Source organism: Mesocricetus auratus, unplaced genomic scaffold (genome assembly GCF_017639785.1).
Source record: "Mesocricetus auratus isolate SY011 unplaced genomic scaffold, BCM_Maur_2.0 Super-Scaffold_100022, whole genome shotgun sequence".
Lineage (NCBI taxonomy): Eukaryota > Metazoa > Chordata > Mammalia > Rodentia > Cricetidae > Mesocricetus > Mesocricetus auratus.
The window spans coordinates 4,179,855-4,468,212 of NW_024429203.1; the positions used below are offsets into that span (position 1 = coordinate 4,179,855).

General features: G+C 41.2%; 1 protein-coding gene and 1 non-coding gene across 2 annotated transcripts; both read left to right on the forward strand.

Annotated features, from left to right (window-relative positions):
- The first annotated feature begins 1,466 nt into the window (after positions 1-1,466).
- On the forward strand, positions 1,467-1,573 carry LOC121133579. The gene has a single exon (XR_005870462.1). It is a non-coding gene; the product is annotated as a U6 spliceosomal RNA (small nuclear RNA).
- A 42,645-nt stretch (positions 1,574-44,218) lies between these two features.
- Npsr1 (neuropeptide S receptor 1) lies at positions 44,219-220,287 on the forward strand. Its single transcript, XM_013119373.3, has 9 exons — positions 44,219-44,566; positions 77,322-77,454; positions 174,117-174,220; positions 192,014-192,107; positions 193,865-194,066; positions 204,325-204,401; positions 212,835-212,921; positions 216,410-216,590; positions 217,520-220,287. Exons 1-9 carry the CDS (start codon positions 44,420-44,422, stop codon positions 217,608-217,610), a joined length of 1,116 nt encoding a protein of 371 aa, XP_012974827.1. The 5' UTR covers positions 44,219-44,419; the 3' UTR covers positions 217,611-220,287.
- Positions 220,288-288,358: the final 68,071 nt, after the last annotated feature.

Genomic DNA, 288,358 nt, shown 5'->3' on the forward strand with positions numbered 1-288,358 from the left:
AAGTTATTGTTCTTGAAGTATGAAGCCCTTCGGTTGTGATGATGGTGTGACAACTCTACAGTATGAACATCAGTCTCTAAGGACTTGGTATCAGGGTGCTGGTAGCTAAATTTCAGGTGATGAAGGGAGAAAGCTGAAGCCCATTCCTGGACCAGTCATTTGTGAAGAGCAACCCATAGCAGAGCACTACTTAACAGGACACCATGTGACCATCTATGTCAGAGAAACAAAGTCCTTTCCCTATACTCCAAGTTAAACCACTGCCTGTTTGCAAATGGGAACTTGGTCCTGCCAAGTATGTTGTAGAGAAAATAACAGAGATGTGACTTGTTTTACTCTGTAGATGTAGGGGAGTGGATTGTCTCTGTTAGGCATGTTAGGAAAAGTCCATGCTGTCCTGAGAAAGCAAAAAGAGGAGTCAACAGAGACTAGGTATTAAGAAGATCTGCATGAAGTAATACTTTGCCAAGATAAACAGGAAGAAAAAATTCTGAAATTGAAGTAGAATGTTGGTGCCAAACCAGATCCACTGTGAATACAGATATGTTAAGGGGCTCAGAATTTACCCCCAGTGCAGTGGGACAATATGCACATTCAGAGAATGAATGCTGTGACTAGGAGGGAGGGGTAGGAAGTATCCAGAGAGTGAGACTAAGGAGAGCCTGGTTACAAGGACAATAGAAAAGGGAAGTTTTGAGATCCAGCTTGAAGGTTAAACCGGTAGGACTCAGGAATGCTTTTCACATAGAAAGAGATGTGAGGGAAACCCCAAGTTTGTAGCATGCACTACGTCCTAAGAGTAGAGAATCAAGAGATTGGGTACAGAAAGGATTGAGAGTTTTATATCTTAACTTGTGTAATTCTTTGGTTCTCTGTGTATCTAAACAGGACCTAATTGTCCCAAGTACACTCAAAAGTTTCAAGTTTTGTATCTTTGCCTCCATACCTGTAGCCACTACCTGTTATAGTACCTTGCATATGGCTGAAACATAATAATTTGTCATGAATTGCATTACATTTTTGTTTTTGCTGTATCAAATGGAAGTCAGTGTTCTCCCTTTGATGTGCCAGGTCTCTCTCCCATGGTCTGCTGTGGTGAACTCACCATCCTCACGTGTTGCCATATATCACACTTACCAGGTACATCTATTTCATGAACATCTCTTACCTCTCAGTGTACCAGGTTCTCCTGTGGTATCCAGATGTATGAATTTGTCCATCAGTTTGGCCCCATCCATGCACAGCATGTGAAACATCTTAAAGGGCACTCCTCTTCTAAGACTACCCAGCATTCTTGGGCTGCATATACTATAGAATCCTATAATGTCTCATCCAAGGATCACTTGTCTTGAATTAGTACCAGATGTCAGTGACTCTCTGTATTAGGCTGTGGGATCGTGAAAACAGGGATTGTGGCAGATTATCTGTCTCAAACATTAGGACCTTGTATTGAAACTGATTGAACCGTGCTCACTTCGGCAGCACATATACTAAAATTGGAACGATACAGAGAAGATTAGCATGGCCCCTGTGCGAGGATGACACGCAAATTCCTGAAGTGTTCCATATTTTTACATGATAATCAAGACCCCAAATATACAGAATAAAGAAAGAATATTAAGAGCAGCTAAGGGAAAAGGCCAAGTAACATATAAAGGCAGACCTATCAGAATTACACCTGACTTCTCCATGGAAACTCTGAAAGCCAGAAGGTCCTAGATAGATATTCTACGAACACTAAGAGACCATGGATGCCAGCCCAGACTACTATACCCGGAAAAGCTTTCAATCACTATAGATGGAGAAAACAAGATATTCCATGACAAAACTAGATTCAAGCAATACGTATCCAATAGCCCAGCCCTACTGAAAGTTTTGGAAGGAAAACTTCAACCCAAGGAAGTTAACTACAACCAGAAAAACAGAGGCATTAGAGAATCCCTCTCTACCGACAGCCAAAAGAACAAAGGGGTGAAATTCCACACATAATTATCCACCACCAACATCCATTGCAAACCAAAGAAAATGAGCAATCAATGGTCATTAATATCCCTCAATATTAATGGCCTTAATTCACCCATAAAAAGGCACAGACTAGCAGAATGGATTCGAAGACAGAACCCTTCCTTCTGCTGCATACAAGAAACACACCTCACCCTCAAAGACAGACATTACCTGAGAGTTGAAGGTTGGGAAAATTTTTTCCAATCAAATGGACCCAAGAAACAAGCAGGGGTAGGAATCCTAATATCTAACAAACTAGACTTTAAAATAAAATCAATCAAAAGAGATGAAGGAGGTCATTACATACTCATCACAGGCGAAATCCACCAAGATGAAGTGTCTATCCTGAATATCTATGCCCAAATACAAAGGCATCCACATTCGTAAAAGAAACATTACTAAAACTTAAAACACATATAAAGCCCCACACAGTTATAGTGGGTGATTTCAACACACCACTCTCACCACTAGACAGGAATACCAGGCAGAAACTCAACAAAGAAGCAAAGGGTCTAATAGAAGTAATGACCCAACTGTGATTAACAGACATCTATAGAACATTTCATCCACATAAAAACAATATACCTTCTTCTCACCACCACATGGAACCTTCTCAAAAATCGACATACTTGGCAACATATCCAACCTCAGCAGCATCAAAAAAAATTGGAATAACTCCATGCATCTTATCAGACCACCATGCTTTAAAATTAGAATTCAACAACAACACAAATTGCAGAAAACCTACAAACTCGTGGAAATTGAATAATGCACAACTGCACCATTCCTGGGTCAAAGAAGAAATAAAAAAGAAATTAAGGCTTCCTAGAATTCAATGAGAATGAAGACTCAACATATCCAAACCTATGGGACACTTTGAAAGCAGTGCTACCGGGGAAGTTCATAGCACTAAGTGCCCACATGAAGAAACTGGAGAATAGTTATACTAGAGAATTAACAGCACAGCTGAAAGCTCTAGAACACAAAGAAGCAAACTCCCCCAGGAGGAGTAGATGCCAGGAAATAATCAAATTGAGGACTGAAATCAATAAAGTGGAAACTAGGAAAACAATACAAAGAATCAATGCAACGAAGAGATGGTTCTTTGAGAAAATCAACAAGATAGACAAACCTTTGTCGAAACTTACCAAACAGCAGAGAGTGAACATGCAAATTAACAAAATCAGAAATGAAAACGGGGACATAACAACGGACTCTGAAGAAATTCAGAAAATCATCAGGTCATACTTTGAAAACCTGTACTCCACATAATTCAAAAATTTAAAGGAAAGGGATGACTTCCTGGATAGCTATCACTTGCCAAAATTAAATCAAGAACAGATAAGCAATTTAAATAGACCTATCACACATAAGGAAATAGAAGCAGTCATCAAAAGTCTCCCAACCAAAAATAGCCCAGGTCCAGATGGCCTCAGCGCAGAATTCTACCAGAAATTCTAACAACAGCTTATACCAATTCTTCTCAAAGTATTCCATGCAATAGAAGCAGAAGGGTCTTTGCCAAACTCTTTCTATGAGGCTTCAATAACCTTGATCCCCAAGCCACACAAAGACACAACTAAGAAAGAGAACTTCAGACCAATATCCGTCATGAACATTGATGCAAAAATACTCAATAAAATACTGGCAAATCGGATCCAAGAACACATCAAAACAATCATTCACCATGATCCAGTAGGTTTCATCCCAGGGATGCAGGGATGGTTCAACTTACAAGAAGCCATCAACGTCATCCACCATATAAAAAAGCTGAAAAAGAAAAATCACATGATCATCTCACTAGATGCTAAAAAAGCCTTTGAAAAAATCTAACACCCCTTCATGATGAAGGTCTTGGAGACATCTGGGATAACAGGGACATACCTAAACATAATAAAAGCTATATAGAGTAAACCAACAGCCAACATCAAACTAAATGGACAGAAACTCAATGCAATTCCTCTAAAATGAGGAACAAAGCAAGGCTGTCCACTTTCTCCAACATGGTACTTGAAGTTCTAGCCATTGCCATACAACAACAAAGGGGGATCAAAGGGATACAAATTGGAAAGGAAGAGGTCAAACTTTCACTATTAGCAGATGATATGATAGTTTACATCAGTGACCCAAAGAACTCTACCAGGGAACTCTTACAGCTGATTAACACCTTCAGCAAAGTGGCAGGCCACAAGATCAACTCAAGAAAATCTGTAGCCCTACTATATACAGATGATAAAAGGGCTGAGAAAGAAATCAGAGAAACATCACCCTTTACAATTGCCACAAACAACATTAAATACCTTGGGGTAATGCTAACCAAACAAGTGAAAGACCTGTATCGCAAGAACTTTGAATCTTTAAAGAAAGAAATTAAAGAAGCCCTCAGAAAATGGAAAGATCTCCCATGCTCTTGGATAGGTAGGATCAATGTAGTAAAAATGGCAATCCTGCCAAAAGCAATCTACAGATTCAATGCAATCCCCATGAAAATCCCACCACAATTCTTCACAGACCTTGAGAGAACAATAATCAATTTTGTATGGAAAAACAAAAGACCCAGGATAGCCAAAAAAAAACCCTGTTCAACAAGCAACGTCTGGAGGCATCACCATCCCTGACTTCAAGCTCTATTATAGAGGTGTAGTCCTGAAAACAGCTTGGTATTGGCACAAAAATAGACAGGTAGACCAATGGAATCGAATTGAAAACCCTGATATTAACCCACACATGTATGAACATCTGATCTTTGACACAGAAGCTAAAAATATACAATGGAATAAAGAAAGCATCTTCAACAAATGGTGCTGGCATAACTGGAGGCTGGCATGTAGAAAACTGCGGATCGATCCATGTTTATCGCCATGCACAAAACTTAAATCCAAATGGATCGAAGACCCTAACATAAATCCAGCCACACTGAACTTCTTAGAAGAGAAAGTGGATGGTACCCTTGAACGAATTGGTAAAGGAGACAGCTTCCTGAACATAACACCAGTGGCACAGACACTGAGATCGACAATTAATAAATGGGACCTCCTGAAACTGAGAAGCTTCTGTAAGGCAAAGGACACAGTCAGCAAGACAAAAAGGCAGCCCACAGAATGGGGAAAAATATTCACTAACTCCATATGTGACAGAGGGTTGATCTCCAAAATTTACAAAGAACTCAAGAAGCAAGTCTCCAAAACACCAAAGGATCCAATTAAAAAGTGGGCTGCAGAACTAAATAGAGAATTTTCGATAGAGGAGTCTAAAATGGCTGAAAAGCACTTGAGAAAGTGTTCAACATCCTTAGCCATCCGGGAAATGCAAATCAAAACAACTCTGAGATACCATCTCACTCCTGTCAGAATGGCTAAAATCAAAAACACCAAGGACAATTTATGCTGGAGAGGATGTGGTGAAAGGGGAACGCTCTTCCATTGCAGTGGGAGTGCCAACTGGTTCAGCCACTTTGGAAATCAGTATGGAGATTCCTCAGAAAAATGGGAATAAACCTACCACAAGACCCAGCAACTCCACTCTTAGGCATATATCCAAAAGATGCCCATTCATACAACAAGGATGTCTGTTCCACTATGTTCATAGCAGCATTATTTGTCATAGCCAAAACTTGGAGGCAACCTAGATGCCCCTCAACCGAAGAGTGGATAGAGAAAATGTGGTGCATTTACACAATGGAGTACTGTTCAGCAGAAAAAAAGCAATGGAATCCTGAGATTTGCAGGCAAATGGATGACACTAGAAGAAACCATCCTGAGTGAGGTAACGCAGTCACAAAAAGAGAAACATGGCATGTACTCTCTCATATATGGATTTTAGACATAGATCTGGGGCGTGCCAGCCTACAATCCCATGGCCAGAGAGTCTGGGAAACAGAAACTTCATTCAGTGGCTGATAGAAGAAGAGGCAGACTACCAGGGCTAAGTACTGAGCTGAACTCAAGAAAGCCAGTAACAGAGAGGGAGGACTGATGACCAAAGGAGTTAAGACTGGGCTGGTTTAACCCCAGAAACAGCTGATCTGACAAGGGTTAATTCTTGAATCCCAGGCTGATGCCTGGGAATCCAACATGGGACTGATCAAGACCCCCTGAATCTGGGTGTCAGTGAGGAGGCCTAGGTAATCTATTGAGCCTTGGGCAGTAGGTAAGTATACATCCCCAGTATACACATGGACTTTGGACTCCCATCCAAAATTGTGAGATGCACTCTCACCCTGAACTCTTGGGGGAGGGTCTAGGCCCTGCCCTGGATGAAATGACAGACTATGGACACCCCCATGGAGGGCCTCACCCTCCCTGGGGAAATGAGGAGACAATGAGGGAGTTGGGCGGAGGGCACGGGAGAAGGGAAGGGAAAGGGAGAGGGACCTGGAACTGACTTGTGTACCGACCATGTTTCTAATCTAAATTTAAACATAAAAATAAAAAAGAGAAAAAAACTGATTGAACCGATCACTGAGGGCTATGGCTGAGGTGGGAACTATTCTGATGATGATAAAATGCCAGAGTTCATAGAAAAAGTAAGGACCCCAGGATACTTGAAGTCAAACCAAGAGAGTTACAAATTCCATGTGGCAGAGAGAATTGAAGAATATTAAACAGCCTAAATTTGACCTTTGAACTCAACTAATTTCACTTCAAGGAATCTACTATGAAATTCAACTTAAAATTTGAAAAAGTATATTGGTTATGAGTTTTATTGCTACATGAAAAGCACATTTTCATTAGGAAATAACATAACATATTCGGAAAAAGGACCAGGATGCATCTAGTACATAGGAGGTGATTTCTGAGAACTGGCACAAATGGAAATTAGGATAAACTTTAAAGGGAAAGGTTATACGAAGGTGCTTGTTGCATTATTTTCTGCAAGAAAGAAAAGGAATAATTATACTAATGATTTTAAGAAAATGATTAAATCTCTGTTTTTATTTGCCAAATTAAACACAGAAATGATGTACTTGGAACATAAAAATGGCTATTTTTGAAGCAATTTGATAATGTGTTTCCTGATATTCTGCCCTTCAAACAATAAGCCCATTTTCCTTATATTTAAAAGTAAATTATGTGGAAAAAATAACTATGAAACTGAATACAAGCAGAAATGAGCTTACATATACATGTGTGTATTTTTATATTTAATTAATAACAAGAGAGTTCACGAAAAGAACTATTTCAAGCAAGCTGTAGACCAGGACTCTGGCTGTCCAATTTTCATGCCCTGTACAGCATTGTTTCATTTGGATGCTGAGTGTCTCCAAATGTCCAAATGTGAAAGTTTGGTTTCCAGTTCGAGTCTGGTTAACAAACCCTGTGGGAGCTGGAGCCCTGTGGGAATTCCTTAGGCCTAAGGATGTGCTTTCAAGGGGACTGTGAGACCTCAGTATCTTCTTGTCCCCTTCTGCCAGTGGGTGTGGTCAGTGGTTTTGCTGTCCCATGCTCCTGTCTTGATGTTTTGTGTCATCACATATCCAAAGCAACAGGACCAACTGAACATGGGCTGAAATCTCCAAAATACCATGGGCTCCAACAAACACACATATTGGCACTTTTAGAGAATGCATTTTCAGTATAAAAGTTATACTAGTAAAAATTTTACAAAAATGTGATGGAAAATTAGCTAATTATAGTGCTTATTTTCTTCCTGAGATATCAACAGAACCTGGAAGCTATAGTATCCTATGATTTCCAATGTCACCTTCCCCTAACTGCCACATAATAACTGGTAGAAGCAAAAAGGAAAGACACAGGAATTATTGTACTTGAAATGTTATAAAGTAAGAAATGGAGATGGGGTAGCAGAATAATACAGTCTCTGCTTTTCACCACTCAGTATAAAATCAATGAAATGAGTTTTCTTAATGAATGTAAAAACATAAGAATAGTCCAAGTCATAGAAAACTGTCCTTCCTAATGTGTAACATGACTGCTTTTACTGACTGAAAGAGGAAGAGTCACCCCTATAATGGAGAGATGTGGTTTCATTCATCCTAGAATGTTTAAAGTTAGCAGGAATCATTTGCCACCCTGATAGTACAGGACTCCTGATGCAATTCTCTATTATAAGTTTAGCATCAACCACGAACTGGTCTTATTCATAATGTCTAACATAATCAATCAACCTTCTAAACCAAGTTTCCAATTTAAAGGACATGAAAGCACAGAAATAACTTTAAGAAAGTAATCAGACAAATATAGAATTGTGGGGCACACTCTGCAAGATAACTGAACTCCTCTTATTGAACAGTTACAATGTTATTAGGAGGAAAGGTGTAGAGCTTTACAGTTAAAGAAAGAAAAGACATTTATAGCTCTAGGGAGGAAATCTTCCAGCCTTAGATGAGAGATTCAGCCTAGAAGTTTCATCACACACTCTGGGATCAGCTGAGTAACAGGAGCTCAGACAGTAGAAGCCCAGTGAGCAAACATTAGTTCAAATTCGAAGCCGTGAGTGTCTCTGGAAATGAACATTGTGGGCATCTTGGAGGAGTGTCTGAAAGCTTACTCTAGGGTATTACTGAAGTCTCTTAGAGAAGTATTAACAACCAGCCACAAACAGCTTCTGTTCGGAGTATACACAAGGGAAAGGAGACAAGCCAAGGTGCTCTCTGTGCCTGCAAATCTCCCCGTGCCCGCAAAAGCTCCCCGTGCCTGCAAAAGCTCCCTCGACAGTGATTCCTCATAATCCAACAGCAACATGGTCCCTTGCCTCACAGAAAGAAACACATACACCATGAATATTGCATTTTCCCTTCGTTCAGGCCAGCATACTTGAGCAAGTATTTAAACATACCTAGCTGTGTCTACCCTAAGCCTTAATACAGGAAAAATGTGCATTCTATCTCATCATGAGAATTAAATCAACAAAACCAATGAAAACTTGCAAAATTCCCAAACAAAGAGAAATCAAATTTAAAAATTCCACAAAATGGAAGTCAACAGATGGTAGATGGTAGTGATTGTGTTTGTAATTCTCAGAATCACGGGAAACTTGTCTTTATGAGAAATATATAAAATACATGAAGAGCAGTTATCTACAGATTGTTGGCAGAATGATGTTGAAAGGTAATAGTGGTTACAGATGGTTAATTATGTGTTTGCACTGGTATTTGTAAATGGACAAAAGTATTAAGACATTATGTCAAACTGAGAAAACAAGAATCATGAAAAATGTAATAAATATAGCCTTTGAAAGACAGAGATGAGAGTGATTTTTTTAAAAGACTGAACCAGGAATCAGCAGGTTTCTCTCGTCCTACATCGAAGAATGTCCTAGCAGATTCTGTCTGATGTTTCTGCTTGGGACTTGGGAGTATCCGAGGTCTTGTAACTTTAGGGTATGGCTTGGTCTGTAAAGTGCTTAGTTCTTCGCATAATCACAGCTATATGCTACCTCCTCCCAGCTCCCATGACAGGAGGCTCAATACATGTCCCTGCAGCAGTCTGCATAATGCCTGTAGCATCAGGTTGGAAAATGCATACTCTAAACACCAGGAATCTTCTGACTGATGCTGTGCTTAGAGAGATGTGCAGAGAAGTGTGGTGACCATCACTGTGCCCCCTCAGTGGGTACAAGCCTCTACTCTCCAGATTAAAGCAATTTACAAGGGACGTAAAGATTCAAAGCCCAGGTTTTTGTAATCTCTTCAGTTTTATTTTTTCCTTTCTTAGAGACAAGACATTAAATATTAGATATTTTAAAAATTCCAAGCTTATAAGGAGAAAATCAAAGAGTGGCCATATATTCCTAGGAAAGATTTCAGGAGACTTAAATTTGCATTTAAGGCTTAGCATAGTCAGTCTTCAAGAATTATTGAAAGAATAATTTTTAAAAGTCATATTAAAAATAAAAAAATCAAGAAGAAAGAGGAAAATTATGATTTCTGCAGTCAAAGAATTATTAGATTTATTGATCCTAGTTTAAAAATAGATAAGGTATGCAAAGGCACATGCACTGAAAATGTGGAAATCTCAACACAAAATGTAAATAAAGTGAAACAGTTCCTGACAAAGACTTTGTGGAGATCTTCAAGGGAAATATTTTAGGACAGCTGTTAAAACTGCAAAGAACTAAGGGAAGATGTAAAGAAAACAGAAAGGTAATTCATGACCAAACTGGAGCCATTAATAAAATAATATATTAGATGAAAACAAGCACCTCAGAGCCAAGAGGTACAAGCATTGAGTTTTTTTAAATTATAAAATGATTTAAAAAGCAAAAGAAAGAATCGTTAAACTTGAAGAGAAGATACAGACACTACCAAATCAAACAAGCAGGAGAAAATCGAGGATAATTAAGACAGCCAAAGAGATAAGGATATTTTCAAGAGAACAATGTAGGTTTTAGATTTCCTGAATCACTGCCACTATCAGAGATAGAAGAAGCTATTTTTCTACAGATGTCCCAACCCTCTGGTTGCTACGGTCTTCCCAACCCTACTTTTCCAGTGTTCCCTTAGGTATGTTTGTAAATGCATCATTTGAGGTCGGGAAAACCCACTCTTGTTCTCTGTGTTTTAGCCAAAAATAGCTTTCTCTAGTAGTTTCTGTCTACTAGACAATGAAGTTTCTTTGATGAAAAGTGAGAATTGCATTTGTCTGTGAGTGTAAGAATAATTATTTAGAATGAAGGAGACATTGTACTGGTTTAAGTTATTAGTGGTTGTAGTTTCTCTTCTAGTGTCCATGACCTGATCAAGCACTGGTTGTGGTAGTTCACTAGCATTAGAGTACCAGACACAAACCCCTCCTATTTTGTGGGTCCCAAGTCTAACAAGACAGGTGTTAGCTGCCAAGGTGCAATTGTCACCCTAACAGCATTGGGGATATGCTCGAAGGCTGTAACTGTTAATGTCCCATAGGTTTCACAGGTAGGTAGGGTTATTAATTGTTTTCCTCCCTAGTCAGCTCACATACAAAACTGTGGGAGTTAGTCCTCAAAGAGGAGGCTTCTAAGTCAGTTCCAACTCAATTCCTCCAATTCTATGTCTGAAATATGCAGTGTCTCTAGCAGTAGGGTGTTACCTTCATGTTCTTGGGGGAAATCATCCAAGTCTTCAAGGTAATTCTGCATTTCTACCCATATAAATGAAAAGTAGGTCTTAAGAAGATACTTGTGTATTCGTGTTTATATTACATCATTTGTGATGATTCAAACATGTAAGCAACCATATGTCTGTTCACACAGGAATAAATAAAATAAATAACATAATGTCATCCTCCTCTTCAACTGTTATTGTTCTATATATACAGTTACAACCTGCTGAGTCTTTTCTCATGTTACTTGTGTGAGGAGCTGAAGAAATGAAGAAATTAGAGGGAAATTATGCAATAGCATTTTATTTTAAAAATTTAAAAAGTGTGTCAACAAGACCAAACAGATATTTTCTGCACGCTACCTAATGACACCATATAACCTTTAATATATATATTTCCATTACACACAGGACATATTTTGCATATAACATCTGTTAGGTCACAAATTAATGTACCTCTCCTAAACACAACATAAGGATATATATAGAAATAAGTAATAAAAATAAAACTGTAAATTTTAAGAGTTTTTGATGTTAAATAACATGCCCCTAAATACCCATGTCTCAAAGAATAAATCACAAAGAAAATCAGAAAGCACTCAGAGATGAATGACCATGAAAAGACAAAGGACAGAGACACAGCAAAACAGCAGAAGAGGAAGCCTTTGCCAAGACAGTCTTGAGAAAGTAGCACAAAGCCAGATGACACATGCTTTCTGATCTCAACACTTAATAAAAATAACAATAATCCAAACCATGTTGGGCTGGCATGAAAACAGACATATAGACAATGGAATGCATTCCAATAAGAAGTCCTGGCTTCTTTTTAATCAAAAGAACTTTTTTAAAAGGCTTCCAAGTCTATTCAATGGGAAAAGAACTCTCTTTCCAACAATGGTACTGGGAGAGCTATCTAAGTGCCCAGACATGGCCCTTGGTTCAAAATCAGCACAAATGGATTTAATATCTGACACAACAAAACTCAGAATAAAAACCAGGAAAAAATTCTTCATCAGATTTGGAAAAGACTTATTGGATGTGACACCAATGGCCCAAGCCATTATCATCGACACTTGGTGATAATTAAAGCTTGTATTTATTAGAATGTGGTATCAACTGGGTGAAAAGGACAACAAACAGGTGGCAGAAGACATTTTAGTAACATCTTTTTAGATAAAGCATAAATAATCCAGATCATACAGAGAACCACTAAAGTCACTAATAGTTTAACAATTGGATTGAATACTGGGAAAGGGATCTGCATAGGCTATATCCAATCAATGCAAAAATTGTTGATAAGCACATGAAAATATGTTTCAGCCTCACTAATAAAGACAGAAAAGATCATGCCCATTAGGATGTCTACCATAAACCCAACACAAAACACAATAACAAAGAGTGGTTGAAGTGCTGGAAAAATTACCATCCTTCTTATTATAGTGGGAATATGAAAAGACACATTTACTTGAAAAGCAAATATGGTAGTTCCTCACAAAGTTGTAAACAAAATTCTACCCAATTCTGCAAGGCACATCTGTATTTCTACCCAAAGCAATAGAAAACAGGTCTTGAGAACATTCTCATTTACCTATGTTCATAATGCATCATTTATTATGGTTCAAATATGTTAGCAAATCACATATCTATTACATGATGTAGTTAAGTAATAGGCTAGTTTTCAGCTTTTTTAAAAGGAAAGAAATCTTAACATATTCTACAACACAATGCTCAGTGAAATAGTCACTGATAGGTAGATGTTCTAATTATAAACTTGGGGAAGTTAAGTCATAAAGCTTAGAGTGTGCTTATCAGGGCTGAAAGGTAGTGACATGTTAAAAGCCCCTTTAGTGGATGGTGGCTGAACATCATGAATGTACCTGACAACAATAACCAATTTCCCTATTAAGTTTTTCATTATGTGTATTTTCAGACATCAAAAACAATGGGCAGGTGTGGTGCAATGCTTAGAGCCACTTGAAGCCTGGGGACCAAGCTCTGGGGATCCCATCTCAGCAGTACAGACAACCCAGAGACTGCCAGTGTCCTAGTCCTTTCTCCACCAACTGGACAAGGTGGGCAGGGGCCTGTTTCCAGCCCACCTTCCAGTGCCCTGTTTGGAGTCACCTGAGGCCTTGGGTCTGTGTTCCAGGGATCCCATCCCAGCAGCCCAGCCCAACCAGAGACTGCCAAGGCCTGGGTACCAGTCTCGCCTCGACCCATGGGAAGAGGAGAGCCATTGGAATATTGGACACCCTTGCACCCTCCAGAAGGTAACCTTGGACCTGTACCCAACAGAAGAAGAAGAGACTCCTCCTGCACTCAATGGAAGAAGGGATGGAAGAAGAAGACAATATAAAAATACATAAAGAACAGAAAAACCAATATGTCACCACCAGAGTCTAGGGACTCTACACCAAGACCTGAACATCCCAACGTAGATGAAGCAGAAGATAATGACCTTAAAAACAACTTCATGAAAATGAGAGAGGCCCTCAAAGAGAATATGAGAAAATCCCTTAAAGAAATGGAAGAAAAAACAAACCAAAAAATACAAGAAATCAACAAATCTCTTAAAGAAAGTCAAGAAAAAACAATCCAACAGATGAAGGAAACATTACAAAGAGTTCAAGACCAGAAAACTGAAATAGAGACAAGGAAAACACAAACTGAAGTAATGATAGAAATAGAAATTCTGGGAAAGTGATCAGGAACAACAGATGCAAGCATAACCAACAGAATACAAGATATGGGAGAGAGAATCTCAGGCATTGAAGATACATTAGGAGAAATAGATTTATTGACCAAAGAAAATCTTAAGTCCAATAAATCCCTAACACAAAATATCCAGGAAATATAGGACACCATGAAATGACCAAACCTAAGAATAATAGGTAGAAAAAACCAACCTTAAAGATGCAGAAAACATATTCAACAAAATCACAGAAGAAAACTTTCCCAACCTAAAGAAAGACATGCCGCCTCCAAAACAATACAGAGAAACTCTGTCTCGTAAAAAAAAAAGAAAGACATGCCAATGAAAGTACAAGAAGCTTACAGAACACCAAATAGAGTGGACCACAAAAAAAAGGCCCCTTGCCACATAATAATCGAAACCCCAAACATACACAATAAAGAAAGAATGTTACGAGCACCTAAGGAAAAAGACCAAATAACATATAAAGGCAAACCTATCAGAGTTACAGCTGACTTATCCATGGAAACTCTGAAAGCCTCCAGGTCCTGGATAGATATTCTGCGGACACAAAGAGAACATGGATGCCAAGTCAGACTACTATACCCAGCAAATCTTTCAATCACTATAGATGGAGAAAACAAGATATTCCAGGATAAAACCATATTTAAACAATACATATCTACCAATTCAGTTCTACAGAAAACTCTGGAAGGAAAACGACAAGCCAAGAAAATGAACTACAACCAGAAAAACATAGGAAATAGATAATTCTAATTTACCAACAGCCAAAAGAAAAAAGGGTGGAAATCCAAACACAAATGCACCACCTCCAACAAATCCAAAACAAACAAGAATGAACAATCAATGGTCATGAATTCCCCTCAATATTAATGGTCTTAACTCACCTCTAAAAAGGCATAGGCTAACAAATTGGATATGAAGACAGAATACATCCTTCTGCTGTATACAAGAATCACACCTCAATTTCAAAGACAGACGGTACCTAAGAGTTAAGTGTTGGGAAAAGATTTCACAATGAAATGGACACAAGAAACAAGTAGGGTTAGCAATCCTAATATCTAACAAATTAGACTTTAAACTAAAATCAATCAAAAGAGATGAAGGAAGTTATTTCGTATTCATCACAGGAGAAATCCATCAGGATGAAGTCTCAATTCTGAACTTCTATGCCACAAATAAAAAGGCATCCACATTCATAAAAGAAACATTACTGAAACTCAAATCACACATAAAACCTCATACAGATATAGTGGGAGACTTCAACACCCCACTCTCACCACTAGACAGGACCACCAGAGAGAAACTTAACAAAGAAACGAAGGAAATAATAGAAGTTATGACCCAATTGGGACATCTATAGAACATTGCATCCAAACACAAACATCTTCTCAGTGCCACATGGAACCCTCTCTAAAATTGGCCACATACTTGGCAACATAGCAAACCTGAACAGGTACAAAAATTGGAATAACCCCCTGTATCTCATCAGACCACCATGCTTTAAAGTTAGAATTCAACAACAACACAAATTGCAGAAAACCTACAAGTGCATGGAAATTGAACCATGTGCAATTGCACCATTCCTTGGTCAAGGAAGAAACAAAAAAAGGAAATTAAAGACTTCCTAGAATTCAATGAGAATGAATACACAACATACCCAAACTTATGTGACACTTTGAAAGCATTGCTAAGAGGAAAGTTCATAGCATTAATGCCTACATGAAGAAACTGGAGAATAGTCACACTACAGAATTAATAGCACAACTGAAAGCTCTAGAACAAAAATAAGCAAACTCACCCCTGAGGAGTAAACACAAGGAAATAATAAAATTGAGGAATAAAATCAATAAAGTAGAAACTAGGAAAACAATACAAAGAATCCATGTAACAAAGTGTTGGTTCTTTGAGAGAATCAACAAGATAGACAAGCCTTTATCCAAACTCATGAATCAGCAGAATTTGAACATGCAAATTACCAAAATCAGTAATGAAAAGGGAGACATAACAACAGACTCTAAGGAAATACAGAGATTCATTAGGTCATACTTTGAAACCTGTACTCCTTAAAATTTTTAAATCTAAAGGAAATGGACAATTTTCTGAATTGATATCACTTACCAAAATTAAATCAAGAACAGATAAGCAATTTAAATAGACCTATAACACATAAGGAAATAGAAGCAGTCATCAAAAGTCTCCCAATCAAAAAAATCCTAGGCCAGATGGCTTCAGTGAAGAATTCTATCATAAATTGAAAGAACAGCTAATACCAATTCTCCTCAATGTATTCCACACAATAGAAGCAGAAGGGTCATTGCCAAACTCATTTTACAAGACTTCAATAACCTTGGTACACAAACCACACAAAGACACAACTAAGAAAGAGAACTACAGACCAATATCCCTCATGAACATTGATGCAAAAATACTCAATAAAATACTGACAAATCTGACCCAAGAACACATCAGAAAAATCACGCACCATAATCAAGTAGACATCATCCCAGGGATGCAGGGATGGTTCATCATACGAAAATCCATCAATGTAATCCATCATATAAACAAACTGAGACATAAAAATCACATGATCATCTCACTAAATGCTGAAAAGGCCTTTGACAAAAGCCAACACCCCTTCATAATAAAGGCCTTGGAGAGATCATGGATAACAGGAAAATACCTAAACATAGAAAAAGCAATATACACCAAACTAACAGCCAACATCAAACTAAGTGGAGAGGAGCTCAGCACAATTCCTCTAAAATCAGGAACAAGAGAAGGCTGTCCACTCTCTCCATACCTCATCAATATTGTATTTGAAGTTCTAGCTAGAGCAATAAGACAAAAGGAGATCAAGGTAATACAAATTGGAAAAGAAGAAGTCAAATTTTCACTATTAACAGATGATATGTTAGCTTACATAAGTGACCCAAAAAACTCTACCAGGAAACACATACAGTTGATAAACACCTTCAGCAAAGATACAAGATTAACACACACAAAAAAATCAGTAGCCCTAATAAACACAGAAGATAAATGGGCTGATAAAGAAAGCAGAGAAACATCTACAAGTTTGACCCCAACTAACAATCTAAGCAATAGTGGGGAGGCTAACTTAAATGCCCTTCTCTGATAATGAGATTGATTACTACCTTATATGCCATCCTAGAGCCTTCATCCAATATCTTACGGAAGCAGAAACAGACACCCACAGCAAAACACTGAGCTGAACTCTGGAAGCCAGTTTCAGAGAGGAAGGAATAATGAGCAAAAGGGTCAAGACCAGGCTGGAGAAACTCACAGAAACAGCTGACTTGATCAAGGGAGAGCACATGACCCTCTGAATGTGGTTGTCAGATTGGAGGTCTGGTTAATCTGTAGGCCCTCTAGTAATGGATCAGTATTTATCCCTAGTACAAGAATGGACTTTTGGAGACCAGTCCACATAGAGGGATACTCTCTCAGCATAGATACATGGAGGAGGGTCTAGGCCCTGCTCCAATAGATATGACAGTCTTTGAAGATCTCCCATGGAAGGCCTCACCCTCTCTGGGGAGCAAAAAGGGGATGGGATGGGGTCAGTGAGGGGCAGGGGAGGAGGGGAGGGAGAGGGAACTGGGATTGACTGAGTCAAAGGCAATGACCAAGTGTTGTGGGATAATCTTTTTGCACCTTGTAAAGATGTATCTCTGTCTAAGGAGCCTTGTGAATGAATTAATAAACAGCTGAATGGTCAATAGCTAGGCAAGAGAGAATAAGCATGTTGCATGGGTGAGTGACAGATATGGAGGAACTGGGAGGTGAGAAGGATTGGGGTGCATGATATGAAATTCCCTAAGAATCAATTAAGAATTATGTTAAAAAATAAAAGCAATAATTATGGTTCTGTTCTTAAGAAAAGACCATCTGAATTGTGAGATGCTGTAGTTTCAGAAGTTGCAATTACAAGAAGCAGTTTATCCCAGTTGAGAGGACAAAGAGAAATGGCTGAGATCATTAAATACTTAAAGGCGGGGTCCTCAGAAACAGAGAAGAGCCCTTTCAGAAAAGAGCACCAGCTGCCATATGGCCCAGCTGTATAACTTCATCTTTGGGGCCTCACAAAAGGCAGCTTGTAGAGCAGGCCCTCAGCCACGGGCAACTATACTATCATAATTGTCCAGAACAGGATATTATGAGGTTAGTTTTAACCAAACTGGGTGCCTGCTGTCACCAGCAGAATGAACTAAAGTTGAAACACAAGGGAAAGGAATGCCAACAGGAAGTCCTTTCTTCCTTTTCCACCTGGTAGCTTCCCTCTATTTCCTCCTAGTGGTCAAACCTACATGAGTCACTGATGAAAGGAAAACAAGGTCTGCAGACACCTAACCCTGGAGTCAATGTTGATAATAGAAGGATGATTTGAACCTGGGAGACATTTGCAAAATCTCTCTCCAGCCACAACTGTCAGGACTATCTGAAAATACTTGGATTCTCTGTGAGAATTATGAGAGAGTTATGAGTGAGAAGGATTTGGGACCAATGAAGAGAAGAGACTTGGGATAAAACCTGTGAGGTGGAAAATCTCAGGTGATATCTTAATGCTCCCTCCCAGTTTTCTGACGCAGAGATACCCTCGATTCTTGTACAATATTTGTCTAAATCTACAGTTGTTGTGCCATTCCTGCTAACCCCTAACTCCTTTCCTGCTTTGAGTCTCCAGTGAACCCCATGAATTTAGACTTCTTGATGTTAACTCTGGGAACTTTCTCTGGGGATATATATATATATATATATATATATATATATATGTATATATATATATTATGCTTGTACTCTGACCTTCAAAATGATATCTCTCTCCAACAATAGAGTGGCAAATAGCAACCTATGTTTGTGTTACCCAATCCCACAAAAACATTCATTGGCCTTAGAGGGCCCTGGTCATCCACCTGATTATCTATCCACAAATTCATTCAACAATGGCTTATAATATTGGACTTAATTCTTAATGCTAGTCATAGCAGTGAGAAAACAGAATGTGGGTCTGTTCTATGTGTTTCTACTTCAGTGGGAGGAGGGAACGGAAGCAGAAAATACACAAGCCAGTGCAGCAAGAAAGGTCATAAAATAATGAGTTCTACAAGGAATTGAGCAGAGAAATATGAGTAGATGAGAGTGATGGAGTGTAGGGGTTAGTGCGTGATAGAAAAGGACTTTGAAAAACTGACAGTTGACTAGAGATAAGAGTGGCACCGGGTCCTGAGAACAATTATGAAAAGGCAATTAATTATAGGTCAAGGGAAAAGAGAAGAAAATAAGAGGACTGAAACAAAAGCATATCTGACATGTTGGAGGGCCAAAACAATCAGCCAGGAGAACTAGGAAGAAACTGTTACTGATGAGATGGAAGTTGGCACAAGACATAACAAATCACATGGTGCTCCCTAGTAAGAACACAGTTCACCCTAATTGAAACAAGAAGGCACTTAAAGGGGATGAGCAGGAGGGAAAATATTTGATTTAGCACAACAAAACATCCTGGGTTTATATGGATTTCATAGTTTCTAAGAATAAATCAATTAGAAGAGATACCATTCTACTATTAAGAAACAAGAAACAACTAAATCACAAAAGCAGTGTCCTGTTAAAAGAATTAGTTTAATAGTTTTTCCGATATCATTCTTATGCATGTATAACAGGAAACTATACATGAACTTAATTGGTCAAAGTGTTGCCTAAGCCTTCTTCATGGTGAATTCATCATTTCCAAAACAGTTTCAATTAAGTCTTAAAGGGAGATAGTATACTTACTGAGCACCCTTATATGGCAAAAATCCAACAGATATGCTGCCTGGTTTCACCAAGCTTCCAGTCCTGTAGTAACATAAAGCAAGGAAAGAGAAGGACAGTAAATGCAGACAATAACATGTGAACAAATGCTACCCCTACCTAGAGCCACACTTAAGTATGAACATGAATGTCAGACAAACCTGGGTTTGATTCCTGCTTACCACCTATGTGTCCTTGAATGCCCTTGGCTATAGATTTTCTCTGAATAAAAATGACCCCACAACAGTGCTTAGGGTAAAATAAAATGCGCTGTGCAAAACTCTGCTTAGTAGAGTATTGGCTGCAATTCTGGAATTTGTGGTCACCACATGAGTATGTGCTTGGTGCTCGGAAGTGTCTGACATGTTCTCAAGTTAATACCCACACCCATGGTGTCCCAGGCTTTTCTTACTGATTCATTATCTCAGTTACACTTGGGAGATCTAAATAGGTCGTGTGTGTGTGTGTGTGTGTGTGTACACAAATTTGTTATAATATGACAGTTTTGTCTCATGATAGTTAATTTGGCATCCTCCACCAACTTGTAAATCATGCTATTTCAGAAATACACAATTTGTTGCCCCTTTCATGAAGATTGTTTTCATTTAGCATTGTCTTATTTGGCTGAAGTAAAAAATGAAGGAGTGAAAGGAATGTGATTGAAATGCCCATTCAGAGATGCTGAAGGGCATTGCCTATTACCATAAATATCAAAAGTGGTGAAGAGGGACGACTGAGCTTGCTCTGTCCAGGAATTCTCACTGTTACCCAGCTGTAAATGAGTCACTCCAATAAACACTTTGTTGACATCCAGGAGACTCCCAGTGCTCATAGGAGCACACTCCAGAACCCTGCTGGTTGGAAATGTCTATGGTCTGGTTATCTTCCTGGCCATACACTTTTAGATACTGTTAGCAACATGGTCATCTCTTATTTATACAGAGAAAACTTAACCTAAATACTTCTTATCTGAAATGATAAATTATTTGTTGCTCCCTCCCTCTGTCTCCCTCCCTTCTTTCTTTCCTTCCTTCCTTCCTTCCTCTGGGCCTGATTAGAAATCTCATTTGCCACTTGGCTCATTTGTGTAAATCCTTAAACAACTATGTTTAGGAATTAGACAAAGTACATCTTTCTATGTATGCTTCCATAGCATATGGCCATGAAAAGGTAGTCCTATATTTTGGCACTGGAAGGATACTAGATACAGATATCATCAACCAAAACACGGCTTTAGGGTTCCAGTGTGGTTTTATGAAGGCATAAATTCCTTTAATTCCTAGACAATTTTGAATAGAGACTACATATGTATGCATTATTGGGCTTACTTTCCCTGGAGATTTTACTTGTAACAAACATCTTGAAGCAGAACTTGGAGAACAGTGACAAATATTTAATCATTCAAGACCCACTGCAGCAGTCAGTGAAGAGTCATGAGAGGGACAGCAGCTTCATATGCAAGTAGCATATGGTCTTTAGCTACAACAGTTACACGAATGTGGTCTGTGTTTTATAAATTCTAATTTCACAAACTGTTCCAAGCAGCTCACATTAATTTCCAGCATGTGTTACTCCTTAGAACACATTTCGAAAAATAAAATTAAGTTTTTACACTTGAAGTTTTAACTGAGGTGTATAACGAGATGTCAGCCGTGAAAGAAACTCATTTCACTCACATTGTGGGAAGCACCATTCTATCTCAAGGATGTTAATTTTGTTCAAAAGTTCACCCGTTCTGCATCCCTACACAATTCCTTTCATGACCTGATCCATGCTTTCTATTATCTTCCCACATTTTTAACTTCCCAATGAAAATAGTGAAGCTGAGGTTGGAAACATCTGCATACCGTTCATTTACACCTGACTTCCACTCTTCCCTGTCTCCATGTGCTTGTCAGTAACAGTCACACAGGTGTTTTTCTCAAAGATACTGTATTGTCTTGCACGATCACACCTTTCCATCCCTTTCTTATTCATTACCTCGTTTAATTTTCTCTCCAGCTATGGATTTAGCTGGCCAATAATATTATACTCATTTTCATAAATGTGGCAAAAGAAATGAAATAATTTTATAAAATAGCAGTTCTTAAGGATCAGTTGTCATACTCCTTAATTTATTCTGTTTGTGCAGGAAGTACTTTATTGACTGAGCTTTCTCTCTATTAAGGAATATACATTAATTTTTGAGTATCATAAATTAAATAATTTTCTTATCATCGGCATTAAAAGTAATTCCCACTGGTAAGTATTTCTAAATAATTTTCTATTGATAGATCTTTACGATGAGATCAGTGACATTTATGATAGAGAACAAATTTAAATGATTGAGGCCCTTAAATATTAAAGCTCCTGTCCATTAATCAAAAATGTTTCTCTTAGGGACCAGTCCTGAACTAGTATGAGAACTATTGCTACTTGGGGATTTCTATAGCTTGCAGTGGCTTCAGAGGAAGGTACAACTCAAGGGGGTAAGCAGATTTTCCTTCAAACCAAGTGTCTGGGAAGCTACCTATCTCAAAGCAGGGTCAGAAGTAGCTGAGCAATCAGGTTGGGAAAAAGAACTGGCTTTGGTTAAGGCTCACAGGTGTATTAAAAGATCCATAAATTCCAGAGAAAGACATACACCCAGGTTAAAAGTCCTAAATGACACAAAATAAAGCCTTAGAGGAAGACTGAAGACAGAAGCTCCCACCCTACATGCCAGGCCAACAGAGAGAAGGAACACACACCTTACTTGAACTTAGTCCTTCACAGAACACTGCAAGTACCACCGGTAAAGGGCCAAAAGTGATTAAGATTAAAGATGGAAAACTTCAGTCAATGAACTAACTCCAAGGGTTCAAGTGCCAGCCCAGACATGTATGCAACATGCAAAACAAAGACAGCATTGTTCCTCCACCAAGGAGTGATCCCATCATAATGACACCTAGCAAAAATTTACTGAGAAGAACTACCAAACAATTCCAAAGAACGGTTGTAGCTGTGCTGAAACAATTCAAAGACATGAATAAACAGCAAAAGAATAAAAACAAGAAGCTGAATGAAATGGGAGCAGTCTTCCAAGACATGAAAATAAAGATAGAAATGCTGAAGAACACCCAACCTGAAATGATATTGAGAATGAAAAATTTGATAAGACAAATAAAATCCTCTGTGGGAAGCTTCATCAATAGAATGGATCATGCAGAAATCAAGAAGTCAGGGATGGAAGCGAGATGGAGGAATCAGATCATGCATTCAGGGCCAAAGATAGATTTGAAAGGGAATGTGAACAAGCTACTGAGGAGCTCTAAGTCATCATGAAAGTATCTAACCTTCAGGTTATAGGTGTAATAAAAGGAGAAAACCATAGTGAAGGCATAGAGAATATTTTCAAGGATATTTTCCTGAAACCTAGTGATAAATATGTTCATCCAAGTACAAGAAACCTTCAGAATTCGAAACATACAGAACCAGAAATACAACTTTCTCTGGCATGTCATAGTCAAGATATTAAAAACAAAGAATGAAGAAAAGGTATTAAAAGCTTCTGGAGAACAAAGTCAACTCACTTATAAAGACAGGCCCTGCACAATAAGACCTTTGTTTGATAGAAACTTGTGTAGTGAGAAGGGCTTGGGAAGATAAAATAGATTGTCTAATTCTAATGTACATGTCTTCAATTTTAGAGTCACAGAAATGACTGAGTTTAATTTCTGCATATATATTAGTTGGAATTTTGTTTCCATTTTGCACTAGCTCTGTGTCTTTAGGTAAACTTCAAGCTTCTCTTGGGCTTCAACTTTATTATTAGCTATTCAGAAATAACAGACAGGAAGAAAACAAACAAAAAGAAATGTTCCTATGTACCTTGAGTTTTTAATTCATAGTTGTGAAGATTCTATTGAGTGCATAGCACATGTCACATAAATGTAATTTGCTTCTCTTATCCAGCCAGATAATGCAATGGTTCATTGCAAATGAGACAATTGCAAAATAAGAAGATTGAAAAAAATTACAAAGTCAAAAGTTAACAACCAATAATTAACAATTTTAAACACTAATAATGAACTAATATGTATCAATTATTGAGCATCCACAACAACTTGTTCTAAAGTATACTACATATAAATCTATATGTTATTATTTTTATTTCACACATTAAGAAAACAAATTACAGGAGCTAAAGAGTTAAGAACACTTGTGACTCTTACAGAGGACCTGAGTTGAATTCCGAGTGCCAGCATGGCAGCTCACAATCATCTAAAATCCCAGTCCTAGAAGGTCAAGGGCATCCTTCTGACCTCTGAGGACATCAGGAACCTATGTGGTATACATCCTTACATGCAATCTAAAAATACTGTTTCAAAAGAATGAAAGTACAAATGGGTTAAATAATTTCCCAATATCATATGGCAAGTCTTTCCTGGGCTCAGACAAGCTAATCTAGTTTTTTAGTTCTCTAGCTAATTATATTAGGGTTACAACACCTGGTATAACCAGCAGGCATTTGTTTAATATATGTTTTATTGTTTTAGTAATGAATTTTTTCTTACTTAAGCTACAGGTTGGCTTTGGTGATTTTGTTTTTGGCAACTGTACCTGAACATTGATATTTTTGTTGTAACAATATGAACATGACACTCCAATTCTGATAGAAATGTGCCGGGTGTAAAGGGAGGAGAAGAAAAGCTAGTATTTTGGATAAATTCATGCTACCTGGTAACTAAGAGATGCTTTCTTCTTGAGAAAGGTATGAAAATGGAAATTAAAACCACTGACATTCACAGAGGACTTTGAAAAACCTTTACACTGGAGATTCTCAGCTGTTTCTGCAATCAGCTCATTCAGACTCGGAAGATGTAACACTTTCCTCTATGATTTTACAATAATCAAGGCTATAGCATCCCATCTGAGACTCCGCAGGCACCTGACACTCCAGTCCCATCATGTTTTTGTAATTGCAGCAGCAGTTCAGTTCTTTATATGTGCTGATGATATGTTGCCAAGGAACACTTTGGCTACAGCCTTTGTATCAATCCTTATGATCTCTCCCTGAAGGAGTTGCATCTGCTTACATGGGCAGTGGTGCTGGATGTTGGAATTGGAAAATATAATGAGACTGGAACAATTTGTGGTTAAATGGTGGTAACCTATGTGAACATTTGGGGGACCGTATAGGAATATGTAATTACATGATTCAAGATTAAGGTTCGTGAAAACAGCAGGAAGGCAATCCAAAGAATAAGTATAGTCTATTAGAGTAACATGAGTATGAGTCTGAACAGTGTTGGTAACACTATACCTGTTGAAACTGAATAAATGTAGACAGTGTTTGAAGGGAGACGTGTTCAAATGTCCTTTTTCTTAATTTTTCACAGAACAGCTAACTACTGGACTACAGAGTTTCACTCCATGCTTATGCCTGAGAGCTTTATCTGCATGTTGTCAGACAACAGAGCAGGTAGGAACAGTTTGCTTGACAACCCATGTAGGAAGGCAGTCTGCCCACTTTCAGTGCTTGGGAAGGCAGTCAATTTTGTCATTTCACAAGCTACTTTTCAACCTCAGCTGCATGTTAGCGTCTTCTAGAGGGCCTTTAAAATTCTCCCATTCCCCTGCCACACTCCAGACTGCAGCAAAATTTAGAGGTAGAACCAAGCATCCACGGTTTATAAGGATTCCTACAGGATCTGAAATCTGGTTAAGCTTGGAAGCTATGTTTCTAACACTGTCTTCCAAATGTGGCTAATCCCCATGGAACTAGGAGAGCAGCATGGAACTTCAAGAATGTTCTCTCCTTTGGATCACTCGTGGAAGCTGACAAATGCATGAGAAATGTGCATAGGAGGAAAACTGTGAACAAAACAGTCCCCAAACTGAAGCTGTCTACATGCCTGCCCACACTCTGTATTCCCAGTCTAAATGTTGATGCTAATATAAATCTTCTCTTATCGGGAAGAAAGCTTTGGCCATACATCATGTCTGTCCAGATTCCAGGCCTTTTCTAAGATGAACAAAGAGAGAATCAGCATCACACATCAAATCAAGAATATATACAAATTGCAACTAAGTAGGGAGGCAAATGACTCTATTTTAACATATAAATATGTAAAGAAGATAAGCAATTGACTATTAATTACATGAAGACCAGTTCAGCCTCATTTTCCAGGAAAGAATGCAAATCCAAACCACATGAATGGCAACAACAATACTACTTTTCAAAAGGACAATGCAAGTGTGATCTAAGACATGAAGAAACTGGAATGTTTGTACAATGCTTATGAGAATATGGTTATTTTAGCCCTTTGAAATTAAGCACAGTTTAAGATATAATTTAACAGTTTCGGGTTTATGAAGAAATAGATGGCAGGCAGAAAGCAATGAGAGAAGACACATGTGAGCTACTTTTCCTACTTATCACAAGGAAAGATCAATAAATAATGCATTTCCAGTGTTAGCAAGTGAATACTCTGAGGTTCAATAAAATTATTTGAGGGCGTTAAATATGTGGAATTATTATGCATGTACATATTTGATACTAAACCTAGTCTAGTCCACCTAACTGGTGAGGACATGGATGAAGGCGAGGATGTAATTACATCACTAGGCCCAAGATAAATGATAAATGGGTGCTTACTGGGGAACAATTACACAGAAAAATACAATACAAAGAACCACCCGAGTATTTCCTTGCTCTTCCTACCAGATCCCCTGACCTCGAGCACCTCTCTTTCTGGTTCCATCCTCCTGAAGCTACACTCAAAGGGTTGTGAGCGCCATTTCAGGCCCACAGACCAGATGCCTACACATGGACAGTAAAACAGAGAACTTACTGCTGTTGGTTTACTAAACCATATAATATCCATATTATTGAGATGGGTCAAGTTTGAGAATGTATTTACCGCCTTCCTATGCTGTATAATTCCCAACAGCATTCTGAATACTTATCCTCATGCCCACAGGTAAGTGTAGCTTCACAGCTCACAAAATAGGCTTTTTTGCCACATACAGAACTCTAAAACCAGCCAAGTTGCAGAGAAAGCTGACCATGGGGGACCCAGCCCCAGTTTATAAATCTAGAACCCCTTCTCTACACCAAAGTCTCAGGGAACATCCTGGAAGAGGGAGTAAGAGCCAGAGGAATGGGATTTGCTGTGGGATAGTGTTTCCTCTATATGACTGGGAAACTCCACCCAGGAAATCTCAGCCATATGGTTGCATAGACAGAACCCAAAAATGACAAGACCAGCTGGCAAACCAGCGTGCATAGGGAAATCTCATAAGGCTTCACCCATAGAAGGACAGCTACAAGCTTAATGGCTGATAGGAGAGGGGGAATCCATCTCCTCCAGGGACCAGTCCTTGACAGGCTAGCTGATCCCAACATGTCAGCCCTAAATACTAAATGATCTCAGCAGGGTGTGTACAAACTTACATACATACACAAATACGTGTATATAAGAACTATACGTACAGAATATGAAGCTGTGGGTGTGAGAAGGAGTGGGGAAGACACTGAAGGAATTGGCTGGAGGGAAGAATGAGGAAGAACGGTGTAATGCAGTATTCATACATGAAATTATCAATCTATAAATAAAACTCATATTTGTTAAAAAAGAAAATGAATCAAAGAAAACCTTTAAAAAATATAACTAAACAAGGTCAAAATAACATAAAAGCTCAAGAACACACTGAAAATGATACCGGGACAGACACAAAGGTAAGATCAAGGAAGAATATAAAGATAAGACATAGAATACTTAATAATAATATAAGTGGTTGAACAGACTCTTCTTCATATAAAGAGACACTCCTGCTAGTTGTGGTGGTACATATTAGTAGGACAATTTAAAGAAGCTGAAGCAGGAGGATTCAAAAAAAGAAACCTGAATTAAACACTAATATAAAATATGTTCAATGCCAGTGACTGGGAATAAGCATGAGTATGGAGCTATGAGATTGTGTATTTTCAACTTAAATGTGATTGTCACTTTGTAAAGTATTTCAACATGAGTGTGAAAACCTGAGCTCAGAGCCTGAGAAACCACACAAGGCCAGACACCACAGCACATGTCAAAGATCCTGGAACTCCTATGGAGATTGGATGCAACGGCAGGAGAATTCCTGGACCCGAGTGGTCCAGCTATCCTGGTGTATGCAGTCAAGAAGAACAAGAGAGACTGAGTCTCAAGCAAGCTGGACAGCAAGTACTAACAGTTGATTCTGTCCTCTGAACTCCACATGTGAACCCCGGCTCTCACACACAAGCATGCACGCACATATGTCATGCACAGTAAAAACAAGTGAAAGACTAATAATGAAAAAGAGAAGAGGCATCCATGCCCAATGCCAGCATTTATATGCAACTCACTTCTTCAGAGGAGTCTGACTTTTTGAGGTGTAACTATATTCTCAGCCTCATTCAGATGCCAGCCACATGAGCAATTGCTTCCTGGTAGAATGTGAAGAAAAGCTGTCTGAGGAGATTCAAGAGATCCACTTAGAACCTCAGCGTTCTTCTTTCTTTTGGTGCCTGGGATGAAAAGTGTGATACTGATGGTTTGGCTTCCCACTGCCGTATGCTCACTTTGGAGTCAGAATGAGTCTCACAGGATGCTAGAGCAAACTGCTGCACCTTGGCTCTATGGAGAGTGAGGGGTAAAAGGAGGGAAAGTGACCCGCTTATGCCCCCAATTCCCAGTACTCTGTTGCTTGCAACCAAAAGCAATTCTTTACCAATATCAGATCATAATATTATAAATGTTAATCTCAAGGTGAAAATAATACATTAGCTATGACAGAGAATGGCTTGCAAGTTGACACGAGTCTACATAAATATGTGTATCTGTAATGGCAATCCAAATAAAAAAGATGAATATGCTCATAAAATCCCAGGGGAAACAGAATTTCGATGACAATAGGAGCAAAACCTATTTAGTCTTTGTACAAAGTGTTATAGGCAGGAATGAAGAATGGAAAACAGGGTGGGAACTCAGGGTGGGTCTGGGAGAAATGGGATGAATATAATCAAAATGCACTGTGTGCATGTATGAAATTCCTGTAGAACTGATACAAATATTATGTGTTAGAAAAGAATACAGGACAATCAATGGGATACACTAGCGGCATGACTGAGGAAGCCTTTCTGTGTCCATATATGTGTATAGAATTAGGCAGTAATTGCCTTTTAAACAGATGTCTTAGAGAGTTTACTTCAAAAATAAATTATACAAAAATAAATTAAGTGTGCTAGAGAGATAGCTCAGCAGTCAAGAGTGCTCGCTGCTTTCCACAGAACCAGGGTTCAGCTCCCAGCAGCCAGATCAGGTATCCCGGAGCCACCTGCAACTCCAGCTTTACTGAAACCAGAGTACTCTTCTGGGGTTAGGCACCTGCATAAATGTGTGTGCAACAGACACACACACACACGTGTGCACACACACATGCATGAATTTTAAGTATAAAAATATGTAGAATTAAAAATGATAAAATTTGAAATATTTTGAACATTGTATTCAAGTATAATTTAAATGTAAGTCAAAATATGAAAATAATTCAGTGGGACAAATACTGCCATCTTCACATTACAGACCATTCTCATATGCACTCTTCTGTTTATAATACTAAAATATGCCTACTTGAAAGAAATACCTGAAAATATCAAGGCACAAGTTATACTTGTAAATACTTGAAAGCACTCGCAAATAATTATTTGGTCTAAAATAAAATCAAATGTATTATATACACTAGAGGGAATAACAGAAGTCAGTATATCAGAAGCCCTAGCAAATAGTTAAGAACATGGTAAGAGAAAAATGCAATGCCTTAAACACTTTAACTAACATCAGAATAGGAAAAGACTTGTGTGTCCCAGGGCTCAGACTGCAAAGAAGGCAGATGTACAGGCACAGAGGAGGGAATGCTCCAGGGAAAGCAGCGACAACAATTCTATCGAGAAAATAGTCATGTAAATGCCACTGTTTGATTTCAGAAAAACCTGAAACAATTTAAACCAGTTATTACAAGGATGATTGAAGGCATCAGAACACATCACTTAGTAACGTAACGGCCAAGATAAAAATAACCATCAAATTTTACATACTAACCTACACTTGCTGAAATTAAAAAGCAGAACACAAAATGGAACATATGGAAGCTTTTATCTGAGCACCAGAGAACTTATTAGCAATTAATACAACTTGCACCTTGACATTTTCAGGTATTTCTTTCAAGTAGGCATATTTTAGTATTATAAACAGAAGAATGCATATGAGAATGGTCTGTAATATGAAGACGGAAGTGCATCAGATAAAGAGAGGTACTTGCTACCAAGTCTAGTTCAGTTCTGAAGAACCACATGATCGAACAAAGGAGCTCACTTCTGCAGGCATTCCTCAGACTTCCTCCTTAGCGTACATGAACACGTACATGCGGACATGCATACACACATACACACAGACACACAGACACAGCTGACAATGAAATGTTGACGAAGCCATGACCCTGCACCTATTATTCAAGTAGGATGGATTATGATTGCATTGCTTAGGAAGGTATTCTTCCTTTTTTTAAATTTAAGTTAGAAACAAGCTCGCTTCACATGTCAATCCCAGCTCCCTCTCCCTCCCCTCCTCCCCTACTCCCACCACCAGGCCTCACAGGCCTCCACCCAGTTTCTACTCGGATCCCCAACGAGGGTGAAGCCCTCCATGGAGGATCTCCAGAGTCTGTCATTTCATCCAGGGCAGGGCCTAGGCCCTCCAACATGTGTCCAGACTGAGAAAGCATCCCTCATTGTAGGATGGGCAGCCAAAGTTCATTTGTATGCCAGGGATAAATACTACCCAAGGCCCCATAGATCATCTAGTCCTCTTCACTGACACCCACATTCAGGGGGTCTGGATCAGACCCATGCTTTCTACATAGCCATCAATCTGGGGTCCAAGAGCTCCCCCTTGTTCAGGCTAAGTCCAGTATTCAAGGATTATATACATATTAAGAAATGGAATGAAGGGAGTGATGACCTTAAACCAAGATCCAGCTCAGCTAAAAGTTTCCAACTTGTGAAAAGGAATTCAAGAAAAGCTTAGAGCCAGGTGTGGTGATGCACACCTTTAATCCTAGAACTGGCAAGGCAGAGGCTGGTGAATCTCTGAGTTTGAGTCCAGCCTATTCTACAGAGCAATTTCCAGAATAGCCAAACTTGAGCAGTGAAGGAAATCATTCAATAACAGAAATCTGGTGAAGACAGAAAGTTAGTGAACCAATCCAAGGGAAAGAAGTATGTTACATTCAACAAAGATGAAAACAGTTGGAAATCTGGAGTGTTTTCATATCAGACACAGAGATGCAGAGTTTAGAGTATCCCTAGCTGGTTTTCAGTCTTGTTTTGGTCCTGTATTTCCACACTACGTTCCTTCCCTGTCTTTTAGAAGAGTGATATATCCTGTGCCATTATATGTTGGAAATATTTTATCTGCATTTTTATTTTTATTTCACAGGGGATTAGAGCTAAGTGGTTGTATGAATCTCAGAAGAGATTTTGAACTTTTAACTTTTAAATAAGTATGAGACTGCTATAGACTATGGGGACTTTTGAAGTTGAACTGGATGCATTTTTGCATTATGATGTATTTGTAAGCCTTTGGGAGCTAGGGATTGGAATGTGGTGTGAAAGAAAGTGCATCCCAAAGGGAATGGCACTATAAGGTGTGTAATGTTGTTGGAGTAAATGTGGCCTTCTTGGAGGAAGTGTGTCATTGTGGGAGTTAGGCATTGAGTCACCTATGCTCAAGCCACACCTATTGTCTAAGTTCACTTTCTGTTGCCTGTACAAGATGTAGATGTCTCAACTACCTCTCCTGCACCATGTCTGCCTGCACATGCCCATGTCCCACCATGATGATAATGGACTGAACTCCTGAACCATAAACCACTATAATTGAATGTTTTTCTTTGTAAGAGTTGTCATGGTCATGGTATCTCTTCACAGCAATACAACCCTTAACTAAGACATGGCCTCCATGTTGTCTGCAGGCCAGGATACCACATATATCTCAGAAGCTACCAGAGACTCGAGAGTGACCAAAGCAATGAGGAACAAGAGGATGGGCCACATGAGCTGCTTTTGTATAAACTAAAGATTGTCTGATACCACAGGAGGAGGAGGATCCTGAAAAGAAGAAGCCTGGACATTTGTTGGGGCAACAGATAGCAACAAAGAAAGAGGAAAACCATGTCTAACTCCTCTTTCATAAAGCCAAACCCTTTTATGTGCTCAGAAACTCACAAGGTGAATGTATCTCTTTTTATAAGGCAGTTTCTTAGCAGTTTATGAGAATTTGATATCACAAATCCCCAGTTAAGCCTTCAGGGATCTGACATGCTGCATTCATGGGCATAAATGAGATGTCTACTTCTCCATAGGCAGAAAGGCAAAGTGAATTATGTAGCTATGCATGGGCAGAGAAAAGGTTGGGTCTCTAGCTGTGTATGCCCTTCCTGGACTGCACATTCCTCCTTTAGGCTCTTCTTTCTCTAATAAGAAAAGACTTAGTCCTGGAAATGTGATTTCAATTTAGATTCAGTGAATCTTCAAATGGGTTGTTGACTATGATGCACAATTGCTGACAAAGAACAAGAAAGCCTAGTGTCCCAGGAACAAAACATGGCAATTTTCCTCACGTTCCCCAGCCCTCATAGATTATAGACATCTGATGGATGAAACTGGGTAATGGAAAACCAGGGCACACAAATAAGGTCAGATATTTGTCATGAGTCTTAGAGGCCCCAAAGCAGCCCTTAGGGCTGAAGCCTGAAGAAGACCAGATAATTAGGAGAGCAGTCCGAAGGTGAAGACTGGAGGGCAAGCATGCAGCAAACTCATGCTGGGACCAGGGCCTAGAGTCATTGCCCTCCCAGGACAGGGATCCTTCTCAATATGTGCCCACTGAAAACATCCAAGGAACACTGAAAATCTACCATTCACTTTCAGCCTGTAGCAATTTCTAGAGAGCCCTCAGTGGTTCTTCATCACATACCTGTTCAAGCATGGTAGGTGTCTTGGTCAGGGTTCTATTGCTGTGAAGAAATACCATGACCATGGCAAGTCTTATAAAAGAAAGCATTTAGTCAGGGCTTGCTCACAACTTCAGAGATTTAGTTCATTGTCATGGTGGGGAGCATGAAGTCATGCAGGCAGACATGTCACTAGGGAAGTAGCTGAGAGTTCTACATATGGATTGGCAGGCAGAAGGAAAAGAAAGATTCTGAGGTTGGAATGGACATTTTAAAGCCCCCAAGCCCACCCCCTGTGACACATTTCCTCCAACTGCCATACCTCCTAATCCTTTCAAATAGTGCCACTCCCTGGTAATCAAGTACTCAAATTTGTGAGCCTATGGGGGCAATTCTCATTCAATCTATGATACTAGGCAACTCTAGAGTGTGGTGAGGATTGAGAATCCTTACTCTACTAAGCTAGAAACACTGAACATAGGGCTTTTTGTCTATAGGTTTCTGTATCAATGGATAACACAGACATAATGATTATAAAATTGCAAACCATTTTATTAACCTTCTGCTGGAGGGGGTTTCGTGTGTCTATGTCAGGGATACTGGGCTTCCCCTTTAAGTAGATGTTTCCACCATTGTGAAATCTCTGTGAGAGACACTTTTGGATCCACCTTGATCTGGTCCCCTTTACCAACAATATTGTCTATTCTATTATTAAGAATCTTAACTGCTGAATTATTACACACTGAGATATGTTTTTAGAAGTTAATAACTAATAAAGACCTAATGTTTTATAATGATTTGTTTTTATCATAGCTATAATATTAGAGATGATGGAAGGTTATTCTTACGCAACAATAAACTCATGCACCTGCACTTGCCAGGTTCACTCACTCAATGACTACCAATTTCACACTGACCGGATGTGAGCCACGTACTGTGCTAGATGCAAGAACAACAATCAAAACAACTATGGAGGGCCCTTCTCTCACAAGAGCAAACATTTTAAAGATATTATTTTGAGTATTGTAATGGGCAAAGTAAGGCTATCAAGGAGACAAAGCAACTAGACTTGGTTGAGATTAAATAAGTCCGTCTTTGTCATGAGATGATGGACTATATAACAAGAAGGTGTAGGACAATTTTTGTATACACTGTAAAGATGTGTCTCTGCCTAAGGTGTCTTCTGATTGGTTTAATGAAGAGCTGAATGGCCAATAGCTAGGCGGGAGAGGTTAGGTGGGTTTTCAAGGGAGAGAGAGGAACTCAGGGTTATAATTTAAGTACATAGGATTTTAGCAAGTGAGACATGAAGGGAGACAGACATACATTTTGGAGGTAACACACCATGTGGCTAAATGTAGAATGTGTTAATTTAAGTTATAAGAGCTTGTTGGGAGCAAGTGTAAGCTAAGGCCAAACTTTTATAATTAATATCTCTGTGTCATTATTTGAGAGCTGGCAGTCCCCAAAAGAAAGTTCAAAAACAAGAAGTAATTCCCCAAACTAGGAATCTATCCTCAAAGCTGTAGAGAGGCATTACTGATGGAAATTAATAGTTACACTAATTATGAGCTATTAACATAATCCTGACTTCCCTATATATTTGGATATATTCATCAGATGTATGATGGAATGTTCCAGGCTTCATGATTGAGAAAAGATCAAGACTTAAAGAGTGGCTGGAGCAATAGTTCACTTAGTAAAGTGCTTGCTTGTGATAATGAGGATCTGAGGATCTATGTTTTTAAAGGGCCAGGTATGGAGGCAGGATTTTTATCCTGCCACAAAGGAGGTGGACAGGTGGTTCTCCAGAGCTCACTGGTCACCAAGTGAACTCCAGGATAATGAGAAGTCTCATCTCAAAACCAAGGATGGTGACTGGGATATGACACTTGAGGTTGTCTTCTGGCATGTACATCCACAGTCACCCACACTTACATAACACTTACACACACAACACTACAAACATGTTTTGGAAATGTGTCTATCTTGGTATATTTTCTGTTGCTAAATTTAAGAGTGGGCAGTTATTTTTTAGTGAAATTTATTTTGACTTATGAATCTGGAAGCTGAAAAGCCCAATGCCAGGTGATCACCTCTAATGAAGGCCTTGACCTGGTTAGGGTGAACTCATTTCATGACTACAAGATGTTGCAACAGTGGACCCAGTCCTGGGAGAGTGAATACTCACTCCTAAAAGATGGTATTAATTCATTTATGAGGATAGAATTCTTATGACCTCAATGCCTCCCAGTAGGCTCTACCTCCTGAACTGTATACTGGGACCAGCACACACATTCCAAGGACATACTTCAACCACAACATTTACACCCTTGACTCTCAAATTATTGTCCTTATCACAAATAAATGGTATTTATTGTAGCCCAACAGTCTCAAAAATATTAACTTGTTCTAGAACTTCAAAGTCCAACTAGGAGCCTATGAAATTCAGACAAGTATTCTTCTAAAATTATAATAGTGAGACAGACACTAGAGAAATGCCTATTCACAGAAGGGGGAAGTAGGCTATTCTCTTAGATTGAATTCCTGACTGGTGCCCACCACTTTCTTATGCTGTCTTTACTAGTTGCAGATATCTTTACGGTTTTTAGGTCCCAGAAATAACTCACAGTTCCATGGGTGTTGCCCATAAGGATTCAGAACATATCATATACTTACCCCAAATACGGCAGTGTGAATAGCATTAAAAAATACAGACTGATATGTTGCCATTTTCAATCCAAGTTAAAAAATACATGTAATAACACATACAAATCTTCATTACACAATTCAAATGATTTTGACAAATACTTATAGCTGTATAGCCCAGACTCCAATCACCATCCCCATTTCTAGTCCATCATCATGCCCACAGGCAGATGAATTTGCTTATTTCAGGGCTTAATTAATAATAAAAATCTCATAATAACTATTCTTCTTTAATGTTTTCACTCAGCATGCTGACTCTGAATCAAACAGAAATGTATTCCATGTATTGTCTTGACTTTCCTTTTTGTTTAGGAGAGGTGTTCTATTGTGACTACATCCACATTATTTTCTCATTGTCCCTCTTCCACGGGTGAACATCTGGAATCTTTCCAGTTTGGGGCAACCATAGATAAACCTGATAAACATTCTTTTGAAGATTTTGCTGTGGACCTTCAAGAGAACTCATAGGTTCCCGGTAAAGTTTATGCCCTGTTTATACAAACAACTGAAACTTCCTCACCATGGGCATGGCTGCTTTCCTTTTGCCAGCATTATGTGGGGATTCATTGGTTACACGTTCTTTCCAGCCCAAGGCTCTGTGTCGTGAACTTGTCAGCAAGTGGTTCTTCGCACTGCAGATTATTTTTCTGTTCGGAACACATTCTTGACAGCAATGGTTCCTCACACTTTAGATTGCTTTCTCTTGATTTCCACGTCCTTTGGAAAATTCATATATAATTACTTGTCAATCAACTGCATGAAATCTTTTTTAGCCATTTTAATTTTTTGTTCTTTTTAACATTGTTACTTGTATATCTTTGATGTATTAAATAAGTGTTTTCTTCTGTCCTTGCCTATACACCATAACACCATTTCTTTTATAAAAAGGCACAATCAAATGTCTTTTAGTGAGCACAGCATTTTCATTTCAGTAAAATCTAGCTTATGCCGGGCGGTGGTGGCGCACGCCTTTAATCCCAGCACTCGGGAGGCAGAGGCAGGCAGATCTCTGTGAGTTCGAGGCCGGGCTGGACCAACAGCCTTCGAAACAATACAGAGAAACCCTGTCTCGTAAAAACCAAAAAAAATCTAGCTTATTAATTTTCCATTTATAATGATTGACTCCTGATCAGTACTGGGAAAACTATGCCTCATCAATGACATGAAATGGTTTTTGATTTCATCAAAACACGTGGCCTTGAGCCGAAGACCCACATTTAAGAGTTTGTTGGTCAAGTGTGAGATAGATCAGAGATTCACATTCCTTTCTATATGCACACCAGTTGTTTAGTACAGTTGTGAAGACCTCCACCCCCCCTGCCAGATCGTTTGGGCACCTGTCAACACCCAGATGCTTACATAGATGAGGCTTTATTTCTACAACCCGATGTTTTGTTCTAATGGCCTATCTGCCTATCCTATGTCATCACAGCGTTATCTTGACTTTCATAGCTCTCTGAGAAACCTTGAAGTACCTTAAGCTCTCCACTTTCTATCCATGTTCTTCATTTTATAAGTCTTGTGGAGACTTTAGATGTGTTGTGTTGTTTTTGTACATAAATTTTGTATCATTTTATCAACTTCTCCTGGAAAACTTGCTTATGACTTCAATTTCATCAATACCTCAAATACACTGGGCTAGAATTTAACCCTAATAATACCAAATCACCCTACCTCAAAGTGATAAACTTTTATCTTTTCACACCTCATGCATTCTTTTCAACGGGGTTTCATAGATATTTTACCTCTTTTGTTAGATATACCTAAGGCTTTACATTCCAAATTTAGGCACGTCTTATGAATGCAAAAATCAAATTCTTTCCCAAATATTTTCCCCAAGTCCTTTCAATTATTTTTCTCTCCCACTGGGACTCATTATCCAGATATTCACATTTTTTCCTACTGGGAGAATTCCTTAATCGTTTTGCTCTCGTTCTTCTCATAACTCTATAACTGTTTATGTCTTCTGAGAGTTTTTATCTCCCTTTTAGCTCATTACTGTTTCTTCCTATTCAAAATGTTTTAGTTCTTTTCTTTCAGACTATTTATTTTTATAAGTAAACTCACTATTCCCAGCATGTGTAATTACACTTCTGCCTCCAGTCTTCACCTATTCAAAAGCTTCAATTATGAGCATTGAGGAACAGTGTGGAGGGTAGGAGTTAGCTGCCCCGGTGATATCTGATGCCTGGAACACACCACGTGGTATCACTTCTCCTCAATATGGGCGCTCCTGACCTGAGACTTGTTTCAGCTTTTTTCACTATGTGATCTTACTTTCTCATAGCCGTGAACTGAGAACCGACACCTCTTCCCTTAGCCCAGAGTCTCTGCAGCCTCATGGACAGCCTGCCGCACTGTGTGCACAGTAATACAGCCTCTGCAGCCTCACAGTATGGCCTGCTGCACTGCACAGTAACACAGTCTCTGCAGCCTCACAGGACGGCCTGCTGCACTGAACAGTGACACAGTCTGCAGGCTCACGGGACGGCCTGCTGCACTGAACAGTAACACAGTCTGCAGGCTCACTGGACGGCCTGCTGTACTGCATAGTATTACAGTCTCTGCAGTATCACGGGACAGCCTGCTGCACTGCAGAAGAACACACAACCCCACAACACATAATCTTCTGTTGCTACACAGGAGATCTCTGAGCTATTGCCTGGACATCTGGCCCAAGGGCAGTCACAGAGGGGTCCTCGTTGGAAGCAGAGGATGGAGGGTGCTCTGCCAAATACCGTCATCACCCAAGCCTAAGAGGACTCAGTCCTTTTGCATAAGAGCTCTGCTCACCAACCTCAAAGGAAAGTGTGTTCCAATGGCTTATTTTCTTTGAAGAAAAACCATATTGCTTTATACAGCTTAGGCTCTAGATTAAAGAATAAGTACATCAAATCCACAGAAACAATGAATTTCATGGTTTTTCTGCATGAATTGTATATTGGATGCCTTTGAAGCCCAGCTTCCTTCCATCTCTCTTTAACCAGTGACACCATTAATTTCTTCTTAGGCGACAGAAGCAACATTATCTGCATTTTTCCTCGTGAGTTCATAGCATGACCATACTAAGTTCCAGGTTCAGGATCAAAATGTCCCAGGGTCTATGTGAAATTGAGAAAATTACTAAAATTCTCCCAGCCTCAGTTAAAAGCCTAGACATGGAGGGGAATTGGTTTGTCCTCTTCTCATAGCATATCTGGAGTGAATCTAGAACTACTCTCCTTGATGCATTAAGGTCCACATCTGTGTGAGAAAGAATCAGGCATTAAGAATGTCTGCTGAAGATCTGCCACAGGTGTGGCTGTGGTGGCCTGTGTCAACAAACACAGACAGGTTAGCTTGCTTCAGGTGAAAACAGAAAGGGCGTAGTGTGAACATTCTTCATATCTCAACAGGAGCAAGCAGACAGGGTGCTCTGGATGACAGCTAGGCACACAGAGATACTCAAACGAATCAGATGAGGAAAAGCCAATAGGGTGTGTGTGTGTGTGTGTGTGTGTGTGTGTGTGTGTGTGTGTGTGACATGTATAAGAACCTTTAAGACCACCACCTCTGCCAGGCCACACAATCTCGTTTCTGAGCCAATGTTGAAGAAGAGATGCATGAGTTCTATGCTCAGGAGAGTTCTGTCAACAGCACAAGGGAACCTACACATGGAGCCCCAAGTGAGACCCTGACAGTGGACAGACTCCTTGATTTCAGACAAATACAGCTGAGCAAGAAGAAATATTAGATGCCCAGTTGTCTGTTTGTGTGTTGGGTCCACCCATTCCCATTGTACACTCAACCTGCTACCCTCAGGCCTGACTCCAGGTTGCTGCTCTATTTTTCTGCTGTTTTGTGACCTTAGGATCATCCACCTGTGCAATATGGCATATACAGAATTGAGTATGAATACAGTATGGACAGGGTTGAGCCAGAAATCTCTCTCTGAATATCTCCTACTCCTGATTCTTCCCTTTGTCTTCTCTGGGTAGTCCTTTCCTATCAAACAGAGTCCCAGGCAGCCTCTGCCTCCCTCCAGGATTTGACCTTCATTTCTGGTTTACAAGCCTGGCTAACATGCATGCAGAAATAATACATGTATGAATTTCTACTCATTTTCACAGGTAGAATATCCTCATGCAACTATTGCTCTAATCAAAGCAGAGGATTTTGCAAACCCCCCAAGTAATTCATTTTCATTGTGATATGTTTTGGATCATGTGCTCGTACCACAGTTTGTTTGGCATTTAGCTGTTCTTCTGTAATTAAGTTCTTTATAGGTTGGGCAATTATCAACAGAACTGGTGGATTTGTTGTTAGATTCTCTGGCTGACATATGTGCTCATTTGTGCTGGGCATTTTCCTAGCATGGAAACTGCTGAGTCATAGAGTGTACATATGTTCTAATTAGATAATGCTGCCAAGCCATTTTTTAAAGTGCCGTTTCCTATTGCTATTCCTAGTAGACTGTGATAGCTCTTTAATGAGCATGTAATAAATTCACATGACAATGAGTTTTATCATGACAGGTTGATGCACACATGTAATGTACTTTTATCATTCATTCCAATTCTGCTTTCTTATCCCTTTCTGCGGTTTCCCCTTCCATATCCTCACATCACTTACCTGCATGTGCTCCCTACACCTAAATTCGACATAAGAGAGAATGCTTGCCTTTCTGGGTTTGGCTTATCTCATGAATCACGAGGGTCTCTGGTTCCATCCTTTGTTCTGTACATGACATCACTTCATTCCTCTTTGTGGCTGAATGAAGCGGCGTTGTGTGGGTGTAGCATACTTTATCCATTCAACTGGCAATGAGCACTCAGACTGAGTTCATGACTTGGCTAATGTAAGCAGTGTGGTGATGAACAGGCAAGTGTAGGCACCTCTATGGTACAACACTTGCGCTTCTTCTGCGTCTATACCCAGAGTAGCAAAGCTGGCTCATATAGGAGTTTTGCTTGGTTTGTTTTTGAGGAACTTCCATTCTGATTTCCATAGTGTGTGAACTAATTTTCATTACCATCAGTAAGGAGCAAATAAGGAATATGATTGCCCTGATTCTCCAGAGCCTGACCAACACACAGAATTTCCACAATTATCACTTAAGCCATTTTAGCTTCTGACTTATGATTTCTGACCTATGTTCTGAATTTTGTCTGTGACTCTCTAATTTTCTGGGGGATCTTGGGAGGAGTTCAGGTGAGGATCTGAAAGTCCCATGTTTTAATCAGCATTCTCCAAAGCAGCAAAATCAATAAGCTCAAGAACTGTGGTGTAAATTACATTGGCTTTATGACCATAGTTCAGTTCAGTTGCAAAGGAGAGACCAGGGCAACATGCAGTCTCTACAAGTCAAGTGCTCCCTCTTTCACAGGAAAATCAGCCCATGTGATATTCTGGCCTTCAACTGAGTAACTGAAGGTTGTCCACAGGAAGACACCTGTTATATTGAGTCTCTTAATTCAAATGTTAATCTAATCCTTAACCACTCTTACACACATCCTGAGAAAAAGTCTAACAAACTCTCTAGATATCCAGTAACCCAGGGAGACTGACAAATATTATAGCATGTTTGTCACCTAGTCTGAAACCACAGTGTTCCAATGTCCTTGTATAATTATAGCTTTGCTTTACAAAAATCATTCACAATTTTGCTTAATACTGTACTTGTAAATTTAAACTACAATGTCAGTCATTCTCACTGCTATATAGGATTTCATTGGATAACTACATAGAAATTTATTCACTCAGCTGAGAGGCCCCTGGGTAGTTTCTACCTTCAAATGACTTACTCTTTTGTGAATGTTTAGAGTATTGCCAATATGTTTAACAGTGTTACAGAAGGTTCCATTGAAATGTCCCTTTGCACATGGGAACAGGTGTTTTTCTTGAAAAGCCTAAAGTCAAGCAATGGTCTACTTCAACATGCAGGAAAGTCTCTCACCACCTACCCACTGTCCATGAAAACTTCCATTTTCTCTCCTACTATTCCCATTACTCTATGACCTAACCAGTTTCTTCCTCTCTCAGATGTTTCTCATGAAGATTTTTTTAAAGAAATGCTTTTTGACAATACACACATAATTAATTGGAAATGCAGAAGTCAAACTAGTGCTATAGCCTTCTCCCTGTTGAATACTGTTTGTGCTGCTGAAAAATGCTTTGCTTACCATCAGAGGAGAAGAGTAAACACCTACCCAACTTCAGACCCTTCAATCTACAATTGTTACCTGCCTGCAAGATTCGCTGGTACAGTTGTGCCACAAAAGTTGTTGTGGGAGTAGCTAACCACTATCTGACTGGCTTTAAAGCCTACCCTATGAGATGTAACCCATAGCAGATATGATACACTTGGGTGAGCAAGAACCCAAGACTAGATAGGTCAAGGACCTAGAGGGAAAACAAATACTACTGTTCTGCTAAAGGAATGTAGCAACAAAATGACTCCTAATGGCATTCTGCTATACTCATAGATCAGTGTCTAACTCAGACATCATCACAGAGGTTTCCTCCTGGGAACAAATCAGAAATTCACAGCTGGATACTGTATAGAGAATGAGAGACCTTATAACACTCAATCCTAAATGGGAGTAAGGGGGTGTAGTCAGTGAGGATGACACCAAAGAAAAAAGGTGTTTTGAATATTCTAGAACTGGTGCACATATGAACTTGGAGAGATCCTGGCAGCATTCACAGCATCTGCAGAGGTCTAAGCTGGATGGGGTCCTAGTGCTGAGAGGAAAAGCAGACACAAGCCTGTATCCCTAACCCAGAAGCTATCTCCAGCTGACAATGGATACCAAAGGGAAATTAATTTTCTCTAATAGAATCTCACTAGGTATACAAACCACACTTAATAGTAAGCCCTAAACCCTGTAGTAAATGGCAACACAGAATGAAGTAGACAATCATTTTGGAGGTTGTTTTCTGTCTCCTAATTTATAATGCTTTGTCACAACATTTTTGAACCTTATAAGGTTTTTGTTCAGATATTATGGCTTTTAATTTTGTATTTTCGCAGGATTTCTGTATGCACAAATGTATGTGTGGTTTTTTTTTACTTTTTCTTTGACTCCTTTTTATCTGTTTTGTTTGTTTGTTCTGTCCTATTCTGGTTTATTGTTCTTTCTTCTTAGATGCCTATTTGTTTTCTAATGAGAGAGGGAAAGAGAAAGAATGGGTATGGATTTGTAGGCAGGACATTAGGGAGAAGCTGGGAAGAGCTGGGGGATGGGAAACCACAATCAGAATATATTGTATGGTCAAAAAATCTATTTTAAATAAAAACTATTGAAATGAAAATTTCCTATAGGAAAATGCACGGGGTTTTTGTTGTTCTTTTTTGTTTTGTTTTGCTTTTGAGTCAGAATTTCTCTGTGTAGCTTTTAGACCAGGCTGGCCTTGAACTCCCAGAGATCTGCCTGCCTCTGCTTCCCAGGTGCCGAGATTAAAAGCATGCACCACCGCCGCCAGGCAAAAATGCACATTTATAAAGTGCAGCATAATGAACATCCCCAAAGTTAGCACATTTAAATAATAACTATATAAGAGGAACCATACATTGGAGCATGTGACTCCAAATTCCTGAATTATTCTCTCTGAAGTAACCATGCCAACTAAATTGCAACAGAATGAAAACATACACACCTTTTTTATTTCCCTTTAATCTTGCCAACATTTTGGGATTATCATCTCTTGTTTTCATGGTGCTGTGGCTTAAAGACCTCCATAAACTGCTTTGCTTGGCTGCTAATGTGGTTGAGCATCTTCCAGTGTCCACTTGCAGGGGAGTTTCTTGCAAGTGGAAGTGTTTTCATCACTGAGTCATTGCTAAATTTTGACCTTTCTCTAAGACGCACACTCTGTCTTGTTAACACCTCTCACTTGTGGACCTGACATATTCCGTATCCAGCCCTTTGATCTCTGCGTGGTGCTAGATAAGTCCCACTAATGCTTTCCCAGGATATTTCAGGACTCACGTCTTTCATGACAGAGAACCTACAATGGCTACCAAGGGTAGTGGACCAATGGTCGGCCTGCATGGCTCACATACTGGCTGTGAGGGTAAGGAATCAGGTGATGGGCATGTAGCTTAAGTTTGTGCTTAGGCTGCCTGTTACCTTACTTATGTCAATCTCATGTCCTCAGAGGATTTGAGACTGACTGAGCATCAAACTGTGTTATAGCAAATCACTGCCAGGTAGAAATTCATGAGGCACAGCCCATTGCTCACCTTTCACCAACTGTGTGACACTGGGCAGATCATCTCTCCTCTTGGTGTTAGTCTCTTCTAGGGCAAAACAGAGGGGCTATTTCCCTGCCTACCCCACAGTCATTTTAGAAATCAAATGAAAGAACACATTATTGTGTTTTGTAAGTTTTTTGTTTGCCTAGTCCTCTCTATAGGACTACAGATTCAGCTACTATCTGGTTTCCACCCTTACCTGAGCGCTCTGGGCAGGAGCTGAGGTGACACACTGGGGGAGATGAGTTCACACAGGAAACCCCTAGTCATACTATGAGAGAGTGTGGCTTACTGACAAACAGACCCGTGCTTCCTAGTGAGTACTGCCTCGTGAAAACCACAGAAGAGGCATGGGTACTGCGTGCTGCCTGCATTTAGTGAGTAAAGTGTACATTGTCAAATGAACGACTGGGTGAGAATTCTAAGTCAGAGAGCAATCTCAGCTCAAACAAACCCATAACTGACTGATTTCAGATGTACAAACATGACCTGAATTAATGGACCAGCTAAACAACCCAATTACTGCTTAGTGGAAGCGGGGGCAAAGATGAGGGTATACTGCACAGTGAGGAAAGCCCCCCCAGGGGACATGAGCAGGGCCCTGGGTTGAGACTGCCAAGGGCAGGTTTGTAGGATGGTGAGGGCTGTGCTGGCTGCTGGATCATAGCTGCAGAGGAGAGAGCCCACGTGGATCTTCCTTGTCGTCAGGCAGCTCTCTTCAATGAGGTGGGCTCAGGAAGGGCTCCGTGCCTCCGCTCCGGTGAGCAATAGCCAGAAGCCTTGAGAGGCAGGAGAGGTGCTGAGCAGTCGATCAGCAGCTGCTGCCCCGGCTCTCAGGAGGCCAACTGGACTCTCTCACCCGGCTGCAAGGGCAAGGACAGTGAGACTCGACCCTGCCTGAGCCATGCCACTCAACCTCACAGAGGGCAACTCACATGCCAACCAGACTGTGCCAACACTAGATGCTTCCCCAGCAGCTTGCACTGAAGTTGTCACCTTCACTGAAGTGCTGGCGGCAGAGGAGTGGGGGTCCTTCTACTCCTCCTTTAAGGTAAGTGTCCTGGCTCTAAAGGACGAAACAGGTGGGACCGGAGAGGGCTGTGAGTGTCATAGCTGCTACTGGGAATGGTTTTCATTTTCTTTCCTTTTCCTTCGCCCTTCCTTCCTTCCTTCCTTCCTTCCTTCCTTCCTTCCTTCCTTCCTTCCTTCCTTCCTTCCTCCTTTCTTTCTCTCTTTCTAAACTACCAAACGGGAAATCCCCCCACATGATGAGTTTAAATAGTTAGAGCTTCCTAGTTTTCCAAGCTCGGCACTGTGGCTTCTTTAAAATGCATATGTTTTGCTGTTTTTGTGAAAACTTGTACCTCGTCAGTAACATTTCTCAGTGATAAATTTCACTCTCTGTTTCACTGGCTGAGAGCACTGTAGTTAACCCCAGAGCAGTGTGTAAAGCATCTATTTCTAGCAAAAATTGTAAATTTTCTAAAACTGAACATTTCCCCTCATTGTAAACATGTAAATTCATTTAACTGTTAGGTTTGGTATTTTTTGTTTGTTTGCTTTGTTGTTTAGCATCAGAGCACTGGGAACCCACATCCGTAGGGGCGGTGGCTGACACCAGGAGAGAGAGGGTGGAAGGCAGGGAGGACCACTCTGTCTTCTCAGTGAATATTAGTGAGAAACAAATTCTTTGATGAGTTGGTGGCAGTGATATTTGCAACAGGTTGTTGCCTATAATAAATCAAAAGAATCGGTGTTTGGCAAGCTTCAGCTCTGTAATATCAAAGGATAATAACTCTTTCATTAAGCTGCACTGTCCCCTGATTTATAAAACGATCTAGTGGACAGGAACAAATCACGTGTCTAGAAACCGTGAGCTTTCTGCTTCACACATGCAAACACTGGGTGGTGGGGCCACCTCACACTCCTCCTGCCTAGTGACTCACAGTGAGTAGCCTTAGTCACCACCCTAAGTCACTGGCTTCAGCCTGCACTCCTTGTTGTTGCTTCTATTGTTGTTAATTCTCTAGTGTCTTAGAGATAATTAGGGTTTTACAGTTGGACTTACGATGACCATGACACCCACCCTTTCTACTCTACAGATTCCCCACTCCCAACTTTTAGAGTAAAATTTTCAGCTAGGGGCTCTCTAGGGAGTTAGCTTCTTCCTGTAGAAAATTATTGCTGTCTGGCTTTAGGGAACCCAGTCCCTTAGACTCAACACACACACACACACACACATATGCGCACACACACACACCACACACGCATGCACATGCACACATGCACACGCACAGAGACAGAGACAGAGAGACACACAGACAGAGACAGAGAACAGATGCTCTGAAACTCCAGTTTCTCACCACTGACTAGAGTTTGAACGCTGCCTTTTCTGAAACCAGCCCACCAGCCCAATCTCCAAGTGGTTACTAGCAGCCTTTGTGTGCCCAGGAAGCTTGGGCTCTGCAGGGCCACTGCCAACTTGCCTTTGATGTTTATGGCACATGACAACAAGCATATTGAAGAGACTTGCCCTCCCCAAATGGGTAATAATGAACAATAAGGCCATTGTTCGGAGGCTCAGGTGATGAGCATTCTCCACTGAAGGCTCATTTATTATCTTGAATCTCACCTGAGGGGTGTTGTGAATATACAAACAAATCCCTGCACCCTTGCTCTCCACTACTGTTACACCGTCTGTCCCACGATGTCTTTGTCACTAGACACTGAAGAACTGCATCCTCTGTTCAGTTCCTGTAGTTAAGCTTGTGGGCAGTGCACAGAAAGAAACAGAAAGGAATTATGTCCATTGAAAACCAGGAGCATTCAGGGTTCTGCTTCATTGTGAAGAATGCATGCATTGACTAAAGCAGAAGTTTTCAGATAGACAAAATCAGTGGAGAAGCCTTGGCAACCCTGTCTTAATCTTAGTGGAACTTTGTTCTGTGGCTGCCTTTGAGCACAAGTCAAACCCTTGCCTGTCTTGCTTCCTTTTATACCACATAATTCTAAGGGAAAATGCCAAAAATGTGTCCTATTTACTGCTTCTTAAGTATGCCCCCTTAATTCATATTGCCTTGGTAAAAAGCAGTAAAAGAAACATAAAGTAGAATTGGTGACAGCAGTCAAAGTGGCTGAAATACCACCAATAGCAGTCTCCGTACATCCCCCTTGTGCCAAGGGTACTGCTGTGTGACCTCCGTAAAGCAGCTCTTGTCATTCCCAGACTCACAGCATAAGCACTTGGCTTCCATCTTCAACTCAGTTATCTAAATCCTGCCTGTTCTTTAATGGTCAGCAGGGGTTGCTTCCTCCAGAAAGAACCCCACCCCTGAGCTTCCTTGGGTTCTTGGATTGCACATCTTCTTACCGCTTCAGGCCGATGTCTCAGACTTCTGCTGGACGGTCTGTTGCGTCAGACTTCTGCTGGAGTGTCTGTTGGGTCAGACTGCTGCTGAATTATTTATCGGGTGAATGTGTTACAGACTCTGCAGCACTTTGCGAGGCACATCCGATAAATAGAGCATAAACAAAGCATAGCATTCTACTCTAGTCCTCAGCATTCATTGGAATCTGCAACACGATGTTTGGTTTATCCTTAGAAGAAATGTGGGGACCTGGCGAGATACAATTCATCCTACAATCCATCCTCATCCTACGTGGTCTCTACTAACTATACTCACCAAGGGAAAGAATGCATTCGCCCAATGCCTACTCCATTTCAAAGTCAATGGGACTAAAGTCAGTCATGGGTTCCCATGACTAGAGCCCCAAGATCCTGTCAACAGGATCTGATCTCCAACGCCAGCGTAAGCCCTGGGAAATTCCACCCACCCCATCGTAGCCACCATTATTTCAACACCCTTAACCCATATCCCTGGGACTACTCAGCATTCCTGTTCTCAGCTCTCATTCTCCTGCCTTGCTGCATTGTCTTAAACATGTCAGATTCCCCAAAACTCAGAAGGGCAGTCAAGCATGAGCTTGCCTCCCACCAACCTGTATCTCTGTTTTCCCCAGTAGCTTACGTGTGCACACACAGCTGTAGTCTGAAGGTTTTCAAACAAAGCCTTGGTGTGCTTCTTTTTCCAATTCCATCTACCTCAGATGTCACATCCAATTTGTCTCCCCATGGATGAGAAGTGCCCATAAAGAGAAACTATCTGAGCTTTGAGAACCTACCAGTTTTCAAATACCTAAGTCATTAGAATATACACAGTTCTGTCCAAAAACAAAACAAAGGCAAAACACCTCACACAAATGCCTTTTGACTTAAAGGTGTGTTTGCTGGCATTGTTTCTGGAACTTAGTGAGTGATGAGAAATCTAATTTAAAGGAAGTGGGAGGGAGCTACGTCTGAATCAGGAAATTAACTAACTCATAAAATAATGCAAATGAAACTCAGTCTTATTACTCATAGGTGAGGGGGAAAATGTGAACTAAGAATACTAAATATTACCTAATCATGATCTTTCATCAAACCTCCTTCAGTACACAGTTGCAAATGATGTGCAATTAGTCTAACTATTGTTTTCATGTAAATGGTGGCTCCGGGGAGTGCGTGAGGGTGATGGGACAAAGTCACTCACTGTATGTGCTCACCCTTCCTGCTGTGCTGTCCTACTGACAGTTTTCTAAGCATTATCTTTCCTCCTTGTCTAGCAAAAGCAAACTTTAATTCAAAGTGTCCTAATTATCTACACCATGTGGTAACAATGACTTCACTTAAGTTTCTGCATACTGAGAGCTCTGTATAGTGGGACAGCTCATTTCTAAGACCCCATTCTGCCTGTCCTGCGTTAACATCTCCGCCTCCCATAGCTCTTACTTCAATACAGCCTGTTAACTTGTCTGCGTCTTTGATAGCTCCTTTTCACCTATTGTATAGCCTGTAAGCCTTGGTGGCCTCATTGCCTGCCCAGGAGCCTATCATGCATTTTTAAATTCTCTTTTAATAGGTTTCTACCAGTTTGTTCACTTGGGTTCTCTAGTTGCATATTACAGCTATCCCTAAGGGGAAGGCTTGCTTAGTACTACTCAGGCAAAGTCTATTAAGGTTCTGTCCCTTGCTACTTGCGTCTGCTATTTAGACCTATGATACCACTGGTGGCATCCCCCACTTTGGGCGGGCTTTGGCATGCATGCAGTCAGTCTACCTTTCTCTCCTGTAAGACACTGGTATTGCTAATAACTTCATAAGGATGGCATGCAATTGACCAGCCATCTATTAGTGCATGAAGAGATTCTCTTCTGTTAAGTTTCTCTGCATCATTAACAAATTGGATATCAAGCAGCATTACCTTGGCTAATTCATAGTAAACTTAGTCTCCAGGTAAACTTGGAGAGATTTTCTTTCTAGGGAGGATCTTCTCAGGCTCTGGCTTACGGAAATCCACTAAGTCCAGGTCTGACCTCTTATGTGTATGGTAAGCACGACGGTGGGGGCATCCGTCCAGCTGGCAACTGGACAAAAGGGCATTAACTGAAAGTAAGTTTTGTGGAGCCTTCAGACCACATGTCCTTCTGGTCTCCTGTCTGGCTTCTGCTGTGGAGAGGGAGCAATGTTCCTTTGCTCCTTCAGGTTCTGGTGTTGGGGAAGTCCTGTGTCAATAAAGCACTGTTGGGCCAATAGGAATCTAGATAGATGGGACTAGGAGTCCAGGAGAACTCTGGGAAGGAGAAACACAAGAGAGTCGAGATGTAACGCCATGGGGTAGGAAGCCCGGAAACTTCTCCGGTAAGAGACATACTTAGATTAACAATTATGGGGTAATTACTTAAATCAGAGCTAGCCAGTAAGAAACAAGCAAGGCCAACATTTCATAATTAATATAGCCTCCTGTGTGTTTATTTGGGACTGCTGCGGCTCTAAAACCAGGCTGGCGGGAAGGCTTCTCTCAAGGAAAAGGTTTCCCTTTACATTCTGGGGTCTTAAACTTCTCTTTTTCCTTTTCTCTTTGCTGGCTACATCTCTGTAACCTTATAAGAAATGGAAGTTTGGCGTCTTCTCTAGCCAGCTCTGGGGTGCAGGGAGCAGTGTTCCTGTCTGTTCTTGTTCCTCCCAATATTTGCATCTTAAATGTGTATCTCCATGGCCTCTTGGGAATCCAGAGTCTGGCTTCTCCCAGTTATTTCATCCTGTGGTATTTTCACCTGTTGGGAACTTCCTTACCCAGCTCTCTCTCTCTCAGGAGGAGAAGCAATGCAGTTACTCTCTTCCCACATGTCTCCTCACAGCTCATACTACATGCCATCTAACAATCCTGTCTCTTCAGCCTCCTTTCTGTGATGGGAAAATTACTCCAAACTCATAGCCAAGGCTCTTTGATTGTGTGTGTGTGTGTGTGTGTGTGTGTGTGCACCTTTAAACCTATTTATTGAAAATCATTCTATATCATTTTTCAATTATTTTTCCACATAATACATTTTGATTATGATTTCACCCCTCAATAACCCCAGACACTCTCTACCTCCTCACCCACCCAACTTCACATTCCCCCTTCTCTCTCATAAACAAAAATAAAAATCAAAGTAAACAATCAAAAAGCAGCAAAACAACAACAACAACAAAAAATCCTTTCCCCTCACATATATACACACACAAACAAAAGCACGGAATCAGCTTTGTGTTGGCTAAATACTCTTGGGCATTGGGCCTGCCCTGAAGTGTGGTTGTTATGCCTAGTTGTCTTGGTTAGTGTTTTATTGCTGAGAAGGGAGACGCTATGGCAACTCTAATTAAAGGAAGCATTTTACGGGGGCTTTCTTACAGGTTCGGAAATTTAATCCTTTGTCATCAGTGTGGACTACAGCAGCATGCAGGAGAACTAGCTAAGAGTTCTACATTCGGATCCACAGGCAGCAGGAGAACTAGCTAATAGTTCTACATTCGGATCCACAGGCAGCAGGAGAACTAGCTAAGAGTTCTACATTCGGATCCATAGGCAGCAGGAGAGCTAGCTAAGAGTTCTACATTCGGATCCATAGGCAGCAGGAGGAGAGAGACAGTGAGATTTATTTGGGCTTTTGAAACTCCAAAGTCCACTCCCAGTGACACAACTCCTAGTCCTTTCAAATAAGTGTCACTCCCGGGTGACCAAGTATTCAAATTTCCGATTCCTCGAGGGCCATTCTCATTTCAGCACCACACCAGTGGCATTTCATTGGTTCAAATGGATGTTCCCCTTCTCAGCAATATCCATTGCAAATAGCTTCTTGGTTAAGGTGGAACTTAACCTTGAAGACAATTCCTTTTACAATGGAAAGAAAATCCCTTCTCTTCAAGCTGCTTGCAATCTTCTCCACGACATATTCAGACGTTCCATCCTGGGTTGTTTTGGGTATATTCCGTATGCTTACAATTAACGTTATACACCAAGAGAAAGGGATGTGCGGGTCGTAGTGGGACCAAGCACATCAATGGATGCTTCAAGCATCACCCTACCAGCCTGGAAATAAATTCCTGTTTATGCAGTGGGTGGCCATGTCCCCTGCTACAGACTGAAGTGAATGAGAAGGACACTTTGTTTCTTCAGTGAGATCTAGTTTCTCTGTGTTTCTGACATCTCACTGCAGGGAGAGGTAACTGACTCATCACCAGATAAAGTTGGGTTCTCAAGTTTTCTCCTTCATTTCATTGCTAGAGCAAAGAAGCTGAGAGTACCAGCCCTCGAGCTGATCTGCAAGAGACTTACTTCACACAGTCTCAGTGGCTGTGTGACTGGTCTGTTCATTCCTCCTCCAGCCTTGGTTTCCCCATCTGACTGACTCTTTAGCCATGACCCTTTCAGCGACTGTTGTAAAATTTAAGGGAGAAAATGCTTTAAGCTTTAAGAGCACCAAGTGGCTTAGAACAGAGTTTAATTTTAGCAACTATAGTCTCAGAATACAACCCTTTTATTATTTCCTGATACTGCCTACTGATCTATAATGTGCTGCCATTATATGTGTGGAAGAAGCTTAGAGACACTAGAAGACCCCAGAGCATGCCACAGTGCTTGTCAGCAGTTCCAGGTGTGTGTGCTCAGATGATGATCACTGGTGTGTGTCCTTGCATGATGGCACACAGCACTCTTTTTGTCCTCATTTCAATTTTAATTAAACCTCCAAACATTTGGAATAAGACACAGATATCCAGGGAAGACAGCATTTCTTACTTTATTATTCTGCTATTAGCTCAATGGCCACTCTATGGAGGGCTTTCTGCCAAGATGAGAAGCTCTATCTTGCTCAGAAAGTGAATGGGCCTCCACTGTGGAAAGGAGTAAGAGTTTTCTAGGCCACCACATAGCAAAGTTACCTAAGGTCATAATAAAAGTGCAAAGAACAGTTCCAGTTCTTGTCTCCCCACATAAGCAATATTGATGCCTACCTGAAACATGATGAATCTCCCAGTCTTAGCATTTTACAGTTTGCAAATGACTTCCTTTTACTGCATTCAAACTTCCCCTGTGCTCTTAGAGATGTTAAAATAGCATTACTTTTTCTAACCAGATGTGAACATGAAGACTGAGAGAAGTTAAAGGCAGAGACTTCCAAATAAATGAAACATCATGAAATCAAAAAAGGGAAGTGGGATTCCAAGCTGTTGTGAGGGCAAAGTAAGTGCTACAGAAATCGAACATTAAGTCTAGAATCTCAGGGTTTTAATACAGCTCAGGTAATTTTCCTCACATCCCAGTGGCCAGCTGGTCCACTTGTAGCTATGACTTCATGTAGCTTCCAGGAAAGATGGCTTATGTCTCCTGACGGTTGAAGGCTAAGGTGACTCAGGATTTCACAGTGACCCATGTGGATCAGGAATCCTTTCATGATAGGCTTGGGAAATATGCCTCCCCCTACCTTCATGTAGGCACCAAAGCTCCACTTAGTCCTTGCATTGGATATGGCCCTGTAGAAGTCTTCCTGGCCTTTCATGACTCAACCCCACCCTTTAGTCTCCTCTTCTAGTTTTCTGCACTGCATGTAGAAGATGCCCCCCCATCTTTGCCTGCTGATACTACTCTGAGCTCTGTTGACCCTTGATCTTCTCTGAAGCCTCAAGATTCACTCAACGTCCACCAACATCATCATCCTAGTGTTTCAAAAGCATTCGCTACCTGTGAAAATTAATGCTTCCTCAAGCCAGCACCCTGTATTAAGAATTACAGAGCCAAAGAGGAGTGATTACTGCACTAAGGGGCAGGCAAACTAATGTAGCAGCCCAGGAAATGCTGTTAAAATGATTCTCAGCTTTTTATAATCATAACGCGTGAGGCAACATAAATATGCCTCATTCTTATTCAACGTAATAGAAAGCTTTAAATAAATGTCACATCTAACACTAAGTTAAAGAGTAATATTGCAAAATCCAATCTCTTGGGCTGTGGTTTTTCTTTCCCATTTTTGTGAGTACTCTTTCCTCTAACAGGTTTCAAATCATAGATGCAGTTGGCTAAGTGACATGCTCACTGCACGGCAGATGAAGCAGGTACCCGAGCCTCAGGCAGCTCTGTCCACTGCAGGAGACAGACACAGGTGATGGGGTGATGGCCACTTCTGATGACAATGTGAAAGAAGACCCTGCCAATTAGATAATGCAAAGCAAGGTTCTCAGGAGGGTCAAAGGTTTATGGTCCAGAAGGACTCAGGAGAAAAGCCAGTGCCCCACCGAGGAAGCTGGGTCTAGGTAGAGGAGAGAAGGAGAGGAACTTGGCTCATGTAGTCATTCATGCTAGTAGTTTTTTTTCTTCCAAACAAGAAGAAATCTTTGACATTGTATTAGAAAAACCTGCTAAGAATTCAGATTGCGTTTTGGAGCATTTAATCAGGATAACAGTGAGATCCAGGGAGAATGCATGTGGGTATGAGAGCTGCACGCTCAGCCACTCACTGGGAGGGTGAGATTGGAGAGGAGGTAGCCACAGGTATCAGGAGAGGAGGTAGCCGCAGGACATGTAGAGAATATTTAAAACTCAATAAAAAGAGGATCAATTGTTTAAAATAATGACAAAATATTTGAATAGAGACATCACCAAAGAAAATACAAGGAAAGTACATGGAGCAAACAGCAAAACCCTGTCATCACTCAGGAATGGAAAAGGAATGTCATAGGAGGAACCACTCTATGTGCTGATCAGGGAGGTTCACCTCAAGATACTGACAAGACCAAGTACTGGTAAGGACATGGAATGTGCTGATGGAATGGCAAAGGTGAAGACATTTGTGAAAAAGTGGCCATGTTCTTTATATAAAGTTAATCATGCATTTACCATGTAACTAGCAATTTTCCAAGGAAAATAGAACATATCCATTACTGTAACTGGCTCCGTTCACTTGCCAAAAAATAGGGAAATAAAACAATATACATTCTCAAAATGGGAAATTTATAAACAAACTATGGTAAAGCCTGTGATGAAAATTTCTCAGCAATGAAAAGTGAATCAGTGTTCCTATGTGCACAGCATCATGAATGAACTCTCTATGTTAGATGGATCCAGTTTTAAAAATGCTACTTGATATAACAATTTCATTTATCTGATACCATTTCCTCTTGTTCTTTAAATACTTTAATTTTGCATATAACATATTTACCTCCTCCAACTGCTATATCCTACCCACCTCTTTACCCACCCAAATTTATGTTATTAAATAAAAGCAAGAAACAAACAAATAAAAATAACACAAAAACTAAAGTTAAAACAAATAGGCAAGACAATAAGACAAAGATGTCAAAATAAAGAAAAATGAAATAAAAACTCCATTAAAATTCCATGGAGTTTGCTTTGTATCGACCAACTTCCCCTGGACATGGGGCCTGCCCTGGAGTATAGTTGGTATCCAGAGTGACACTCGATTAAAAAAACTGATTTTCCCTTTGCTGGTGGGTATCAATTACAGAAAGTGTCTTGGGAGCCCATGCCTACCTCCCCTGTCAGTTCTGAGACCCACTTTTCTTGAACCTCTGCAGGTCCTCTGTGTGCTCCTACTGTGTCTGTGAATTCATACAGGCTTCAGTCTTGTGTCTGGAAGACACTTTGGAGTCATCCATCACCTCTGACTCTTACCATCTTTCTGCCGCTTCTTCTGCATAGATCCCTGAGCCTTGAGCTGAGGGCTTTTGATGAAGATATCCCATTCAGGGCTGAGTGCTCCAAAACCTCTCACATTCTACACATTGTCCGGTTTCAGGGTCTCTATGTTGATTCCCATCTACTATAAGAAGCCTCTTTGATGTGTGTTGAGGAAGGTACTGATCTGAAAATTACATACAGCAAACTTTCAACAACAGAAAACATGTGACTGTCATGATTAGAAGTGGGGGAGAGAGGTGTGCCTTCAAAAGTCACAGGGGATTCCCCTGGATGATGGAATGGTTCTACATTTTTATTGCAGATGTTGTGCATGTACCAAAACTTACAGAGCTATGCATTAAGAGAGTGAATTTACCTTTGCTTACATTATACCTTAATACAAAATTTTATATATGTAATTTCACAAGCCAAGCTTTATTTAAAGTCACAATTTCTGAGTGACAATGCAGGGAAAGCACAGCTCAGACTCCCAAAGGACCTGGAAGGACACATTAGCATAGAGGGAGCTAGGCAGTAGGTATCAGTGTCCAAGACAAGTGTCGCAGGGCCACAGGGTGTTGCTCAAACCCTACCTCCTCTGTCTCCTTGGTGCTCCTTGAACAAGAGCACTCTCCATTCTGTTCCCCGGGGCTCACTGGCTTTCTTTTCCTCAGGACGCATTTGTGATATTGCATATTGTGCGTGTCCTGGGTCACCTCTCAGGTTCTGGAAATAATGTTCCCCAAAGACAGGACTGTAGCTTTTCTCTGACTATGTTCCCCATCTGAACAGCTGCACCTGAGAGTCTTACAGAGTAAATGAAGTCTCTCGTGGACTTCACTTGCTGAAGGCCACTTGACGGAGAATTCCCGGGGAGAGTTGTGAGGTTCTCCCGGGGTCCTCCTCACCGTGCTTTACACGAAGACTTTAGTAAGTACATTTCCGCAGAATTTTCACAATACAGTATGCAGTGAGGGTAAAAAAGAAAAAAAGCATGTTGATTCCGTGACCATGTGGGTAAGATACGTGAGTAGGGGGAAGGTTGTGGGACCTGAGCCTGGAGTAGGAACCCGGAAGGAACAAGCTTCCGGAAACAGCTGCCAGGATGGCTCTGGAGTCGGCTTTGCCACCCATGCTGAAACGCATCTGAATTTCCTCTACCATTAACAGTATCTTGGTGTGAGAAAATGAGTCAGAAAGTCTTTGAGGTATGAAATAAAGGTTTTTCTTTACCTGAAAAAAATAGAGGAATGAATTCTTACTTCCCCATCTTTCTACCTTGAGTTCAAATGCGATGTATGAAATTGCACCAGCCGTTCTTCGACCAAAAGAGGAAAAGTAAAGACATTTCAGAGAACAGGGCAGCAGGAACGGGGCTTCAGGTCTCCAATTATATGAGAAAAGGCAAAAGCATTTTTGCATAAGTGGTAAAGAGACACCCTTTCCTTTTATGCTGAAAACTTTATTGGTAAAAATACCAAATGAAATGGAGATGTTGTGTTGTGAGGCTGAGGCCTTGAAAATGAAGTACAGAGCCAAGTGGCCATTTCAGGAGTTTTCCACTTTGACAGTGCAGAACGTGGCTATGTCCAGGGTCCTCCTCCTATTTCTAGACAACAATAGGTTCAGAGTGGTTTGTATGATTCTGAGTAACAAGAAAAAGACTCTTCTCCCAGGACAGGGCAGGGGGTGATGCTTTCAATTTCCTTTAGATGATTCTCACTGAAGATATTAAAAGTGCTGTCTGCTTAAATAGCTGTAGGAGGAAAGTGAGCAAAACAGCAGCTAATTTTTCCATCATAGCTCTCTAAGATTTTGTAAAAGCCTCCCCAAGACACAAGCTGAAATCAACCAAGAAAATGTAGCTTCCCACTTCTGGGGATAGTCAGTCTCACGCTGTGTGCTCTTGAGAACTTTGCAGGGCTGCTCAGCCAGGCTTTCCAGCCCTGACACATTGCCCTGCACTGGGGAAGGCCTAAAGGTGGCAGTTCTCCTAGGCTCAGCATTGTTTTAGTGGGACAAAGAGGAGGCCATCACGAAGAAGTCCTGAGGAAGAGTCACTGAGAAAGTCTCAACAAGCCCAGAGCAGATGGTTGGTTCAGAAGTGTGTGGTGTTTCCTCAAGCATGGGCTTCTCGGGGGTCACTTATGGCTGGGTAGCTACCTTACTATGTTTGCATCTATCCATCTCAGAATACAGAGATGACAGTCCCTCCGCTCTCCCAGACTCTCCACACATCCATCTGGGTTCTCTGCTTTTCAGGTTCTGTGAGCTCTCAAACTTTCCACCCACCAAGACCGCTCATGTGCCCACCACTAACGCAAACAGAGAGATTTCAAGGGACTCCTTCCCTCTTTAATTTGGCTTTTTGGAAGATGAGAAACTTCTCTTCTAGGGAGGAATAAGTAGCAAGGGAGGAGTAAGAATTGAGTGGACCCTTGACCAAACACCAGGAAGTCAGGAAAGGCCTCCTCATTACCACTCCTTTGACAGTGTCCCCTGGTGGCCTTCCCATCATACTCATGACATTCTGTTTATACCTTGCATGTTTAGTTAATCCCCACGACTTTTTCTCTAATCCCCACTTCACTTATTTAAGCCTCAATTAGCCAATTGCAAGCATTAGCATCGAACGCATTTTGAATAAACAGGTTCTATATCTCCAGGTTCTTGCCCTACAACTTGTTTCCTAAATTCCAGAATGAGTAAAATTTCAGAAGAAGCCTTGGGTTATTGAAGATAAGCTGCTCACAATATGAGTTTGCTGGACATTAGTCACAGCAGGTCTATCTTAAAGATTCAGGCTGGGTGTAGCTCAGTGATTAGAGTGCTTACCTAGCATATGTAAAACCCTGGTTAGATCTCCAATGCTGTATAAGTTGGACGTGTTGTTGCACACCTATAATCCAAGAATTTGGGAGAGGGAGACAGGAGGATTAGAAGTTCAACACCATCTTCAACTAGCAAGTTAATTAGGAGGTCCTGGAAGTTTCAAAGAGAAGCCAAAACTCTTCTGTTAATCTGGTGCTTGAGTCTCCCAGGCTTCTGAAACACATAAAAGGTCTTCAATAGGACTGGCAATTCAATTCACATACAGATATTGAACCAATGTGTTTGCTCAAGAATATTGTTCACCTAATAAATTATAAGTTAATAAATAATTGAAAAGAATATTGTGTGTGCTCAAATGTTGCTTCTCTCTGATCATCTGCTACTGTAGTCTCTAACAAGCAATCCATAAAGAAAAAGATGCTCTTTGGTCAAGAATACATTTTATTTCCTTTCCAACACATTCAACACATTTAGTATCTTTTGAGGAGTTTTTTTCTTAAATTGAATAAACATTCAAAGGAAATTCAAGAACACAAAAACTGTTAGGCCATAATAAAACCTAAAACTAATTTCTGGAATGCTAATTCTGCCATGCATTTTGTTCCTTCCATTGATCATTTGATTTGTTATTTCATTGATTGTGTTTAAGTTAGGTTAGGCTGAGTTAACATGCAAGCCCAAATCCTCATGTTCTAATATACATTTTCTGTCTGCACCGCACTGTAACATAGTAATAAGAATTCTGATGACTCTGTCAGGGCCCTAGTAATGGATGTTCAACCCAACAGGTACTTCTAGAATCCTAGATCAGGAGAGGAGAGGGAAGAAATGAAGAAGGCTAAAGGAGGGAAGGTTGGAGGGAGAAATTGGTTCCTTCACAGCCTCTCTCCTGGCTCAGTGGACTTAGTGTTCTCTAAAGTTGGTGAACCACACAACAGATGGGCCTGTGGGACAGGGAACACCCAGGGAGAAGCTAAAAATTCAATAAGGAAAGTTCAGATGCTGAACAGGAATGGCCTAAGGAGACAGGAACACCCCCACCAGTAACCGGTGAACTGCAATTCACACTTAGCAGTGCAGAGTCAGTCCAACAAGTCTGTGATCAATAATGAAAAATGACTTGTCCTGAAATATTGGGGCATATGTGAACTTAATAAAAAATTGCCAAACTACAAAAAGAAATGAATATTAGGTCAATAAAAATAGAGGGAGTTGGGTAGGCACATGATAGATCTTATACCCAAGGAATTTCTAAGAAAAAGTAAAAATATGGAACTGAATTGTTTTCAAAATTGGTAGAATAAATATTGGGTATAAACAAAGACTACCCAAGTCTATAAATTAAAAAAACAAATAGCAGAAAATAAACATTAAAATACATGTGCAATCTTATAATTCATAGAATATATGATAGTTACATGACAAATACAACAAAGTGAAGGTTTTCATAAATAAAGTTCTTGGGGGGAACACAGTTTCTAATAGAATCATGATCAAATATATATTAAATTTAAAGTTCAAAGAATGTAGGAAAAATGTTACTAGTAGCCTAAGCAATAAAAATCCAGGAATAAACATGAAAAAAAACCCAAGTTGACAGAGCAAGTAAAATTACTATGCAGTTAACAATCAATGCTACCAGCATCCCCTTGCCTTGAGGAAGGTACTAAAAGTCTTCTGATTACAGGTGCCTTTGTGATTGCAAAGTCTGTCAAATTGGGTGTTAGGGTTCTCTAAAGGGAAACATGTGAAAGAATCACACCACACACACACACAGACACACAGATATGCGCACACACACACCACAAACATGCACACACAAACACACCAGACATGGACACACACACACACACACACACACACACATACATACAGAGAGCAAGTGAAAGAGAAGAGAGATTCACACACACCACAGACATGCAGACACACACACTCACACTCACACTAGACACGGACACACATACACACACAGTTACACAAGCAGACACACAAATACATACATACACAGAGAAAGAGAGAGAGAGACAGAGAGAGAGAGAGAATGAGAGTGAGAGAGAGAGAATATGATTTACTAGACTGGCTTTGGTATGAGTATTCCAGGAGTTCAGCATGGCTACCTCACACTGGAGAGGCCAAACATCTAATAGTTATTTAGTCCAAAAGGCTGGTGTCCCACTCCTCCCACTCTGGCGCTGGAAGCCTGGAGAATTCCTACAGAATTCCTGGGTTTAGATTTAATAACAGCCCCACAACAGGATAGATGAACTTGCCCATGAGAGTAAGGGCAAGCAGGAAAAATACAAAGTTTCTTCTGTGCATGTCCTTTGATCTGGGGCACCAGCAGAAGGTGCCGTCCACATTTAAGGTGGTCTTCTTGCTTCAAATACTCTGAGCAAGAAAATTTCTCACAGGGTGCCCAGCAGCTTGTGTTTTAGCTGATTGCAGATGCAGTTAAATTGACAACTGAGATTAGATATCATACGGGGTGTTCAGATAACAGCCCCCATGACCACACAGAGACTGGTCTGGGATGTTCTCAGCACCTACTTACAAACACTGTACGGTAGGAGATACACATTATCTTAAAATTATTAAGCCATAACTACTGCAGGGGAAAGGACATGTAGGAGGATGCAGGGACACCATCCAGAATCACGAACTTATCTGCATTCTTCATGTGCTGTGTGGCTCCTGGTGTGCAGGAATTAAACAGGAATATTTCAACACGCCTCACTAGTTTACCCACTTTTTTCTTCCTAACTTCTTATGAATTATCACCCTTTTATTTGAGTTCTTGGTAGTCATTAGGCATAAGAGCTGTGAAGTACCCATTCCTTTCAAATGGGTATTCTCTCCAAGAAGACTGGCTTTCCAACATTCTTTCATCTTCCATCATCATCGTCAATGGATGAGCCACTTAGAGTGCTGGACTTCCCTGTCTGGTAATGAAGATAGGAGAGATGGGTCACATAGAGTTTTGCATCTGGTTACAGGAGAAGCACTGGCTTCTACTGGAGTAACCAGGATTTCATCAAAATTCAAGACTTGGACGAGTTGGAGCCAAACAGGCAGCTGAATATGTAGATCTCAAAATTATGCAATGCATTCATCTTGAATCTGCAAGAGAGGTACCTGACCCTTGGCAAGGAAATTTCTCAAAACTTTGATTGAGTATGAGAAACCCAGGAGTGCAGCTGGGGAAGTGAGAGACAAATGGAAATCGAGGCAGATGACCAGCTGGGTGAACTGGCTGAATGCTAACTCATTAGCTCATCACAAGTTGATGAACAGTCATACAGCTTAGCTGCATGAAGAATGAAGTTTCTGGACTTTGTGATTCAAGATGGTGTGCCTACATCCTCCTACATACCCTGTGCCTCCTCTCACTTTCCAGGACTCTCAGACTCACATTCTGGCCCTTGCATCTGCCTCTGTCTTCCCACATGTCAGCAAACCCTGTTTTATGTTTCCTTTTTGTTTTAGCTGTTCAGTTTTGAGCCTTCTGAGTGAGCCAGCAGTATCAGATTCTGCAGTGAGGTGACATCAGATGGGATGGGCTAGCTTTATCAATTACATGCCTCATCATCTTTTCACTTTTGTTTTACAGCAATTACAGTTGGACTTCCATTCCTGTGGATTCTGCATCCACATCCAAAGCCCAAAAATTAATAACAAAAATGTCTGCTCTTAACACACATGAGCCTGTTTACTTGTTGTTATTCTCCAAGAAATACAGTGTAACTATCATTTATTCAGAATTTGCATTCACCTGCCTAAGTAATCTAGGGATGAGTTAAGGTGCGCAGGAAGATGGGCAAGGGTTATGTGCCAACGTTACACCATTTTCTAGCATATTTGAGCACAGGTGGATTGTGGCAGGAAAAAGGCTGAAACCAATTCCACGGGGGTTGTGAAGGGCAGAGTGTTTTAACTTCTACTAGATGGTAGAGATTTGGATCTGATTTATCCAAATGTTAGTTTTTTATTATCTCAAGAGTCTAGAGCTTAAATAGCAATTTAAATGTTAATCCCAGTTCTTGGTACATAGCAGACACTTCGTTTGTTTATTCAGCAAATATTAATTACTCCATGGACTCAAAGCGCAATAGGTTTTCAGATGATTTCTAACAGCTGTGGCTTGATGCATTATGGGAATTCAAATAGAATCTCAGAATTTAATTGTTTCAAAGCTTCCAATCCACCTCATTTGTGGTTAATAAGGACATTCTCTTGTGTGCCAAGAAAGAGTCACAAGGCCTCTGTTGAGATGCCTGTGGAACATTGGTACTCCTGTTGCTGGTGAATCTAGAATTTCCTGGCAACCAGGATACTGAATCTTTTAGTAATGTGGACATAGCTCCATGTCCTTACTGATGTGAGAAAAATATGGGAATGAGAAATTAACACAGCCATTAAAGCTTGGCCTATGGCTCCCAGCACTGCTGATTAAACACTCCAGAGAAGCTGACTAATTGTTCCTGCACAGAGTAGAAATGTACATGCAGTTAGTGAACATGTCCTCGAGGTTAAACTAAGAAGCACATTTTAAGTGGTTATCTGGAGTCGGCCAAATAGCTTTCCTGCCTGCTCCCCATAGGAAGAAGAATTCTGCTACCTGTGAAGATGGTGTTGTCACTGAGGAAGACCCAGATGAACAGTCTTTTCTCTGAGAAGCAATTCTCCTAACCTAGGACAAGACCTAGGGCAGACCACGCCCCATTCTGAGACTCTGATCCTTGTTATCAGTCTTCCTCTACTCACTGACCATATATCTGGACAGCCAGGACAGTGCCTCCCAAAGGCACTTTACTCAACCTGTCTTCACTGCTGTCTGTGGAGTCTTTGCTTGAGTATTTTCCAGGTTTTCAGACTCAGTTCACCTCACAAGTGCATATTTTTAGAATGTGGGTTCTAACTAACCATGACCGCCTGATCACAAGTTTCTTCTTTGGGATGCTATAACAGCTTATTCATAGACGTTTCCCTGAAAACATTGGTTTACAATCTCTGCCCTCACCATTGGACTACAGACTCTGTGGTGTAGACCCCATGTAACTGTAAGTTAACTGAATCATGTCCACAACTACACCATTTCTAAGAGAGGTTTCCATTTTTGTTCTAAGTGTCATTTCTGTATAAACCTGGTTCAATACTCAACAGTTCACAGAACGACTCTTAGTCCATAACCACTCTATATAGCCCAATCCATAGCCCTGCTACACTGTGGAGGCCGCAATTTGTATCCTTGATTCCTATCCAACTAACCCTCCATTGTTCATACAGAAGGTCTTCTGCCAACTTGCTTTGCCAGTCGCCAGAGAAGTCCAGATATCTTGGAGGTGCTTTCTCTGTCTGTACTCTGGACTTGTGTGAAAGAATGGTGAAAAGTCTTCCATAGAGTAACACCTGAATTAAGCACCCACTTATGCTTAGCTATACAGTATTTTTTCTCACAGAGTATGAGTACGAAGATGATATAGATAATGTAATGCAAAAACCCTCCTCCAGCCCTAGGATGAACAGGTGGAAAGGTGAATACAGAAAATCAGCTGGGATGACAGTGTTCCAATGATAATAGCAAAGGTATCTCAGCTGGGTTGCTGAAGGGAAGTCAGATGCCCAAAATAAATAAACAATAAGACAGGCTTTTCAAAACCGCATCGTCAGAGGATGACTTCAGGGATGAATGAAGGTCGCCCCCTCTGCATGGACATTCCTACCTGTGGGCCTCCGTGTCAGCCAGGTGGCTATTAACCACTTGGCAGAGCTTCTAATGTAATACAGGATGAGAGAGGATAGGAGAAAGTTCTGAGTGTGACATTCCTAACCGTTCAGTAACTGCCCAGAAGTCCCCAGAGCTTAGCAGAATGGCAAGTAATCCAAGTCCAATTAACCATCCTTAGGGATCAAAATTTTGCAGTCTGTCTCACTGAAATGATGTTTGGGCACATGGTCATTACTGTTACAGTGGAATTAAGAATTCACATTTCTGCTTTGGTATTCCCAGCCAGTCTACACAACAGGCCTTACTCAGGACTCAGTGCTCGGGTGATGCGAACAGTAAAAGCCAGACAGGTCTCCATAGCAGGGAAGTCTCTGCTGCTTGCTGAGAACTGAGGTTTTATAAATTTATCATTGAACCTTTATCCGCAATTTCATTTCCTGACTTGGAAAGTAACAGATATTTTACTCCTTTCTGTGTCTGAAATATCAGTCTTCCACATCACACAAATAACAGCATCCACAAAAGAAACCATGAAAATGAGAGGGTGTGACAGCTCTTTAACCCTCACTCAGAGCACATGAGTAGCTAGATCCTTCCGTCACATTTGTGATTACTGTCATGTGTAAGCCACGCTTTGCTCCAGTGTCAAAACTGTGTAGTCAGCATTGGCCTAAGGCTTATTCCAACAAGTTTTGGATATAGTTTGGATCAGAACAAAGATGAAGATGGTTTTCAACGTGAAGGTATAAAGTGATAAGACAACGACATCATTTTATGTCAATCTCCGTCCAAGCTGTGACAGAAATCCACCAAGTGGGCAGTCACAGCACGAACATTTCCATGAGCAAAGCTGCATCAGAATCCGGACTGCAGCGTTTATAAGCCAAGAGGCCCACTTATCGCCTCTGCTTCTCCTTATTTGCTAAGACTGGGCCCAGAGAGGCCACAGTAGCCATGTTCTTATGAGTAAGTCACCAACAAGGAAGGCTTCCCCAGGGATGCTGAGAGCCTGGCATCTGATAAGACAGAATATATTGCTATTCACCATACATGACAAGCCAGAGAAGCCGTTCACCTTACAACAGGCAAATAAGTATAAACTTTTGTTTTCTACTTTCTAGGCCTTACTTGAGATAAAGGAATCCAAACGTATCTGGATAAATTATAACTTCCCCTCCTAACAAGCCTGACACATAGAGTCCAGTGGAGTAACTAAATGTTTCAGATTTCGGGAGATACTATCCATTGCAAATGGACTTCTCTGCATTTGTCATCTACTATTCATTTATTTAACATGTTTATTAACACCTCCTGCGGGCTGTTACCTTGGGTTTCTGTTACAATAAAAGACTATGATCAAAAAGCAACTTGGGAAGGAAAATGTTGATTTGCCCTACACTTCCAGATAACAGTCCATCAGTGAGGGAGATCAAGGCGGGAACTCCAGATGGGCAGGAACATGGAGACAAGAACTGATGGGAGGCCATGGAGGCGTGCTGCTTGCTTGCTTCCCTGGTTTGCTCAGCCTGGTTAGGACCACAAGGACCTACGTTTACCAGGACACAAGAAGCACACTCCATGATGAGCTGGGCCCTCACACATTAAGCAGCAATTAAGAAAGTGTCCTCCAGCCAATGTGGTTGGGGAAATCTCTCAATTGAGGCTCCCTTTTATCAAATCACCCTAGCTTCAGTCAGATTGACTTCAGACTAGCCAGCCTAGCTAGATAGATGCCAAGCTCATCAAGGAAGTCCAGATTCAGCATCACATTTACGGGCATCCTTTTGAAGCTACCCTGCTTCCCACCACCCACACATACACTGTGTGTCAGTCCTCTGTCATCTCTGACTGGTATGGCATTCATTATGGAACACTGATCTGGAGTATCCTGAGACTCCCACCCAGGCCACTGACATTGCCACAACATACAACTGTCTTGAGTTTCAAGGCCAATTGGTTGTAAGTCGGCAATCATGGCACTGAGAGCACTATAGATTTAGGCATCAAAAATTCTAAATTCAGGCCATAGATGAAACAGTACCTTGTTCCATCCAGGAACTCACATGGCAGAAGAGAACTGACTTCCTTGGTTGCCCTCTTCCCTTCGCACGCACATCATGAATTACACAAGTGTCAACACACACTCACACAAGCACACACAGACGTACAAATAGGTAATAAATAAATCAATGCAAAAACATTTAAAAAGAAAAAAATACAAATTCAAGTATTACTTCAACCCAGTTGTTAGTCATCTGTCTTGAATTTTGCTTCATGTGACCACTAGGGGGCATTTAGTCCTCAACTATATTCTGTGAAGGTCAAGAATGGTTTTGGACACCATCAGGATCGGATGGAAGTAGGATACCAGGCAGAGATAATGCTAAACTTAGATGACAGAATAGCAGATAGGTACAAGTCTATTTGAGCACCAGGTGCAAAGCTGGCGATCCATCTTACAACACTGAGCATCCAACACTAATCATAATCTCAGCCACACACCAAGTTAGTCTCCTCGGATTATATTTTTATCTTTATTCTGGAAATAAGGAAATCAAAGTCAAAGAGTTTCTTGCCTACAATGTGTCTCACCTGTGCATGGACCAAGGCCCTTACATTTAGTCAGGCTCTACTCCTCAACTTACCTGTGTGTGAGGTGCTGTTACAATGATCCCCTTTCCTCAAGTCCTGATACCATAACTCTGCAAATCCTCATGTTTCCCTGGTGCGTGCGTGTGTGTGTGTGTGTGTGTGTGTGTGTGAGAGAGAGAGAGAGAGAGAGAGAGAGAGAGAGAGAGAGAGAGAGAGAGGCATGAACAATTAGCAAGCAGTGAAGTCTTTTCATAGTGTTATTTGATGAGGCAGGATTAAATGTGAATGACTACACCTGCCTCATGTTTTATTAATGCTTGTAGCATCAATATTTTAGGTTATTTAATTTGGTACACAGTGGACAATTAATAGATGCTGTATGAGCTCATAAATAAGTAAATATCAACTGTTAGGAAGAGCCCAAGAACCTATAGTACTGTATGCCCTCCATCTGGAAGTTTCCCGAACCTAAAAGCTCACATGGGGAAGACTTGTGTGGACTATTTTCACAGGATGTGCTCATTGAACCCAGAGGAAAAGAAACATCAGTCTGCTTACAGAGCTCTTTGTACCTGCAAATCCAAACAGCAACTCTAAAGCAAGTCCAGCCCGAGGTTACAAGGACTTCCCAGCACTCCTGAAGGCTAGCTTGCTTTTCACTGACATGGCAAAGTAGTCATTTGTCATACTTTAGTTGGGTGCTCCCAGTGGAGCTGATCTGAGCCCCAACCCTATTCAGAGCTAGGATTCTTGAGTCTGAAATGTACTGCTAGTATATACAGAAAGCTGACCTCCACCATAGTCCCAATACACAGAAAATTAACTTCTGTAAACGTGTCTTTCAATGCATTCACTGTACTTGCTCACTCATCATCCAAATGGTGGACCATTTATACCCATCACTGTGGGATTTTCTGGAGCTGAGATTTGACTGTTCTCACCATAGGCATGGCTTTATGTAAGGGAAGGAGAATATGAAAGAGATTTAATCTGGAAAGGTGACACTGAATTTCATTATTGAGACCCTGAGGTAGCTTGTTCAGTTCTCCTCCTCTTTGGAATTGCTTATGGGAGACCATCAGAGTAAATATAATTGAAAAACATTCTATATCAAAAATAGAAAATAGAAAGCCAGGGGGAAGGCACCAACCTCTGATCTCAGCTACTTTGGGAATGTTAAAGAAGGCTGTTAAGTTCAAAACCCATCTGAGTCCAGCCTGGGCAACTTAGGTATTCTCTGTCTCAATATGAAGAGGAAATGAGGACATGGGTGTGCTCAGCACGAGAATGCTCACTGGTATCATGATGGCCCTAAATTCACACCAAACAAATCAAAAACAAAGAAGAGAAGGAGAAAATGACGTTAACACCTTCCCTGGTGGAGAGAAAACATCACAGGCAACCTAACGTCCATTTCTTCTTCACCTGGGGTCGGAAGCGATCAACAGAGATCAGAGAACTTCCAGACACAGGTAGAAATGAGGCACTCCTCTTGCCCTCCATACAGCCTGAGAAAAAATTGCTGGGTATGTACACAATCAAATGATTTTCATGAAAGGAAATGGCTTTCCTCTACAAAACTGACTTTCTGAAGGAAATGGAAAACTCTTAGGAACTCATCTATATTCTCAGCAGACTTGAATGGACACTGCATTAAAAAGATGGCATGGGTGAGTTCAGAAAAACATTGTTTTAACATGAAAATACTATTACTACAAAAATCTAGAGTAGAAAGATAATTTGATAGGTAAGATAGAAAAGTACTCAATAAATTCTCTTAAATTTTACAGTAAAGGAGGGAAAGCTGAATGTGATAGATACAGGCAGAAGAGAGATGCAGAAATCTAAGAGGTCCATACAATCCTCTAGCCATGGCAGAGGTCAAAAGAAACATGGGCAGGAAACCATAATAGATGTCAATTTACCTGATTCTGAAAGTTGATCCTTCTAAAATAAAAATTTAAAGAAGAGTCACAGTGAAAAAAGACCCTACCTAATAACTTTGTGTCTAAGTCTCAAAAAACATTAAAGGAAAGAACAAAACACCAAACATCTAACTAGAACAATGAGTTGCTGCAAAGGCAAAAAACAATCAAACAAAACAGAAGCAAGACTGTTCTGCACATCCATGTTTGTAATGCATGTCTGCAGACTATAAACAAAATACATTGCCCTCTCCCAGCATCAGCTGCTGTGCAGGGACAGGAGAACTCCCTCTACCACAGAGGGTTCTGACCTGCCCTAAACTTGCTAAGTAAAGCTGACAATGCTGCAGCCAGAAATTAAGCAAAACAGAATCATGGTCTTGAGAAACCATAATTAATAGCTAAATAATTCTTGGTTTATGACACTTAAATATTGCTGCCAAAAATGAGTGCTAGGAAAATATGTTAAAATTTATTCGCTATCTGAGGAGCAATGCTCACAAGCTATTTCAGCAGAACTTGGGGGGCTTGGGAGGGAATGAGAAGTAAATAATTTCCAGTTGGTTAGCTTCAATGAAATATTTAAAGTGGGCCACTGTCGTGTAATCACTGTTTGTCGATTGGGAAAAATTAAATAAAAGATACCATTTTCAAAAGAAAAATTTAAATACAGCAAGTGATTGTTTCAGAAGGCTGAAGTTGTAGGTTGATGTGGTTCCTCATGCTCCACCATCTCCATGCCTATAGACACATGCAAGAGGAGAGGCACACAGGGCAGCCCTGTCTCTAACAGCTGCAAGCCACGTGTCCATTGCAGTGCTTGGAATAGATCAGCTGGATGCCTGGGGTCATGGCTCGATAGCGGGGAAAGCACTTGCTTACAAGCATCAAAAATCATGTAAAAACTAGGACAGATTCTGTAGCCACCTGTAATCCCAGCAGTTTAGAGGTAGAGACAGAGGACAGGCTGAAGAGCTCCAGGTTCAGTGGGAGACTCTGCTTCAGTTTAAAAAAATAAAAGGAGAATGATCAAAGAATGTATCCAATATCAACTGTGGGCCTCCACACATATGCACAAATACATGTACAACTCTCTGTCTGTCTGTCTGTCTGTCTGTCTGTCTGTCTGTCTCTCTCTCTCTCTCTCACGCACACATACACATACACACAGACAGACCTGTGCATATGTGAACACTCATAGTCACACACAAAAATTATGAGAACTATAAATTGAAATATAGTCTAGAGCAATACTATGCTACATTAAAACCCCACAACCATTCGACAACATTGATGACCCTTATTATAAACCAAGCAGGCAAGTGTCTATAATTGAAACATGTGAATGTGTCCCCCAAAGGTTAATATGCAGACTTGGTCTCCAGAGTGGTGATGTTGTAGTGGCTGAACCTTAATGGAGTAGGACCTTGTGGCAGATGGTTAAGCTATAATAGTTTAATTACAGTGATGATCGGAAGGTATTGTTGAACCTCATAAATCATGCTTGCTTATTGTCTTACCATGTAATCTCTCTTCTTATCAATGTTCCCATCACAGTGGTGTCTGCTAAATTGTAATGTTGCCAAGAGCCTTCACCAAAGGCAAGCAGATGCAGATTATATATCATGTTTGTGAATCACCAAAGCTTTGGGGAAATGAATTACTTTATACATTATCCAGCATCAGGTACTTTGCTATAGCAATCAAAAACAGGCAAAATCATGAAGCATAAAGACTACACAAAGTTTGCCTGGAGACATGGCTTGGTTGGTAAGGTGCTAGCATGATGACCTGAGTTGGGATCTCCAGTACCCACTTAAAAACCCAAACCTAAAACCCCAGTGCTGGAAGGAAGGAGCATGCAGGCAGTAGACTGAAACTTTAAATATTTGTCACTCGCAAAACTGGAACACATTGCTGAAAGATAGTCTCTGTCTTTGTGAGGACACTTGAAATGCTCATTTCCATCCTCCAGCAATGGGAAGAGCTGATGCACGGGTTAATTAGTAACTCTACAATATCACTGGCTTCTATTCCCTCTTTGATTTCAACCTTTCACATTTGGGGATGGGCTTTGTTGGAATTAAATACATGTTTGTAGATCTATGATTTAAAAACATTTAAAATTCCATGAAGCCCAGTCAGTTTAATAGCTTTCAATGTGTTTTAATATTAGGAGGCATGTAGATACTAAATAGATCAGAGGAAGTGGTTATCTGCTATTACAGTCTAAATGGCAAAGCAAGCCAAACAACTTTATCAGACTTCATTTGAGAATACGTTTGTTTTTCAGTGGTCTCGCCTATAAACTTGAGAACAAGACTCCCTTATTTGGCTGCTAGGAAGGTTAAATGAGAGGATATATGTCAAATGTCAGGAAGTTCCCAGTTCATTATACTGTGATGTAAGAAAAATGGCACAGGGTTATGTGGTTGTTAAGAGGCTGATTCTGACACCTCAGTTGGACATGGGTGATTTTAGTGTCTTCTTCTTGTTAGCATATCTGTGGTAGTCTGAATGTATTGGCCCCCATAATCTCATAGACAGTGGCATTGTTAAGAGGTGTGGCTTTGCTGTAGTGGGTATGGCCTTCTTGGAGGAAGTATGTCACTGTGGAGGCAGGCTTTGAGGTCTTTTGCTTAAGTTTCACTCAATGTCACAGTTTCATTCTTTTTGCCTGCAAGATGTAGGACTCTCAGCTACTACTCCAGCACCACATCTGCCTGCATGCCACCATGCTCCCAGTCATGATGATAATGGACTCAACCTCTGAAACTGTGAGTCACCCCAATTAAATGTTTTCTTTATAAGAGTTGCTGTAGTCATGTTGTCTCTTAGAAAACACAACTAAAACATGTATTGATGGAGTTTTTATTATTATAAGAGACCCCCTCAAGATGTTCTCATCAGCTTCTTTAAATATAATAGCCATAAAAAACATGACACCTTTGCATGACAGTTTTTAGCCAAGCATAATTCCTGGTGCTGCAACACATGCCTTTGGATTATTGGCTTAAGTAGGCTATCTGCACATCCCTGAAATCCTGACTTCCTGTTTCATTTCTTGACACTGTATCTTGGAAGCATTGCCATCTCTTACAAAGTTCTGTGCCTTCTTCCCAGAACCAGAGACTCATATCTCTTTCTCTTTTGTTGGGACAGAGAAATGCAGCCTTCTCTCTACCTCCTCATTCCTGGAGGATAAGATTGGCCTGGAAGGGTCATATCAGATTGATGAAAAGCTCTCTTCTCCCTGTTATGATGAGCATAGGGATAAGCAAGCAGCCTTACCTCCCACACAATTTTAGACATGGGCAACAGCATTTCCTCTTGACGTTGGATAACCTTTTATATCAACAAATGTGGGGGACCAAGTTCATGTGAGTACAAGGAAGGTGTAAGTGTGCAAGAGCTCACCTATTCTGTGTCCTTTCCCACATAGTTGAAGAACAGCAGTGTAGGCAGGAGAGGGGTCCTTGATGGATTTTTCAGTGGTGTTCAAGACATGTACAGTGATCACCCCCAAAGACATCTAGAATATCTGCATGGGATAATGGAGGTGGCTATTGGTAATCCACCTCCTTCTTTAAATGATTGTGTTCCAATGTTTGGTTGGTGCAGTTACTGAGAGATCTCCAGGGGCCTCCCATCATCAGATGTTAAATGATCTAACTCTAGAACCTTGAGAAAGAGTAATTGTTAAGTGCTGATGCACACTATTGTCTATCATTTGAAGCTCACACAATGTGGCATTCAGACTAGGGTTAGCTTATAATTTACCATTCAAACCATGCCACTTTGAGGTCTCAAAGGTAAGTTTACATAACTATTTTGTAAATGTCCATTCAAGGATCATCCTAAGGAAACCATATTATGAAGTTACCTAAGTCATAATCCAAACTTTGAGAAATACTTTTCAAAGGTCTCTAACATACACAATTCCTGGCAGCTATGACCATTGTTCACAGACAAGAATTGTTTATGAGAGATTGTGGGCTTCTCTGAGAACCTAGCATATTCAGAACACATGGGGCATAAAGGTAGCTACAGAAAACACTTGTAGAAAGATAGCCCTGGTATCTCTGCACTGTATGAATCTGTCAGCTACTTCCAGGGACTGAGCAAGAGTACTCGGCGGCCCCATCTAACTCTACATAAAATACCACCTGCCCATCCTTTCTGACAGTACAGTATACGAGGACTACACTCAGGACATAAACACTTGGTCCCTTCCATGGTTCTCTATTGCATCGGGGTCAGTCAGCTCCACAAATGCACCTTCCAAGCAAAATCAACCCATCTTACGTCATTCTCCAAGTTGATCTACAGTGTTTAAAAGACAAGTTCTCTATGATCTAATCTATTCTTTGTGCCCCACTACCAGAACACCATTTGCTGAGTGGGAAGTGTTAGTATGATGCATGGAAGGACCCCTTGCTGGATTAGCTTCTGGCAGGGGGTTGTTTGTCTAGCTCAAAGCATCATTACTCTAACAAAACAGAATTTGCCCCATTAGAGCCAAAACAGAACTTTCCAGGCTAATATCTTTACCTCCCTGGGCTTTCTTGAAGCTGTTCATAGTAGATTACTTTTGAAGTAGCATTCATCCAGACACATAACCTCCTCGATGAGCAGAGGCTAGAGTCAAAGCCATGACTTGACAGCAAGGGAGTGATCCTCTAAGTGGGAAATGATAAGCACATTGGAGGCAGATTATAGGTTACCTGCATCCTCTCAGATAGCAAAGATCAGCCCAGTGGTTCTCCCACTCAGTTCTGCCTCCCTCCCCCCACCACCACTACCAGTGTCTGCTCTCCTTTGCTTTCACAATGCGATGTTTCAAAGATCCTGATCTATCTAGAAGCATGGGTCTCTGTCTGTAAATCTAGGATGGAGACCTGAAATATTACCTGATACATTCTAGGATTCACAGAAGAGCAAGATTTATTCTGGACTTCTGACACCGGTAGAGACTTGAGGAATATCCTAAGAACTTTCTTTCATCTTTGTGACCTGGCAGGGAGGCTTACGATTTAATGTGGCAACCACAGGGCCCAAGTTCTGTTATGCTTACAGGAGTGAGCAAGTAAGACAGTTGGACAATTGGACTCCACTGTGCTCCACTCCCATACCCCTATGAACATCTCAATGCTTTATTTTTACGTGTGTGTGTGTGTGTGTGTTCCATGCCAGAGGTTGACATCATTTTTATTCTCCACCTTACATTTTAACGTTTTTATTAACTGACTGAAAATTTTATACAATGTACTTTGAACATATTTACTCCCTTCTCCCAACTGCACCTATAACCTGTACCCTCCACTCCCTTCCATCCCCACTTTGAGATTTCTTTTCACCTGCCCCATTGAGTCTGGTTTTGTTGTCTGACTAATCTTAAGAGTGAAGCCTGCCCTGGCATGTGGATGACCTATAGAGGTCATATCTTTAAAGAACACTGAACCCATACTCCTGAAAGCTATAAAATTTCAGTAGCTTTTCAAATAATGGTGGAATTCCATGTCCCCATCTGCTTTGCATGCTGGAATTTTGTCTAGCTTGAATTTGAGTAAGTTTTGTATATACTGTCACAACTCCTATGAGTGAACATGTACAACTGTCCTGCTGGGTCTAGAAAAACACGGTCCCCTTGAAGTTACACAGCATCTCTGGCTCTTACAAACTTTTCTGAAACAGTCAGTAGTGATGAAGCATCCAAGTAAGTACCACCTTGATTTCTCCATGTTCTGTGACTCAAGTATGTGGTGTCTCTATCCAGAGGGTAAGCCTGTATTAAATGATCATTTCCAGGTTTAGCAAGAAATTGGTCTCAAAAAACTGTAAGTTCACTGTCATTTTCTGACCAGTGAACTCCAGTGATCTCTCTATCTACCCAGAGCTAAGATTATAGATATGTACCACCGTGTATAGCTTTTACAAAACCCCCCACAAAACCCACTGAACCATCCCTCACCCTCCATTAATCTACTTTGATACATTAGTGGATGTATGTATATGTGTATGCTTGCAATGTATGCATGTGCTTATGTATTGAATGTCTATTTGAATGCAAATATGTCACAGCACTTGTGTGGAGAGTATAAACAATTCGTTGGAGTCAGCTCTGTTCTTCCAGCACACAGGTCACATAAGTCTAAGTCAGGTTCCCAGGCTTGGAAACAAATACCTTTACCCACTGAACCATCTTTTACTTTCCATAAATACATTTTTAAGTGAAATATTTTATTGTACTGTGTGAAAATTTCACTATTATGTAGTTGCTTCTCCTGCAGAGTAAAACAAGCAAGTTGTAGAATATGTTGACAATAGTAAATAACAAGCTAATACACACACATCATAACACTGTGCATTTGTTCTTTCATGCATGCTTATAATGTATTTCTCAAAGAATTGGAAGGTTATACACTATAATCAAAACTATGTTTGCCTAGGATCCAATGTGGCTATAAACAAATATATGTGAGTAAACTAAAAGTTTAGAAAGGCTATCAAGAAAGGGACACATAAGCCTTGAAGAAAATAGGAAGCTTTTTTCCTAGTTTTAACTCTGTTATGGCTTCCACCAACTGTGGTGAATATGTGAATTCATCTCTCTGTGTATTTGAAGTAGCAAGAACCATTTTTGCACTCCTAAAGAATCCAGCATTTGATGCATTGACTGTAAATCTGGGCTTTCTTTTTAAATCCAGTCAGTGACTGGAATGGAACTAGACAAGGCTAGTCACTGAGTATATTTCTTGCATTGACCAACTTAGGAAAAGTCTTTTTTTATTGTTCTGGGGAAGGGGGTTTTGTAACCTTAAATAGTTCCCTATTTCCTTCTGTTTAAAACTGCATTATCATAAGTCTGGGAGTTGTGGGGCATACCTTTAACCCTAACACAGGAGTGGTGGAGGCAGGCAGATCTCTTTGAGTCAAGACCAGCATGATCTACATATTGAATTCCAGGCTAGCCAAAGCTGCATAATGAAAACCTTTATTTTTAAAAAAGCAATCTAAAAACCAAAACCATAAAAGTATATTATTACAGTGTGAGTATAAACTCCCATGTGAAGTCCCCCTGCTTCAGAATGGCCCTCTACTGGATAGAAGTTCGCAGAGGTGTGCAGACTTTGGATCTGCCTAATTTCAATGTGTAACAGTTTTTATTTGCAAATTCTTTACAATAAAGCTTTAATTATTAGATAGGCAAATAAATGAAATGAAAAACAATAGCAAAGCATCCTGGTATAGTTCAACATGATGTATATTGCTTTGCTATACATAAAGCATGGTTTTTACAAACTAACGTAAGACACAATCGTGAAAATTTCAATACAACTGTTGAATCTGGAAAGAATTATGTAACGTGAGCTGACCCAGACACAAAAAGACAGATATCACAGATCCTTCTCCCTGCTGGGAAGCCTGGCCTTTAATACAGTCTGACTGTGTGTGCAGGTCTAAATGTGGGCATTGGCTATGAAAACCATAAAGGAGTCCTAGTGAGAGGGGGAAAGAAACTGTTTAGGGAGCCGAGTGCCAGGAGATCAATGGGACACATGGACATGACAGTGGGAAGCAGGTGTCTGGGGAAGGAAAGGTAAAAGTGGGGTCAGGGAGATGAAAGAGATGGCAGGAGAGGACTCAACAAAAACCATTTCATTTGAAAATGTCATAATGCATCTCATGTTTTTTATACTAATTAACAGTAAAAGCATTTTCATGATATTTACCTTGGAATAGGGACTTGTTTAAAATGGAAAGGAAGCTCAAAAAAGCTATGGTCTGCATTGTTATGATTTTTTTAATAAAAATTAGCTCTTCTGTTATCATATAACTTAGAATTAATTTCTATTTTAAACAGGAATACTGTTAAGTTTGAGCTTGGTATAAACAGAGAATACAGGTCTGGTAAAAGAATTATGAGGGGTATGTGTGTGTGGCTTGTTGATGTTTCAGCTCATGAGGTTTATACTTTATAGTATGTGAAACAACATGCACTCAATATAATATTTTGTGTGTTTGTGTGGTGCTAAGGGCCCACAGCTGTCAAGGCTAAGCAAGCACTTGACCACTGAGCCAAATCCCCAGCTCTATAAGCAGTGCTTTGAATTTTGAATATGGACTTATTTTTCCTCAGCTAGTAATGTGCAGTTTGATTTTCTTTTGTGATGTTGGGTGGGAACAGGGAGCATGGAGATCAGTGGAGTCATGCTGTCACGAAAGGAAACAATTGTTTGCTGTGATTTTCAAAAATTCTCTTATGATGCTTGACACTTTCTCATAAAATAGATTTTATGTTAGATAATTGTGTCAAACAGTGACTTAATGTGAGTGTTCAGAGCACAGTTAAGGTTGGATAGGCTACCATGATGACTAACGTGTTAGGTGTACTGAATGCTCTGATGAAGCGATTATTTTCTTCGGGTTCCTAGTACATGATCCCACTGAACGTCCACTCACTGCACAAGGTCTGCCCACATTGTGGAGGAGAATCTCCTTCACTTAAACCAACCGACAACGGAGGCTAATCACAGCAATAGAAATGCTTGCCCTCAACATCTCTGGCTCATGCTTACGCCAGCAGCAAAGCTCTAGCACCTAGCTACCTGTCACACAGAATTTAATCAGTACTTGGGCTTTTGATGCTCTTGGGCTGCAGTCACGGTCTGTTTCACTCTTAAAATGATCTCACCTAGAGGACCACTTGGGCTGTTTTGGTTTTGCTTTCTGGCTTCCGCTGGATTCCTTTGGGCCCACATTCTTTCCTCATAAGTCTCGCACTGTATCTCACTTTGAGTCAAGCCTATTGCAGTCCCTCTGTTATTCTGTGCTACGGATGTCAAGCAGATAAAATGCTTCATTCGAAGTGGTCATGCAAAACATCTTCTCAGGGGCCGGGAGGTGGTGGCACTCGGAGGCAGAGGCAGGCAGATCTCTGTGAGTTTGAGGCTGGGCTGGACCGATAGACTCCAAAACAATACAGAGAAACCCTGCCTCATAAAACAAAACAAAACAAAATCTTCTGAGGGACTTGGCATTTTAAGTGAGTGGCATCCCTGTTCTTCTTTTTATTAACTATACATTATTCAGCAGAACTTTAATATTACCATCTTATGAGATTTGTCAAAGGAAAAAGAGAGAGATAACCCATAATCATACTACCTAAAATAACCACTGTTAACATTTTAGTGCACTTTATTTCTTTCCCTATGTGTATAATTTTGCAAAGTTGTAATCATACCCATTATACAATTTTCATCGTGTTTTCCCACTTAAGTATTATACTACAAGCATTTTTAATGTAACCACCAAGTCTTCATCACTTCATCACTTTGATAGCTGCACAATAGTTCACCAAATTGAAGAGTTTGGTTTACTTGCCTAACTATTTTTAAACACTTTCTTTTCGCATCTGCATGACTGAAGAGTTCTTTTATACACCCTCACCTCTCACACAGAGTTAAACTTACTTGGCCAAAGAAAAAGAATGTTTATTTGCATCAATTTGCTCCACTGCTTATGTAAAGGAGTCAAGCTTTCCAGGGCTGGGGTGGGGCAGGGGGTAAGGAAGGATCCAGAAAACCACATTCCAGTTCCAAGTGCAGGTGTCTGCATCATCCATCCTGAGAAGCCCCTGCCCCTCATCTGCTCTGTTTCAAGCTACTCTGTTTCTTGCAGACAGAACAGCTGATAACCCTGTGGGTCCTGTTTGTTTTCACCATCGTGGGAAACTCTGTTGTGCTGTTCTCCACGTGGAGAAGGAAAAGAAAGTCCAGAATGACCTTCTTTGTGACTCAGTTGGCCATCACAGGTAAGTGACTGTACTGGTCAGAGAGAAGCAAGCTGCATGCAAAATTCATACGCATTAGCATGTCTAATGATAATTTCTATAGGGATACAACCGCCATGTTGGAACATTTCCTCTAACAAGTTTAGCACATTTACATGTCCATAAGATTCCATTATGGAAACAACTTCTTATGTTAGCAACATGAAAATGCCACTTTAAGTGTCACCACAAAAGATCTGTAGGGCTTCATCCTTCCTATACACAATAACCTCTCTAGTACTCTAAGGTTGTTTGATCTTAACATCCCATTTCATTTTAAGAGCCTGAGGAATACATCCTTCCTAGAAAACCAACCACAGTGATCTATGCTTAATGGTAAAATGTGACATCTCCAGTCTTTTGCGGATTAAAGTCTATGGGAATTGCTTTCAAAAGAGAAATGAGGTGAACACCTCTTCTGGAGGTAGCATGAAAATGAGCTGATGTCCAGGATCTAAAAGATCAAATATGGATGTTGGAAACTCCCAGGTCAGGAAGTGTGGACACGGCAAATTTGGAAGGGGAAGGGAGAAGCAGGCCAAGGAAGAAACTGCACTTTGAAAGGAAGGTTCCAGGCAGAGATCACAGCGGTAGAGAAACTGTTCAAAGGGAACAGGAAGGAGCAATGACGGAGGAGCACTGCTCCACAGACCAGAAAGAGAGGGGCCAAATGAGGCTCATAAAGAGTCCATGCAAAGCAAGGATGTCATATAGTTTAATTTGTTTCAAATTATAGAAAAAATATTGTATATGCTTACAGGAAAAATGGTAAATCTCTACAGGGGCTGCTAGCACATCTCAACATGTGCTGTTTCCTGGCTCAGTTGCACCAATGTCAGTGGACTTCTTGGGAATTTAGATTTTAGCCACAGTAGGAAAAGTAAAATGCTGCCTTCTTTCTCTTAAAGAAAACTGGTGTACATTGTATATTTTTAATAATTCTTCAATTAACTTTTTAAAAATGCAATCAATATATTCTAATCATATTCATTCCCCTCCTCCAATTACTCCAACACCTCCCTACCTACCCAACTTTATGTTTTATCTAACAATATTTCTATTATACACACACACACACACACACATATATATATATACACACACATATATATATATATATAGAGAGAGAGAGAGAGGAGGGGGAAGATAACCTCTCTATCATCTCATATCATCTCCACCTCTAGCTCTGTCATCTCTAACTCTATCATCTCTCTTTCTGTCATCTCCATTCCTTACTCTATCACTCCCTTCTCTGTCTTGTTTTCTTTCTTTCTCAATCTCTCCTTAAATCCACTGATTCCAGTTTGTGTTAGTCAACTACTCTTAGATTTGGCCCTAGAGTGGGGTTAACTTATTGTGGGGGTCATAATTGAAGGAAACTAAGACTGCCTCTCACAACAGCTATCAAATGCTAATATAGCCTCAGTTAGACATAGGATTTTGTACTCACTTTCTCCCTTCCATGCTGGGATTATTTTTCTGACCTGCATTTGTGCAGCTTTTATGCATGCTGTTATAATCACTATGAGTTCATATGTGCAACTCTCTTGCTGTGACCAGAAAATACTGCTTTCTTGAAGTCATCCCCTGCCTGTGACTCTTAAAATATTTTCTACTCTTCCCACCCCAGAGAAAAGCCCTTGGCCTTGAAGTAGAGTATTGTCTTAGTTACGGTTTCTATTGCTGTGAAGACGCATCATGATCATGGCAATTTTTATAAAGGAAATCTTTTAATTGGGGTGGCTTACATTTTCAAAGGTTTAGTCCATTATCATCATGATGGGACATGGCAGCATGCAGGCAGACATGATGCTGGAGAAGGAGCTGAGAGTCCTACATCCTGCAAGGAACAAGAGCTGCCCTGTCTCACTGGGCATGGCTTGAGCATATATGAGACCCCAAAATCTGCCTCCACAGACACACTTCCTCCAACAAGGTCACACCTACTACAACAAAGTCACACCTCTTAATAGTGCTACTCCCTATAAACTGATGGGGGCCAATTGCATTCAAACTATAATATTCCACTCCCTGACCCCCATAAGTTTGTAACAATATAGTGCCAAATACAGGTAGTTCAACTTCTAGAGTCCCCAGAGTCTATTACAGTCTCAACAATGCTTAGTTTCTTCTGAGACTCATGTTCTCTCTTAACCACAATTCCCTATACAATAAAAATAAAAACAGAGAAGATCACATACTTCCAATACACAGTGGTACAGGATATAATTGCCATTCCAAAACATAGGGAAGAGAGCATAGTGAGGAAGTACTGAACCAAGGGAAGACAGAAAACCAGCGGCGCAAACTCCATGTCTAATGTCAAAGTGCTCTTCAGCTCTCCAACCCCTTTTAGCTTTGTTGCAGGCAACTTCTTTCTTTCTCTTGGGCTTGCTCCACGCCTGTTAGCAGCTCTTCTAGCAAGAAGCCCATGACTCTGGCATCTCCATTTTCTTGGGTTCTCCAAGGAAATCCAGGTTTCAACTTCACAGCTTCACACAATGGCCTCTCTGGTACTCCATTCAGGGACACCCCTGACACTCTTGGCTTAGTCACAGAGGAAGATTCCATAACCCCTGCATTCTATCCTTAACTCCAGAACCACATGGCCAAAGCTGTCAAATTTTGCTGCTTTAAGGCTAGAACATGGCCTCCCCCTTTTCAATTATATCTTCACCACGTTTCTGTTTTCAATGGTTAGACCAGGCTGGCCTCAAGCTCAGTAATCCACTAGCCTCTGCCTTCCCAGATCAGATAGGTTGCTCTTCCCAGTACTTGTTGAATGCTCCTTGAAGAGGGGCTTTATATATTGTTAATTTTCAGTTCTTAGGGACACCTAAGTTTGTCCCTTCTTGAGTCATGTGAACCTCCTTCCTCCTTCCAGGTATGTTTCAATTCAAAGGAAATCACTATGTAAAAGGACTCTACTCTTGCCTGTAGAGAACTATTTTATTATGTTAATTAACATGAGAAGAAACATCTTATTTGTGAAGGGACTAAAGGAGAGCATGTATAAAGTGAAGTAGGGGATCTGAGTACTACTGTCCGTCCATTACCCCCTGCTTCTTGACCATGGATGCAAAGTGACCATTTGCTTCAAGCTTCTGCTGCCTTTGCTTCCCTCTAAAACAGGTTAGTTAAGAAAGGAAATAAAAATGTCAATGTTATTAGACTAGAAGATCAACTATATCAATAGTTGCATTTATTTTATAGAGACTAAATAATCAAACTGAGATAAGAAGTTCATCATAATATATATATTTAAAATATTACTAGATGTTATTTTTCATAAAAGATACATGTCTTAAATGTAATACACAGAAGATTAAATTTTAAAAAGAAAAGGATAGTGAATTAGTACTGGCTAACTTTCCTTTCCATTCCTGTAACAAATTACCCATAAAAAGAAAATGTTTGCTTTGATGATTTCACAGGCTTCAGGCCATTTGTGACAGGGCTGTGTTTCTTTTGGGACTCTGATGAGACAGAAAATTATCAGAACAAAGATAAGTAGAGGGGGAAACAGAGTACCAATATCCATCCCCACGAAGGACATACACCCAGTGGTCTAACTTCCTTCTATTAGGCTCTGATTCCTAAAGATTCTGCCACCTCAAAAGAGAACCATGGGTGACGGACCAACCCTTCATCAGCATGTGGGTTTTGGGGGAACATTCAAGCTACAGAGAGTAAGCAAATGGTTAAAAGCACTTAATAGCCGGGCATTGGTGGCGCACGCCTTTAATCCCAGCACTCGGGAGGCAGAGGCAGGGGGATTTCTGTGAGTTTGAGGCCAGACTGATCTACAGAGCAGCCTCTAAAACAATACAGAGAAACTCTGTCTCAAAAAAAAAAACTAATATCCCAGAGTTAGAGGCAAAACAGTCAATGCCCACTAGGCTAATTCCCAGTGAAGCCATACCTCACAAAGACCCCAGAACTCTATGTAGGTATGCTGGTATACAACCCAGCCTGGCACAAGATTTTAAGCATGGGGTCTGCTGTACAAATCTCTACTTAAGGGGGCAGATTTCCCACTTGAGGGTCACTAAACTCTAGATTATTCTAGCTGTAGTATAATTTGTCCTGTTGGATGTTGGCCTTACATGAGTATGTTACTAATTTCTCTTTTCCTATTTCTTAATGTTGGAATCATAGTATCTACTGATGACTTCCTCGCCATGATGTCTCTGAAATACGTTGTCCATGCTGATTTCACAAGTTCATCATAGTCAGGGGACCTACTACTACAGGAGGACCCATGCCATGTCTTACCTGTTTAGATTAAACTCAGATTTGTAGGGTTTTCATTCAGTGAAATAAATATATTTCCCATGAGATAAGGATAATCAGTTTTGAGAACTGAGAAAAATGATACATTTTTTGTTTTTGTTTGTTTGTTTTGTTTGTTTTGGTCCACAGTGTTAATTGATGCCCAATGCTGTCAATGTAGACCCTTCCAGTGGTGACTGAGTCATATTGACTCTACCTTCACAAATGGGCTAATGGTAGTATCATGAAAGTAGATTTTCTAATAAAGGAGTTACTCTCCCCCCTCCCTCACCCTCTGTGTGTGTCTGTCTGTCTCTGTCTCTCTAGTGTATGTGTGTGTGCGTGTGTCTGTCTGTATGTATGTATGTATCTTTCTCCTTCCTCCCTCCCTCTTTTATTCTCTGTCACTCATTATGATTGAGCAAAGAGGCTATGACCAGATGCTATCACCGGATCTTTGACTTCCCAGTTTCTAGACCGTGAGGAAATAAGTCTCTCTATCCTTCATAAATTATCCAGTCTCAGGCGTTTTGAAACAGGAGTATCAACAAAAAGACCATGATAATAAACACAGAAGACTCTATGGTTACATTAAATGCTTGCATATACACAGTTCTTCTGGTTTCTTTAAGAGATTCTTGCACTCTTATCTTTGTCTTTATGTTTGCTTTGGAGGAGCACAAAGGAAGATAAGAGGACCTCTACTGCCAAGCCTGATGTATTTGTCAACAACTTTGCCTATAAATTCACAACTATATTCCTCTTGAAACAATTCATCACATATACACTCAGAATTATTTTTTATGCAATTTATTTGCAGAACATTTCCTGCCAATGCACAGCAGAAGTTTCGATCTCAGACGCCTTCAGGGGTTCAGCAGGCAATGAAAATGAGTGAGACAGGCACAGTGGAGGCCCAGCTGACTGCAGTGAGCACCCTGCCTAAGGCATTCAGACCCAATTCTTCTCAAGGACTATGCTGATCAAAAAAATGCACATTACATATGATGGCCATATTTGGCCTGAGGGTAATTTGTTAATAACCACATATATTAAAATTAAAAATGTGAAAAGCTTGTGTCATTATGAAAGTCTGGCACACTGTAAGAATAGCAACTGCAGCCCATGAGGGCCAATATTAAGCTGTTCCGTTTAAATGGAACACAGGGATGGAAGAGTTTAATGTTTTCAATGATTTGCACAGAGTTTATTTGAGAAAATATAAAAATCTATTGACCATGTTGACCTTGACATGGCAGAGTTTTTAATTCTGTGCTCAGTTACCCTAAAAGTAGAAATAAGAAATATAAAGGAAAAATTGCGACACACAACGCTGGAAGCCTTCAGGATGACCTCATGCCCATCTAGGTTAAAGAGATAAGTCCAGATCAGCTCACATATGCTGAGAACTATAATTCTGTCTGGAACTCTGTGTGTTGGGTTTCTCTACATAATGGAGAAAACTCTAAGACACTGGACCTGGAACAGAGAGGCTTCTGGTTTAAGCTCATCAGGGTGAGCTGTTCTAACTTAAAGGTGCTGATATTAGGATATTCATGCCAAAAACATGGTGCAAAAGTACAGCTGTCATTTACAGGTGATTTCCTCCTGGCATCAAGGAGAATATATTAATTTAAGGGGTTGTATTAGTTACTTTCCTGCTGCTGTAGGAAAACATTATGACCAGGGCATCTTATAGGAGGAAGAGTTTATTTAGACTCATGGTTCCAGAGGGATAAGAGTTCATCATGGCAGCAAGTGGCAGGTAAAATGGTAGAAGCAGGAAGCTGAAAGTTCGCATCCTCAAACATAGCACAAAAGCAGAGAGAGAAGCTGGGGGTGGTGGTTTGAATAGGAATGGCCCCCATAGACTCAAAGACTTGAGTGCTTAGTCACCAGGAGTGGCACTCTGAGGAGGTGTCACCTTGTTGGAGCAGGTGTGGCTTGGTTGGAGAGATTGTGCCACTGGGGGGTGGGCTTTGGGGTTTCAAGTGCTCCAACCAGGCTCAGTGTCTCTGTTTCTTCCTGTTGCCTGTGGATCTGGATATAGAACTTTTAGCTGTTTCTCTAGCACCATAGCTGGCAGCATGCCTCTATGCTTCTCACTGTGATGAGAATGGACTAAACTTCTGAAATGTAAGGCATCCCCAATTAAAAGCTTTTCTTCTGTAAGAGTTGTTGTAGTCATGGTGTCTCTTCACAGGAATAGAAAACTTAAGACAGAAATTGGTACCAGAAGTAGGGTATTCCTGCGACAGGCCAGACTGTGCTTTTGTTTGGAGGAATGTAGACTTTGGGACTCTGTATTAGGAAAGCAGTTGAATGCTTTAAACATGAATTAATGGGTTATATTAGTAGGAGCATGGAAGACAATGATACTGAGGGTGATTTGAGGTGGCCTGGCTCAAAAGATTTCAGAAGAGAAGAGTACTAGTATGTGTCCTAGAGACCATTCTTGTGATATTTTGGTGAAAATGTGTGTGCTTTCTGCCCTTGTTTAAAAAAATGTATGAGGCTAAGTTGAAGAGTCATGGATTAACAGCTTAGGCAGAGGAAATTTCCAGAGAGCTTAGTATTGACTGTACTGCTTGGTTATTTGTGACTGGCCAAGTCTATAAAGATCTATAACTAGAAGGAGCAAGCTGGAAAAGAAAAAATAAAAATGTACAGTTTGAGGAGAAATGAAGTACCAGGAAGTGTAATGGAGCTAAGTCCAGTGCTCAAAGAGATAAAAAAGTTTAAAGAAAAACCTGATCCAAATTGAATAAAGGGAGTGGGGACCATGAAAACTTTCAACTTGTGAAAAGGAATAAAGAAAAGCTTAGGGTAGTGTATGGTGGCACATGCCTTTAATCCCAGCATGAGGAAGGTGGAAGTAAGTGGATCTCTGAGTTTGAGGCTAACCTGGTTTACAGCTTGAGTTTCAGGGTAACCAAGCTTAGGAAGTGAAGGCAACTATCAACAATAGAAAGCAGGGCTAGAGAGATGGCTCAAAGGTTAAGAGCACTGACTGCTCTTCCAGAGGTCCTGAGTTCAATTCCCAGCAACCACATGGTGGCTTACAACCACCTACAATTCAATCTGGTGCCATCTTCTTGGATGTAGGCAGAACACTGTATATGTAATAAATAAAATAAATCTTTTTTAAAAAAGAACAGAAAGCAGGTGAAAATGTATTTGAACTAAGAGTCCATGCTCCAGCCCCACAAAAAAACATAACTTGAAAATTTCAGTCTTGTAGTTCTGGCTCAAGGATCCAAGAAAGGAGTTGTGACTAAGGGGTCATAGAGGGGCTAAGGAAATACACTGAGGCATGACCTTTATCAGAATTGTCCCTTCAAGAAGACTCAGAGAGGCTTCTGCATGAAGCTGTGAAGGTGGTCTGGGTCTCCCACTGGAGATGCCAGACCCGTGGGATACCCGCCAAGGAGAGCTGCTAACAGGGAATGGAACCAGTCCCAGAGAAAGGAGTGTGTTGTAGCCAACAATGCTGAAAGGACTTGGAGATCTGAAAAGCACTTTGACATCGGACACAGAGCTACAGAGTTTTGAGTCTGCCGAATTGGTTTTCGATCTTGCTTTGGCCCCATATTTCCAAGTTATATTACCCTTTCTCGCCTTTAAAATGGTAATGTATAACCTGTGCTATTGTATATTGGAAGAATGTGATCTGAAATTTTATTTTGACTTTTAAACAGAGTTGAGACTCTTACAGAGTATGGGAACTTTTGAAATTGGACTAAATGCACTTTTATATTATAATATGGCTACAAGTCTATGGGTGCCAAGGAGTAGAAAGTGGTGGTTTGAATAAAAAGGACCCCTTCCATAGACTCATAGATTTGAATGCTTGTTCACCAGGGTGCGGCATTGTTAGTGTCACCTTGCTGGAGTAGGTGTGACTTTGTTGAAGGAAATGTGTCACTGGGAGTAGGCTTGAGGCTTGAGATGCTCAAATCAGGACCAATGTATCTCTCTCTTCCTGCTACCTATGGTTAGAGATATAGAACTCTCAGTTCCTTCTTCAGCACTGTGTCTGTAGGCATGCTGCCATGCTTCCTGCCATGATGACAGTGGACTAAACCTCTGAACTTTAAGCTAGCACCAATTAAAATTTTCCTTTATAATAGTTTCTGTGGTCATGCTGTCTTTTCACCTTAATAGAAAACTTATAAAGATTCAAATCTCACCCCCAGTGATGCCTCCACCTTCTCAAAGTTCCGTAACGTCCCCAAACAGGGCTGCCTCTGGAGATGAAATGCTCCAATGTCTAAGCTTATGGAAGATATTTCTCATCCTAACCACTACAGACACTGTTCTAGATACTTTTCTCTGTTACTAAGTAAAACCGTCCATCACAGAGGGAAGGCAGGACAGGAACTCAAGCAAAAACTATGGGGAATTCTTTTTGCTGGCTTGTTCATTCTTGGGCTCATACTTAACTGACTTTGTTATATAGTTCAGGGCCACTTTCCCAGGGAATGTTACCACCCTCAACCACAGTGGGATGGACTCTCCTACATCTATTAATAATAAAAATTCTTGCATTCCAATATATTCCTACAGGCCAATCTGATCTAGGCAATTTCTCAATCAACCCTTTTTTCTGAGATGACTAATTTACACTGAGTTGACACTAACTACAGTAGGGGCTACCATAACAAAAGCACTGTAGTTTAGATGGTTTAAATAATATGAGTTTGCTTCTTCTGTTCTGGCAACTGAAAGCCCAGAACCAAGGTCACATTCTGAGCAGGGCTCTCTTCCAGACTTGCAGATGGCTCTTTTTGTATCCTCAGATGACTTTCCTCAAAATTAGTGCGCATACAGAGAGGCCAATCACTGAGCTCTTCTATGGCTTTTCTTGAAGGACCTACCCATGTCATCCTGTTTAACCTTTATTATTTCTGTAAGTATGCTATCCTCAATACATCAGCATTAGGAGGTAGATAATTTGGAAGTGGTTTTGCAGATGCTAATTCTATTAGGAATGGAAAAAGCCAAGTGAATCAGAGAATTACTTCTGGTTCAGATATGATGGAACACAGCTTGAGAGATGAGAGGTCCTAGAAGAGAGGTCCTGTAGCAAGAAATAAGCAATCCTTGCCCTTACCCTGAGCATATGTGCTCTTCTGCCCCAGTCAGGGGATTGATAAAAAATTTCCAAGTACAGGAAATGAGGAACTTAATTATCCTGTGACTAGGTTTTACTGACAGCATGAAACCATGGTAAGGACGAGTGACTAACCTTGCTGTACAGCATGCCATACAAGTATTAGGCCGTAGGGGCAAAGCTAAACAGTGAGGTGAAAGCAATGAAAAGCCAGGAGAAATGAAGGCCCCCTACAGCCATCAAACAGTAGAGCTGGAAGAAAGTAAGGCTGTGCTGTGGAGGCAGGGTCTCCAGATGAACACTGGAAAGGTGGTGGGATCCAGGGACCCCCGTGGACCAGGTGCTAGGGGGTGTGGCAGGACATGGCTACAGCAAACACGGACAGAGCATTGAAAAGTGGACTGTGTGGGGTACTTATTGTGGATAAGGATCCGTCTTACACATTTTATGCACAGTATCTACTTTAATCCTCACGATAGTCCCTCGGCCTAGCATTGACCTAATCCAGTTTTGTTTCTTTGATATTTAAAGTGAAATAGAACCACATCACTTTCTTCCTTTCCTCTCTCCAACCCCTCCCAGCTACCCAATCATGAAGTCCTTTCAAGCTGATAATTACTATTGTTACATATGCATGGTTTTGTATCTTTGTATAAATATACAGCCTACTGACTCCATATTTTACTGGTGGTGTGTATATGGTCTCAAGGCTGATCACTCTGCATTGGAGACTGAGGGAACTCCTTCGTGGGAGAGATTAACTATGTTTCACTTAGAAGTCATTAGTTCCCTGTAGTTCTTAGTCTAGGGGCAGGATCCCATAAGATTTTCCCCCTTCCACATTTATAAGCCCATTGACACTGCCATTAATCCACTCTTATTTCTAAGAAAAGTTTCTGAAATTTAAAAATCTTTCTACCCCATTTTCCATGATTTCCCTAAGCCATAAGTGCTGGAGTTGGAATGTAGATGTATCATTTGGGCTGGGCTCCTCATGATCTATTCGTGTTTGTATTGCGTTCAGTGTGATTTTCCGTGTTAGTCTCCATTTGCTGTAAAGAAGTGCACAGTTACACTTGTCTGTGGATATAAGGATGGAGTATAGCATGTAGTAAGGAATTACACTGGTCTACCAAAGTGGCAGCAGTAGATTCCTTCCTAAAGGCATGACTTCATTAGCCCCAGGAATCTGGTTAGATTTCCCATACCAGGTTTCCCATACCAGGCATAGATTCCCTCCTATTATATGGCTATTTATTGTCACTGACATGTGAGTGCCACTTATTTCATTTTTCATCTTACCAAGTTGATAATTTCTGTGATCCATAGATTTTTCAGCTGCATAGGCCTGTTTGATTCCCTCCCTTGGTACCATGCATAGTATTCTCTGGAACCATAGAAGCTAGAATGCAGGAAATCAGGAGGTCAGAACAAGACTGAATCATTTGAGTCCTGTGTTCTCAGCACGTGATGCCTTCACCCTGAAAGGCAACCATGACTTACACAAATAGTTTATCTTGTATGGGGAGTTACTTGGACTACCTTGACCAACACTTTAAAGGGGATTTCTCATGCCTGATACTAGAGGCTTTGCTGTCTATGGTTCTTGTAGGGACCATTGTCAGCACTAGTGGCTAAAAATCTGTACTTCTCTATAAAATAATATGATTACTTAAGGCTTTATCAAGCAAGTTTGGTGTTAATTGTTCCTCATCTATTCTTCTGCTACATTTATAGTAAGGGGAATTAATGTGCAAAGAAAGCTTTCCCTAGGTCATACAGTCAGTGGGAGATAAGAAATTCAAACTCAGGTACTCCTTTTTCCATTTTTGAGCTCTCAGTCACTCTACACTGCACCTTCCCAGCATGCAGAGGTGTAGGGGATGATCCATGGTGCATATATTGTAGAATAATGGAAGTAGATGTTGCAAAATTGAGAAGCTGGTGCCAACATATTTAACAAATGAGTGGGTTTAGGCATGATAGAACATAAGAGTAACTAGGGACAGAGGGATGTAAGAGCCAAGTTTAGAAATCTCAAAATTTGAAAGTACGATGACTCAGCTAAAACATCTATAGCTGAGCAGCTGTCAGGATTTCCAGCCTGCACAGTGAATGTCAGGGTTGCCTGGCTGTGGAGAAGGGGATTACTCATGGCGGATAGGGAACAGGAAGTTCTTGTATACCCCAGTACTTCCCAAGTCTGGTCTCATTGGCTGAAATGTGTGCTGCTGGAGACATTTCTCTGCATATCTTCTATAAAACCTGCATCCCATGGTTTGAGTTTATTTTCTCCATGTAGATGGAAGGTATTTCTGAGAACTGATAGAAGCTTGGTAGGAGCATGGATGGCTGGGGTAGAAATTTCTACCATCTTGCTCCACCAGATTTCCAGCTCTCCATCTCTTAACCAGAGATCCATTATCTCCTGTGTCTGTAAATTACCCACCCCTTTTGAGAGGGAGATTCTCTAAGGATTAAAGGCTCAGGATTGGGAAGAATACTGCTTGGGCTTCAGTCCTGTTTACCATCTCCAATATTCCCCAGAGAAAGAGGTGCATAAAGGCAAATGCCACAGAAGACAGGTTTTACACTTGAAAATTTCCTGACCTGGGACTGGAGAGGTGCCTCAGGTGTTAAGAGAACTTGCTGCTCTCACAGAGGACCCTAGTAAACTTCCCAGTACATACAGCAGATGGTCTTTAACCTCCTTAACTTCAGCTCCAGGGGACTCAATGCCTTCTTCTGAAATGTGGGATCCTCTACAAATGAGTAATACATATATAAAGATATTCTACACATAACTGGAAATAAATCTTTGTTTAAAAAAATTCCTGTCTCAAATTTACATTCATTGTAAGGCACACAGGGATTTAAAGACAGTTTTGCTTGTAGGTTTTTATTTCCTCAAAAATTGGAGAGGTTCAAGCCTGAAAGCATTTTCATTGCTAATTTACCTGGAGATAACTAGAGACACTACTGTTTTAAAGAATGCATTCCTCTATAAACTATTATATACAAAAATGTTCATGAGCTCATTCTTTCATGAACACTTTGACATGCCAGCAACCTTGAGCTGGTTAACTTGGTCAGAATTGCAAGCAATTTTACTCTTCCCTTGGAGAAGTGAGCATTTCTATGAATAATTATGTTCTAGCTACCTTTTTATTGCTTCCTAAAACATCATGATAAAAAAATTGAGGTTGAATGGGGTCATTGGTTTACAGGTCTAAAACATAGTCCATTGTTGAAGGAAACCAAGGCAAGGACTCAAGGCCAGAAACCAGAAGCAGGAGCTAAGGCAGAGACCATGTAGGAAAACTTCTTACTGGATTGTTGTTGATGGCTTGCACATCTTGCTTTCTTATACTTAACCATGCCCACACTTGGGCCGGAGTGATACCATTCACAGTGGGCCGGACTTTCCCACATCAATCATTAATCAACAAAATACCAGAGTCCTGCCTACAGATCAACCTAATGGGTTATTTTCTTAAGTGAGGTTTCGTCTTCCCAGATGAAGAAGCTGTGTCAAGTTAACAACAACAACAAAACCTAACCGGCTAATTGGTTTACCAATCCCAAAGGGAGGTAGCATGCATGGCACCCCCAGGCCACAGAGATGCACAGTTACTGAGAGATGCCATCTGAAGTTGCTGAAGAGCAAGTTCTTCCAACGACCCGGACCTCACTACAGACCCTGTCTTTCATTCTGCTCTCAACTTGGGACTTGACACAGGTTTATCTCTGGATCTTAGTGTGACTGTGGGGACACACAAACTTTCTTACATAACATATGCTGAATGAGTTCAGGACATGCTGCTTCCAAATGCCTAGCCTGGTTGTATTGATTATTTTGAACTAGAGGCAATTACAAACCAGAAAACACTAGAGAGACATTCCCTATGTATCTCTCATCTATCTAAGGACAGATTCTCCACCAAGAACTTGGTGGGCATAAATCCTTCCCTGGGGAATTTCATTACCTCAAGAAGATGGACTCTTAATACTGAGAACAAAATGTGAGGTGCTGCACGATGCCCTGGTGGCCTCTCATACTTGCATCTTGTCTGCTAATGGCTCATTGATCTTTCTTTAAAACCCTCACTGCCTTTTAAAGGAATTAGGTAGATGCCTGACCTCAGTGTGTGCCCTCCTGTACCTAACATTAAAAATGAATACATTTGTCTACCTTTCTATCTATTATTTCTTATTTCATAAACCCACTTATTGGATACAAAAGGGAGTCTCCTTTTCTTCTTTTAAGTTATTAAATCAGTCAATTCAGGTGACATCATCGATGACAGGCTATTTAAAGAGCTATTTTCAGAAGCATTATTAGTGGCTCTTCCAAGGGAGGAAGTACAAGCAGCCGTGTTGTGATAAGGTCCATTAAACTGCTCTGTGAGGACCCACATCTACTAAATAGCCTCCTACACACAGACCAGTAGCTTTGGGTAATTCTGTAAAGAATATTCTCATTTCCATTTTGTCTTTTATTCACTTAGCTGGTAAATCAATCGGAGTTAGATTCAGCCACATATACAGAAGATGTAGATAACGGAGGCTTAAATTTATATGGATTTACTTTTTCTCAGATAAGAAAGTTCAGAGATAGGTAATCTAGGGTTCACATTGTGTTTTCTTATCACTGGGAATCCAGGCATCTTGCATACTGCATCTTCAAGATTAGCTCATGGAATAGATGGCTATTGGCTCAAGACACTTGCTACAATTCCTGCCATCATGCCAAAATCTCAGTCCACAGAAGACAAAAGGAAGAGCAGAGGTGTTGATGCCAATTATCTGTCCCTCCTTCATGTAGAACTCACACCCATTGACTTTTCCATGAACTTCACTTACCATCTCTAACTAATGAAAGACTAGACATGATTTAATTTATTTAGGTTGACCAGAAGAAAATGAGATTTTCTTTAAATAAGGATGAGAGAGAGAGAGAAACAGAGAGAGACGGTGTGTGTGTGTGTGTGTGTGTGTGTGTGTAAGAGAGAGAGAGAGAGAGAGAGAGAGAGAGAGAGAGAGAGAGAGAGAGAGAGAGAGAGAAGGGGGGAAGGGGGAGAGTTGTAGAGTTGTGCCTCTGGTCACAGCTCATTTTCGGTACTAAGGCATCCAGGTAATGAATGTCTGTCTGCTCACCCCTTTGTGAAGCTTCTCTCAGAGTTCCATTGTGCAGGAAAAAACTTTCCTTTGCTGTCACATAGCAGCAAGCACAGAAGACATAGTAGTTCGAAAAGATGTGAAATGTCTCCACTGAAAGCAAGCCATTGATTTCCAGCAGACCAGTGTAAACCCGAGACTACCTGGAGACGAGGCCCCAGCCTGGGGACTGTTCCCCACAACTTCACATGCTGTTGAAGCCTGTGTGTTTCTCTTGTGCTTCTGTGAAAGATGTACGTCCTCAACTCCCCAGACCCCTTCCTAGATTCCATTAGCTAGCTCTAGCAGCTCACAGAACATGGGGGAATGTGTTCACTGGATTATTACAAGGGAAAGCTAAAGAGATGCAAATGAACAGCTAGATGAAAATACGCACAGGAACAAGTGTAGAGGGAGGAAGTCGAGCTTCTGTGTCTCCCCAGAGGTCCACCCTAAGAATCCCTATAGGCTCAGGTGTCTGGAAGCTTCCCCACACCTGTCTGTATGCGGTTTTGAGGAAGCATCGTCGGTTGAACCACCGGCCATTGCTTATCACTTAATCCTCAGCTATAGTCCCCCCCCCCCCAGAGGTTGAAGGAAGGAATGGACAACCCCATTCTTCATTAATCCTGCCTTGGTCTTTCCAGTGATCAGTACTGATTCTGAAACTGTCAGAGTCTGCCAGCCTTCAGCCAATGCACCCGCATTCCAAAAGATAGCTTATATTTTAAAGACAGAAAGGACTTTGGGAGCTGCACACCAGGAATCATGACTAGAACCAAATGTATTTCATATTAAAACAACCATTCTTTCCTCTTCTGACCTCTTGCTCTAAAAGATTCACTTGGCATACTCTCTATAGACTATGTTGTACTGAATGATTCCTATACTGCTAACTATTATTTCATCCCAACTTAGGGTTATCAGCAATTATGCAGTGAGCATCTTTTTTTTTTTTTGGTTTTACGAGACAAGGTTTCTCTGTATTGTTTTGGAGGCTATCGGTCCAGCCTGGCCTCGAACTCACAGAGATCTGCCTGCCTCTGCCTCCTGAGTGCTGGGATTAAAGGCAAGGCATGCGCCCCCACTGCCCGGCAAGCATCTTTCTAAAGAAATTTTTGTGGACATTCTATGTAACATATTTAGGGGTGATTTATGAAAAAGCTCTTATTACACCGAAGAAAGACTCTCATCTGGTTTTCAACCTGGCAAATGGCCTTCTAGGCCACCTAGGCCAAAGAGAATCTGCTTGGAATCTTGGCCTAAGGCTTAATCTTGAACTTGCAAGGAAAACAGCTGCTATTTTAGCACATCCTGCAATTTTTAGCACAGCCATTCTAACAATTTTGTGGATGAATTTAATGACTGTTTTTATTTTATGAGCTAAAGTGCCAATTAAAATTTATTAGTCATTTATCATCTTCAAGGCTTGCTTGCCTGTTTTATTCAAATGCAATGAGGGGGAGCACTGATGAGAGGCACTCCCATTGAGTGTGCAACAAAGGAAAGAAGGAAAATGCATTTTTTTGGCATACACTCCAATCATCTCCTCCTGCTGGGAGGGCCAGACCTTCAAATACTGTGAGAGGAAATTAGCCTCAGAGCAATTTACTAACAAACCTAGGGACTCTCCACTTTTGTCACTCTGCACAAGCAGAGGGCAGAGGAAGTGAGGCATTTTCCTGGAGTAGGGAGACCAAAGGGATGGAGGTGCTGCAGCTTCCCTGGGGGACACACCATGCATTTGAACTCCATACTTAATTCATGTATTGTTAATCATTAACACTTAAAATAGTGGAAACTGAGATTATCTCTAAATCAACACATTTTCAATGAAATGCTGTTTTTTTTCTTTCTTTCTTTTTTCTTTTTTTTTTTGTTTTTTGTTTGTTTGTTTGTTTGTTTGTTTTGTTTTGTTTCTTGGAGACAGGGTTTCTCTGTATTGTTTTGGAGCCTGTCCTGGAATTTCCTCGGTAGACCAGGCTTGGTCTTGAACTCACAGAGATCCTCTTGCCTCTGCCTCCCGAGTGCTGGGATTAAAGGCGTGTGCCACCACCGCCCGGCCTGAAATGCTATTTTCTTAATTTTCTAAGTGTTCTCCTTCACACAATAGCCAGTTGACAGTTTTAGTCAATTGTGTTTTTTTGTTTTGTTTTGTTTTTGATTCACAAGATAGTTTATTGAACAGTTTGTAATTAAAAAAATCCTTCGAATAGACTGAAAGTATTTTAATAGGGTCAGTGAGATGACTCAGTGGGTAAATGTTCCTATTGCCAAGCCTGACAACTTGAGACTGGTAACTGGTGTCACATGTTAGAAGGAGGAACCTGATTCTTGTAAGTTGTCCCTTAACTCCACACACACTAAATGAATTAAATAAAAAAAATTAAACAACTTTCAAACTTAGAATATGCAGTTACATTTTAAAAGTTTTATTCTTTTACAAGTATATAATGTATTTTAGCAATTCTGATATTCCATATCCTTTTATGCTCTCACTCTCTGGAACAATTTTTCACTCCATCATATTTCCTCCTCATGTTCATATCTTTTACAACTTTATTTTATTATTTCATGTTATATGTATGCATGCTTACTGCATGTATGTCTGCTTACCATGTGAGTACCTGGGTGTAAGATGTTGCAGCTCAGATGGAAAGGTATCCTGGCAGTAAGGGGCCAAGGAATACCACCAAGTCCCATAACACAGCAAATCTCACACAGATTTATTGGAAGGGATAAAATCAGGAGGGTGGTTGCCTCTGGCTGGCATGAGAAACAACAGAGAAGACAGGGTTTATATAGCTTTTCTTGGAGGGTGGGATGGGGTGGAGCTTTCCAGAGTGAAAAAGATGGGGATTGGTGGGATTTCAAGTCCAGAATTTCAACTTTCTACTCTGTAGGGCAGGGGCAAGGTCTGGCAGTTATGGCAGTTAGGGTGTTCCATGGGTGGAACCTGGCAGTTGGAGGTCCTCAGGGGAAGGGCCTGGTCACTCATGTGCCTCAAGGGCCTTATACCTGATACATTTACAAGCCTGAAGAGGACACGGGATCCCCTGGAAGCAGAGTTAGAGACAGCTGTGGGCTACCATGGTGCTTCAGGAAATTGAGTAGATGTCCTCTGGAAGAGCAATCAGTGCTCTTAAACACTGAGACATCTCTCCAACAACCACACACCTTTTAGTAACCCACCAAGTTATTGGGATCATGGGTAATTTATTAGTGCCTACACCCTAGAAGAAAAATTATTCCCTTGCATCCAGCAGACATTAACTGCCAATAGCTGCTCAGCAAAGAGTGGAGTCTCACGAGGTCCTCCCCCATCTGTGCTGGAATTTTGGTGGGTGTGGTCTTGTGCAGCCCTTGTGCAAGTAACCACGTCCTCTGTGAGTTCATGAGCACAATGGCCACGTCATGTGCAGAAAATAGCACTTCATAGCACTCTTCCATTTCCCAAAACTCTTAGCTTGAAAAACAATTCATGTACACAAATACAAGGATACAAGTGATGTTTGGGAAATAAGCCAGCCAAAAGAGAGTGAGCAATGGGTATCTTCCAGATTCCTGTGTCAGGGTCAGCCATTGTCATTTGTGTTGGATAAAACTGAGAGGCAGCTATGAGTTGGACCCTCACAGGAAGAAGCTGAGTTTGAGGTGTAGGAAAAAAAGAAGTCCATTCTATAGGAATGGTCAGTGAACCATACTTTTGTGATGTTCTCTTGCTGAATTAAAGTTGGAGCTTCGACGAAAGTTAGGGAATCTGTCGCTAATTTCTGGATGTTTAGGATTGATGACTTCAGTAGAGTTGCTAGTCTCTTCTGGCTTCTATGGGCAACAGGCTGGTTTCCTAGGATGGTGACTGTAGATTACTGGCCAGGCATATGTTTCCTGTAGTCTGACTGTATTTAAATTTGCATTCATGGTTGCCTAGTGTCTTAGGGTTTTTCTTGCTCTTATGAACCATCATGAACAAACAAACAAGTTGGGGAGAAAACAGTTGAATTGACTTACACTTCCACATCACAGTTCATCACTGAAGGAGTTCAGGATGGGAACTCAGAATAGGGCAGGAACCTGGAGGCAGGAGCTGATGCAGAGGCCATGGAGGGGTGCTGCTTACTGGCTTGCTCTTAAGCAGCCCGGAGATGGCACCACCCACAATGGGCTGGACCCTCCACTGTCAATCACTAGTTAAGAAATGTCCTATAGTATCTCACAGAGACATCTTCTCAGTTGAGCTTCCTTTCTTTCCAATGAGTCTAGTTTGTGTATTAAGCTGACATGAAAGTAGCCAGCAGTAACTCCTATAATGCTGAGAATTTTTCATTGTATATCCAGTTTGCCTATAATTTTCATGCTTCATCGTGTCTCATAGATTTCTTATGTTTTCTTCGCATTTTAAAGCTTTTTTTTTCATTTACTTTCTCTAACTGGCATTTTACATGTCATCTGTCTCCCATTTTGCCAATTCTTCCTTCTATGTTGTTAAAACTGCCTGTCAGATTTTGTTTTTCATTTTGTTCTTCAGTCTAGGATTACCACTAGCATCTTCCTCATGATTTATATTTCTTTTTTCAATTTCTCATGTTTTTTTATTATTTGGTAATTGTATTTAATTATCTAGCTATATATTTTTGCATTTGACTGAGTTTTTAATAATCATTATGGATTTTATTATAGCTTATTCTTTTATCTTCAGGAAGTTTGTGGGAACTGTGTGTGTCTTTTAGTGACATATACTTGTGTAACACATACATTTGTAACAAAGTCCTTATCTTCACAGAATGATTTTATCAGGCTAAGCTCTTTTTCCAGTCAGTCTCTGAGTTGAGGAGATCACCTCTTGGATCATCATCAAGTAGTGTTTGATCCAGTAACATGGTCTGTGCTGAATTAACAAAGGGGACCACAGTTGCTAGGCCTATGCCCTAAAATAAAATGAGTGGAGCCTCTGGCCGCTTGATTTACTGATTTATCTCTAATACTTTGTTCTGTTGGGCTGACATGAATGTGGCATCAACTTCAGGAGACAGAGGGCCTGTCCTCACGTACACAGGTAGCTATGGTTTTCAAGGTTCCCTAGGAAGACTTCATTTTATTCCTCGATGGGCCTCTAGTCCATCCACATTGCCCTTGCCTATGGTTAAAATGGGCAGAAACTAAAGCATGAGTATTTCAAAGTCCCCCAGAGACAGCCCTTTAGGCCTTTGTGTGGGATCGCAGATAGATAGGCTTGTCTCCTGGTGGATTCTTGCATGAGTAGGTCTGTACTCAGACTTCAGGGAAGAAGATAATGGAGCAAATTTGTAGGACCATCTCAAGATCTACCATGAGCATGAGATCAGAGTGTCTACATACATGAACTCTAATTGACATACCACACTTTTGAAACCCAGGTGAGCAGAACTATTCTCAACCTAATAAAGGAAGGCAGTCAAGCACAAAACCCAGGGTCACTGGATGACACCCTGTGCTACAGATGTTAACTAACCCTGCTGAGGGTACTCAAATAGGTACATCTCCCTAGGGAACTTTTTGTGGACAGAGTTGCTTCCAGATAGCAAAGAAAATCTGAAATCAAGTCTCAAAGTTAAACCATTTTCCATGGTAATGAACTCAGCAAACACAAACCAGCATGAGTAGAGGAGTCCGGATGATTTCCTAAGTAGATAAGATGCTCACATATGACAGTTGCTCTCTATCGATAGCCATGAATAAGGGACTATTTAGAAGTGGCTAAGGGGCCACAGCATTGACACTTTTCTGTATATATTGCACAGGTGTCTCATGCACAGTACGGTAACAGGAAAGGACTGGTTCCTAGAGAAAACCACTTCCAATTTGCTGTGGAATAGATACTGGGATTCTCGCCATGTTGGCAGAAGTGGATAGGTCTCTTTGTGAGTCTGCATAGACAGAGCTAAGCAGGGACCATGACTGAACAGGGTTGAAGATAAGATACAGGGCTGTTTGGGGGGTCCACTGCAGAGAAGGAAGTCATCAGCAGACAGCCCTGCCCTGCATGTCAATGCCATGGAGTATTTGACCCTGCTGTGATCCCATGAAAGATGGGTTGGACAGTAGATTCAAGATTCAATAATGCTAGAGGCAAGTCTGTTGGGGAATACAGTGGTTTGCATGAGCAACACCATCGGGCCCCTGAGTGAATGTGTCTCTGAAATTTTAAAATGGCCTTCCTAAGGGATACACTAGGATTCATCATCTGTACTAAAGGGGGTTTTGTATAGCTGAAAAACTTTGCATTTATCAGGAAAATTGAAGTGGCTGACTCCTGTTTTGCCATCTTGTAACATCACTTCTACTTGTCTTGTTTCTTAAGTGTTTTAAAATTTGCTTTGCCTATGACATGTTTCAAAACATTAATTTTTTATATTTTCCAGTCTTTTTTAATGTCAGTTTCTTGGTAATTCTCTTTTCACAACTTATCTAATGTCTTATTATCCTGTCATTTACCTCCTTCTCTATTAATGCCAGGGTACTCTCCAAATATAAAGGAATGCAAAGCAAATGTTGCCTAAAATTTAAATATGTTCCCTCAACTAAAGTTTTCTTGGATACATATTTTTTTGTCTGACAAGTCTGTGTTCTTTTCTACATACTTAATTCTAGAAAATCTACCATATAACAATGTGTTTGTTACACAAAATGTTTAATTGTCTACATCTGAATATATGTGTAAACCGTTGGTTTAGACACTCCTCAGAGTGCTTGCACAGTACACTGACATCTTCTACCTAGAGAGAGGTAGCTATGTTCATGATGAAATCCAATTTTCCTCAAGCACAAAATAATTATCATCCTATCATTCTGGGAATGCTTTAACCAAATGGAACAAATTCTTCTCCCAATAAAACATTTTCTTCTTTAGAAATATTTCACCCTTCTTTTGTCCTTGGGTCTGTTTTAGTATTAGCACACTGTGTTGCTCTTAAAAGGTCCCTTTCTGGTAAGCCTTTGCCTTCGCTATTTAAAATGGAGAAGCTATCTCCACCATCTTCAGAAGGTCAAAAGTCACCTAGCTAGTCTCAGAAACTTATGCTTCTGAATTAGCATAATGAAATCTTAGTTGTAAAAGTTGAAGCAAACTTTTACATTTTCACAAGTCTGCTAAAGTAGCAACTTCTTGCTGCAAGGAGTGGAAGCCACCTTCATGAATTAAATTTCTCACACAATAATAGAAATATGTGATTTCTGGTCCAAGTAGAGGGAATATGGCTGACTTAATGGAACATTAAGTGCGACTTCTGCCTTTCTGTTGTTCTATTGCTTCACTCAGTTTTTCAAGTTGCACTGCAATTCCACAATTCCCCCATTCCTTCCTTCCTTAGCTGAGTCATTCAATAAAAACCTACTATGATGAATGATTCCAGTAGCTGAGGGTCCATGTTTGATGCTGTTCTAGTTCAGAAAACAAAACATACCATTTTGTTTTCCACACAGAAGTTCTGCAGTAAAACGGGCTTTGGGCTTGGTCCACTATGACAATTCAGTCATACAAGGAAGCAGAGAGGAGTCTCATCCTGAGCTTTGCTCCATTTCCTGGCAGAAAATGCTATGGAAGTTCGCTGGAGCCCCTCTTAAAACAAAAGCATAGACCAGATGGGTAAAAATCTGAAATTTTTGTTACAGTCCTGGGTGATGGAAGTTCAAAATGGAACTGTTGGTAGAGTCCAGTTCACCTGGGGCCTGTCTGTGCTGTGTAGCTGCTTTCCTCTCGCATCTGAGTCTCTTGGGTTTGCCCACTGTGAATGCGTGTCCTATCTACTCTCATATACAAACGCCAATGTTGTTGGGCTTGAGTTGACCCTCTATGGCTTTTTCACTTTAAATACCTCTTTAGTTATCCATAGTGAAGTCATATTTGGAGGTCAAATGAGGCTCCAATGTACACATTTTGGAGACACACAATTCAGTCCCTAAGGGGTTCTTATTAATAACTGCTGGACAACTCTACTCCATATGCACAGAAAAATGTATGGCTTCCAGAAGCTGTCTCAGAAAAGGAAGTAGCCCTGCCTAGCATTGTTTGCCAAGTGTTGTATGTGCTTCCCTGACCCCACTTGAGTTCCATGTTCATAATTACACCACTCAATGTAAATAAAGCATGAGGTTACATGGAGGCTGCAGCCAAGGGACAGCTCTGAGATCCAACTTTTCCCACAACACAGGGAATTTGCAGGGATCATGAGTGTGGAAATTAGTTTATGCATTTAACAAAACTGACAGGGAGATGATAGGAATGTGTTCTGAGTTCTAAGAGGGAACATGTAGAGTTGCTACCATTCAACAGCTTGTAGAAGACAGGAAAATGCAGTTGTCCACAGGGCTTCAGTACTGGGGCTACTGGACACTCAGGGCTTGAATTAAAGAACCAAAAAGAGAATTTCCAAGAGCTTGAAGCCTCTTGCACATCATATATATTTTTTTTAATTCATGTGTATGTACACGTCTCTGCTCATTATGTGAACCTCATATGTATAGTGCCATCAGAGGCCAAAATATGGCATCAAAGTGCCTGGAACAGGATTTATATGTGGTTGTGATCCTTCCACTGTAGGTTCTGGGAAACAAAGCAAGGTCTTATGCAAGAGCACAAGTACTTTTAACCTCTGAACCACATCTCCAACTCCCATCTCTTGAAGCTCTTCAAAGATTAAAACATCCTAGCACAGTCAAAAAAAGGGCCACACATATTAAGCTATAATTTTTCCTATTACATTAAACTCAGGGTAACTTACAGGGATCCAATGAAACTTAGACTGTGTTTCTCTCATCTATGCTCCTGAAAGTTGGTGAGTGGTGAGCAAGCTAACCTGGATGTTCACAGACTTACTCCTTTCATCCTGTACCAGCTTTGTGAGGTAAATGCTTCCAGGTTCAGGTGAGGTTAATGAAATGGAAAGAGCAACCCGACAGTCAGGAACTCACAGTTGGTCAGGAGTTTTGGCATGCACCATCTTGTTTCTTCATGCTAAAGGCACAGGGAACCAGGGATGCAAGTAGACACTTTCTCCTAAAGAGACCAGTATGACTGAGTATGTGTTGGAGACACTGGTGAGAGTCTGGCAGTTTCTCTTCAACTCCACAAGTTCTTAAAGTTGACATTTGGGATGCTCAGGAGAATAACTTAACATGCAATATGCAGATGCAATTTCATGCTCTGCAATTGTGTCCTTGGCTTAGCAACTAGTGATTCCATTCCAATGAATGCTGCCAACCACTTGCAGCATAGAGAATTATTCTCTAGTCTTAGCTTTTTAATAATAAGCATTTTATAAATTCCATTGACTTTTAATTCAAGTCTCTTTGCCTTACTGTCTCTAAGGCTATGGAAGTGTGGCTACTGGTATACAGAAAAATGTAGGGCATGATCAGTGATCAGTGTTTTCCTCCACACTGATCCCACTGGGGCCTCCTTAATCCCTTAGGTTTTTCTACAGTTTTGTCATTGTTTGAAAAGTTAATGAATCAACAGGCATGTTTACAATGTGTTCATGTAACACAGGTTTAAGCCAAACTAATTAATGATACTACCAAGCAATATACCCAACTGCTTGTCTAACATATCCAAAACTTCTTTTCTGGAAGAAATACTATAATATATTGACTTCTGATCTGAGCACACCCATACACATACACTAAAACACATACTCTTCTTCAGACACAGCTTTCCCCAACTTCAATGAAACCAACACTTCACTGTGCAATTTCTGAGAATAAACACAAAGCATAGATCTGTTGGCATATATAACTTTGATGAAAATCATACCAGTTCTTTCTTAGACGAAATCTATACTATAGGTCTTCCTGTTTCTGTGTTTTCCTTCTTTAAGCCTGTACCAGGATAGAAAACTGTGATCCACAAGCAAATCAAGCCATAAGCTTGTTCTTACAAATAAAGTTTTATTGGATCACAGTCAGCCTCATTTATGTATATGTTGTCTGCAGCTGTTTTTGTATTAACCTGGCCATAGTTCATTAGATGTGGCATAGTATTTTAATTTGGGACTGAAATGTCCCTACTGGCTCACTCATTGAACATTTGATGGTGACAGTAGGGGTGGGGTGTTTAAAAGCCTTTGTGGTAGGATGCACAATGGGTTGAAATGGATCATTAAACCTGGACCTTTAAGGGTTATAAATTATCTCACTCTTCACTGGAATGCTATGACCCTCCAATATGTGAATAAGCCAGGTCATATACTTCTGCTGCCAATGACTTATCTGACCTACTCCCACTGCTGTGCCTACTCCAAAATGGTGGACTGATGTACTCCAAAACAGAAGCAAAGTAAAATCATTGCTCCCATAAGTTATTCCTGTAAAATGCTTTGTCACAGTGGAGAGAAAAGTAACACAGAAAATCGGTACCAAGATGTTCATTAGTACAAAAAAGCTACATGTTTGTAGGAGGAATGTGAAATCTTGGTGGTGGCTTGAGAAGCCCTAAAATTATGTAAGCAGAGCTTTACAGGCCATTGTGATGGGTGTTCAGAGGATCATGATGCAGATACAAATATGAACAGTCAAGGCTTTACTCACAGGGGCCATAAGGGAATGAGACTATTGGGAATCGGTCTACAAGCCATTTATGTTACTTTCTAGCAAAGACTCAAGATATCATATTCATATTCTGAAATTTTAAGTTGGTCTAAGTTAAAAAGTAATCGAGTGTTTACTTTAACAGAATAAATTTTAAAACAGCATAATATTGCGGCTATGGCACATGGTTACTATTCATTGTTCTTAGTCAGATTTACAGTGTGAATTTAAGGCAGTAAGTAAACTAGAACAAATATGGAATGGGATATCCTGGTCACTCATAATCACCTAGGGAGATGATTTCCCAGGTTCAGCCATATGGTTACATAGATACCACAGGAGTTGTAGCATACATTTCAAGATGGATGTAGAACTAGGCATCATCCATGGCCTACTGGTTTAGCAAGCAGAATGCAAAAGTTACTAGGTGATGGAGGGTAGTGCCAAGGTTCCTGCGAAGATTCTCTAAGGACCCCATATGTGAAGCTATAAAGGTAAAGTCTAAATTACACTGGAGATCCAGGATGTCTGGAAATCCCATGAATTCAGAACATCCACCAATGAAAGCTGCAGGCAGCGAGTAGTGGAGGCCCCAGAGAGAGCCCATGTGTGACTCTGGCAACATGGTTGTAGGGGTGGGGTTATCCAAGCCTGTTGGAGTTCATAGGATCATGTCACAAGCTCCAGAAGACAGACATGGAGTTGTAAGATTTAATGTATGCCCTAGTGGGTTGCTGATTTATTTAATGTGTATGGTGACTTCTCTTCAGAAGAGGGTTTCAGATCTCCTGGAACTAGAATTGCAGACTGTTGTGAGCCTCTATGTGGATGCCAAGAATTAAATCTTGGTCCTCTGGAAGAGCATCTCTGTATCCCAGGTCCTGATACAAATAGAATATGATATAATGTTATCATTTGACTCTGATATGTTCCCAACAGGAACACATATGTGAACAATTGGTTGCCAGTGATTGATGCCATTGGGGAAGTTGTAGAATATTTGGTGTGGAAGGCATTTTCCACAGGGGTGGGTCATTGGATTAAGAGTGTGAGGATTATAGTCCACCCCCACTACTTGCCCAATCTCTTTGGTTCCTTATCTGGCAACCTGGGAGCAACCAGTTGCATGTTTCTTCTGCCACTGACTGAACAGCTGTCACTGTGCCTTCCTTGTCATGATGAACACTTGTCTGTCCCCTAGCACTGAACCAGAATAAAACTTCCATCCCTTATGTTGCTTCTGCCAAATATTTTGTTACATCAATAAGAAAAGTAACAAACAGAAAGAATGTGCATGATTTGAAAAAACCTACAATATTGACTCTGACCATTTCACAAAGGTTTGCTCACTTCTGAACTATTCTCAACTTATCAACCAGAAAGATAGTTTTCAAATGAAACGCAAAGCAAGTCATGCTCCTGAATGTTCCTCCAACAGCTCTGCATGCCACACAGAATAAAATTTGGAAGGCTTCCCAAAGCTTCAAAGCCATAGGATTGGGATGTGCCTTCACGACGCTCTCATGCCTACCACTCTACCCACTCTGCTCCACCCAAGGGTCCTTTGCTACTTTTCAACAAGCCAGGCATATTTCTGACTCAGAACTCTGCGTATGCAATCATTTCTGTCCAAAGAAGTCCTTTCCTCTATGTAATCTTCCAGGTTTCCTTTCTTACCTCCTCCAAGGCTTTGCTCAAACATCATTCTTATGGAACATGTAATGACCAATCTAATTAGTAAACTCTGTGAGTCCAAGACCTCAATAATCCCAACTTTCTTGTGTCTTTCTTTCTCTTCTTTCCTACAATATCCACCAAACTCTATTCTGTTCTGATTAATTTACTTATGGAATTTATAGTTGTCTACCATGTGAACAATATAAAGCAGGGATTTTGTTTTGTTCTGCCAATATGGAATAGCAGATATACAATAAATAATTCTCAATGAAATGAATAAGCAAAAGAAGGGATAGAAATGAATATAGATTTACTCATAAATCATGTCTAATAAGCACTATAGGAGATTATTTCCAAAATAAAAATGGACATGCACATCAATAATTTATTATATATATGGTTAAAAGAATTTAAGAACACTGGGTCAGAATAAAATCAATGCTGATATTAATTACACAACAATGTATACAGCAAACTGGAATATGGTAGCAGTGTAATGTAGAATTATCTGGAAAATCTTCTTGAAACAATGTGAACCATTCTCAGACAGACAGAGAAAACAACAGAGAGAAAAGTGGAAGATTCCATAGGGGCCTATGTGGAAGGCATGGGGTACAGAAAGCTTACCAAATTACCACTTAGCCCTAACACAGCAGTCCAGTTTGAAGCTGTGGTCTTTCTTTATCAATTAAGCAGTCAATCATTGGAACAATCTGGATCTTGTTCTAAGTTTCTCAAAATGTCTCTGCTGAATACCATGGAAGCTTCTGGAAAATACTTAGGAAGATAGTTTGGGAGGATAGCAGGTGAGGACAAAACTGTAGCTTGTGGTGATATTTTGTGTATTATCTAATAAAGCTTGCCTGATGATCAGAATGAAAAGCTAGCCTCAGCCATAGAGGCCAGGCAGTGGTGGTACACAACTTTAATCCCAGCACTAGTATACATTCATTAAACTGATCAAAACATACAGAGCATCTATTATTGCCAGTCTTGTGCTAAATGCCAGTCACATGTGTCCTCTCATGTGGATCATGAGCAAAGATTCTTTAGCCTGGACATGGATATAATGAGGGGCTCTGAAAGCCACCAACTTTTCTTCCTCTGATTCTGCCTGGGATGATGAACCACATCCAATAGTCTCTTAATTATCTTATGAAGACTATTAGAAATCCATGTGAGTTTGTGGGGTATGATATACATTATATTATATTGATAAATTGTAACATGCTTAAGTTTACTGAAGTAAGAAAAGCAAGCCATTTTGTCCTAGAAGCAGAAGGCCAACATGTTTATTTCAAGTGTCTTCCAAAACTCCCTGTCCTGGGGACACCATAAGTAGCTGAGGTTAAAAACATAACACCCTTGAGCAAAGCTATGTTAATCATCTCCATCACAGAATGCTTTTCACTCTTGGTATATAAATTCCACCAGTGGAAGCACGAACACAGAACATCATGGAAACAATGTTTTGCAACCTCTCCCAGTCAGGGACTCCATCCTGACTGTTCCATCAGGACTTAATAGTTGTTTTAAGTGATGGTGCAAGTGTTCAATTTGATGATGTCATTTCAGCTTGCACTCCCAATCCAAAGATACCATCATTTCTTCTGGCTAATGTAGGTAGATGATTTGTATTCCCTGTGTGCTTTCTATCTGTTACTTGATAATTTTTTCTTTCACATTTCGCACATGTCTGATAAACTTACTCATTCAAAGCCAGAGTGTGGCTATAGTAGATCATAGACAACAGGGAGTAGGCCTAGACTTGTTGAGATGGGACCTATCCTCAGGTTCTGGCAAAATTGTGGCAGGAAAGTCACTCAAGTCTTCAGGAAACAGATGTCAGATGTGATAGTATCTGTTCTTTTTGCACTGGTTCCCAAAAAACAGCTGACATTCTGATACTTCCAAATATTCTTGAACTGTACAGAAATTGCAGGTAGTTACTTTTGGGGGTGATACATCAGACAAACTGGAAAATGGTGGCTGTCAACACTTCAAGTACTTGCATCTTATGAACTCAAGCAGCAGTTTACCAGTTGTCTCTGCCTGAGTTCTTCCTGGTCTCTACTTCCATGTATCCAAAGCCTTTCTAGTTTTCCGGGAAGTGATTGCTAATGGCTCTTTGTCATATTTTACTGTCATATCATGTATATGATTCCCTTCCTATATTGCTATAAGGTATCTCACCTTCCTAGAAGGAGAGAGAAAGTGGAGGAATTGGGGAGGACACACTGTCTATATTAGCTGTCTCTAGAGTTCACAGTTGGTGACTGAGCTTCCCTTTGAAGTTTCTAGATTGACCTGTAAATAACAAGGCAATCCAAAGTTTGGAACAATGTCCTTCACTCAAGCAAGGAAGGCAGCTTTGTTCAAGTGGGAAGTTCTAATCTGTGGGTTAATACACATCAGCAGTGCTCCGAGGTGCAGCAGAGAAAGGAATGGTCCTGGAAACAGTCATTTGCTCAGAGGTATCTTAAGAAATGAGGAGAATAAATCAAAGTTGTAAACTGAAATGGCATAAGAAAAAAGAACAATCATAAGGAAAAAATCAATAAAATAAGTGCAAAGAGGGTCTCACAGACACTAAAATTATATTCTGATAAAATAATTTTCAGAAAGGCTTTTCTGAAAGAGACAGATCACAAGTGATGGATAATGTCCACAAAATGATAAATGAGGAGGTCATTTGGTGTTCTCAAATAATGGCTCATGAGTTTTCTTGGGGTTCCAAAAGAATAGATTCATTAATACAGTCAGATGTTTCTTAATGATGGGTATGGTTCTGAGAGATGCATCATTAGCCATCTCGTCTGAACATCTTAGCATACACTGCACAAACTAAGATGGCACCCGTCACTCCCTATGGCTTCAATTTATCCACATACTCACACAAACACATACACACACAGAAGCTTACATACATGCATACATTCATACAAATGCACACACATACAAATATATACATTCATTCACACATATACAAACAGGCAAACATGTACATGCATACACAAATACATAGACACAAACACATATATATACACATACACATGCACTAACATATACACATATATATAAATGGACACATACACACATGGAGCACATGTGTATACACACCTGTATGTTCAATATCAACTCTGAAAATCCTAGTTTACTTAGTAAGTCCTCAGTATTTCTTCAGTGCTCCTAACTCAACTTTATTAAGCAGTAAGGATGACAAACAATGAGTTGATGCAAATGGGTAACACATGGTATGCATATTGTGCATATGGTAGCATGTGACAGCACAGGGTCTGTGTGAGTAAAGTTAGATTTAATTCTCTGCCACAGTTCCTTGAGCTCAGATTTCTTGAGGCCATATCCTTCCCATGTCTCACAGCTACCGGGAAATAATGACTAAGACCCCATCACACAGCACTCCTCATGCCCAATGCTCACTCGAATTAGCAGGGAATTTGGAAAGGACACTGGAATCTAACCTGTCCAGCTGGATCAATTACAATCCCTGAGAGCAGAGCCTGGGCATCAGCATTTTACCAACAGCCACCACATAGACTGCTTTCCATTTCATCACCATAGTTCCAGTTGAGTTGTATTTCTTCATGAAGTTGGTTTTCACGATGTGTTTGCTTTCATGTCTTCTGTTTTAAAATCCATTTATTTCCATTCTTTGTTACCATCTCTCTCTGCCCTTGGCACAAAGTAGAAGCCTAATATATGGTACTAAGTAAAACTGATTGAATCATCTGACTACAGATGCTAGACTGAAGCCTCCCAAAGATCTGCTCAGCTTTCCGTACGCTAGGTTTTGTGTGCTGTGTTGTATCTTTGCATCATTTATTCACACTGTAACCAAAATGGTCTTCTCAAGCTCCATGTACATTTGGTGAGGTAGGTGGTAGTATAATTAGTATGCAGTTAGCTCTGATAGTGTTATGACTTCAGTGTACACAGAATGACAGTGACAGTCTATAAAGTTCTCTGGTGCTTGACAAAGTTAAGGACATTTTCCTTGGAACGGGCTGAGGCAGACTATGGGGTCATGGATGCTGCTTTAAACAATGGTACAAGCAACCTAAGAAGAGACATGCTTAAGCTCAAGAGCCAATGTCCCACATGTGGATTCTGGGGCTAGAGTACTCCTGAGAAATTTCCGTTATTTGTCTCTCAATGAGCTCATGCAACCACCTCACTGCTGTCTCTGATTTCCTTCTTTACATAATTATTTTTCTTCATTTACTTTTCCTGGTAGCCTTATGTTCATCTGAGTGTCTGTCAAAAGGCTGTATTTCAGTACACTTACTCCCATGCTAAATGCTAGAGCTCACTTTCCATCTGCTAGTCTTATTAAAATCTAAACAGGAGAAAAATACCTCTCTATGCATTATCTGGTGATTCATGTGAACTGCCTGTCCCCAGAAACTGCTATCTGGAGTGTTAAGGTAGTGAGTGGTGGGACTTGAGGACATAACCCTCTGATGACTGGCACTAAGCATCACAGCCAGGGTTTAACGGCCATCACAATCATACTAACCTCCATACTGAACAGAAACTCAATAGTCAGATCCACCCTGTTGCCAAAGTGATGACAACTGTGAATTTAATAATCTTGGGTGTCTGAATGATTCTGAATCTTGTAAAACCTCCTATCATATGGGGGAAATGCCCTCAAAATATCCTAGACAGAAGATGGGGAATTCAAGATAAAATGCCAGACTGAGCAGTCTCCAGGATTCCTCCTGTGGAGCTCGTTTTTTAGAGCAAGTCTAAATTAGAAATTTTAAAAATGAATAATTTGGCACAAGTAGGGAGTAAAGTTTCTTCACATCAGAAATGGAGAATGGGCTATAAATAGGGCAGAGATAGCCGCAGAAGCTCTGTGCCACATAATAGGGGGATGCAGGCAACAGTTAGAGATGAGGGATTCCCTCCTTCATAGAGAATCAGAAGTTGCTGGTCAGTCACTTAATTGGATTCTCAGATAAACCAGCACCCTCTGTAACTAGGGAATAAGAAGTCTCCCCATTGTTCAGGAAGGTGGCCATCATTGTTCCAGGTACCCCAAGAACCAGGATCAAAATTTCATGGTCCACCACATACAAGCCACTAGAATAGCTGTAAGAGTCACTGGATGCATTCGGGGAATGTTAAAATTCCCTAGTTCCAGTAATTATAGGAATAAAATATTCCCCATGCTTGTGGCTGGTTTTATGCCTCTTGTGCTTCTGAGGGTCAAATTTTTAAACAAGACCTGACATAATTGCCCATCATTGTCCAGCGATGCTGGGAGCTTAGCAAAGACAGTCAGATACACCCTTTAGGCTCTCTTGATTGGTTCTTTCTACAGTATCCTTGCTGGGGGGATATGTGTTCTAAGAATACCAAGTAGATGCTGCAAGCATTCCTGTGACCAGGTTGTGAAATTTTTAAAGTATCTCTTCTGCTTCATTCCACTGGTCAAGTACAGCTCCATCAGTAGGCAAGATTGACAGAAAGGAATCCACAAGGAGATGCAATAATCATGAAGTGTGGCTCACAATGAGCAACTAACTACACGGCTGGAATTTAAGCAACATGTCCTTACTTAGCTACGGATATGAAAATCTAGGTGAGCACATTAGAACATGTGTTAATGACAAGTCAATCAATGGCTGCACTCTTTAGAGAAGGCCATAAAAGTATCCCACAGAACAGTTCTCAACCATCCTAATGCAGTGACCTTTAATACAGTTCCTCATGTTGTGGGGCCCCAAACCATAAAATTATTTTCATTGTTACTTCAAAACTGTAATTTTTCTACTGCAATGAATCATAATGTAAATATCTGATATGCAACCCCTGCGAAAGGTTGTTTGAGCCCTAAAGGGGTCACAACCCACAGGTTGAGAACTTCTGTCATGAAAGGTCTTGGCAGCACACAACAGAGCACCCACAAGACTCCCTGAGTTACCAAAGGTAAGAGTCATCTGGAAGATGAACTTGAAGAGAAGGAATATGATTATCACAGTTGGGCTTCCAAATATTACCTTGTGAGATCCACAGGGTTATTCATTCCAGGCCCTGCTTTTAGTTACCAGCAAACCTCAGGAATCAAATAAATCAAGCTTCAGGCTGACCTGCATAGGCAGGTCTCCCCATACCTCCAGACATGCACCGAGGAGTGAAGTGGACACTAGAAGTCCATTGGATTACTGTTATTTCAAATGCAGAGACCATCATGCCAACCTATGAGAAACTGTGCCAGGCTCTCAACCTTCCTTCTCTGCCCAGCAGAAGAGAAGCTCTACCCTGACCCCCTTCCCCCAGCTTGTAGAATTCAAAGGAAGATATGTACTCATAATGACATAAACAGCATGCAATATTGTGCTCCCTCTACCTGGAGGAAGACCAGCCAAGTATGCCTGCTGGAGGGAAGTGTATAATGGATTCTGGCTGTCAGAGCAGGTATTCTGTGAGTGGCAGGCCCTCCTCTGTCTGGCTGATGCCTTAGAATAGAGCACAGGTATAGTCTCAGAATTTGGACAGCTCAAGAGCCATCAGATAAAGAACAGCAGGCAAGCATGTAAAAGGTGATGCTAACCCAAGAGATCACCCTCTTGAAATTTGCAGATGGAAATATGGTTCCAGAATTTTCTCCCAAAGAAATCTTCTTTTCACAGCCAGTCAGGCATAAGTGGGTCATAAAGTAGTCCAGGCATTAAAAAAAACACCTAAGAGAGTCAGAGAATCAAAAAGCCTAGTCATGGACTAATGGCAGTTAGAGCTTGCTTACTATTGTAAACTTCACCTATTGTATTACTCTAAAATATAGGAATCTCACATTTGTAGCCCAGAGACATTCAGATTTTGAGGCCTCCATATGGGAAGGCTTTCTCTGGGTGGAAGCAACACAGAAGAGAAACTGCTAATTCACTATGGAAGGCTTTTGTTGGTATAATCCTAGGGTGCCCTGCCATGAAAAGAAAACTGAGTGAGGTCAAAATCAACATGAGAACAATTGTGCCCATTAAATTCAAAGACAGAAGTGTATGTAACCTTGGAGACTGCTTGGTGGGATTCTCCAGATTGTAAATGCACAGACAGATTGCTCACAGAGACTCTGCTTCATCTTCTTCAGACAGACAGCCTGTGTCTGTGTGACCACTAGGTGCAGAGCACACTGGCGGTGACAGTTTCTACTTCATGGCTTGGCCCTGAAGATGACCATTACTGAGGCACTGCCATCCACCCACTGACAGTTGCACGGCCAAATCCCAGTGAAACAAGGGAAACATCATGGGCCCTCATGGATACATATGTGGTGCCACTCATTTCCTAATCTAGCTTTTGCCTAAGGAGGATGAGGAGGAGGAGGAGAAAGACAAAAGGAGGAGGAAGAGAAAGAGAAGAGTAGAGGGAGGAAGAGGAGGCAGGGGAGGAGGAAGAGGAGGAGGGGAGAAGGAAGAGGAGGAGGAAGAGGAGGAGGAGGAGGAGGAGGAGGACGAGGAGGAGGACGAGGAGGAGGAGGAGGAGGAGGAGGAGGAGAAGGAGGAGGAGAAGGAGGAGGAGGAGGAAAGAACATGAACATTTATCTTTCTGGGAGCAGATTCCAGAGACACTCTCTGATTCTGATCCTGCCTCTCCTGGTTTCTGTTAAAAGACATTGCAAACGAGTTCCTTAATTCTTTCTGCTTCAGCTATCTCATCTAGGAAGAGAGTGGTCACTTTTTCATGAGGAGAAAATACTAAGTCATAAATAAAAGTACTTACCACTATTTCTGCCTTATAAGTCTTAGAGAAGTTAGAATGTTATAATTTCCCAGGACACCTCTGCCTTCACCTCTGCTCCTTCCAAATGCCTAAAAGAGGCAATTCCGTCCCTCTCCACGCTGACTACGCAGACACTGGGATTTCCACTCTTGGTCTAGAGTACCTAGTTTAAGGATCTCATGCCATGCTCTGTGTCTGGATGCTCCAAAGTCTGACTTAACACTCTCTTCGCTTCCTCAGCACTGACATTAAGGTGTCAGAGGCAGCTTTTACTCTGAATTTAATAGCTGTTGCCCTGGGATCAAGTCTTCTCTCAGGGGTAAAGAACTCCAGTGTCCCCTCCTTGACATGCTTAGTTTCCAGGACACATTCTCTCTCCTGCCACCTATCCACTGTTGGGAATCCTATCTGACAGGGCACATCTATTTGGCTCGGATTCAGAGCTTCCAAGGTGAAGACACGCAGCAGGTATTCCCAGTTGCACACATTTCACTATGAGTGAGTTCTCAGGTTCTGTTCCTGATTGAAGGTTAGATAAGGGAGACATATTAGGAAGGATGAGGACTTGGTCTACTGAGGTTGGGCTTGGAAAGTAAATGATCGAAATGAGGACCCCAAAGACCCAGAAATTCTAAAAACAAGGTACAGAACTCCAACTTCTGCTGTTCCCATGGTTCACAGCCCCAAAGAGACAAACCCCAAAGTCCCCCAGGTCTCCCAGCAGCCCACTTGGTTAGAAAAATCACAGTGTGACTGGGGCAACAGTCAGCAGTCAGATCCTGGTCTGGCAGACAGGAGTGCCCACACTGAGGCATCTTTTTAGGACATCTGAACTACACAGGAAATTGTGTGTATCAACAGGCATTGCAGATGCTGCCTTTCCATTTACTATCACAACAAAGACCTCTCTGGCTCAATAAGACTGTCAAATAATACAGAGGACCTCTGAAGGACTAGCCAATATTCACAGATTTTATCACTTTAAAATAAAAATTAAGAGTGGCAGGTGTGGTAGTGTATGCCTAGCACTCAGTGGGTTGATAATGCTGAATCAGAGACTTGAGGCTAGCCTAGGCTACATAATGAGAGCCTGTCACAAAATAATAAAATTAAAATATTTGTAGTAATTATGAGCATATATTAAATTATAAGATAATGTTAAACTAAACAAAATTAAAAACTAGGTTTTTTTTTAATAAAACAGCAAAACATTTCTTCAATAACTTACTCTTGCCAACACCTCAGTGACCATTTGCATACTTCTTGGCTGTGCTGTCACTTACTATATGGCACATGCATAGCTCCACTGCACACAGGGAAGTTACAACTTAGGGTCACTGTGAAATACTACAGACACTGTAGACTGTGGTGGTTTGAATGAGGATGTCCCTCATAGGCTCACCTTTTTGATCATTTGGTCCCCAGTTGGTGATACTTTGTGATGGGGGATGTCCTTCTCTGTATGCTGTGAGTATATGTTTCTCTTATTGGTTGATGAATAAAGCTGTTTTGGCCAATGGACAGTAGCCAGCCAGGAAGTATAGGCAGGTCTATCAGACTAGAAGAATTCTCGGAAGAGGAACGGAGAGAGTGGGTCTTGAGTGAGACACCATGTTGCCACTGGGAAAGTAGGGTGCCTAGTCGTTTTCCCAGTAATCAAAGACCAAGTGGAAATACATAGATTAATAGAAATGGGTTAATAATTAAGAGAGAGTCAAATAAGAATCCCAAGCCATTGACCAAAAAGTTTATAATTAATACAAGCCACTGTGTGTTTATTTGGGTGTAAACGGCTGTGGGACCAGGCAGGACTTTGTAGGAGAGTTATGGTCTCTTTAGTAGGTAGAGACTTGCTGGAGGAAGGAAATCACTAGGTCTGGGGGTTTATAGGCTGCCTCCACTTCCTGTTTTTCTCCCTCTCTACTTCCTTGTGTATATGACCAGTGAGCTTTGCCACTGTTATTTCAGCCTCACAGTCCTTTTCTGCCATGATGGACTGCATCCCCTCTGTAACTATAATCCAAAACAAACCTCTCTTCCTTAAATTGTTGTATGTCATATTTTGTCACAGCAACAGAAGGGAAGCCAATACACACACCCACATATGCCATCTATGTCAAGAACAAGAAAATCACCTGACACTGATTGAGACCTCTTTGTTACAGGGTTGTGGGTGACTGGGCTCCATCAGTGGCATCATCAGAAACTATTCTCATTATTATGAGAATGTGTGGACTTAAGACCAACGAGTTTTAAATTTGGTAGAATGATTAGAATAGAATAAGATAGTTAAAGGACTCTTTGTTGAACAGACATGCTTTCTGATCTGTGATCCAGAGGACGAGCAGCTGAGGCCTGGCAACACAGAGTGGAAGATGCTAGGATCTAGGACCCGACCTCTGCGCAGATGAAAGTGGTGACATCCATTTAAGCTCCTCTAGTCTGTAGCATGGAGCTGAGATCTGAACCTCTCACAGGCACAGTCTTACTTGCATCATACATAAGAATGCAAAACTCAAGTTACACCCACAAAAAATCTAGTAGACACAAAGGACAGAGTCCTGACTAAAACAAAAATTTCTAGACCTCAGAGCCCATTTTTACCGATCCAGCCTGCTAGATGAGAAGACGTTCAATGTTAGGGGAGGAAGAAGGGGTCGAGGATGGGACTTGCTTGCTGTGTCTGTAACTATGTTTTGGGGCTCTGATACTATGAAAGATGCTGAACTGTCTGCCAGAGCGATTGACTGATTAGGACTTCAGTGATGTGGGTGGGTTGAAATGTTGCAAGTAACATTTTATCATGGGTCATCCTTAGCCTTTAAGTAGCCATTTCTTGCCCACCTTTCTGCTGTACCTAACATTCTATCACTAACAGATAGAAATCTTCAGAATATGTTCACAAAATCCTAGTTTCCACCAGCCAAAAAGCTAAGGACACCACCACATAGCTCCCGAGGCCTACAGCAAGGCTGCCTGGCATTTGCTGCTCCACCTTCTTAATATTTCCATGAACATACTTTAAAAGTGACTACATTTATGCCTTTCTTTGGTCTGTTACCATAAATGCTTCATGAAATTGTTTCCATGTTCAAACATAGTATTTGGAATTACCTAAACCTATGTTCCCAGGCCATTGCCATTCATATTTGGCTCCAAAATAAACTGTCGGTTATCCCCTTTAAGGGAGTTTGTGGTTTTTGTGCTGACACTACTATGTTCCCCAAAGATTCATTTTCTGGAAGTTTGCTCCGCAGTGTAATGACAGTAACAGGTAATATGATTATTAAGAGATATGGCATCATAAAGATGGAAGAAATGACTTGCCATGTAAAGTGAATAATTTCTGTCTCATAGAATGGCTTAGAGCTTTCCGAAGTGGATCTAATGTTGCAAAAGCTGGTGGTTATCAAAAAGCAAGCCTGGCCCTTCCCGAGACTGTTCCTCCCTTGTTATGTGACCTCTTCCTCTTTCTCCTGTCACTTGTGTGACCACGATGCAAGGCCATTCTTCCATGTGGTGACACAGCAAGAGGCCTTTGCCAGAGGAGCCAGCATGATCTTATCTCTAGAAATTAGAGCTACAACAAGACTCCTTTCTATGCAAACCACACAGGCTCAGTATTTTGTTACACTGACACAAACTAAAGCACTATGCCAGGAATGAGTAATTAATACCTTCTAGCTGTCGGTGCAGTTTGTATAAGCCAAGGACAGTAATGAGAATCTGGTTGCTGTCGGAGTGGCGCCAGTAATGGTGAACACTCTCAGCATGCATGCATACATACATGTGCAAAAGAGTATGCTATACTTCAAGAAGGATGGATGGGAGGGAGATTCTTCCTCTCTTTCAAATCAGAAGTTAATGATGAGGGAGTCATTTTTTCGCCAGTGTTGTCCTTCTCGCATGTTAGAAGGCAGATTATTCAGGGCTTTAGTAGCATAGCAAGTGACATAGTAAAGATCCCTCCTTAGAAAAAAATGCCATAGCATGCTCTCCCTGGATGACAATGACATTATAGCCCCACACACTGGTGAGGAGTTTCAGAAATATTATGGGAAATGAGAAAAGGATTTTTTTTAACAGCTACCAACTTCCTAAATAAACCTATATTCCATACCTGCTCCTTTTGGCGAGCCTTTTAAATGCATTTTCATATTGTTGCCAGAGTATATCCCCAAGCCACAGACAGACTGTTTCCATTCTCTCATGAAAAACATCACTGGACTTCTAGCCCAGTCTCATGCCTGGCTGACAGCCCTGCTTGCAACCTGTCCCATTTTCTCACTTTCAAAATGTGAGGGAAAAATGAAAATTCTCATTACTATGACAAACCACAGTGGCAGACAATCTAATGTCAGATTCAGAGAGAAACTGGCACTAATTACGAAGCAGATGGGCAGCATAAAGAAGCACCAAGCCCAGGAGCCCTCGAAGCCACACCCAAATTCAATCTGCAAATACAGACCACTGCCAGACAAAAGAAGACAGAGACTGGAATCTGCTGAAATCCGACCCAGCAGACAGAAGAAAGAAGCCTCAGACACTTCCAGGATGTGAAGCAGCAGATTAAAGACTCTCTACTTTGAAGAAAGGGATACAGGTCCCATGGGGGAAACAACCAGGATACAGGGCAAAACACTGGGCACAGTGCTGTGCTCATTCCCACGAATACACAGCTAGGAGTGTACACTGAGAGTTTTTAAGTGTGTGTGCGTGCATGCGTGCGTGCGTGCGTGCGTGTGTGTGTGTGTGTGTGTGTGTGTGTGTGCTAATGAAAGATCTCTTGAAAGGATATTTTCATGTCATCTAAAGCTAGACAGGAAATATGTTATAAATAAGAGGAAAAGAGAAATCTCTATTAGTTGTGGGACCCTAAAGGGAGAGAGAGCCAGACTTGGGTGCAGAGAGGAACTACATTAGGGGATGCATAGTATGAGGAGGGCCCTGACGTAAAGAGCTTTCATTGTCTGGAACAAACTCTTTGAAGTTTCCAGACAGGGTAGGCAAGGTTCATTCCACACAGCCCAGCCCATAAGACTCTTGGCACAGAGCCAGGCACTATGTCGGAACTTAGGTTACAAGGAGTAGAGCCCTGTGGTGCTTTTCCCAGTGTTATCTGGCAGTAATCTAATTTAGGGACAGACTATAACAGTGTGGGCTAATGTTGACAGGAGCAGGGCAGACAGCTTTAGGGTCTATGTTAGAGCAAAATGACGTCATGAAAAATGAAGAAAAATAAGGGGTGTGGATTGAGTGGAGAGAGCAATGGTGATGGACAGGTAGGGCAGAAGAAGCAGGAGGAAACAATGACCTAGAGGTGGTATTTGTGCTATAGAATATCCTATCAATTACTAGAAATGCTAGGTCCGAGATGTCTCCCAGAAGGTAATGGAAATGGTTAGTGGAAATCAGGAAGGATGGTGAAAGCAGTGGAAGCGGACACCAGGCTGGAAAAGTGTTCTGGGAGGACAAGCAAGAGGAAGTAAAGAGACACAGACGTGGGTTAGGATAGAATCGTCTGTGAGTGCCACAGCGGCAGGAAAGAAGGCTGGAGGGCTACCATCTTAACTACCTAAGGGTTTGCTGTCTTGATTGCACAATGGGAAAGAGGTTACTTGCCAGTTCCACTATCAGATCTGCCTGAAACACTTTATACATTCTCTCCCCACACCCAAAATACTTAATTTTCATAGTTTCACATAGTTTCTAAGCACTGAAACTATGAAGGATGGAGAAAAAATTCCCAAGTATTAACCCCTGGCCATGCATGTGTGTTAGTGTGTGTGTGTGTGTGTGTGTGTGTGTGTGTGTGTTTTGTGGTTTGTGTGTGAGTTGTGTGTGTTTATGTAGGTGCATGAATATGTATTTGGCAGAGATCAACCACATGTGTCTTCTTGATAGACCTTCCCCTTATTTTTTGAGACAGGGTATCTCGCTGAACCTGAACTTCATTTACTCAGTAGGCTGGCTGAACAATGAACTCTAGTAACAATTCTGTCTCTGCCTCCCAACACTGGGATTGAAAATATGCTCTTACACACCCAGCTTTTGTGTGGATGTTTGTCGTCCAAATTCAGTTACTCACATTTATGTGGCAGGTACTTTATCTACTAAGTCACCTCACCAAGCCTATTCCCAAAGTTCAAGGAACAACAAAATCGTTATTGGCAACCCTGCCATTGCAATGCTTTGAGAAACCAAAGATGGAAACACAGTGGTAAGACAATCACAGTATTTTTTGCTTTTTTATTAATTTGTTTTTTATATTCCAATCCCAAGTTCCCCCTCCCTCCTCTACTCCCACTTCCTGTCCCATGCTCCTCTGAGAGTATAAGGCCTCCACTAGGAAGTCTACTAAGTCTGTCTCATTATCTCATTGAGGCAGGACCAAGGGACCTCTACACCACCCCCATACACACACACCCATGTATCTAGGCTGAGTAAGGTTATCTCTCCATATTGAATGGGCTCCAGTAAATCAGTTTGCATTAGAGTTAGATCTTGGACCCATTGCCAGTGGTGTCATACATTGTCCCAGTCACACCATTATCAACTATATTAAAGAAGCCTACTTTGTCAGACTGGAGTCAGTGGTATCTCACTAGCTCAGGTCAGCTGATTCTGTGGGTTCTCCCATCATGGTCTTGACTCCTTTGTTCGTGTTATGACTCCTCCCTTACTTTGACTGTACTCCAGGAGCTTGGCCAAATGGTTAGTTGTGGATTTCTGCATCTGCTTCCATTTATTTCTGGCAGAGGGTTCCAGTTTCTCTGGAGTTGTGAATTTTAGGCTGAGTATCTTTTGATTTATGTCTGATATCCACTTATGAGTGGATACATACTATATTTGTCTTTCTGGTTCTGGGTTACCTGACTCAGAATGTTTTTTTTCTAGTTCTGTCCATTTTCTTGCAAAATTTAGGATGCCACTGTGTCTTACCATTGAGTAGTATTTCATTGTGCAAATGTACCATATTTTCTTTATCTATTCTTCAGCTGAGGGGCATCTAGTTTGTTTCCAAGATCTAGCTATGATGAATAATGTTGCTATGAACACGGTTAAGCAAATGTCCTTGTGGTATGAATGTGACTCCTTTGAATATGTGCCCAAAAGTGATAATGCAAGGTCTTGAGGTAGATTGATCCCTAATTATCTGAGAAATCATCATACTGATTTCCACAGTGGCTGTACAAGTTTGCACTCCCACCAACAATGAAGGAGTGTTCCCCTTTTCTCCACATCCTCTTCAGCATAAGCTATCATTGGTGTTTTTTTTTTATCTTAGCCATTCTGATCAGTGTAAGATGGAATCTCAAAGTGGTTTTGATTTGCATTTCCCTTATGATTAAAGATGCTGACTGTCTCCTTAAGTGTCTTTCTACCATTTGAGACTGTTCTGTTGGGAATTCTACTTAGGTATGTACCTAAATTTTTAATTAGATTATTTGGTAGTTTGATGTCTAGTTTATTGGTTCTTTGTATATTTGGGAGATCAACTCTCTGTCGAATGTGGGGTTGGTGAAGATCTTTTTCCATTCTATAGGGAGCCATTTGACACTCACAGTTTTATGAGCATAGTTTATAGTTCAGAGATTTTATATAACTTAGTGTTATCTTTCATGTGTCATATACATAAGTGTTTTAAAGACCATGGCATTAATGTTGACTGGATTAAAAACATGTAAGGGTGTTTTGCAATCAATAGAATGGGAGCAGAGTGAAAGAGCTTAAATCACAGAGGTCAAAGTGTGGAAGTCTTGAATTACTGAGATGCAGGTAAGAATATTAATCAGTATGTGTGATTAGATTCTGGCAATAAATATGGAATAGTACACCAGTAAAAACGAACATACATAAATGTGTATGTGCTTCACTCAATCAAAGTAATTTCTCAAAGATCTAGTTAGTGATGGACATAATGTCTTCAAACAAGGATGCAATTTCCATTGTGATTTGCATTACAATGTCAACAAAATTGAAATAAAACAATACTAAAGTTGTATATGGAAAAATAACCTTTATCTCCAAGGAAGCAATAGAACAATACAGATAAAATTCAGGTACAGGATAACAAGATGTTAGACTGTCACATAACAAAGTGAACACACTGTGTGACAGTGTAATTCTGCTTTTGGGAGGCATGTATACATGTATGCAGATAGAATGTGAAGTCAGGAAAGCTCTGTATTGATGTCAGAAGCTATTATGGCTTCATGAGAAGATTTGTATTTCTGTTTCAGGCTATTTTGCTTTGGACCAACTTGAATTTTCTAGTTTTAATAGCAATTGCTTGTAAAAGACCTAGACGAGGATAGGGTATATCTATGTGTTTGAATGTAGAGACAGGAATGCAGTGGTCACTGAGAGAGACAAGGTAATTGATGCAAATCCAGTTCATGGCAGTAAGCCAAACCATGGCAGCTGGAATGAGTAGACATGGGAGTATACAACAGCTCTGAGGGGAAGAGGTTGAATGGTGAGTGGAGGAGGAGTCACGCTGCAGATAATTACCTTGCAATCTGCCAGCATCAATGCAGATGGAGATGTTTCAGCTATTGGATCCATCTGCAAGGTGTTGGCAAGTCCTAGAAGAAACTATGCCTCTTACCACCTTTAAAGGATAAGCAAGAGTCTATGGAACAGGGAGACAAGGCAGCCAATTCTGCCAGGAGTCTGTGCTCCCTCCTCCAACTTGTCTTAGTGCAGACATCCCCAGACAAAATGCAAACACAGTCACCAAGTTTAAATTTACATTTTCAAAGAGAAACTGGGACACTATTCCCAGTGGAACCTGTGGGCACATTAAGTCAGAGCCCGTTCTCCCATCCAGGCTTTAGGAATCCCCAGACACCTCTGCCCAAGGCCAGAATTATCACAAGAAGGGCCTACACTGTCAAGCTTCTGTTTACTCTTGAATGGGGAGCTCCTGGGAATAGCAGAGCAGTCGAGCACAGCACAGTTACTATTTTTAGGACATTTTCATTTGACCCCAATGACTTACAATGATAAACTGATGTTCCTTTGCCCAATAATAATCAACATGACCTTGGAGACCAAGGTGTCCTTTCCCTCAGGCCCTGCTCCAAACACCATCCAGCACACTGGAGCACCTGTGCAGACACAGGCATCATCTCTCTGGTGCTGACTGAGAAATCTCAGCGTGTACGGTTTCCTATGTAGGATGGAGGGAGCACCCACTTCCAAACAGAGAGTAGAGGTGGTCTATGACTTACAAACACTTGAAGTAAGAACAAGACATTGGTATTCTTGTTAACATCTTCACTGAAATTCTTGGTCAGATAAATTTTCACAGGATCTAAATAGCATTTTTACCAGTTATGATTTATAACAACAACAACAATGGCGATATTAAAATAATGGAGATATTTGCTACTCTGTGCCAAGCCCTGTTTCATTTTTATTGCAAGCACACGAAGAAGATACCTTAATTTCTGCAGGTGTGTGGGGTGGACTATATCCATACGGTTGATGTGAAGTCCGTCTACCTCTCTGTGACAACTTAGTCTTTTGTTATTGTCTTCAGTTGTGTACCCAATAGTGACCCCACCAGGCTGCAAGGATAATCCCAAATATGTGGCCATACAGATTATCTTGGCTTAAATCAGTGAGTCACTGAACAAAGCAAAACAACAAGAACATGGGAAAGGGTCTTGTAGGAAGAGAGGGGGTGACAGCAATGAGAAAGAGGCAAGAAAGGATGGGGAAGTGGGCTGGAAGGGGGAGGGGAGTGACGAGACAGAATGAACTATCTACCTCTATGAAGTGGACAACAGCAAATTCAATCAAAAGTTCACATTGGCCTTTTCCCTCGATGTCACCCAAGCCTAAATTGTTAGTGGGCTCTTCCAAACATGTAATTAAATATTGACTTTCTTGGCTCATCGCTGCTTCTGACTTGATCTTGAAATCCATGTCAGCTCACATAAAGGGTAACTCCTTGACTATTCAGCCATGTTACTACAGGAAGTGATGCCAAAAATACACCTGAAAATGTTGGAAAAATAACTCATGTCACATAACTTCCCGCCTAGAACTGACAGTCTTTGTTCAAAGCTAGACATAAATCCCCAAGTTCTACCCATAAGCTCCAATAGTTTTACTTGTGACATGTACTGTGTCCCTCCAGGATCCAGAAAGTCTCTTCCCATACAGTGTGAGACCTCTGTAAGGACATAGAAAGGGATAGGACATATGTCTATGTCCTGGGGTAGGAGCTAGGAAGCTCACTTTCAATTCTCTCCATGTCAAAGAAATCATTGTTAGGTAGTTGAAAGAATATTTAAAGACATCTGAAAGATCATGCAATAGTTAGCCTAGCTGCATAGATTTGTAAAGTCTAGTTCAAATCTCATCTCTACATCTAAACACTTGCTTATCATAGTGAGTCACTTAGTTTCATAAGCTTCAATTTCTTTGGTTTTTAAATGAGGAAGCTATATTATAAAATTACTAAATATTTGTATTTGCAAAATATTTATAATTAATATTCAGGTATTAATATGTTAGCAATAAGTAGTGCTATTGCTACTTGGTTATATGAAAAGAATGCACAGCTAGTACCACAGTGTACAAAAGTCTCCTCACTACAGTGACAGAAGTGACTACATCCAAGTCCCTGAACATCTGTTGCCTGTGGGGTCAGGTGAGGGAATTATCTGAATTAAAATAGTAGCAACTGCTAACAAGGTACTCCAATGGATGGTACATTTAGATTTCCACTTGAAAAAGGAACAAAAAGTGGCAAGTTTCTCTAAAGCCTCCTCAGTACACTGAGCTCTTGGCACAGCACTCTGCTGGCTGCCACAGCCTTTTCCAAGAAGAGAAAGAGCCCCAAGAGTGAATCTTAAGGCACTAAAGCTGAAAATAGACATAACAGTACACCTCATTTTACGCACAGCATGTGCGTGGGGTTTCCTGGGTCCTGTTGCTTGCAGCAATGCCCCTGGGATTGTGTCATTCTGACAACCGTATGGTAAGCTTGGCTTATCTCCACTGAAGGTCCTGGATAGTAGGAGACTAGTTCACATTGTGAAGCTGGGGTTCATGCCCCATTTAACAAATGCCAGTGCTGTGCTCCTAACCATAGTCTTCACACAACTGTCCATGGAACCTGGAGCATCGGAAGGACATCAGAATGTGGGCAGAAGCTAGTAGAGACTTTCTTGTTCCAGTTAGGATACTATTGCCAGCTTCTTAATAAAGGAAGTCAGCCCTGGAGGAAATACATGCCAAAGACACATCAATAAATGTCTATATGCAAGACAAACATGGAATCTCAGAATTCAACAGTAGAAGAGAGGGAAGAATAAGGAAGTAAATAACCTGATTTGAAACGGACAGAAGGAAACAGATACCTCCCCAATGACAACATGAAGACAGCGGATGCTCCATATTACTTACAGGGATGTAATAAGCCAAGAAGTGAGAAACCCTGTGTATTAGCAGAATGGCCCAAACCCGGAACAACTGTGAATCCCAAAGGCTGGGGAAGATGGGGAGAAACCAATTTTCTTACTAGTTGTTGGTAGTGCTGTACTCAAGAAAGTCACTTTGGAAGGCAATTCAGCAGTTTATTATGAAGTATGCTCTTACCATATGTCTTGTCAGCTCTCACACTCTTTGGAATTTATCAAAATAAATGGAAATTAATGTCCACATAAAATCCTGTATACAGGTATTTAAGGAATTTTACTCATAACTGTCCAAGTATGGAAACAATAAAAATGTGCTTTCATAAGTGAATGGAGATAAATTACTATAATATAGATAATGGAGTATTATTCAGCACCTAAAATGTCATGGAATAACAGAGGAAGAATCGGGGTGATTCAACTATTCTGTATAAACAAAGTCAAAGAAGTCAATAAAAATCTAGAAGTAATATGATTCTATTCTGGAGAAGGCAACATCTTAGTGTTCTATTGCTGTGAAGACACACCATGACCATGGCAAGTCTTATAAAGGAACTTATAAAGGAAAGCATTTAATTGGAACATTCTTACAGTTTCAGAGATTTAGTCCATTGTCATCATGGTGGGCAGCATAGCAGAATCAGGCAGACATTGTGCTGAGGAAATAGCTCAGAGTTCTACACCCAGATCTATAGGCAGCAGGAAGAGAGAGATTCTGGGTTTGGCTTGAGCTTTTGAAAACCTAAAAAATTTTAGTTACATACTTCTACCAACAAGGCCACACCTCCTAATCGTTTTAAATAATGCTATTCTCAGGTGACCAAACATTCAAACCTATGAGTTTGTGGGGACCATTCTCATTCAAACCACCACAGCAACTATATAAAGACAATGGAAAGATCTGGTGGTCACCAGAGTGCTACCTGCTGGCTATTTTTGTATCAACTTCAATCAAATTAGAGTCATCGCAGAGGAGGGAACCTCAACTGTGAAAATGCTGCCAGGAAATTGGGTTGTAGGTAATACTGTAGAGCATTTTCTTATTGATTGATGGGGGACAGCTAAGTCTATTGTAGGTATTGTCACTTTTAGGATGGTGGCCCTGGGTGCTTATAAGGAAGCATACTGAGGGGCTGGAGAGATGTCTCAGAGGGAAAGAGCACTGGCTGCTCTTTCCAGAGATCCTGAGTTCAGTTCCCAGCAACCATGTTGTGGTTCACAATCATCTACAATGAGATCTGGCATCGTCTTCTGACAAGAGTATACATAATAAATAAATAAAATTTAAAAAGAGAAAGCAGATTGAGCAAGCAGTGAGGAACAAACCAGTAAGAAGCACCCCTTCATGGTCTCTGCATCAGGTTTTGCCCAAGGTTCTTGTCCTGCTTGAGTTCCTGCCTTGCCCACTTTCAATGGTGAAGTGCGATAAGACAGTATAAACAGAATAAATCCTTTGCTCCCCAAGTTGTTTTTAGTCATGTTGCTTCCTCATAGCAGTAGTAACCCTGATTCATACAGTACTAAGAGCAAGTGAAAAATAAATAGGGAGAATTAAGGTAGTGCAAAACTATTCTGGATAACAGGCAGAAGATGATACATATGATTGCAAGGCACTAAAACGCATAGACATAGAACACTGGAACTAGGCCTTGAATACACTGCAAATTCTGGATTCTAGAAATGTGCCAGTCTCAGCAGTCTGGTGATGGTGCATGGGTTTTCTCCAATCATAGTTCACTTGACACAGATTGGGTGCTGATGGAGAGGGTCATACCTGTATAAGGCAGAGTATATATAAGACCTCTTCTTCTTCCCCCTCCTCCTCCTCCTGTCCCTTCTCCTCCTCCTCCTTCTCCTTATGTTTTCTCTGATGCTAAAACCACTGTCAGAGACAAGCTCTTAAAACACGGTAATTCATTTTAGGAATTCCTAAAAAATGAACAACAACAAATCCTGGAAGGACATAATAGACATATTAGATATGATGTTACAAAGACATGTGCAGGTTTTTACAATTTTCTCATAAACATGGATCTCCAATTGGCAAGAATCATGTTTAGTATTTATCTTATTCATCTTTTTATTAAGATTTATTTTATGTAAATGTGTACAGGAACCCATAGAGATGAGAAGGGGGTTATTGGATCCCTTGGAGCTGGAGTTACAGGCATTTGTGAGCCACACAATGTGGGTGCTGCAACCTGTACTCTGGTCCTTTAATGGAGCAGTAAGTACTCTTAGCCATGGAGTCATCTCTCCCATCTCAATTTCTCAATTTTATTCATTTTCTAAATGAATAAACCCCAAACCTTACCTTACCCCCAAACATCTTACTTCTGTCTCTGAAGTTCCAACGTACTCAAGATAATGAAAAATTGATCACTTTCTGGAGAGGTAAAAAAAAAAAAAAACAGATCAATAGGCACACGGAGAAAGTGAGTGGTAGAGAAGGAATTGGAGTTAGCTGAAGTCATCCCATACGGCAGCACTATGGAAGAGGTCAGTGGGGAAATGAGGGCAGCGATAATTTCCAGTGACATGACTACGTCAGAGGAAATGCAAGGTTGTTTGGAAAAGCTGCATGGCCTAATAAAAGATCTGATTAAAGAAGCCTGTTATTAAACAAATATAAAAGGCAATTAGCTTTTGCACATACTAGCAATAACCAATTAGAAAATATAATAAACTGGATGGATTTTCTATACCAGTTAAATTACAAAATGCAGATGAGTAAAATTCTGAAATAATTGTGGCATCATGTGAAAAAAGCTGCAGATGTTTATTGAGTGACTTTTTAAAAAATTCTAGTATTGAAATTCAACATTTCTGGAAAGGGAGCAGAATGAAAGGTCAGAAGAAAATCAAATATACATAGGAATGTACAATATAAGAAAAGTGCATGGGAAATGACTACTGTAAAAAAAAAGCTGTTGTGAATAAATAGTGGCAAACCTGTGCGCCCTGGCTGATCGACACTCTGCCTTTCTGGGGCACATTTAACTCTGTTGTCTGAAGATTCTGCTTCCTCTCCCTCTGCCTGGAGCAGGCCTTCCCAGAGGTGGTATCCCTTCCTCCAAATGCTGTCAGCCGCTTGGGCTCTTTAGAGGCTGTTATCTATAGCTTTTGGATGTTGGATAGGGTTTCAGACACAAAAAGCAGGTAGAGACTACAAATGTTTAAAAACCTGTTTATTTGTGCTGTGCCTAGAACAATTGTGGGTTTACAAACTGGAACCTAGTACAGCTGCTTCTGAGTCAGCAGGTGTGCCCACGCGTTAGAAGTCACCAGCGAGGGCCTGCAGGAAAGCCATGCTCGGCTCTGCCACAACCCTCTTCTGCTCTCCAGCTTCTCTCTGTAACACTATGGCATAGCTCCTGTCACCCCGTGACACTGCAATCTGCATTTGTTTAATTTTGTGTTTCTCATCTGCTTTCCTTGTCAGACTGAAGATCAATGGAAACAGGGACTAGATTACCTTTATTTTGCCTCTCCCAGAACCCAAAGCATGGCTGCTGGAACACATCACAGTACTAATAAATATCTACTAAAGGAAAGAACAAGGAAAAGAGGGAGATGGGAAATACACTGAAACAGAACACACATTACAACACTGCCATAGCATTGTCTTTGGAAAAGAGAATTTAAGAAGGTGGAAGAATTTTCCTGAGCATAAAGCCAGTGTATAAATCACTGAGACTCACATTTGGGCTAAAACACATAAAACTCATGAAATTTAAGCTATAAAGATAAAATATTTACATAAAGTATAAATTAGTTTAAATATTTGCAATATAAGCAGTATCTACACAGCTGATAGCTACTGTACTCACCAAAATAAGGGCTTCTGGCGCATCAATCAATAAAGATAAATGCTTAATAGAAAAATCACTACAAATACATAAAAAGCTAAGATGCAAATGCATATGTAATTCACTAGCAAGCATATTTTAAATGTTCACTCTTACTACAGATAAACTAAATGAAAATAGAATATCAATAAATCAACTTATTTTACAATAAGAAAAGAATGTAGGTTTTAGGAAATCAGTAGTATAATACATTTGTCTGTTCTTAGTAAATACTATGTGAAATGATATAAAACATTAAAAATACTTATCCTTAGATCATAGACTATTTACTCACAGTTTTTAATCTTTAACTTAATATATGTCACTTATGCAATAAAACTAAAATTGCACGTAAAAAGAATGATGCCCAGCCATAGTACATGCCTAGAATACTAGCATTTGCAAGGCAGGAAGACTGGTATTTTGAAGTTAGATCTTGTCCCAGAGGAAAAGTATAATATAAGAGATTTTGACTTCCAGGGTGAGTCAATCCTGGACAACAACATGTGGGTACCAATAACAGGCAGACATGTTGCGGCTTCCAGACGTAAACCTTTAAGGACAAATAGCAGTTTTCACATAGTGGAAGAAGACTAAGACCACATGCCAAGGAATAGATTGGAATGTTCAGAGAGATAGTGCCGTGTTGCACAGAGCAACGTGGCACCCTAAGAAAGCAAGTGACCCGGGACACAATCAGTGTCCAGAAATCATGCATGACTCAACAAGTGACCCGGGACACTCTCAGTGTCCAGAAATCATACATGACTCAACATGTGACCCTGGACACTCTCAGTGTCCAGAAATCATACATGACTCAACAAGTGACTCTGGACACTCTCAGTGTCCAGAAATCATACATGACTCAACAAGTGACACAGGACACTCTCAGTGTCCAGAAATCATACATGACTCTAAATTCCATCCTGGAACATATCACAGACTGAGTTTTTCCTCCATGGGTGTGTGTTTAGGACAGGGCTGAGTGTGAACCTTACAAAGCAAAGAGCCAATAGGAAAGTTAACTGTCAAGGCAGGGGTGTTCTTCTCAGAAGAGTTCCTGCCTTCTTTCTCAGCCAACAAACAGTGATTTATCAAGTCTTACAAAAAGAGCTGGGGTTAGCTCAGTGGTAGACCACTTCGGAGGATGTGCAAAGCCTAGGGTTCAATTTCAAATCCCATCATCAGAGACAGAGAGAGAGGGGGGGGAGGAAGGAAGGAAGGAAAGCAGGCAGGCAGGGAGGGAGGGAGGGAGGGAGGGAGGAAGGGAGGGAGGAAGGGAGGGAGGGAGGGAGGGAAGAAGCGTGGAAGGAAGAGATGAGTGCTATCATTTGGAGGACAGTACAGTACCAGGAACAGTTTAAGAAAGTCAACTGTCTACCTTATACCAGGGCAAGCTACAGGTCAGCAATTAGATGGGAAAAACTCACTCTCTTTATTAATCCACCATGCAGAAACCACAGAAAACCCCTCAACGTGGCTTTTGGACTATGTTGTTTTCCATACTGGAAGTCCATGATGTTATGGAATATTATTTTAAGATGTGTCACATTTTTTACACTATGGAATATTTATTTAATGATACAGAGATGTGTTGCATTTGTTTAACTTCATGGAGCTGCATTACTTTGCCTGTCTAAAGCACCTGAGTAGTCTAATAAAGAGCTGAATGGTCAATAGAAGGCAGGAGAAAGGATGCGTGGAGGGTTGGCAGGCAGAGAGAATAAATAGAAGTAGAACAAGAGAAAAGATGAAAAAGCAAGAAAAGAAGGAGAGGAAGACACTAGGGGCCAGCCACACAGCCACATAGCCACGCAGTCAGCCGGACTAAGAGTGAAAGTAAGATATACAGAAGAAAAGGAAAAAGCCCAGAGGCAAAAGGTAGATGAGAAATTTTAAGAAAAGCTGGCTATAAATAAGCCAAGAAATGGCCAGGCACTCATAAATAAGAATAAGACTCCAACTTATTTATTTGGGAACTAGATGGCCAGATCTCCCCAAAAGCACAAAGAGTAAAAAACAACCAACACCATGACACTATATAAGTTTTGGCCTAACTAAGGTTAGTTTTGCCTGATTCATGCCAGCAGGTTGTTGTGGAGAGAACACATCCAAAACTAGCAAGTGAGCCTGACTTACCATTCAGTATTCATAGTTCTGCCAGATGTCTCTCTGTACATGTATCAGCACATTTGACTGTGGGGTTTGTGGCTGCAATTGATGATTATAAAACAGGAAACTAATAGATAGTTTGGGGACTCTTAGATAAAGAAGGTGAAATATTAATTCATCTAAAAATATGAATGCTGGCAATTATAGCATTTGGAAAGTAGATTATTTAGGAAAGGATTCAGTGAATAACTGCCTGAGCCAATCCAAAATTTGTTCCTCGGATTAGGCTTGAGAAATGGAGAATGTAGTGGTTAGATAGCAGTGGTGACAGGTGTCTTCACACAACCCCACACAGTGTCGAAGCATCATCAACAATTGGGAACAGCACATACAGCAAAACAAAAGCAGGAAAATTTTAAGAAATCATTTTCTTTGCAGAATTTAGACAAAAGGCTTTTGTGAGGAGAAGTTCTCATAATCACACCTCTATACAAATGTGGACTCTACAGGAATAATAGCACCATTCATAACTCTTGATCAGTGTTTCTATAGAGATGCATCACTATACTGTGTAGAGATTAGTTTCATGACATAATACACTATAATTTCTATTTAATTTGCACCATTAGTTTTGCCCTTATAGACTCATCATGAAGTCACAAAATTTCTGTGTACAATTTATTGTATTATATAGCAAGAAATTATATGACCTTCAAGGAAATGGACTTTCACACTGTTATGCCAAAGACTGTGGTTTCTGCTGTAAGAAAACTCAGAGCAGAGAGGAACAGGGATGGTGCTGAGATGAGGGTGAGGCATATCATGTAGTTGTCATTCAAGAAATTCTTAGAATCACCAAAGAGTCACAATCACAGGAGTTGCAGAATGAGACAAGGTTTTCATGAATATTCCCCAGAAATAGCATGAAGAACTGAGTGGAAGGGAACCAGAGTGGAGGAAGTAATTACTTGGGAGGTAGGAATGACAGTCATGAAAGGATAGTGACAATCTACAATTAGCCCAGCACCTGCCAATGGTCATCAACCTTGGCTTAACATTATACTGCAATGGCAAACTTTTTTTTAATTTTTATTTTTAAATTTAAATTAGAAACAAGGTTGCTTCAAATGGCAAACTTTTCAATTATAGATGTCTGAGGCTGTTGTTCTGGCCCATTACATCAGAATATATGGGCTGGCACCTGGCATTATACTTTGATGAAGCTCTCATATGATTCTGATGCCTAAGAGCTGAGGATGATACTGTCACTAAACAACAGCAATAAGTACGGATGCCTTAATGAAGCATCTGCTGGTGATGATTGACATGGGAGACAGGAGGAGCCATGGCAAATAAATCAGAGCTGAGCAGTTGTAGGGGTTTTCTTAGTAGATCACACTCCAGAGTGTTCTCTTAGAGGTCTACTTGACTTACACGTTAACAGACCTGGGCTGGAAGTCTACAACTAAATCTTAATTATTACTCAGCATACAAGAGATACCTGCATGAATTTAAAAATTAATTCCATTAATCTGAAGAAAATTCTTCTGTTACTTTTAGGAAACTTGTATTTTCTTAGGTCTCAAGTGGAAAGGGGGCCTCACTGGATGTCCCTCCTAAGTACATAGTAGGGATTTTCTCAGATCTGACATTAATTGATTTATTTTATGTAGCAGTAGAAAGGGTCTTCTCTGAGGAGATTTTTCTCAGAAAAGGGTCTAAAGAGTGTGAAGTTTCTTTTATTAATTTCTTAAACATATGTTTACCCATATGTGTGTTCTCTGTCATCTCCTGCCACCCTTCTCCAACCCCATGCTAGCTCCATCTTCTTGAGTGTCCAAATTTGTTTCTATGGTACTTTCTCCATCAGGGTCTCTCCGCAAAGACTCTAGCAGCACTAGGCTTATCTGACCTCAGAGCTCAGTAGTCAATAGCTGTGGTCATTGTATGGTTGACTCTGGTCACCTCAGCTTGGGACACTAGTCACCAGAATAGAGGGATGAAGATGAAGAGCTACTTTGTGGAAAGAATTGATATTCAGTGTTCAGAAGAAGAAATGTGTGTAAAATAGATGATCACAAAAGACTATGTGTGAAACCACAGATATTCCAAATTGCCTGTTCTTCTGATTAGCTTTCCCCCACCCCTAGACCAGATCCATGGCTCTCAGAGATATTCCATGAATCATGTTATTCCTTCCCTAGTTGAAATGCACAGTTGTCTGTACAAGGAACAAGTACCATGCTCCACAGGGAAGTCCTATAGGCTTAAGAAAAGCACCATGTTGAAAGTGCAGGCCAAAAGGAAGGTTAATGTGTCCTTCTTGGCAAACCCTCTTGGTTCTCATTATAGAGCATACTTCTTTCCAGTTTTGATTATTTATTAAAGTAATAAATAAATAGATGCATAAATGAAGATAATTGGGTGGCCACACCCTGTGCTGGCTTTCCTGGTTCCTCCAAAGAACCAATTGAGTAACTACTGGGAAAAGGGAGCTGAAATTGGGATGGCAACCTGCTGAGATCTGGAGAAGCCATAGAGTATGTTTACCAGGTGGCTTACCAAAGGTTGGCACTGATTATGAAATAAGCATTTCTTTTAAGCAGTAGCTAAAGGGTTCATGATCTATCCCAAAGAAATCATCTAAAACTTATGGTAAACAGATCACTCAATTATGTACAGCAGCCAAAAACTATAAACACCACAGAAAAAAATAGTTAAATAACATATGTAAAAGAACAAAACATACTACAGACCACACAGAAATAAAGTAAACTAACTTTGTGGTAAAGTAAGACAGAAAACTATATGTGTTCTATGAGCTCTGCCTAAATAAAAATGTAAAGCCTTATATTAAGAAGAATAAAAAGGTGGGGGTAGAGAAATGGCTCAGCAGTTAAGAACTCTTGCTGCTCTTTCAGAGGTCCAGGGTTCAGTTTCCAGCACCCACATCAGGCAGCACTCAACTACCTATAACTCCAGTTCCAGAGAATCTGATGCTCTCTTCTGGCTTCCATGGGGATCTGCATGCACACTCAAGCATGTACACGAAAATATAAAATAAGTACGTAATCTTAAAATCAAAAAGATGGGAAAGTTCTTGATCATCTCCCTCCATATCTACTCCTTTTTCATCCTTTCTTCTTGTCTAATCTGGTCTAGATTTGATCAAGGAATCAGAGCCACACTAACTGCTACAGGATTTAGTGCATGGATAGGTGTTTCCTCACATGTGGAACAGATTTCAAAGTGTAGAGGCTTAGAAAGAAGCCAGATCCACAAACAAAGAATGGTCTCTGGCAAAGACAAGTGACTCAGCAGTCCCCTAGAAAAGATCCCAGAAAGCATGTCTCAACTTGAACCACAATGCAGCCAGTCCACAGGCCTGAGCAGCTCTGATAGACCATGCCGCCAGCACTTCTCCCTCTCGCACAGTCCACTCACAAGGAGAGCTGGCTCACACACAGGCCTGAGCAGCTCTGATAGACCATGCCGCCAACACTTCTCCCTCGCGCACAGTCCACTCACAAGGACAGTCTGGCTCACACACATTGTTCACTCCTCTTGCTGACTCCTCTCACTGAAAACTTCTAACCCAGAATCATATGCAAATGTTTAACCTACTGTAAGTTTCCAAACTTTTCTCTTTCGTGCACAGTAGGCCAACAAAATTAGATGCCAAGTTGGCCAGGAAATCGAGTACACGTCTTAGTCAATGGCAAATCGTTTTCTAGCTTTCAGCCAAAAACTTATAGGCATCTTTGACTCTCTGTTTTTTTTTTCACTCAGTACTTCCAATCTATCAGTAAAACCAGTCATCACTTTCAAATATCCAGAGTACTGACAGCTTCAGCCAATAAATCCTTGGTCTATGCCATCTACAAAAATTCTTACACTAGCCTCTTATGTGTATCTTCTACCTGCCCTGCTTCTGCCCAAGGTATCTGAACTCTCAGACAATTGTCATGACAGCATTGAGAGAGATGGTTTCAAAGCATGGCAGAGCATGTGATTTCACTCAGTCAGAGCCTTGCAGTCTTCAAGAGGTACTAATTAATCTCCCACCCTCCCTGACTCTCTTGATCTCATCTACTCACTTCCTTTTTGGGATAAATAATAATGATAATAGTAATAATGCTAACAAAAACAAATTAATCCAAAACTCGGCTATAGAACAAACATGTAATTTTGTTCCTGACATGCAAGTCAACTGGAGACTGACTGGATTGGGTTATCTACAAGCTGCTGGTTCTGATTTGAGTGTACTCAGCCCTCTAATTTTGATTACAGGAGAGCAATAATGCTTGTTCTCTCCAGGGTGATAGAACATGTGTGGGAGGTGAAGTAAATCAGGAATTTGTCGTGTCTACCTACACTCTATTCACCATAGTAAGTCACATAGGCCAGCTCATTATCAATAGGGCAAGTAACTATGCTACCAAAAGCCATCTGTGCATCAGCTCAGGGACAAAGAGACAGGGAACATGATGAACCCTGTGGTGCTTTGAATAAGAATGCCCACATAGGTCATATATTTGAATGTCTGGTCACTAGGGAGTGGCACTTCTTGAAAGGGATTAGGAGGTGTGACCTTGTTTGAGTAGGTGTGGCCTTGTTGGGGCAACAGTAACTCTGTGTCTCACTCTTCCTGTTGCCTATGGATCCAGATGTAGAACTCTCAGGTACTTCTCCAGCACCATGTCTGACTGCAGGCCTCCATGCTAGACTAAATTCCTGAAACTGTAAGCAATCCTCAGTTAAATGCTTTGTTTTATAAGAGGTATTGTCTTTTCACAGCAATAGAACACTAAGACACAATGTATCATACCACTGGCACTTCTGGCTGTTCTTTAGTCACTCTAGGTAAGTCCAGCCCCAAGGAAAAAGAATACATTGACTATCTACTCTGTCAACACTGTTATTCCCAAAGGAGTATGTGCCATCCATATGACAAATTCACTCAATATCCTTCAAAAATTTGCAGTAACATTTCTGTCTATTTGATAATCTTAAGCAATCATTGAACCCACCCTTCTACAAACTGGCTGGCAGGATTATTTTAAACCACTTTGTTTATTCCTAAAGCACTTCTGACTTGCCACAAGCTATTATTTTTATACTTACTATTAATCTTGCTTGTGTTCTTTCTTTTTCCATTTGAATAGAGACCGTAGTGTATCAGTGGGACTTGAAATGTTGCATGCACATGTGCATTAAGTGCTCAGGAAATGCATCCAATAAATTAATAAATAAATATCCAAAGGATGATTACCCTCACCCCAGCTTGAAATTAAAGACCTTTGGGAGATAGGCATTTCACTAGAACTTAGGCAACCTCATCAGTTCTTACCAGGACCCATGTCAGGAAGGAGTTGATGCCAACAGCACTTTGCTTCAGTTACTTGTAGTAGGCTTTTTTTGGGGGAGAGGCACTAACCAGCTCCTAAATTAGGACACAGAAACTTATTGTTAGTTATGGATGTTCATCCTTAGCTTAGGCTCATTTCTTGCTAGTTCTTATAATTTAACCTGTTTCTCTTCACCTGTATTTTGCCTCATGGTATTTTACCTTTCTTTCATTCTGTATATCTTTCTTTCCTGCTATCTCCATGGTTGGCTGGCTGGCTGCTGCCTGGTTTCTGGCCCTGGGCATGTCCCTCCTTTTCTCCCTTGTTCTCTTCTACTTATTTTCTCTACCTACCATCCCCACCTATCCCTCACTTGCCTAGCATTACGCATTCAGCTTTTTATTAGACCAATCAGGTGCGTTATCACAGGCAAGGTGAAACAAATGCAACACATCTTTACATAATTAAACAAGCACAAATAAATGTAACACATCCTTACGTTGTTAACAAAGGCAACAGAAACAAATGTTGCACACCTTTACCCAGTTAAAGTAATATTCCACAGCATAAACAAATATAACTCATTTTTGCCTAGTTAAAATAATATTCCACAACAGTTACTCTGACTTTTAAATAATGTTGGAATAAAAGTATCTTTCAACTTAAATTTTTATTTCAATATTACTTTTTGCCATTTAAAGTGCTTTTCAATTTTGTGTAAATTTTAGGATCATTTCCTCTTCTCTTGTTTATTTAAGTTAAACATCATTTTGAAACTTTACATGTGTGTGTTTTGATCATATTCACTTAACATTACACTCCCCTGTGCTTGCCCTACCCTTAATGACCCCTCACTTCTTCCCAGCTAGTTATTTGAACTACTGTGCTTAATTAGAATTGCATAGAGAACATGGGTAGGGGGTTATTTTCTGGAGCATAGACAATTTACCAACAGCTACACCATTGCCATACAATGCCCCCTTTCCCAGAAACCATTAGCACTCAAGGGCTCTCCAGGGAGGAGTGGGCCCTCCTGCATCCTCTCCCATCCATGATGCAATTTGGAAGGACTAATCATGCAGTATTACCCTCACCTGGTGTGTGTCCGTGCATGGCCTTTAGTAGGCAGAAGACAAAGCATACAGTATTTCTTTCAACCTCCTCTTCTGCAACGTTTCCCATGTCTTAGAGGGAGAGTAACAGATGTTCAGTTTAAGAACCGAGCACTCAACAGACGCACATTCTCAACACTTGCACCAGCTGTGAATGTCTAAAAAGGCTATTTGAATTTTATAACATTTACATTGAATTTAGATAAATTTAGGAGGTATTATCCTCATAATAGTATTATAATCTCCAAATCCATAGATTAAAATATTTTAAAATTATATGGTCCTGGATTGAGCATCTGAAACCTCAATGCCCACCCTTAGCAACACATTTCCAGCAGCAAAGCCACTTTAAAAAAAAAGCCATACCTCCTAATAGTAGCACTGCCTATGAGCCTATGGAGGTCATTTTCATTCAAATTACCAAATTTTTCTCCATGGATTCCTCAGGCTTGTAGCCATATCATAATGCAAAAGACATTCATTCCAAATTCAAAAATTCCCATTTTCTATCAGTCCCAACCCTGTTTAAAAGTCCAAAGTTCAAAATCTCTTCAGAGATTCAAGTCAATTTCTTAAATGCAGTCCTCTATAAAATAAAAATCAAAAAGCAGATCACATTCTTCCAACATATATTGGCACAGGATATACATTATGAATCCAAACATAGGGAAGGGAACATAGCAAGGAAATATCTGACCTAAGCAACTGAAAACCTACTGGGCAAAATCCAAACTGTTCATCTCCATGTCTGATGTCAAAATGTTCTTCAGATCTCCAACTCCTTTCAACTCTGTTGACTGCAACACACTTCTTTCTTAGGCTTGTTCTACTCCCTGTTAGCAGTTTTTCTCAGCAGGTATCCCATAGTGCTGGCATCTCCAACAATTTGGGGTCTCCAACACAATCCAAGCTTCACTTTCATTATTTTACACAATGGCCTCTCTAGACCTCCATTCAGGAACCCCTCTGACATATGCCTGATCTTGGTGGCTTTCCTTAGTTGTGGAGTGTTATTCCATAATCCATTTCTTTCATCCTAAGAAATGAGTCCAGAACCACATGTCAAAGATATCAAGTTCTCCTGCTTTCTGGAACCAAACCATGTTGTCCTCATTAAACTATTATCTTCACCATCTTTCTGTTTCTGATGAATTCCCTCACTGTCTAATCTTGGCTGTCTATAGACCCCAGACTGCCTCAAAATCAGAAATCCTCCTGACTCTGCCTCCAGAGTGCTGGGATTTAATGTGTGAACCACTACGCCAAGCTCTAAGCATTTCTTTAATTCCTTTTCAAAAGTTGGAAGTTCAGCTGGGTGGAATTTTGCCCTGAGACCACCACTCCCTTTATTCCATTTAACATCAGGATTTTCTTTGACCTATTTATCTCTTTGAACAGAGGATTTAGGACTTAGGTCCATTTCCACTTCCTGATACCCCTTTTCTCCTCAAATTATACATTTTGTAACATTCCTTACTCACTTTGCTCTATATACATAATATATACACTGATAACAGCACAACCCAGTTCACACTGGGCTGTTTTGAAATCTCCTCTGCAAATAGAATTAATACAAAGCTCTTCAATTTAGTTTCAGGCAGATTCTTTTCTTTTGGACAAGGGTGGAAAGCAATTATACTATTCACCAAAATATCACAAGAATAGTCTCTAGACCATTGTCTTCAATGCTCCTCCAGTATGGCTCATTATGGCATGCTTAAAGCATTCCACCATTTTCCTAATCCAAAGTCCCAACATCATATTCTTCCAAGCAAAAACATGGGTCCACCTATCATCACTGTACTTCAGTCTTTGGTACTAACTTCTGTCTTAAGGGTTCCATTCCTTTGAAACAACACCATGACCACTATAACTCTCATAAAGGAACACATTTCATTGGGGCTGGCTTACAGTTTCACAGGTTGAGTCCATGGTGGGAAGCATGGTGGCATGCAGGCAGACATGGTGCTGGAGAAGGAACTGAAAGTTCTGTATATGGGTCAGCAGCAGCAGAAAGAGAAAGAGATTGAGCCTGGCTGGAGCATCTGAGGTCACTCTCAGTGACACACTTCTCCCAACAAGGTCACACCTCCAAAGAGTGCCACCCTCTCTGAGCCTATGGAGGCCGTTTCTATTCAATCCATTGCAGATACATTTGTAGATGGTGTTTCTGTGTTTATTTTTCTAAAGGTATCCTTATCTTTGATTCATTGGTTTCTATGAATGTGATGTTTTATTTCATATATTTGTGAAATTTTTATTTTTCCATTTTCATTGATTTCTAGATGTAGTTCACTATGATTGAAGGAAATACTTCATATGATTTTAATTATATATATTTACATTGAGATTGGTTTTTGAACTTACATTTTGTTTATATTGAACAATGTTCAATGCATACTGTATCTTCTGTCATTGAGTGAACTATGACATAGATTTCTGCTTGTCCAGTTGATATGAATACTATTGTATGTGACTGTTGTTTCCATGGTGATATTTGTGCAGATGATACGCACATTGCTGGAGTAGAAATTTAAGTTTGCCATTATTACTATAGAGATATTTTCCAATCTTATTCTGTTAATTTACTTTTTATATTTTGGAGTGCTGCTGCTTAATTCCTTATGTACTTTCCTATTATAGCTTCTTTGTGAATGAAAATTTTATTATTATAGAATATCCTCATTTGACTCAAAATATTTGTATTAAGTTCTATTTTATTTGATATTAGTACTATTTGCCTTTTAACCATCAACCACAGAAATTCCTTTTTTGTCTGTTCTGGTTAGTTTTATGTTAAGTTGACACAAGCTAGAGTCATCTGGGAAGAGGTACTAACAATTGAGAAAATGCCTCCATAATGTCAGGTTGTAGGAGGGCCTGTAGGGCATTTTCTTAACTAGTAATTTATGTGGGCAACTATGGGCAGTACCACTGCAGATGATGATCCTGGCTGCATTTAGAAAGCAGGCAGGTCAATCCATGAGCAGCAAACCAGTAAGCAGTATTTCTTCATGTCCAGTGCATCAACTCCTACCTTCAAGTTTCTGTCCTGTTTGGGTTGCTGTTCCCTAAGTGATGGATAGTGATGTCCATCACCACCGCATAAACTGTTTCCTCCACAAGTTGATCTGATCATGGTGCTTTGTTATTGCAATAGAAATCCTAAGTGAGACACTATCATTTGACTGAATTTTTTTATTTTAATTCTTAAAAAATTCTCCTTTAAAAGGGATATAATTGAATTCTGACTTCTCCATAGCACTGATCTCTGTTTTTGTAAGTGGAAAGGTTAATCCATTTACATTTAGAGTAATTGCTGACTTCCAGGTATGATGCCTGATTATGTGCTGTCTCTGTATAACCTGAGTAGGGAAGAGTCATGAGAGGAGAAAGAGAGAGAGAGAGAGAGAGAGAGAGAGAGAGAGAGAGAGAGAGAGAGCATAGAGTCTATCCCAAAGACAAAAAGGAGAGTGAGAGGAAGACTAGCAGAATACACACAGGAATGATTGAATGTCTTGAAAATATGGAGAAACAGATGTTTGATGTAGCAGAAAGAAATAAGCTGAGATAAGAGCTGCAAATTTCAGAACATGAGCTGCTGGATCTCAGCCCTGGCCCTTCACTGGCTCTTGGGGCATGGTAACTGTGGCTGAAGTGAGCCATCTGTAGCTGGCCCCAGATGTCACTGGAACCTTCAGTAAGGTGTAGGCTAAGCAGGCTGGGTGAAATTGGGCCAGGGCCAGGAGTGGCATGCAGAGATTCTGTTTGAAGTGTGGCATGGAGGTTCAAAGCTGAGCTTCACTGAAGGGAATGATGCAAGCATACTACTATCACTGTGGATCCTAGAGAATCTATGAACCCAAGTGCCACACAGGCCAGCAGTATCATGGTAGCACAACACATGGGCTGAATGGCACAGTGTCGTGTGCAAATGTGATTGTTTCCAGACACAGACTACGGAACACTGGACGACAAAGCAGCCTGGGTCTGAGTCAAAAGAGAAGACACCACAGCAAAGGCAGACACAGTCCTTCTGCACACCAAGAATGCTCCACAGCAAAGGCAAACACAGCCCTCCTACACACCAAGAATGCTCCACAGTAAAGGTAAACACAGCCCTCCTACACACCAAGAATGCTCCACAGCAAAGGCAGACACAGCCCTCCTATACCCGCCTCTGCAGAACCACACACCAAGAGAAGCAAACTGGGGAAGCCTGGTTACTCAGCACAGGACAAGGAGAGCTGCAGGTGGACACAAGATACTAACAGAGGCATCCCATGCTCAGAATAGCAATGCACCTACCAAAAGGTGCACCTGACACAAAACTTACTCTCAGTAGGGAGGACACCCTGCTTAGCTTGCTTGTGGCATTGAGACTAGCAGCCATCTCCCCACTTGCAGATCCAGCTATAAAAGACAATGTAGAGAGTAGGGGAAGCTACATACAACCCAGCTAGCAAGATATGCTAACTGATGCTGGATTTTCTACTTAATTTTCTTTTTTATTTTCTCTTCATTTAAAAATATTTTATAAATTATTTAGGAATTTCTTGCCATGTGTTTTTAACTTTCATTCCTCTCAACTTCTCCCCTTACTAAACTCTCAACCCTGGAATCTTTTCCCACCCAATTTTGAAATTGCGTTTCCCTTTCTATCGGTAACTAGTCCAGTTGATGTTGGTCAGCTAGTCTTGGGACTGGGGCCTGCCCTGAAATATGGTGACCTACCATGGGTTACATCATTAGAGTAAATAAACCGTCCCTTCTCAGTGGCTATTAAAAGTGCTAATAGCTGCCTAGCTGGCAGTGGGGTTACATGCCCACCTCACCTCCCTCTTTGTTGGGATTTTTGTCTGGCTGGAGCTAGCACACTCTGAACATGCTGTCACAATCACTGGGGTTTGTACATGAATCTACCTTGTTGTTTGGAAAAGCTGTTTTCTTGGCATTATCCACAACCTCTGGCTAAAAAGTCTTTCCACTCCTATTCTGTAACGATCCCTTCTCACCTTTGTCTGTCAGATGTTTAGCTGTGCTGATATAGCCCGGGCTTTGCCTTGATAGGTCTTTCCGATGGCCCACTCTTTTTTGCACTTCCTCTTTATTTTGTCTTTTTTCACACTCATAAAGCATACATTTTCTCTCATTTCTGATTTTTGTTTTCCCTCACTTTTTGCTATTTTTAAAATAAATATCAAATATTTTAATTACTTAACATATTATAATAAAATAATTTTAATAGCTCTAAAAGTCTATTTTTTTTCTGGCTCTTCTACCTTGAATTGAATCAGGGGCTGTAGCTGAAGCCCTCAAGTATTTTGTTGTGTGCTGCTGCAGGGCAGGACTGTTGTTAGATCACTGTTTCTATTACTGCCCAGCCCCCCAGTAGAGACCACTCACTGTGAAAACTCACACACAATAAAACCAAAAGAAGAATGAAGGGTAACCCCTGGAGGACACAGCCATTCCAACACTTAACAGTGTTAAGTGAATAGACACAAAAACAGAGGGAAAAGCCACTGTGGAAACTCTACAAGGTCTCCATTCCAAACAAGAAAGAAACCAAGGGTGACAAAATAGCTGAGTGCTACAAAAATATTTTAGAATTCTGCTTTTAAAAGGTCTGGTGAATACATAGAGGGCTGGAGCAGGATCTAAAAAAAAAAAACTGGCCAAGAGGATGTAAAACTCAATGCCGCAGCAGAGGAGAAACACGAAAGCAAGGAAGAATTCAGCAAGGAAACAGATTCTTAAAGAGAAGCGGATGGACAGACAATATGGAGCAGAGGAGCGTGTCTGGGGTGGGAGGAAAATGAAGAAAATGCTCCACTGAGACTGTAGTAAAGAAGCAATGCACAAACATAGTCACACATGCACCCAACAACCCAGAGCACAGAACAAAAGCTGAAAGAAAAGTAAAGGCACAGAGAATCCAATCAATGAAGCGATTAGTATCAGGTACCCACCTGCCGTTCTCAAGCCATTCCATCAAAGAACTTGCTCTAACCTGAAACACAGCCATGCATCTTTGAGAAAGGGGTCTGTATTTTACTCCTCTGTGTTAGCAGCCACCTGTACCAGCAGTGCAAAGCCTTTGTGACACCAGTGATCTGGGGAGGGGGTGGCAAGTGGGCAATTTAGGGAGCTTGGGCACTCTCTTACCTAGGTGTGGCTGGCAACTTCAACTTCTCAGTAGGCTTCTGCCTTGTTTGTCAGTGTCTGACCGTATCTCATGAAGTAGGTCCACTGTTGTTTGTTAATTCATTTGTTTACTTCTTCCTCCCAGCTTCTTAGTTTCTGGAAAAACAGAGCCCTGGAGTTTCCTACTATGCTACTGTTGGTACCATCTCTTCCATTTTCTTGAACTTTTAAAAGAATTTTTATTAATTATTTAGAATTGCAGACAATGTGTTTTGATCATATTCATCCCCTCTCCCAACTTCTCCCACATTTACCTTCTCCACCCCTCATGTCCTCACCTACTGAAACTCCAGTTCTCCCCTCCCCATGTCTAGTCAATTTTCATTGACTAAATATTCTTGGGAGTGGAGCCTGCCCTGTAGTATGGTAGATACACCAGAGATCACACCATTTAAAAAATGTTCTCCTCCCAGAAACTACCAAATTCTTATAGTTCCTTCTTCATGCCCACCTCATCACTGTGATTTTACATGTGTCCCAGGAAAACCCTGTTTCCTTTATGCTGTCCACTGCCTCTGGCTCTAATAATCTTTCTTCCCCCTTTTCCTCCAAGGTTCCTGAGTGTTAGGGGAAAGTATCTGATGTCAGCCCCATTTGAGGCTGGCCACTCCACTGTATTTCATTTTCTGTGTCCTCATTGACCAGTTGAATGTCTCTGTGTTAATCACCAACTAGCTAATCCATAAAGAAGCTTCTTTGATGATAGTTAAGAAATGAACTGATTCATGTGTATAGCAGTAATTCATTGGGGAACATTTTAATACTATGTGCACTTAGTGGAATAATAGCATTGGGATCTCTCATAGGGCCTCGGCTGATTTAGTCAGTTTCTTAAATCTGTAAACAATAACAGGTATGGGTTGTATCTCATGGAGTGGGCTAGGTGCAACCAGAAATTGGTTGGTTACTCCAATAACATATGCACCACTATTGTTCCAGTGGTCATACCTTGTCAGGTCAGTAGTTAATGTAGCTTGAGGAGTTTTTGTTGAGTGAAAGTGATTAATCACTTCCTCCAAACCCTGGTATTATGCATAGCACCTGAAAGCTAGCCAGTGTAGATTAAGCTCCCAGGTGAGCACTAGCTTGATTTCTCCATGTTCTGAATGTAGTGTATTCAGGAATGGGGTCTTCTTCAGTTAGACATTTCTACTATTCATTCACTTTCTTCTTTAATAATACAAGCATGTAGAGATTACAAGCATCCTCAAAGACTGCTTACTTTTGCACCACCTCATTTTGATTCAGCTTTTATTTATTTTTTGTTATTTTTGACCAACTTGTTACTTAATGGATTTTTAGTTTTATTTTTCAAATGTTCTAAACTTGTTGACTTGCAATTTTGTTATTTTTCTCAGCTAATTGCCCACTTGAATATTTAAATTAAAATCTGTCATTATTTAATGAATAACAATAGATACTGTTCCAGATTTGAAAGTACTATTCTACCTAAAGTTTGTTTACAGTGTAGATCAAATTGTCTCCAACCTTATAAATTTTTAGCCTACTCAAAATACAATTTTTGTTGACTTCCTATCATTTCATTCATTTTTATTTACCCAGCTTAGAATTCCTCTCTTCCTGGTGAACTGCATTTTGAATCAATATAGTGTACCGATGCTTATCTCAAGTTGTTTTTAAATTTAAAGATTTTATATTTTATTAGTTATTGTCCTATGGCATCTCTTTTTTTTTTTTTAGAATTTTAATGGTTTTGTTCCTATGTTTTAGCCCTTTGTCAAGCTGACACCTGTTACACAAGTGACAGTCTGTTTTAAAATAGACAATACAGTGACAAGAAAGGAGAAGGGTGGAATCCCAATGCTAGGAAACCCTCTTGGTACATAGCCAGGGCTCAGAAGATATCAACTAAACTGTCAGCATGAATTTCAATGGTCAGTTTCATCCTGTGGTAGCCACATATGCAGGTGATTGTCTTTAAGACTTGTTTGCATTTGAAACCCCCAGTGTCCTACAGGGAGGTCCCTGTCCTAAGGCCATTTGCTAATTGTGAATAATCAGTGGGCTTGTGATTCTAGACATCCATCATCTTTGTTAAACCATCTCTTCATCCTAAAGTTGTGACACCGTCTGACCATCACTCTTGGGGAATATTTGTTTACACTGTGAAAATGTATCTTTGCCAAAGCACCTTCTGATTGGTTTAAGAGGAGCAGAATGGCCAATATCTAGGCAGGAAGAGGTTAGGTGGGACTTCTGGAGACAGAGAGGACTCTGAGAAGGGAAAAAGCAGAGTTGCCAGCCAGATGTGGAGAGGAGACAGGAGGTGTAAGATTGGAGAACATACATTTAAAATTATGGGTTAATTTAAGTTGTAAGAAGTAGTTGAGACAAGCTGAAGCTAAAGGCCAAGCTTTCATACCTAATAAAAAATCTCCAGTCATTCTTCCTGGGCTGGTGGTGCAAAGATAGTCTGAAATGAGAGCTTGGTACAAATCTCATAAAATAGGACTTTGCTATTTCTTCATATTGTTGCCTTGTATCAATCACAGAAAATCTATGACCTAAGTGCCTCTTCCATTCTCTACTAGCTCCTTCTGGAATCCCAGTGAGATTTTTATGGGATTTTCTTATCTTATATGTTATGGTTTCTCTTTTATATGCCTGTTTATTGTTCTTTGTGGCTTCTAGGTAATTTCATCTGACCAATCTCAACTTTGCTAATTTTTGTCAGACTCTAATCTTCTAAGTAACATGGTCATTGACATTCTAACTTTACCTACTATATAATTTTCCACTGTTTCTAACAGTTTTATTTTGTTCTTTTAAAAATATATCTGGAGATATGGCTTGGGCATTAAAGGTGAGGCTCACACCAAAAATGTAAAATTTATCTTGATTAAATATACTTTTCAATCTCATCAAACTTTTCATGTAATTTAAAACACTCTCTTATTTACCTAGTGTTTTCACTAAATGGAATTTTTTATGTATCTGGTTCCGGGGTGCACAGATGTATGTAATCACAGAAGAATTTTATGAAAGTCACTGCGTACTCATGAGAGATAGAAAGTAAAAAATGTAGATAAATTATTGCTATTATTATTAAAATAGTTTTGACCTGATAAATACAGGGTCTTGGTGACCCTGAGAGATTCTCCAAACACACTTGAGAGTTACCTCCTTGAAATATCCAGCGATGCAGTGGAATACTGCTCTCAAATGCATCTAGAATCAGCCCACTTATGTGCTAACCTTGAGAAATTTGAGAAGATAGAGAGATGCTCAAATCATTTTTCCAGGGCCTAATTTTCTTAGGAATTCTTAAGAGAGCAGGCAATTTTTCAAAACCTAACTTAGCTACATAATGTTTTTACTTCTTGACCAATGAGCCACCCTTCCATTTAGCAATGTTGCCTCGATGGCATCCTCCTTTTGTAATCACCATCATGAGCTCTTTTCACTGTTGCAATTCACCCAAATTAAAGAACCACAGAAAACAGGGCAGACTGCTTTTCAGTGTTTAGTCTCCCATAACTAGAGTGTGAAGATAAAAGCAAATTAGAGAGGTCTGAGGATGGGCAAGGTGCAGGGCATGTAAGCAGGCAGCTACTTTAAATACAAAGCCCTGCTAAGAAAGATATCTTGAGCCTGCAGCACCCCAGGGTCAACTCTGAAAGAGCAAGAAACTACATTTGGAAAAAGTCAAAATTCACCAGTCTTTGAAACAAGATGGTGTTGAAAGTAGAAGGAGGATCTCCTCCTCTCCCAAAGCCCAGTGGCAGTGATGAAAGACAACACAGCCTCACACACAAAAAAATTAACATGCCACCATTGGCCCAAGACACCATTTCTCAGAAGCAGTCCAAATTCCATCGGGAGAGAAACACACTTGGCCATTCTGCCATCAACAGGCTGCCCTGACCACTGAGTCAGCCATGGAGAACACAGAAAACAACACCGGGTGGATAGCAGAACCCAGAAGCTCCTGGAAAAACCTGCTGTGAAGAAGCTCTGACATTGTCATGATAAGGTCCATCATCCTGAAGAGACTTGATAGAGAGAAAAAGGCACAGACCTCCCCAGCTCTTAATTATGACGCTTTGGACGTTGCCAGGAAAACTGAAACCATGTGAAATGAGTGCCACAGATGATTCTAAACACAACATTTCTTGCCACTAAAAAAGGAAAATGAGCTAAGGGACTCCCATAAACCACTCCACCCACTTTCTCAAGGAACAGTCCAGAATATGAGTGAAGTATGGAGCCTCCTTTGTCTGGAATGGAAGGTGGGAGAAGATGATGATGGAGCGTGTAGCCAGAGGAGGGAGTTGCCTCACCAGGCTACTTGCTGTTCCAGCTTCTCAACTGATGGATCAGAGGAATGTGTTCTGAAGTAGAGCCACACCTCACCCCTCCCCCAGCCGTAGCCTGATAATACTCTCAACTCGAAAGAGGAGGTAAGTGCAATTTTCATCTGATGACAGATACCAGCAAGAGAAGACAAGAGATGTCTCATTAGATGTCAGTGATGGAAGCTCACACCAGGAATGAGATGCCAGGCTCACATGCAGACTTGTGCACATCTGCGTGTGTGCACATTCACTTGTGTGTGTGTGTGCACGCGCGCGCACGTGCACGCATACTCGCACACATACACACAGACACGCACATCTCTTTATTCTGTGTTCTAGGGCTTAAAGATTAATGTAAATACACAAATGTGGGGGGAAAACTTTATTGAATTCAATTAGCTTTTTGATAACCAGCAGAGAGTAAGTTAATACCAGCAATTAATTTGATTTTTAGAAAATTAAGAACATTATTTTTCTTGTACAACTATAAAAACATAATGAATAGTTAGATTCCAAGATTACTGAGCTGGAGAAGCAGGTATGAAGCCGTGAAGGGAAGGGATCTGGGTACCACTTCCTCAGCACCCTCTTTCTGTCAGGACCACATCACAAATGGGGGTCATTATGGTGTTGGGCATGTTTACTGCCTAGTCCCACACAGCAAGGCTCTCAGCCAGGGAACATAATTGATGTACATAGGGTTGGAGCTTTTGCCAGCTCACGGAGGAAGCGTCTCTAATTCAGGAAGAAAGAACTGGGCCTCGGCCAGTCATTTACCTTTTATGCTTTCATACAGGCATCACTCAGACCCTGATTTTCACTCTGACAAAACAGAACAAATAAAACTGTCAGAATCAAGGCGGACTCTTTACCGGGACAGTTAGGCGAGTGATGGAGAAGAATGCTATTGCTCAAATCATTTGCATAATATTTATTGATCAAGCTTCCTCCAAGCTGCTAGTCTTGACTAGCTCCTAGCAGGGGAGGAGAACTGCTCTGGGTTTCCCTATCACAGGCTTTCACATTCAGACCAGGCCATACAGAGCAAGAGTCTCTTGGGTGATCAAACAGAACACAGTTTCAGGAAGACTCAGGAGCAGGAGAACGCTTTCTTACCTTGATGTGTGGCCTTGGGGGATCTGCCAGCCTATTGTGTTCCTTGCCCCATTACATGCTGTCTAGAATCCCTTCATTATTGTCACTCCTGCGGCAAGGCTGGATGGTCCATTAAAAGAGAAGTGTAGCTGGGAGAAGTGCTTTAGTCATTAGTTCTAGAGAATGAGTCCATCGGTTAGATTTGCTCAGGCTGTAGAGTTCTTTCAGCATGGTGAGGTGTTACTGGTAGACAGGTTAAGGGAAGCCTTGCTTCAGAGTGGGGAAGGCAGCAGAGAGGAAAGTGAGTCATTGCAGAATGAAACGTACAATGTTGGCATCACATTCATGTCCCCAAGTATTTATCACCCATAAATGGTCTTTGCTAGATTGCCTTCCAGTGTTGGGGTAATGCCTCCTTTTAGAAACTACTTAGAAGCTCCAGATATTACCATTAGAGTCCCCAAGTCCAGCCCTGTGCTCTGCTCTACTGATGCATGGGATTTGCAGGTGTCAGTGAGAGGCACCATGTCACTGGGTCATCTCCATTTCCAGATAGATACTGCCTAATCCTTCATCTGCAACGTGCAAACCAAACAGAGCTTACTCTCCCTGGCAGCAGCCCCTGCTCAGTACTGTGTCCCAAAAGGGCCTTGAATTTCAGTCTTAATTCCTAAGATGAAGTTGTGGAAAACTTCACAAAACTCAAATTACAGGAAAATATCCTAAAAATCCCTCTCTTTCTATCTTTATAACTCCCCCAAGTCTCAGATGTTCAGAATCTTATTCTCTGTCTTAGGTTCTCTCTTCCTAAAACTCCCCTCCTAAGCTTCCAAGGAAGAAAGTACAAGAAAGAAATGTTGGGGTTGGGAAACTAATGGAAAAAAGTTTTCATTATTGCAAGTTTTTATGATCTACAACAGTATGTTAATTACCTGTCTCCTCCTCCACAAACTAGCCATCTGGAGGCCCCAGGTAATACTAAATTATATCTTAAAAAAGTAAGTGTAGTGGTCTCAACTTTCTATGGCAGCAAGTAAGCCCTGTGATGTCTAGCAAACTTGCCTAAGGTCATAGAGTGACTAGGGAACACACAATAGGATCTCTGTCACTGACTGGCCCCTCATACAAACTGATTCTAGTTCCTGATCGTAGGCATTACAGCTCCTATGGAAAGGGGCCCTGGGAGCTGAGAGCCAAAGAACACCACAAAGTCACACGACACAACAAACCTCACAAAAGAGATGTTTGGGGAGGGAAAAAATAAAAACAGGAGAGTGGCTGCCTGTGTTCTGTGGAGAAACAGCAGACAGCTGAACAGACGGCAGGGCTTCTGTAGAAATTTTGGGGGAAGGAGGTGGGACTTTTCAGGGTGAGGTTTTACGGGACGGTGATTGGTGGAATTTCAGGTCCAGAGATAGGATTTTTTACTCTGTAGTGCAATGGCAGGGTCCAGCAGTTAGGGAAGTTGGAGTGTTCTGAGGGGGGAACCTGGCAGTTAAAGGCCTTTGGGGGAGGGGCCTGGACTCTAGTGTAGCTCTAGGATCTTACACTGATGACAAGGGATGGTCACTGAATGGGGCAGAAAGTACAGGGATGACAATTTGGTCCTCACTCTAGTAGTTTACAATTAAGGCTGAATTTCATATCCCTGTGAAGTTTCCTTTTTTCTCCAAGTATGACAGGTCATTTACATTTTTAATATGGAACCTGTTTAGTACCTAACATTTGGGCTTTTAAGACAAGTTATCTCGAGTTTTTCCCTTAGTCCTTTATTCCTAACTAATCTAGGGGGCTCAGCTTTGATCCAATATTTAAGGTGAGGATATGCAGAAGCCTACGTCAAAAATCTTATCCATGAGTTTTACAATCTAATTATAAAAATAAGTGAATTCAAGGGAACTTTTTCTGACCTATATTCCACGTTTGGCCTGAATGTTATTAATACTGCAACTAGCAAAGCCCCCCTCATCCTTTAGACACAAAGTTCACAGGGAATCTGTGAAACCAGTTGGTTCAAATAGTTTCTCCTCCATCCTGGCTGATAAGCTGCCACCTCTGTGGACACATGTCATATAAACTGGTATTCACCATTGTACATGACTCTGTACTAAAATGTAAGAAAGATAAAGGGGAAATAGAATTTTCTTCTGTATACCTAGCGTGTGACTTACTATGTGAAGCCAAATAGTCAGTGTAAGGGTTAGGAGAGAACAAGACCACCAGAGCCTTCCTGAGGCCCAAGAGCAAAGCTTTATCAATGCACACTGTCTCCTAGAGAAGGGAGAGCAGCCCCACCAAAGGAACTTTGGATATTTTAGAGTGTAGTTTAAGTTAGGTGGGAGACTGGCAGGAGAACATTAGGGGAGAGAGGAAATGCAGCAAACAATATTCTTAGGAAGGACTTGTGGTGTTGAGATACCAAACTGCTGTGGTTAGGCTGCCCTGCTGAGATAAGGGTCAGGTGGCTTCTCAGAAGTGCACAATGTTCTGTTTCCCTAAAGAGGCTGGTGGCCACGTGGATTGTTCATCTTGGTGTCTTAATTGACTCCACCTTGGCTAGGCGCTTGAGCCAAAGTAACAGTCAGTGAGCAAGAGCTGTGGTCTGATGGGTGTTGAATGAAGGGATATGAAGCAGAATTCTCCAAGAAAAAGACAGAGCATCATGGGAACAGGATGGAAAGGATGGATATGGGTAACATTTGGTCTGTCAATGCTGCCCAATACAGAAGAATGATACCATCAAGGAAAAAGATAGAGAGACATAAAAGACCAAAAATGCATGCTTGTCTTCTAGCTTTGGGTGGCCCTAGATTCAAATATCCCATTTCCTAGGAAGGGGTACGAGAAAACAAGACAACATTCACAAAGAAGCTAGGCATAACCACATGTGCTTGTAACCCTAGTCTTGGGGACGTGGAGACAGGAGGATCTTGGGAGCTCCTAAGCCAGTCAGTCTTCAGAAATGGTGAGAGTAAATTCAGTTAAAACCCTGTCTCAAGACAGTAAGATGGAGAGTGATAGAGTAAGAAACTCAACATGTTTTCCTCAGCCTGTACTTGTGCACCTGCACATACATTTACATACAATACACATATACTATCAAAAAAAGTAGTATGTATGCTGTTACTATTAGCCAGGAAAGAGCATTACCAAATTCCCTCAAGCCCTACCCCTGCCTTGTCCAGTATGACTTGGTCCTTGGAACCTAACTAAGGGTGGTAAGGAGACGAGGGAAGGAGAGACACATGTACAAAAGCTGGGGTTAGGTGTGTGCATTCTCCGATACAGCCATACGGACCACCACAACTGAGAACCTTCACATGTTTATTTCACACAGGATAGGGTGGGAGGACTTGGCTAGTCTGTAGGAGGTCTTTGCAGGCGAGCAGTTTGAAGGTATAAGCATCACAGAGAAGGAAGCTGCCCTTGCTATATTTTGTGTACACTAGTCAATTGTTCCTCAAAACCAGTACTTGGGTCAGCAGGTTTTGCCTTTCTGAGCCTGACCCAGAGAAAAGGCTTTGCCTGGTTCCCATGGGTCTGAAGCCAATAGCCCGTGGATCACACCGTGTCAATAATATCAGAAGTACACATTCAATCAGGACTTCATCTGCTCATTATATATTCACTCAAGGCTTCCTCCATTCCCCACATACCCGACCAATGTCGGTCACCAGCCCTCACCCCACCAAAGACGACATCTGCAGTTCAGACAGCCTCACTTCTTTTAGAATACACACACACACACACACACACACACACACACACACACACACACACATTCCTATTGTCATATAATCCGTGTGCTTTTGCATTTCACACCGGGCTTATTTGAATCATCACAGTGTTCACAACATCCAATATTGTTGTTGTAATGCCCACTATGTATTGTTCTTCTGGAATGGTGTTCCAGTGTGTGATACTCAAATGCTTTCTCCATGCTAATGCTGGATTCTTGCATCTGTTCCAGGTTAGGGCTGTTCTGAACCACAAGCATTCTCAGACACATTGTTTTTCTGAGCCATTGATTTTTGCTATTTCTGATTTGAACTTTGTATGCTGTGCATAAATCACATTTGTAAAAGTTGTAAGGTATTACCCAAGCCTCTAAGTCACTATATAGACCAGGCTGAGCTTGAATTTATGGAGATGCACAGGACTTTTTAACTCAGGTCAGAGACTTGGCTCCTTAGATGCTGGCAAGTAGGCAGAAAACCAAAACCAAAACCAAAACAAGCAAACAAATAAAAAAATTGTACAAATGTATGATGTCCATTATATTTAATGAGTCATCATTGAGTCAATGTTTCAGAGGGAAAATAGAATCCTGCAAACTATACAGAGCCATAGGCGTGCTCATTACTCGTGTTGAAGGCCTATGGGACCTGAAACTGAGATGTGAGGTAAAAATCTCTCTCAAAGTCATGGAGTGAGCTAGCACAGATGCCAGGCTGATGCGGAGCTTATGCCCTCAGCCTCCAACAGCACCGTGATTGGACAGGCTGGGAGCTCTGGGGGCCTGTCAGGCAAGGGAGAGAGGAGCCCGAATTGCAGCAGCTAGTGCAGCACAGCCACAGGGACTGCCATTTCCCTCCCCTCATGTCCTAATTAATCAAGTCCTCTTGAACATGAAAGAGAGTGAGATTGGATTTTTGATAAGATGAATGAAAGAAATCAGTTCCCATCTGGAGCCCTGAAAACTCTCCTGCTTAAGCCAACGGGGAACACTTCAGTGCAACCTGCAAGGTAATTTCCTAATTTCCCAAGAATGCTAGAAGATTTGGCTGTGTCAAGACCAATCCAGATCCGCAAGCCTCTGAGAATAGCAGAACAAGCCGGGTCAAAGTTCTGCAGCGAAGGTAGGAAACTTGTGTATTGTGAAGGCCTAACTATGAAATGATACAATCTCATTCCCCTCTACTTAATTGAGCCAATATAGCCAGAAAAGTCATGATCCACATGCGAGTGAGCAAACCTGGCGATGAACAGAGAAAACTTTATTGTGGAAATTAAAATCTGAGTTTCTCACAATTTCCATGAAATCAGAGGTGTATTTCTTTTTTTCTTATTTTTTTAGTAAATGAAATATTAAAGGTCCATCCTAAATTTGAAAGTTACACAAAAAATATGTGCAGGAAACAGAGACCTGAGTTCTGATCCTGCTTCTACCACTTGTTATTTTTGTGGCTTCACATTTTTTAAAATTATATTGATTGATCAATTTATGAAGGCACACACATACCATGATATATGTGTGGAGTTAGAAGACAGCTTGTTGGAGTTTGCTCTTTCATTCTACCATGTGGGATCAGGAATGGAGCTTGCATGGCCAGGTTTTCAGTCAGGGCCTTTACCAACTGAGTCATGCTGGACCATCTGTGGCTTTTGGTAGATGCTGAAATAATCCCAGCTTCGGCTCTTTTCTGTGGAGATGCTCACACCAGGTGCTGCGTATTTAGAACCTCCTTTATGACTGGCATGGAGCCGTGTGCTTTATATGCTTGCCTCAAATTATCCTCGTAATGGCCACAGGAGGGTAAGGGGCTCAGAATGTAGGCCAGCGAAAGAAAGGGTATTTAGCATGGATACAGCCCTAACTTCAGCCTTCAGTGCAGCAAAGAGGAAGAAAAGCAGAAGCTGAAATAGCAGTGTTTTTCCTTGGGGCAGCTACAGTGATGAAAAGGGAATCTGTGGCTTTGTCTGGCCTTTACTGTTCGTTGAAGATGATGCTTCTGCTGTGGAAAGTGGTGGCTCACGAGGTGTAACGATGAAAGGGACTTGTCCTGGAGACTGGTTACATGGCCTGTCCTACTCATCTGGCTGACTTTCTGGTGAAGATAAGTGAGAGTCATCTGGAAAGACGAGTCCCATAAGAGATAATAAGCAAGACTTTCTGAGGAACCATGTCTGCATTCTCTGTTCTATGTGACACTCCTAGTTCGAAAGCTCACCAGTTCTCTTATTTCTGGACTGACCACCAATTTGCCCCTTCTCTGCTAGACATTGCTTCCTCTCTCTGCTTACTAGTAACTCCATGATGGCCCCAACACCCAAATGTTCACCTGACCTTGTGGTTTGGCTCAGCTATTCTCTCTCTTGTCTGAACTTGCTCCTGACTTCTGATGCCTCCATGCTGCACAAAAAATACACTTCATCCTCAAACTGAGTGTGGTGCCTCAAACACATCTAGAAAATATGCATTCTCGGCTCCTGTTTGTTTTCCAGCCATAACATGGAGAGTAAAGTCTCCGTGCTCAGATCCTCTGGGCAGGCCAACCAGAGCAGTCATGAAGGGAAAGCCTGACCCCAGAAACCTCCTGCACAGATTTGAGTCACCTTTGCTCTGAATCAAGCAACTGCAGCTTACACACCCTGTCTGGGGGGCAATGTCTTCAGCTGCAAGGTGAGCCCTGGAATAACCCTGTAGAGCTGGGTAGCAATTACATTAATACTTCTAACTCAGCTTCTTTCGGTGTCACTTAAAGCTTGGTGACAACATAGGTGCCAGGTGTTGTAACTGTCATTAACATCACGTGTATCTCTTGATCTCAGACCTCCCCATCACCACAGAGTATGAAGGTGCAGTGTCTTGTAGGAGTAGCTATCAGCCCACACTCCAAAGCTCTTCTAGCTAACAATGAACACCCGCTTGCATAGTAGCTCTCCAGGAAAGCCTCCACTATCTGAATGAGAAGGAATGACTGAACAGTTCTGAACATTTTTTCCAATACAGCATTATCTTTTCTTTTAACAGCACCTTGCCCACATTTTCAGTACTGTGAAAAGCTCAGAACCACTGAAACATGCCAGCTCCCCTTGTTGGGGCTGAGCAATGAAATGACATCAATGCCACCAACCAACCAGGAAAGCTTTAGCATTTTGGTATAGTTTTTGGGTTATGAAAAACATCAGTTGCCATCTACCATTCGTCTCCTTTTTTAAATTTATTTTTCAGTTTAAATTTAGATTAGAAACAAGGTTGCTTCACAAGTCAGTTCCAGGTCCCTCTCCCTTTCCCTCCCCTCTTCCCATGCCCTCCCCCCAACACCCCCCCATTATCCCCTCATTTCCCCAGGGAGGGTGAGGCCCTCCATGGGGGTGTCCATAGTCTGTCATTTCATATAGGGCAGGGCCTAGACCCTTTCCCAAGAGTTCAGGGTGAGAGTGCACCTCACATTGTTGGATGGGAGTCCAAAGTCCGTGTGTATACTCGGGATGGGTAATGATCTGCTGCCCAAGGCTCAATAGATTACCTAGGCCTCCTCACTGACACCCAGATTCAGGGGGTCTTGATCAGTCCCATGCTGGATTCCCAGGTATCAGCCTGGGATTCAAGAGTTAACACTTGTCAGGTCAGCTGTTTCTGGGGGTTAAACCAGCCCAGTCTTAATCCCTTTGGTCATCAGTCCTCCCTCTCTGATACTGGCTTTCTTGAGTTCAGCTCAGTACTTAACCAAGGGAGTCTGCCTCGTCTTCGATAGTCAAAAAAAGAGAAACATGGCATGTACTCTCTCATATATGGATTTTAGACATAGATCTGGGGAGTGCCAGCCTACAATCCTATGGCCAGAGAGTCTGGGAAACAGAAACTCCATTCGTCTCTTTTATGTGCTGGATTCTTAGTCTGTGCTTCACAACATCAATAGTCAAAATAGTACAGGTAGATGTTCTACAAACTGTCCCTCAATTAGTTCTAGAATACTTCCTGCTCATTGGACTTAGGTGATGGACACTAAAGAGGTATACAAGGAGGACTCTCTACACTGTTGCAGTGATGTTATCAACAGGCTTTTTGGCTGTAATATACTGTTTCCCATTTGCAATGAACAGGAGTTATGAAATTGCATAATCACTTGGTTACTCAAACTTTCACTCTCAGCTCTTGGCATGCAAAAATCAATGCTGGAAAGGTTTCCAAGTTCTGATTTGCTATATCATCCCTTCTGTGTTTATTATTTGGCTTATCTAGTATATGAGAGAATTTCCATTGTCTTCCATTTATGAATTTTTATCAGTATGGGGACCATGTTTCTGAGTTTTTCAGCAGATTATAAAATTTGCTACTATCATTTAATTTGGGACACAGATTGTCAGTTGGTCAGAGAAAGTGCTGTGGTTTAGCTCCAGTTCCTTTTGAAATATTTCTAAGCATCCTCTGGGTAATTCTTTTCTTCCTAGTACACCGGGCTCAGAGCCACTTTGTGCTCTTTTGCAGTCCAGTCCTTGAATCATCAATTGCTAGAGTCACGCAGTTAAGGACAAGTTTAAATGAAAGAGCCACAGCTATAAACATGACTGCTAGAAATTAGGAATATTCTAGGTGTATTAGGTCTTGATTGACCTCTAGATAGTTTCATTGATCTTAATTGGAGACAATCCAGATGAGTGGGGAATTGAAAGTTATCACAAAGACAGAGACAAGGCAGCTGCTTCTAACATTTAGTAAGTGAAGTCAGAAATGACAAATTTCTTGCAATGCACAGAACCATCTAGCCTAAGAAAGAATTGGCCCACAAACAGCACCCTTGTGAATTAATGGTGTTCCAGTCCCAGAACACTCACAGCAACTAGTCTTTCTTGTGTTTTATTCTTATGGGAATTGTTTTCATTCATTCGTCCATTGACTTAGCGACTATTTTTTCTTCTATTTGGTATCAAATTAACTGGGTGAACTACCATGTAGTCTAAGAAATACGAAAGGCTGTCATTGTAGATCTAATTTAGCAAAGCCTCTACTTCCCATTCACCAATTGCTTTTCAGAGACCCTCTTCTACAGGTTGCCTAGGAGCCCAAGATGTCTGGTGAGACATACCCTCCCATCATACAGTGTGCATGCAATAATCTACCTAGTACTTAGCTCTGCTCATCGCACCAGCACTAATGTTTATGTGCTGAATATTATACTAAGCCCCTTACAAGCATTTCCTCATTTAACCTCTGTGGTAGCCCTATAAATCGAATAGTTTTATTATCCAGTCATACAAAGGATGGAGGATTGGTTGAGGTCAAAAGCATTCCTAGGACTGTACAGCACTTCAGTGGCAGAGGCAGAATTCAGAGCTCCACAGGCAAATGCCACGCTGAATATTCAGCTTTTCCGTGCGAGGACATTTCCAGTCAAATGAAAACTATAAAATTCAGTAGCTGTGTCTCAAAAAATATTAAACCTTTACCACAGAAGATAAAGCAAAGAACCTAACTGGGCTTTGAGGCCACACAAAGTCACTGCAGCTAAGCCACGTTGCAATCTGTGTTTTTCTAGCAGTTTAAACTGTGTTCAAAATTAATCAGACAAGCATTTACTGTAGTCTTGAGTGAAAGGTCTCCTGATAAAGAACACTGATTCTATGGAGCACAGTGCGGCAATGAGTATGTGCGGCGATATCACTAGAGAGATTAAATCTATGACTCTTACAGACTTCCACGAAACCAGAAGCATGGCGCCCAAGGCAAGGGCTACATGGCCAATACCATGGCAAGTCTTATGAAATAGTACTCCCTATTGTTCTAGGAGCATTCTCAACACTTCAAATGTTGAGCTAATAGATGTTTGCTAAGATCTCAGCGTACATCAGAACATCATGAAGCCACCCCTAGAATGACCCCCATCCCTGCCTGCCTTATCTCCTGGTGCATAGTGAGCTCTTTTTATACCATTATATTGAAAATAGATTTTTTTCTCATATACCTTGATTATGGTCTCCCCTCCCTCAACTTCTCCCAGTTCTTCCTATTCATATCTATCTTTTGCTGTCTCTCATTAGAAAACAAGGAGCCTTAACACTTGGTAGGCAGAGGCAGGAGGGTATCTATGAGTTCAGGGCCAGTCTGGTCTACAGAGTGAGTTCTAAGACAGCCAAGGTCACACATAGAAACCCTGTCTCAAAAAATGAAAGGAAGGAAGGAAGGAAAAAGAGGAAGGGAGAAAGACAGACAGAAAGAAAATGAAGAGGTTTCTAAGGGAATATAATTAATATATTATAATACAAAACATAATACACCAGAATAGGACAAAATAAACAAACATAAGTAAAGTAGCCCAAGAAAAGATACAAGAAACAGATATAAACACAGAGGCCCACTTATCAACATGCTCAGGAATCCCCATTAGAAACACAAACTGGAAGCTGGAATATATATACAAAGTACCTGTATAGTAAGTAGACATAAAGAAGCATATGTACACACACACACACACACACACACACACACACACACACACACACACAATAATTTTAAAGCCCTGACACAACATTATAAGAGTATTTTGTTTTCCCAGTAAGAGTCCCTTGAAGGAAACTAATTTTTATTTGCAAGTGGTTATCGATTGTATTCTTTAGAAGCAACTCCTAAAACAGAATTGGGTGAACAAGGCCTGGGTAAAAGTAACCTGTGTGAAACACGGTGCAGTAGGATTGGCAGGAAGATGCAGACTCTCAGGATTTCAGCTCTGTCTTCACCAGCTGCCTAGAGTATCTTCCTATTGGGTGGAAATGACTGGAACTTTGCACCCCCAGCTCACTTAATTCTTATCAGAGGCTGTGAACTGCATCACCTCAACCAGAATCCCAAGGTGGAACACCAAGAACCCAATAGCTAAAAGACACTAGCAAGCCATGTAGCTCACCACTACAGAGTTCTTTGAAGAGGGATCTCCAGAGGCAACTATGTGCGTGTCTATGTCACTGCATGCATTGAGGCCATGAGGTGACATGACAGTCAACACGACTACACTGGAAGTGTCACCTCTATCACTTGAGTTCCTGGACACCCCAGACCATTCTATGTAAGTCTCCCTACTAAGAAAACAAAATTTCATTCAAAGGAAGCAAATTGTCCGTTTCCTCTACTCACCCTGAGTCAGGCTGAGAGCAATCATGGGATGATCACTGCATAGGACTCTTCCTCATATGTTTCCCCTTAGAGTGGAGAGGAGCAATAGTGACAAGGCCATGCTTAAGGGGTCATTTGCTTTTAGTAACTTGATGCTTGCATGAGATTTCAGCATCCAGCAACAACTACCAGCCCTGACAGGCATCAACCTCATTTAGTGAGATAGTTCCTTTCTGAACACAAGAAATATAAGAAGAATAAATTTTAGAAGGAATGCTGTTTCTTCAATTGATATGAGATTTTTGTTTGTTGGAAGGCATTTCTGTGGGGAGCCGCCCCCACATTCTCCGTTACAAGATGGCGCTGACACCCGTTGTCAGTTGGAGTAAACAACCTTGGTGCGCACGTGCCTGCTACTTTTCCATCCCTTACTCTCTGCCTCTCCCGTGGCGTCATATGGGCTGATGAGCAGGAGCCAGTCAGGAGATGACACGTCCGAGGCGGGGACTGCTGAGCTATATAAGGGTTGGGCTTTTCGCTCCCCGGGTCTCCGCTCTATAAGCTTATGCTCTCCCTCTCAAGACGCATTAAAGCTGTTCTGCAGAAGGATCCTAAATGTGCCTCGTCGTTCTTGCTGGCGAGACGGTAGTGCAGGACACATTTCTACTGGGGAAAGGGAAACACTGGTAGCATTTGTGACTTACTGAAATGATTTGAAAATTTCAGAACAAAGATTCCTTTGAATAACCTGCACTAATGATAATGGATATGATAATTTCTTTCCTAATTGAGCTGTAATGACTGAGGTGCAGGCCACTTCCCTGGATTAATAAAGAGCCAAGGAGTTGACAGTTTAGACCACTAAGCCAGCTGGTACTTCATCTTAGTGAAGGGCATACTGCCAGATTCATGTTAATATTGTGAGAGTAAGCCCAAAACAATGGAGGCAGGAACTTATTTTTGAGAATAAATTTAATGTGGCAATTAGGTACCTGACATGAAGTTGAACTGTGCAAGGGCTATTGTGAAATAAACTGTCACATGAATTCTTCAAGTCCTAGTACATTCATAATGTCTTCAAGTATTTGGTTGCTTAAAAAAAGGGCTGAAAGGAAAAGGGACCCTTGGCAATACAAAAAAAAGTGTCATGAACAGTCGCATGCAAATAAACTATTATGACTTACTGCCTCCCACTCTCCACTCCAGACTTAAACCAATACTCAAAGAATTGGGTTGACCTCAGACAACTATACATTCTGGAGATAAACCACTACTAGTGTTTTCTGGTGTCTCCTCTAGGAAAATCAGAGTGCTTCTCACTAGAGCACCACAGCTGTCCCAAAAGAATCATCTGTTATCAGAAATGTCAGAAAAAGCTATGCACATCCGAGCAAGGCATAACCTCTGTCTCTCCAAAGACTCAATTCTGCAGAGATCTTAGAGTCCATAGAACATATTTTTACAGTTCTGATTGAGGATTAAAATTTCAAATCACTCTCTGCCTTCCAGCATCTAGATTCTGTAATCATTATTTCAATCTATAGTGAAGGAAATGGTTGACAGGGCTTAATCTGCCCTGTGAAATCGCCTATGCAGCAATCAAGTACTAATGTACCCATTCATTCCATCGAATTTTACAAAGCTGTTACTGTGTAATGTCATGATTCTAGGGCTTGAAGATGTGGAGCTGAATAAAATATAATCTCTGCTGCCAGACAAGATAGTGGAGTCTGAAATGTTAAGAAAAATGCATTAAGGTATCATGGTTACCATTGAAGGAGGATGGGAGAAGCAGGGAATGAGAGGATAATCTTGCCAGGCAGAGAGGGAAGGAACCTTGAACCTCAATAGAAGATGCTGGTAGACAGAGTTCATAAAGAGCTTCCCAGGCCAACAGAGAAGGCGAATGAAGGACATGGCAAAGTGAAGAGCTGGGTGTACTGGGGAACACGAAAGGGATTCCAACGGCCACCATCATCGGCATCTCCGAGTGCTGATACTCCCATTCTTTCAGCAAATGCCCTTACTGACCAAGTGTGTGACTAGCAGCCTGGTCCCTAACGAGCCTGCCTGTTTCTGCATCTACTTCTTGCCTTCTGTTAGCCAGAGATGTTTACTCCCAAACTGGTTTCTGCCAGTCATACTCATTATTAAAAATGTGTAATTTAGCTAACATTAAAGAGCTGCTGTTTCTGTGAAAATTAAGATAGATACTTTGCAAAGTCTTGACATTTTTTAGTGAGTCACTAAAAAAGCTTCAGTAGAATTAAGCTCAAGAGAGCCAACTATAAAAGATGAAGGAGGATTATAAAAATCCCTCCAATAACATTCTGCATCAGATTGCTTTGCTGGTGTCTCAACTCCTTGCTCTAATTTAAAGAAACCAAGATTGGAATTCGTAAAAGATACATTATGGGTATGTTTGATGCAAAAATGATGAGGAATAAAACTCAATGAAAGTCCCAGCCTTGTGCTAAAGAAATGGCAAACAAATGTACACTTACATTTTGTATTAATATGCTTAAGGCAGATTGTGTGTATGCCTCATTTCTTTAAACAATGTTTTTATCAATTAACCAGATGCTAGCATTAGTGTGCTGGCTGAGATGTTTCTGTAATAGAATCAAATTACAGTGAGATGAGAAAAATATCTAACTGAAGAAGGCTAGAATCTTCCAGAAGCCAGCAAAGGGCATTTGTAGTTTGTGCTGCAAATCGGGAGTGGAAAACCACAGCGTGCCAGCCAAATGCAGCCTGCAGTGGATTTTCAGAGTCTTATTGGGACACAGCCATATCCATTCAGTCTTCACTTGTCTATAGCTGCTTCCAAATGGCAGTAGCAGAACTGAATAATTGTTATAGATATTATATGCAGGTGTTTAGAAAAAGGTTAGTGTGCATTTTCGTCAAAGCATGAGAGCCTACCCTTCTGCATAAACAAGTCTCCCAATAAAAACCTCAGCCATTAGGGACCAAGCACTGCTGCCTAGTCCCCAGCACCAGGAGAGAATAATAAATCCAAAGGAGTAATGTCACATCTTGTGAATATATAGAAAAGTGGCAACTCTCATACCATTGGAAATCTCTAAATTCTATCATAAGCAAAACCCATGGTGAATCCAAGTCAGGAGTTTGATTTTCATGGGAGAAGAATTTGCAAAGCTAAGGCCATTGCACCAATGGTGGCCAGCCACACAGGCCTACAGATTTGAGAGAGGTTAAGGGAGGATATCCACCATCCTGTAAGCACTGAGTCCCAGTCTGCAGCAGTGTCACACTAGTACTGATACAGCTGCAGAGTAGGCATTGGAACTCACCTGGAGTGTTCCAATGCCTACTCTGTAGCCCCCCCCCCAACAAAGCACCTAAGGAGGAATTCAAAGTTTATGGCTGACTAACAAAACTTTACAGACAGAAAACCCAGGTTTGCTAAACTCCTGAATAAAATTAATTCAACATTTCATTTGAACATCTTTGGAGAAATGTGCCTATTTTCAATATATACTTTATTATAAAAAGCTGCAAAAAATACACATCAAAGTAACTAGGCCCACTCAAAAATGTCTGGGGCCTTGGGTAGTAGATCAGTGTTTACCATGGCGTATGAATGAACTTTGGGAGCCCATTCCAAATAGAGGGATGCTCTCTCAGCCTGGACGCATGGGGAAGGGCCTAGGTCCTGCCCTGGATGAAATGAGAGACTCTGGACATCCCCCCTTGGAGGGCCTCACCCTCCCTGGGGAATGATATGGGGATTGGGTAGGGGGCTGGAAGGGTGCTGGTGGAGGGACAATGGAGGAGGGGTGGGAGAGGGAGCTGGGATTGACATGTGAAGCATGCATGTTTCTAATTTAAATAAAAACATATATTGAGGAAAAGATAACTAGGTTCAATGTCTACACATATTAAAGAACTTATTTACTATTAGACTTCCCATTCTGGAGCTTCTCATTGGAGATTACACTTTCACTGCCAAATATATTTTTACACACTTATCCACAATAAAAAGAAAAAATTCAAGACATAGTTAGAATTAGAAACATTAGTCTTATACCCTCTGTCATAACTCTTATTCATTACCTGGATTCAGGCCTTCTTTATCTCCTAGTATTTAGCCTTGCATATTCCTTTGTGAACGTGTTATAGTGTACCCAGTTTTAAGCAAAAATACTATCTTTATCTCTCATATATGCTTGTGTGTGTGTGTGTGTGTGTGTGTGTGTGCGTGTGCGCGCGTGCGCGCACGCACAGGACAATGTCAGACATGTTGCGTGGATTTTGTTTTTGAGGCAGAGACTTTCACTGGATTGAAGCTCACAGACTCAGCTAGTCCGATGGCCAGTGAACCCCAGGAAATTGACTGTCTCTCTGCCTTCCCAGCATGGTATTACAATATGCAGCATTGTGCCTGACTTTTTTGTCAGTTCTATTGGTAGAACTCTGATCCACATGCTTACACAGCAAGCACTTTACAGAAGGAGCATCATTCCAGGCTGCTCAGTGCTCCAACATACACTATCTCATATCTGTCATTCAGTTAAAATGTCTGAGTCTCAAAATGAAACTGAAATCCATTGTTAAAAGCCAAAAAAACCAAGAGAATTAGATAGAGGACACAGGTGCATAGACAAGCCCTTTAAAACAGTGTTATAAAGGAACAAAAGTCCTTAAAATAGATATTATGAAAGAAGATGCATAGATAGTAAATACACTCAGAAAAATGTTCAATTTCATTAACTCAAGCATTTCTTTTTTTTCCTTTTTTTTTCTTTTTAAGTTTAAATTTAGATTGGAAACAAGGTTGCTTCACAAGTCAGTTCCAGGTCCCTCTCCCTTTCCCTCCCCTCCTCCAGTGCCCTCCCCCCACCCCCCCAATATCCCCTCATTTCCGCAGGGAGGGTGAGGCCCTCCATGGGGGTGTCCACAGCCTTCATTTCATCCAGGGCGTGACCCAGACTCTCCCCCAAGAGTTCAGGGGGAGCGTGCATCTCTCACTGTTGGATGGGAGTCCAAAGTCCATGTGTATACTTGGGATGAATACTGATCTACTGCCCAAGGCTCAATAGATTACCTAGGCCTCCTCACTGACACTCCCATTCAGGGGCTCTTGAATGCTGGATTCCCAGGTATCAGCCTGGGATTCAAGAGTTAACACTTGTCAGGTCAGCTGTTTCTGGGGGTTAAACCAGCCCAGTCTTCATCCCTTTGGTCATCAGTCTCCCTCTCGGTTACTGGCTTTCTTGAGTTCAGCTCAGTGCTTAGCTGTGGGAGTCTGCCTCTTCTTCCATCAGCCACTGAATGAAGGTTCTGTTTCCCAGACTCACTGGCCATGGGATTGTAGGCTGGCACTCCCCAGACCTATGTCTAAAATCCATATATGAGAGAGTACATGTCGTGGAACATACTTAAACATAATAAAAGCTATATACAGTAAACCAACAGCCAACATCAAACTAAATGGGCAGAAACTCAACAATCAGGAACAAGACAAGGCTGTCTACTCTCTCCATACCTTTTCAACATTGTACTTGAAGTTCTAGCCATTGCCATACGACAACAAAAGGGGATCAAGGGGATACAAATTGGGAAGGAAGAGGTCAAACTTTCACTGTTTGCAGATGATATGGTAGTTTACATAAATGACCCAAAGAACTCTACCAGGGAACTCTTACAGCTGATTAACACCTTCAGCAAAGTGGCAGGCTACAAGATCAACTCAAGAAAATCAGTAGCCCTACCATATACAGATGATAAAAGGGCTGAGAAAGAAATCAGAGAAACATTGCCTTTACAATTGCCACAAACAACATTAAATACCTTGGGGTAACATTAACCAAACAAGTGAAAGACCTGTATCACAAGAACTTTGAATCTTTAAAGAAAGAAATTAAAGAAGCCTTCAGAAAATGGAAAGATCTCCCATGCTCTTGGATTGGTAGGATCAATGTAGTAAAAAATGGCAATACTGCCAAAAACAATCTACAGATTCAATGCAATCCCCATTAAAATCCCAGCACAATTCTTCACAGACCTTGAAAGAACAATAATCAATTTTGTATGGAAAAACAAAAGACCCAGGATAGCCAAAACAGCCCTGTTCAACAAGGCAACGTCCAGAGGCATCACCATCCCTGATTTCAAGCTCTATTATAGAGGTATAGTCCTGAAAACAGCTTGGTGTTGGCACAAAAATAGACAGGTAGACCAATGGAATCGAATTGAAAACCCTGATATTAACCCACACACGTATGAACATCTGATCTTTGACAAAGAAGCTAAAAATATACAATGGAATAAAGAAAGCATCTTCAACAAATGGTGCTGGCATAACTGGAGGCTGGCATGTAGAAGAATGCAGATAGATCCATGTTTATCGACATGCACACAACTTAAGTCCAAATGGATCAAAGACCTCAACATAAATCCAACCACACTGAATCTCTTAGAAGAGAAAGGGGTTGGTACCCTTGAACGAATTGGTACAGGAGACAGCTTCCTGAACATAACACCAGTAGCACAGACAGTTACATTATCTATTAATAAATGGGACCTCCTGAAACTGAGAAGCTTCTGTAAGGCAAAGGACACAGTCAGCAAGAAAAAAAAGGCAGCCCACAGAATGGGAAAAATATTCACTAATCCCACATCTGACAGAGGGTTGATCTCCAAAATTTACAAAGAACTCAAGAAGCAAGTCTCTAAAACACCAAAAGATCTAATTAAAAAGTGGGCTGCAGAACTAAATAGAGAATTTTCAATAGAGGAGTCTAAAATGGCTGAGAGGCACTTGAGAATGTGCTCAACATCCTTAGCCATCCGGGAAATGCAAATCAAAACAACTCTGAGATACCATCTCACTCCTGTCAGAATGGCTAAAATCAAAAACACCGAAGACAATTTATGCTGGAAAGGATGTGGTGAAAGGGGGACACTCCTCCATTGCTAGTGGGAGTGCCAACTGGTTCAGCCACTTTGGAAATCAGTATGGAGATTCCTCAGAAAAATGGGAATAAACCTACCACAAGACCCAGCAACTCCACTCTTAGGCATATATATCCAAAAGATGCCCATTCATACAACAAGGATGTCTGTCCCACTATGTTCATAGCAGCATTATTTGTAATATCCAGAACTTGGAAGCAACCTAGATGCCCCTCAACTGAAGAGTGGATAGAGAAAATGTGGTGCATTCACACAATGGAGTACTATTCAGCAGAAAAAAACCAATGGAATCCTGAGATTTACAGGCAAATGGATGACACTAGAAGAAACCATCCTGAGTGAGGTAACGCAGTCACAAAAAGAATTTCAAAAGTAAGCCATGGTAAGATATTATTCCCTCTTAACAGAACAACAATAAGAAAACATACTAACAGTATCAAGTGTGACAAGGACATGGAGCCATGGTGTCTCATATGTTGTTGATGAAAAAACATTGACGTTGCATGGATGCTAGAAGACACTTGGGCTGTTTTCTGTGGTAAGACCTGTGCTTACCCTATGTTCCAACAGTTTCATTTTCTTCCCCACTGGATGAGGGAAAAAGGATATCCACACACTATTTGTGTATGAGTGTTTATTAGCTTTATCTGAAATACTTAAAAATTGGAAATAAGCCAGATGTCTTCCAATGGGTTCATGGATAAGGAAACTATTCTTCCACACCTTTTAAAAATATTTAGAAGGAGAAAAGAAGAAGCTAACAATCTCAAAAGCTTCATGCTTTTTTTAAAAGGAAGTCAATATCTAATAAATAGAGACTAACCTTCTACTTACAAAAATAGCAAACTATAATGACATATAGATCAGTGGTTTCCAAGGAATAGAGAAGAGTAGAGAGTGTAGATAATGTGGGAATTCTGTTCAGCTATGAAATATTCCTGCATCCTGACTGTAAGGTTAATGTTGTGACCATATGTGAGGTTGAATACATAGACATCAAGAAGTTGGGAAAGAGGTCGTGGAGAGACAGATCAGCAGTTCAGAACACTTGCAGTCCCTGCAGAAGATCAGAGTTTGGCTCCTAGCCCCACTTGCCACTCCAGCTCCAGAGAATACCATGCTCTCTTCTGTGCTCCACAGGCACTCAGACATACATACATACATGCCTACATACATACATACAGAGAGAGAGACAGAGAGACAGAGAGACACAGAGAGACACAGAGAGACACAGAGACAGAGAGACAGAGAGACACAGAGAGAGAGGAGTTCAGGGGGAGATGCAGCGAGGGGAAGAGAGAGCAAAAGAGGGAGGGGGAGAGAGAGAGAGAGGAACAGACACACACATACACACACACACACACACACACACACACACACACAAACAAAATGGCAATACACAAAATAAGCAGTGTCTTTAGTCCATAACCTTATACCAACATTAGTTTCCAGGTTTTCATCTTCATATTAAGGTTGCCATAGTCAAGGAATTTGTTGTGCTCATTTTCTCACTTTCTTTAAATTTACATGTGTGTTGATGTATCTGCATGCATGTACACACATGTGAAGACAAGCAGAGGCTGGAAGAGTGTGTTGACTGCCCTGAAGTGAAATTGCAGACAGCTGTGAACCACATGATGTGGGTATGATAGGAATCACTAAGTTTCTCTTAGGCACCTGAGCCATCTCTCTAGCCCCTATGGTTTTCACTTATAAAGTGACTTTAAAACAAAAGCATCTAACAGCTGGTAAATAGGAATGATAAATAAGAGGGAACCATTCTAGGAGAGAGGGACATTTTGATTGACAGGGAATATCTGCTGAATTGGAAATTTGAGAAAAACTCTAAAGCTTCATGAAATTAATCTGAGGAACCATCTCTTGGCTCTGGGAAGCAAAAGCAAAAATTAAGAGACTTCAAGGGCAGGCCCCATGCCCAGAGTAATTGGCTGACACAAAAGAAACTCAATATTCTTTAGGCTTTTTGCCTCATTTTGCCTTATTTGATATTTTTGTTTTGGTTTGGTTTTGTCTTACTAGTTATTTTGTGGGCTTATTTCTGTGTGTGCTTATTGAAGTTTTTTGTTTGTTGAGAGACAGGACATAATTAGAAATAGTGGAGGGAAAACCTGGATCAAACATACTACATGAAAATTTTTTCAATAAAATGTTTTTAAACAATGAAAAAGGAAGGAAAGTAAGAAAACACATGAATTAGCTTTAGAGTTGACTTTCTACACAATCATATATTTAAAACTACATTTTACTTACATAAAAAGTAAAGTTGGATTGACATTCCTGTGATACACAGTTTAAGTAAATGCTAAAAGAAGGAAACTTGAGCCGAGTGGATGTGGTACACAACTTTAATCCCAGTACTCGGAAGGCAGAGGCAAGGAGAGCTCTATTGGAGGTAAGCCTGGTCTATAGGGCTAACTACAGGACAGCCAAGGCTACATAGAGAAACGCTGTTTTTCAAAACAAGAGAAAGAGAGAAAGGAAGAAAGAATGAAGGAAGGAAGGAAGGAAAGAAAGATAGAAAGAAAGAAAGGGAGGAAGGAAGGAAGAACCAAACAGAAAGAAAGGAACAACGTAGTTCAATATAAACAAAGTAATTCAATATAAATTTCTCAAAATAAGCTTCAATGAAAAAAGAAAAAAACCCAGAGAGCTAGAAGAAGAGGGGGGGAAGGAAAGAGGGAAGAAGAAAGAATGAACTAGGGAATTATTTGCATAATCAATAGAATACTCAAAAATCAATAAATGAACTCAAATCATAGACCCAAAATTATTAAATAACCTGAAGCAGAATAATTATTTTCAAAAGAACAAGTAAAACTAAATCAAAATGCTGGGAAAGATAAATAGGAAAACTGAAGGCAGCCAGGTGAAGAGACATGGATGAACCACATAAAAGAAACAAAGGTAAGATTTGCCCAGACATCCAGTCAGAAACTGTTCAAGACAAAAGACAAAACAGCAACTTGAAGGTCAACTGGAGAGGAAGATGTCACTGAGACCACTGTCTGGGATCACAGTGTTTCCTTTGAGTTAACCACTATTTCTCCCTCTTAAAATCTTCCCACCCCATCTTCCACAAAAACTCCTATGACTCGGGGAAAGGTACATGGCAGATACAACACTGTAGAGCTGATTACTCCACCATATTGAATGAAAGAGAGAATATGATTCAAAATGTGAAAATGGGACTTAATAAAGAGATAGACTCTCTGGGAAAAACATCAAAATGTAATAAAAGTTGAAATGCAAAACACAGGAAGTCAGATGAACAGCTCATAGCAAAGATTTGCCAACATCAAATTAAGTAAAGGCAAGAAAGCAAAGATAGAGTAGAAGTTTAAGAAAATGTTAAAATCCTAAAAACAAAGCATAAACATAAGCTGTCTCACCCAAACCTCCACCAACAGGGTTGGCTCTATTGTGCTGCCCAGGGGAGGTACAAGGCCTGCTCTTCCAGAGTGATGCAGCTGGTGGGGGGAAGGGGCAGAGGTGGGGGAAATTTTAATTACTGTTTTGTCTCATCTTTTGTTATGAGTCTACTTAAATTCTTTACTTCACCTTGATTTAATAAATCATGTTCATAAATCCAACCATCTTTCCTAGATTTTTCCAGTTTAGTGAAGTATGGATTTTTAAATTATGTCCTTACAACTCTCTAGATTTCCTTGGTATGTATTATATTGTCTCCCTTTTCATCTCAGATTTTATTAATTTGGGCCTTCTGCTTTGCTTTTGATTTATTTTTCTCTCCTATCTTTTGATTAATTTGTCCAAAGATTTATCAATCTTGTTAATCTTTTCAAGAAACCAACTCTTCATTTCATTCAATGTTTATGTATTTTTAATTTCTATTTTATCAATTTCAGCCTTGACTTTTATCATCTCTTCTTATCTCCTCTTTCTGTGTGTTGTTTGTTCTTGTTTTCCTTAGGCCTCCATGTACAGCATTAAATTATTAATATAAGATCTTTCTGTTTTTTATATAGATAATTAGTATTATAAATATTATTTTTAAGACGCTTTCAAGTGTCCCTTAGATTTTGGTATGTTGTGCTTTCTTTTTCTTTCAATTCTAGGAATGTCTAAAGTTCCCTTCATTATTCTTCTCTTGATTCAATCTTCAATAATAACTGTATTACTTTGTTTCCAAGATTTTGTGTACTTTTTAACATGTCTACCAATGATATTCACTTTTATTCCTTTGTGGTTCAAAGAGTATGGACAGTGCTATTTTAATTTTCCTAAATTTCTTAGAACTGGGTTTGTGGCCAGGCTTGGTGGCACACACCTACCCCAGCACTTGGGAGGCATAGGCAGGTAGAGTCTGTGAGTTCATTCAAGCGCTTGTGTTTTCATGGCCCTCCTTCAGTCATTTGTTCACATCTTCTCCAGTTCCTTGAACATATAACAGCTGTTCTGAAGGTAGTCCATCAGTTTTGGGTCACACTTCTTGTGTCAAGCAAAGCAGTGTGTGAGATGGCTATGAGACAGGTGGGTGGGGAAATTAGTTTGGAGATCTATCTGGAGTTCAGGGTCAGGTTCTACATAATGCCTGTACTGAGCAGAATGGTAGGTTGGGTATCTGATAGACTGGCAGGCAGGGGACCATTTTTCATATTTTTAAATAACAACTGTAAACAATAACTTTATTTTTCCTTTTCTTTTTTATTTAAATTAGAAACAATCTTAATTTAACATTTCAATCCCAGTTCCCTCTCCTTCCCATCCTCCCCATCCCATCCCTCTTCTGCTCCCCAGGGAGGATGAGGCCTTCCATGGGGGAATCATCAAAGTCTGTCATATCATTTTGTAATAAAATTGTAACAGTGCATTGTATAATACATGATGGCACTGCCGGTAAATTGTCTAACACCCAAGGAAAGCCCGAATTCATTAATGTCCCATCTTAAGAGTTTATCCTCTGGCATTCTCAGAATTAATTTGAAGGCACTCCCATCTACCAGCTATACCAAAGGAAGGGATGTTAAAGACTTTAATGATCACTTACTAAATCTTCATTTCACCATGCGACATTTATCTGAACATAACGCTTCTCCACCTCCCCGTGTCTGCTTACAAACATGAGACCAATGATGTGTTTCTCAGATTTCTACAGTCTCCAGCTGGTCCAATGTTAATTCCAGTGGCTGGCCTACTCCTACAAAACTGATCCTTTCCCAAAATGGAAATGAATCTGCCTATAGCACATGTCCCGATACATTGTTTACTGTCTCCGCTGTTGAAAGAGTAATGGAGCTCTATTTTAAACTGATGTCACTATATGTAGCCACCATGTCATTTCTCGTTGCCACCTCTATGTCTTTCCTTTCCTCACTCAGAGCCGCCACCCCTATGTCACCTGTCCGAACTTTCCTATCCTTCGGGTTTGACCAAACTCTGGCATCACCATTTACTTCTCTCCACCATGCGCATATTTTGGCTTCACTTTAGAACCCACATTCACATTTACAAGATGCCCTTAAGGAAGCAAAAATGCCCAGTATAATCTGCTGTGGTTTCTACCTATCGCTATTTTCTAGTGTCTTTTATGTAATGAATTGGAGGAAATGGGCAATCCATGCACACGATTAGGCCTTTAAAAGTGTACCCTTTGTTCCCAAGGTCCTGTTAATTACCTCTTAGGAGCATTTTATTTGCAATGTACTCAATTACTAAGGTAACTAAATAGCTTTTACTGATCAGAGCTAGCATCATTTGCTTAATAGCTACTAGCAAATGTTATAGCACAATTCCGTGGCTACTGCATTACCAAAAATAGGCTTATTTAAGATTAAGCTCCAGGGAAAAAATAGATTTTACCAGAATACACTATAATTGTTCATATAACCACTTAGATCTACAGAAACATCAACATTTTTCCATTATTTTTCAATTAGGAAAAAATAAACCAACAGAGAATATCCAAGTAAGTCCACCGCCCATTCAACTCATTCAGCACACCCATCCTTCTCAGGAGAAGCTCCTTTTGGCTCCTCTTTGATTGGTCACTGCCCACAATTCTCAGACTTTTCATAAGCCTGCCCTAATCAACAGCAACTATTCTCATAGAGGCATGTTGTCTGAATGGGTAAAACCACTTGCTGAGCAAGCAAGAGGACCTGAGTTTGCACCACTGAATCCATGTAAACACCTAGATTTGGCTATGTAACCCAACTGTGAGGAATAGAGGGAATAGAGGACGAGGATTCTTGAGGCTAGCTGGCTGGCTTTTCTAGCTGAAAAATGGCAAGCTTAGTTCATTCAGTCAGAAACCTTTCTCAAGGAAACAAAGTAGAGAGTGGTTAAGGAGGATACCTGATAGCCTCCTCTGGCTTCTATGGGCACACACGTGCACAGTCACCACACATTCATATACCACACACACACACACACACACACACACACACACACACACACACACACACACACGGAGGGAGGGAAGGAGGGAGGGAGGGAGGGAGGGAGGGAGGGAAAAGGGAAGGAAAGGGGCAAGGGGTGAGGGAGGGAGGGTGGGAAAGAGGGAAGGAGGGAGGGAGAGAGGGAGGAAGGAAGGAAGGAAGGAAGGGAGAGGAAATAGAAATAAAGCTGTAAGAGACATCCTTTTTCTTTTCTTTCCTCACAGCTCAGAATTGCCAAAGGGTTTCTTTTCTCCCACATTGCAACAATTCTCTGGTAGTGCCTGAATACTTGTCTTTGATACTTCTTATTGTTGTTACCTACAGAGAAATAAAATGGCAGACAGAGAGACAGGCATGATACTTGGAGGCTAGTAGTTTTGCCCGCAGGAGTGAGGCTAACTAAGGCCTTCATCCCTCTACCTCCTGATTTTAAGACCTTTGTGAGCTTCCTGTAAGGGACACACCACCAGAGAGAGGTATCTAATCACATGTGACACACTCCAAAGGATAGTATCCTGTCCTTTCAGGGCACTGTCTTTATTCTATACTTCAGCGGTGGCTTCAGGAGTCCATCCCAGGACGCTTCGAGAACAGCTGCTTCTCTGCTCTGAGAGCTCGGTCATATGCTCCCTGCACTATGAGAGCAAGCCACTAATCACTTCTCCCACCTGAAAGTTCAGGTGGGTGGTGAGTGGTGCTGACCATCTCAGGGGCCAGAGAAGGTGAGGGTCAGAGAAAGCATGCACAGCCCGTGGGAGGCTATAGCATTGAGAGAAGAGGCAGCTGCTCTTCCAGGCCACAAAGTACCCAATAGCAACTTGATGCAGAGTAACTACTTGTTCTCAAATTCCATCTTCCCCATCAGAAAGGCTATCGTCAACAAAACAGTGAAAGTATAACTAAATAAAATAAAATGGGAAGCAAAAGTAAAATGGAGAACAAACGCTGTATCTGGGCAAAGCCTCTTGCAAACGCCTTATTGAGTTATTGAACAAAAGCCCCAGAGACAGAGGTGGGATTTGATTGGTCAGGGAGGCCCCAGAAGTTCCCTAAACAATAAAGGCTGTTGCCTTTCCTTAAAAAAAGTATGTGTGTGTTTTAAGTGTTTTGTCTTCATGTATGTATACCATATGTGTGCCAGGTGCCCACAGAGTCCAAAGGAGGGTCCCCTGCCCTCTGGAACTAGATTACAAACAGCTAGGAGCCAGCCTATCTTGGGTGTGTAGGTGCTGGGAACCAAGACTGGGTCCGCTGAAAGAGAAGCAAGTACTACTAAAAGCTGAGCCATCAATCCATTTCCTAGCATCTACTTTTGGTTCCCCACCAGAACTAGATGACAAGACCTAATGCTAAAGACACCACTTACCTCACCTGTGTAGTACAGAGAAAACAAGTGAAACTGAGCAACCATTTTCCTCCTTCCCAGCTGCTTGATTTTATAGTCCCAGAAGGTGCTATGCAGGCTTCTGGGAGTGGAAATGCTATCAGTTGCCCTACCCAGGTGTTAATCCTATCAGGTATGAGAACAATCTACCATATAAGATAGGCCCACTTCTGCAATAGTGGAATGGGAATAACAAATTGTTTTCTGATTGGATTTGCGGTACTGGAAACCCAGTGGTGGTCAGGGACAACTCTCCCACTCTTGCAACCACCTGTCTCAGGCATGCATGAGCAGGGAGGGGGCACAAGCTATTATTAAAGAGCTATTTCTTAACTAACCTCCAAATGTGTGGAATGATTTATCACTAAGAAGGTGTATTAATTCTACAGTGCTACCGCGATACATGGCTGCTGAGAGGGAGAAAAATAAGTTTTCTCTAGGGATAAGGCCTCTGTTAGGTTACCAAGTCTATGCATATGTACCCAAACAACACTAAATGTGTTCAGACTAGTTTGTGTGTGTGCTTGTACAACAATAAGAATTAAGAAGAGGTCATGAATTTAGCAGGCAGGGAACATGAAGAGAGTTGGAGAGGGAAGAGGGAATAAATTATATAAATACAATATTCATGTACTCACTTCCCAAATAAAGTTTAAATTAAAAGTAAGTATTCTATGAGACAAACCAAGATTCAAAACTTCCGATAGTCTGTCTTCACCCATGTTAGACAGGCAATAAGATGATGGTCCATCCTGTGAAAGACAGAGGTCAATTCCATAAGCATTTGCTGTCTTCAGTTTTGTCTTCTTTTGAGCCTTCTCACAGTTCTTTCACTAGTGTGGAAGCCCCTCTCCTGGGACTATTGATTCCTCGTCAGTTGTAGCTGAAATCCTTTCTAGGTGAAAACAAACTCTGGTATTTAAAGACAAGGCACTCCTGCTTCCCTTTTCCTCTGTAGCCATCTGCTACGCTAAGAGAAATAAAACCACCCCAGGAATTTGTTTTCACTGCAGTGTATGCACACGTTTTGGAGAGACTGAAGCATGTGTTTTTGTCAGACTCCTTCACAGGACTGATCAATATCCTGACAGACATCATTTGGCGATTCACTGGAGACTTCATGGCCCCCGACCTGGTCTGCAGAGTCGTCCGTTATTTGCAGGTATGGAAATCAGCTTTACAGAAGTACACCAGCACATCTGGAAAACATTGCCCTCTTAGAGTCCACTTGTTAGGGATTTTAGGATATGTGTATATATATTCAGAAGTAAGATTATGGTTTCATTCTTTTTATTACATCTGGGTCTTGGTAACATTTGTTTCATTGTCGGGAAACCAATAAGAATAGTTGTGATGTTAGTATTCTTTGTGCTCTGAATATAACTTTAAGAAGAGTCATTGCAGAAGGGTGGTATTTTGCAAGAGTGAATTTGCTACATATCATTTGAACACGCCCAGGGTACAGTCATTAATATGCAATACTTACATGAAAAATGTCTTCTACTCTCTTGTTGAGAATATTTTTGTGAAAAGAGCTGATTTTAATTATTATACTATAATAGTAATTGATTGATGAAATGCAAATTATAATCAGACTTAGTTACTTAAAACAATATGTATTATTTATTTTTTTCATGGTTTCCAATAGTAGAAAATTCAGGGATAGGTTGGTTGGCCTAAATAAATGCTAACCACAAGGATTCATCACATGATTCATGGCACTGGGCCTTTGTAGGGCATATCTGGGACCAGACAATTCACTTCAGAGGTGATCACTCATGCAACTGTTGGGTAATGTGTGGTCTGAGCAGAATGCTCACTTTCTTTCCAATGGGTCTCCCCATGGGTGCTCAATAGTATCCTCACAATTCAACAGCCTGATTTCCCAAGAACAATTTGTCCTTGTGATCAAGGTAGACATACCAATGTACTTCATGAAATAGTCACAATACTTATACACTATGGCCTCTGCATTTTTTCTTTTGGGCACACAAGTCAACTCTGATTTGTTATGGGGAAGAAGGAAACCACTACAGATAATGAAAGCAGGAGAAAAAGTTTATTGGGGACCTGCTGGAGGTGGGCCACTGGATCATGCTTTCCAAAAGTGCATTTATAATCCATGCTGTTTTCCATACTTACCAACTTTAAACTGTGACCAATAAACACCCATATCAGAAACACTTCTTCCAATTATATTTATAGTAAATACTAAAATAATAGTATATAAGATTCATCTTGGCAGGAAAACTCCAAAGATTCTCTCCTATGATGGCAACAAGAAAATGTTGGAAAGCAGCTGGAATGAAGTTTTGTAGGGTTCTGAAGATTGAACAAAAGTTTGCAAAAACCAAGAAGCACTGATGAGACGAGCTGACTGGAGTTAAAGGGAGCTTTGTGGTATTCTAGCCTTCAGTATTCCTATCCCACAGCATCTGTCTCTGTGGTAACCTTGAAAATTAATAGCTTTCTTTTACAGGAAAATAAAAATTCTGCCAGCCATAGAGAGAGTAGATCATGGATAGAGACTCACAAAGCCTTTTCCCAGAGAGTTACTATTATTCCAAGTGTCTGGCAGTCATTCAGAGAACTGGGCTTGCAAGGCTCACTCAGAACTTTTCCGTTGTAAAACCTCTGGGTCTTTGTCAAAAATAATGACTGTTGAGGAAAACAATAAATGAAAAAAATTGTAAAACATAAGCTGAGTAGCAATGCACTTATAGGCACCTTAAGAATCCCTGACTCATTCCTAAGACCCTAGAAGACAGGTGCGTACCTTGGAATGTACGGGGATGGCCAAAAGCTATTGCTCTTGACTGAGATATCAGACATAGTCCAACATCTTTTCATGATTAAAAATGTTCAATAGATTGGGACTAGGAAGAAAGAAGCTCAACACAAGTAATGTTGTGTGTGGCAGGGCCACAGCTAACACCACACTCAACAAAGATGATGGTGCAATGCTCCTTCTCTAAGATCAGCAACAGACAGGATTCTACCCAACTGGAAAGGCTGCAACAGAAAGATATAAACACTTCCAAATTAGAAATGTAGAAGCAAAAATGCCTCTAAGAAACCTGACAGAAAGATACAATTAATAAATAAAGCCAAAAATTGGTAGAATATAAAATCAAAACACATAAATATGGAACATATCCACATACAAAACTATTCAGAAAAGAAATTATGAAAACCACTTTATTTATAATAACTACAAAAATATAATAGAACACTGAGGAATATATTTGAATAGATATCTATCATTTCTACAAACTAGAAATTATAAGTCTCCAATTAAATAAGTTAAAGGAAACTAAATTAAGACACAAGTAAATGGAAAGAAGTTAACATCCATGGATCAAAAAAATGTTTTTTTGTAAAACTGTCTAAATAATCTACATATGAAATGTAATCTAAATAGAATTTCAACCACATTTCTTATGTTAAATAGAAACCACAAGTACAATACATATAGAATTACAAACACCACAAATAGAAGAATCAACATTGAACAAGGAGATAAAAGCTGCTTTTATCATTTGTCACACTGCTTGATTTGAGAAATACATGATAATGTTACCTACTATTAGTGGGTTAGTGTTATTCTGTGTCTTTAATCCCAATACTGAACTTTTATTAAATTGGGTGCCCCAGAGTTCATATATATATCCATTATATGGATCGCAGTGTCTTAGATAACTGTCCCTTTGATTAGAATAAACGGGCCATCTGTATTTCTCTGGTTACTTTTAGTTTGAAGTCTATTTTGTTAGATATTAGAATAGCAACATCTGCCTGCATCCCAGACCCATTAGTCCCACTTTCCTTGAAAGAGTTTTTTTTTTTTTTGGTTTTATGAGACAGGGTTTGTCTGTATTGTTTTGTAGGCTGTCGGTCCAGCCCAGCCTCGAACTCACAGAGATCCGCCTGCCTCTGCCTCCCAAGTGCTGGGTGCTGGGATTAAAGGCATGTGCCACCACTGCCCGGCTACTTGGAACACTTTTTAAAATACCCTTTCACTTTCAGGTGGTACCTATCTTTCAAGTTAAGATGAGTTTCTTGTGCACAATATGAAGACAGATTTTGTTTCTCAACATGTTCAACTAGCTTGTTTTAAGACTGAAGAGTTGAAGACATTAATATTAGTGAAAAGTGTTGATGACAGACATTTTGTTTTGTGTCTTTGGCTATACTTAATGTTTCTGTAGTCATGGCTCTATTTGTTTTCTTTCTGAAGTCTCATCACTTTAATCTTTTTTTTAGTCTGAATTGTTCAAGAAATTAGGAATAGGAAGAAAGTAACTCAATACTATTTCTTCTTTTTTAATATTTGAGAACAATATTTATTTATGAATGAAGACCCTGCAAACCACCAAAGCTTCTTAGATACAGCACCCACAATCTTACCTGTGAAGCACTCACAATATATGTTAAGAGTATTAGAGGCAGGGAGAAGTATGTCCACACTTAGTCTGATCACTTTTATGTCACATAAGCCGCCATCAGCTGCCAGGGAAAAATGCTTTTAAAATTCTGTTAAGCTCTCTCTTTCTAATTCCAGCTATTTTCTGTGACCCTTCTAAAAATTCTTCCCTCATATATTATATCCCAACCAGTTTCCTCTCTCTCCCCTCCCCCAGTTCTTCTCCTCTACCTTCCCTCTCCTCCAGATCCACGCCACCCTCTGCCTACCCTCTAAAAAGAACAGTCATCCCAGGGACACCAATGAAACCTGGCATCACAAGTTACTATAACACCAGGCACATACCATCACATCAAGGCTGGACAAGGTAACCATGTAGGAGGCAAGTAGGTGAAATAATCAGAGACAGTCCCCACCCTCCAGCTCCTTCTGTTAGGAATTCCACAAGAACACCAAGCTACTCAGCCATAAAGTATATGCAGAGGACCTACATGAGACCCTTATAGGCTCCCTGATCTCTGTGAACCCCCATAAGTCTCCTCAGTTGATTCTGTGGGCCATGTTCTTATGGTGTCCATGATCCCTCTGGTTCCTCAGACCCTTCCTCCCCCTCCTGAAGGACTCCCTTATGTTTGGCTGTGGGACTTAGGATCTGCCCCCATCATTTGCTGGTATCTCTGGTCTACTTGATTCTACTGAGCTCTGGTACCAGAATACTCTGCAGGCAGGACAAACTTCAGTTCAAGGCCTTGCCTGGTTACAGAAAATGGCTGGTTCAGGCTCTATTGTCCCCCATTTTGGTTACTGAGTTTTTGAGTTACATCTTCATTTCCATTTGAGTTCTCTTTGGTATTTCTATCTCTTTATTGAACTCAGTTGTCTAATTCTGGATTTTCTTCATCAGTTCGTTCATCTATACATTTGTATTTTCTTGAGTATCCCTTGGGCATTTACTACTATTTTATTTAAGTTTTGAACTATTTGTGTCTTCTTTTAATTCCTTGTATTATCAGATGAAGTTTATGCTTGTTCTTTATAGTTTTTCATCCTCTAATTTCTCATTGAAGAAAATTTCCAAGGAATGATGGATTTGAGGGAAATATACTATCTTGAACTTTTTCATTGCTTGTGTTTTTGTGATGAGACCTGGACATGCAGACTTCTTTCTTTGTTTATATGTCTGATCACAGATTTTAAACTTGCATACAGGCACATGGAAAAATGTCATGCATCATGGTAAAGTTAGCTTTATTTCAGAGATTTGGGGATGGTTCAATGTACATAAGTCAAAAAATTTGATAAATTGTATAATGGACTTAAAGACAAAAAAACCTCATGATCAGCTCAATAGATGCAGAAAAAGCTTTTAACAAAATACCCACATACCTTCATGATAAAAGTCATCAATAGAGTAGGGCTAGGTAAATATAGCTCAACATAATAAGGACTGTATAGGACAAACCCACAGCCAACATCATCTTAATGAAGAAAACCCCAAAGCAATGCCATTAAAATCAATAATGAGACATGGCTGTCCACTAGTCCACCCATCACTGCTCATTTTCAACATGGTGCTTGAAGCACTAGGTAAAACAATAAGAAAAGAGAAGTAAATTAAATGGATAAAATTAGGAAAAGAACTATTTAAATTATCCTTTCATTTAAGTGATATGTTAAACACAAAGATACCAAAATTTTCATCAGAAAACTTTTAGAAGCTATCAACAAGTTCATCAAAATGCCAGGATACAGAATCAACTTACAAAGATCAGTAGCCTTTCTCTACACCAACACAAGCATGCTGAGAAATAGATAGTGTATAAAATATTCACAATAGCTTCAAAAGATATCTAATAATAACAAAAGAGGTAAAAGACCTCTATCGTGAAAACTCCAAGTGAAGAAAGAGATTGAGAAACACAGTAGAAAATGGGAGGTAGGGACTATGCTCATGGTTTGGTGGAATTAATATTGTAAAAATGACAATTCTACAAAGAACAATATACAATCCTAACCAAATCTCCACAACATTTTTCACATAAGTAGGAAAAAAATCCTAAAGCATATATATGTATTAGTCAAAGTTCTCTAGAGAAATAGATCTGAAATAATAAATGAATACATATGTATGTGTATAAGTGTGTGTGTGTGTGTGTGTGTGTGTGTGTGTGTGTGTGTAATGAGATTTATTAGACTGACTCACAGGCTATGGTCCAGCTAATTCAACAATGGAAACTACTGATGAAAGGCCCAGGATCTGGATGTCTCATCCAGTCTTCTGTGTTTAAATAATGGGCTGAATAGAAAGTTGTCAAAAGAAGAAATTAAAATGACTAATAAATACCTTAGAAAGTATTCATCATCCTTAGCAATTAGGGAAATGCAAATTAAAGTCACCTAGAGATTTCATCTCACTCCAGGCAGAATGGCTAGTATTAAGAAAACAACTGTAAAGAAATGCTTGTGAGGTTGTAGGGAATAGAGTACCTGTATTCACTGTGTGTGTGTGTGTGTGTGTGTGTGTGTGTGTGTGTGTGTGTAATTAAGCTGAAAGTCTCATCCCTGATGAGTGGCTCTCATAGTTTCAGAAGGTACTATGGAATTTGCCAAGGAAGAGGAACATTCTGTAGCCCTACTCTGCTGTCAATCATATCAACTACACCAAGAACTGTGCTGGCAACATTTCCACATTGGTGAAATATTCGCATTTTCATTTAAGGGTTACCAATGACTGTCTAAGCGCATTGAAAGTCTTCTCAACAAAAGGGAAGTTATTCATGGTACTATAAGCCTAGCCAATGACCTGTGGCTGTGAGGTCATAGACCTGAGATGAGAACCAAGTACTGCAACTTTGCTAAATCAGTGTAATTTTCTGAATACACTCTAAACTCTTATCCTTATACCCCCCCATAAGTGTAGCTCATCAAAGAAAACCTCTTTTCTGTCATAAAGAAAATATTACAGAATTGCCTAACTAATCAAATGCAGAGAACAACTGATTGTGGGTTCCCAGTCCCGACTGATACATCTACAACACAACCTGTACAGTTAAGGCTCAGGGAACATAGACATTTTGGAAGAGGAGGTAGAAAGAGAGTTAGAACCAGAGAACCAGGAGATCTAATGTAAGATTGTGCATTCTACCTATGACAGGGAAGCTACTTCCATGAAATTTCAAGCACATGGCTCCCTGAAAATGACCTTAAAATTTTCAACAACAGTTGACATCCCACCATAGATGGAGGAATTCCAATGGGACGTCTCCCCTCGATGAATATCTACAAGCAATTAACAACTGCTGTGAGAGGGAGACTTAATCTTCCCCAGGGATGTGCCCCCTAATTGGTTATTCAATACCAAGTAGTAACCCCTGGGAGCATACATATACAGGCAGCTCTAAACTGATTGAGAAGGTTTATGAATAGGTTTTATATATGTGTGCAGTATATATTATATTACATATATACATATAATGTTACATATATACATATGTTTTATGTTACACATATAGGTAATATAATATATAATTATATGTATTACGCATATATATATTATATATATGCATGACTACAGTGGTTAAAGAAGAGGAAGCCATGAATTTAGGAGAGGAAGAGGGAGGAGAGGAAGGGGTATATGACATAATTACATTTGAGATTTTAAAAATTTCATGAAGTAACTTTGAGAACCAAAATGCATTGTACTTCCATAATACCATATATATAGACCAGTAGAACCAAGTAGAAATTACAAAAATAAATGCATTTGTGTTCAACTGATTTTCAGGAATGTTGCCAGGAATACACAAAGGGGAAGGTTAATGCTCCAAAGAGAATGACACTGGGAAAGTGGATGTATGTGAAGAATGAAACCAGCCCTTTATCTCGCATAAAATACACAAGTAAGCTCAAAATACATTCAAAATTTAGGCAGAAGACTTAAAATTGTAAAACTACCAATATAAAACATAGAACTCTCATGGGATTTGTCTAGGCAAGAAATTTTTCAATATGATCTTAAAATCACAAGTAACAAAAGCAAAAACAGATGCATGGGGACATATCAACCTAGGAAACGTGCCTGCCTAGCAAAAGAAATAATAAAGTGAGGCAACAACCTATAAGGTGGAGAATATTTATAAACCAAAGTGTGATTTTTTTAAATCAAGGCATTATTATCAGGAGCTGGAGAGATGACTCAGTGCTTAAAATCACAGCCTGCTCCTGCAGAGGATCCCAGTTCAGTTCCTAGCACCGCCCAGGGGCTCACAGCTGTCTCTACCTCAAGTTCCAGGGGGTCCAACACCCCTTTCTGTTTTCCCAGGGCCCTGTACACATGTGGGGTCCATACATTCATCCAGGCACAACATATATACACATAAAATAAAAATAGATCTTGTGAGAAAGAAGTATTACCAAAGTATATAAAGTATATACCAATGGGTGCTTCAGTTTAGGTCCAGTTGGCTTGCATCCTTCCAGGGGTGTGAGACTAAAAACTGGGCCACGAAGCAGGGGATATTGGCAGTGCCAGAACCTGTAAGAGGTGGGGACTAGGGAAAGACCTCTAGCTGCTGGAGTGTGCTCTTGGGAGGCAGTTTCTGTAAGAGGCAGAAGCAGTTTCCATTCTTTGTTCCCCTCAACCCGTGATCCTCCTTGTACTTCTGCCCGTGCACCCCTGCCCATGCGCCCCTGCCCTCCAGCTCCTGCCCATGCACCCTTACCCTTGCACCCCTGCCCTCGCACCCCTGTCTGGCGCCCCTGCCCGCGCACCCCTGCCCCACCGCTGGCCATCAGTTATGGAGTCCTCATCAAAGCCTGAGCTCAGCTCGACAGACCATAGCTGTTTTCCTTTAAAGAGTTAGTCAGTGTTGGATGTTTCGTGATAGCAATGAACATCTGACTAATACAGCTGAAAAAAATCAATAAAACCCAAAGGACATGAATAGTCAATTTCTCAGAAGGAGGCATACAGATAGCCAATAGGTATTGAAAAAACACTCAGCCTCCCTAATCATCAGGAAATGCAAATAGAAACTGTAATAATATATAACCTCAGACCTTTTAGATAAGGATGATTGTTATTAAAGGCAAAAATTAACAATGGTTGGCAAGGGCACAGGAAAGAGACAACACTGGTGCCTCTAATGTCCAGATATTAGCAGGGATGGGAAAATGCACAGCCACTGTGGAAATGTCAAAAACAATTAAAAAGAATACTAGCACATGATTAGCAGTACTATTTCTGAGTATATATTCTAAGCACATGAAACTAATATGCCAAATATATACTGGTCCTCATATGCTCATTGCAGCATTATTGATAGCCCATAAGTGGAATATCCTAAGAGTTCATCACGAAATGAGTGGATAAAGGAATCACACACACACACACACACACACACTTTCATGTACACATACTGCTACACACATACAGGCTCATATACACAAACACACACATGTACACACACACAGACACTCACTGAAATATTCGGAATTTAGAAGGGAAGAAAGCTTACCATCTGCAACTTAAGTGGAAAAGGGCAGGCACAGAAAGAAATGTACAATATGATTTTTCGTATGTTAAGCTCATGTAAACAGAACAAAGTTCTTAGCAGATTCTGCAGAATGGAAACACTAGAAAGATACTGGCAATGGGCGTTTCATTTCAGCTCCAGGAATAAGCTCAAGAAAGCTATTATTGCATGTCATGTCATAATGGCCAAGTTCATGAAATAGTTTGTGTACTGGGCAGTTACTAAGAGATTACAGTTTATGCAATCTTACCACAAAAGCTGAGCATGTGATAAAAGAATCACTAAAACCTTGCTTGAGCAAGTCATTGGTGCACACAGGCATTATTGCTTGCTGTGGACCATAAATTTACAAAAGTTTTACTTATCGATTTAAACATATGAGTAAAGAAGTAAATAAACAAAAATTTCATGACTTCAGAACTGCTGGTTTTCATCAAAAATATGAGATACGAGAAAAACAAAAGAGAATGTCACATTTACAGGAAATATTATAAGACGTGAAATTGTTCCTGAGGCATTCCAGCCGTGAGTGTGTCACCTAAGCCTTTTTAAAATTTGTTATTTATTTTTTGCTAAGTGGTAAATAGTAATAAAAATCCAGCATGTTGAAACTGGATCATACATAAATCTGAGAATAGGAAGGCAAAAACTTAAAAGAAAAATTTCATTAGCAGTGTGAAAAACACTCACAAAATCAACCACTTTCAAAGCACAGATGTGATAAACCAAGTCTTAATAAATCAAAAATCTAAATGAAACCACACAACTTTCCCAGCTGCACTGGTAGAAAACTAGAAGGCAAAACATTTCAAAATAACCTAGGGATTTTTAAATATTCAAAGGGAAGTTTAAAGGCTTTGAAACAAATTAAAATGCAATGGGTACATATATAAGAATATTTTAAAACCAGTGAGGAGGAAAGTGTTAGCAACAATAAATTATACTAAGAAAGAAGAGAGAAACAAAATCATAGCATGGCTTTATGCCTCAAGGAGCAAAAAAAAAGAATAAAATCAATCTGAGCAGCAGAAGGAAGGACTCAAGCTGAAATAGAGACTAGAGAAGAAGGAAACTAGAGAGTAAACAATTATTAGGAAAGATCAATGAAACAGAGTTGATTTTTCATGAAAGGACAAATTAAATTCATCATGTTCACTTATAAAAGTAGAAATTCAAATCAATATAATTAGAAGTTACAGAGAAAGCATTAACACTAATATCACAGAAATACCAGCAATCCTAAAACAACTATGAATCAGTATATGCCAACAAATCCGGTCACATAAAATAAACTGATACACTCCTAGAAACGCACAAGCTACAGAAATGAAATAATCAATTAATACAAAGTTAAAGAGAGCAATAATGAATACCAGATTGGATAGCAACAAAACGACTCCCTACCAAGAAAAGCCCAGTCCCAGATGTCTTTATTGATTTATTCTCCAAAATATTTTTAAAAGAATTAGCACCCATCTAGCTCAATCTCTTCCAAAAATTAGGAAAGTAGGGAACACATTCAAATTCATGTTACAAGACTGGAATTATCTTCATGCCAAAGCTAAGAAGTACAAGAAACAAAATCAAGAGGCCAATACCCCTTATTAGCATAAATGCAAGAAAACAATAAGATGCTAGCGAAACAATTTCCATGACCCATTGAGGATTACACATCTTACACACATGGAATTTATTTCAAGGATACAAAAAGAATTTAATACTCAGAAGTCATTATGTAATATATGACATATAAATATGTAAATGTATATAAGTATACAATACATACTGCATCTTAAGTTCTAGAATGGCAATCTGTCCAGCATTTTCTTAACTGCAGGATGGTTTTGGCTAAATGGTTACATTTTAGCCTACATAACCTACATTTAGCCTACATAACCTTTTATGGTTACATAGGAATATTAATTTTAGGATAGATTTTTCTAATTTGTGAAAAATTATATGGAGATTGACTGGGATTGCACTGAATCTCTAAATAGCTTTAGGTAAAATGGTCATTTTCACATTAATTCTACTAATACACAAGCATGAGATGTCTTTCCATTTCATAGTATCTTTCTCTATGTCTTTCTTCAGATGTTTAAAGTTTTCACTGGAAGGGTGCTTCATTCTCTTGGTTTTGTTTATTCTCTTTTTATTTTCTTTGAGTCTCTTGTGAATGGATGTATGTCCGCGACATTTTTCTTCGTATGTTTATTGTTGGTTATAGTGAATCTTCTTGGATAACTGTTCCCTGGATTAGAGATGTGTCCTACTTTATCTCTTCAACTATTTTTAGTTTAAAGTCTCTTTTGTCAGATAATAGTGAAGGGACCAGACCCTCACCAGGCCCCTGATTTGGCAGCCATGACAGGCTACAGAAAAGACCCAGCAAAATGTTGGCCTCTCACTCTTGCTGAGCTCCCCATCTTCCCTAATTACTGGATATAAACGACCAGGTAACCTCCATGTGGCAAGGAACCAATCAGAAGTTAGCTAGCAGGCTCTGGAATGCAGAGCATAACAACTGCCCTGGAGGGCCTTTAGGCCCATTCCTGCAGGTGCAGCTGACCAATCAATCAACACAGGGCAAGTTGTCCAAGATTGGATGTGCACCAATCCTGAGACTGTTGCTATGCAATCAGAAGACCTCTCCAGACACTCCCCTGGCTGTACCCCAATATATCTCCTGCCCCATGGTCCCTCCAAGTCCTTTAGCTCTACCCATGTGTTGGACAGATGAAGACCCAAGTTAATACAATTAACTTGTTAATTAGCTAAAAAACTGTTTGCTTTTGCATTAGATAGGGTCTCTTGGTGATTTGGGGGTTCAGAGTTTGGGTACAACATTAGGATAGTGATGACAGCTTCTTCATGATCCTATTTGACTGAAGAATTTTATCTATTGTTTACTCTAAGGTGGTACTTATCTTTAAAGATAAAATGTGTTTCCTGTTGAAAACAGAGAGATGGACTTTATTTCCTGCCTTCAATATACATATATGGAATGTTGGAATCCCATAGTGGTTACATATTTGAAAGGAATGACCCTTCCTATCCTAGAAACTACCTCTTGCAAATAGTCCTCAGTAAGCAGTAGATCCTGGAGATCATTTGCTGTGTCTATGTGGGACTTAACTGATTTATCAGGTCTTGTATAGGTAACCCCTGCTGATGACATGATAGCCATATCATGTCAGAAAGCCAGAACTTTGCAGTACTCTTCCCCTAGGCCTAACACTCATTCTCCTATCCCTTCCAAGCTCTTCCCTGAGGTTTGGAAGAGGGCTATCTGAGGGGACGACATAGATGGCCTGTTGGGGCTGAGCACTGTGAAAGTCGTGCATCACTCCATTGATTGCTGCCCAATGCAAAAAGAAGCTTCTCTGACCAAGGCTGAGAGCAGCCTACATCTGTGTATGTAAGCACAAATATTTAGCAGGTGCTTTAATATCATAGCCATTTAGCAAAACTAACAACAGCAGATTCTACCCTGGGGCTTATGAGCTCCACAGCCATGGACTTTTGACCAGGATTCCAGTTTGAGGCATGAATCTCCTTCTGTGGAGCAGACATCAAATCCAGTACGAAAGTGGTTAGTTACCTCCATAACTCCTGTGACACTATTGCACCAGTAGGCAAATCTTATCTGGCAAGTCAGTGTTTCAGCTTGCAGGGTCCAATGCTGAATACAACCACTGCTGTGTTTTCTTCGCCAGCAAGAGATAAAGTTCTCCAGGGGACCACTTGAAACCTGGCCTGGGATGGTGGTATTAGTGTGTCCAAGGGAGGTGAGAGTGAGGGCTTTTTCTGGAAAAACAGCTGTGAGAGTACTGCAAAATAGAAGACTTCAACCAGCAATATTGCAATATGGACAGTGGGAATCCTGGGACGGTGGCAAGGTTGAGGTTCCAGAAGGAAGAGGAGAATAGACCTAGTAGCAACATGAGCTGTCAAAGTTCTGGGAAGGTTGTGGGTTCGAGAGGGGGGAGGAAGAATGAACTCCAAGGGCAGTGTGAGCAGTGGAGGAAGGAAGGAAGGAAGGAAGGAAGGAAGGAAGGAAGGAAGGAAGGAAGGAAGGAAGGAAGGAAGGAAGGAAGGACAAGAAGTTCTAGATGGCCGGTCCTGGAGAAATAGATGAGCAAATTTGTGTGTGTAGTGATTGATACCTTAAACTTCTATGTAACCATTAAATAATACTCACATATGTAAAATTGAAAATTATGTTTAATGAGGATCAAAACTAGTTAATTGCAACACAAATTCTATCTACCGAGAATATTTTCATGTCTTAAGTCTCTACACAGAAAAGAGTTGGTCATAATAACTGCAGTTACCACTAAGGTGCTCTGTAAAGTATTGGTGTGTGCAATAAAAATAAAATACTAAAACATAAACACAGATATTTGTACCTTTTAAAATATTCAATACAAATCAAAAACATAAATGGAATACTATAAAAATATTATGGGATAACTGGAAAATTTAAAAGACAACAATATAAAAGCAGCCCTCTTAAAATAGAGAAAAATAGGAACATCATTGAAGATGGCAAACATGCATCTCATTAGGGAATTGCAAATAAGAGCCACAAGAGCTTCTGTCTTATACAATGGCCAGCTTTGAGAGAAACTAGCAGTACCAAACATTGGTAAGGATGTACATTATCAAGAACTTTCTGGGGGGAGGGAACGGGAGGAGGGGAGGGAAAGGGAGAGGGACCTGGAACTGACTTGTGAAGCAACCTTGTTTCTTATCTAAATTTAAAAAAAAAAGAATTAAAAAAAATAGAAAAAAACTAAAAAAAAAGAACTTTCACTCACTGTCGCTAGAACTAAAAATGAGAACCAATTAGAAAGATTATTACAAAGTTAAGCATAATCTCACTACACAGTTGGATAGTTATTATCATAGATATTTGTGCACTTGTGTAGACAGTTTGTATCCACACAAAAACCTGCACAGAGGTAGTTTTAGCATCTCTAGTGATAATATACAAAAACCCAGTACCAACCAAGACATCCATCAACAATTAAACGGATGAACAAAGCATGTCATATCCTTATAAACAACAATGAATATTTTTTCTAAGATTAGGAAAATAAGCTGCTAAAGCACATGGAAGAATAGTAAATCACATATTTACACAAAAAGAACCAATCTGGTCAGCCAAATACTGTAAGACTCCATCCATGTCACAGACTCAAAAGGACAAGGCTGTGTTAAAAAACAAATCAGTGGTTACCAGAGATTTTTAAGAAGAAAGATGATTAGACACACATAGGGCATTGCTAGAAAAGTGATGCTCATCTAAGACATGTTCCATCATGTCACTGTCAAAGCCCACAGAATGTAGTGACAAAGAGTGAACCTTAGCTACTGATAATGTATCAAGACTGACCCATCAGTTTAATACCACACTAATGCCAGATATTAATACTAGGAGATAGGTGTAAATGTGATGTTGGCAACATAGGAATTCTCTGTACTATTTTTAGGATTCTGTACCCCTAAATTTTCTCTAAAACATAAAGTGCATGATTTTAAAGTCAGCCCAAGATTACTAGTTTACATGAACACAATCTGGCATTTTTCTGAGTAAAATCACTCTTCCTCCAGCAGTTAAATCTCACTTCCTGTTGCAAAATTTTCTTGCATGTCACACTCCCTGGGTCATGTCTGTCAGAGTTGGGGGTGGAGTGGTAGAAAAGCAGACTTGTCCTCAGGCTGCCATCTGCTCTCAGAATGGCACCCCATATGCTGTTGGTGTTTAGAGTTCCCATTGTTGACGTTTATGAATTGACTATAATTGTACTGTGATTTCCTTCTTTGCTTGAGTTAATTATGAAGATGTTTAAATTTCTGAGTGGTAGTTTTTAAATGTTACTTATTTCAGCTTCATCACTTGTTCGAGATATGTGAGTTGAATATGGCCTACTTTTTGGGATTCTACTGAGAATTTTCCTTTGTTGGTAATTTAGTAAATGACGAAATTTTTGTATGTTGTCTAGAGATTTTGTATTCTGTACTACAGAGCTCAATTTTTATAGACTGTTTTGCCTGTCAAGTCTTGGACATTTATTTTTATGTGTATTTAGTGTTACACCACTTATTACACCTAAGTTTATCAGTATTCTACTGACATATAGGGTTGTATCTTTTATCACTTTGTCACATGTATTCAGTTAGCATTGAATTTGATTGGTATCATGTGATATTTTAGTAAAGCCTTTTAAATTGTATTAGTTCTTTGATATGCCTCTGGCCATTTATATTTACAATGGAAAATAATATCTACTATTATTCCAGTACCTCACTGTCACTGTTCTCTTGGAAGTTTTGCTCTTTGAGTATTTGTTTCATATGTATTTATAAATTGTGAGAAACTGAAAAAAACTATTCTTCTGGGATATCTGCACCCTAACCCTGGGAACCTCTGCCTGGTACCCACCATATATGACAAAAAAGAAGGGTTTGAGTGTGAAGCTAAGGGTTAGATGTGGGATTATCCTAAGTTAATTTAGGAAATCCTAAAATTGAATCATAGGAGCAAAATACAGATCTGATACACAAACAGAAGAGAGGAGACACTATAGCACAGGGGAAAGGATTGCATTGAAGTCCTTGAAGGTAGGAAGCTGGCAGCTACCTGAAACTCAGACACTGGGAATGGATTCTCCCTTAAAGTCTCCAGAAGATGCAGGGCCCTGAAAATACCTTGTTATAGAGCCAGTAGAATTGTTTTAGAATTCTGGTCTCCAGAACTGTGAGAGAATAAGCCAACAAGCCTGTAGCTGCTTGCCGCTGTAAGCACAGAAGAGAAAGAAATCATTTTTTCTCATTTTTAAGCTCACTTCATTTTAACTTACCCTTCATCTTTAGGTGTATCTCTCTCAAAGGCAGACAGAAAACTAAATATCAGAGTGGGGACTTAATAACACCTCTCTTCTAATCTCTCCCCCCACACAATTCCCAAGACTCTTCCCTGGAATGTGCCATCATTACTTTCCTAACTGTCTGGTAAACATTTTGTGTTCTGATTTTTTCTTTACATGGCATTGTTATTTTATTGCCTTTCTTCTTAATTTTGAAACAGTTCTTATTTGGTGTTTCCTCATGAGGACTTTAGAGGAGGATGTGGGGTGTTATATTGCCTTCCTTCATACATATCCAAAAAAAGCTATTCTGTGCATTGGCACTGAAATGAGATTTACAAAATTCTTGGATCACAACTTTTATTTCAAAACCCTGAACACATTCCCTGGCATTTACTTTTTTATGGAGAAGCATGATAATCTGCAATGTATTCAGATATGCTTATTTTATTTTACTGCCCCCTACATGTCTGAAGATGTTTCATCTCCAAAGTTAAATACTCTTTTTGTCTGTGCCTTAACATTAGTCTCTCCTTTGCTAATAATGCCCACATCCCTGAAAATCTGTTTTTGGTGACTTTCCCTCCTGCCCCAGATTCTGAACTGTGTCACCACCTCACTGGAGACAGCTCAAAAACTTCCCACCATGATCTGCCCTGGTGCCCCACCCCCCTTCCCGTCCTCTAGTATCACCTTCTCAGCACTCTGTGCTCAGCCCAGGTCATTCAAAATCCATGGTTCACACAGAAACACCAGTTCTCTCCAAGGAGGCCTTGGGCTGACTTTTTTCTTTAATCTTAATCTAACTCTTTCAGTTTGTCCCTTGCTTACTTTTTATGCAAGAGCATTTCTTTTTATGTCCCTCAGGGGAGGGGTCATCTGTCTCTGATGATTCTTTACAACCCTCTCCCTGCAACATTAATGCTGGGATGCAGTTGTGGTTATGTTATACAGATAAAAATAAAGAATGACACAGATGGCCCCCAACTTCTGTTGATCCAGTGTGTGATTTTTAGAATGCATGATGGGACACTCTTGTAATCATTTTCATGTTCGGGCGCTATGGCCACTGCAGTATGGAAGGTAGCCAGCTCTGTTGTGTGAGATAGACTGTGTATGAGATGATTTTGCCCAAGTGGAGGTTAATATAGATGTTCTCAAAATATAGAAAGCAGGGTAAGCTGTGATGTCCACTGAATCAAATGACCATCTTTCAGGTAGCAATAGCTTTAACTGAATAGTAACCTAAAACGAAGTGCAACTATAGCAGTTGATTAAAATGCAACTATAATTTGTTTGATCTACAGAAAGAACAACAAAGGTACAGACTCCGAACAAATGTGATCACCAAAGAGAAAGTCACACTCTCACCCCTACACCCCCACTTTCTATGGTCTGTTTGATCCACAAAAGGAAATATCTCGCTGACTTAGGTAACTCAGAAACTTCTATTGAGATCAGATGGAAGCCACATAAGAGATGTTAGCTTACATTCCAAGTTCTTCTTTACAGAGAATGCAACTAAGATGGTTCCCAAGATATTTGGAGGTTGTGGATGAGGTTAACCAAAGGGGAGTGAGAGGAAGAAGCAAGGCTCAGAAGCTTAGGCTGCACCCAGCTCTGCTGGAGTCCTGGAAGAAGGGGTGAGCTCTCTGAGGGTGATTCTGGGGCAAACGGTTGGAACAGCATTGCTGACTCAGGAAACCAGAACCCTTCCTCCACCTCTCAACTGCTCTCACTGATAAAAGGCGAATGAACTTTTGTTTCTAATGATTCTGGAATGTCAATTGTGGCAGAGAAAATTAGGTTAGCTTTAAAAGTCAATTACAGATAAATGTACCACATAACTGTCAAGAGAGACTGATCCTGAAATATGGAATTTCCAAGAAGCCAGTGAATGCATGGAGGGGGCTGTGACCATTCTCACCCTATCCCTAGTAGGAATACAAAATTCAGCCACAAAGCTCAGATCTTCTTCCAGCAGGGAGGGCCAGGCAGTGCCTGTCTACCTCAACCCTCACTGGCACCTTGGTTCAATCCCCTGGTTTCTAAATACCAAGAACACTATGCACATGCTTGTCCTCTCCCATGTGAAGTCACACGTGTCCTCTGGTTCCTGTCCTTAGGTTGTCGTGCTGTATGCCTCTACCTATGTCCTGGTGTCCCTCAGCATAGACAGATACCATGCCATCGTTTACCCCATGAAGTTTCTTCAAGGAGGTGAGCGAGCATTCTGTTATAAAGATCCTTTCGTGGGATGGGATTATTTTTGCTAATATCTTATCAATATGCTTCTCTGCTGCAACCACGCCTTTCTTTTCTTCCTCTTCTTTGTTGTCTTTCTCCTCTCCCTTCATTGTCTAATGGGTCTGACTGTCCAAAAATATACAATGTTTAGGTGCTTGGGGAATGCTACCTGATCCTGGCACTGTGTTGTGGCTGTTCACTGCTGGGAAGAGCTTCCGCCTTGTCCTTACTGCCCGGCCAGCAAGCACACCCCAGTGGTGAAATGAGTGTTGGCTCTTCACATTCTTCATTGCCAAGAAACAAACACCTGGCCCCCCTTGCCTCAAACCCACAAAACTGGAAAAGTATTTTTAATTTATTGAAAACAAAGAAACTTCTCCTTCATCCAGGATCCCTGAAAGCAAAAAGCAGATGGCACATAATACCCCCAGCTGATGCTTATGGTACTGGGCAGTGCTAGGAGTATTTGATGGTGTCCAGTGCACAGTGCAGGAGGGGAGGCAGGGCTCAGAAAGCTTGGATTCCTGAGGTATGGGGGCATCATGAAGGTTTTACCACAACCAGCTCCTGTCTTCTTTACTCTCTGACCAGATGGGAGGGGCAGAGGCTCTGCTTCCAGAGGGAGTAGCTTGAAGATGCCGCTGATGAAGTGATTTGAAGTGATTCCCAGGAACCATCAGCGGTTGGTGTGAGCCCTGTATAAGACCAGCTAGCTATGCTCTGCTATGCACACTGGCAGGACTGGTCTCATGAGTTCCTATCCTTCTCACATACCCATAGAAACTGAAATTTCACTGGGAAGAAGGGGAAAAATCATATATCTTTTAAATGTGACATAAGCTTAACTGGAGAAAATAAACAATGCACTTAAAATTCACCCCAAATTTACACACACACACACACACACAGAGAGAGAGAGAGAGAGAGAGAGAGAGAGAGAGAGAGAGAGAGAGAGAGAGAGAGAGAGAGAGAGAATGAAACTTTAAATCAGTTGGAAAAGAACGAGTTTGTTAATACTAATACTGGACTAGTTCCATAGCCAGTTGAAAAAATTAATTCCCCATGTCACAGTTAATTAAAAACAGACCATGTTGGGCCAGAAAAGCCAGTCATTCAAACATGAAGGAGTAAGAGAACATAATGACAAACCTTCCATCATCATAACAAGGAAAGGGTCTTTCTAGGAATCACACTGAAAGCAGAAGCAATAAAGGAAATCATTTGTCACTTCATCAAGGTCTTAAGCGATTTATACAAATAAACTCATGAACAGTGGCACAAGGACAATTTGTACCAAAAAAAAAGAAAAAGAAAAAGAAAAAGAGCTAATATCTTTCTTATGACAATTTTGTCAGGGACTTAAGAACATTAACTGAAAAAATAGAAAAGACATGAACACTGATCAAGAAACAAAGAAATAATTAGGAGACACACAGAGTGTTCATTTTGACTGCTAATTAAAGAACTGCAAGATTAAACATGGAGAGCAGATATTGTACCAGCCAGCTAAATGAGATTGAAAGAAGAAATCTTCTTGGAGTTGTGTACAATGGGATGCAGGTGGGCCTTCCCATGTGGGGGCTGCTTCCTGAAGCAGAAGGGTCACACCCATTTACTTATAAGGAAACTGAGGCTTCTGGGGATACTGACAGGCCCCAGTGTAGTGGACCCTGTGTGCTCCCCAAGTGTGTTCCCAGGTGCCCAGACATCTCTCTCTTTTCTTTAAGCAGAGAAGCAAGCCAAAGTCCTCATTGGGATAGCCTGGAGCCTCTCATTCCTGTTCTCCATCCCCACACTGATCATTTTTGGGAAAAGGACACTCTCCAATGGTGAGGTGCAGTGTTGGGCACTGTGGCCCGATGACTCCTACTGGACCCCGTACATGACCATCGTGGCCTTTCTGGTGTACTTCATCCCCCTGACAATTATCAGGTGAGAGACCAGCGGGCTGAACCCTAGCTGGGCGTTTTTCTTCTTTTCACCTTCAGATCAGTCATTGTTCCAAAGTCCTTATGGGAGCTTGTTGGGATGCAGGGTTCTATCTAATGCTACCATGGACTAAGCCCAGGTCTTCATCAGCAGAACATTTACAGAGGGTGTGCTCAGATGCATGTGTTGTGCCAAGTGGCTGATCCCATCTTTCACACAGCCATCCTGAGAGATAAATTACTTCCATTTTATGAAAAAGGATACCTCAAGATCAGAGTGGTTAAGGAACTTAACTTCACACAGGATTGAAATCCTGGTCTGCCTGATTACACACCCTGTTCTTTCTCCTATATCATATGACCTTTCAAACACAAATTATAATGCTAGCTTTAGGGATCTGAGAAATAAAAGAGAGACATACTTAAAACAAATTGAACAAAATGTGCAAGAGTGTATTAGTGCACGCTTGAGTAGATCGGCATTGGGATTTGATGTCACTAACGCTTCTTGAGGACTCCAGGAAGAGAAGGAGAATGTATGGGAGGAAGCAAGCTCCTTGGTGACCAAAGGCTAGGAATGGAGTGGAGGCAATAAGTGAGCAGGCAAACAGCATCTTCCAGGGAGAAGGGAGTTAGTAATGACCTCCTCTCCATGGCTAGGAGAAGAAAGAGGAGGCCACAAAAAGCCACAAAAGGCCTTGGCAATTAAGTAACAGGATATTCCCTTGGTCCCGAGGCCATAGATGACCACAGCAGCCTATTCAAGGTAGGTCTCACTCACTCAGCAAGATGTCAGTGCGAGAGTGGCCCTACCTGTGAGGATGGGGTTCATAGAGAGAACTCCCATGGCCTGTGTGCTTAAGGGCCACAGGAGTCCTGCATTTTTTGAGTGTCCCATATCTACCAGATTGAGTCACATCAAGCCATAGGAAAAGCAGGTCAGCCTTAGCTTTGTGGTAGTACACAGATGGTGAAAATAATAAAAAAGAAATTTCCTCCAATTAAAATTTGAAATGCATCCCTGATTATTGCCTAGGAACTCACATAGCAGGGTTTCCAGGTCAAAGGTGGCTCACTTTTAGGACTTTTGATACATGTGCCCAACATTTTACAAACTCAACAATGTGGAAGCTCTTGGCTCTTATCCAAGCCCAGAGCAATGTAGTACCCTTTCTTTATTTGATCTTCCCCAAACTGTAAGTTAGGAAAATACACTTTATTGCTTTAATGTGCATCTGTTTTACTTATCAGTTGGTTTGGCTACTCTTAAGTGTTTCCTGACATTATGGGACCTCCCTGCTTTGTGCTCAGGGCTCATATTTAGTCTCCTGGGACCCTAAGGCTGGGAGGAATGCAAGACATCACCATCCAGCTCTGACATTTTCTCAAGGCATGTCTTATAGCAAAAGGAAGCTAACAGTGACAGTGGCAGTGATTGGGACAGCCAGGTCACTTACTCATCTGAGGTCAGTAGCTGTCCAGTCATCCTTGCTGAACTGACAAATTAGCATCCACATTTGTTTCAACTTCCTGCCGTCCTGTCCACCAACCTGAATGAGAGAAGGCCAGGTGGAAAGATGAAGGTCTAAGTTTATGTGATCACCAAGGGTAAGTCTTAGCAACTGTGTTGGAAGAAACTGAGTGAAAGGAGAAAGGCTGCGCTCAAAACACAAAAGCTTGCTAGGAGGATCCAGCACATCTCAGTAACAGGCATGGATTCCAGGGGCTGGACTTGAGTGGGGCTTCACTACTGATTGACTTCCCATCCTTCACCAAGCCACTCCTCTAGGTCTCCACTTCCAGACAGGTGCCTCCAGCAGGAGACCTGCACAGCTCATTAGCTCTTGGTGGCCCTTTCCTTGCAAATATGTCAGGAGATATGAGACTTTGAAATTTCTCTCCCACATTCATTTGGCTGCTTTTTGCAGTAGGGCTACTTCTCCAGCGTGCCTGCTGCTTAACTAGTAGTTCTGTTAGTGTGTTTCCAAAGACTGAATTATTTGGAAAATAGTTTCAGCTCTCAACCATACCAGGGGCTCCATTAGAACTGCTCGGGCTTCTTGGCTGTTGGTGACCTTCCATGTCCTCAAGCTTCTTGGAAGCATTTCCTGCCTGACAGGAAGTCAGAGGGTCAGCCACCAGCTTTGTTCCTTTCTAAACAAAGAACTGGCTTCTCTCTCTTAGGAACAAGGCATCCTCCATCTCTTAACGAAGCTAAAGCAGAAATGGCACTAGCTAGACTCCTTCTACGTGTGTGTGTGTGTGTGTGTGTGTGTCTGTCTGTCTGTCTGTCTGTCTGTCTGTCTGTCTGTCTCTGTGTCTCTGTGTCTCTCTTCCTCTCTTTTTCTCCCTACCCCCTGCCCACTTCCTTCTTCTCTCTCTTTGCTTTATTTTGACCTCGCTGACTTGATTCTGTTGTTTTTAGCTCTTTTGGATAACATTAAATAAACTCTTAATTCCATACTTGTCTGGGTATCAGTGAGGAGGCCTAGGGAATCTATTGAGCCTTGGGCAGCAGATTAGTACCCATCCCAAGTATACACACGGACTTTGGACTCCCATAGAACAATGTGAGGTGCACTCTCACCCTGAACTCTTGGGGAAGGGTCTAGGCCCTGCCCTATATGAAATGACAGACTATGGACACCCCCATGGAGGGCCTCACCCTCCCTGCGGGAATGAGGGGATAAGGGAGGGTTGGGGGGAGGGCACTCGAGGAGGGGAGGGAATGGGAGACGGACCTGGAACTGACTTGTGTAGCAACCTCGTTTCTTATCTAAATTTAAACTGGAAAATAAAAAGAAAAAGAAAAAAAAGAAAAAAAAAGAAAAACATACATGAATCAAAAAAAAAAAAAAAAAGAAACAACTCAGTGGCTTTCACTTGCTTTGGTAGCTATGCCTCAGGACGCCTAATCCATGCTAAATATATTTTCAAACTGGCTATGATAATAGGCAAAAAACAGTATTATAATCTTTCTTTGGATGTTTACTTGTTAGTTTGTTATTAGTATTGTTTTATTTGTTTATTTGGGGTGTTTTGTTTTGTTTGGGAGACCTGATATTATGTGGGGTGAAAAGTTTCTGCATCCTGATAAGCCTCTCTACCGATGTAGCAATCCAAATAAAACCAAATAAGAAAAAAAGCCCATATTTAATGGATACAACCCTTCTGGATGGTCTTCCAGCCCCCCAGAGAGGAGAAGGGAAAAAGACCAGAGAACCAGGAGTCTGTTTAATGGGGAGCAGTTTAATACCCTGTGCGGTTGGTCTTGAGCATCCCTTGGGGAAGGGTCATCATTTGCCAGGATTTCTGAGATGCTGCACGGTATAGAGGGCGAAGGGAGAGGGGGGATCGGGTGAAGCTTCCACCATAACATCCCAGACTCTTCTAACACTCATTTATACATCAAGATTTCATTTTCTCCATTCTGTATCCTTAGAGATATTCTTCACAGACAGGCTTATCCATTTTTAATGTACTCTGAAGGACTTGGCATTGACCACTCCAGAGTGCTGACTGCCCACCTTGTGCCTTCTGCTCCCCCTTTATAACCATTTCTAGAGCACACCCCACTTCTGTCACCCATGTGTCCCCAGAGAATCAGTCCACATGCCACATGACAGTTCCTGGATCACCCTGTCTTGCTTAGTCCAAACACCTTCATGTCCTTCATTTCTCCTTTCCAACAAATTTGTTGGAGAATTATCTCTGCCGGTCCCAGACAAAGAAACCTGGATCTCTACTTCCCCAGCATTGTTCTCACTTTCTCCTAGTCATCTTTAGAGGTTTGGAATAATGTAATTGACAGTATCTAATGAATGCAGACTGTTCTCTTTTGTTCTCTTGGTCCCCAGTCTGGTATACAATAAACATTTGGTAAATGCTGGAATAAGTGAGCAACACAGACCAAATAGTAACCTGCATTGTATGTGGCATATGTGTGTCATGGTCTCTCTGTTATCTCTGTCTCTGTCTGTCAGTCTCACTGTCTGTCTGTTTCTTCTCTCTCTCTCTCTCTCTCTCACACACACACACACACAAACACACACACACACACACACACACACACACACTTCACATATATGCTCCTAACATGGAAATTTCAGATTATTTTGTGCCTACAGCACTTTGGGTTGTACGTTAATTCACCTATTAGGGTATATGGAAGGAAAGAAGGAAGGAGAAGACGAGGCATCATGTCACCTGCGGTGAACTCTCTTGAGAGATGTGCATGAATAAAGATGTCGCAGTTTCATCATTGACTAAATCAGTTCCCCAGGCTTGACTGACATGCAAAGGCAACACTCTGCTTTTCTGGGTCAAAACAACTCCTGTGGTTTCAAAGTTTACTTGCTGGAGCTGTCTAATAGTTGGGGCAAGGCTTTTGCCCTGGTGTAATTGTTCTGCTTTCCCTGCACTTAATTTCTTGGGACTTCATTGACTTTTCACCTTCCTATCATTTTCTCTCCCAGAGACAAAGGCATGGGAAGGGGAGATCCATGGTCACAACTGTAAAGGCACACATGGGAAAGCGGGCAATAGTTATGGAGCACTGATTTGTGGTCTATGAGGAAGATCCAGGTATTTTGCTTGGGCAACCGGGGAAGTCCCATGCTAAGGCAGTTTCTGTGAAGTACAAGGCCGTGGTTGAAGCAAGAACCCACAAAGCCTGGTCAATAATTTATTAAGGGGTGCAAAGGAGAAGCAGACTCACAAATATCGAACAAGGTAGACACCCCTGCTGATTCGGCTGCTGCGGTCCTGCCGCTCTGCCCAAGGGCGATGGTGACCAACCACAAGGCTTGCTCCTGCTCTGACGGCTCAAGACAGAGAGCATGCTACCTTCTCAGTTTTATCCCACCACATATGCAGAGAAAGCCACACCCATAGGGCTAGTCGCCCCAAATTTCACTGGCCGAAACAGGCAGAATTCCCATAGCACATGGTGGCCAAAATGGCGCCAGAGACCTGGCCATCACTAGCCGTGAGCATGAGGCCTAAGGCCAAGGAAAATAGTGGGGTCAGAGTCAATATGTCACACCAGGAAAAGAAGTGACACCCTAAATCCCATGATCTAGCAAGTAGTGGATGTTTCCTGTTTTTAAGAAACACCCTCATTAGTGTGCTCCATGACAGTGGATGTTTATGTGCAACGTCCAACCTCCATTCCACTTCCCCTCCTAGATTCTCCTAGAAGGCCCTCCCCTTGATATGAAAACTGCTCAAGAATGGATGATCCGGCTCAGGCCAAAGAGGTAAAAGAATGTGTTCAGAAAAAAACTCCAGTTTTTAGGAAGAAGTCTGAGAGTGAGGCCATCTCTGCTCTGTGTTGGTGCACAACTGGCATGAAGAATCTGCCCTAAGAAGAAGACTGGGAGTTGTGGAAGGGACTGGGACTTTCACACTTGGACAGCCCTGCATTTGAACTTGCAGTTAGAGAAATATGTAGTACTATCCCAACTATGTGACCTCTTCCAGAGCTTTCTGTAGTTTGCTCCGACAGACTCTTTTCCTGATACCCAACTCTTTTTTTTTTTTTTTTTTTTTTTTTTTGGTTTTTCGAGGCAGGGTTTCTCTGTATTGTTTTGGAGCCTGTCCTGGAACTCACTCAGTAGACCAGGCTTGGTCTCGAACTCACAGAGATCCACCTGCCTCTGCTGGTGGGATTAAAGGCGTGTGCCACCACTGCCCTGCCAATACCCAACTCTTAATATTTGGTGGCACCAGACTTCATCAGCACCACTGGGAGTGGTAGAGTGACTCTTTTCTTCTGCTAACCTTAGGAAAAGCTCAGCTAATTCTGTGGCACCAAGTGAATTACTGGGGCCATTCAGATTTTATTCCAAGAGTCCAATCTGAGTTTCTAAAGGAACAAGTTGTCCCAGCATCCTCTCTCAGAGACTGCTTCTTTCTTCATCTCTCTCAAACCCAATTACACACAGATAGGCTCATGGCTCTATTATTCCTTGGGTCATTTTATATGTTGATTTTTCTCGATATTCTTGTACACATGAGTTCCAGCAAGGGAGCTTGAAACAGTGGTCACATTATATTCACAGTCAGGAAGCAGAAAGTGGGACTGGAGAGATGGCTCAGCAGCTAAGAGCACTTACTGCTCTTTCCGAGGCTCTGGTGAACAATTCCCAGCGCTGGCATGGGGCTCACAACCATCTGTAGCACTCGGCCCTCTTCTGGTCTCCGTGAGCATCAGACATGCATGTGATACATACACAAGTATACAAGCAGGGCCACATCCATACCCATAAACTCAAAATAAAATGAATGTTTTATAACTCAGAGAGTGGTGAATACTTGTGCTCCTCTCATGTTCTTCTACAATAAAGGATCTACAGTAGACCAGTCTTTCTACCTCTACTAACCCCCTTAAGATAATCCCAACAAGAATGCCTAGAGGCCCACCTCTTAGATGATTCTTGATATTACCAAGTTGACCACCACCAGGATCAGCCATCACACTGCATAACAAAAGCGATATGGTGAGTGTTAAGACCAGTTAGGGTGGACAGTCCCATAGGATATACAGAAGGGATACAAACCTTGTCCTCAGAAGCACGCATGTGCAATGTTGATCTGTGCCATTCCATGACTTCATTGTGCATAAACAAGAATATATATGTGTGTCTCCTTCAAGTCCAGACCTTCAAAAAGTGTAATCAGCCATTTCAGTTTGCTGCTCTCCTGGGAGCACAGAGTTTCTGTTGTTTTAGTGCAGAATCAACCTGTGAAGGTACAAACCCTGATGCTTCTGATGCTGCTCATCATTCTGAGGCAATATGGAGGTATGTGGTCTCTCCCTGGCATCGTCCAGGGAGGTGCCTGCAAACTTGGGGCTCTGGTGACTACAATCCTAAATAACCTCTGAATTTACTAAAGAAGAATGGGCTGTTTCAGTTGCCTTCTTTAATGTCAGGAAGTAAACAGAATAGAGGTGTTTAAAGATTATAATATTTCCAGAGAAGAGGTTAGCAATTTCATGTATTTCTGGAGCTTGTAGACTAAATGAAGCACCCCCTTCTTTTGTTAGTAGGGGAAGTATTTGACCAATGCTGTGGTTTGAATGAGAATGGCCTTCATAGGCTCATATGTCTGAAAGTTTGGTGCCAGTTAGTGGAACTTTTTAGGAAGGATGGGAAAGAGTGTCCTTGCTAGAGGATATGTGTCACAGGGGAGTGGACCTTGAGATTACAAAAGCCCACTCTAGGCACAGTGTCTTTCTCTGTGACTTCTGTCTGTGGACCAGGATGTAAGGCTTCTGCTCCATCTGCATGCATGCATGTCTGCTTTCCACCATGATGATCAAGGACTCACCCTCTAAATCTGTAAGCAAGCTCCAAGTTGGTTAAATGCTTCATTATATGTGTTGCCTTAGTCATGATGTCTCTTCATGGCAACAGAACAGTAACTAAGACATAAGAGAAGATGATAAAGTCTACAGACAAGTAGTGATGACAGTCAGGTAGCACTTTGGCTACACCTGTTGTTACAGAACAAATTAATTAGAGAAATAAGAAGTAATCTGTGTATATTCTATCACAGTAAAAAAAATTTCCTAAAAGAAAAAAAAGAGGGCCAGGCTGTGGTGGCACACGCCTTTAATCCCAGCACACAGGAGGCAGAGGCAGGCAGATCTCTGTGAGTTCGAGGCCGGGCTGAACCGACAGCCTCCAAAACAATACAGAGAAACCCTGTCTTGTAAAAAAACAAGAGGAATTTCAAGGATTTGTACTAATGGTGTAGATACAGGAAGGGAGGTGTAGATTTTGGAGACTTTTGAAGGGACGGCTCACAGCATTTCTCACTAACTAGATGGAACAGGTGAGAAAAAAATGAGGAAAAATGCAAATGAAACATTCTGATCCGTAACTGTTGCTCCTAAGAAGCAGCTTGCCTGGAACAGTAAATGACAAAGATATGCACACAGTGGTTCCATTTGTCCAGCTGTCAGGGATGACTTGACTTTGTGCTCCTCTGATTGCCCATAAGTAGAAGAAGAGCCAATTAGACCCAATTCCTTAGTGCCTACAATCTTAGCTTTTCCATCATATACATAACTACTTGTCAATAACATTTAAATTAGCAATGAGTTAAATTGATAGGTAGCATTAATGTCTCATGGTGGTCAAGACCTTACCTTGTGCTATGATTTGCACGCACAATGTCCCCTACAGGCTCATGGGGTCTCCTGCTCTTTGGAAGGTTATGGAAGCTTTGGCAGATGAAACTCAACTGGAGGAAATAGATCTTGGAGGGGATAAAGTGGGAGTTCTTAAGGCTAAGAGCCCAACCCGACCTCCTGTTTCATCTCTAAACTAGCCAAATGTGAGCAAGCAGCCTCTCATGGCAGCTGACATAGCTGTGATCTATTCTGGTCTCCATGCCTTCTACTTAAACAGTGAGCCCAAATCTACACTTCTTCCTTGAGGTTGTTTCTGATCAGATCTTTAGAAACAACTAGAAAGGTAACCAATACACCTGGGAAGTGAGTTCTGATCTAACACATGTTCCATTTAGAGCAAAGAAAAGCCTCACTGCTAACCTTTTCTTGTGTTTTTCTTTAATGGGGCATATAAGCCTACAGGAAGTTCCTAGATGGGAGTTTAAAGAAGAGAACACTATTCCAAGGCCTGGGGTTCCCTGGGGCACTAACAGGAGCTCCCAGAGCAAGAATGGAAAAAGCAATAAGAAACTAAGTTTTAACATAGCCATTAATTAAGTTATAGTCTAAAGCCTATTAGAATCCATTAGTGCTTTGTCAGCTACTACAAAGTGGAACTTGGGCTTTTTTTTAACTACCAATTCTCAGGAGGAAAGATTATGCAGTTTAAACATAAGACAGTGTTTTCCCAAAGTTTTTACTTGAAGCGCTCTGTAAACTTTAAGTGTCAAATAACAAGGGAAGAGGTGAAATTTTTGTATTTATCAAAGGAGATGGGAAAAACAAAATTTGCTGATGTGTGTATGTTATTAACATTCTGCTGGCACAGACCTCATCACTGAGGAAGTGGGTGTAATGGAGTGTGGAAAAAACCAGGAGGGGGAACAAGAAGAAGGAAAATTTCACTCTTAAGTCCACTGACATGCAAGCACCACACATGCTCAGCTCTTTAATATGATCACATTTAACACTCAAAATACCAAGAGGTTTGGGTTCCAGGATGTCAACTTAGGCTCTGAGTGTTGGTTATCAATTACTGTATAGCAAGTTATCACAAGCTTAGTGCATTGAAACAGTGTACATCTACAAACTGTAGTGTCTCTCTGTTGGAGCCGACATTTGGGTACCATGATCATCAAGGAGCTAAGCAGGTGTGGTAGGTCCCCAGGACCACAACTAGGGAAAGATCTTCCCAAGGTCCCTTATATTTTTGCAGAATTAATTTCACCAGGGCTTTGGGATAGAGGCAGCTTTGCCTTGAGAAATATGCAGTTAGACAGTTGCTCCATTCTGTGTAACCTCAGGGACCACAACAACCTTAGCTGAGTCAAGTAATAGATCCCTGTTAAACTCAAGGAGAGAAGATCACACTATGGCAAGAATACAATGGAGGGACACAGAGGCTGTCCTATAGTGAGGGCGTATGATGGCATATTCCTGTAATCCTGGCCTTTAGGAGGTGTATTTGGGAGAACTATGAGCTTGAAGACAGCCTGGGCTACATAATGGACATTTTCCTAGTATTTGCAAGGTCCCTCTGTAAAGCCAGCCTTGGAAATTCTAAGACAGGGACAGGGGATCCCAAAAGCAAGCTGGCCAGCAAAACAAACCATGACTTAATCTGGAGTTAAGAAACTTAGCTTCATTGGAAAAGTAGAAGCGAGATATGGGGGATGACTTCTGATGTCAACCACAGGTCTCCACATACCACCCTGCCACTCACACATGTTCACTTGAAAATGTAAAATATAGCTAAAATCTAATAACATATACATAGTATCATATACATGATCCTAGGTCTTTCTTCCTCCAAAGGCTATGCTGTTTGAAATATAGCCCATGCTGCACTGCTGAATATCTAGATTATTTAACTACTACAGGTTCTCATCTCTACATTTAAGACACTAGCAACTCCATCCAACTCACTCTTATGGTCCCTCAGGATAGCAAGCATAGCTGGCAGGGATAAATGAGACCCCTACAATGAACCTTTTCCAAGGGAAAATGGGAGTGGCAAGCCCTCTGGATCCTCACTCTAGGGATTTATCAACAATGTCAATGTTCTCTGTGGTTCCTTCTGCAGTGTCATCTATGGCCTTGTGATCCGAACTATTTGGATTAAAAGCAAAGCCCATGAGACGGTGATTTCCAACTGCTCTGGTAAGGCTGTAATTCTCTCAACTCTCCTGCAGAACTTCTCCTCTAGTAATACAAACTGGGACTGCCTGGATCCACTAACCTACCTGGTTATAGCAGGACTCGACAACAGAGAACCCTCCCCCCAAAAAAATCTTCCCAGAGGGCTCTGTCTTCCATTCAGCATCTCTGAAAACTAGGGAAATAGTCTGGCGAGATGGTTGAGAATGTAAAGGCACTTGTTGCCAAGCTTGAGGACCTGAGTTCAATACCCAGAATTCACATGATAGAGAAAATGGTCTCCAGGAAGTTGTCTGCTAAACCCCCACAATAAGTAAATATATATATATGTATATATATATATTTGGGAGTAGGCAGAGGACACTTTAAGCTTGTCCAACTGTATGAGAACAGTCCCTTGTTCCCTTGTAGCAGTTTTTGAAGCAGCATGGGGATTCACTCCAGCTGTATGTCAGGCATGAAGAGCCTTGGGAGCACATGTTTACCAATCCTGAAGATGAGCTTCTAAGTTTGGCTTGAATTTAGAAATGGGTAAATCTACCATGTGATCACAAAATGATCTTATTCCTAAAGTCAAGCACAGCTCAGTGCACATGTTTCCCCTGCTATTCCAGTCCAAACAATACTGGCACTGAGACAGCCCTTCCCCAAGTTCCATTTCACTGAACTTAGCTGCAGGGCACCTCCAGGAGTGCCTGACTAGTTTACACTGGAAAAGACCTAGCAAACCGGCGAGTTGGAAAGAAGAAAGACTTCTGGATTTGCTATAATATGGCAGTTATGTAGAATGAGATTGCTCTGCTTAGGCCGCACACTCCTGCCATTCCTTATATTTCTTATGAGAACACACACACACACACTCACACACACACACACACACACATGCATAATGCACACATGCATGCATGTACACACACACATACACACACACACACATACACACACTCACAAACACATGCATGCATGTACACCATCTACACTCAGAAAAGGACCACAAAGTAATATACAAGTCTTTGGAAGAACTTGGCTTCTGCTCCAGATCTATCTCTTCGAGCTATGCCACCTTACAAAGTCATGTGACTTCCCTGGGCTCCAGTGAGCTAAATGAGTATCTGCATTAGATTCTTTGTAATCTTTGGACTTGAGTACCCTAATTCTGCACCAGCCATAGATGGAGCTTGGTTTATCATTGTGGAAGTTTCTTTTCCCACATGATATGAGACAGACAAGAGGATCCACAAGGTTTATTGAGTGTGAGCATATGTATCTCTTTCTCTAGAGATTCAGATTGGTATGTGAATCTCCATCTTAAAGTAGGTGTGTTCTGCTGTGTTCTCTCTCCTATATGCTGGAAGCAGTTTAGGGCAATGGGCACAAATCTCAGATGGGACAGAGGGAGAGACAGAGAATCTACTGTTGGTCACTGGGCATCCTTTCCATTTGCTACCTCTCTAATCACTGCCCAACTTCCAAGGTGATATTTTGTGGATAAAAGACAGGCTCAAATGCAAGGTGTCTTACAACTTCTGTATGTAGCACATTGGTGACATTACCAGGATTCAAGGGCACGGGAATGATGAGAACACCCACACTTTCCCCTTAAGCCACCCCACCTCCCACGAGGAAGAAAACTATAGAAAGAGATGGATGAGCGACTTTTCAAAGAGCTCAAATTAACCCATCCCCCAAAAAACATATTTATTAATAATCCAAACTCTCGGTCTTTAGCCCAGAATACCATCCACAGCACTCCCATGGAGCAGCCTCCCTGGCCCGTCTCTAAATCATCCGTTCTCTGTTTGAGGGTTCAGGAGCTGGTATGGTTATGATACCTAGGGTCCTGTTGTTTTTTCTGGTTTCAATCCTCTGTCCTGTGATTTCTGCCCATTGGAGAAGGTTGGTGTCCTACTCTCTGCCTACCCCCCTGAGCTCTCACCCTCCCTTCCTCACCCAAACAGTTCTTCTGTTGCCCACACTCCTCACCCAGTGAGATATGGTGACACTTACCTCGTTTTCCATGAGTTCATCGGTTAGAAAGAAGAGCAAGGCACCTATAGCCAGAGATCTGGAGCGATCTTCAGCAGGCCTCCCCATCACTGTGGGCTAGCTCCTTTCTCTCTGTAGAGTCCCCTGTGTTGTGTTTTTTAGTCACAACATTGGACTTCCCCACATTCCAAGACTGAATCAGTGCAAAGCCACTTAGAGATGTGCATCTACTAATAGACACAGCATTGCTTTGCCCGAAATTATAAATAACTACTGTCAGTTTTTGCTACTTAATATAATTTTGAGTCTCCATTACGCCTGTGTTTGGCTCCCATGACCTCCTTCCAGAATGAGGCTAGTTGTTATCCCCAGAGTATTTTATCCTGTCGGCCTTTTATTCATCAGTGGACTTTCCTCAACATCCCATGTGACAGCACAGCCAAGCCTCTCAGGAACTGGCATGTAACAGGGTCTCAAGCAGTGTTGACATGCCAGGGTTGTTGCTCATGAACAAGGTATATTGGCTAAGATTAGTGTGAACAGAAGCTCACTTTGTCAATACTGTCTGCCAAGCCCAAATCACCCTGAGTGTGGAGCCCTTCTTCTTCTTCTTGAAAATGTGTTTACTTTTCCCACCCAAAGGCTGACTCAATAAAAAAAGAAAAGGAACTGTTTCATAAATGACTCAAAGGCTTTCCCACAAGTAGATGTTGTAGACCTCAAATATTAGCTCTCACATGCTCTCATGTGTTTGAACTCTAGAAGAAACCAACTATACCTTAGGTGAGAGCATTTAATGCACAAAGACAAGAGACTGGGGAGGTAAAGCCATGACATTGACAATTATGCCGTTTCTGGAGAGAACTGGGTCTCACCGTCATGGCTTTGCCGGTGTGATGTGATCAATACTGTACTAAACGGCATGTTTTGAGTTCTATGAGGCAGAATGGGGAAGAGAAAAGCAAGCATAGGGTTAGGAAGTAGTGAAAGTTCCGCTTTTTAACTTGACAGCTTTACCTTGAGTCCATGAAGTGCTCTCAGCACCAGCCTCTTCAGTAACTGAGGGCAAACTGCTTTTCTACCTGTTTCTGACAAAAATGCTTGAGAGAAAATATGAAGATATGAGCAAATGACTATTGTGTAGGAATTTTGTAGCTACCAAGATTCCATATCATTAATACATTGGCTTGCCTCAGCTAATCTGCAAACTAATACAATTTCTATCAAAGGAGAATGAAAACATTTTATTGAGTCTGGTAGAGGTTTTTAAGACAGATAGAAAAGTTCAAGAGCCAAGAAAATCCAATTTATTCCTGGGAAAAAAATAGAACAAAGTAGAAATGTTTTTCTGTGCCAAACCTGATTTTTTTATAAAGTCAAAGCTGTTAAAAGAATGTCATTGACATAAAATAGATAACTGCAGAAAATAATATGGCCCAAAACAGATCTATACGTACATAAGGACTTGACATATGTCAGAAGATCATGGGGAAAGAAATTAAAACTTTACTTCAATCCATGGACAAACATAACTCCAGAGAAAATGGGTCTTATATGTAAAAATATTTTTCTTAATTTTTAAACAAAAGTTAGATAATATCTTTACGATGCTGGAAAAGATTTTAAGACAAGATGTGCTACATTAATTTGCAAGTGAAAATGCATTAGTTTGATGGTGTCAGCATTGTAAAATCCAATCTGCACACTCTAGGAGTGGCCCAGGAAAAGATGAGCAAAGAGAATGTATGGAGAACTCCTAAATATCAATTTTAAAGGGTGTTTTAAAGACAATCACATGTCAAAACTCAGCAAAACATGAAGAGGAATTTGTCAGAAAGGAAAACGAGACTCACAGCTCCATCAGTAATTAGGGAAGTGTGGGTTTAATTCTCAAGTAGATGCAACTGTCCACCCACAGAATTGGCCAAATCAAAAATGGTCTGATAAATCTAGGGCCTGGCGTGCACAAGAAGCTCCTGGTTTTCGGTTTACTTGGCAGGAACGCTCCTCACACCTGCATCATGTTGCTGCTTTGTTTGCTTTTCATCTGTCTCAAGGCTGGCAGCCATGACCAAGCTCCCAAACCCCAGATCTAAACCTGGCTTTTCTTTCCTTCCTAGTCCCCACCTCTCCACTTAGTGGAGACCATCCTACGGCCTCTGAAGAAACAAGTGGGAAGCCAAGTCCTTGGTCTGATCTTTGCCACAAGGACAAATCTTAAAAGGGTATTTTCGGGTTAAAATGTCTCAATGTTAATAGCTTCATTTGGGGATGGGGCTATTCTTGTCTGGATCTGCACACTTAGAAAAGGCACCTGACTGATTCAAGGTAGCTTTGTATTTTCACTTCTCAATAGGCCAAACAAGAAATATGTCCAGTGCAGACCAGAAGCAGTTGGTATTTACAGCTCTCCAAAAGAAATGGGGAGACTTTCTCTAACTCCTTTATTGTCCTTGTTAAGTCAACCAACTCCAATCGAAGCTCATTTCTTTTTCTCCAGTTCCTTCCTGAGCACGGCTGGTAACAAATCAATACAATAACAATCAAACTAATGCACGATTAGCACTCAGTTTACCACCCTCCCCTCCGGGCTCTGACAGTGTGGGCTCACAGATGGCCTTGCCAGGCTCAGTGTGGCCTCATCCTGCAAACAGACCACCAGCATCCCAGCTTCCTGCCAGTGGCTGCCTGTTTGCTCAGACAGTGTCTTGTGTTTTGTGTTTCTGTTAAGACATTTTATGTACAGTACCAATGTCGGCTAGGGGAAGGGAAACTCTAGCAGCTATATAAACTCTAAAACGTGAGTGCCCTTAACAAAACATAAGGATTTAAATATTTTTTTATTTTTATTTTATGTGTATGAGTACTTCCCCGTGTGTGTGTGTGTGTGTGTGTGTGTGTGTGTGTGTGTGTGTGTGCGTGTGTGTGTGTGTGTGTGTGTATGTATACACTATGAGCATGCTTGGTACCCAGGAAGACTGGAAGAGGGCATGGATCTCTTGGAACTGGAGATTTTTGCTAAACTGGAGGGTAGAGTACAAAAACAAATAATCTGTGAGTTTGTTGACACTTCCTCAGATACTGCTGTTACCTCCTGTTAGCATAAGATAATAAACAAATAGATGAGAGAGAGAGAGAGAGAGAGAGAGATAAGTAAACTTTGAAAAGGCCTCAGATAAGCAAGCTAATGGGTTGAGCAGGCACACCCCAAGACTAGAAAGGGACAGGAGGTTCTCCCACTGCTTTAAGGTCCAGGGGCTATGCAAGTTTGGGGTCAGATGTTACTTTGCGGCATAATCACACTCCTTACTTGTAGTCATGGGGCATGGGGAACTGAACGTGAACTTCAAGATGCCAAAAGTCCTGGAAGATGCCTCAGCTCTGCTCAGATCCCTGAGACAGCCAAGCACAGAAAGCGAAGCCATGACTCCAGTCCCAGTATGTGAAGGTTGAGAGCAGGTAGCCCCTGGTCCGGCAGTGATGCTGACCTGTTTGCAACCAAGCAACTGAATGCAACCGACCCAGAGTCTTGAAGCAGAGAGCATGGACACGTGGGTCTTCAGAGAGTTCACAGAGATCGTTCTAAAGAGGCTGCAGCTGTTGCTCAAATGTGCCCAAGCCAGGGCCTCCACAGGGGTGGCCAGCAGTGGGGGGCGGAGGAATGGCAGCAATGATCCACACCTGGCCAAAGCAAAGTAGTGACCTGGGAAAGTGGTAGCCTGTGAGACTGAGACATTCTGAGATGCACCCTCGAGTTTGAAAACTAGCCCCAGAAGGATCCTGGGAAGGAAATGGCTCGCCCAGTAGTTGAGCAAAGAAGGCCCAATGAGATAAAAGCATTTAACTGAGAAGCTCCAGGGGCAGCTGGGTTATATTTGCAGATGAATAAAATTCTTATTTTTTTAATATTTTAATTATTTATTAGGTATACAATCTTCTACCTGCATGCCAGCAGAGGGCATCAGAGCTCGTTCAAGGTGGTTGTGAGCCACCATGTGGTTGCCGGGAATTGAACTCAGGACCTTTGGAAGAACAGTCAGTGCTCTTAACCGCTGAGCCACCTCTCCAGCCCCTAAAATTCTTATTGATCAAAATTAATTATAAGTTTTAAAAACTTCAAAATGTGCATTTTAATGAACCTGAAAGTAGACAGCATTCCAACATGTGAAACTTGCTTTAAAACATTTCCAGATATACTTCCTTGTTTCAAACAAACCACCTGCACACATTCCAGGTCCTTGCAGTGGGGTGTGGAGTGTGTGTGTGTGTGTGTGTGTGTGTGTGTGTGTGTGTGTGTGTGTGTGTGTAGGGGAGCTTCTCCCTATGCAACAGGAATGAAATTCACCTCAATTCAAAGTTCCAGAGGGTGGTGCTTCCCCAGTATGTGGTGTTTCTGTAGCATAGCAGTTAAAGTTTCAGAGGACCGGTGCCCAGTTCCAGAGGCTGGGGCCACATAGAGAATGGGATTCTGTGCCAGCAAGATACATTCATGATGACATATATATTCCGTTCTCCACAATAACAATTATGTAATTAGAGACTGGAGAGATGGTTCAGTAGTTAAGGGCACTGGATGCTCTTCTAGAGGTCCCAGGTTCAATTCCCAGCCACCATATTTTGACTCACAACTATTTGTAATGGGATCTGATGCCCTCTTCTGGAACGCAGGTACACATGCAGGCAGGCTGAGCACTCATACATTAAAACAAACAAACAAACAAACAAAACCCAAACAAATAAAACTTCGAAGAAAAAGGAGTAAAAATAACTATATAACTACATAAATAAACAAATAAGAAATAACAAGGTCCTGGTAACTCTGAAAGGAGTCAGAATCCCTGGAAAAGTTAGAAACTCAAGTTGACCCTTTGGAGACCAAATTTCTGGCATGGTCCTATTATGGTTGCACCCTGGAACTAAAGCAGTGTTAGCATGCTTTTTCCAGCTTCAGATCTAATGAGCCTGCTGCCTCCCAGCTTCCCAAGCCATTCATCCGGTGACAGCTGAATTTCCCTGCGTTCAGTACAGCTCAGTGCCAAGTCCTGAGTAGAAATAATCCTTTTATCTCCCAATAAAAGGGAATTACCTGTATTCTGTAACTCAGCTCTCTTTGAAGAGCTGTCTTTGGAGCTGGAGGCTTTGCATTTCCTGGAGTGGTCACATTAAAGATGATTTTCACTGATCTCATTGGGAGATCCAGAGGGCAGGGAGTTGATGATATTGTCATCCAGTCACCCTGTAGAAAGTGTTGAGATTTTCCATTTTAAAAGATCTCAGAGCACAAATGTCATTCTCAAAAACTTTCTGAAAGACAAATTAAGTTTTCAAAGCCACACTGTTTAGGGACCAGCTGTTACCTTGGGCCAGCATGTAGGGACACTTCGAAAGGACGTAATTTGATCTGCTATCATCTTTCCATGCCCCTATGGAGATAATCTCACCCTGATAATTTCCTGCAGTCTATGGCAACACCATTGTATAATAGACTATCTAGGGTAGTAATACTGTCAGTTTTCTTCTACAAAGACAACTCACATTCACCTCAAAACACTATGAAAATGTAATTCATTTCAAGTGACAAGGTGACTGGAATGCCAGTCTAGAGCTTGAAACCTGGAATACATTTTTATTTTATTTTCCAAATTAGGAAACCAAGGCTGGGAACTTTAGGCAACTTTCCCAAGTTTTCCAAAGGTAATTCACTGAGTGTGTGTGAAGGTTCCATGTCTTATGGAGAGGAGGAACTCTGAGAGTAATAATTCCTTCAGGCAAGAAATGTGGACAACATTCCATCTCCCAGTCACCTTCTCCTTACTCATTTCTTTAGATCTATTGCACTTCCGGCATATCTTAATCAACCTTAGTTTTTAATGACTACTTCTTGATCATAAGAAGTAGATGTTGATTTATTGAACACCCATGGGCTTGAATTATGACAAAGCCCCTCTCCACAGACTCTCATAGTCATCCCTTGACTATCTGGCCCTCAAATGACAGTCACATACTGTTAGAGTTTCTGTGCAGGTTCAGATGTGACTGTGTCCTGTGACTTGGGCCTTACAGAAAGCAGAATTTCATGGGGAGATTGGTGAATTGGTCTGGAGAAGCCAGTCTAGGGGGTAGCTGAAATGACTGCATAGGTATCTCAGCACACCTCAAGCCTGAGAGCAGTCTTCAACAAGCAGGCTCCACCCCTTGTAGCTGTGTGGTCTAATTCCAGCTATGGCTGACTCAGGCAATCTGATCTTACCTTATAACAGAGTATGGGCAACCAGTGGCATTGGCACTCAGGTGCAAATTGAACAACTACTAGCAACCATCCCTGAACCATCTTAGTCTATGACTGCCCCAAAGGAAAGGATGTAAGCAGGTTTGCAAGACTAACCTTCAGCCTTCTTATTGACAGAAATCATCTTGCCTGTTTTACTGTCCCCTTTTTTCTATCTACAGATGGCAAACTATGCAGCAGCTACAATCGAGGGCTCATCTCAAAAGCAAAAATTAAAGCCATCAAGTATAGCATTGTCATTATCCTCGGTAAGCCATGTTCCTCCTTGTGGTACAAATTTGTATGTCATTCTGAAGACAAGCTGGTGATGGGAAGGTCATGCAGAGAAGGAATGTGTGACAGGCATTTCTACCTTTCATTGGGATGAAGGGTGCAGGAATCACCAGTGTTTCTGGCCAATAATTGGCTCCTAATCCCTCTCTCTGTGAATATAGTTGCCCCCTAAAACCACAGGGTGGATCACTCAGAGAAGATATGATTAGGATGGAACACCTGGAGCTTATAAATAAATCAACCTCTACTAGGTTGCTCCATTTAAGACATTGTCTCCCCCTGCACACACACAAAAAAAGGAGTAGACGTGCATTGTTTTTCTTCTGGATATTTAGTTTCAGAGTCAATAATGCTTCCCTTATAACCACAGTTTATATCCCTCACTCTTCTTGTCTTCGGTTCTTTTCTTTCTACATTTAAAATCCATAAAGTCAGCTTGCACTGCTGTCTGTCAAAGATGGTCAAGCAGATGCGTGGCTTACTGCCTCTTATTTTGTTCCCCAACAATAACGCCTCCTCAGGCTTCCCTGACCAGGCTTCTTAAAATAACTCTCCTCTAGTTGCATCCCAACTTGGTGGTTCTTCCCTGTTTCCTATTTGTATCTAACATGAGACATGTTCATAAATGGAGTTTTAGTAAAATGTATCTTGATACAGGGAATATATATTTCTTTATTAAGTCTACCTTTCTTGCCACAATTATAAATCCATGAAGGCAATGACTTGCCCTTGAGTTACTCATGTTATCTCAAAACCTAAAATTAGGTTACACATTCACTACTGAGTCAATATTTGTATAATGAACAAATGGATGCAGACATAGAAGAAGGGAAGGGATTTGTGCAGCTTCCTTTTTATTTAGCTGATATACCCATCTCTTCTTCTTTAGAAGCACTGAGAATTCCCCAAGAGGGCCCTAGCTGTGTGTCAAATCACAAGAATAGCTCTTCTCCCCTTTTGAAAATACAAAAGACCAGACAGACCACGCTCAGCATGACTCAGCCATCAGAGTATGGGCCCACAGCACACTGCCATCTGAGCTTCAGACATACTCACAGCGCACCAAGGCTCTATGAACACTTTCAGAGGCTTCTGGAGAAGCTCGAAGGTTCTTTGCCTTCACAGCCAGCGTCATAGATGCCCATTTTCTGGATGATGAGAGAGGAAATGAATGCTCAGACATGAATCTGGTGTATACCTGTTTCAAAAAGTTATATTCAATCCCTATGAGGTCTGTTCAGTGTGGAGGCAGGGGTGCCCACAGGCAGGTCAGCATGCTGTCACAATGAAATGGCCTATATAACAAGTATTATGTAATGCCCTTTTACCATCCTAAAATGATGAGTATCAGTAGTACTAACTACTACATTTTTAAAGTCAGCACATTACTCTAATAATTATCTAGAGTAAGAATAAAATTAAAAAACAACTTACAATAGAGCAATACCAATTTTTATATGTAACTATATGGGCACAACTACACTGGAAGAGTAATAAAGAAGTCAGATGCCTACACCTGTACAGCTACAAGTGACAACCAATATAGATGTTTCTTGGAGACACACAGATATAAGCAAGTTTTATTGTCACTAACCTGATTTTCTGAGCAGGCAAAGAAACCCTGGGAAGGCTTCAAATTAAACAAACACTGTCTAGAAGGGAACTGTATTTCTGAAAGCTTCAATGTTTATTAAAAATATCCAGGTGTACCTATAAAAATGGTTAGCTCTCTAAACTACAGTAACTATATGCAGGATCCTCTCATACATAAACGCCATCACAAAACATATGTGATACAATACTGAATCACTGAACTGTTGCCTCCAATACTGAATCACTGAACTGTTGCCTCCAACATGTAGGAGGACTGACATTTCTGCAAAACACACACATGCACGCACACACACACACACACACACACACACACACACACACAGAGAGAGAGAGAGAGAGAGAGAGAGAGAGAGAGAGAGAGAGAGAGGTATTCATGAATGCATGAACATGCATGTACAGAAGCAATGTTGTCCTTGGTGCACAAAACAATTTCAAAAATTGTGCAGGAAAAAGTTGATCTTATTTTTTAATAACTCTCATTTAAGACATCAACAACATTTACAGGGGGGAAATTATGAATTAAATTCTCATTTCCAAATTCAGAATAAAGTTCCTTAGTTCCTATCAAATGATAATGGAGCATAGTTGCCCCTGCATGTAGATGTCCATGAGTGCTGAAATTCTACTCTGGGAAATATGGGTGAGAAAGGAACAGGGAAATAAAGTTACAATGAGGTGACAAGATAGAAAGGGAGCAGGTTTGTGTACAGGTGCCCAAGATTATGCAGTTCTGTGTTTGCTTGTATTATCCAGAGGAATGGCAGAAAAACAGGTGGTAGCTAGTTCTATAATAGAGAGATAGATGACATAGCTAGATGGATGGATAGATAGATAGATAGACAGACAGACAGATAGATAGATAGGTTTTCTATAAGAAATTACTTCATGGGCTCATAAAATATCAAGCTCCACGGTGGGGTCAGAAGCCTGGGATAGCCACTAATGTAAATTAAAATCCATATCTGAACCCAAAGATTCCAGAATAAAATTGACTCTTTATGTTCCTGTTTAACTTCAAGTGTGGACCATTGTTCCACACTTGATTCTCAAATAGTACCAAGCAGAGAAAATGAATTCTCATTAGGTCCTTCTTGTTATATTTATACCTTCAATAGATCAGATGAGGCCTATTCACCAGAAGAAGGCAAAATCTCTCACAGAAACATCCTCAGACATATCCAGAGTAATATTTAATCAATGTCTGGGCAACTTGGATCCTTGTCAAGATGACCATAAATTGACCATCACAATTGAGATTCCCACATTCCATTCCTATCTTTTGAGATACTGAACTTGCATACATTTGATTTAGACAAGAGTATTGGGTGAATACTTTTGGGAGAGGTTAACTTAGACATAGAAAAGAAATGAGATCATGATGATCTCATTTATGGTCCATACTTTAAAAATATCAGCATCACTTTTTCCTTCTGTATGTTCTAGAAGTAGTAATCAATGTGGTCAGCTTCCATCCTGTTTTGTCTGTTTCAGGGCATATCTAAAGGGTCTTGGTCACTTTTCTTCAGCACTGTGATGGAGGGGGGAGAATCTGGCCATACCAAGCAGATCCCAGACTTTCGGCACTAAGTCTTCACCAGTGGAAATTTAAGCCCCCTTTTCAGGTAGAGGGGATTCAGGAAATCTCATCTTTGGAATGCTGTCTCTGGAACACGTGCATACCCATACACATATTTAAACAAACGTGACAGTCATGACAATCACGCCCAGGCCAGAATTCCTGGGGGAGCTCTAGCGCCAGAGAACATGATGGTTAAAATTCCAGTCATGACCAACCAAGAGCAATGCTTCGGTGTGGCCACGATGGTACTGATGGCTCTCCTCTCCATAGCTTTCATCTGCTGCTGGAGCCCTTACTTCCTCTTTGACATGCTGGACAATTTCAACCTCCTTCCGGACACCAAGGAGCGTTTCTATGCCTCCGTGATTATCCAGAACCTACCAGCCCTGAACAGTGCCATCAACCCCCTCATCTACTGCATGTTCAGCAGCACTATCTGCTTCCCCTGCAAGTAAGCTGTGTACTCACTCATGCCCGACACACCAGCAGCTTTTACATAGAATTCTTGTATTCTTCCAAAAGCTCATTAGCGACCTACAGAACTCCCATTTCACAGATGAGGTCTTTAAAGGTTAGGAAGTCCCAGCTAGTCTGACGGATTCAAATCCAGGCTCAGGCCACAACAGAGCTTCACATGTGCAAACCCTGATTTTGATGGGAGCTTCTGCATTTGAACTGCCTCCGTATAGCCCTGCTGGGAATATGATGTGGGACATTTTTATCACTTCAGAGGTAAAGTTTTACAAAGTAAGGCTCACAAGACTTAGTGACATTGTTGAGGTTATACTGATCATTAGTCACAGAGTTGAAATTTAATCTCCTGACAACTACTGCCATTCTGCCGTTTTTTTTTTTAATCTGTTCTCATCAGATACGGAGTAAATGGAGAAATTCATAGCACAGAGAATAGTAATAGGATAGTTTAAGGCAGTGGTTCTCAACCTTCCTAATGCTGCAACCCTTTAGTACAGTTCCTGTTGGTGCTGTGACCACCAACTGTCAACTTATTCGGTCGCTACTTCATAACTGTAATTTTGTTACTGTTATGAATCATAACACAAATATCTGGCATGAGACTCCCAAAGGGGTTGCGACCCACAGGTTGAGAACCACTGGTTTTAGGTTTTTGTTTAATGATGGCAACTAAGGTTCAGGTCCTGCTCTAGAGAACCATATGTGAAGTTGGGCTACAAACACCCGAAATCAGATGATGTCTCTGTCTACTAGACTGTAATGATGGAGGAAGGGTTTTGGTTGCTACTGCTTAACAGGTGTCGGTTCTTTAATGACCTTTCTTGACTGTTAACCCTTTAGCATCTCTGCTGCCTTTTCATCGGGTTAAATGAATTTCCTCTACCTCTTTATTCTGACATTTGCTAGGGAGCAGAGGTCACAGGACTCCAGAATGACATACCGAGAGAGAAGTGAGAGGCAAGAGATGCAGATCCTCTCCAAGCCGGAATTCATCTAAACCCTGAAGCAGTGGTGCTACACCGAGCACATCAGCCCTCCTGGAGCTCCATCACCAGTTAGTGGATGTGCATGAATCTTGAGCCAGCCCACCCCCCCCAATCCTGTATCACCTAGCAGTTGCATGAGGCAAACTTTCCAGTGAGAGCATGCCAGCTGCAGTGCGAGCACTAGCCAACATGAACCCATCACCTCTTCATGTCACCTAGGAAAAACACTTCTCTCTTCCTAATTTCCCCCAGCCCTCCTTCCCACAGCTCAGCATCTGCACCAGCAGTGGCCCTGGGTCCCTGTGACATGACGACACAGACAAGCAGAAAGATATCAGGGGGCTATCCCTATGTCATCTAATTATAATTTTTAAAGTAAATACAAGACTTAACAAAGATTAGACGTCTTTCTATCTGTTTTGTATTGGAAATTTGTTTGGTATAGATGAGATGTTTGCCCCTGAAATGCCAAGAAACTCACATGCAAAGCCTGGTACTGTACGCATCCTCTGTGTGCAGGAGGGGTTGGCAAGAGCAAGCCCCAAGCCTATAGCATTGTGATTTCTTAAAGGGACAGCACAGCTTCCTGCTGAACTAGGTCACCATGTAGGCACATTCTCACCAGCAGAAAGGTCACACCAAATAGTGACAGACCCTTGACCATGAATCCCAGAGAGTGCAGAGACCTGGAACTTGTGGCTCTTTGAGACTGCATGAAGACTTTCCCTCCCTGTATTCAACATTCAAGCCACTATGAGCTCCATTCCATACACCTCAGGGACATGTCTGCCCCTTATCACTCTCAGAATCATCTTCAGCTGGGAACTCAGCTCTGTGGCTTTCCCAACATGATGTTCTTGCAAGCTCTTTGCTGTCTGTGTGCCGTAGCCTTTGTCTATCTGACACCTCTGCAAGGAAGTGCTGGTGGGGCTTATTTTGACAGGTCTGCAATTCAGTATTTATAAGTATAACTCAAATGAAATATGACTAAATGTTTTCTAGTCAATTTTTTTCTTCAGATTTTGCCAGAAGTGGAAATGGCATCATTTGACTGTGTGTACATCTCCACCCACGGCCCTGTGACGCTCGTGAGCATCCTATATTTAGCTTCTCATACAGTCTTTGACATTGAAATCTCCTTGGCAAAATCATCCCTTCCAGAGTTTAAACCTTTTCTTGTCCTTTTTGCTGACTGCTGGGTAGACTCATTAATATGTTCAGTCTATTTTAACAACACCTCATTCCTCATTATTGGGTCAGCTCAGAGACAGCCTGCTTAAGGTCATGGTGGCAATTTTTCCCCAAATTTATTTTTCAATTTCATCTGACATTAGGGAAATCATCTCTTTAGGCAAAAATCAGACACTTTACCAAGTGTCTCTCAAAAAATTATTTCCTAAGTTTGAGGAGCTAGAATAATTTACCTTTCTGTCCACCCAACAATTTTGAAGGCTACTTCACTCTTCCTCCAATCAGCTAAACACGAGCAGGCAGAAGCTCTGAGTGGCTGAGAAGAACTTTTCAACATTTCCCTTTAAATCAAGATGTACCACAGAAGACTCACTGAACTGTTGCCGAAATAGCTGCCTGTGCAGGAGCCAATTAACAAGCAGAATCTGGCGGGTATCCTGGCTAGCAAAACAGGAGGCCCAGGTTCCTGATAGATGTTCTCAATCTCTGTCAGGTTCTGGTCTGCAGGATGTGTCACATGTCTACACCATCCATCAATCGATTCTTAAAGTTAAAGATAGAGTGCGATGAGGGCCATTGTGCCATCTGTGGACTGTGTAGATAGCTGTTTTGAGGATCTGTCTCTCATCCGCAGAGCAGCCTGGAGATCAGAAGATAATGGGACAGATTTCCGTAGGAAGCCGCCATTTAGGCAGAGCTTGATTTATACTGATATGGAGTCTGAAATCTTCATCGACATCATTTTCCTAACTTGGGAGACAGTCTAAGCATGTTAGTCAGAAGTCTTATGACCTTGGGTGATTCATCCTGTGTCTCTGGGCGTCACTCCTCTGTCTGTAACATGGGGCCAAAATAACACTGGAACAGAGGGTGTCGAGGTCTGGAGCCCGTGATGGATTAAATTAGACCTGCAGAAAGTTCTGCTAGACTTCTTCCCTTTCAAGACTAACACTTCAGTGACTCAAGGTTGAGTCATTTGCATTTTGGAGGTATGACTTTTATCTTTACCAGATGAACTCAGAAACTAATATAGCATCCCAACCAGGAAAGAGTGTGATGCTGTATAGAAAATCACTATGTAAGCCACAACCTTGCTATCTATAGCCTTTGATGCTCCACAGGACTAGAAAAGGCAACACCGTGGTGTATAAAATGAAAGTGTATACTATCCACACTAAGATGTCAAGGATGTGTGTATACATTATTGCACAGCTTCAGGGACAGGTAAAGGTTTGGGTTAACAGAGTAGCTGCATTTAATATGTTCAACCACAGTACAGAAAATGGCTCTGGCTCTGCTCTACTGAACTAAATTCACTGTGGTTAAAGAGTCTTCTCCGTCAGGGCATATTTGCAACTCAATTTAATTAAGGTTTAATTTCATCACGAGATGGTTCCCACAGGCCGCCCCGCCCCTTCCCCGATGCACTAATAATACCTTGTGAATGACTTTCCACTGTGATAACAATGAGAATAAAGCACCTTTGAACTAGTCTAACAAACGTCTCAGGCTTTCTCCCCAGTCTCATTCAGACAACTCTGCACAGAAACATGCAGAAATGACCTTGTCTCTTCCTTCTATATTCACAGCGTGCATTTAAAATGGCTGAAGGCCTCCATTTGGTGAGAAAACAAGAAGATGAAAAGCATTTTTGTGTCACGAAATAAACTGATTCTAGTTTTGTGTTTTAGTTGACATTTCAGGCAGACCACAAGCCTGCTGCTGGCAGCCTGAGCCTGGTTTTGTGTATTGTTTTGTTTTGTTCCAGTCATCATTTGAGTATAGCTCATTGTGTATGCAGGTCTATCAGCATTCTCTACAGCCTGGAAACCCCAATTCCAGTAAAAGGAGAAGCTTTACCAAGCTGCCAACCTTCTTGCTTGGAGAAATATGAAACAGCTATGTCTCATTTAAGAATTGATTATCCACAATAGGACTGGAACAGTTAACATTTTAAACACGCAATTCCATCCTTACAGAATGTTTAAATGAATGGGAGTCTTCTCAGTGACTACTAAAAAAGGTCTTGGGGGTAACCCAAAGTTCCTAACACCATTGCTTATGAACCTAAAGGGGAGTAAATATAATGACAGTATGTCAAGCTCCTTGAATTACTTTAAATGAGCATAGAATGTATATCAAGACCTCGCATAAAGCATTCAGTATGAACAGAAGCAATACGTAACTTCCAGATTAAAACAAGATAAAGCTTGACATAGTAGAAGACACCTGCAATTCCAGCACTTGGAAGATAGAGGCAGAATGATCAGGATTCAAAGCCATCCTAGTCTACATAGAGCTGGAGGCCATTCCTGTCTGAAAGAGCAAGAGGGTGCAGAAAGAGAAAATCCCTGTACCTCTACCTATTCCCCAACCTATCCCACCCCAGCATCTCTTCAGCGTTGGGTAGCTAATACTTTCTTTGTGAAAATATATTCAAGTGAGATAAAGAGAACATTTGTTTTTCTGTGCTTGGCTCATTTCACTTAACTCAGTGTTTTCTAGGCTCCCTGTGTTTCTGCTAAGAACAGGAATGCATCCTCTTTATTCTAGGGTGCAGGAAACCATAATACTTCTTTATCCATTTCTTTGTCAATGAACACATTTTTTGATCACACATTGTGCCTGCAATGAATACAGGAATACAGGTTATCCCTTATAAAGTGTCTTAGTTAGGGTTTTTGTTCCTGTGAAGAGACACCATGACCATGTCAACTCTTATAGAGGAAAACATTTAATTGGGTAACTTGCAGTTCAGAGGTTTAGTCTGAACTGTATCATTATAGTGGGACATGGCAGTGTTTAGGTAGGCATGGTGTTGGAGAGGGAGCTGAGAGTTCTACATCTTGTCTGAGCAACAGGAAGTGGTCTGAGACATGGGTGTGGCTTGAGCATATGTGAGACCTCAAAGCCAGTGACACACTTCCTCCATCTAGACCACACCCACTCCAACAAGTCACACTTCCTAATAGTGTCACTCCCTGTGGGGGACATTTTCTTTCAAACCACCACACCAAGCTTTGTAATTTAACTGATAACCAAGTGTTAGTTAATTTAAAAAAAAAACAACAAAAAGAAAACAAGAAGAAGAGGGTTATACAACAACTGGGACAGATAGAAAGGAAATAGGAAGATGATAGATTTTTCATCCAAATTTAACAACTATAGTAAATGAAAATAAATTTTTCCAGCTGGTAATAAAAAATGTCATATCAGATCTTTTAAATGTGCAATTATCTGTTCCTTATAAAATAATAATGATTTTAAAATGCCCAAAACAGAAGGATTCAATAAAACTGAAATAAAGCAATGAGCCCAGCAGGTCATGGAAACATTAGCTAAAAGAAAGGTACTATACTCCATAGACACAGATGAAGCAAACATCAAGGCTAGCAATAGGCAGAGCTAAACAGAGATACTTTGTAATGATAAGTATTTTAGTTTAATTAGATAGAAAATAATTCTATATTTATCTGCATTTAAAAACACAGCCTCAGGATGTATGTTTTGAGGTGTCAGAAATAGGAGAAAATGGAATGCAAAATGCACAACTATAGTGAAGAATTTTATTGCACTTAATTCCAATAAATGAAAGCACGCAAACTCAAGAATAGGCTGAATAAATCATCTACCCCTTCCACTTCCCTAAGGAACCACATGCCCTGTGTCTGCCTTCAGACTCTTCTTGTACCCCTTCCCCTTCAGGTAGGGACCACAGACTAACACCACAAACCAGGGTTCCATCTTTGCCTGGAACCCTTGTCTCTCTCCCTCTAACCACACCCATCTCATGCCTTGAGGGACATTCCTCTCCAAACAAAAGTGCTAGAGTCAAGCCACTAACTCCATTCATCTCTTCGGTCAGTCCTCCATTCACCCTCTCTAGGTCAGGACCCCACTCACACTGTCTACCCAACCTACACTTTCAACTTGCCTGAGTACTGCCTGTCCCCTACCTGCAGATGCCTCCAACATCCACTGTCTATGTATGGAGCCTTGACTCACATTGCCAACTACACTGGTTCCCACTGCCTGAGAAAAAGTCCAAAGTACCTCCACTAGATGCATGAAAACTAGTTGTGAGACCCTACCTCTACAGATGGCCTGCTCCTGGGCTTAGAAACTTTACCTGGCTGGAGCTGAGTTGTGACTAATTTCTGTACCCCATTCAAATACCAATACTGATTTGCCTCAAGACTTAATTCTGAGGCCCATTGACCCTGTCACTGAGGGTAATATGAAACAAACCCAAATATCAACTTAACAAAGGAAAGAAAAAAGTTCTTTACCAAGATATATTCTAAAAACCTATCTCCAGATTCCTAGGTCCAATCACCAAAACACAAACATGAATAATGAGGTCTCTAAAAAAATTTCATATTTCCACCATATTGTTTCTAGATGACAACATATGAAGACAATGATTTTGAATAACCATGGTCACGGAACTCAGTGAATGATGAGTCAATGCCAGGATGTAGACAACAACACAACAGGTAAATGAATGATGAAAGCAATTCAAGATACATGAATGTTGTGGAATATTCCTTTATACTGTTTGAAGATATGCCAGTGTGATTGGTTTAATAAGACACTAAATGGCCAATAGTTAGGATTTAGGGATCAAATAATGCTGGAAAGAAGAAAGGTGGTAAAGCCAGCCAGACATGGAACAAGTCAGACACAAAAACAGGAATAGAGGTGAATGTCACATGGTAAAATATATATTTCTAAAAATATGGGTATATTTAAGTTATGAGCTAGTTATAAACAAGCCTAAGCTATCATGAGTTCTCATAATTGATAAGAAGTCTCCATGTGTTTTTTTTTGGGGAGCTTGCTGGTAGGACAGAAAATGTCCAACTACACACACACGCAATATATATATATATTTATTTATTTATATTAAATATATATGATTTAATAAAATGATAAAATCTCTAAATAAAGGTCAAAATGTAATAAAACTCTAAATTAAAAAGTCTGGAATTCAAACAAAAAAAAGGGTGAGAGGAAAGTCTTCCCAGAAGATTGGGTCAAGCAGAAGAGAGAATATCAGGCCTAGGAGGGAAAGAACGTGAATTGGATACTCAATCAGAGAAAGGGTAAAAAGAGCATGCATTAACCCTGAAACACTATAAATAATGCAAGCCTATTTAAAAAATAAGTATGCAAGAGCTACAGCTCAAAAGCACAGAAAGTATTTCCAACAAAAATCATAGAAGAAGGCTTCCAAAATCGAAGATTCAGGAGGCATAGAGAACACCAAATTGTATCAGAAAAGAAACACCACACATCATAATAATAGTCAAAATCCTAAATACACAGAGAAACGGTATTGAAAGTCTCAAGAGAGAAAGATCAAATCAAACATAAAATGAAAATACCACATTCCAAAATCTCTGGACATAATGATGGCTGCCCTAAGATGAAAGATTATATCACTGGGTGTCTACACTGAAAAACTAGAGAGATCTCAACAAACTATATCTCAAATAAATGTCATAATTATGCATCCGAGACACTTAAGGAAACAAGAATAAACAACACCCCCTAAGATAGATGGGAAGAAAATAAAATCAGATGTGACTTCAGTGGAATTGCTCAAGACTATCCACTCTCTTCATATCTATCTAACATAGTACTTGAAATTCTAGATAGAGCAATAAGACAACAAAAAGAAATGAAGGAAATAGAAATTGGAAGGGAAGAATTCAAATCACTATTTGCAGATAATGTGATAGTATACATAAGCAACTCCAAAAATTCTATTACAACTCCTACAGCTAATAAACACATTTTGTGAATTGGCTGGATACAAGATTAACTCAAAAAGAAAATCAGTATCCCTCTTATATACAAATTCTAAATGGGCTGAGAAAGGAATCAGGGAAACAACATTCTTCACAAAAACCACATACATATAAATTATCTCAAGCAAGTGAAAAACCTGTATGACAAAAACTTCAACTCTTTGAAGAAAGAAATTGGAGAAGACATTGGAATATAGAAAGATCTCCCATGCTCATGTATCAGTAGGAGTTATATAGTAAAAATTGTAATCTTATTAAAAGGCATCTACAGATTCAATGCAATCCTCATCAAAAGTCCAACACAATTCTTTTCAGGCCTTGAAAGAACAATACTCAACTTCATATGGAAAAACAAAAAACCCAGGATAGCTAAAACAATAGTGTTCAATATAAGAACTTCCAAGGGTATCACCATCCCTGATTTCAAGCTTTAACATAAGGCCATAATAATAGAAACAGTATGATATTGGCATAAAAATAGACAGGTGGATGAATGGAATTGAATTGAAGACCCAGACATAAATACACATGTGCCAGAGTCCAGCTCCAGTAGGGTTCTGAGCCACAGGACAGAGGTGTAAAGTTGGCAAAAAATGAAGAATCTGATCACTAGTTGTCTTTCAAAACAGATGGCATCAAACAGCTGAAGCAGTTTTGTTGTTGTTGTTGTACACGTTCTAATGCATTCAAGCATGATCAGTTGCAAAACATTTTTCTTTAATCATTTTCCCATCACTGACATTTGCATAGTTTATTTTCCTCTTCCCTACTCCCTTGACATCATTGACCTTTACCCTTATCATTAAGTTTTATACTGCAAGCCAAACATTTATATCTAGCTAGGTGCATCTTATTCATATTGTGCCCTAGCCAAAAGGAAAATGCAGTTACAAAAACAGAGATTCAAACCTTATTATTATTTAGTCCTTAACAATGTGCAACTTTTATATTTTTGTAATCAGCTGAATGTATGATTTCATACCTAGCATATTATTTTCAGGTGTAAGTCAATTTCTAAATAATCTGTGTATCACTTTTATGTGGACAAAAAGTATAATCCTATTATTTATAAATATAAATCCTCAAAATGGTAATAATTACCTAACTCTTTAACTGTTTGGACCAAGGTTCTATTCATCCTGGCAGTTTCTATGTGTACTTTCTACATCTAAGGGAACTCTAAGTTTTAGCTGAAAAAATATCTAATCATTCATGTTCTGGCACCAGAGAGATATCTGACCTTTCATTCCTTTATCTTTTCCTTATGTGTCCCTACAAGTTTTTAATGTCATCTTTTAAGAAACTGATTCTCAAATTCTTATGTTCTTTGGCATGTAGTTATCTCTTCTTTAGGATAGTTAAGTAAGCAACAGTGTGTTCCTCCTGCTCACTCAGGATGACTTCAAAGGCAGCCAGGGGCAATGGGAAGAACTGGTTTCTGTGAGAGGCTTAATTTTTTTTGAAGAAACTTTAAAAAAATCAGCTTTTGTTCCCAGTAAGCTCAGCTATATCACAATTGACAAAGCAAAGCTATCAGTTACCATAGGGATGATAGAGAGGCCTGGAGCCCATGAGTTCCCTGGGATCAGCACTGGGGTCTGCAGCATCCACAGGGCCCTTCCAGGTGGATGGGATTCTTCTAAGGGCCTTGCAATAAGGAGCTCCATTCATAAAATATTTATGCACTGTTCCCAGGCATGACGCCATGGCTTCTGCCACACACACCTATGGACACTTGATTTTTGACAATGAAACAAAAAGTATAAATGGAAAAAAACAAAGCATCATTAACAAATGGCAATGGTATAACTAAACTTAGGCATGTAGAAGAATGCAAATGGATCCATATCTATTGCCCTGCATAAAACTCAAGTCCAAGTAGATAAAAGGCCTCAACATAAATCCAGTCACACTGAACCCAAAAGAAGAAAAGTGGAAAACAGCCTTGAGTACATTGACACAGGAGACAACTTCATGAATAGAACACCAGTATTACTGACACTAAAATTAACAATTAATAAATGGGACCTTATGAAACTGAAAACTTCTGTAAGGCAAAGGACACTGTCAATAAGACAAAACCAAAATGACAGCCTACGGAATGGGACAGGATTTCACCAACCTCACATCTGACAGAGGACTGATCTCAAGATATATAAAGAACTTATGAAACTAGACATAAAAGCAAAACTAAATAATCCAATTAAAATGGGATACACTCCAAACAGAACTCTCAACAGAAGAATCTCAAATGGCCAAGAAACACTTGAAGAAATGTTCAGCATCCTTAGACATCAGGAGAACGCAAATCAAGATGACTCTAAGATTCCATCTTACACCTGTCAAAATGGCTAAGATCAAAAAGGCAATTGACAACTTATGCTGAAGAGGATGTGGAGCAAGGGCAACACCTCTCCATGGCTGGTCAGAGTGCAAACTTGCACAGTCACTATGAAAATCAGTATGGCAGGTTCTCAGAAAACTGGGAATCGATCTACCTCATGACCCAGCTATACTACTCATGGGAATATACCCAAAGGACACTCAATCATACCACAAGAACACTTATTCATAGCAGCTTTATTCATAACAGTCAGAACCCAGAAACAACCTAGCTGTCCCTCAAAAAATGAGTGAATAAGAAAATGCGGTACATTTATACAACTGAGTATTACTCAGCTGTTAAAAACAATGACATCAGACAATTTGAAGGCAAATGGTTGCAACTAGGAGAAAAACATCCTGAGTGAGGTAACCCAGATCCAGAAAGGCAAACATGGTATGCATTCCTGTATTAGTGAATATTATCTGTAAAGGATAACCATGCTACAATCCACAGACCCAGAGAGACTAGTTAACACGGAGGACTCAAGTGGAAACACCAGGATCTCCCTGGGAAGAGGAAATACAAGAGATTTCATGAGTGGACTAGGGGTGGGTGGGTATGGGAACGTCAGGGATCAAGTTAGGGGTCAGTGATGGGGGAAGATAATGAAAGAGATGATTGGAAAGGGGTGATAATTTAGAGATCATGTAAAACCAGGTATAAAGGAAACTCCCAGGAATCTGCAAGGATGATCCCAGCTAAGACTACTAGCAGTGGCAGATACGTGGCCTGAACTGGTAACCTCCTGTGACCAGGCAAGAGTTCCAATGTAGGGATTGGGAAACCAACCCAGCTATATAATCTTTAAACTATATAACTAAAGTCTGTCCTGCCCATGGGATGTGATGGGATAAGGGTGACTCAGAGATTGTGGAAGTGGCCAACCAATGACTGGTTTAGCCTAAGACCTATGCCCTGAGAGTGAGCCCACCTCTGACCCTGCCTGGAGTGCCAGATCCAGAAGATGGATGGCCCAGAGACCTAGGATAAAACCAAACACTACTGGAGAAAAGATTCAAAAAAATGCAACATAACAATGCAGTGGAGGTTTGAAAGGAAATGCCCCCAAAAGAGAGTGGCACTATTAGGAGGTGTGGCCTTATGGAAGGAATTGAGTCACTATGGGAGTGGGCTTTGAGATCTCTTTCTCAGGCTTCTCTCAGTGTGACAGTCAATTGACTTCCTCTTGCCTGCAAGATGTAGGACTCTCAGATCCAGCACCACGGCTGCCAGTGCGCTGCCATGCTCCCCTTCATGATCATAATGGACAGAACCTCTGAAACTTTAAGCAAGCCCCCTCCATTAAATATTTTCTTTATAAGAGTTGTTGTGGTCATGATGTCTATTCACAGCAAAAGTAAACCCTAAGACATAAGTCTAACAATGTTCTGCCATATTCACAGACTGGTGAATACCCCAGTTGTCATCAGAGAGCCTTTATCTAATAACTGATGAAAACAGATACAGAGACTCACAGCCAAACATTAGGCTTATCTCAAGGAATCTTGCTGAAGAGAGGAAGGAATGATTGTACTAGCCAGGGGGATCAATGATATAGAAAGAAATCCTACAGAATCAACTCACAGAGTCTGAACTGGCAACCAGGGATCCTTAAGGGGACTGACCTATGCCCTCTATATGTATGTGACAGCTCTGTACCTTGTTTTACTTGTGGGACTCCTACTAATGAGTGCAGGGGCTGCCCTTGATGCTTTGGCTGACTTTTGGGAACCTGTTCCTCAAACTGGATTACCTTGCCCAGCCTTTACACAAAGGAAGGTGCTTAATATTCCTACAACTTAATATGCCACGTTTGTTGATTTCCATGGGAGGTCTGCCGTTTCTGAGCAGAATGGAGGAGGGGTGGCTGGGGGAGCAGAGGGGAGGTGGCAAGAGAGAATGGGAGGAAAGGAGGAGAGAAATTTGTGGCCAGCATGAAAAATAAATAATTCAATTAATACAAAAATCAGGTAAAATTATTGAAATACAAATAGAAAAAAATGAAATACGAAGAATCAATAAAACAAATGGTTGGCTATTGTTAAGATTAACAAGATTAACAAATTTTACCCAAATTAACCAAAAGAGAGAGGGTATCCAAATTAATAAAATTAAAGGTGAAAGGAGAATTATTTAAAATCACACTGAGGAAAACAAAGAGAATCATAAGGACATACTTTAAAAAATCTATCTGCCATCAAACTGAAAATATAAAAAGACTAGAAAGGATTTCTAGATATATACAACCTACAAAAATTAAATTGTAAATAATGATGAATTAAATAATTTAAATAGACTCTTAACATTTAATAAGATAAAAGAAATAACTAAAAATCTACAAATTAAAAAAAATCCACACAGCCAGATTGATTGAACTCAGAATTCTACCAGTCCTTCAAAAAACTAACATAAACAATTTTGCAAAATGGAAAATGAGCAAACATTTCCAAATTCCTTTCTTGAAGCCAATATCACACTGATACACAAACCAAACAAAGATCCATCAAGAAAACAGTGTTATAGTCTAACAGTTCTGATTAACATAGTCCCGAAAATTTAAATAAAATACTAATAAGCCATATTCTAGGACACATCAAAAAGATCCTCTATGACAGTCAAGTCAGCCTCATCTGAGCATGTAAGGATGGATTAACATATGTAAATCCATAGATGTAGACCACTTCATAAGTAAACTCGGCCAGTCGATTTACCACATGATCATCTAATTACTCTCCTAAGTACAAAAGTCCTTCAACAAAATCCAACATCCATTCATAATAAAAGTCCTGGAGAATTTAGGGGAACAGGTGACATATCTCAGCATAATAAAGACAATGTACAGGAAGCCCACTGCCAACATCATCACAAGTAGAGAAAAACATATATAGAGAAAAATCATTTGCACTGAAATCAGATTTAACCCAGAACTGTTCAGCGTAATATTCGAGTATTAGCTAGAACAATAAGACAAGTGAAGGAGATAAAAGGGCTACAAAAAGAAAAAGGAGGAGTCAAAAATATCTCTATTTGCATATTATATGATTTTACACTTAAAAAAACCTAAAGACCCCACCAGAAAACTAATACCCACAGTTAATAAATACAGCCAACAAGGATTTAAAATTAACACAAAAATCAGTAGCCTCCCTATATACTATATAGAAATAACAAACATGGTGACAAGGAAATCAAGAAAACAATGTCATTTATAATTGTCCTAGAAAATAAATAAAATATCCTAGAGTAAATATACCAAAGACATGAAAGACTGTATAATGAAAATCTCAATATACCTCAACAACTTACCTGAAAAAGTAAGTTGAAGAAAGCATCAAAAGATGATGGGAAGACCCCTTGTTCATGAATCAGCAGGATTAATGTTGTGAAAATGGCCATTCTGTGTAAAGGGAAGCCTTTTCCTTGAGAGAAGCCTTCCTGCCAGCCTGGTTCTAGAGCCGCATCAGTCCCAAATAAACACAAAGAAGGCTATATTAATTATGAAGCTGTTGGCCTTGCTTGTTTCTTACTAGCTAGCTCTGACTTAAGTAATTACCCCATAATTGTTAATCTAGTATGTCTGTTACCGGAGAAGTTTCCGGGCTTCCTACCCCATGGCGTTACATCTCGACTCTCTGTGTTTCTCCTTCCCAGAGTTCTCCTGGACTTCTAGTCCCACCTATCTAGATGCCTATTGGCCAGCAGTGCTTTATTGACAAATGCACAGGGCTTCCCCCCAACAATTCTGACAAAAGAATCTACAGGTTCAATGCAATCCCTATCAAAGTTCCAATACAATTCTTCACAGACATTAAAAAAGAAATCTTAAATTTCATATGGAAATACAAAATACCACAATAACCAAAATAAATACCAAACAATTCAATAAATAAATAAGTAAGTAAATAAATAAATAACTTCTAGAGATGTCAACAACAACCTTTCAAGATTTCAGGTTATACTAGAGTTCTAATAAGAACAAACAGCATGGTATGGGCATAAAATAGACACTTTGATCAATAAATAGTATAGAATTGAGGCCTCACATATAGGTCCATACTCCTAAAAACACCTTATTTTTTTACAAAGTGGCCAACAATACACACTGAAGAAAAATCATCTTCAAAAAATAGTCCTAGTGAAACTGGATGGCTATATGCAGAAGAATGAAATCGTACCTTATCTCCCACCCTGCACAAAATTCTACCCCATGTGGATCAGCACCCTTAACATAAAACCTAATGCCCTGAATCTGATAATAATAAAACAGGGAATACAATTAATCTCATTGGCACATAAGAGGACTTTCTGTGTAGGACCCAGAGAGCACAGGCATCAAGACCAACAATAATAAATTTACCTCATTAAACCAAAATCTTCTGTATAGCATAGAACACTATCATTCCAGCAGAGAGTAAGAATACAAAATTAGAAAAAGTCTTTATCAATTGTATCTCTGACATAGGATTATCTAGAATGTACAAAGAATTTGACACACTATATTTCAAAAAATAAAAGCAGCCCAATAAAAACTAGAGCATGGAACTAAACAGAGAGTTGTCGAAAAGGAAATATAAATAAAGGAGAATCTTTTTTTAAAAAATGTTCAACAGCCTTAGCATCAGGGACATGCAAATCGAAACTACTTTGAGATTTCACCTTACCCCATTCAAAAACCTAAATGACAACAGATGCTGGTGTGGGTGTGGGGGAAGGGGAATATTTATTCACTGCTGGTCAGAGTGCCAACTGGTACAGCCACCAAGAAAATCAGTGCCAGTTGGAAATCAGTGTCAAGTTTCCTCCAAAGCTGTAGACCTATCACATGATCCAGCTATACTCTTGGGCTCTATGTACTATTATAGAGATACCTGCTCATCCATAATAACTGCTTCTTTATTCACAATAGCCAGAAAACAGAAATAACTCAGATGTCCATCAATGCATGAATGCATAATGAAAATGTGGTGCATTTACACAATGGATATCATTCAGCCCTCAAGAAAATTGAAATTATGAAACTCACAGGCGAGTGGATAGAGCTGAATATAGAGAATAATAATTCTGCATGGGCAACCAGATACAAAAGAATAAACATTACATGTTGTAGGTTTTCTCTCAGTTGTGGGTGTCAGCTATGAATATTCAGATATGTGTCTTTCATTTGGAATACCCACACAGACCAAGAAATTTGTAAGGTGTCATGGTTTTCAAAGAAAGAAAGAAAGATAGAACACGGTGGCCTAAAATGTTAAGGGGAATGATGAAATAGAAAGGGTTAAGTGGGGGGTCGTGAGGGTAATGGATGGGCTATGGAAAGGGATAACTTTCAAAAAAGCCATGGGGTAGGGATACTCTAGAGATGGCTCGGTAGTTAAGAGCACTGGTTGCTCTCACAGAGAACCCAGTTTCAGTTCGGAATCCATGTATGATTCACAGCTATTTATAACTCCAGTTCCAGGGGATCCAACACCTGCTTCTGATCTCTACAGGAACCAGGCATTCTTGTTTTACACATATATACATGTAGGTAAGCACTAATTTGCACAAAAATAATTTCTCCTATAGAAATATACATACAGAGAGATGTAGACATAAAGGGCTATGCTACAGCTGGGTGACAATGCTCCTATTAGACACAAAAGACTAGTAAATAAAAAATCCAATGCCAGTAATGGGTTACCTCTTTTGGGGTTGAGCCAGTGGTTGCATTGACCCCCAAACATTATATGGGCTATTGCCATTCCTCTTGGATACCTTCCAGAACTTACTAAGAAGACTCTGTTGCTGAAGATGGCATACACTCGAGTCATAGAACATAAAAAGATCAAGTTAGTACTGACCTGGAAACTTCATCTCTACTGGTCAAATTTCATGGTGCTGTGGATGCTACCAGAAGGGGGAAAGTTATCATCACACTTACCCAGATATGAATTCTGCAAGTTATTGTAAAGAATAGCCTGCCCAGACATGTCCACTGGAACAACAGTGCATCAATTCATGGGAGTAGCCAACTACTTTCTGGTTGGATTTAAAGCCCACTGCATAAGTTGGAACCATACCCTTAAACTGCTTTGAAGGCTAGTAGCCTGTAACAGGCCCTAGGACAAAATCTAATATTATTTTTCTAATAAATGTCTGTGGTATTAAACTGTCTCCTAATGACTTACCATTATACCCATAGATCAGTGTATCTATTAACCCCCATCAGAGAAGCTATTATAATTGATAGCTACTGGGAGAATATGGGCACTTGTAAGTTGACCACACACTAGGACAAGGCCACACATCCAAGATTATATGGGTAGCACAAATCATATTTTATAGGTCTAAAAATGGGAGAAGACAAAAATATTTTATTGCTGTGAGGAGACACCATGACCAAGGTAACTCTTATAAGAGAAAACATTTATTTAGGGCTAATTTACAGTTTCAGAGATTCAGCCCATTATCATCATGGTGAGGAGCATGGCAACATGCAGGCAGATAATGCTAGGGAAGTAACTGAGATTTCTACATCTGGATCTTTAGGCAACAGCAAGAGAGAGCCACTGGGCTTGGCTTAGGTTTTTTAAATAATTTCCTACCCCCTAGTGACACATTTCCTCCAACAAGGCCACACCTTCCAATAAGGCCACCCCTCCTAATCCTTTAAAGTAGTGCCATTTCCTAATGACCAAGCTTTCAAATACATGAACCTCTAGGGACTATTTTCATTCACACTACTATAAACATGGAAGGAGTTAAGGGTGAGTGTATTATCAAAACATATAGTATGAACTCCTCAAATGATTAAAAATTAATCAAAAAATGAATGGCCTGGATAAGTCAAATTAATTAACATGGGTAAAGTGTTGACTGTCAAGAGTAGATATTGCTTTTTAAGCACACGTGGTGCAATTACGTGTGTGCCCTGTAAACATGAGGACTTGAGATTGGGTCCCCAGCAGCCACCTGAAAAGATTGTCATGATGGCACATGCTAGTAATTCTAGCTTTGGAGTGGTAGAGACTGGACGACACTTAGAGCTCACTCACCAGCTGGCATAGGTAAATCCAAAAACTAAGGTAGGTATCAGTCAAGGAAAACACAGATGTCAACTCTGGCCTGCACAAGCAAACATGAATGCATACTCTAACAACCACACATTACCTTTTATAAGAGTCAGAATTGCAATTTCATGTGAAAAGTGGAGGGATCTGAATTTGGCTGGGTATATAGGAAGAGAGCCAGTGAGGTTAGTGGGGTTCTACAGCTTACTAGAGATAAATGGACAGAGAAATGACTATTTGGTCTCAGGTACTTGCAGGAAACAGAATGATGGCCAAAAGCTCTTTATGTGCACACAGAGATATCATCAGTCATTAGTATCCACCGACTACATTAACATTGGGGCCAACATTTTTCAAAGTTGACAGAAGCAACCAGAATCCTCCACAGAGACCTATGAGTCTGTTCAGAAGAAATAAGTATCCACACTTTGTTTTCTTCTTGCTCTGAATGGTGGCCTACAGCCTTGTGGCATTTGCTGCTAGACCCTCTTGTCCAAGCCTATCCAATTTGCTTACTCAAATTTACTCCACACATCCTCACCCTGAAGGTGGAGCAAATACATGTTGACATGATACCCCTGAGCAAGAGGGAGCACCTTACCCCCTCGGGAGGGCTTGCTATATAAACAGGGAAGACTGGACATAGGGCCTCCCTAGTCCAAGAGACCTAATCACCAAAGGCAGATAGTGAAAACCTGCAGTATATGACAGGGAGTACTACTGTCTTCAAATAACAAATCCCACATGTCCATAACTATTTGACAGACTTTTATAAAGCTGATCTGAAGGTCCCAATCCTGGCTGCTTCAAAAATCACTCTAGAAACTGAAAACGTGAAGGTTTCTGGGTTCCAGTCACGAAGTTGTAGTTCATTGGGTTTTGAGTAGAGTCCATAAATCTATGATTGTACCATCCAGCTCAGGTGAATAACACTCAGCCACAGTTCCTCAGTGGGTGTGATTAGAGCTACTCATCAAATGTCCTGGGTGGTAGAGGCCAGGCCCCTCACTGCAGGTTGCTCCCACCCACAGGGTTTCCTTGTCCATTTTCATCACAGATATGTTCTCCTAAGAGTGCAACATCCTATCTCCCACAACTCTCCAGACACCTGTAGACAAAAGTACATTTTGATGAGGAGGGAGGGCTAGGGATGTGACTTGGGGGTAGAGCACCTACCTGCATTGAGCAAGGTCCTCCCTAGCACCTCAAAAGTGTATTTTTCCCTGAAGGTAGACCTTAATCTAAGGTTGTTTTGCACATATATAGATGCCCCAAAGACAAGCAGGCTAGGAAATGGCTGAGTGCTTATGTGATGTCTTACAGCAAGCAGCCTCCTGGGAGATAATCCACAGCATGACAAGGGGCTCTGTATCAAAACCTTCCAAGTCACTCATCCCTACATTTCAGAATCTCAAAACACCAAACAAACCCCTATTTTTGATTATGTGGATTATATGTGTTGTTATTAAAACCTAAAACTGCAGGAAAATTTAATGTTTATGAATTATTTATAAGCAAAACAAACTTCTATATTAACATAAATCTGCCTTAAATGAAAAGCAACTTCATTTTCAAAAAATATTTAGTGCAAAGAGTGACATGTTCTAACTTTTAGCAAATCTCTTTAAGTTTGGCTTAATAGATGACAGCTGGATCCCCATACTTTTGCATTCAATCTGTTGTAATATGTTATTTTGATGGAAATATATAAAGAGAATCATGACTCACTCAAATGTGTAGCTGGAAAAGAGAGGCCTTCAATTTGCTTCTGAACTTAATCTATTTTTCTATGACATGCCATATAACTCCTGGAAAATTCCACCAGAAAAAAAAAACTTTACTTGTGAGGATGAAAATGAAAAAGGCCAATAAGAGCTTATTGCTTTGCAAATCCTGCCCCTTCACAGACCTTTTGAAAGGCTCCAAGTCTTCCCCAGTGTGGGCTGAGCACCAGATTCTGAATGCTCCTTTGGCAGAAAGCAAAACAAATCCCACAAGCTCTTTTGTTATGGTTATTCAGCTACGGCTGTAATTTTTGTTGTCTGGGATGTAAGGCTCATGTAAGAGAGGTGAGTGAGCCGAGAGTCCTTCCACATATTCACAAAGCTACTTAAGGCACTAAGTATAGACACAGTTGACAGCATTGCTCAAATGAGAGACATGGATGCTACCTGGGCCCACAGTTTGTACCCGCACCAGCTGCTCAGTGACTGTTCAGGACTGGAAACAAATGATTGCTCAGAATTGGAAGATGAATAGTTAGGACGCTTCACCTCAGAAACCCATGGCTATTTCGGTCCTACATACTGATCAGTTATCCATTACATTGGTGTGGGCTTGTGGGCCTCTCCCTGTCCTTCTAGACCTCTCTTCTACCTATGGACTCTATCACTGCCTTCCGTCCCTCACATACATTGGACATACACACAGGTCCTTTTCAGACATAATCCTACATGTCCAATGTCTTTGTTTTCTTAAGAAAGCTCATCTCAACTATATTGCTAAATTCTGCTGCTGCCAGCTTCGTAGTCTTGATCCCCCAGAACAATCTTCTGATTTTTCTTTGTTTTTGTTTTTTATTTAAAGTCTTTTTAAAATTTTATTAAACATAAAACATGAGAATATTGTTTAGGATACCCTTAAGTGTTTGTAATTAAATAATAAATACTAGGTGCATGTGTGTGCACACTTGCTAGTAGGTAGAGGGTAGAAGACAACCAGATGGGATTGGTCCTCTCCTTCCACAGTGTGGCGCTGAGAATAGAAATCACTTCTGTTTATTTCATTTTTCTCTATTTAAGGTGATTTTTTATTGTCTCTGTGTATTGCTTCTTGTCTGTATTTCCTATAACACAAGGATCACCATCTTTTCTGCTCATTCTGATGTCCCCAAGGTCAGAACAGTGGCCAGGATAGAGGAAGTGCTCACACATAGTACTTGAAGGAATTTGGAGGAACCGTTTGCATTGAAGAGTCAGTGGGTAGCATTGACTTTGCACATGGAGCATCCTCCCAAGGAAAGGGGAAGGCAGAGCCAAGCATGCCAGCTTACTTACTATCCCCAAATTTCAGGACACTGGTTAAGCCATTTCACCTGCTCCAAGTCATTGGTAGACAAATATATAATGGGAATGTGACAACTCTACAATGAAAAGAAACTTCAGGAAGGGAGAAGGTGCCCACCACTGGCAAGCTTGGACGGAATATTATCCTTACATCTGTGGTCTGCCAGGTCTGTGGCCTCAGAGTGGAGATCCACAGTTCCCAAACATTGTTTCCTTCTCCTGGCACTCACTCCTCCAGAGTCAAGCACTACAACACCCTTTATTTCCCATAGCTAATGTCTGTCTAACATTCTCTTTTCCACTTTCAGCTGTCCATCACTTGGGCAAGCAATCTCACACTGAGTATCCTCAATCTGAAACTCTGGCCTGTGCTTCTGATTTCCTGACTGGATGTACCTTAATCCACTTACTTTTGTGGGGTCCTTCAGGGACCAATGCTAGAGAAGTGTGAAGTTATGCCAGAAATGTCTTCTGTGATAGGAAATGTTGATTGACTAAGTCTTTTACAGGCTTGATCTACTTCCTATCCCATTGTTCTTCCCTAGTTACATCCTTCCACATTGTCCATTATTTCTAGAGTGACTGTACATCTCAGCTCACCCAAAATAGTAGCCCTTTGTACCTGTTTTCCCCATATAATTATTGATAGATGCTTTTCTTTCTCAAAACCATCCTGCTCTGAGTGATATATCACACAGATACTCTAAATATAGATTCCTATATTCCTACAATGAAATTCAGTGACATTAAGAGTTTTCAGCAATGAAATACCAATTAGAAAATACCCCAGTTTAAATATAAACTACTCATCATCATGAATTTTCTTGGAAAAAATTAAAGTTCAATGATTAAAGTACAAAGGTATTGAAGTCCAAATTCATATTCCCTTTTTCCCATGTGATTTCAAAATCAAAGAAAATTATGTCAAAGTGCCACCCAATTTTCTATTTCTACTCATTCCTGAACATTTTTCCTAGTGTTCCCAGACCATTAGCAAAATGTCAGAATCAAGATATCCAAAAATAAATTCTCTTTTCCCCATGAGATTTTTAATGGGTGATAAAATGATGTGTTATAGGACAGCATTAAAACAACACATTTGCCATGAGCAAATACCATTTATATTTGCAATCAAGAGACTCTATGAGCAATAATCTGATCTGACCTTCCTCATACCTAGCATTCACTATTTACCACAAACTACATTTTGTCTCTCTTTTAGTGACAATTAAAATTTCTCAGCCTGCCTTTTAATTAGCTAAAGTCATATTACTGGGATAACCACCACAATAACTGGGTTGAGTATTAACAAATGATGTGGGAAGTCAGGTGCACCCTCAAACATGTCCACCCCAAACTCCTCATGAGTATTTCTTTCATGTTACAAGATTAATAGAGAATGTAGTAGCCTTAGAAATCCCACAGACAAGAAGACAACAAATGTCTAAAATATTGTGTGTAACAGAGCTCACTTCTCTGCCACTACTCCCAGTAAACAGAGACATGAGTTAGAAATAATTCTTTTTTGGTAAGTCACTTCTCAAAGTGGTCTACTGTGATGTGTCATAGTTTATCTTTTATTGCTATAACAAAACACCTAAGACTGGAGACTTTGAACAGAGAATTTTTTGCTAAGATTATGCTTTTTAATTCACAGTTCTGGAGGCTTAAGAGCAGGTTGCCAACCATTGCTTCTCATGAGGGTGGAATCCAGGGTGTAACAAAAGTGGAAACAAGGGAGCCTGCAGAGACAGTTAATTCACTTTTTATCAGCCTGGTCTTGTGGTAACTAATCCAGTATAGTCCCACCAAAATTAATTTATTCCTCAAGAAGAGTTCACATTCTCAAAGATTTATCATCCCTTAAGAGCTTTCTAGGATAGTTACATTGGGACCAAGATTTCACCATAAAGTTTTATTGAACAAACCACACTTCCAAATCATAGCACAGCAGTTGACTTCCCTGACTGACAGCCAAAGACCTGGGAGTCTTGATTCACCCAGTGGACAGACCAGACCAAAGTTGAGACAGCAGAACTGCCCTGAGCATGCTCACTACTATTTCCCACATTCAAAATAACCAGGCTATGCCCTATTTTTTCCTAAATTAAGAATGAGGCAACATTTTTTTTACCAGAAGCAAAAGTAAACCCCTAGCTTGGAAAAAAATCCCCATTTTTCCACAGAAACTGTATTTTCATTTCATATGCTTCTTTTTTTATCTCTGGAGATGTTTCCCGTTGTTCCAAACACCAGATTCTATTAGATACCTCCCCAAACACATCCATAGCTTCCTGATCAGGTGCAAAGCAAAAGAAATCACATTCCTTCTTCTCCTCTGTCCAAGCATGGAAGGTCAGTTGAAGTAGACTAGTAGAGGTGACAGAGAACAAGTCCTTTGTGAAACTTCTCACGTGCTCCAGGCTCTTCTTTTTTCTTTGCATACACTTGCTCTTTCTTAAGGGACATTGTGTCCTCCCCCATTTCTAGCTTCCAAAGTCCACACACACCATGAGTAAGAAAGACTCAGGTCCTAACCACCCCAAGAATAATTGTGAAGCTGAAGTACTTCGATGACCCTGTCATAGCCAAACACAAAATGAGTTTTGAGTGACGCTGTGCTACCACTGTTCTTGACCCAATGCCAAGTGGTAGAGCACCTCCTGGACAAAGCAGAGCAGACAGCAGTGGACAATTGATGGGTGTCCATTCATAGACTGGTCAGCAAAATATGACTAAAAGACCTAGTCAATTAATGGGAGCAGAGAATTCAAATGGGAGTGAGCACAATGAATGGATCCTCTCAACCCTTAAGGCAACAGGACCCATGAGTAAGCAGAGAGGTCAGCTGGTCAAGACAATAGAGCAGTGTATAAAGCACAAATGTGAGAGGAAGAGAAAGGAAGGGGGGAGTTTGGAGGAACCCAACTACAAAGGTATCATGGATCCTACAGATGTTTGGTACTTTCCATTTCCTGAACAGTGTTCTAATCAACCATTACAATAGCAGCCTTTTATTGGACCCATCTCACATGGGTAGCTGCCTGGCTGCACTAACACAAAGTTCTTTTCTACATTCTATCATCAGACTGCAGTAGAAATCCCCTAGAAGATAGTTAAACTGGCTTTTCTCTTTTCCCACCTAAACTATCAGATGCCTAAAACTACAAACTATGGGAGAAGGTATGAGTAAATGATGGCACTTTAGAAGTTTTGCACTTTGAAAGAAAGTCTATTAAACCAGGGAAATACTTAAGGTATTTTTAGAGTACACAGAGGCTTGCAGATTATAGTAGAGGAGAAGTTGCCTACAGCCAAACTCACCTCAGACTGAAGAGTCTTCAGACCAGGTAATGAGATTCCTCAAGAACACCACACTGGTGGAAAGTGAGTTTACTTTGTCTTTTGCCAGGAAAGGGAGAGCAAAGCCATCCCCATTGTCACTTTGGAAGGAAACCAATTCTTTATGCTTTGGGGTGCTGAAGTGTGTATGACACCCTTTTATGAAAAATAACCAAGGCTTTGAGTACAGGAGCCCATAAACAAGACCTGATATAAGTTAGGAACCCAGACCCACAATCATCAAGACTGATTCTCTTAATGGTAGAGCTGTAATGGCAAGAGGTTTTGTGTCTAACCCCCAAAGAAAAGAAAATGGAGAAGAGCCAAGTAAGAGGACATATTCATAAGCCACATCCTGGAAAGGATGACAAAATAGTAGGTGACTAGACTAGGAGATGTGGACTCCATTGAAGGTAACATAGACCATCTAATGTCTCAAACAAACAAACAACAAACAAAAGGCCAGTACTTACACACGCTCCAAGCACATCCTTCCCACGCCTTTAATAATGACCTTGGGTGAAGTGGAGAGATAGCTCAATTGGCACAAAGCTTTCCACCCCCAGGCAAACATGAGAAGTTGAATTCAATCCCAAACACCTATGTTAAAAGCCAGACATGTAGATCCCTAGAATTCACTGACCAGCCATCCATTCTAATCAGCAAGTCTAAGGTCACAGCAAGAGATCTTATCTCAAAAAAAAACCTGTGGATGAGTCCTGAGAAAGGACAACCAAGGCTAACCTCTTGTCTCTACGTGCAGGAGTACACACACACACACACACACACACACACACAGAGTGGGGAGGGTAAGGGAGGGAGAAAGGGAGGGAGGGAGACAAAGAGAAAGAGAGAGAGAGAAATTTGTGTAACAAGCAAGAAACTGAAGAGGACAGCTGGTTAATCCATCAGCCTAAACAATGCAGATGTGGGACAATGTCCATGTCCCAGTGAAGAGACAAATACAAGTCCCCGTGACCCACATGAGTCAGTTGAGAAGTGGAGTCATCTTTCTTCCTAAAGATTTCTCTGTTATCCCTGGAGCAAAATAAAAGATGATGGATTTTCTCTGAAAATAAGGAAAAGGTTATTCAGGACATTAACAGAAACATGGCTCTTTCAATGAGCAGAGTCAAGAGATTATAAAACAAGCAGTCCTCCTGTTCAGCAATGTTCTTGCCATGCAGTTTCCAGCCCGTGTTTCAGAATACAATCAAGACAGTGTGGCTTTCAGTCAGAAACACTGCATGAAAAGGAGGCACTCCAGAGCCTGCATAGGAATTGAAGCATGCCTACCTGAAATGGGGCAAATCCATTTGTTCCAAGTCTTTGAAGTCAATAGCATGGGAAGCTACATATCTGGACATGCACTGAGTGGAAGCTGTGAGACGTTACTCATCGACCCCAGGTGAGTTGCCCTTAGTCCAGAGCTAGGAGTCACCAGGAGAAAGGTGGGTTTGGGAATTTTTTTCTCTCTTGGCTATGTCTGGAGGAATACATGAAGAGAGGTTTGGGAATCCTGTTCCTCTTCTACTGTGTATGCAGCTTAGGGGGCTTGCAAGAGCCCTTCCACCTCACAGAGCTCCTTAGACCATCTGGCCTATCACTGTCTCACAGCCTCACCTTAGAAACTCTGACACAAATGGATGGAACAACAAAGTTGGAAGGTGTCTGCATTCTTCACCCATGAGAGGTGGCATCACTCCCCAAAGGGTGAACTCCCAAAGCAGAGCAGAGACTGGGATCAGGATACACAGCTATGCTCACATACAGTATGAATCTTCACAGCACCCATCATCAGGACATCATTGTCCACATTTGTCTAGCTGATGGATATTGCCAGAAGATAAAGTGTCCCCTGTGATGGAAGAAGGAACAGGAGGAGGGGCACAAGACTGGGCCAACCAAACACGTTTCCTCCCTAGAGGTTACTTGTGAGGAGCCGCCCTCACTATCGCTATCGCCATTAGAAGATGGCGCTGACATCTGCTGTCAGTTGGAGTTTACCGTTTAAGCTGTGCCTCACCCGTCATCTGGGGTGATGAGCAAACCACCAATCCCGGCTCTACACGTCTCACTCGGAGCTCCTAGGGGCTGGGTTTCTTAGCTTGGGGTCTCCCTCTCAGAAGCTGATCATCTATCTCTCAAGATGTATTAAAGCTTTACTGCAGAAGGATCCGAGTGTCCTGCGTCGTTCTTGCTGGCGAGACGGTAGCGCAGGACATCTGGTGCCGAAACCCGGGAACTCTTCAACATCGCCGGCGCCGCGGGAGACCCCTCGGAAGACGGGGCAGATTCAGAACTGCAGGGACGTAAGTTCAGAGAGGTATGCTTTATCCTGAACACCCCTTTTCTCGACTTTGGCCTTAGTTTGTCATCACCGTGGGACGGGTCAGTGGAGGCTTTGGTGCTAGTCCTGTTTGTCCTTCTTCATCGTGGCTGGTACTGACAGAACGGTGCTGTCAGTCTGGTAAGTCGAGCGCCGTTTTTTAGATAAGCCGCTAGCGCGATGGGGTTGTCACAGTCAGTGGTTACTGCCCTACAGACTGTGCTAAAACAAAGAGATCTCAAAATTGCACCAGGAACACTTCAAAATTTTGTGAAGGAGGTAGATAGAGTGGCACCATGGTATGCTTGTTCCGGGTCCCTCACTGTGGCCTCATGGAACAAGCTAGGTAAAGAACTAGACAGGAAGCATGCAGAAGGAGATCTCCACTTAGGTACCAAAGCCATTTGGAAGCTAGTTAAAAACTGCTTGGAGGATGAGGCCTGTCACCCTGCTATAGTAGAAAGTCAGGGAACCTTAGAGGAAGTTCAGGATAGCATGTCAGAAACTGAACGGAGTGAGAGAATGGGAGCTCACAAAAGGAAAGACATGTCTAAGAAAAAAGGCCCTCCCCAAGAAGTTAAGAAAGGGGGAGAGAAAGAAGGGAGTGATCATTCACCCCTAACAAATCTAAGAAAAAGAAAAAGCCAGAATCTAGGCTATACCCTACGGTAGAGCTAGAAGCCTTGGAGCTAGATAATTCCGATTCTGACACTCTGGATTCTAGCGAAGAAGGTGGTCTAGAGGAGGAGGTGGCACGGTATGAGGAAGAAAGATATCACCCTGATAGACACCGGCCGCTGAAAACAAAAATGAATGTGAGGCCACCACCTATAAATCCGGCGGGCTCACGCCCCTCGGCGCCTCCGCAGTATGAGCTTCGGCTGAATACTGGTACTGACTCCTTTTTACCTTTAGAGGAATGGAGAAAAATACAAATGGCTTTTCCAGTATTCGAGAATGTGGAAGGCAGAAGAGTACATACTCCCGTAGATTACAATCAAATCAAAGAATTGGCCGAATCCGTTCGTAATTATGGGGTCAATGCTAACTTTACCACAATACAGGTAGAAAGGCTTGCTAATTTTGCCATGACTCCCACTGACTGGCAGACGACAGTGAAAGCAGTGCTTCCCAACATGGGACAATACATGGAATGGAAGGCTCTCTGGTATGATGCAGCCCAGGCGCAAGCTAGAGTTAATGCCACAGCTGAAGATGAGAATCAGAGGCAGTGGACATTTGAAATGCTGACAGGTCAGGGTCAACATGCCCTTAATCAAACCAACTACATCTGGGGCGTCTATGGTCAGGTGTCGGCCACCGCTATTAAAGCATGGAAGGCCCTCACAAAAGGGGAGAATCCAGTGGACACCTTACAAAGATTGTCCAAGGACCCCAAGAGCCATTTTCAGACTTTGTGGCCAGAATGACCGAGGCCGCCGGTCGCATCTTTGGTGATTCAGAACAAGCTATGCCCCTGATTGAGCAACTTGTCTATGAACAAGCAACCCAGGAATGTCGAGCGGCTATCGCCCCTCGCAAAAGCAAAGGTTTACAAGATTGGCTCAGAGTGTGCAGGGAGCTGGGGGACCCCTAACCAATGCAGGACTAGCTGCCGCCATTTTACAAACGCACAGGCGTAGAGATTTATCTAGTCGAAAAGCTTGTTTTAATTGTGGGAAAATGGGGCACCTTAAGAAAGATTGTCAATCCCCTGAAAGAACAAGAGAACTGAAGCTTTGCCATCGTTGTGGTAAAGGTTATCATAGGGCTAGTGAGTGCAGGTCAGTCCGGGATATGAAAGGGAGGCTTCTGCCCCCTATTGAAGAACCCAAGGTACCCCAATCAAAAAACGGGTCACGGGGCCCATGGTCCCAGGGCCCTCAGAAATATGGGAACCGATTTCAGAAAAGCAATCAAGAGGAAGTAGAGGCTTCCGAGGAACCCCCGGAATGGACTTGCGTGCCGCTTCCGACTTCTTACTCATGCCCCAAATGAATGTTCAACCGGTCCCAGTCCATTCCCCTGGACCTTTGCCCCCTGCCACCATTGGGCTTATTCTGGGCCGTGGCTCCTTAACTTTACAGGGACTCATTATATATCCTGGGATTGTTGACCCGTATCATGAAGAGGAGATTCAAGTTCTCTGTTCTAGCCCTCGGGATGTATTTTCTATAAAGCAGGGAGATAGAATTGTACAACTGGTGTTGCTGCCCTCCCTCGGGGATGGAGAAACCTACACTTTACAAAAAAGGGCTATGGGATCTTCTGGAAGTGATTCAGCCTATCTGGCTATACCCCTAAATGAGAGACCTACAATAAAATTGTTAATTAATGGAAAAGAATTTGAAGGGATAATGGATACGGGAGCAGACAAAAGCATTATTTCACTCCATTGGTGGCCGAAGTCTTGGCCCACTGTTGTTTCATCTCATTCTCTACAAGGTCTTGGATACCAGTCCTCTCCTGCCATCAGTGCCTCAGCCTTAACCTGGCGGAACGCTGAGGGCAAACAGGGATGTTTTACCCCCTATGTGTTGCCACTCCCTGTAAATTTATGGGGACGGGATGTGTTGCAAGCCATGGGCATGACCCTAACTAATGAATACTCCGCCCAGGCATCAGCCATTATGGCAAAGATGGGGTATACAAAGGGTAGAGGCTTGGGTAGGCAAGAACAAGGCAGAATAAAACCCATTACACAACATGGAAATCGGGGTAGAAAAGGACTGGGTTTTATTTAGGGGCCGTTGAGGCTTCACGACCCATACCGTGGAAAACAGAGGAGCCGTTATGGGTCTCTCAATGGCCTCTATCCTCTGAAAAATTAGAGGCTGTCACAAGATTAGTGCAAGAACAGGAACGGCTGGGGCATCTAGAGCCTTCTACCTCCCCATGGAATACACCAATTTTTGTTATTAAGAAGAAATCTGGGAAGTGGAGATTACTCCATGACCTGCGGGCCATTAACAATCAGATGCATCTTTTTGGCCCTGTTCAAAGAGGACTTCCTTTGCTTTCTGCACTCCCTCAAGATTGGAAGCTTATTATTATAGATATTAAGGATTGTTTCTTCTCTATTCCACTTTACCCACGGGATAGACCAAGGTTTGCCTTCACTATCCCTTCTCTTAATCATATGGGACCAGACAAGAGATTTCAGTGGAAGGTACTGCCGCAAGGCATGGCCAATAGCCCAACAATATGTCAGCTGTATGTGCAGGAGGCTTTGGAGCCAATTAGGAAGCAATTTACATCTTTAATCATGATCCATTATATGGACGATATTCTTATTTGTCACAAAGAGTTAGATGTTTTACAAAAGGCTTTTCCCATGCTGGTGGCTGAATTAAAACAGTGGGGATTAGAGATTGCCTCAGAAAAGGTTCAAATTGCAGATACAGGGCTCTTTTTGGGCTCAATGATTACTCCCAAAAATATAGTTCCTCAGAAAATAGAAATTCGCAAAGACCACTTACAAACATTAAATGATTTTCAGAAACTTCTGGGAGATATAAATTGGTTGAGGCCCTTTTTAAAAATTCCATCTGCTGATCTAAAACCCCTCTTCGATCTCCTGGAGGGTGAGCCTCATATCTCCTCACCCAGAAAATTTACCCCTGCTGCCCACCGAGCCTTACAGATGGTGGAAGAGGCCTTACAGGAAGCACAATTACAACATATTGAGGAGTCACTACCTTTTAATCTGTGTGTTTTTAAGACAGCTCAATTGCCAACTGCAGTCCTGTGGCAACATGGACCATTACTTTGGATTCATCCAAATGCTTCCCCTGCTAAGATTATTAACTGGTACCCTGATGCTGTTGCACAGCTCGCGCTTCGCGGAATAAAAGCAGCTGTTACGCATTTTGGCAGGGATCCTGATTCCTTGATTGTGCCTTATACTGCTGCACAAGTTCAGACCTTGGCAGCCACATCTAGTGATTGGGCAGTTTTAGTTACTTCCTTTTCAGGACAAATTGATAATCATTTTCCAAAGCATCCAATTTTACAGTTTGCCCTAAACCAGGCTATAGTGTTTCCACAAGTGACAGCTAAAGACCCACTCCCAGATGGGACTGTGGTGTACACTGATGGATCGAAAACTGGTATGGGAGCTTATGTGGTCAAGGATAGGGTTATATCTAAACAATATAATGAAACTTCACCTCAAGTTGTAGAATGTCTGATAGTACTGGAGGTTCTTGAGGCTTTTCCAGGACCCCTCAATATTGTATCAGATTCCTCTTATGTGGTTAATGCAGTTAATCTCCTTGAGATAGCTGGAATAATAAGATCCTCCAGCAGAGTTGCTAACATCTTTCAGAAGATACAAGATGCCTTGTTAAATAGGAGTTGCCTGGCCTTTGTGTCACTTCAGTACAATATGAGAATTTTACAAGAGCAGCTAACCTGTCAAAAGCTCTGTCTCAACATTTATTACAGAATTGGACTTTTGAGTTTGAGCAGACACTCCGTGAGTTGAGAGTGGCGATCCTGCAAGTGAATTCCACGCGTCTGGATCTTTCTCTGATGGAAGGCCTCTCCTCCTGGATTTCATCTGCATTTTCTTATTTTAAGGAATGGGTGGGGGTGGGATCATTTAGCCTAGTTCTCTGCTGTGGAATAGTGTTGATGCTTTGGATGGTGTGTAAGCTCAGAGCCCAAACAAAAGAGACAAAGTGATGGTGGCACAAGCACTTGCTGCCTTAGAACACGGAGCCTCCCTGACATTTGGTTAACCATGTTAAAGCAATAGGTCGCTGGCCTCCCGGCTCTTGCACCCCACGAGGCTAGTCTCATTGCACGGGATAGAGTGGGTAGGCTTCAGCAGCCCAAGGAGTTGCAAGGCTAAGCACTGCACAGGAGAGGTCTGCGGTATAACGACTTTCTCCTGGGAGATAAGTCATCTTGCATGAAGGTTCTATGTCATGATCTCCTTCCCCCAGAAAAACGACATCGGGACTGGTCAGGGCTCCCTCTGGGGATAAGACCCTGGAGAGGAGCTTTGTACATGTTCCAAATTTGCACATGGGGATTTGACCTCTATCTCCACTCCAAAGTTGTGGGTGTCCTATGGCTTCAAAAATAAATGAATAGGGGGAGATGTGAGGAGCCGCCCTCACTATCGCTATCGCCATTAGAAGATGGCGCTGACATCTGCTGTCAGTTGGAGTTTACCGTTTAAGCTGTGCCTCACCCGTCATCTGGGGTGATGAGCAAACCACCAATCCCGGCTCTACACGTCTCACTCGGAGCTCCTAGGCTTATATAAGGGGCTGGGTTTCTTAGCTTGGGGTCTCCCTCTCAGAAGCTGATCATCTATCTCTCAAGATGTATTAAAGCTTTACTGCAGAAGGATCCGAGTGTCCTGCGTCGTTCTTGCTGGCGAGACGGTAGCACAGGACAGTTACTGGCAACTGTGGCAACTGTGGGCAGCATTGGTCACATGGTTTTGAGTTTTGTTTTGCTTTGCTTTTCCTTGAGCCAATTCCCATGGACTTGTTTAAACCCGGGTTTGATCCACGTCTGGGGAGGCCCTTCTATGTCTATCAAGCAGTGGGACTGCTTTATCTGTTGCTGTCAAAATTAACACAAATGAAGAAATTGGTGCCTGGTCTCCAGTCACCAAAGAACGACCTTGAGGAGGAAGCAGTCCCACGCACAACAAGCCTCACATAGCTATGGATAAAAGGGAAACCAACCACTCAAGAAGAACTGGGGAAACATTACCTGCATACTACTCTTCTTAGTACCATGGCCAAGTTCCCCAGTAAATGATATGAACTGTGCCCCTGGGGAGACAATCCATCCCACCATCCTCCAAACCAGGGCTATCTCAATGCAGCAGTATCGATAGACCATACCCTCTGGAAATCATTGGGGAGAAAGCATCTTGTATGTTTGGGTGGAGCAAAACTCACTGAAGCATGGATTAAACAATGCAACAATTCAAGTAAAACAAGAAAATAATTCAAAGGGAGAAAACACAGGCCCTGTCATTGGCAGTGCTTTAAACCAGTTGCTCTGAAATGCAGATTTTATGACTTCAGATCCCATTAAAACCTCTGCCCATTCCTCAGTCTCATGCAGCCTGCCTCAGCTCATAAATTTACCAACTACCAAATTACTGTAGAAGCTTCCAAGCAGCCATCTCACCCTATGCTTCCCTACCTTATTGATTTCAAAACACTTTTCCTTTATAAATCTTCAAACTTGTCACTGCACTCCCCACTTTTAGGAATACTCCTCAGCTTCCATTATCCTGGAGGCAAAAGTCTCAGGACTTCATGGGCTTTAGAACACCATCCATTTATTCATTCATTCAAAAAATATTTATTGAATGTTTCCTCTCTACCAGACTACTACTAAAAGTCCCACGGAGATGAGAGTAAAACACAAAACTAAAGTCTGTGACTTTAGAAAGTCACTTTCTAGGGACAAAGTCATTATCCTGACTCTTAAGCTTCCTGGATACCCTATGGTCACCAGTGTGGCAATTGGCTTCCATCAGCTCTGGAGAAAAGCAACTTACATCTCTTTCCAACGTGTATCCAACACCATTGCTTTGTATCTTGATGTCAGTCATGGTGGGAGGTTGTTAAATATTTGCTGGCATGCTTCCCTGCCCTGCTTTGTTGGCTTATGTCTTTTCTAGACAGCGTTTCTCTGTGTAACAGTTCAGACTGTCCTGGAACTCACTTTGCAGATCAGATTGGCCGTGAACTCAGTGAGATCCACCAGCCTCTGCTTCCCAAGTGCTGTCTCCCAAATAAATGTATGCCTCCCTGTGCCTGACCATAAGCGCTCTGTGCACAAAATCTCTCCTCCTGATCTACCTGCTAAGCATATGTCTTCAAGCCTTAGGCTTGAAAATATTGTCTCTGTGACAGGGTAGAGCTGACTTCTCTGCAGCCTGCACAGACCTGGGGCTTCTTCAACACTGACCTCCTCATGTGGTCACCTCCTGCTGGACTGTACATTTCTCAAAGCTCCTCACTACAAATTTCCTGGCCCAGCTTTTGGACCACTCTAAAATAAATTTTTATAAATTTGGAGCTAAGAGGGAAATTATCTTCTTTAACAGCTTTCTTTAGACTTCATTTTAGGAATCAATTGTGGAGTGAGATGAGCCTGGAGCCCAAATTTTAGACATGATCATGAGATTTATAAAGCATAAGACTGAACCATTGAGTTGTTCTTTTCTGTGCTGTATTTTTTCCATGTCTATGAAAAGTACACAGTATGAATGCCTACAGGATGAGTGACAGAGTTGGGACTACTGAGGAACAAGGCTGAAGATTATGACTGAGTTAATGAGTACAGACTAGGGAGGATATGAGCAGCATGTAAGGTGACCCCTTGAAGTATTTGAGATGTCCCCCTTATGCTCAGGCACTTCAATATGTAGTCTTCAATAGGTGTTGCTATCTGGAGTGGGGGACTTAGGAAGTATGGCCTTGCTGTAGGACACGAATCACCGTGTGGGGCATTGCTTTGTGATTGAAGTCTCCACATCTCTATTTTCTGACTGTGGTTTCCACTATGTGTTCTTAGCTGCTTCTCCTGCCATACCTGGTGCTTTCTTCCAGCCTTCCCTGCTGTGATAGTGATAGACTTTCACCCAAATAAAGCCTTCATTCTGTAAGTTGCTTTGGTCACTGTTTTAGTGGAGCAGCTAAAAAAAAGTAATCAATACATCCCTAGACTGAATTTCACTCAATGGAGTAAAAAGCCAAGAGCCAGGTGGCATCACAAATTATAAGTTCCCTGGGAATTTATAGAAGACTTAACGATGTTTTAGTTCTTCAGATTCCTTGCACCAGTGCTCTTCTGGGACAAGTTCTTGACAATGGTCAGCAAGGCACTGTGAGACAGAGGAAGGAAGCCAGAACTGCCGCAGTGTGGTCCTAGGTATCAGAAAGACCTGTAGATTCCTGTGATGTGGGTCAGAAGAGCTTCCAAAGTCTTCAGAGCAAAGGTCTAAGGCAGAATGGACCAGATTTACCTCAAGGTAACGTCAAAAGACCAGATATATTCCTGGAGCTGAAGTCCCCAGTGGACATCTTAGTCGGAAAGCAATATGAAGAATGGACAGATGCTAATGTTGTGAATGGCTTAGTGGTAAGTGATGCAGGCCAGGACCAAGGTCCAGAGCTTCCAACACACCTGGAAAGGGGACAGAAAGATGGCACTATAGGAAGTAACAGAAAGCACAACCTGTTACTCATCAGTCCACTTTCCCTGAGCACAGCAACAGGAATTTGTGCCCAGCCCTTCAAATGACAACTGCGAAGCTAAAGCTACAACTTGTACCAAGCAAGGCCATTGTTAGGAGCTGGCAAAAGTCCAAATACCCCTAAAATTTTTTTCACTGAGTTGTGAGTGAACTTCCAAGGAATAGATATCTGAGGACTGAATTTGATCGAGTACTAAACATCTTCATTGAGGGCCTGTACGCATTCGAGCCACAACCAACAGAGTGACATTAGGGAAGTGATAGCGTTTGTCTGTGCCTGGCTTGGCTCATACATAATATAGAAGCAATAATGTTGCCTGCCAGGATTTTCTAGTAGGAATTATATTGATGAAATTTTTGAATAGAGTGGTGTTGTGTCAGAAATCTGATCACCCTAAAATCTACCCTGTTAAAGGGATGCTTCAGGGAGAATGAAAGCAAACATAAGGAGACAGCCTGAGGGAGGATGTTGGGTTGAGGAAGTGTCACTCATGTTGTCCCCAGATCAGATGCTCGGAATTATACAAGGACCCAAATCAAAGGTGGATTACCTAATGGGCAGTTCAGTGAAAGTCTGTACTCTTTTGTCTCGCTGCTTATAGCACATGAAAATTGAAAGTGCTTTAGCTAGCTAGCTTCATGGAACTCCCAGTGACAGGGTCTAGAAACCCTGGAAATGATGAATAGGAGAGGAAAGGGGTAGGAGAGGAATTGTGAAGAGGCAGGTGAAGGCACTCTGTCTGCCTCTGACCTACAGAGGCCCATGTCCCATGTGGAGCAGGATATGAGCAGATCACAGCTAATCCATCCCCACTTTTGGTGATGCTGCCTTCAGGGCTAAGCAGATTATCAGGCCCGTTTTTTCTCTGTTCTTCTGGCTCCTCTCTCAGCAGTAGAGTCCTTGGTAAGAATCCAGTACTGGGTACTATTTCCTCTGCCATCTCTTTATCTGGCTTGATACACTGTGTTTTAATTATCTATTTAATTGTCTGCATCTACTCCCTACAGCTACAGGAAGGACTTCCATCTTCATCCCCATGGCGTCCTTATTTCTCTACAAGAGTGGACCTTTTGCATATTTATTGAATGAATGAATAAATGAATGAATGAGCAAAACTCTTGACAATGTAGTTCATGCCTAGTCCCATGAATAAGCAATTAAAGGTCAGAGTGACTGGATGAGTCCCAGCCCTGAAAACATATTCCATGTACTAGGAACATTGACTAATCTCCCTTAGAGGCTCATTAGAAATGCACTCTCAGGCTGCAACCAACCTTGCACACTAATGAGATCCCTGTGTTGGGTACCACACCCATTAAAGTTTCAGAAGTCCTATTCTAAGGGAAGCATCCTTTGAAGAGAGCAGGTGCTTCCTGTACCCAATGTGCAAATCCAAAGGAACAAATGAACTGGAAGTACAAATGCCTCTGAAAGGGGGCCCCTACAGTCCATAACTATCCATCCTATACCCCATGACTATCTCCTGTATATGCCCTATACCCCATAAGTGTCTGCCCTACACTCAATAACTATTTACCCTATACCCCATAGCTGTCTGCCCTACACTCCACACTGGCCTGAAGCCCCCCCAAGTTAAAAAAAAGAATTAAGCCTTCTACACAATCAAGGGTTGCCTGGGGCCTCCGTCTATACCAAGCCATGCCTTTAGCAGTGCCGAGCTGCTATTGTTAAGGGAGAAAATGGACCAGCAGGGATTGTGATGCTACCATGGTTGACTGAAAAGGCAAAGCTCCTCTGGTCAGCCATGGCAATGACAGGCCCAGTTTTGTCTGAAGAAGCACAATAGCCTTTTATTATAGAATTTCAATAGCACAAACTTGCCAAATGGACCAGGAAATGACTAAGAGACAAAAGGCAAACATCCTGGGAATGAAAAATCTTATTTTAACAGCCAGTGTTCCCATCACCCATTGCCTTCCTCAGAAGTTCTATAGGTTCTTCAGGGAGGGGTATAGATAGCAAGGTCCATTAAACATTTTGTAACAACTTTTGGGAAAGTAGAAAAGGAAGAGGACAGAGAAATACAGCATTGCCCATGCCAGATGAGTTTTCCTGAAACCTAAGCTCAACATCTTTGTCCGATTCACTGGCATCGTACCTAGCTTATCTCTAAAGTGATCTGCAAAGATGTCAGCACTAAATTTGCCACATGAGCAAATAAAATTAACTGAGGTACATGGAAGTAATCAGCATGGCACTGGACACATGCATAGCAAGTTGTTCATATTGTCTACAAACTAGTATCCCATCCAACCACAGCAGCGCTGAGAAAGTTGGAGGTATGTATGGTTCCTCTCAAGATGTCTGTATTTAGGTAGGCACTCCAAAGCAATCAAGACTTTGTAACAGATTACAAAGGAAAGAATCTCTAATGTAGGGAAGTAGGGAAGGTTAAGACCTTAAAGCCATTGAGTGCAGATGAGCCACAATTCCAGGTTGGTGGAGCTGGAGGGGTAAATTCAGACAGGAGATGAGGTCTGAATACATGGGACAACCAGAATGTTACAACTTACAAGAGTGCAGGGCCCAGCTTAGGGCATAGTGATGGCTCCTGATGACAAACCTGACAAAGAAGAGCATAGCCACACCCATTCCTTACAGGTAGCCTTGGGAGAAGCCAGTGAAGGAAACTAGCTTGTCAAAGAGCTCAGCATCCAGATCCCACCAGTCAGAGCAAGTTCACTGTTCTGGTGGGGATGGAGGTAGGGGAAGAGATGTTGGAGTCAAATGCACTAGCTTCATGAAGGTTTGACAGAACACAGGTGACAGAAGACTTCTATTAAGGACAAGTAATAGGAGCCCCAAAACACAGAAGATGGAACCAATGAGACAAAAGGCAACTATAGGAGAATTAGGGCCAACTAGTAGGAATGTCAGTGTCATCAAATCATGACATTAGAATTCCTGTGATATAACTACACCACAGAGCATGTGCAAGGTCCCATGTGAGCTGGTCAGGAGCCATAAATATGTTCTCCCCGATCAGTGGGGATGCCCAGCATGGTGTATGTTCCTACTGAGAACTGGTCTATGTAGCAGGTGCAACCATTAAGAAAGAGCTAGAAACCTTAAAGGACAAAGCACAGTCGTTCTCAAAGACAGATTCTTAGTGTTATTAGAAAGAAAGAAAGCAATGAGCTTACAAGTGGACAGTATGTCTTATGAGGAATCACTAAAAAAAAGTACAAATATTTTTTTGGGGCTAGAAGATATAGGATCTTGTCCATATTCATGGGCATGCCTTTATAGGAAATTGTTGTCTGTCCTTACAGTCATCTCCTAAATCACAACAAGGAGACATATTATTAATTATGAAAGATCAGTCAATGGCTCAGGCTTGTTTTTAACTAGTTCTTATAACTTCAATTATCCCATTTCTACTAATCTATGTGCTCATTTACCTCATCTACATACTGTCCGTCTTGATTTCCTCTGCATCTCATGACATCTCCCTGGCATCTCCACCTCTTCTTCCCAGCATCTTCTCTGGCTCCAAAATCCTGCTTAGTTACTGGTCATTCAGCTATTTATTAAGCCAATCAGAGTACCAGACCTTCACAGGGTACAGAAAGATTATTCCACAACATCTCTCCTTTTTGACTGAGTAAAAAGGAAAGATTTTAATTCTGACATAGTAAAATTATAAACAAGAACAATTATCAGGTAAGAATTATATTCACAATGTCTAGTCCATTTGTATTTGGTATATTTGAAGAAAATACCCTATTAACTATTTTATCTTGATATTTAAAGTTTTATACCTAAACCATTTGTATCATAATTTGAATTACATTCTTAAAACTATTTTTAGACCTCAAAATATTTTCTGTGATACCCTATTTAAGCTTTTATGTCTCTCAATCTTATGCACTTTACATGTCTTATGTAAGTTTCCATTTTGAATTTGGTAACAAGAAACAATGTAAAACTATAAGTATCTTTAGGCCCAAGAAGGAAAAATATTACCTGACTAAACAGGAAGTTGAGATAAATCAACTTCAAAAACTATTAAAATGACAGAGACATCTGTTTGCCTGGACAGTCACCCCAAGGCTCCTCTACAATGTTGGGGCCCCCGTCTTTGGCCTATGGGCCCAGAATATCTGACAGACATTTCAGTAAAATAGGAACTTTGAAGGACTTTCCTACCTTGTCTGGGCAAAATTCAACAGTCACTTTCTTTTGTGTCTTGCTTGTCTAGTTTGGACAGCATATTGTCAACAGTCAAGACAAGGGCAGTCCCTTGCCCAAATGACTAGCTTTTGCTAAGAAAGCAAACTCAAAATGGACCATCCTTTTTGAAGTAAGTTTTTGCTGCCAGGAGCAGACATGTCTCACTGTCAAGAAAAGCCTTATGTTATTGAAAATTTTTAAATGCCATATTCTGTAGGTCTTAGAGGATCAACTATCTATATATTTGTATGTCCCTGAAGACATACCTAATATGACTATAAGTTTAATCATTATAGATGATAAACTAGTAACCTGTATTTCATTTTTTGTCTTAAGTAGCTTTCAAGAATCAAAACTTTATACTACATTTTAAAATGTGATGTATAGGTACAATTACCATAAACAAGAGTAAAATATGTATATATATACATATACATATATATTAAAATAACATTAAATTTGTATCATTACACAATTACCAATGTAAAACATTTGAGACTAGTGATTGTTTAAAAGTAGACTCAACAATCCACCATTTTATACCATAATTTTTATATTATATATCTTATATTACCCTTTTCCTTTTCAGAAAGAGATCCCTAAATCTAATCTCTTTTGTTTACTTTTTCTGACTATGACCAAAAATAATTTGGAACCTACACCCCTAAACAATGACAAATATCCATAACCTATAGAATGACCAAAAACCAGCCACCCTCTTGGGAATGTGGGCATTGTGTTCTCTAGACTGTTTCCTATTGTCTAGGGGTACTGGAGTCTTTATGGGATTCTGAAAAAAATTAGGCTATTGATCGAGTCTTGGATATAATAGTCTGTGAAAATGAACCATCTCAGCTGGCAGCCTTGAATGTGTTCTGGTTGTGGAACCTTGAGGAAACTACAACAGAGACTCTCTAAGAGGCTGGATCACATGACAACCAATTTTCATTGGTATCTGGTCACCTTGCTCTGAAAACACATAAACTTTCAAAGGTATCAGCATAAGTATTGACTGTGAGTTGTATACAAGCCAAGGATTTTTTTTATGTTTGAGCAGGTAAAATATACATCTGTCTTGTAGTTTTTCTAGGTTCATCCTTTATGTCTGTAGTCAGGATTTTTAGGGGTGGCCCCTGGTCAATTCTGATCTCTATCAACCTTGTATGAATCCACAGTCTTTCATTTTCTGTGGAAACAAAGTATAACCTCTTTCCCAAAGTAACACATTTTTACTTTCATTTTGAAGATAATACATTTTTTAAATGTGTAAGTTGGTTTAATTTAGTATTTTTTTATAATCTAATGTCTCTCAGAAGTTCAAAAAAATTTAGTCAATACAATACCAAACAGTATCCCGTGTATTTCCCATCTCTAAATGGCTTGATCTCTTTTTATCTCTTTATTCTTTCTTTAAAGAATTTACTCTAATATTTTTAAACTGTTTATTGGTTTAATGATTGTCTATATCCTTTTCCTTTTTTAAAAGCCTATGCACATTGTTAAATACACTGTAACCTGCTAAGAGGTGTTTTCCATCTGAACCTGCTTTACTGCATATCTATAACCTTTTCTGTCTGCATGAGCAAAATGATAAACTGTTGTGCACCTTAGCTCATGGAGTGTTGTTGGCTCAAGCCCACAGGCAGAGGCTGGGAGACATATCTGCCTCTATACTGTGGCCCACATGAGAGACTGTGGGGCTAGGAAGCTGATTTTGGCTCCTTTTGTGTGTGTTTGGAAATGTTTTTCAAGCTTTCTCAGGTCTTATAAGGAATTATGTACCCCTTGCTGGGCGCCTTTTGTAAAGAGTCTTTCTCTGTCCCTCCAGCCAGCTCCCAAATCACAACAAGGAGACATATTATTAACTTTGAAAGCTCAGCTGATGGCTCAGGCTTGTTTTTAGCAAGCTCTTATAACTTCAGTTATCCCATTTCTATTAATCTATGTGCTGCCCTGAGGCTCTTTTACCTCATCTCTGTAACTGTCCATCCTACTTTCTTCCATATCTTATGGTGTCTCCCGGGCATCTCCACCTTCTTCTTCCCGGTGTCCTCTCTGCCCCTCAAATCCTCCCTATCTATCAAACCTTTTACTAAACCAATCTGAGTAACACATCTTCACAGTGTATGAAAAGATTATTCTACAACATATCTTCTTTACCATGAACCTCCTTCTCATCTCATGATTGCTTGAGGATCCAACTCAGTTATTTCTCTTCAACGTGAGCTCCAGAAGATAGCCGACTGAACTCTCCTGGGTCCCTCCACCATGTTGTTACCATAAATTTTGCTAGCTCCATGTTGATAACCATATGCTATTAGAAAAATTGAGGTCCCCTCTTTGGGCCCTCAGACTTGAAAAATGATCTTGGAGACAATTTTTTTAGTCTATAACAGTCTTAAATTTATTAAAATCTAAAGTTCAAAGTATCTTGTGTTAGTAATGTAATCTCTTAACTCTAATTCCCTATAAAATAAAAATAAAAAGAAGACAACCTAATTCCAACACATAATAGCACACATTATCATTCCAAACTATAGGGAAGAGAACACAAAGAAGAAATACTGGACCAAAGCAAGACCAAAAAGCAGCTGGGCAAACCCCAACCTCTGTATCTCCATGTCTGATGTCAAAAAAATCTCTTTAGATCGTTAACTCCTTTCAGCTTTGTTGACTGCAATGCGGTCTTTCTCTTGGGTTGATTCTGCTGCTGCCAACAGTTCTCCTATGCAGTTGTCCCACAGCAATGGCACCCTCTTGGAGACAATTTTATTAATACTGGAGAGCAAAAAAAAATGTAGGCCAGACAAGCTGTAAATCTTGACAGCTGTTAGTAGGAGGGAGACTGAGAAGAGAAAGTACCATCTGTAAGCACCTATGTGGTTCAAGTGTCAAGTAGCTTCAGAGTTAGAGGAAGAAAAGTCCAGAGAATCAGAAAAGCAAGCCCGGGAAAAGAATTTGGAGAAAAGTATGGGAGAAAAAGTTGTACCTTCCTGGGAAATTTGGAAACAGAGAAGGAAGCCTGCCAAAGCTACACAGTGGAGGCCCCTCTTAAAACTGCATGGCTGGAGTGGGGAGTACTATGAGAGAAAAGTACAGTGTATCATTCAGAGAATAATTATTCCTTCCATCTCCTTAGTTTGACTTTCTGTGAGTCACCTTGGGGGGCGGGGAATCTCTTAACCAGGTGATTGACAGGCTTGGCTGGTTTACTAGGAAGTGGTATGCAAAGCTTCAGTCATTGTAGTATATCAGAATGCCATGTAAATCTCATCTTTTTGACCAGGAAGAAATAGCTTTCCCTTTATAGGCCTCAGCAGAGTACTGATATACATCCTTAATGACCTGGAAGGATGCTATAACATTGCCCCATCAAGAGTAAAGACCCTATAATTGCTTAGGAGACGGGATGCCAATGGAGAACTGATAAGGCACGTTTCCTACGTGATTCCAAAGCTGTTTTCCAGAAGGGATTCTTGTCTGGCCTTTCAATCACACCTCCAAACACCACACAGCCTTCAGGTGAAGGTGCTCATGTAGGAGGGGATAAAGGATCAGGGCCCCCGCCAGCCAGGACAGAACCCAAGTTACTTCCTTCTTCTGACCAAGGAGGAGAATTACAATTGTTCACTTTTTCTCTCCCTGCTAAACTTCCTGACCTGTTTCTATGTCCTGTCCGCATCATGATGATGTGCTGAGGTGGTCCTGTGCCTAGTGCCACTTCCCACTTCACTGGTTCTAAAGATGGGCCACAGTTGGACAGATGTCCTCTGAATCAGCAGGGAGATGGAATTATTTAGCTGCCAGGTGACTATGGAACACAACTGGACTTGGAAAGTCCTGATAGATGACCACTGGCCGACCAGGAAAACTGATTTGACAGAAAGTGAAGGGTTAGTCAGTATTATAAAATGTGGAACTCCATATTGTGATATATGATAAACAACACAGTCTTATTTTGTAGTGCACATTCAGACACACACATGTTCCCTGGTGTGGGATGATATTAATAGGGGTTTCTTCATAATTCCTTTCGGTTTCCTAGATGTTCCATAATGAACACACATCACACTTATAATGAAAGTCTGTTTTGCGAACACTAGGAGGCAAAATTTGAGACCACAGAATGGCAACATGGCTTATCTACAACCAAGCATGCTTCCGGGCACATAGTCCCTCCAGACACAAACAGTCCCTGCCTCACTCCTGAAGTGTGTTCACTCATATTCACTTCATAACATTCCCTTCATTAAGACTCGTGGGTTGAAAAAAACAAGACTCGTGGGTTGTAGGGCTGTGATTCTGTGAACAAGCCCCCATTTCACAGTATTAGGTGAATGCATAGACTTGGTTTTTAACAGGAAGTGAGGAGGGGCCAAGGTCCTGGGTGTATATTTGAGACAAACCCCTAGTGAGCAGAAAAGGGAAGGCCTGAATAGGGAAATTTAGACCAACATCAACATGATGGTGAGGAAGGGCAGCACTCTTCTAGGGAGACTTCCAGGGATGCCTCAGACACTGGTGCCAGAGCCCAACCAGGCAATGGCTGAGTGTTCAGCTGTTCTTTCTTCCACAGTACAGGGGACATGCAGTGAGTGAGTCTGCCTGGAGCACTTTCCAGTGATGTCCTCCTTGGGGTCCAGCTGAATGCTTCCTATCTACATGCTCTTCCCAAGGCCCCTCTCAAATCCATAGAGGCGACAGTTTACAAGATGTCATAAAGGTGCAGGGTGAGACAGAGGACCCTCCCTCAATACCCCTTTGTAGCAGGCTTTCTTTCAGACACCAGCCAGCTCCCAAATCATGAGTGGGGGGTCTTGTTAGTTATGAATGTTCAACCTTATCTTACCTCTTGTTTTAATCTGTTTCTTTGAATCTACATTTTGCATTGGGGGTTTTACCTTCATTCCTTCCTTCCTTCCTTCCTTCCTTCTGTCCTACTTTCACTGCTTCTCCTGGCTGGCAAGCCGTCTGGCTTCTGGCCCTGGGCATGCCCCTCTCTTTCTCCCTCTATCTCTTCTCTCATTCTTCTTGAGCCTTGATTTCTCCTCATATTGATTCTTTCTGCCTTCCAGCCCTGCAGGTTCCTTTCCTGCCTAGATATTAGGGGCCCAGCTTTTTATTAGATCAGCCAGGTGCCTTAGGCAGGCAAGGTGAAACAGCAACACATCTTTACATAGTTAAACAAATGCAGCATACACAAATGTAACACATCTTACATCAGTAGGAAAGGCAGCAAAAACAAGTGTAATACACCTTTACACAGTTAAAGCAATATTTCTCAGCATTAACATATGTAAAACATTTTTACATAGTTAAATAATATTCCACAACATCTCTTCATTCCTATAATTAAGAAAAGCTTAAAGCCGGGCGTTGGTGGCGCACGCCTTTAATCCCAGCACTTGGGAGGCAGAGGTAGGTGGATCTCTGTGAGTTCGAGGACAGCCTGGTCTACAAGAGCTAGTTCCAGGACAGCCTCCAAAGCCACAGAGAAACCCTGTCTCGAAAAACCAAAAAAAAAAAAAAGAAAAGAAAAGAAAAGCTTAAGTAGTAGATGGGAGGGGGTGTTATTCCATGTTTTCTTATGCCTTAACACATACTGAGACTAATCTTACAGAGGAAAAAGTTTTATTTAGGTTCACCATTTGGGAGGAATTTATGCATGGCTGATGGTGACATTGCTTCGGGCCTGCAGCAAGATAGCAAGTCAAGTGGTCTAGCAGAGCTATGCAACTCATGGCAGAAAGTTTGAGGAAACATTTGCTCACTGTGTGAGATGGCCTCAGAAATCCTGGGCCAGGAGTTCTAAGGCAGGGACCATTGAATTAGACCAGGTACCCAACATGGTTCCTTTTCTAGGTTAAAACCTGAAAAAAAAATGTTCCTTCCACTAAAAGTCTCCTGGATACGTGTGTGTGTGTGTGTGTGTGTGTGTGTGTGTGTGTGTGTGTGTGTTTGTGTATGTGCTCAGTATGGAATTGGCTTTCTCTGATGAATTTAGGCACAGTTAATCAGCCATAAAGGACAGGTAAGAGCCTAAGTATGACCTATTGGAAACAGAGTGGCTATGACCACGGAGGACCTTAAAGGGAAGTCATTCTATGAAAACAGACTTTGGCTGAACACATTAGAGCCATTGTCTGCCTATGGCAGGCTCTGTCACCACTCTGCTTCCTCAGGCTAGAGTAGCAACACAACCTGCTCTAAAGAACAGGGGCTGCTGAAGAAATTTTCCTCACTTCGGCCACTGAAATTATATTGGTTGCCAACAGCAAGAGTCTTCACTCTCCTGCTTAATTCTGTCTGGGAACACATGAATGGAAGAGTGTTAAAAGGGGAGGCCACTAGGAAAGACTGCTTGCTTCTGTGGCAGAATCACAATATCTTAACCCATTTCATAGTCTAAAATATTTCAGGTAAGATATTTTATAAAGAAAGAGTTTGAGAGCGATGGTGACACATGTCTTTAATCCCAGTACTCAGGAGGCAGAGGCCAGTCTGATCTACAAAGCTAGTTCTAGGACAGCTAGGACTGTTATACAGAGAAACTCTGTCTCGAAAAATCAATATATATATATATATATATATATATATATATATATATATATATATAAGAAAGTGTTCAACCTGGCCCAGGGTTCTGGAGGTTCAAAGGTGTGTCACTGGATTTCAGTTCCAGTGAAAGCATGAGGCTTGAGGTCACAGGTGCTCTGCCCGGTGAACGGATCAATGCTGTCTCTGGAGTAGGTCAGGCCCTATAGGGCTGTGTTAGTTCCCATGGGAACAGGTTACTGTGAGTCTGGGACTTCCCCTGAATCCTGAATGTGCTGATTGCCACTCAGGTATGTGCTTCCTGCCATCTCTTTCTGGTCCCACCATCTCAGCACCATCACACTGGGGACCAAGTTTCCAGCACGAAAAGCTGGAGGGCACAATTAAACTTTGCCAAACCATAGTACACAGGAGGAGACACTGGGCGTTCAAGGCCCAGACTGTAATGCCTGAAACTGCTCGGCCAACTGTAGATGTGGCTCAGCAGACAGTAAGAACTGGGTCCTTGATGTCATAACCATGCCACCAATTGATTTGATTGCTTCAAAATGTCTGGGGTAATCAAGTCCTTTAAACCAGTTTGAGGTTGGGTTGGAGATGGCCAATTTTTTAACATAAAATGTATTTTAGCTAATAAAGAAGAACACATTTGGTTTTTGGAATCACGATTGATCTAAAATTTCACTGATACAAAGTTCCAAAGATCTTTTGCACAGATCAAAAGTACTTCTGAAGTAGAATTTTAGCTGAACTACAGCGCATATACAAAACAATTACAAAGTCTCAGTAAGCAATTTGATGGATTCCACTGAGGAAGGATGCCCATCCAATCACTAACCATTCTCTCTTCATCCTGGAACCCTTCTAAGAGATTGTCCCACCCACATTCCTGAAGAAAGGGAAAGGGGGTCAGAAAAAGAAGGACCATCTGAGCCAGTCCTGGCAGCCCAGAGAAGACTCTGGAAAGATAATTACTGCATGTATTTCTTAGGCTGCTACAGACGCTTACCACAAACCAGGTGCTTAAAGCACCAAGATTTATTGCCATCCATGTCTGAGACTGTTGCAGAAGGCCCGGTCCCTTGGAAGTGTCCAGGGAAGGTCCATCTTGGGCCTCTTGCAGAACTGTTATCTGTAGATATCCCTTGGCTTAGGCAACCTCAGTCCAGCTTCTGCCTCTGTTTCTATATCTTCCTCTTGTCTGTGTCACTGTAGAACATGCTTATGTGTGTCTGTGTCCTCATTTCCCTCATCCTAGAGGACACCAGTAACACTGGATTAAGGCCCACCCTATTCCAGTAAACCTCAGATCTTTGTATAAGCAAGTATTCCCACTCCCAAATAAATCAACATATTTTCTTTTTAATGGATGCAAAGGACAAAATTCAGTACATGGCAACTAAAGACAGGATGATATCCTGGTTAATATAAAGGAAACATCAGAAAGTTTCAGTAACTAAGAACATAGAGAGGACTTTCAGTCAAAAATAACATTATCACTATTGGTTCCTGAGTTCCGGCAAGCATGCCACAACAAAGTAAGACATAGGTGATGGGAAGTAGGGACAAGAGAACATGGGAATACTGTGTCCTCCTCATACTCTCTCCATAAGTCCAATGCTATTCTAAAATTAAAAGTTTATTTTAAAAATGAAAGTCTTTAGGTTGAGAGTTCAAGGACAGTTAAAAAGTCTCTTGCAGAAAAGTCTGCTGTGTCCTTGGCTACTCATCAGTGTCTTGTGAATGTGGATATCAGAGAAAGGTGACTGACAAGTGAACAGAAATAGATTGCAATTTATGTTTTATTATAAAACCTTCCTATGGCCATCTCTTTCTATATCTCTTTTATATATTTAGCTGGAGGTAGGTAACAGAAGGATGCCAGTCTAGATTTAGTCTTTACAGAAGATATTTTAGCTCTATGAATCTTTATACCAATTGCCACCCCCATCCTACAAATGATCAACCCAGGACTCAGGGATAAGAGACAGGCTCAAAAGCAGGGCATCAGAGGTGTTGCCACATGACATCTGCCCAGCTCACAGCCATGTCTTTCCCATCACATTCTGCAGCCTTCACTGCCCAGAAAATGGTTTCCTGCCTCTAACTTCACTATTCATCTTGCTCCTGCTATAACTGAACAAACTAAAGTCTTGGTGGTGGGAGATGGGTGTGGTCATCAAAACCATGTAGGGAAAAAAATCAGACAAAGGCTTTGAGACTGGGACTTTAAAACATAAAAAGTTACTTAACAAACTGTTGCTTAACAGTCATGTGCAGTGAGATGGATGGGGGAGGGAAGAAAAGAGAAGTAGGAAGGGGAAAAGGCCATTGTGATTGTGATATGGATCAAAGGGCCTTGAGTTTCCAACAATTGGGTCTTCAGCTGTTTCTCTGTCTCTCTCTCTCTGTCTCCCCCCCCGTGTGTGTGTGTGTGTGTGTGTGTGTGTGTGTGTGTGTGTGTGTGTGTGTGTGTGTGTGTTCCTCTCTCAAAACAATTGGAGGAAAAATGGAAAAAGAGAGAAAGGAAAGCAGAGAGTGGGGAGAGAGGGAGGAAAAAGACATGTCCACATAGGTCATCTATTTCCTGTCACTTGGTAGGAGCAAGGTGTTGAGTGTTTCACAGTATAATTAACTAGACAACCATACCAATGAAAATCACTATCATCTTTGCCTAGGAAAGTTCCATGTGTTGTCCTCTATGACTGTCTGAGCCATTGGCATGGGAAAGCATCTTTCTCGTTGCTTTTATAAAGGTAACAGTCATGAGAAAGGAGCTGAAACAATGCTGCAATCACTTCTCCCTGCTCAACAGTCATTGAAAGCAAACAAAGCAACAACCAAAACAAGTGGGAAGATGATGTGCTGTGTGGTATACATGCTTCTGGGGGAGAAAAGTAGTCATCACACTGGAAGTTACAATAATGCCTGGCCAGCAGGACACACCCGCTTATGCAATAGTGGTATGAACATCATGGAGTAGTAGACCACTTTCTGATTGGATTAAAATCCTGTTTCACAAGTTGAAACTCATACTTGGCTCCAGTATGGGGCTAAGAACCTGTGTGCAATGATTTGAATGAGAATGATTCCCATAGGTTCCGCACAGCCATAGAACAGTAACTGAGACAGAAATTGATGCCAGCGAGTGAGATACTGTTGTGACAACCCTGATTATGTTGTTGTTTGGAGGACTATGGAAGGCTTTGGACTAGAAAAGCAGTTTAATATTTTAAGGGGGACTTATTGGGCCATACTAGTAGGATCATGAAAGAGAGCAGTGCTGAAGGCAACGTGAACTACACCAGCCCATCTCAAGAGCTTTCAGAGGGGAAAAATACTAACAAGTGTCATAGCCAACATCGTTGTGATATTTGACAAAGAATGTAGTTGTTTTTTTTCCCTTGTCCCAAAATTTTGCTAGAGGATAAATTGAAGAATTTTGGATTAATATCCTCTGTAGAGGAGATTTTAAGAAAACCAGTTACTGACTATGCCATGTGGTTATTAGTGACTACTCTTATGAAGATCTAGAAGAAAAAAGAGCAAGTGGGGCAAAAATAAACCCAAAATGTAGTTGGAGAAGGAAGAGTGTAACTCTGCTTCTTCCTCCAAATCATTAGCTGCATTGGTCCATGAAGGTAGAGGGAGCAGAATCTGGGAGCAGGGTTCAAGACAGCTGTGAGTATGAATAGTGGCAGCCCTCCAGGAGAAAGACTTCAGTGAATCAGCTCAACTTTATTCCAGAACATAAGGGATATATAGGAGTGGGGAGCTTGGGGACAAACCCTAATTTGCATTAAGTGGCATGCTCCTATCACAGGGCTTTGTATGTGACAGAGGGTCCTATCGCAGAGCTCCCAGAACAAGTCTTCTTAGCAGAGTTCTGTGCCAAGAGTCAAGTTAAAGATGAATCAGACATCTGGTTTAGAGACAGCTTTTAGATAAGGTCAGTCCTCCAGGCCCAGGAACATTCTCCAGGTAAGTGCAGGTAGAGGCAGGAAGTTCTGCTGGGGAGGGGAGGAGTCCCATGTTACTGAACTATTGAGATAAGCCGCCATGCCAAGGGAAGCTGCAATTTCTATCAGTTAGCATAAACTGTTCAACAAAAGAGAACCAGGAAATGTCATATTGGAGCCCAGCCTTGTGTTCAAGGAGATGAGAAAATTAAAGAAAAGCACAATGCTAAAAGGAATTAAGGGCAATCCTGCTACCTGCGAAAGGAAAAGGTTCGAGAAGTTTTCTAGACTCAAACAACAAGGGAAAGTTTATGTGATTGTAATTCAAGTACCTGTTCAGTTTCCAGTAACAGTAAGCAGAAGAACTTGGCAGCTTAGGCCACATAGTTCTGGATTCGAGATCAAAGACACAGGAAAGGGGTAATGCAATTTCTTTCCATGGGTAAGGAAAGCCGCTGAGGTCAGGCACATGGCAGGGGAATCCTTGCACAGAGACCCAGAGAAAGCATTACCTGAAGCTGGGAAGGTGAAGCCTGGATAGCCTTGGAGATCTAAATGTTGGATATGCCAAAGCCGTGAGATACCTGGCAAGGAGATCTGCTCTGAAGGCATGGAACTGGCCCAAGAGAGAGAAGTGTTTTGCAGTCATCAAAGCTAGAAGGAGTTGAAGATCTGAAGAGTGCTTTGACGTCAGACAAAGACACAGGACTTGAAGCTAGCTCTGCTTGCTTTGAGTCTTTCTTTGGTCCAGCATTTCCTCCCTATGCCTTCCCTCCCTTTAGAAACAATAATATATATATACTATGCCATTGTGTGCTCGAAGCACATGACATCTGTTTCTGATTTTGCAATCATTACAGTTATGAGATTGCCTTAAATCTCCAAAGACACTCTAGACTTTGGACCTTACGGCAGCCTTGAGGCTGAAGGATTATGAGGACTTTTGAAGATGGACTGAATGCATTCCTGTTACAGGGCGCCTACCAGAGAGGATACTCAGACACAGGTTCCAGCCAATTGAAAGTCTGCATTAGAGCCAGCTGGAATCACAGTCAAGCATTCAGGGACCTGGGTATAGCTGAGTCTCCAGAACATGGAGTTTTTTTTTTTAAGGCAGAAGCCACTTCCTGGCATCTTGTTTGGCAACTGCAGGGGAGTGTCACAGAAGGAAGTAGTTTGAAGCAACCAGCTTTAACAAAAGCTATGAAAAGTTTGCTAGGGTGCCCTGACCTTTGCTTCCTAAGTTTATTCTCTGATGTAATTAGCTATGCAGTTGAGGATGCAGGATTCCACCACTAGCCTGATCAGGGTAAGAATCAACAGTCTGGATAATGCTAACAGTAAGATGGTCAGCCATGGAGACCAGATGAACAGAGTCTGATACCAACCACCTGATCTATGCCCCCCCTTCTCTTTCTTTGTGGTCTTCCCTGACAGTGGCATGTTTTTCTCTACACCTGATTGATTGACACAGAAACAACAGGTTCCTTCCAAAGCCATATACAATCTGCCGCCTTTCATCAAGAAAAGATCTAAGCCTCTTTGATTTGCAGAGCCACTTATGCTAAGGAGTCGGCTTGCTTGTCTAATCTGGATATGGAGTCCTCTAATATCTCTAAGTCCTGCCCTCTTGTTTATGAAAGTCTCTCAAGTTTTTATTGCTGACCATGAGAGCCAATGTTCTTATGGCTGTTGCTCCAGCAATACCAGCTCCAACGAGCAGTGGAATACAGATGGGAGCAGGTCACTTTTCCTGTTGTAGCTTGGGATCCATTTTAAGGTGTGCACTTCCTTCTCATTACGTAAGCACACTTGAGATATAATGTGTGCTAGGACGCACAGGAGGGGCTTACCATTTTGGAATGTTTCTGAAGAGGCACATTTAGTTGAGTCGTTTGTGCATACACACCAAGTAGTCTCAGGGCCCACAGGATAATGCTGCAGATGCGAACTGACCAGGAAAGTGGAATGGCACAAGCTGGAATAAAGCCAGACTTCTAGGTCAGACGTCCTTGACCCCTGGCAGGTTCTAGCTCTCGGCAAGTCTATCACTGTAGCTGAGGCTGTTCCCAGTTACAGTTGCTTTTATTTACTGGTGAACTGTTTGCCTAGCCCTACGCAGTAAGAGGGTCGAGGGTTAAAGCAAAACCAGCAATGCCGACATATTCCCTCCCTGCTGGGAGCAATTTAGCAAATGGTGAACCTTGTCAAAGGTAGAGAATATGAGACTGGCAGTGGAACCAGTGGCACCTAGGTTCAAGCTTTTGGCACTGGTTGGGGCCAATCTTGTGGGAGGGAGCTTTGATTAGGGTGTTCCCCTCAAGAGGGCTTCAAAAGATTGTGGGGATGTCAGGAACAGTTCTTGCCCTAACGGTAACTGATCAGCTTCCTTTACCAGTAGGCAGTGGTGGTTATGGCACTTATACATGTTGTCTATCCTGCTGCAACTGGGTCAAGTCCCTTAGACAAATATGCTGCTATTCTTTTCCAAGGTCCCATGGTTTGCATGAAGACTCACTTGGCAATGCCTCTGAGCTTATCCACATACACATGGAAGGGCCAGAGCAGACCAGGGAAGACACTAGGACTTTTTTCCAGGCTTCTAAGGCCCCTCTAATCTTATAGGGAGTTGCACTATCAGGAGGTGTGTCCTTGTTGGAGTCAGTGTAACCTTGTTGGAGGAAGTTCGTCTGTGAGGGGCAGGCTTTGAGGTTTACCATGATCAGGGTACGTGCCAGTGTCTCCTTCCTGCTGCCTTCTAATCAAGATGAAGCCAACACCAAGTCTGCCCACATGCCTCCATGTTACCTACCATGACGGTAATGGACTAAACCTCTGAAACTGTAAGCTATCACTGCAATTAAATGTTTATACCCTTTATAAGAATTGTTGTGATCATGGTGTCTCTTCACAGCAATAAAAACCCTAAGTAAGACATTTTCTAAGTCTATTCTGTCAGATAAGGGCACAGCACACTGATTCTACTCCTCTATAGAACACAGGACAGTCTTGAAGGTCACAACATCCTTTCACAGAAACAAAGTAACACACACACACACACACACGCACACACACACACACACACACACACACACACACACGCGCGCGCGCGCACACACACACACAGTAAACCTGGAAGCAGAGCTGGAAGTTTGCCCAGGAAGCAAAGCATCAAGCAACCTGACCCATCAATCTTCAGGCCAATGAGAGAATGCCATCTTGGGCTGTGAAACAGAGAAGTATGAAATCTCAGAGCCCCAAAGAAGGAAGGGGTACACTGTTGTGCTCCATGCTGTCATTTGGAAGCTCCTGAGATACTATAAAAACTGACAGATAAGCCACAAGAGGTCACCTTCAGTAGTCATGTCTTCCTCTGCAAGCAGCAAAGACCCAACTCAAAATCTCAAGAACAATAGAATGCATTGTTTCAGTTACTCGGCTTTCTGTAGAAGAGCTGCCATAGCCCTGACTGCACCCAGGAGCTCTCCCCCCAACCACTCAGGTTCTCACAAGATCTCCTTTCACCCCCTGCTTTCAGTAATTGGCCTCACGCTTATCTGGAGTTTCTTCACCAGGCAGGTAAGTCAGCCACTGGCTTGTGACTGAAAAAGAAAAGAGACATTCCTCTCCCAGTGTCTATGACCTCACTTGGTTCACATTTCCATCTACAGAGTCTTTCATTCATTCATTCATTCATTCATTCATTCACACTCTCATTTGTTAAACATGCACATGCTGAATGTGTGTTATGTGCTGTTTTAGCTGGGGTGCACTGATAAGGAAAAGACTCGCTTCTGTATTTTATATTGTTTGGTAAAGAAGGTCAGACTGCACAGAACCTGAGGTCAAAACTATGTGGTTATTGTACTAATTACTTTTTACAGTGATATGACCAAATACCTGACCAAAAGAATATATGAGAAGGTAGGTTTACTTGGCTCACTGTTTCAGAGGGTTTCGAGTCATCATGGTTGGGGAGGCAAGTCAGCAGGGACATCTCCGTCTGTGGTGGCAGGAGTGGCTTCTCCATATGTTGCTGACCAGGACGGAAAGGATGTGACTGAACCAGAAAAACGTATAACCAACGCCTTACCCTAGCTGACACACTCTACTAGCTAGGTCCCACCTTCCACTGCACCGTTATTTCAAAATTGCACCACAATCCAGGAAACAGTTGCTCAAAATATGAGTCTGTGGTCAGCACTGAAGATTCAAACAGTACAAGTTAATATTCACTGAAGAAGAAAAGGCATCGTAAGAGGGGGCAAGGGCATCTATTTTATGTGAAACGGCAGAGGCAGTGTGTCTGATGAAGTAATATTTGAACAAATGCGTAAAGGATGTCAGAAAGAAAGTCTTATCTATAGGAAGGAACAAAACAGATTTAGGATAAAATAAATTTAGAAGCCTGGGAGAGTAAGATGTTCATCATGTCTACAAAACTACAAAGAAAGCCCTGCATCTAGTGTGGATGAAACAAAGGATCGTGTAGCAGGAAATGGGATCTATGTGTTAGATGACTCACACAGAATCCTGGGGGCCATGACGAGAGCTTGGGCTTTGCTCCATGTAAGACTAGAAGGTAATGGGATAGTCAAATTGAACAGTGATATGATATATCACTTCAAAGGATTTGTGTACTTCTACATAGAGATAATTCTACAGAGGGGACCAGCATCCTCCAGCTGAATACCACCCATCTGAAGTTGGTTTTGTTGTCTTTTGCAGCATAGATAAGGGGGGTCATTTCAGTAGAAGATTATAGGAAAGGGCTTACTACGGGAATTAGTGCTATGTCTTGTAGTGTGGAGCATGTGGTTTAAGAAGAAGGCCTTTGCCTTTGCTCTGTATTAGACACTGTCAGGCTAACCAGTAACTAAATATAATAATATTTCTTATCAAAAATATAATAGTAGAAAGAAGGAGGCTAATTCCGTGATTTGCAGAAAGAAGCAGAAGTTGGACATGTTAGCCAGGCTAGCATGAGGTACAATCCCTTGTGTTCTTGCATCTTCTTGTTTTTGTTTCGATCCATTGCAGTCACAGAGTGATTTTTCTATTTATGTGTACATCAATGACTCCTGGGAAGATCCCTGCTTTAAGTGCTGCTTTTCCTGTCTTCTGGAAACAAGGGAGTATAAAGAAATCAAAGACGGTTTATTGAAAGTTCAAGTGCTGTTGTAGATTTTGGGGCTGATAAATTCTATTACTGTGTGAAAAAACACAAGAAATTTAAGGTAATTCTAAGGGTCTTCAAATGAACAAATGAGTTGCATATATTAAAATGCAATACAATTAAAGAGCTGAGAATACGTTACAATGAGTGATCATCTGCAAATGAGACATCTATATCATCTTCTCCCACCCAAGGCTCAAAGACCAATATGAAGATGGGGTAGAACGAAAGTAAGAGCCAGAGGATGGAGAAGAGTGCTGTGAAGTGCTGTCTTTGGGATATGACATGGCTATCACACCCATGAACTCACAGCAGCTGTGGTTACCTGCACAAGATCACACAAGATCAAGCCAACCAAAACTGTAAAATGGTGTAGGGAACACTTCACATGGTCCCACCCCTAACTGAGGAGCTGTTGGAAGTTGATAGCTTCTGGGGGAGAGGATATGCCTTAGTCAATGCTCTATTGTTGTGAGGAGACACCACAGCCATGGCAACTCATGGTGAGACATGGTTACATACAGGCAGACATGGTGCTGGAGAGCAGCTGAAAGTCTATACTCAGATCTGTAGGCAGCAGTAAGAACAAAGACACTGGGCCTGGCTTGATCATTTGAAACCCCAAAACCCACCCCCAAGGACACTCCCTCCAACAAGGCCACACCTCCTAATCCCTATCAAGTAGCACCACTGCCTATAGCCAAACTTTCAAACACATGAGCCTATGGAGAGGGTATTTGTCCCGCGCTACCGTCTCGCCAGCAAGAACGACGCAGAACACTCGGATCCTTCTGCAGTAAAGCTTTAATGCATCTTGAGAGATAGATGATCAGCTTCTTAGAGGGAGACCCCAAACTAAGAAACCCAGCCCCTTATATAAGCCTAGGAGCTCCGAGTGAGACGTGTAGAGCCGGGATTGGTGGTTTGCACATCACCCCAGATGACGCCACGGGAGAGGCACAGCTTAAACGGTTAACTCCAACTGACAGCAGATGTCAGCGCCATCTTCTAACGGTTAACTCCAACTGACAGCAGATGTCAGCGCCATCTTCTAACGGCAATAGCGATAGCGAGGGCGGCTCCTCACATCTCCCCCTATTCATTTATTTTTGAAGCAATAGGACACGCACAACTTTGGAGTGGAGATAGAGGTCAAATCCCCATGTGCAAATTCGGAACATGTACAAAGCTCCTCTCCAGGGTCTTATCCCCAGAGAGAGCCCTGACCAGTCCGATGTCGTTTTTCTGGGGGAAGGAGATCATGACATAGAACCTTCATGCAAGATGACTTATCTCCCAGGAGAAAGTCGTTATACCGCAGACCTCTCCTGTGCAGTGCTTAGCCTTGCAACTCCTTGGGCTGCTGAAGCCTACCCACTCTATCCCGTGCAATGAGACTAGCCTCGTGGGGTGCAAGAGCCGGGAGGCCAGCGACCTATTGCTTTAACATGGTTAACCAAATGTCAGGGGAGGCTCCGTGTTCTAAGGCAGCAAGTGCTTGTGCCACCACCACTTTGTCTCTTTTGTTTGGGCTCTGAGCTTACACACCATCCAAAGCATCAACACTATTCCACAGCAGAGAACTAGGCTAAATGATCCTACCCCCACCCATTCCTTAAAATAAGAAAATGCAGATGAAATCCAGGAGGAGAGGCCTTCCATCAGAGAAAGATCCAGATGCGTCGAATTCACTTGCAGGATCGCCATTCTCAACTCACGGAGGGTCTGCTCAAACTCAAAAGTCCAATTCTGTAATAAATGTTGAGACAGAGCTTTTGACAGGTTAGCTGCTCTTGTAAAATTCTCATATTGTACTGAAGTGACACAAAGGCCAGGCAACTTTTGTTCACATCCCAATTGGGCCATCTGCCACAATATATCCAATTGTTCCTGAACCAAATTAATCTGTTGGTTTACCAACATCAGGCCTCCTTGTATCTGAGAATTGGCAGTGGCCTGTTTATCTAGGACCATGGTCACAGTGGCCTATAGTTCATTAATGGTTTGAGTTGTCTGCACAGTGGCAGAAAGTGCAAGGGCCGAGGCGGTAACCGAAGCAGTAACCGCGGCGGTGGCTATCAGGCCCACAATAATAGCAGAGATCCCAAAAATCTCGCTTTTCCCTAAACAAACTCAAATTACTTGGCGTCTCAACAGGAACTGGAACAAATCGAGGCATGCGCATTACCAAAGCAAAAGGGTGCTTAATAGCATCCCAGCATAATGCATAAAAACAATTCTAAGCAGAGCAATTTATTTCTTTCTGATTCTTACCTAAGGTATCATTACTCACAACCCAAATAAAGGGCAGCTGAATAATTAGTTCTACTTAACATTGGAGGAGGACCAATCAGATGATCCATAGCTCTGTCCCTCACTCAGACTGTTGCCTAATGCCCCTTTCCAATCAAAAGTAATCTGTCCCTTCTCACTATCATAGGAGAAAGATCAGTACAGCTTCCATTAATTCAAAAGGATTAGCATTAGATCTTTCTGGATCCATATGAATAAAATTATCCTTTAATGAAGAAATCACAGTAAAGCACAAGCTTCCTACTAATGACAAGGTTCTCTCATCCTGAAAACTCTGTATCTGAGGATCTAAAGGCAAAAAGGCAAGCCCCAACTCTCTATTAGTTGTGAAAAATCTAGGGAACACCTGGGCATTCTGCATCACTGGCATCGGTAGGGGGAAGGTAGACATGATGGCCCACCGTAACTCTCCCATCATACTAGGAACCATCATCCCGAGTAGGAGAGTCTTCATCACCCACTTGGCCTCCATCCTTCTTATTCTGGAGTTGTGAAGGAGCTCTTCAAGTGAGTCTTTCAGGGATCCACAGGGGGTTTTCTTCCTCCTGTGGAAAAACACACACAGCTCCCCTGGATCTTATAAGAATAGGATCCGGGCCTTTCCAGAGATCAGTCAAGACATCTTTCCATTTTACCATTTCTTTTGGCCTATCAGGCTCTAAACTGTGGCGATCGGCCGCAGTGTGGCCTTGGGCATCAGAGTTCAAGAAATTAAGGGTAAAAAGTGCCATGGATACAGCAACTCTTGGTACCGAGGGTAGAACATCCTCAATACTCCCCTTTTGTTTAATCAGATATGATTTGAGTGTACGATGGGCACGTTCCACAATGCCCTGTCCTTGAGGGTTATAAGGTAGGCCAGTTAGATGGGTAACATCCATTTGCCGACAAAACTGTCGGAATTTTTGAGAGGTATATGCTGGTCCATTGTCTGTTTTTAAAATTCTGGGTTTTCCCCAAGCACTCCAGGCCTCAAGGCAATGTTGAATCACATATGAGGCCTTTTCCCCTGTTAGGGGTGTGGCGAACATTACGCCAGAACAGGTGTCAACAGAAACATGAACATATTGAAGCCTTCCAAAAGAGGGAATATGAGTAACATCCATCTGCCACATCTGCAATGGTCTAATGCCACGTGGGTTTATTCCCATGTGGGGAGTAGGTAAGAATTCGCAGCAATTCTGGCATTGAGTAACAATTTCCCTAGCCTCTTTCCTGGATAGAGCAAAACGACGGCGCAAGGTCTCAGCCGTCACATGAAAGCGCTTATGGAATTCTTTTGCTGCTTGTGCATGGGTAGACAAGGCAGCGGCCACCAGCTTTGTAGCCTTGTCTGCTAAGTCATTCCCTAAGGACATGGGACCTGGGAGTCCAGAATGTGCTCGGACATGGGTAATGAAAACAGGAAATCTTCTATTTAACAAGGCAGCTTGTATCTTTTGAAAGATGTTAGCAACTCTGCTGGAGGATCTTATTATTCCAGCTATCTCAAGGAGATTAACTGCATTAACCACATAAGAAGAATCTGATACAATATTGAGGGGTCCTGGAAAAGCCTCAAGAACCTCCAGTACTATCAGACATTCTACAACTTGAGGTGAAGTTTCATTATATTGTTTAGATATAACCCTATCCTTGACCACATAAGCTCCCATACCAGTTTTTGATCCATCAGTGTACACCACAGTCCCATCTGGGAGTGGGTCTTTAGCTGTCACTTGTGGAAACACTATAGCCTGGTTTAGGGCAAACTGTAAAATTGGATGCTTTGGAAAATGATTATCAATTTGTCCTGAAAAGGAAGTAACTAAAACTGCCCAATCACTAGATGTGGCTGCCAAGGTCTGAACTTGTGCAGCAGTATAAGGCACAATCAAGGAATCAGGATCCCTGCCAAAATGTGTAACAGCTGCTTTTATTCCGCGAAGCGCGAGCTGTGCAACAGCATCAGGGTACCAGTTAATAATCTTAGCAGGGGAAGCATTTGGATGAATCCAAAGTAATGGTCCATGTTGCCACAGGACTGCAGTTGGCAATTGAGCTGTCTTAAAAACACACAGATTAAAAGGTAGTGACTCCTCAATACGTTGTAATTGTGCTTCCTGTAAGGCCTCTTCCACCATCTGTAAGGCTCGGTGGGCGGCAGGGGTAAATTTTCTGGGTGAGGAGATATGAGGCTCACCCTCCAGGAGATCGAAGAGGGGTTTTAGATCAGCAGATGGAATTTTTAAAAAGGGCCTCAACCAATTTATATCTCCCAGAAGTTTCTGAAAATCATTTAATGTTTGTAAGTGGTCTTTGCGAATTTCTATTTTCTGAGGAACTATATTTTTGGGAGTAATCATTGAGCCCAAAAAGAGGCCTGTATCTGCAATTTGAACCTTTTCTGAGGCAATCTCTAATCCCCACTGTTTTAATTCAGCCACCAGCATGGGGAAAGCCTTTTGTAAAACATCTAACTCTTTGTGACAAATAAGAATATCGTCCATATAATGGATAACGATTAAAGATGTAAATTGCATCCTAATTGGCTCCAAAGCCTCCTGCACATACAGCTGACATATTGTTGGGCTATTGGCCATGCCTTGCGGCAGTACCTTCCACTGAAATCTCTTGTCTGGTCCCATATGATTAAGAGAAGGGATAGTGAAGGCAAACCTTGGTCTATCCCGTGGGTAAAGTGGAATAGAGAAGAAACAATCCTTAATATCTATAATAATAAGCTTCCAATCTTGAGGAAGTGCAGAAAGCAAAGGAAGGCCTCTTTGAACAGGGCCAAAAAGATGCATCTGATTGTTAATGGCCCGCAGGTCATGGAGTAATCTCCACTTCCCAGATTTCTTCTTAATAACAAAAATTGGTGTATTCCATGGGGAGGTAGAAGGCTCTAGATGCCCCAGCCGTTCCTGTTCTTGCACTAATCTTGTGACAGCCTCTAATTTTTCAGAGGATATGTACTCTTCCGCCTTCCACATTCTCGAATACTGGTAAAGCTACTTGTATTTTTCTCCGTTCCTCTAAAGGTAAAAAGGAGTCAGTACCAGTATTCAGCCGAAGCTCATACTGCGGAGGCGCTGAGGGGCGTGAGCCCGCCGGATTTATAGGTGGTGGTCTCACATTCATTTTTGTTTTCAGTGGCCGGTGTCTATCAGGGTGATATCTTTCTTCCTCATACCGTGCCACCTCCTCCTCTAGACCACCTTCTTCGCTAGAATACAGAGTGTCAGAATCAGAATTATCTAGCTCCAAGGCTTCTAGCTCTACTGTAGGGTATAGACTAGATTCTGGCTTTTTCTTTTTCTTAGATTTGTTAGGGGTGAATGATCACTCCCTTCTCTCTCTCCCCCTTTCTTAACTTCTTGGGGAGGGCCTTTTTTCTTAGACATGTCTTTCCTTTTGCGAGCTCCCATTCTCTCACTCCGTTCAGTTTCTGACATGCTATCCTGAACTTCCTCTAAGGTTCCCTGACTTTCTATTATAGCAGGGTGACAGGCCTCATCCTCCAAGCAGTTTTTAACTAGCTTCCAAATGGCTTTGGTACCTAAGTGGAGATCTCCTTCTGCATGCTTCCTGTCTAGTTCTTTACCTAGCTTGTTCCATGAGGCCACAGTGAGGGACCCGGAACAAGCATACCATGGTGCCACTCTATCTACCTCCTTCACAAAATTTTGAAGTGTTCGTGGTGCAATTTTAAGATCTCTTTGTTTTAGCACAGTCTGTAGGGCAGTAACCACTGACTGTGACAACCTCATCGCGCTAGCGGCTTATCTAAAAACGGCGCTCAACTCCGTTACCAGACTGACAGCACCAGACTGACAGCACCGTTCTGTCAGCACCAGCCACGATGAAGGAGAAGGACAAACAGGACTAGCACCAAAGCCTCCACTGACCCGTCCCACGGTGATGACAAACTAAGGCCAAAGTCGAGAAAGGGGGTATTCAGGATAAAGCATACCTCTCTGAACTTACGTCCCTGCAGTTCTGAATCCGCCCCGTCTTCCGAGGGGTCTCCCGCGGCGCCGGCGATGTTGAAGAGTTCCCGGGTTTCGGCACCAGATGTCCCGCGCTACCGTCTCGCCAGCCGACGCAGAACACTCGGATCCTTCTGCAGTAAAGCTTTAATGCATCTTGAGAGATAGATGATCAGCTTCTTAGAGGGAGACCCCAAACTAAGAAACCCAGCCCCTTATATAAGCCTAGGAGCTCCGAGTGAGACGTGTAGAGCCGGGATTGGTGGTTTGCACATCACCCCAGATGACGCCACGGGAGAGGCACAGCTTAAACGGTTAACTCCAACTGACAGCAGATGTCAGCGCCATCTTCTAACGGTTAACTCCAACTGACAGCAGATGTCAGCGCCATCTTCTAACGGCAATAGCGATAGCGAGGGCGGCTCCTCACAGGTATTGCTATTCAAACCACCACGGGGTGTCACTTTCCTTGGGGATGTGTCTACTATTGATTGCACATGCCCGAGCAGACAGCCTCATATCAGTGCCCGAATGAGCAGCACTTAGACCCAATGGACCATTGAATAAAAACACAAGAGGCCGCATCAGAAAGGGAGTTGGAAGGGGGTAGGGATAGATATGTTTCATACATATGTGAAGTTTGCAAAGACTAAACAAAAAGATTTTGCAAAAAGAAAAAAAAAGACTCAGGAGTGTTGTCTGAAGAGGATGTGACGGTTAATGAGAGCCTGTATGTTATGCCTTGTCCCTGGAACAGCACTGCCTCCTGTTAAGAGCTACAGTCTCAGGAAAGGCTCAGTGAAGCTGGCCATGGAAGACTTAACTTCTCCACAGATTTACAACGTCTTTGGTGACTTTCTGTCTTCCTGTACCAGACTAATCAGTATTGAAGAATTAGGAGTCTCAGTCTCCTGTGAGAGACATACCGAACCAGACCCAAAGCATGAGGGATGCTGTTTCTTCAGGACAGTCTGTAACTTTTGCCATTACTACTTTATCTCTTGTGGCTCAATGGCCTACAGCATTGCTCTCTTTCAAACACAAATATTTTCCAATGTTTGTGATAGCAGAAACTTAAGGGAAAATTAATAAATAAAAATAAATGCCATAGCTGAATGTAGAGTATTTGAAACATCACTTCTAGACATGTGAGAAAGTACTGAACAATGTTTACACATACAAGTGACTGAGGGTGGAGCACACCATTGTAAGAATTTTTCTCTAGGTGACCAGTGAAGACATACACCTATGGCATCATCTAGAAATTGTATGTGGCACAAGAAAATGGGACAAATCTGAGCATGAGATACTCCAAAGTTTACCTCCCGGCATAGTGATTGTGCTCGGAGTACTCCTAATGACCAGCCTGAGTCACGTTCACATGACTGACAGGTCCATTAACCCTGCAGGAAAGAGGGGCTTCCTGCAGCAAAGACTTTTATTTTCTTCTAAATTGGCATATATTCGTTTTATAGCAAAGAATTCATAATTAACAAATCCCCATTTGTCTGCTGTGGCATCTAATGAAGGACTTTCCTTTTGTAATCATTGTTTAGTTAATTAACAGACTTTCAGAACACGTGACATAGACATATAAATCTTAGGAGTGTGAGTGTAATTTAAATACTGGTCATCTTGGATTCGAGATCACAGGACTTTTTTCCACACTGAAAAGAGATTCACTTTCTCCTGCACAACCCCTTGAAAGTAGATGAGGAATAAATTATTAGTGTTTCAAAGGCATATAATTCATCTCAGTATAAATCACTTAGTTATAACTACAGGCCTCTCACAAGTGTAATGGAACTTTCCAAATGAGTGAATCCTCCCTCATCACGGATACAGTCATCAGAGAGGATGCTGGGGAGATGTTTCAAGAATCCTGGGCTTAGACTTTAAAGGCAAAGATTCGGGTTCTCATCTCCCTTCACCATCTACTTAGTGACCTTGAGCAACTCATTTCTTTCCTTGCTGTAGTCTAAACAACTGTTCCCCTTAAAATTCGTGGATGAAGCCTCACCTATCAGATGATAGTATTAAGAAATAAAGAATCTTTGTGAGGTGATAATACCTTTGCTGAAAGTTCGAATAGAGATTGAGAAAAGATCAATTGTGGCTTCTTTGGTGCTCACAGCTCTTAGCACTACTGGCTCTTAGTGCTACCACTCGACTACAGGCCCTTCTGCTCAATTCCAAACAGAAACCAAAACAGGACAAACCAATACCATCCCCGGGCCTTCACTAGACCAACCCTGCAGCAGAGGGACAGAGTTCCCATGCTGGCTGGTTTAAGATGTAAGGAGAGAAGTTCACTAAAACAGAGGTCAGTTTAGATCAGTGGTTCTCAACTTGAGGGGAGTGAATGACCCTTTCACAGGGGTCACATACCAAATATCCTGAATATCAGATATTTATATTATGATTCATAAGAGTATGGAAATCTGAATGCAGGTGTCAGTGAGGAGGCCTATGTAATCTATGGGGCCTTGGGTAGTGATACCCCTGGTGTACAAGTAGACTTTGAGTGCCCATGCCACAATATGGGAGGCTCTCTCAGCCTGGATTCTTGAGGGAGGACCTAGGTCCTGCCCTGGATGAAATGACAGTTACTGGAGATCCACCATGGAGGGCCTCACCCTCCCTGGGGATCGGAGTAGAGATTGGGTGGGGACTGGGGGACCTGGTGAAGAGGGTGGGGAAGGAGGGGAGGGAGAGGGAGCTGGGATTGACATGTGAAACAAGATTGTTTCTAACCTAAATAAAAATAAAAATAATAAGAAGAACAAGATCACAGAAGTGAGACTTTCTAAAGCTCTGGGTCATGACCCCTCTGGGGTCAAATGATGCTTTCAAAGAGGTCACCTAAGACTTTTGGAAAACACAGATGTTTCCAATCCATAACAGTAGCAAAATTGCAGTTATGAAGTAGCAATGAAAATAATTTTAAGGTTGGGAGTCACCACAACATGAAGAACTGTATTGCCGCATCATTAGGGAGGTTGAGAAACACAGTTCTAGAGCGTTATGGGTGCAGGAGAGAGGTGTCCCAAAATTGTCCTCCTGATATTTTCTAGAACTTAAAAAAATAAATCTGTACTCATAGATACATACATTTATTGTTATAATCAGATAGAGTTGTTATACATTTATTCTTTTTGTATAAACACTGAGAACATTTGTTTTCATGGTCAAAACACAAAGAGTATGGAAATCACAGTTATGAAGTAGCAACTAAACTAATCTTATGCCTGGGGTCACCACAACATGAGGAGCTATATTAAAGAGTCGCAGCATTAGGAAGGTTGAGATGGACTTTGAGACTAGGCAAAGTGAAACTCTGAGTTCCCCAGCTCTAAGCCTGGGGTTTGAGAACCCTCAGTGGGTATTATGGGTTGGTATCTCTCAATAGATTTTCAGAACTCTTGCAGCAACCAGTTCTGTAGTTGTAGCCCTTCCTGGATCTTCATCTTCTATAACTCCAAAAGAGCTCCATTGTCTCTAGCCTCAACATTACTGTACTACTTCAAAGTCTCAGCCATCTAGAGTTTGTGGTGTCACGTTCCTAAAACTCGTTCCCTATCTTCTAGCTGCCAGCTGACACTACGTCTGGTACCCAATGGTTGTCCACTCCTTGTATTGCCCAGTTCCCCTTATCTCACCATGGCAGACCACAGCACGAAGGAGTGGCGACACATAGGAAGGTGGGCTCCCCAAGACTCCCCCCAAAACAAGAGAACTGCTGTTCATGCAGTTAGTTACACAATACACAGCTGTCATAGGCAAGTAGGGCGGCTACTATTCCCTGACCAGACTGGGGGCTGATTCTAGGTGATCTGGAGCTGGCGTGAGCTGGGTCATCTAAATGGGCAGAGCCAAATTGACTTCTGGACCAAAGTATCAGTGACTGAAACACAGACTCTTGAACCAAAGTTTGAGTAGCCATAGCAGCTGTGGTCATTCACCTAACTAGAACAAAATTTCTTCCGGAAGTCAGGGACTTGTTTCTTGTCTCCTCTGGCCATCTGCAGATGGATCAAGGTCTTCTCAAGAGTGGCCATAGCTGTGATGATGAAAGCTGGAGAAATCCCAGAGATGTGACTGCCTCATTGATGGTTCCTGAGGTTTGTGGGGAAAGTGGCAGCAGTGAAGTCAAGGCTGCCTCACTAAAGGAACCTTCAGCAACTGCAGCCATTCACTCACAGCCCCCACTGTATTTAAAAGTACCTGTAATAGTGCTGGGGCAGCCACTAGCTCTACTTATCTTAGGGAAGTCACCCGGACTTCTGCGTCTCAAGCAACTGTTGCTATAGTTAGATACAGGAGAAGCATGTAACATCTGTCAATTAAGCAGCTGAGTTACCTCTCTTAACATATTGCTTTGATGCATCCTTTGAGGAAACAGGTTTCTGACATCATCCCCTGAAGTAAAGGGAGCTGGGTTCCAGGGAGATATTGCAGCATGAGCCCAGGGACTTTTGCGTTTTCCCTTGGGATTTCAGTCAAGTGGCTCACACAGCACCCGTGCATTGCACTTTCAGTGAAACCTGGCAGGCCAGAGTTCTATAAATTGGCTGGCCAAAAGAGACTCCATTCCCGGGTTTCGAATAGTGCTGACAGATGAGAATTTTGGATAATTCCAGGCTGGGAACATAAGGTTTGAGTAACATGGACTTAAAGTCTCTAAGAGGTGAATGAGTTTTGCACACCCCCTGACACACGCATTTCATCAAAGACGCCCAGCAAACATCTGTCAGGGGTCTCCAGTCAAACATCTGTGAGGTGAACACTTAAAGCTGCCTAGCTAAAGAACACAGAGGAATGCTCCCCAAATTATAGGATTTTTTGGCCATAAACAGGGTGCAGAACACTACATTATTTTAAACTAACCCTTGATACATCATGATATATATATACATATATGCATATTTCAACAAATGTCTCCAATAGATGAGAGTTTTAAAAATACATGCAATATACTCTAATGTAGATACACATTGTGACTGTAAATAAGAGTGCATTCTAGGAGTTTGGGGAAATTTCTTCAAGGTGAAAAGAGAGCTATTTACCTGATTAGAAAGTTCTCGGGTAGCCGGGTGTTGGTGGTGCACACCTTTAATCCCAGCACTCAGGAGGCTGAGGCCGGTGGATCTCTGTGAGTTCCAGGCCAGCCTGGTCTATGGAGTGAGTTCCAGGCCAGCCTCTAAAACAATACAGAGAAACCCTGTCTCGAAAGAATCAAAACAAAAGGAAGAAAGAAAGAAAGAAAGAAAGAAAGAAAGAAAGAAAGAAAGAAAGAAAGAAAGAAAGAAAGAAAGAAAGAAAGAAAGGAAGAAAGGAAGAAAGAAAGAAGAAAGTCCTCGGGTCTAGGAGTTGACATCACCTACGTTGTTGATATCAGGTAGCCCTTGTTAGACAAGTGTCCCATCCACAGCATGGTGAATGATTTGTTTAGCAAGAAAGAATACTTAACATAAGGTATTTTACAGGAATCTATGCATTAATGGCAGGCCAGCAAACCATGAGCCGCATGTAGCACAAGAGAAAAATCTGGGTCTTTTAGTAAGTCCCGAGGCAACACTTATCTCAGAGAGGCAGGCCTGGGCTCTCACCCCCGCACCCGCAACCTTTCAGCTCTAACTTTATCTGGGTTGACAATGAAGATGTCATCTTGGAATCATTAACTTTCACAAAGGATACATTCTTATTCCCTCTACGACAGAGTCACCAGGGACAGCAGAACAGGTAGGTTCCCCCTCACTGGAAGGAGCTGCGGTAGTGAAGCTTCAGACTCCAGCCCTTCTGATTTTCCATAAAGGACATTCTAGAACTACCCCAGGGGTCCACTCATAATTGTGGGCAGAGACATTTGTTCGTGAGTCTCCTCACCATTGAAATGGAGGTGTGTGATCCTCACAAAGGGGGCAGACAAGAGTTAAAAACCACAAGCACAGCTGAAGACAACTTAGTCCTCTCAGCTATCTCCTCACATCAAAAGTTAATAAGGCACTGTATTGGCCCATCAACCTTTCTCTTAAAAACTAGGTTATATAGCAGAATTGTGGCCATCTATTAAAGTTCTTGCTTCTTAGGGGCACATGCTAAAATATTTATGGATAAAATAATGAGTTTCAAATAATATAGGATATATACAACTCCATTTCTATTAAGCAGAAAGTGCTGCTTTCACCATGTTCAGGTCAGGGGCATGGGGATGTTGGTGGGCAGTGTGAGTGCTGTGCTTCTGTTTATGAGAATTTCATTGCATTGTCTTTACAATACATGTACTTTTCTGTGAATATATCTATATACAATGTGCACACATATCATACTTCAAAGAGTTTCTAGAAGGGTTATAATAGCGAAAGGGTAACAGATACAAGGAGTTAGAAGGGTTGAGGATTGGCTGACACCTCACAGGCTCTGCCAAATCTGAGTATAGGCATAAAGGGGTTCTTTTAACTGTTCTTCCATCACAGAGTAGAGGGTTCCAACTCTTCCTAGGGGCATTTGGCAGGAAGTTAGACACAGTTAAGCTCTGTAAAGCACTGTTATTAAAAATGTCATTCCAGGGGTACTTATTGAATGCATATATGCCCCTTGATTGTTTCCCTTTGGACAGTTTGGACTGTTGGGAACAAGTCATTCAACTGCTTGAGTACCAGGTGTCTGAAGCCTGGCCATGCAAAGCCAAACAAAATCCAGACTACCCCAGGGCATGAGCTGTTTTGGACACTTTATGATCACTTTGAGAACATCACAGCAGCTCTAGGGGATTATTTCAAGGATCACTATTGCTACAGACTCAGAGCTCTGGTTTCAGTTAGGAAACCCATGCCAGACTTGGAAGGCATCCCTGTAAGATAAGCTTCCATGAACTCCGGTGACTTTGCTCCCTCTAGCTTTTCTCACCCAGGCTCAGGTGGCCCAGTGGAAGACTGTGACAGGTGCAGTGCAAACTATGGTTAGTCCTTTCATAGGACCAGTGGCTGGCTGAACCGGAAGCTTTGCTGGGATTGGTGTAGATAGCAATTTTTCATTTGCTTGTCCCACGTCCTTCCTAGCGGTAGAAACAGGCTCTTCGTTTGGTTTACTTTTGAAGTCAACCAGCCTCCTGAGCCTCCCCCGGACTGACAGAGTTAGCCTTGGTTTCTTCCGAATGGTCTTTTCTTTGTGTACCATGTGATGTTTTTTAATCTTGAGTTGCCACAAGCTATGCTGGTGACATGAAAAGGAGGCAATAGCCACACAGTAGCAGCAGCAATGGCACTGAGTCATGGCAGTGGGAAAAGCACCTAGCAACAGGAAAGCAGCTGAAGATTCCTGAGAGCAGCCAGCCACTGGTGGCCGTGTCAGGGAGTAGAAGAGGCAGAGGAGATGAAGGATAGAAGAAGAATAGAGAAGATGGAATTCTATAAAGATCTATAGACAAGAACTGCAGGCCTGTTGGCTGGACAAGTACCAGCAAGGAGCCATCTCTGAGAGCCAAGATAATCAAGGCCTGAAAGCTCTATTTTTGATGAGCCCAGGTCCCCACATGCATGGCTTAGGAGCTGTAGTATCTCCTCCTGCCAGTTCCTACTAAGAGCTGAGATGTTACACTGGGTGTGATCTGCCATGCCACTGGTAATCACAGCTCAGAACAATACGCCTCTAGCCTGAACATCTAGAGCGATAACTCCTAGCCCTTTAGAGCCTGGAACCACAAGTCTGTCTGTAGTTCTGGGGACTCAAAGCTGTAAGCTCCTGCATCTCTCTGCCCAGGGCTGAAGCCTTTGGCAATTTAGAACCAGAATGCTGACACTAGAAGACCTACACCTCACCTGCCTCTCACCTATTCTAGTTGATTGGTCATGTGCCTGCTTTTGTAAGTATTTGGTAACTTCACAAGGAAAATTTCACACATGTGGCTAGGAAAATTAAATCTTATCTATTGTTACATGCTAAGTTTTAAGCAAATGTCAATAGGACAGGAGCTGAGGTTCTCAAGGACTAGAGAAGAATATGGGTTATTTGGTGTAATCTGAAGTATGAATCAGATTATCTGCTTCGTGTTTTCAAAAGTGTAACCCTGACTCATACACACGCACGCATGCACACACACACACACACACACACACACACACACACACACAGTCACATGGGTAACAGTGGGAGGAAGATCACTTCAGTCCTATGAGTTTGAGGTGAGGCTGGAAAACAAAATGAGACAGTGTGTCAAAAAATAAATAGCTTTGAAAAATTAAAGGCATACATATAAATATGTTTTAGCATTTGTCAATATTTGTGCATATTTAGTAATGTGTGCTGTCTTAGTGTTCTATTGCTGTGTGAAGAAACACCATGACTATAGCAACTCTTACAAAGGAAATCATCATGGCTTTCAGTGCAGAGGTTTAGTCCATTGTCATCATGATGGGAAGCATGGGGGCACCCAGGAAGACACGGTGCTAGAGAAGTATCTGAGAGTTCTATTTCTCAATCGCAGGCAGCAGGAAGAGAGTGACACTGGGCCTGGCTTGAGCTTCTGAAACCTCAAAGCCCACCCACTGTGGCACACTTCCTCCAACAAGGACACACCTCCAATAATGCCACTCCCTGAGCCTATGGGAGTCATTTTCATTCAAAGCCCCACATGTGATAATTGCAGTAATAATCTAAATTTGGGACACATACTACAAGCAAAGGCTCTGATTTATTTTTTTGGTAGAACTGTACTCTGATAGTCATTCTAAGTTGAGAATGTGATATATCAAAAAGTGCACTCAACAAGGCTCTTCACCTGAACACCACAGCTTGCTTACCCTGCCTTACTTTAAAATATGAAATTTTAAATGAAGAAATTAAAGTATACATGCAGATAACCAGTTGTGTTTATTCTGTTATCAACAGATAGTAATGGAAGCTCTGAGATTACATAATTTGGAAAAATAGACTTAACCAAAAATAAAAACCAGTAATTGTACACTGAATGTCATTTGTTAGCCAGATATCTAATTTTGCCCTGGGAATATGATCACAAATTGACTTGAACAAGTATTGATCTAATGGGCAAGAAGATGCATAAAATACAACTCCAATACAGTATGCAGTGACACCAAGATAAAAGTAGAACACAGCAAGCTGGAACTCTGGAAGTCCTGAGAGGAGAAAGGAAACTTTCTCCTTGACATGCAAACAAATGGAAGAAACATATTTCCAGTTCTTGTGATTTTAATTGTGTTGTCAAAAATACAGATAAATATCCTAACCTGAGTACTGACAATGTTACCTCATTTGGGAATAGTCTTCCCAGTGGAATCATATCATGAGAAAGTCATTAGACCAGAACCTGATATGCTTTGACTGGTGCCCTTAAAGAAGAAAGAGACACAAACACTGAGGAGAAAAATGATAGGATTACATAGACACATGGGTGAGTTCATGCTGCTGCTGGTGGTGGTGGTGGTGGTGGTAGTGGTGTGTGTGTGTGTGTGTGTGTGTGTGTTATGCTTGTGTATCCACATGAACATGGAGGCAGAAGAGGTCATCAGATGTTTTCTCTATCATTTTCCTTCTGATTCCTTTGAGACAGGGCCTCTTACTGGGCCTTGGGCTGCTGTTTTTCAGCAGGACTAGCTGGCCAGCAAACCCCAGTGGTCTTTCCATCTCCCCCTGCCAAGCCCATGGATTGTGGATTACAGGTGCACATAGCCATACCTGGCCGTTTTATGTAGCATGGGGACCCAAACTGTGGTCATTGTGCTTGCACAGCCGGTATTCTTTATCTAGTGAGCCATTTCCCAGCCCTTGAGCACTATTTTGGGATGCTGTGCTGGTGACAGCGATTTGAAGGCTGCACCCAGTCCCTAGCTCCTGCCAAGATCCTTCCTTCCTGGTTTTCTATGACATGGATAGCCTCCAGTCCAGAGCCACCAAGAGCTGAGAGCTCTTCCACCAAGCCTTCCCTGCAAGGATGAACCAAATACCCACAAGCAAAAATAAACCCTCCCTCTTTCTCAATGGTGAGATATCTGTCCTGGGTATTTTGGTCAAGGAGACACAAAAGTCACTGGCCCATCAAACATGGCTTGCCTCCACAAACCTGGGAACAAGAACATGGCTCTACTTATCCTGTGATTTCAAGCTCCTCCCTGAACCCTTGGAGGATAAATTTGTTGCTTTAGTCACTCAACTGGTGATATTTTGTTTTGTTTACAGCAGACTTGGTATACTGACAGATCAGTAAGGAGAACTGACCAGTGAGTAGGCACCCAAACCACATGTGGTAGTGATTGCCCTCACATATCCCTGAGCAGAGAGGGCAGAGGAGGAGCTATAGTAGATGAGAACAGAGAAGCCGAAGGAGCCTTTCAAACTCTACCCCAAGTGAGAGGCTATGGTGAGGCTGGAGTGAGATGTGATTGGGATCATAGGCATTTCATGGGAGAGAGGAGCAAGGTACCACAGAGGCAACAAAAGAGGTAAAACTGGGCAGCTTAAAGTGCGAGAAGAAAGAAAAAGAGGTAACAGAAGCCTTAGGCTGATGGCCATCTCACAGCAACAGTAAAGAATGAAAGCTGGTCAGGAGCCAAAAGGGGAGATGATGGAGTCAGTTTTCAGTGCACTGATTTTTTTATAGATGCTTTTAGATGTACAAATGTGTTGAGAGAGCAATTGAACTAAACCTCAGGGGAGATGCAATACATAGAGACAAACATCTTGGAGACAGCAGTAGAAATGTCCGTTGAAATCATGGAGAGTAGACCCAAGTACCAAATAGAATCCTAAACCATAGTAGTATGGAAGGGATGGACAAAGGAAACCAATAAAAGATGGAGAGTGAACGGTGAAGCTGAAAAGGGAGCATCAAGAGAGCGAGGTGCTGGATGGTGTGGGGTAGAGTCACAGACGCAAGCATGGTGAGCGGGCTCTCACAGGCCAGTGGTAGTAGGTGATGGCTTCAGCAAAGTGGGGAGGACACACCCAGGCTGCCCTAGTTGAGTACCGAGTGCTAGAAAGGAAGAAAGGAAGTAAGGGACCTGTAGCTATCAATTCCTGAAAGACACGTGGCAGAGAGGAAATGAAAAAGAAAAGGATGCAATCTGCAATGAGAGCTGTAAGGCCAAGGTTGTGAACAGGAGACGGAAGCAGTTCTAGACGAAGGGGCAAGAGGGACGGGGAAATGAGTGAAAGAACA

What these genes read in the sequence shown, in the direction of transcription:
- Npsr1 (XM_013119373.3), top strand. Translation starts at nt 44,420, where the DNA reads ATGCCACTCAACCTCACAGAGGGCAACTCACATGCCAACCAGACTGTG. An exon ending in GACTCAGTTGGCCATCACAG is followed by an intron (nt 77,455 to 174,116) that starts GTAAGTGACTGT and finishes TGTTTTTGTCAG; the next exon opens with ACTCCTTCACAGGACTGATC. An exon ending in GAGTCGTCCGTTATTTGCAG is followed by an intron (nt 174,221 to 192,013) that starts GTATGGAAATCA and finishes TCCTGTCCTTAG; the next exon opens with GTTGTCGTGCTGTATGCCTC.